The sequence below is a fragment of the Pezoporus wallicus genome, unplaced genomic scaffold (genome assembly GCF_028554395.1).
Source record: "Pezoporus wallicus isolate ANWC-B61680 ecotype Strahan unplaced genomic scaffold, APGP_CSIRO_Pwel_v1 contig_7178, whole genome shotgun sequence".
Classification (NCBI taxonomy): Eukaryota; Metazoa; Chordata; class Aves; order Psittaciformes; family Psittacidae; genus Pezoporus; species Pezoporus wallicus.
In genome coordinates, this window is record NW_026636884.1 from 675974 (window position 1) to 964331 (window position 288358).

Genomic DNA, 288358 nt, shown 5'->3' on the forward strand with positions numbered 1-288358 from the left:
AGAAGGAGTGTTGTCAGAAAATGCTGTAGTTTGCTCGTTCGAGGGGGTAAGAAGTACGAGCGCTGGAGCAGCTGCACCTCCGAAATTCGTGTTTCTGCTGGAATGGTCCCAGCACATCTGAAAGGAAAAAAACAAACTAAACCAAAACCCAGACACATAAGAAGAACTAAAATTAGAAGGCCCAAAGTGCTTTGGCATAGCAGAGTCAGATATTCTTCAAGCTGACGAGGTGGGGACCCGAGCTGCAGCTTGCTTCACCGCGCCAGCTGCGGTGTCCAGCTGTGTCCAGGTTGCTGCTCCCAAGGGAGCTTTGGCCGGGCCCTGCCCAGAGCTTCGCCTGCCCCCAGCAGAGGGGACAGGCGCCAGGGACCCCAGCTTTTGCGCCGGGAAGGCATTGTGACCGGGAGAGGGGTCTGTCTGAACTAGATCGAGTGATCGCTTTATTTAGCAAATGAACTGCTTTGCCATCACCGTATGTTCTTCATTGCAAACAAGCAGTCGGTTACTTTCCTAAAGTGATGGATAGGTATTTAGACACCTTTTCGTTGTAACAGCAATGTAAAGCCACTGAATCATTTGTTGCCTGCCCTACATGGTGGAAAGGAACTGAGCCAGGGAAGCCTAATGTGCTTCTGGGTGCTAATTCCAACTCTTAATCAAGATCTGATTACCAAAAAGGAAGACAGAGCATAAAAATGCTATAAAGATTTACATTTTGTCTATCTTGCCCATAATTCACGCCGCGAATGTGTCCGTTATGGAATCCACTCCAGTAGGAAAATTGTGATGTTGCTGCAAGATTCCCTGAAGCAGAGCTCCTGCCAATGATGATGAATAATCTCGGTCCATATGCTAGCTCTATACAGCTCTATAGTACCAGTGTGCTCTCATTCTCTTTCTGCTTCCTCAAAAAAAGTGGAATATCTGAAGAACAGTAAAGGCTAATTAAAAATAGTTAATAGGTTAATCACACCCGGTCTTATATTTATCTAATGCAGAGCACTGATTCTTTAGTGATGTAGCTTTGAGGCATTACCACGAGCCAAGAAAATGAATCAGACATTTAATGGAGATGTGGAAACGGAAATTTCTTGTAAGACTACAAAATCGCAAGCCAATAATGCACTAAAATATAAGAAATTTATTATTAAAATTCCACGCATGGAATCCCGTCCTCTGTGTCCTCTCACTAGGCGACAAATCGAGGCCAAGCCGGCGAGAGAATTTCTCAGGAGCCAGGCCTTTGGGTGCACCTCACCTGCTTTTTAGCATTCTTGTCCCAGAGCGTCTGCCTGCAGATCTCGGCTGACAACCAAAGGCAAGAGGCATCACTTCGTAGGGCACCCCACTGCTGAGCCCCTGGTTTGCTCCTCAGAGTGCCAAGGGCTATGAAACGCTGCCAGAACTAGCTGGAGATGTCAACTTCGGATATTGCTGTGTAGTACTTATCTGGGCTGACAACAGCATGGTTTCTGTAACAGGTTCACTTCCCGGGCAGCAGTTGATGCTGGGAGCTATGCCTTCCCCGGGGGCTGCCAGCCACTTGTGAGGACAAACTCATGTCACTTTGCTGCTCTAACTCTGTGGTCCCCACATCCTGGCCGGATTTCTGTTTCTGTTTACACCGAAGTGTATCTGGAATAACCGGTAATGGAGGCTGAGACTGTATGGAAACAGGACCTGTTTATTGCCTTTTTAAAACAGCTGCAAGGAAAACGAGGGTGTTGCAGGCTGCTTACAGTTAACTCCCTTGCCATTTCAGCATTTCTCTTGCTTGTCTTAAATGAGATGATCAAGTATTTTCTGTATCTTCAAGTAAGGCAAAATGTTTTTCGCCTTTCTGGAGTATCGAAAACATTTGATGCTGGAGCTGAGTAATTGCTTTTAGTTTTGATTTGTGATCGTTGGTCCAGCCTGACCCCTGCTGGGGAAAAGCCAGAGGAGAGGATTACAAGCGCAGAGGGAGTGTCCGTCTGTCCGGGATCCAGAGGCTCATCAGGGAGCATTCCTGGCTCAGTCCTGCTCCCAACTCTTCCCCGGCCCTGCTCTTGCTACACGCTCCCCTCTCACAGTACAAGCTTTACCTGAAGTTTGCCCAGCTTCCATTTCCAAAGGCTCCCACCACTCTGCTACACTGCAGTGTGAAAGCAGCATATATCTATTTAATGTGGCTGCAGGGTCTGCTGTAGGTGCATCCAGCACTCTGCTGGCATCCTGACTCCGAAGCCCTGCTAGCTATAGCCGTGCAGCAGTTCTGTTTACCAGCACTCCATTTATCCTAACTAATTAGTGCACAACAGATTTCTTAACATTGCCATGAATGTCTATTCTTGTGTGGTGTTACTGAGAGCTGTAGCGAGTACAGATGTGCCCATGATGCAATGTGGAATTCATAAAAGGTTGCATGCTGGGGAAGGACTGCCATCCTTGCAGTAGGAATGGCTCTTCTTTCCAGTGGCCATGGGAGCAGCAGTGCCAGAGACTGCTGCTGCCTCTGCCCACCTCTGTCTGCAGCATAATTGGCTCTGGGATGGCCTGCTCCATTTCCCAGGTGGGCTTGAGGAAGGAACCCTGTGAGGGCTGTGCATGTGTGGCTGATCAGACATTGTCAAGGAAACTATTTTAACCTGCTATTAACAGTCATGCTGAGATGTACATGTAACAGGCTGGATGTGTAACAGCAGGGAAAAGGGGCACTGGTGTTCCATCTCCCTCATTTAGCTTTTCTGAAGGGCTGTGAAGGTGTCACCCTTCCAAAGTTACCTTCCTTTTCCTTTCCACTGTGGATTGCTGCACATGTGTATGTGCACATGAAGTGTGGACAAAGATACCAATTTAGACCTAGCAGTCTCCTAGTGGAGCCTCCTAAGCAAGGCAGTAAGTGTCCCCATGGCTGTAGTTGGTGGGTGCAGGTCCAGGCAGTACCTGGCTTTCATGTGAGCACTTTTTTAATGTGGATAACCAGGCTAAAAGTAATGGCTGGCTTTACTTTGGTTTTACATTAACAGCAAAAATGTATGGAAATTTAACTGCCATAGCTGGAGCTTTTATATAGTTTCTTTCACTCTGTGAGACAAATATATATATGGCAGGCCGTCGCTGGTGATCGATCTTTAAGCAGCCCCCTGTGGAAATCAGCAGAGAGAGCTTTGCTTAGAAATTGTTGGCACAGGGTGGTCCAGCGTCAGGGAACTGGAAATCGTTAAATTGATGATCTAAATGGGGATGGGAGGGAGAAAACGGCGGCAGTAGCTAACACGTCCATATTTTTATGATTTTTAGAAAATCGTATTTCAGCATTTTCCATCACATCAAAAGATGACATGGCTGCATTGATTAGCGAAGTGGTAGAGAAGATTACTGACAGCGGTACACTTTGTAACACGACTTGGTTTAAGAAAAGATCTTGCTGGTTCCGTTTCAGTTGCCGTGTGACCGCAGGCCGAGGGGCAGCGGCGGTGTCCAGGCGCAGGGCTGGAACGCGGCGCGCATCCCTCGGTAAGCTCCAGGTGCTTCGGCAGCAGCCGGCAGGTTCCCATTCAGCTGCCGGTCGCTGGTGCTCGCTCCGGCAGCTCCACCTAGCGAGGAGCTATCTCCCCAGCTGCCGGTCCCGGCTCTCCGCCGGCTGTCCAGGGCTGGAAACCAGAAGGGAAAGGCAGGTACCCCCCTTTCTTCCCCATCCTCCCCAGCTCTGGTCCCACGAGCGACGAGGAACGCCTCAAACACCTACCCTGCTCTCCTGTTTGAGCCATCAGAATAGCAAGGCTGGAAAAGAGAAGCCCTTCTCAGGGAAGGGCATAAGGAATGAAGTGGAAGCTTAATGCTTTCAACCTCTTACAACCTGCTGAAAAAACACACCTTACGTTGTCTACAGGGGGTTTATCTCAATAACGAACTTCATCTGAGCTGCCACCCCTAAGCTCTTTGCTTGTTAATCACTGTAACTCAGGTCACACTGAGCTTCCCTTGTTCCAAGCCCTTTGCTTTGCCTCTTCTCTGATCCTGGGCAGGCTCAGCAAGGTCCTGCTGTCTTGGCCATGCTGGTCCTGGCCTGTCATAAACCAGTGACAGCAGGACAAGCAAACAGTTAATCTCAGTGTGTGGCCAAATACTGAGAGGAGCCATTACGCATTGCCTGGGCCAGTTGCCCTGCCCCAGCAGAACAGCAGAGCAGACCTCAGGCTCTCCTTCCCACAGCTGTAAAACCTTACCACGTCATGTCCTGTGCAGAGGCTGGCTGCTTGCTTTCTAACTTTATTAGAATATAATAAGGAAAGATATAAATCACTATTTGAATAATTGTGAATGACATGGTGCTTCTGTCTGCCCTGTGTCAGCAGAGACTGCTGTCCCATAACAGCAGGGGCAAGAGTATCTCTGTCTGTCTGCGGTCAGGGCCGTAAGCCTGCACCATTGCTTTAAGTGTCCACCATTGCCTTCCTTGGGATTTGCTGGAGCAGAGCAGCCTGGCAGCAGGTTGAACAGCAAGAGGGAGTTACTTCCCTCCCTCCCATCTATGTGCAGTACCATCCAGCCCTGCAAACTCTATGTCACTTTACTGGCCCCAACAACAGCGTGGGGGTTTGTTAAAGGTGCTATGAGTGCTATGCCATGAACAGCTGAGCAGCACCTTCAGAGACCTTAGGGGATGTGGTGGCTTCTGCCAGGCTCAAACTCATTCCCTAGGTGAGAGGACAAAGTGCCTTGCACAAAAGAGGCAGGGCTTCTGGGCTGGCCTTGTGGCCATAGGGAAGCAGAGCATGGGTGGACCTGCTCTCCAGAGGTGTAATGGAGAAGGCAGAGAGATTGCTGTGGAGTCTGGGAGCTGACAAGGAAAGCAGGAAGTCTGGTGATCAGATTTTTCTGTAATAAGCTGAACCCATAGGAGAGGAGAGTTGTTTGCTGTTTCGTTTTTTTTTTCCTTGTGCTTTCCTCTTTCCAGAGAAGGATAAGATTCCAGATGCAGAGCACTAAAAAGCTTGCAGCCAGAAGGCGCAATTTCCTACTGTGAGGGTTTGAATTCAACTTCGCACCTGATTTTGCAGTGGCATTGCCAGGGATTCATGCAGTAAAGCATGCTGCCATTTCTTTCCCCACAGATGAAACTATCTGTTTTCTGTAAGTTTCTCAGTCATCTCTACCAGTTCCTGCTCATGCTTTCCTTCTCTTCTGTCATAATCACTGATGCCAACAGGAGTCATATTCTGCAGCTTGCATGAACTTCTTTCTAGCGGCACTGGGGACAGGGTAGCAGGGGAATGCTTGGCTGCAGTAAGAATCCCAGGTGTTTTGTCTCTTCTACCTCCAGGCATATTCCTGATGGTTTGTTACACTGAAATAATTTATCCCAGTACTATCTTTGGTTAGCTGTTATGGTGGCAGAAAGGATGCTATTCACAAAGCACCTTCTGAGTGTGTTGATATGGTAGCTGGCTGGCAGTGAGTCTTCTTGCATTGGGAAACAGGGAATTCCTTTAGTTTGTAACTGCATTAAAAAAGATGGATCAAAGGGTGAGACTGAAGATATGGTTCTGGGCTTTTTTCTTTTGTTTTGGCTTTGCAGTACAGGGTTCAGGTAAACAGGCAGCTGTCTGGCACAACAGTAGGAAGAGTAGAAAGCCACTTGCTGTGGTTGCTCTCCATTCCCATTTCAGCTCTGGCTCTTCTGGCAGTACCTGACTGAGGAACAGCCAGCCTGGTCACAGCCCAGAGGGAGCTAAAATGCTAAAAGCAGAACTGGTGCCTCTTTCGAGTAATAAATACACAGTCCTCCTGTTGCTACAGGTCCTCCTTCCTTCACTGTGATCTCAGCATGAGGCAGGCAGCCAGGCTTGGGGGATAGGTATTAGGCTGATTGATCACAGATTCCTTGGCCCATTTAGCACAGAGAGTATGATTCCAGATAAAGCTGTCAGGTAAGCAAAAGAAGTTGAAGAACTTGCCAACAGCTGCCTGTGTGTGTGCTGGCAACTTAGGGAGGAGAAAAGTGAGATCAGGAACAGGAGTGCCATGAGATGCATCCAGAAGTCACTAGTCAAGATTTGCAATGGGGCTTTCAACCACAACCATGAAAACTTATGAAAGGGAAAGGCCTAGAGTCTCTGTCTTTTGTAGCTCATGTTTTCTTGGCTCTTTTTAAGAGAAAGGAAGATGCTTATCTCAACTTGTATCCTCCTAGTAGAGAGCTCAGGGTCTGATGTAACCCATATCCAGTCCACAGAGTTTGGAGAAGGAAGGCAAAGATATCAAAGGTATGACCAGTTAGTAATTTCTAGAGTACTTTTATGGCTATACCACTAGAAGATAACTCTCAGAGAATTCACTTAAGTGAATACATAGGAATATGTAAAGCACAAGATGTACTTCAATCTGAAGACTATCACAATAAAATGGCAGCAAACCAGGACTTTACAGGGCAATCTTTCCAGATCATGACTATAATACTTGGCTTAATTGCATCCTGCCGACTGCTCTCCACTTATAAAATACACTCTGAGCATGCCATAATGCTCCGCCTGTCCCTTGAGATAAGACAGTAAGATGGTATTGCTGGCAAAACAGAGTGATATTTCATAAACTGCTAAAAATCAATGGCGATATGCCTGCTCATACCTTAGGTGAACTTTTCTTATGAACTGGAAAGTAATAGGGTGAGTAATACTAGAGTTCGATTAGATGAAATGACATGAAACTTATTGAAAGCAGTGCTAAAAGGAGAGGAGCAAATCCAGTGACAGAAGTGCAGCCACAACTCAAGTAAACACTTGTAAACTTCACATGGAAGCACTACTCTGAGCTGAGGATGGTAGAAAATGTTGATGGTAGAAAATGTTGCTGTAACTGCAGAACAACATTTGCCTCAGCATAAGATGGCAAAATACCCACTCATGGGATTTGGGCTTGGCCTTGTATTTGGCATGTGGGGGGAGCATAAGTTTGTTGCAACAGGTTGAAATGGTGACTGCTCACAGTGCAGTAGAGAAGCCCCCTTTCTGAGAACCCACTGATCAGAGAGCTTTGTGGTCTCCTCAGTTACATAGAAAGAACCAGAATGACCAGAGACTGAAGAAGGAAAATAAAGTATGGGCACAAGCACAGTCCCTTGGAGATCATGCAGAAGGGATTAGCTTTGCAGAGAAAGGCAGCTAGCTCTTAGATGCAGGCACTTCCAGTGTTAAGGCTGCTAATATATATGTATACTAACATAAATGATTTCCACCTCTACTGAAACTGCTGGGAAGTTCACTTGGCACAATGAGTTTACTTGGCCAAGTTTCCCCTGTCAACAAGGTTTTGCCAAACAGAGTAGTGGGGGCTGTACAGGAGGCAATAGGTCTCCTCTTCCTTCCTCCTGCCCTGCCTCCTGCAGGCTGTGCATAGGGTTCCTGACCTTGTTCTAAGAGTGAGCAGGTGTCCCAGCATCCTCTGAGTCTCTGCCAGGCTCGTACCACTCTGAAGGTGCTGGTGAGCTGCTGCACAGCAGCCTCAGATGTGGGGTCACCAAAAGGAGCTATTGTGTATCTAGTGAGTCCTTGCTTTAAAAGCATCTTATAAAAGCATGAAGCATCTTCTAAAACCTTATGGAGAGTGGATTGCTTTTCAGTCCTATGCAAAACACCCAGAGAGTAGACTAATTTCTGCAAATACTTTAGTCTGAATTGAGTAGGGAAGAGCTGATTCTCTTGGTGCTACATTTAGTGAGACTTATCAAGAACAGAACTAGCTCCTCTTTTCTCTCTGGCAGTCACTTGTGTTTTGACAGAGTGGTGCCATCAGTCACTTTAAGTGATCCAGTGATCACCCTTTCAGCCTTAATCTGCTGGAGTTGCAAGGCTGTAGTTTCTACCCATGTCATCAGCCAGTCTGTTTCCTCATCAGGCTTGTCCCCACCTTTTTCCATGCCCACACACTCCTTGCAAAGGTACTTCTGCCTTTTGAAGTATGTGAAGAGCTGCAAGTTGCAAGCTGATACATTTTGGTGTTCCAAGCAGAGGTCTGTATTAAAATAGAGGATCTGCATGGATAATATAACATACAGTGTATGTGAAATCACAAAGTAAGGGTGTGTTGCAGATTCATGGCATGTTCAGACAGCCAGAACAAGTAAGTTCAAAAATTAATTTCACATCTTCTATGAAAACAACAGCAGCTTGCCAAACATCGACCACATATGAATCCTTTCTGGGGAAAAACCAAGAGCATCCCAGGGATTATGGCAGGAAGGAAGAATCAAGAATAACTCAGTAGCTGTGCAACTCAGTCTCTTGGACCAAACAGAAAGGGACAGCTGCCTGGGGCAAAGGTTTCTGCAGCCAGAAGTTTCACAGTGGCCACTAGACTATGTTCTTCAGACTTCAGTGCTTAATTTGGGAGTAATGAGGTCAGTTTGATCTGTTTGTTTTGTTTTGTTGTTTTGTTTTGTTTTTTTTTTTCTGGCACACAAGTGGCCTACTTTATAAAGTTCAAATGTGCAAGTAATAAGCAAATAATTCTTGACCACAAATATCATGAACTATGTTGTTTTTATGACAGAATAGAAGATGTAAACAGATTATATGACACGTTAACTAAACACAAAAGCACAATTCAGTGCTTTCAGTGAATTTACATTACTAAAACATAGATACATATGCTCTATTCAGGATGCCTTGGCAAAACATTGCTAGCTTTTGACCCATGTTAAACCCAGCAAAACAGTATTAGATCTCATGCTGTATTAATTTAGAGCGGGAAAAGCAGCCTTTTTATTGACTCGTACAACCCTATATTCCAGTGAGTCTTTTTTTTTTTTTTTTTTTTTTTAAGCATCTGTGTCTAGTGCTTAGAGCTGGAGGAGGATTCGTCTCAGAGTGCACAGGTTGTGTAACAACAAGCTTCTGACCTGAAATTTCAGCTCTGGGCATATCCCAAACACCTGGACTCCAGCACCCTGCTCCCACGCACCATTTCAAGGCAGCTCCAGGCAGTGTTTTGCAGTTCTCGGTTTTGTCAGGGGAGCATAGGTTATTAATATCCCGCCTTGTGCTTTGGAGAGCACTCAGCATGATGTGAGGCTATTGTATCGCTGTCCTCTGCTTCTTTCTGACTCTCCCTGGTTCATTTATATAATGAATTAGGGATGCAAAAAGATTATAAATTGTTTAAATGCAGCACATTACAACATCATTCATAATATGATATTATCTGAGTGAATAATATGCTGTTGTTTACATCGTTTGACATTGCTGTCTATGCTGACCAGTAAGGATGAATATTTTTCACTTATTTCACTTCTGCACACTAGTATGAATCCACTAAAAAAAAACTCAGAGAAAAAAAACAACCAAAAGCTGCAAACAACTCCTGTTTCCCAGACTGCCAGCAGCAGGGCTCCTCAATGTTACATCTGCAGATGCACTGTTCTTTCTAGCACACATTTTGAGCTGGGTACTTTCTGCTCCTCAGCTCCCAAGCAGACTGGGGATCAGTTCCTTCTATTTGCTTCTGCTGCAGCAGCAACAAAACAGCCCCACTCTGCTTCTCTCCTGCACAACAACAGAAGAAACAACAGAGCCAACAGCAGCCCCTAGCTGGCTGCCTTTCTATCAGGAGGCTGTGTGCAGCTTGGGTAAGTTCTTTAACGCGGTTTATGTAACTGCTTTAATGTCACAGGGCTTTCGCTTTGTGTCTGCCTGTGGAGAACTCCCCCTTCTGTACGTAGGTCGAGGCACACAGCAGAGAGTCAGCTCCCAGCTAGGCAGGGAAGGCATATCTGTCTGCTGTGGATAACTGGAGAGAGCACAGTGGGAGCGTGGTGGTGACTGCTGATGTGTCTTAAATTTGGGCACCTGGGAGAAATGCAGGGATGTGCTTGTTAGGGGCTTTTCTGCGCTACAGAAAAGGTTGGGCCAGGTTGCTGAGGTTTGGGTTGTTTGCTGGCAGCTTTGAGCCACTAAATTCATGTGGGAATACAAGGAGGAGGCAAAGGCAGAACACAGTAACAGAAACCTCCAAGGCCTTACACACCAAGATACTGAACTTTCATACAAGACAGGTGATCCTATTTGCATATCAGAAAAGTCAGCATCTGACATGCTAATACCTTTGTGCGCAGAGAATGTGGAGGTTTCTGCCACACATTCCAGGCAGTGTGCTTATGTGCCTCAAAGGAACCTGAGTAACAGGGTGTCGACTTGGAAAATTCCCATCAGACCAGTCTAACCAGCTGCAGCTCAAGAGACACACTGGGCTCCCATGACTGGATGGGGGACTGCGATCCAGAAGTGGGACAACCATGTTCCCATGTTCTGCTTGCTCTCTAACCCCCCTGCCCTGCAGCTCTTCTGGGAGGCCCTTGCCTCTTTCCTTTGGGCTGGAGAGGCTTGAAATGTTGTTTCTCTTGCCTTCCTCACATTTCTGAGTACTCCAAGGGTGAAAAGATGTGTGACAGCAGCAGGAGCACCTGGCTTGGAGAGAGAAGGAGCAAAGCTGGGCCTGGGTTCCCACCTGATCCCGCCAGAGCCTGGTCCTTGTTTTTAATTCTGCCTCTCCTGATGGCCCTGCCCAGAAGATTGCTCACTCCCTCACCCCACTGTCACCAGTTGTTAATTGAATGCTTTCTTAATCTTGAAATGCAGTGACTCATCTTCTTGCACTAGCGTCTGCTCATTAATATGTTTTGAGTACTTCACCTCTGCCATTATTGTTACTTTCTTCCATCACACCATTTGCTAAACAAATATATCTTCCTCCAAACTTTTCTAGGTGAATTCTTTTCCCCTTCACTGTCTAGGTTAAGGATGGAGCAAAGATGTAGGAGAAATGGAGGCTCTTACTCCTCTCTTGTATGGGATGTAAAGTTCTGCTTAATGATCTTTATGCAGGTGTTGAAGCATTGTTTCTGCCTTGTCAAGCACAGAAGGGCCTTTCTGTGGCAAAAGTATAGCATTTAGTAATTCTCAGCCCTATATTTATTAGGCCAGGTTTATCAGGAAGGTCTATAACAAAGCATGTACTTCAGCTAGACCCAGCTGCTCCGTGGTGCATGTAGAGCGATTTGTGCCCACCCCACCCTGAACTACTGACCTGCGCGTGGGACCTGTGGGCTCCCCGCACCGCAGCCACCATGGGTAGCACAGCTGTGGAGACTAGACAAACCACTTCCTATTTTCCCTGTGCAGAGAAAACAAGTATTTGTGCTTTCATCTAGGCAGCTAGTCCCATTGCAGGGCCAACCGAATAAACACACATCTTGCACTTGCAGCAAGCGAAACCATGCTTTCTTCCAAAAACTTCGCTCAAGAAATACACAAAAGGAAAAATCTCCAAAGTAGAAACCGACTGGAGAAGGAGAGAGCGAAAAGGATACCTTGTTACCCATTGGGGTCCACTCTGTTTCCAGTTCTCCTGTATGGTTTAGGTGTCTTCCCTGCTGGAGAACTGCTTCTCACCCTCACATATTCTAGGAAGGAGAACTCAGTTCTGACTCCATTTCCCCCCATAATATTTCACTTATGGAGAAATAAATTTAAAATTATACTTGGTAAGAGCAGGGTGTTGGAGGATCCAGGCCATATCACTGATTTGCAGTGGGCTGCCGCTGTCACCTTTGTCCATAAAGGACCTGATGGCAGAAGCTCTGTGGCCAGTCTCATCTGGTGTTTTGTCTCTATTTTGCCTTCTGCTGGAGCGGCACTTCTCTTAGCATAACAGGTGCTTTGGGACATTGCAGGCAGAATAGCTCCTGACACTGTCAGCAGTGCAAGGGTAAAACATCTCAGAGGCTGCTCTTCCTGAACACTGGAGGGTCCATGTTTTCTGGCAGTGAGGTCAGTTTATCAATGCCATAATCCATGTCTGCTCACAGCAGCTCGCTCTAACTTCCTGAACTGAGCGTTGTCATTAAAAACATGCCGAGCATGCCTTTGGAGGAACATAATAATAATGTTGTTTATAGAATAAAACTAAATCATGAAATAAAACCAATCAGGTTTGGTGAAATCAGTCACCATGGGGATAATGTAAATTACAGCAGACACAGCTAGATGGTGCCTTGCCAGAGGTGCTGGCGCTGTGTTTTCAGACAAAATAAGCCAGCATGTGAACACTGAGGTGACATCTAGACTAAGTGTCCCTAAGAGAATGCTCTGGGGCAGCCAGCTGTTGCCATGGCCAGACTGTCAGTAGCCATATGAACATTGACAGGCTCTGGCACAGCAGCTGGAGGAATTCAGTGGGCTTTGGCAAGCGACAGTAGTGTCTGTTCTCCTGGTAACCCAACAGCTGAAAGGCGCTCTGACACAGTCATCTGAACTGGACCAGAGGACTGGGATGACACCAAACTGTAGTAAGTCTCAGCAGACAGGGGTGATTTCCAGACAGCTCATGAGGTCAAGGTGTTCAGCAAGGTGTTTCCCTTCACAGAGATGCGTCCTGCTTTGCTGCACACAGGCCCACTCCTGATGTCTCCTGCACAGATACAATTTGGGTGAAGATGGCCCATGCACCCTCTAGACTCTCTCCTGGTGTAAACTGCCTAGCGAACAGTGGCTATTTCAAGAGGAGGATGGAGCTGACAGTGTAGTTAACTGTTACAGAGCATGTTTAACTGCCCTTCTAGAGCATTTTTCTGGACTGGGAGCTCTTAGGCAGATGTGTTACATTTCTGTACAGGCCGGTGGCACCATGCTCTGTAGGGCATCTGACATGGTGGTGCAGAAACAGGGCAAGCACCAAACTTGCCTTTTTAAATGGACATAGAGGAGGTGGGCACAAGAATCCCAGTGAAAAGCAACTCACTCCACAGCCAGCAGCGCCCATGCGGGCTGCAGCACCGGCGTCCACGGGTGTCTACACAGAGCTGGTTCCGGGGCTATGTGGAGATATCTGCCTCGTCTCCCTGCAGGCCCGCAGCGTGCCGGGGCCACTGACACACAAGAGGAAACAGCCTCGTGGCGCACGCCCGTGTTGCGGGGGTTTGTGGGGCGGCACAGGAGGAAGTCTGAGCGTGCGCGGCGGGTGTGAGTCCCCACCGCACCAGCCACCCGGGAGAGCCACAGGCCGAGCCTGGCCGTGCTGGGCCCTGCCTCCAGCCCCGGTACCACCGTGGGGCGCGGCCCCACCCCGCTCCGCCCTTTGCGCCGGCCGGTGGCGGGGCCAATGTCGGAGGGCGGAGCGACCGGCGCACCTGGGCGGCATCGCCCCGCCCTCTCCGCCTCAGCCTCTGCCGCGGGCGCTTCTTCGCTCCCGAGCCGTGGCGGTGGCGTCCTCAGCGCGAGCGCCCCCGACCCCGGCCGGGGTGGGGATAGCGCCGGGCTCCTCAGAGGAGAAGGCAGCGGCGGCGGCGGCGGCCGGTTTCCTCGGCGCTCTCCCCCTCCCGATCGGCGCGGCCCCGCCTGCAGCCGCTCGCCTCCGGGTGGGCGCTGAGTTTCAGCGGAGCGATGTCGGCGCGGCGGCGGCAGCGTAGGGCGGCCGCCGAGGAGGCGGAGAAGGAAGAAGAGGCTGTGGAGGAGGGCAGTGATAAGGTGAGGGCGCACGGCCGGGGCCGTTGGGGTAGGTGTGCGGGTGGGGGCCGGGAAGCGGAGCTGCCGTCCCCTTCCCGCCCCTCAACGCACGGCTGGGCCCACCGGGAGCAGGGGCGGGAGACGGCAGCGCCAAGCGGCCTCAGCACCCGGTGCGCAGCGGTGAGGGGCCCACGCGTGTACTGCCCCACTGCCACCTTCCCCGAGACTGGAATGGGAGCGTCCGGTGCCGCCGGGCTATGCCCTGCCAGGGTGCGTGTTGTAGTTCACCCCTGGCCGGGGTCGCTGGGTGTCGGCGTTGAACCTCAGCCCGGAACGAAGTGCCAGGCAGCTGCCCTATCACCACCAACCCCGAGGCTGGATGGGGAGGAGAGTCGAAAAACAAGGTTAGAAATCATGGGTTGAGATAACACCAGTTTGAAGGAAAATATAGTAATAATAATTGTAATGGAAAGGGAAACAGCAAAAGGGTGAGAGAAATAAAACCCAAGGAAGACGAGTGATGCACAGTACTGTTGCTCACCACCTGCTGACCAACACCCAAACCAAGCAGCCCCTCCTGGCCAGCTCCCCCCAGTTTATGCACAGCATGACGTGCTGCCCTATGGAATACCCCTTTGGCTAGTTCAGGTCGGATGTTCTGTCTCTGCTCCCTGTCAGCTTTTTATGCCATTCAGTGGCAGAGCATGACAGACTGAAAAATCCTTGACTTAGTATGAAAACTACTCAGCAAGAACTAAAACTTCAGTGTGTTATCAGTATTATTCTCATACTAAATCTAAAGCACAGCACTGCACCAGCTACTAAGAAGAAAATTAACTCTGTCCCAGCCAAAACCAGGACACTGGGACAGGCAAAGAGTGTGCTTCAGTGTGGTTGGGCCAGTGTGGCCACATGAATACAAGCAGGGAATAGTGATCTGCTGTGGTTAAAGGGTGTGTCAGCACTGCCCCAGCAACTGATTCTGTTTTATGGCCTTTTAATTGATAGCATTCATCTCTGGCTCAGAAAGGACTTTCAGTATGGCATTTCTGCAAAGGCAGGAAGTTTTCAAAATGCTAAGTCTATGCATCAGGTTCATTACAGTGGCAAAACAGCCACAGTGCTGTTCTTTTGTTTGTGTGGAGTTCAGGCTTATCCCTACAAAAGCTAAGAACATCACAGTTGCTAATCGTCTGAATAAAATGAAAGAGATGCTCGCATTTGGCAACTGGAATTAAAAAGGAAAAAAAGCCAACAAGCTTTCTGATTGCTAAATTGAGTTTGCAATACATGGTGGAGGGCTCCTGAATCTGTGATCGTTTAAACCTGCATGGATGCTGAAGTTGCAGAGTGTGTAGTCTGCCTTGGGCTTTGTGACAAGGAACTGGAAAGTGAAACTCAATAGTCAGGTTCTATTCTGCACTTTGGTTGCGTGAACTCAAGGCTAATGAACTTGAAAATTTGTAGTACTACTCTGCATTGAGGGCTGCCATCACAAAAGGTAACATTTAGGCTGTAACTGTGCAGAGAGTGTTTCTCTGTAGATGAGAATTAACTTTTAAACTTGTTTTCTTGTTGCAGTGTGCTCAAAATTCTGGTTTTCTGTGGAGTTGTTCAGATTTGCTTTATTGTATAGCCTAAGTTAATTTCTGAGGTGCACAGTGAGCTGCCTTCAAAGAATCCTTCCCATCTAAAGCCTCTGCTCTCCAGATCTCAGAAGGGTGGGCCTAAAACTTGCTAATACTATTTGTTTATCTGCATAATTTCCAAAGAGAAAAACTCTGTGCCCACTGTGCTTTTACTTTAGCTGCTTGACAGCCTAGTGTTTCACTCAGTTTCAGATGACGTTGAATGGAACGGACGCTGCTGCTGTGCTAGGATGTTGATTACTGATGTATGTCAATATGTATACATTTGTGATGATCGCTTGAACTGATAGATATGGAAACCCTTTTCCACATCACAGAAGACTTTTCAATGGATTATTTGGGGAACTTTACTTGTTCCCATTACAGTCCAACCTATCTGTGATGTGCACAGCACTGGTAAGCCTTGTTACTGCTCACAAGCAACAATAAGGATTGTTTTCCCATATTAAGCTGTCCTTAGTGCCTTAGGTAACTGTAAAAATAAACAGCATTTTGTACTGAATTTTCAATAGGTGGGTCACAATAGTTTGGGTCTCTGTTTTGAATATGAGTACGCAGGTAATGTCTGCTGTAGGTGATCTGATGAGAAGCATCTGGTCATCTGGATTCACAGATGCCACATTATAGGCCTTCCTAGATGGTTATCTTTCTGCTCTACTTCTTGCCTGACCTTCACAACAAGCGGATAGTTTATTGTCCACTGGTGTAGTAATTGCATATTTAGAGCCCAAACTTGTTATTTCGTTCATGACTTCTCAGGATAGCCACGGTGCAGTGGGTTTCCAGTGCTTCCTAGTACACAGCTCAGGAACATCTCCCTCTCACTCTGCTTGTAATGAAGGAGAAAACATGTTTGTCTCCTTTCATATGGTAATTGCTCTGTGCTGCTTCTGCTGTTATTGACCCTATTAATACAGTCTTCCAGATACGTAAAGGCGATGTGCTTTAGAGCACCTTGTTTGGCAAAGTGGAGGAGTGCTCTGTGTTTGCTGAAGAAATTCATGAATACTAAATGTTTGCAGGGGTTTATCTTCTGTACTTTTAGTCCTGTTTTCAGTATGTAATCTGATACTTTTCATGTTATGCTTACTATGTCCATAGATGCTCATTTCCTACTGACTTTAAGTAAGGCTGGGTTTTGGGTTTTTTTCTCATCTGCAGGTGTTTTTTTTTTTTTACCACTAACTGGAACCAATTCGTAGCCATTTCTATGTGCATATAATTTCAAATAAAAGTTAACTTCATTGGGTTTATATGAAGGAATATTGCATGCTCTTAGTGAAGCTTCTCCCTGAAGTTTCCAGGCTCTGCAAGTCTGGATGCTGAACAAGTCTGGCTCAACAAGCTAGTGAGCAACTGACTTTTTGTGAAGTTCCCATGAACATGCCTTTGCCCTGTATGGTCTCGCAGTTCCATGAGTCTGTTGTTTCTGTGGCATATAGGAGTGATTTTTTTTTTTTTTTTTTTGGTTGCCCCTTTCTTACTTGCCGCTGCTTGCCCTGGACCCTTCCAGTATCTGAAAGGGGGCTATAGGGATGCTGGGAAGGGACTCTTCATTAGGGACTGTAGTGATAGGACAAGGGGTAACAGGTTTAAACTTAAACAGGGGAAGTTTAGATTGGATATAAGACAGAAGTTCTTTCCTGTTAGGGTGGTGAGGCACTGGAATGGGTTGCCCAGGGAGGTTGTGAATGCTCCATCCCTGGCCGTGTTCAAGGCCAGGTTGGACGAGGCCTTGGGTGCTATGGTTTAGTGTGAGGTGTCCCTGCCCACGGCAGGGGGGTTGGAACTAGATGATCTTAAGGTCCTTTCCAACCCTAACAATTCTATGACACTCTTTTCCTAAGAATGTCTTGTCAGTGCCTCCATACGCACTCTGCGGCCCTTGGGAGCAAGACGAATGATTTGGCATTCAAATACTTAATATGTATAAGTCAGTTAAAGTTTTACAGATTGATCTCTCTGTGTTCACGCTTCTTTTAAAGTTCCAGTTGTTTGCATTCTTTACTCAATACAAATGGCACTGTTTTCAGATACCATCATGTTTTTTTTTAAGTATCCTGGAAGTAATCACACGGTTATTAGCCTTTGTGCTGTGCAGAGTTGTCAGAGTAGGATGGAAAGGGGGCAGTGGAATCATGTTGCATTGCTGGTCATGGGAACAAGGGACTGTGTGCCTAAGGTCATTGTTAATTATTTGTAACTTAAAAAAGCCTGGAATTCCTGACCACTGTTTTTCCTTTGGTATTGAAAAAGCTGCTTCTGTTCCATGAGACAGCCCTTCCAGGGAATCAATTGCTAGATAAGTCACTCAGACCTGTGAAACTGGATTTGGGACTTGAGTCTTTGATGCCTGAAACCTCCCAGACCTGCTTGGAGATAAATGGCAGTATGGGTTATGGTGGAACAATGGAGTCTATCATGGATCACTTAATTACTTCATTTGACTTCCTTCTTTTGGAATACCCAGAAAATGGACATACTTAATTTTCACAGAGAAGTCTGACCTCTAATCTGTCTGCTGCAAGCACGGTAATAATGAGAGCTGAGTATTTCCAAGCCTCTGTTTTCGTGGAAGTGGTGGTGAATGTGGTGGAAGTGGTAGGTTTCAGTCTTGGATTCGGTGTGTGCAGTTCTCTTATTTGTGTTTCTGCATATGTCAGGCTTTAACAGATCGGAAAAAAAGTTTTCATTATTCAGTATCTTCTGACACTTTGATATCTTGACTTTAGAGGAAGGTATCAAGGTACATCTAATTAGATATGCTGTGATGTGGTCTAAACTATTGACTTCATTGTAAAGCTTATGAGAGATACTGTGGAAAGGTCAAAGCTGGAGGAGAAAACTTACTTTAAGTAACACTTGCACAGGTCAAATGACAATAATTCTTTTGCTTGCTAACTTTTTTTCCTATTATTTTTCTTATAAGCTATTGGAAAATGTCTTTGTTTTCTCATTTGCTTTTCATGTAGATGGTGTATTTTCCAGGAAAAACATATTTGCTGTCTACTTGGGAATTCCTTATTGTGTCCTGGAAAAAATGCAGTACATGCAAAACATTGCAAGTGCTTTTGTAACTATAATAATTCTGTGTGTGGTTCAATTGGCATGTGTTAATTGTAGTGGAGAGCATGTGGTACAAAACAGCAATTCAGATGCATATATCCTTTTAGGTGATGCATGATGAATGATTGACCTGTATATTTTTTTTCTACATGACACAGGGCTATATTCTGGTAGGTGTTATGAAGTAGCCAGCAAGCAGAAATCCACATAGAAGCTTAATTTGTGGCAAGATGTCACATCTTGAACTCCTGTTAGGGAGGCTCAAGCTTCTGACTGTTTGAGTTTCGCCTTTGTATGGCCGAGTATTTATGGTCTTACACAGAATATTTAGCTTAGGGATGAAAGTCTAAAGAATACCAAAATTAAAACAGAACCGTATAACTAAATAAACCTTTGTCTTGGGATACTTTGGAAGTGATGAAAACTGCTGAGCATAGTAGTGTTTCAGATAGATGTTTTTACCCTGTGCTGAGCTAATTGTAGTGTGTGAATTACTGTCATGTTTGCTTTTTAGGCCTGCATCACCTCACCCTTGTTGGACTTGTATTATATGAAGTGATCAAATAGGTTCTCTGTTCATGTGCCTTCAAATGAAGGGAAGAAAGCAATGACCTTATTGCAAAATCTATCCATTGTAGACACTTGGGATATGAATCAAGGAGACAAGAGTAGCACACCTTCTGCATGTAAAAGGCTCTGTCACCTGCAGTTTGTGAACGCTAGAACAAAATGAAAACACCTTGGACCAAATATTCAATTTGGAGTTGGGGTTGAAAGATGTCTTATTTGCTTATGACAGTACAGCTTCTGCTGTTTTCAATTAACCTTTGAAAACCTTATGAATACCTGCTCATGGTATGAGACCCATGGCATTTCAGTTAATACACCTCACAGGCCCTTGTTGTTACTGTGTGTTCAGCTTGGCCAAATCCCAGACCTGAAGAGAAGGAGAAGGAAGGGCCACTTGGTTTTATACTGAACTCCAAAGCTGCCTCTACCCCAGCGTAAGCTGAAGTAGCAAGACTCTTGACTTTTCTATTTTCCAAGGGCTTTGATAAAGATTAACTTAGTGTTTCCTCTCAAAATGATTTTCATTATTTGTGGGTATAAACTGGAATGTTTATAATCAATCATATAAAATAAGTAAGGCAATAATCAGCAAGAAAAACTTGTCCCCCAGTGATGGGATTCGCTAAGCACTTCATGATGCAGTAGACAAATAACTAGCTGTTAGTGAACAACTTCCTCTGTGGCTTCTGCCTTTGCAAATTAGATGCCGTATTCAGGAAATGGTTGTTGCCATTATAGCAATTAAATGGAAAATGAAGTGTTCAAGGTCATTTTTGAGTTATGTTACAAAGGGAAATTGAAGATAGTTGGGGGGGCTGTCTCCCACAGGTTGTTGTAATGATGCAAAGCTTAAAAAATTTGCAAATGCAAGTTCTATGCAATTTGCAGTTTGCACCAGCCAAGCTCCCAGTATCAGCAGTATGAAGCATGAGCTACTGAAAAACATACTGGATAAATAGCAACCCTTTTTCAAGGTGTTGAAATAGTCTGAAAAATGCCATATGCCCCTGTGAATTCAGATGTCGGAAAGTGCAAATCTGCAATACTACTTCTAATGAAATGCATAAGTAACAGTTGTGTCTTAAATATCAGAGGAATATGCATTCAGATATTAATTTTTAATTTCTGTTTTTTTCTTGTGTTTTTTTTTTTGGGGGGGGGTATGTGTTTGGTTGGTTGGTTGTTTTTCTTGTTTAAACACTTTTTGAGCATCGAAACATGTTCTGCAATACCAAAATGCCTAAAATGGAACAAAAAGGTTCGGGGGTGTTCTTAGTTACAAGTGCTTAAACGAGAGGACATCTCTGCCATGTGCAAGCGGGGATTAATATTAAAGAAGCTAAAGCATGATCTTAGGGCCAGGATTAATGCCCATCATCTGCACAATGAGTAGTGTCTTCTATAACTGTACAGGGTTTGCTGTACTCCAGTGTAGGTCACAGTCACTGGAATATGGCTTTGGAAGAGATCTGTGATGCCCACCCCCATTGCATCAATAGTTGACTTCCTAAGCTGTGGTACAACACTATGAGAAACATCTCTGAATAGCAACATTGCAAGCACAGTGATTTTTAATTTATTTTTGTGCTTCCTGAAGTCTGGACCACAGTTAGCATATCTGCATTTTTTGACTTGTGTCCTGGTTTTGGCTTGGACAGAGTTATTTTTCTTCACAGTAGCTGGCACAGTGCTGTGTTTTGGATTTAGTGTGAGAATAATATCGATAATAATATCGATAACACTGAAATTTTAGTTCTCGCTGAGTAGTGTTTATATTAAGTCAAGAACTTTTCAGTCTCTCATGCTCTGCCATTGAGGAGGGGCACAAGATGCTGGGAGGGAGGAGAGACCGGTCACCTGACCTGAACTAGCCAGAGAGGTATTCCATACCACAGCACGTTATGCCCAGTATATAAACTGGGAGGAGTTACCTGGGACTGATTGCTGCTTGGGTTGGGCTGGGTATTGGTCAGCAGGTAATGAGCAAATTTATTATGCACTGCTCTTGTTTATTGGTTCTTTTTTCCTTTCTCCTTAGTTTTATATTTCCCTCCTTGTTATTTCCCTCATCACTATTATTATTAGTAGTATTATATTGTACTTCATTTTAGTTATTAAACTGTTCCTATCTCAGCCCAAGGGTTTTACTTGCTTTTGATTTTCCTCCCCATCCCACCTGGGGAGAGGAAAAGGGGCATGGCATGGGTGAGCAAGTGGCTAAGTGATACTGAGTTGCCAGCTGGGTTTAAACCATGACAACTTGTATTAATTGTAGACAATATCTGTCTAATAATTATTCAGCTGTGGGGTTCCAAGGAATGGCGAAAGTATTGACCATGTTTTTCAAAGAAGCAAGTGATGTAAAACCCATGCAAGAATATAATTTTGGGCATGTGTGTGATATATAAAGTGAATGAGAAAAACACAGGTCTAACATTAAAAAAGATAATTGCTCTTCTTTTGCTCCCTGTTTCACTTATGCATGTGTATAGTGCCAGCTCACGATCTCGGGTTCTAACAAGAGAAAAACGCCTTTAAAATAAAAGGGATGTTGTTTTCCCTCGGACTAGGGCCCCTGGAAAGAGCGCCGGTGTGTGTGGAGTCTGGGGTGCAGCCCTGCGCAGCGGGGAGGGCTTTCCTGCAGCACCCTGGTCAGCTCCTGGTCGTCCAGGGCAGCGCGGGACCCCCGTCTTCCCCATGGCCGCGACAGAGCTGCACCTGTCGTATAGGCTTATGGTATAGGTTTAGGCCTTGACTTTGGACATTGAGGTTTGCACAGCCTTATCGTCTCCACCTGTGTTCTTTACAAAGGTCAGTCACTGAGAACACTGGAGTGTAACTCCCTGGCAAAGAATAACAGATGAAGAGGAAAAGGTGATAGCCTATAAAGAGAGTAACATGGAGTGGTTGGGATTGTAGGCCACCTTAATTCTGTCATGCCTTATGGATGGGGCAAGAAGGAGGACATACCTCTGCTGTCTTCCAAAATGCCAAAGATACTCAGAAAAAAAGAAAAAAATAATATTGTTGAGGAAAAGTAGGAAAGAAAAGCAGTCATATTTGTGGAAATAGATTAAGGACAAAAACCCCTGAGATCTGTGATAAGAAAGTTGAAAAGAGTGGGAAACTGAGAAATAGCAGTATGGGGGTGGTGAAAAAAGTTCTCAAGCACAGTCAGAGTTCCCAGAGCTGTTGAGAACTGGTGAACCTGAGGTAGCAGGGCAGGCTTGAAGCTGTTTGGGATTGTAAGGAGGTGAGATAGGTCAGGGAGGTCAGGAGGAAGTTCAGGTCTCGAGAGAGCCAGACACTGAGCTAGAGGCAGCTCTCTTCCTTATTGCTGCACCAGGGCAGAGTGCAGCCTTCTGACTCTCTGGAGTTGGGGTGTTTGTAACATTAGACCAAGTGAAGTAAATTTTGTGAAATCATCAGCACCTTTAGTGTTGGCTTTAAGTGAGGGGGAAAATAGTCTTGACAGTCTACTCTGATGGTGGCAGTTTGTTATTGTCACCAAAAAATGTGCTGCCTATTTTCCATTTGAGTTAGATACACAGTCTGTATAGATTATGTCTTCCTGAGTGGTCATTAGTGAATACGGGAGAAATAGCTGCAGTGTTGGTGTCGTACAAGAAATTATTCTGAGTAAGACTCTGTAGGACGCTTAGTCACTTCACAGTTTGGTTTTGGGTTATTCTTTTTGAGCTGGAGGGTTCAAGTCCTCATGTATGTTTGTATGTATGAGATTGTGCCAGCAATCCCTTTTCATTTTACAAAGGGACTATTTTTCAAGCATTCCATGTAATTTTTTTTTGTTTCTTAATGTGACATTAAACCACCAAGAAACCCTTCTCCTTATTCCATAGAAGGTTAGTTTGAGATGTAAGTGACAGAATGTTTTGGAGAGATGGAGATTTCTGTTAAACTCATGTGTTCTGTGTCAGCTGTAACATTTCTGGAAAAATATATCCTCATGCTTTCTCTATGTGGGCTGTAAAAGTGCCAAGAATGTGAAGGTTCTTGAGCACAGTAGGTAATGTCACAACATCTGAGTCCTGGTCTTCTTATAAATATTTATTGGGATATATTTGTCTCCTAAAACATCTGCAGTTTCACTAGTATACCACTGCTCTCTTTTTAAAAGGTAATGTAAATATTACCGGTTCCTAAAGCAATGTTTTTGACTCTGAGTAATGTTTCCTGACATAATAATTAATGACCTTGGGTGTTTGCCTTTTTTATTTCCTTCATAGGAAGAGGATTTGGAAAAAAGGCTTTGTGAGTTGGATCTTAGAAGTGATTTAGATGTTCCCGATATTCTTCCACCAACAGACAGCACTCCAGAAATCTTCAAAAGGGCTTTGTCAGGCTTGTCTGCCAGGTATAGTGAAACTAACAGCTCTCAAATTTAATAGTCCTGGCTAAAATTCTTACAGATTATGTTGCAGTTTTAATTTTTACAGGTTGTTCTGCAGTTTTAAATTTCATATGATGTGCATGTAAATTCAAGGTTACATTTTTACTGAATATATCATTGATTCATTTATGCTTTGACAGTTCCTTCAGTGTAGTATTTTTTGCCTATACCAGAAAACTGTTCACTGCGTACATTTCTAAGTACGCTGCTGCAATGTTTAGCTACAGTTTACATAAAGATTTGCTGGTACTCAGTCTAAGCATTGCAATAAAATGGGCTAAAGAATAATATTTGTTTTTGATATCCAGAGTAACTAATTCTGGGGGTTATAATAAACTGATTTCCTATATTCAAGGTTAAGGGTGGTGGCATTTGTGTATGAATGAAAAGGAAAGAAGTGTAAATTCTCTGGGTGAGCTTTGCTAGCTTTTTCTGGCAGCATTTACACTTCTGAATAATTTTTATAGGCAAGTATGACATAGCTTTTATTGTCATACCTTTTGAAACAATATTTTTTTTTTTCTTACCATCTCTTTCCAAACCTAGGTTTCTGCCTTCAAGCCCTGTTCAAAGGAGCTTAAGGGCTAGCAAATGCAGGGGAAGGTGTATGTGCATAGATAGATAATTGTGGGGATCTGCTTATTCACAGAGGAATAATAAAGTTCCTAGTATAATTTTTTTATGCAGTCCCTTTTACAACATTTGATCAGTCAAACCATTTGGAGGTGGCAGTTCACATCACATTTTTTCAGTAATGCAATGTAAGTTGTAAGGAGCCAAGCAATATCGAATGTATATTTTAGATGCGCTTTAGGTATTGCAAGAGTTGGAAGAAGGACCTCTAATCCAGACTGTGATTAAAAACTTCCAAGACCTTACATAAAACCTGATCTCCAGGAAGTATCTCCAATAGCAGTGTGAAACTACTTTTTTTTACTTGCTCCTTTTCTAATCCATTGTCTGCTTGCGTTGTGATGTCTGGGACCTGTAAACAAATTTATTGTTCCCAGGTTTCAAAAAGCATATTTCTAAATTGCACCAGCTGTAGGCAGAATATGGCATTCTCTACCACCATCATGGTGCAAGGAGTGTCTAATTCCTGTCACTTTCAGACTTCACCTGCCATGTTAAATGCTGCGGAAGTCTTAGGTCTCCAAATCAGGCTTGTTCCAAAAGGCACTTGCATGGTCGTACCCCAAAGCAAGCAACAAACAAAACCTTTCTTGTTTCACATGCTTGAAATTCTTTATTGGAGTGTTTGCACAAAGGTGCACAAAAGTTTGAGTGCAAAATTAAATTCTTGATGCTTCATGAATGCTAGATTCAAAATTACATGCTAATTTAGTTGTGAAATAATGGCCTTTAGAGGAATCTATACCTTTCCAGCAGAGAGTTAGGATACATCTTGTCAGGTGGCTTCCTACATTGTGGAGCCTGTCAACATCTTCAAGATACTATATGATATTTTAAAGTTATTCATAAGGGAAGTTAAATTCCCTTAAAGGACCCTTGCTTATTATAGATATGCCACTAGGAGCTAGCTGCTACTTTATAGCCCACGTCATAGAGGAATGTAAAGCATCTGTTGAAATAAAGCCTGTTGTGCCTTTCTTCTGATACTTAAGACAAATCCAGTTAGTGGGTTTAGCCACCATTAACCTGCCAATGAATAACATCTTTGAAAATCAAATTAATATAGTTGAAGTTTACATTAAAACTGGAGTATGATGCAGGACTAAGAGTGTCCCATGAATCACCTGATGCAGCAATGAAACACAAGACTAATACAAAGCAAAAATATTAGAAAGTATTTCTTTAAGTGGTAGTAGGGTTTCATGTTTAGAAGTAACTTGTGATTAGATGGTTCAGTGTAACTTTAGAGGCAAAATTCTTGAAGGGAAAAACAGGCAAAAGAGGAGAATACTGAAAAAGGAGTAGGAACAATAAAATACATACTATTGCTGATGAGAAACATTTTCATGGCAGAGTGGAGCATATGATGAGGGTTTTAATTAATATTTTTATTTAACTGGGTTCTTGATTTTTCCTGGTAGAGGCCTTTGGAGGCAGGGGGTAGAGCTGTGGTGGTTTGGAAAATAACATTTTGGTTACTCTAGAAATTGCACCAAAAAAAAACAACAAAACAACCAAAAGCCCAACATCATCATCAAAGACTTCCCAGTTGTTTGGGTTTTGTTTGTCCTTTTTTTAAAGGAGCATTTACTTTTGCAAAGAAGGCATTCTGCACCTCAAATACGCTGTTCAGTTTTGGGCCTCTCTCTACAAAAAAGACAATAAGGTGCTGGAGTCTGTCCAAAGAGCAATGAAACTGGTGAACAGTGTCTAGAAAGCTGCCTGGTGGAAAAGGACCTTGGGGTGTTGGTTGACAGAGAGCTGAATATGGGCCAGCAGTATGCCCAGGTGGCCAAGAAGGCCAAGAGCATCCTGTCCTGTATCAGAACTAGTGTGGCCAGCAGGACTAGGGTAGTCATCATCTCCCTGTTCTCAGCACTGGTGAGGCCACAGTTTTGAGACCCTCACTACAAGAAAGGCCTTGAGGTGCTGAAGTCTGTCCAAAGAAGAGCAATAAAGCTGGTGAAGGGTCTAGGGTACAAGTCCCGTGAGGAATGGCTGAGGGAACTGGGTTGTTTAGCCTGGAGAAAAGGAGGTTCAGGGGAGACCTTATTACTCTCTATAGCTACCTAAAAAGTGGTTGTAGTGAGGTGGGTGTTGGTCTTTTCTCCCAAGTAATAAGCAATAGGACAAGAGGAAATGGCCTCAAGCTGCACCAGGGGAGTTTTAGATTGGATATTAGCAAAAATTTCTTCTCAGAAAGGATTGTCAAGCACTGGAACAGGCTGCCCGGGGAAGTGGCCCAGTAACCATCCCTGGAGGTATGTAAAGGACGTGTAGCTGTGGCATTTAGGGACATGGTTTAGTGGTGGACCTGTCAGTACTGGAGTAATGGTTGGGCTTGATGTTGATCTTAAAGATCTTTTCCAACCTAAATGATTCTGTGATTTTATGGCAACAGGGATTTCTATTCTGCTTTCCTTAGGTAGCCACTTGCAGCTGCAAAAATTTATGAGAGCAAAGATGTACAGCTACTTTGATCCATTGCCCCTTATTGTCATATGTTTTTCTGTGCTGGTTCCAGCACTCACAAGAGCACAGGACTGCTTTCAAAAGATAACCCTCTACCTGGCAAAATAGCTACTTTGCTGCTACGGAAAGTTGGTGATTGCCTGTTTGGTTTCTGTTGGAATTTTGTTGGGTTTTTTTTTTTTTTTTTTGGTTATTACTCTCAGAATTGTGTCCTTTTTACCTGCAGCCTTTCTTTCACATGTAAGGTTTTACATGACTGGGCCCTTATCAATCTTGCTGATTATGTGTTGCTTCTTGAGGGTCATGATGTGTTTTTATAGCGGCTTCAGTATGGGGTTGATCCATTTAATTGCAAGTGACATTTTGGGGGGAAGCATGGAGGAAGAAGAAAGGTGGCTAACTTGAATTTCTTTTACTGTGTATTCTGGCTAGTTGGATAGTTGGTTGATTCTGTGTTTCCTGTTTTATTAAACACTGTTTAATAATACACTGTATATTAGAAACAGAAACGCTGTTTCTAATACAATTTAATCTTCAGTGAGTAAAGGAAATGGCATTTATTTTTATTTATAACTGCTTGCTTTTTATTACCCTTTTTTTTTTCTTCATAGATGGAAAAATTGGTGGATTCGTGGAATTCTCAGTCTAGCTATGATTTCTGGGTTTTTTCTGGTCATATACCTGGGATCGTTTATGCTGATGCTTCTGGTAAGTTTGTTTAAATACACTCTGCCATGCAAGTGTTACTTGATTTCTTATACATTGTGCGTAACAGAACTGGAAGCAAACCACACAGGTAATTCAAAGCATTTGTCTCTTACTTGTGTAAATGTAAATACTTCTTAAAAACACTGGACATATTCACAACTGGGTGTTGTTGATAAAGCATTTCTTATATACTGTAATTCATTTGTTTTTTTAAGTAGGAATTAAAGTAACTTTAAGAAGTTGAGTGATTGTTGCCTTAAAGTTTAACAAACTGCTGTAATCCAGTTCCTTGTGCAGTTCACATCACCTACTGTTACATTCTTTGAGGTTTGTTTTCAGAAAGTAATCCCCCCACACACACCAAAAACAAGCAAAAAATCGAAACCAAAACAAAATAAAAATCAAAACAAAAATCAAAACAAAATTCAAAAAATCAAAACCACAAGAATTTCATTTCTGAAGCTGAGGAAAGGGGGCAGCTCTGGTCTGCTGTCTGTGACCAGCACTGAATGCCTTTGCATGGGCATGTTATGTTAATTCCCTGCTTCTTTATGGGGCTGCCTTGTGGCTTTTGGTTTATCTGTAGAATGGAGGTAGGTCCTTTTCCAAGGCACACAGATAAAGTGAATTTTTAGGTGATGAAGTTAAATAATAATACCTATGCATATCTGGTCAGCATTTACTAATTCTTTCCATCATTGCTGATGTTTTTATTGCATAATGGCTTTACTATCTTTGCCAGTCATGGCAAGTAAGATGCAGGAATGTGGCTTCTAAAACACTGAAATTGGTACTTCTGGGTAACTACTTTGATTTTTGAGTCTAAATTTGTTAGCTGTCAAAATGTGGTTTTGCTTTTTTCATGGCCTCCTGTGAAACACCTTTTGGATTGTATTCATAGACACATTTCCATCAAGGTTGGAAAAGACCTTTAAGATCATCAAGTCCAACTCTAAACCCAGCACTGCCAAGTCTGCCACTAAACCATGTCCCTAAGTGCCACATCTGCATGTCTTTTACGTATCTCCAGGGATGGTGACTCAGCCACTTCCCTGGGCAGCCTGTTCCAATGTTTGCAACCCTTTTTGAGAAGCAGTTGTTCCTAATATCTAATCTAAACCTCCCCTGGCATAGCTTAACACCATTTCCTCTTGTCCTATTGCTTGTTTCTTGGGAAAAGAGACATAAATCCACCTTGCTGCAACCACCTTTCAGCTAGCTGTAGAGAGAGATACAGTCTCAGGTGAATGATGTAACAAGCTAGTAATTCATTGTTTTATTGGTGGTGGATTTTCTTTATTGTATGTGAAGAAACAACAAAAAAAGCCTCTTTAAAATGTAGGTGGTTGTAGAGAGGTATTTTTTTCCTTCCTTTCATAGTCTGTTACACTTCAGAATGATGATAAATAACAAAGGGAACTAATCAATTTGCAGTGTAATTCATTGTATTAGTGGTATACCCTTGAGACTGCAATCATGAGCAAAGTTACCAAGCGATGAATCAGAAAGTAATTAAAGTTACTAAAGAACTGGAATAGAGTTCTTCCTCTGTTGTAATGTAAAATGAAAGCTGTCTTCTTAATATAATGAACTGTTCATAGAGTTGACATTTGATACTATGTCTCGAAGAATGGAGGGGAAAAAACAGTTTTGTTAATTATTTCATTTCACTAGAATCAAATAGTTTGCATTTAAACAGAAGTTTATCCAAATATTGAGACAGAAAATACCCAGAAATTTGTAGGAAGGGTAATCCAGTGAAGTTTGGAGAACAAGCCCTGAGATTGCTCTGAGAAGTTGAGGCATGTTTTATGTTTGCCAGCTGTTAAGGTAACAGGCACAAGCTTCCATGTCATTGAACCCTAATGTCTTTTTCCACTGTAAGATGCAGTCATTTAATGTTGTTCTTGCATATAGCATTGAGGTTTTCTAAGGTAGGGTAAGCAAAAAAAAAAAAAAAGAGCACAAGACGGGGGGAGCTTCAAAATTAACTCACTGAGGTGGCGTAAGACTCTCTTAAACTGTGCTCACGTGTTGAGCAAGATGAAATTTATTCATAAATGGAGGTGGTAAGAGAATACTGCAAAGCCTAGCATGCTGACTTGTGCAGTCAGCATGGGTAGGTACTTACTCCTGCCTCTGCATGGGATTAGTGATGACCTATGTTTGGCAATGCTCAATATCTGGAAAGGCCGATCTGCTTGGAGTCTGTGGATGAGGCAAAACCGGCAGAGAGTCTTTTGGTCACCATAGACTGACAGGACCTACTATGAGACTTGTATGGGCAAGCACTGAAGTACTGACATCAGCAGAACAAAATTGAGGCTATGGAGGGTGTGATATTAAAACCTGGATTAGATGAGCTTTGTTTCCAATCAGCAAGGCTAATTGCCCTTAATGAGATGCTTGCAGCCGGAAGACCTGGGTGTCCAAGTTGTGTACAACAACACAACAGCTAGTTTTTTTCTGCTGGGTCTAGAAAATATTTCTTAAATTTAAAGAGAAAACCTAGCCAAAAGAAATAGAAGAGCCTTATTTACAGCAAGTACCTTTGACCTGCTGCTGCCAAACTGTTTTAATGAAGAAAAGTCAGAAGTTTTCCTTTGTTTCATGAAGAGTATTCTTGCAGCTAGCCCAATGTGGGTTTTCTTCTCAGCATGTCTAGGGGTTATGAGGGCTTTTTTGGGGGGGTAAAATGGAGCTATAGTTTTCCTTGGACTTGTGTTAAAGCTGTCTGTTTTCTGTGTGGAATCTGAGTTCAGAATAGAATCTCCCCTTAATGAGGGTTGCAGTACTACTTGCTTTAAGAAACAACTGCAACATACCTACATGTTTTTTTATTTCTCTTATTTTAGGTCTTAAGCATCCAAGTGAAGTGTTACCATGAAATCATTACTATAGGTTACAGAGTCTACCACTCGTATGATTTACCATGGTTTAGATCTCTCAGCTGGTGAGTAGCAAGCAAGAACATCAATAAGCAAGGATGTAACACTTAAATCTTCATGTCCTGTCATGGTGGAATAATAGTTTTGTAGGTCATGAGCTGTCATAAAACTTGACATCTGGCTCTAATACAGGATTCTGTAGTTGTCTTCCACCTGTGAACTTGAACAAGTCAGTAGGCCTTTTACTACTTTTTCTTTTTTCCTTGTTATAAATATGTATTTATGTACATGTATATATATACATGTATATATATATATGCATGCATATATGCTTTAAGTCAGAACTAAGCATGTGTAAGCTATCTAAAAATATGCATAGTTAAATAATCACCTGATATGTACTATGTGAACTGCTTTAGTTTTGGTTTTGTTCCTTTATTTTTTTGCCTGTTAACACTGCATAAGAAGTAAATAGAACAGGTACCTTAAAGGCTCCTCTTTGCACATGCAGAGAATAAAAATAATAACATACACATTTTAAATCCTTTCCAATTTTGCACTTACGGGAAAGTGTTGGAAACATGTAGTCTCTGAGGCAGTTAAGGATATAATTCTTCAGACATGACCTATGTTGTGTTGTTTTGGTTTTGTGTTGGGTTTGTTTTTTAAGGAAGTTGAAATATCTAGGTCATTGCCTATCTCTTGTCACATTGCTTCCTCACTTCTAGAAGCAACTTTACTGTATAACGTGGTGGATTCCTGTTTTTGACTCTCCTGTAAATACTAATCTGTTCCCCTCTGGTCATTGCTGGATTATCCTGGGGACTGATCTATTGTCTGCTTTATTCTGTAGCTTCTGGAATTACACCTAGAGCAGACTCATACATGAATGATTCTGTGGTCTTGCCAAGATTTATAGAAAAGGAGATGTGCACTCTACCACTTATTCTACTTTGGTAGTTGACCACCATTATTTTAGTATGTGGAGCTCAAAATCAACTCCTCTGTATTGTCACACTAGTTAATGTCAAAGATCCTTTCAGTCCAATATCTTGCCACTGAGACTAAATATTAAGACATTTTAGTGTGAAGAAAGAGTCCTTTTAGTAGTCTGAACATCAACTATTTGGCTTATTTAGAGATGTGAAGCCTTGCAAAGTGAGTGTTAGCATCTGCTGGGGAGAAGAGAATGAGTACTGATCACTCTCAGACATTCAGAGATCCAGTCTTGAATAATAAGGTTTTATCTTCTGTGATTGACAGAAGTATGTTGCCTAGAGAAGTGCATCTCTTAGTGGTTTTGTATTTGCTATTTATTGTTTTTTACTGAGTGCCGCCTTGGTGTTTGAGGATTCCAACTTGAACCTAGAAAGCTGAGTTACTTGAACTTACATGAAAAAGGTGACAGAATTAATTGTGTACTGACTGTCTTGAATGAAAGGGGAAGAGCCTTCAGAAAGAGATGGCTGAAGGTGACTTTTCACCTCAGTTGAACTTTGGGTGTGGACATACTCTCACAAAACTGTTTTGCAGAAGTTGTAGAAGTAGCTGCATTTACTGGTTAGCTGATGGATTTAACCCTGTAAGAGCACTACTCGGTCAAGAAAGCTAAAAGACAAAGGGTATGGTAGAGTGGAGCAGGAGATGCTTCAGTAACTCTTTCAGATGAGAATCTTCAGGCCAGATGGTGAAAATACTGTTATGTTCAAGTCTTCAAGCCCTGTGTCAGATTCACTGTCCTATAACCTCAGAGGATTTGTTGTGGAAGTAACTTTTTTCCTGTTTGTAAGTCAGAAATCAGAAGCTACCCTTATTAGGATACAGGAAAAGGATGTACAGAATTGCTTGTGTCAGTACTGGTGATAGCCAATCAATATTCTGTACTTACAGAATATCTGAAAAGGACTTGCATAGGTGTAGAGTATTCAACACTAGTTAAGGATTAGGTGAATTTTCCAACTGTATCCAGCAAAATGTGTTTGTTTTTCTAGTATGGTTGCTTTAGAAGAAATGAATTATGAAAATTGCCTTGTCACAGGAGACATGAGGAGTATAAAACTGGGTTTATACCTGAATTTTATTTTCTTCACTACTCTTGTCTACCCTTCTGAGTTTTCTTTTGTCTTGTGCTTTATGTTGTGGTTTTTTTGTTTGTTATGTTTTTAAGAATTACACTTAAATACATATTATCTTGTTAAAATAACTGCTAGCTCTTACATATTGTAGGTATTTTTTGCTGTGTGTGAACTACTTCTTTTATGGAGAGACTGTAGCCGATTACTTTGCTACATTTGTTCAGAGAAGAGAGCAGCTTCAATTCCTAATTCGCTACCACAGGTTTATATCTTTTGCACTTTATTTAACAGGTAAGTGTAGGAAATTGCAAAAAGGAAAGAACTTTGTGCTGCATTTGTTTCTGTGCTTATTTCACAAAAAAAAGAATTTGCTCCCCAGCTTTATGCACTTTCAGTTTCTTTTCCCACTTGATGTTTGAGGGAATCAGGTGTTTGCAGTTCTATTTTTCATGTGAAAAGATGAATATTAAATTTTTCATTCACTGAGAAGAAAGCAGCCTAAACAAGTAGATGATCTTGAGGAAGTTGAGCTAATAGCGCTCAAGAGAAGTTGGTGTGAAGTAATTTTGATTGCTGAAGAGTTGCAGCTCAGTACCTGAATGTGTGAATGCTATTTTGGCAGTCTGTGGAGATGACTTGTGTATGTAATTGCTGTGCTGGGTTAATTCTTTATTGTGCAAGTGTTTTGCTAGGTCTACAGCAATAAGATTTACTAATACATTTTAAAATGATTATTCAAAATGCCTGAGGCTTTATTTTCTCTGCAGGATATTCACATGCTTGTCTCATGAATAGATTTTCCTCCCTATCCAAGGAAAGACTTTTTAAAAGCCTTTTCTGTAGGAAGAAGAGACAAGCTGGAATTCCTGTGGGGTATTGTTTTGTGAACGTGTAAATACAGCCCATGGTGTTTTCAGCAATGCAGTTAATGTTATGTTAGCCTAAAATTAAATCAGTTGAAGACTCAGATTAGCCTAAGGGTCAGGAGATTGCTATGCTACAATTACATTAACAAATGTGATCTTCATGATGAACTGTTAGTCTGTCTACTCTTCTTTTTTCTTTTTTTTTAAAAACAGATAAAAACTTTACTAGGTGCTTCTATTGCAAACCTGAAACCAGCTTTGCAAGACTTGCCCTTTTCCAGCTGGCTTTGGCTTGAGGGCACTAACTTAACTAATGCTTCCTGACTGCTGAAGGGCAACGAAGGGGGTGATGAGACAGCCCAGTCATGAGCAAAAGCAGGAGGCAGAGCATAGCAGAGCCCATTGGCAGCTGTCCCATTGGGATTGTGGGGTCACTGCAGGGCTGTCTTCAGGTTCTTTTGAGTGTGTCTGACCCTGCACAGGAAGTTGCCCTAGGGGAGGACAGGTGCTCTGTTAGCCGCCCAGAATGTTTCTTTCAGTCCGTTGAGTTCTTCAGTGCCTGCACTTCACACTTTTGTTGCATGCAGCTTTATGCCTGTCTGGGGGAAAGGAGCAAGCTGGTCTTTTCAGTCATTTCTGTTAATTATTCAAAACCAGCTTGTTGACCTGGTTTTTGAGTGTTTTTTAAAGGTAATGGTCTCCCCTAAAACTGATGCCTATGATGAGAACTTGTAAGTAAGGAAATAGATGCTCTTTACTGATGTTAACTAAATTTTGTGCTCTAATAGGAATATTTCTATATGTATATTTAACTGAATACAAGCAAATGCTTCTAGCCACAGAGGGATTAAAAGTTGTTTCAAAGGAAGAGACTTACTGATATATCACAGTTCAGTATAATTAAATATAAGATGGTACAAACTACAATTGCTTTGTTTTACAGGCTTCTGCATGTTTGTTTTGAGTTTAGTGAAGAAACATTATCGTCTGCAATTTTACATGGTGTGTATTACCCACTTTGCTGTGGTCACTCATTTTATGAATGTCACTAGAAACAGTCATGTCCCTATGTTCCTAAAACAGCTTGGAAGAGGTGGTGTGGAAAATCTGCTTAAACTAACAGTAACATGAAATTCCAAGGTGAAGTTGGATGGGGCTTTGAGCAACCTGGTCTAGTGGAAGGTGTCCCTGTCCATGGCAGGGGATTGGAACTAGATGGGCTTTAAGGTCCCTTTCCACTCGATCCATTCTGTGATTCTATAAAATCAAGTGGATTTGGGCTGTAGGAATCTGTACATCTTGCACCTTATTATATCACAGAATGTGGCCTTTCAGTCAATAAAAGCTGTCATTGGTGAAGCCTTGTGCATATATACAAAGTGATACATTTCCCTCAGTGATAGTCTAATAGGAAAGGGATTCCTGGCTGTGCATCTCCCTCCCAGGTCTGAAGCCAAGCCATTCAGCATAGTGCGGGAAGTGGTTCTTGTGACTCAAGTGTTACTTTGTAGACGCCCTGCTGAAGAGCTCTGAAGGGAACTTGAGCTTAACCTGTATGTGGAAGATTTATTGTGTGACACTTAACAGCAGTTCTAGTTGTCTGCGTTGCTGTGCTTCTAGATCAATAATCTATTAAAAGAAGCCAGTGTTCTCATCTTTTGTGTTTGTCCACCTAATGAACAGCATAGTAGCTTGTCAAGAGCATGAACCTTTTTGTTATGTGCATCTTATAGGTCAAAAACTAATTTTGTAACATCACAGGTAAAACAAACAGCAAAACAAGAAAAAATAACCACCAAACAAAAATCTCACCCCAAATCTATAAAAAAAACCCAATTACTGAACAACTCCACTTCTACATAGGAATGATTAGAAGCAATAATAAAGCAGTAATGCAGTACAGCTTCTGCCTTTAAAGAACTGGAGCAGTCAGGGCATTGTGCAACCTTAAAGACTTCCTAAAGCCCCCTCTGTTTCTACAGTGCTTTAGGTAGCACTTAGAATAGAGGATCCCTGATCATAGACTAGGACTTAGCTGAGCCCTGTATGAGTATGTAAAAAAAAAAAAAAAAAAGTCTTTTACTCAAAAAAATTTACCCTGTTTGTGGAGAACTTGCATGACAGGGAGCTTTTCTAGGGGGGGTGGTCTTTGTCTTCTTATCTGACCCCCCCGTCCTCCCCAAGTCCTCATCTTCAGGTAGGCATAGGGCAAATATATAAATTTTCCATGGCTTTTTTTGTCTTTTCGCCTTAGAAAAAGAGTCAGAAAGAAAGGGGTGTCAGCCATATGACTTAGTGCCTGCCCAAAAACCATGAAGGTCTGACTACCTGAGAATTGCAGTAAAACAGAGTGAAGCTGTGTATCCACTGTGTGGCAACACTGTGTTTGGACAGATAAAGAGAGTTGCCATTTGGTTTTAGGTGGTGTTTCAGTATCACTGTACAAATACTAAAAATTTTGCTGCAGAGATGCTTTAGTTATCCAGCAGGGAATATTTTCAGAAACCTTTAGTGAGGTCTTGCGCCCTTCCTTTTCAACCTTCTTGCTGGCTGCCATAGGAAAGCATATGATAAGAGAATGAAAGTAGGACGTTGAGTGTTAAATCACCCAGACATTTAGAGTGCTTAAATCTGGTGTTTCATGGAAAAACTACCAGTTCTTGCTTTACAAGTTTTGGAAAATAAAATCTATTGTAGAATCTTTACTGGTAAGCTGTTTGGAAACCACTTTGTTGTACCCTGGTGCTATAGAAAAAACACCAAGTGCATACAGTAATACTGGGGGAAATGACTGTTTAAATGACCATGCACATAAAAATTGACACTTTGGTTTTGCTAATCCTGAGAATGTTCATGTTTCATAAGAGGACTGGTATTCTGTTATGAGAGAGATCCACATCTGTGTACCATGACTCTTTCATGAGTAGCTCATTGCCATTTTATTGTTAAACTTCTAACACATCTGTTGTATGTATATACAGAATATCACACTGCTTACATTTCTTTGCTGCTTTTATGCTGAAGGTGTACGTCTTATTAAATTAGATGTTAAACTGCATGTTAAAAAAATTCTAGGTGGAGGTAAGTGACAGGGAAACCTGTTAAAGTTTCAGTACTTGCTTCAGAAAGCTAGCTAACTTGTGATATACTGTATGCACAACATCTCTTGCATTATCACTAGAACTGGTCTTTCCTGTGAGCTCTTAAGTAGCTTCTCTAGCTGACACACCAGTATTATCAAGGTGTACAGGATCGATGTTTTCACTAACTGTTGTGTTGTTGCATTGTTAACAGTTCGCATGGACTCATGTCACTTTGCTGATCACTGTAACTCAATCTCATCTTGTCATCCAAAATCTCTTTGAAGGCATGATCTGGTAAGGGGACAGTAATAAACTGATTTGTAACTATTGCATTGAAAGGTTGGTTGTTTTACATAGATCCGGTTAGGGAATAATCGCAGGAACAGTTAAAGCAGCACAAATGAAAGAAGTAATAATCTCTAGTTGGAAGGGGAGTTGGAGAAATTGAAACAGAAACCCCTTAAACTAGGTTGGCAGCCACAAGTATGATAGTTTTGAACTACTTCATTTACTTGCAAGGAATAAGATTGCTTGCATGCTTGGTAAAATAGTTTCCATGGCATTTTGCTGAATGGATGAATATCTGCAATTCTTTCTCAATTACTCAGAAGCTTCAAGTTGCTTGGAGCTACTGAAGTTGGACCATTTAATTTGAAATTCCCAATCTGGCCACCTTCCCCGTTCAGATCAATTCAGATTACTTAAATATTTTAAGAGTTTAAATCTTGGATATTGTTGGGTCATCTTTCTGCCCCATTTCCAGCAATATATTAAATTCTGATGATGCAGTTAAACTTAAAGCCACTTCTCAAAGAGAATGTGTGTTTTCCAACCCCACACTTCTTTAGGGACAGTGTAAACTGCAAGTTGAGAAAGAAGGAAGAGGCACATATGGAAGATGATTTGCATTCTTCCAAGGACATAATACTGCATGTTCTCCTCTTTCTTTTCCTGATATATGTACAACTGGGGGGATTAGCACAGAAAAGATGTGCTCATAGTTAGAAAGAAAACCTAAAGTGCTTTCACAAAGTTTGTATAAGCAGATTCTTTTCATAGTGATCATGTTCATGTGCCAAAACCTGACCCTTGCTGCCTTACTAACATATTGTTTCATATTTCCACTGGTGCTAAGCAATTTGTCATAAGGTCACAAAATCTGATTTTTGGCATATTAACACATCCTTGTTTTGAAAAGGGGGAAAAAAGAGGTTAACAGGCTTGAGTAACAAATTCAGATGCTGCCTTCATGCAAAGAACACTAAGAAAACTAACACGGGCTGCTCCAAACTGACAAAAGAAGGAGAAAGAAACTTCTTTTCTAATTTAGATGCCCTTAAACTTTACAAGGAATTTGCTTGCCTTGATGTTACTAAAAGCATCGACATGCTTATATCTGTTGATTTCTTCTTAACTGTTGTACCAGTCTTCAAGCCTCATAGAAAAAAGTCAGCCTGTTCACATATTAAGCTCATGCACCAAAATCATAGTTTAACTAACATAGACCTGTAGTGGTCTTGATTGGTTGAAGACTAAGACCAGTATAGCTAAATATGCTGCTTATGGGGGAACTAGGTGAGCACATTATGAAACGTAATTCCTTCTAAATACTACAGAAAAAAAAATCCAGAAAGAAATGCTGCTGTTTTAGTTTATGCCCTGTGTTTAGGTTTGGGCAAGTTTTCTTTTTCTTTATGAAACTTTTAATGTCTTTCTCCAGGTTTCTGGTTCCAATTTCAAGTGTTATCTGCAATGATATTGCTGCCTACATTTTTGGATTCTTCTTTGGCAAAACTCCATTAATTAAGGTATGTACTAAAGCACTTCCTCACTAACAAGCTTTTGCAATTTACAGTATTTTTGATACTTGTTCAAAAACATGTTTGTGGAGAAAATACTTTCCAGTGTACTGCATGGTACACATCTTTGCCAAAAAACCAAACTGACTTTCCTGTTTCTGAAAACTTGTAAGTGGAAACTGGGATTAATGTGAATGTAATATTAGCTTTACAGTATAATACAGTTTGAGCCTATTACATCATAATTTATAGTTAGTTCTCTTTGGATTTCATATGCAGGTTTAACTGCACATTTGTTGTAGACACTGTAATTTGAAACAAACTGCTATATCTTACAAGCCTATTTCTTCTTTGGTCTTGTTGACATAGCACTGAGAAGTAGTAATCTTCCTATTCTGACAGTATATGCAAGACCCTACAGAAAGCCATGAATATTTTCATGGTGTTGCCATGTGTTAACTTTGGGGTATTTAGTTGGTTCTGATTTTCAACTGCTCCTAAATTGAAAACATGATAGAATTTGATGAAGAAAATAGCTTGCTACACTGGTGTCTCTATGCCTACAGTTATTGGCTGTATTAGTTTGCCAGTCTGTACATAGGAAGCTAGTGTCTCCTGAGAAGTGTCCCCAGCATTAACTATCATCCAGGCTTCTGTCACTATCTGAATGTGCCCTTGCTAGCAGGGGTCTCAACAGAGCCATAGCACTTGTGCATGTTTCCAAGTATTTTGGTTGGAGGAGCCCACCAGTTTAATCAGGGTCCTCTGTGGCCAGAGGCAGGCAGCAACCTCCACACAGCAGCAGCAGATGGGAAGGGAGATCTCAGTTCCATCAAGCTGCCTAGTGACACCAAACTGTGGCACTTTCTCTCCTTGTCTGGGACAAGCCCTAGCTCTATTCCTCTATTTATCATGTTCTGTGCTGCAGTAGCTGACATTCTCTATTTCACCTTTCTAAAACCAAGTAGGAGCTTTAATGTTCACAATCAAGATCCAGAAATAGAGTAGAAAAGGGTTCAGTAGTGCAACTGATGAGGCTAACTCTATCTCTTTTGTGCCTAGCTGTCTCCCAAGAAGACCTGGGAAGGGTTCATTGGAGGCTTCTTTTCCACAGTTGTATTTGGATTTGTTGTAAGTAACCAGAGGACTTTTATTATATAGGTTCAGTCTTCAACTTCTTGTTTTTCCTGAAGCAAAATTACTGACAAATCTGGTCATCTCAAACTGCTGAAAGCCCAAGAGTTTGGGGGAATGGGGGGTTTGGATAGAGAATTCTGCCAATTCTTAACTAGCTAGGCAAGGGTTACACCTCCTGAATGGGTTATATTGACCCTTTTTGCCATTACTATTACTGTATCTGGAATAGTTTTTAGTTGTAGCCCTATTTTGAAATTGAAGTTTATTGATAGCATTATTTATGATTTGCAAAGTAGTACTTTTGTATTATGTACTTTATAATCACATTTCTCCTAAGAAGTAGTTTACACTGATGTAGAGCTACACGTAAACTACCATAGAAGGTTGTAACAGCATACAGGAACTGTTCGGATGAGGAATTTATCACCAAGGTCAGCAGAACTTGTGACTGCCAAATTTGGTCGAAGCAATAGTGTGAGTTTTAATGGAGAAATGAACTGCAAAGAAATTATAAGTGGCTAACATTTGGGGATTTTATAATGCAGAAATGCCCAGTAGGTATGAATCTGAGAAATACGAGAAGGAAAACAAGTTGGGAAAACATCACTAAGCATCTGGAACATCCATATTTGTCTGCCTTGTTGAGGCATTCTGCAACTTAGGCTAACAAGACCATTCTGCGTCTTGTTATTAGAAAGATTTTAATTTTCCTCAGCTTGTGATGACAAAGCCATCCATTACTGTATGATTTTTAACTGTAACAACAAATGCCTATTTCAAGAATCCTTGTTTTGCTTTTCAGTTTTCCTATTTTCTGGCTCAACATCAGTACTTTGTCTGCCCCGTGGAATATAACAGTGAAACCAACAGATTTGTGACAGAGTGTGAACCTTCAGAGCTCTTTCAGATTAAGAAGTACCCTTTGCCACCATTGTTTCAGGCTGTGTTGGGATGGGTAAGGAAAAAAAAACAAGGCTTTGGTTAAAATTGAAAGTATACTTGGCAGCTTGAACAGTTCTCTAAACCCTTCTGCAAAAGCATAAGGATGCTGGTAAGACTTGAAAGGTAAGAGCTGGATTAGTAGCATAAGCCTCTCTGTTGCTCAGGCAGGGCAGGTGGTCACCCAAGCAGAATTGAAATGCATTGCTGGAGTCACCTGAGCAAACTGTCCTGTGTTCTTGTGGCCTGTATCCCATTTGTGCTGGAAATGGATGTCACTTAAGCATTTTGCAGACAAACCTATTTTTGAAGAGCAACCTTTAAATTTTTGTGGTGTTGTTACTTCTGTGCTGAATGAAGAATGAGTACCAGTAATTGTTCCATGTGATATAGTCACCAACCCTTTTCCTTACACCCAGCTTGCAAATTGTTTTAAGTGAGCTGTTGTATCTTTGCCTGTCGGGAAACAAGTCATCAGTTATCTTACCCTACAAAGCAGTGCTTCTGAACATACAGGCTCCAGAAGCACTCAAACAGGAACAGAATACCAAATAGAAACAGAGCAGTCTGTCATTATCTTTCCTTTACGGCAAAGAGGAGGTAACTGGAATAAATGCTGAACAAGTGGGTTTGTAGCACTCCCCTTGCCTGTGAATTGCCTCAGGATGAAGTGAGTGCCCAGCACTAGGGAAGGCAGTGGACTTTACTTGTGGTTACATAGGTGTAACCCTGAAGGTGAAAGTTGATGTGGTTACAAGACGAAAGCACAAACTGGAAACTGTAGCAACCAAGCTTAAGACTAAAAACAATTAATAACTACAGTTGGTACCCGGAAAAGCAAGGCTACATCTAGAAGGAGCTCTGGTATTTTCATACCAAATGAATGTGCTGTTGCTTCAGGGACTGTGGGGTTGATTGCAAATTTAATAAGGATTTTTCTGCACAAAACCATTATGTGGACTGAGCAGTAAACGTCAAGGAGATGGGAATGTCCAGCTCTGTGACAATGTAATAGAGAGTTATCAACCTTAAAAAAGAGATACTAGTTCCACGTGCACTTCTAGAGTCCTTTTGTCAGGCTCTAGCAAGCCTTTTGAGGAGAGAATTTGTATTAGTGCTCTTTAAAGAGTCAAATCAAATCTACTTTTTTGGGGGCAGCATCCTGTTCTTTGGTTTTCCCTCTGTTACTCAGTTCCTGATGTTCTCTCTCAGGAATATGACCAGATGTTATGTTTGGAAGACATTTTGCTTGGTGTCAAAAGATGTCAAGCCTTGTGTTCTCCCAGCAAAATTGACTTAATTCCAACTCATAAACTTTTCTATTTGACCAACTTAATTTAGCCGAAAGGAAAGGTGTCTTAAGATAACTGCACAAAGTAGTCAAGAAGCTAATTGGTGTTCACCAGCTGTGATTCAAATTGGAAACACGAGGAACAGGGTTTTTCAGGCACAGATGGTGTTTATCAAGACCCGGCCAGCAGAGATGTGTTGTGCTCTCAGGGATGTAGCCAGCATAGTGTTGACTGAGAGGCTAGAGCTGCTACCATTGACTTGAAAATGCTTAAACAAAAAGACCCTTTTTTCTGATCTGTGTCAGGAGGGCAGACAGGTACCTGTTTCCAGTGAAGTCTCTCATATCTGTAAGAACTTGAACAGATCCAAACAAATTTCAAATCTGTGAACAGGGTGAGGGGAACAATATCTGTTTAAATGCAAACCATAAAGTATTAATGGGGGTGTATCATCTCCCAGTATTTCTGTATGTACACAAAGGTATGTATGTACAGTGGACAGTGCAAAATTCATATCTATCTTGAAAGAACTGCATGAGGGTGGAGAGCACCGGACCCCTTACTAGAGCAATACTAGGAATGGTTTACAGGAAACAGAGTTGGAAAAGAGCCAGGAAAGACTAGAGTAGCATCATTTGTTAAGGAATTATATTCCTTATGATCAACTAAGGGATTGGGTGAAAACCGCATTGTTCATTAAAGTTGACTGCTGTAGCAACCCTGAATACTTATCCTGTTCACATGACCAGACCTTTTAGCAACTTTCTACAGTGTGTCTACTTTTCCTTTCTTTACAGTATTACTTTGTGTCAGCAAAACAGGAGCTTTGTAGAAATTTGTTCTGTAAGAGCCCCATTTAAAAATATTTAAGCTTAAAATGCTTATGGCCAAACATACTGAAATACAGTGCTATTTACTTTACTTGCAGGAAACGGTGAATATGTACCCATTTCAGTTGCACAGCATCGCACTGTCGACATTTGCCTCCTTAATTGGACCGTTTGGAGGATTCTTTGCCAGTGGATTTAAAAGAGCTTTCAAAATCAAGGTGTGTAATGAATCCTGTAAGCCAGTCTTATTTTGTTTGTTTGTTTTTTTTCTAATTTGAATTAGATAAATTAGTGGGTTGGGTTTGGGTTCTTTTAATCATTTGTTGTAGTACCTAGTGTTTCTACTAAGGTGTAATGATGTTTGAGCTGGTTTTTAGCATCAGCAGTAGTACTTTGTTTTATTAGATATATGTATGTGTCATGTTGATTATACACAGTTTTAGGAATGTGACTTTAGTGTTGGAAATCTGACAATAATTTGGTTTTATATTTTGGTTGATAATTACTCTTCCAAGTTATGTTGCAGAAGGGGTTTAGACAAGCAAGATGTGAGACATTACACTTGACGTGAAAGGCAATCTGTAGATGCCCAAGAGGCACCAACAAAAGTCTTACCTTTCAGATTGGGGCAGGCTGTGTTTTACCAACAGTATTTGTGTTGTACGCAGATGCTGATGAGTCAGATTCACCAAAGCGTGAGATGTTTGGCTGCCTTTGCCAATACCGTGCTGCCTTGTAACAAGAGTGTGTATTGGCAAATGATATGATGTGCTAACCTCTGTTTATTGCAAGGTTTGCGCTGTCGCTTGTGGCAGTGTTGTCCCTGGCTGATATTAAGTGGCAGCAGGAGTATGGGAAGAGGGCAGCCCCAGATTTTCTCCTGACCTTCTTTATGTCTTGGTAGGACTGCTGTAATTCTCATCCTGTTGCTTATTGTTGTTCTTGTTGTTTTTCCCTATGTCAACCAGTTTTGGCATGTGCTTTGCACAGACACGTATCAACCTCTCTGTTTGTGCTGAACTCCCATACATGTGCTTGTACTTATCCCTCTTTCTTATACTGGTCCAAGAAGCTTGTCCGGCACTGTCTGGCTAGCTACAGCCTTGTGTGCTGTCATACCTGTGTATGTCCAGGTAGCAAAAGACTGTGTGAAGAAGGGCTTCTGAGGGGAAAAAATGCTTCTGGAAAGCAACACTTAAAGTAGAATATAAAAAAGTAGATATTCATTTTTTTTATATATATATATATATATATATATTTCTGGGCCCCAATATGGTGACCAGGGGACTGCTGGGAAGACAGGAATGTTGTGGAATTGTTACTGATGGCAGCATGTAGGCTAGATTGGACACTTCAAGCTTGCCCAGCATTGGAGGGCTGGAATGGCAGTGGCACAGGACTGATTTAACTTGCTGGCAGTTGCCCTATATGTCTACGGTCAGACTTTTCACCCAGAAAGTTCACAAGTGTGAATGATAAAAAGGATATATAAGAGAAGTTTGATAAAGCTGTTCTACGGACAAGATGGGGTAACACAAAGGTACTGTATTGAGATTTGTTTGCATGAGAAATAATTTGAAGTAGTGGCAATTTTTTCTCTACAGGGGTTTTGGATTGTGTTAAATGTATTTACATAGTTTTTAACTATGGTTACCAAGAACCCAGTGAGACAAATAGCATGTGAATGGGCAGTACAACTTGCAAAGAGTCCTCAGGTTAATGCTTCTCTTGTAGCAAGTACATGTTAACATCGTTAGTGTGTTTCATTTTAATCGCTGACCATCACTTTTATCTTAATTTTTCCCCTCTCTGTCCTTCACACCCAAAAGGATTTCGCAGACACAATCCCTGGTCATGGTGGGATAATGGATCGCTTTGATTGCCAGTACTTGATGGCCACTTTTGTTCATGTCTATATCACCAGTTTCATAAGGTAAGGGCTTTTTACAATATTAACTTCTTAATCTTGCATAGAAGCTGTACCATAACTGTTTCTTACAAGTTATGTTCTGCACTGTTAGCATAGCGGAGATTGCAGGTTTCTAGATACAATTTATGCAATGTCTTAAAATATAGAACTATTAAGAAAATGCATGTAGCTGCCTAGGATTTATGTCAAGTTCAAGCTGTGCCTTGATGTTCCTGTGACTACTGTTAAAGGTAACCTGTGTACCCTAAATACCAGACAGTTTTGTGCAGCAGCCTCTTAGAAGATAAACTAAAAAAGATCTCTTGATGAAAAATGTTGATTACAGTGATTAAGGATGAATCAGTGAATCTTATTTGTCATAAGCCTTCTTAATCTCCATTTGGCAGCAAATACAAGAAATGCCTTTTAGTTTCTGTTAGGAGGATGCTCTACCAGTAATGCTCATGCATCCTGATGAGAAGAATGGGAGAAATCCCTAATTTGGTGTCCCCCAAAATAGGAAGGCATTGCTTGTGCAGCAAGAGGAAAATGGAAAGCTGTTGAGAAGTTTCTTTAGAGTGGCTGCTTAAAAAAAATACTTTTTTTTTTTTTTTTAATTGACAGGGGTCCAAATCCCAGCAAATTACTGAAGCAGCTGTTGATACTTCAGCCTGAGCAACAACTAAGCGTGTATAAAACCCTGAAATCTCACCTCATTGAAAAAGGGATCCTGCAGCCATCTCTGAGAGTGTAGTTTGTCAAAACAGGGGACTAGAAGAAACCTCCATTTACAAGAAGCCTGTGGAAAAGCATTGCAAATACAAACATAGATAACAGCTAAAGGGAGAGTAGTTTGTGGTCTGGAAGAGGTGAATGTTTCCTGAAATAAATGTGAATGCTATGACTTCCTATTAGGACACAGAGGATCTCTTAGTCCTAATAAAATGCTTGCAAAGTAACAGTTCACATGATGCATATTTTAGTTCCTGAAGAGGATGGCAGCAGCCTTCCTTCAGCACCCAGCCCAACAGACTTTGTATTAAAAAAAAAGAAAATTCACTGTTAGTTTTTAGTGAGTTATTTAATATTGTATATCTTAGCAATACTTTCCTTGGTTTCCTGTGGCTACTGAAACATAAACAGATGAGGCCGGTGGTCACTTTAATGTAGCTCAGTGCTAAATGACAATTGGCCAGAAAATACTTGTTAGCCTGGTCAAAGAGGTAGTTACAGCCTGCTGTGTCAGACTCCCTGTATTTACTAAATCGCTGGGAAAGTTAAACTTAGCCCTGTTTTTAATTAAACACCTTCTTACAAAACTATTTCATGCTTAAGAACCTTTGCTGAATTATAGGTGGGCTGTTTGGGGTGTGGAGCTGCTGGGTTTTATGTTAATGTTATGGATTATAAACAAGCATCCGCATCCAAGAGTGGAGATTACCTGAGAAAATGGGATTCTCCAACCCAGGAAACAGATTGGAGAGCATCTGGAGCTTAAACCCTTGGTTTCCATGGCCTGGTCAGTGTCTGAAGACAGTAGTCCAAGCCTTATTCCTTGTGCCTCTTAACTACCATGTAGAATGGGGGTATTTCCTTCTTTTTAAAAGCACTTGGAGGTCCTGAGTAAGTGAAGTTTAAGTGCTGTTTTATTAACACGTTACTCAGTGAAGGCCGAAGCTTTCATGAATGTGCACAGTGCAAGACAGGATACATGGTTCTTATGCTGTGTGTTGTTATTTATTAAGAAGATCCTCAAGCAAGCTTGGGTAACCAAATAGATGTTTGAATGGAGAATTTCATAGAAAGCAGCTATTCTGTAGACATATGAGAAAAGCTGATGGTCTGTAATTCTCAATGCTAGCTGTTTTCTAAATTGTTTCATTGTGCGACATGTCTTGATGCAAATAAAAATATACACTTTTTTTAAATGACAGAAATTACTCCTGTACAAAGAGAAAGCACAAATGCCAATTTTGTTTTGGTATACTGTAACTTGATAAAACTTAATTTTTCCAATTAATTGTAAATAAGTTTTTCTCCTGCAGTTAACGTACCGATGCCACATATGTCTCTGTGTGTACATATATGTTAAAAATATTAAAAGATGTATGTATAGGTAGAAAAGATGAAATTTTTAAACGGTTGGTGCTACTTGAGGATAAAACCATGGAGAAAATCACTAGGGTGTGTGAAGAGATGCATCTGTAAAACACAGGCTGCTTTTTTTGAACACCATGTGTCTGGGACCACTGTGCACTCTGTTCTGTGTTTAGGCCATGGTAGGCACCTCCTTGTCCATCAGTGGCTGTATGGCTTGGCTTATTAATTGGAGGGGACTGAATTTCAGTCCTTCCAGCAGAAGGGCAGCATAGCCCGAGATTAAAAGGTAGCACAGCCTTTCTGGGAGTGGGATATATGGAAAGGTGCTTTAAAAAGAAGGGAAAAGAAAATGAGAGGGCAACTGTAGTAGCATATCTGGAAAGCTAACTTTTAGATGAAACTTTGGTTATTAATGGGACTTTAGTAGGTGCTTATGAAAAACCACAGCCATACTGGAGTTGGTATATCAAGTTGGTATATCTTTATCCTGGGTCTTTGAAAAGAAATAAAAATTTAAAAAATTATATAGAGAATATATATATAAAGGTAATTGTTACTTTGGAAACTTGACTTTTTAGTGTCATTTTATAGCATGTATAATAAGGAAGTTAAATTATATTTTAGCATTTAATATAACAGAGCATTTGAAATTAATTGCTATGTATTTGCACAAGAGAAAGTTCAACACTGCGATTCTGCTGTTCAATGTTCAAATGAAGAAGGAATCACTTGTGAACTCACTCATTAATTCTCTGGGTAGAACAATAGCTTCCTGCCAGCTGAGGCTTGGTGTAAATAAACCTCAGCAGAACTTGTCACTATATAGTGACAATTATGCTTGCTTACTAAGAAGTGCATTTACCACACTTGTTACTTCTGTTAGTTCAAGCACTGCAATATGAGCAACAGAAAAGTTTAACTTTTTACACCGGTGTATCTTTCCATTTGCAGTTGTGTTCCAAGTTGCTATAATTACCCACTGAGCAGAAAAACAAATAAATATGTATATTATGTAAATACTGTAAATGGTATGAGCATATAATGTCTGGTTTGGTTTGACTGTTTCAATCTTTCATTGAAGCAGGTGTTGTAATAAAAATAAAGCTGGGACAGAAATCCCCCTGTCCAGTATTTCCTACAGCATGTACAGTGGGTGGAGATTTCTTAACAAGAATTCATATTCCTTTATGTTACTGGTTAAGGTTATGTTCTTAAGCAAAAAGCCTGCTGTTAATTCCCTACTTTTTGTCCCTCAAGACTTCAGGTGACCCCTGACTGTTCATTCCCTTTTAAGTCTTGGATTCAAGGCCATTCACCTCCTGCAACCTCAAACAAGCTGGGTAACAAGTGCACCTCTTTTCTGTATTACAGCAAAGACTGTAACATCTGTTAAACACTCACCATCAGCAAATCACGTCTGTGGTGTACACCTCCTCAGGCTTTAGAAAACTACAGAAGGCACAGAGGGAGCTTTCCTGTAGCCTGCTTTCTGATGCTTTTCTGAGGAAAGGAAATGCAACGTCACTGGTGAGTTTTCTCCTGCTCGACAGGTAAAGTTTTGGACTGTTTCTTGCACAGAAGCAGGAGATTTTTACCTTCATCAGACAAAACCTTTTCAAGGTGTGTTTGCTGAGGCAATTGGAAGGAGCTGCTTTCAGGGATACTGGCACAGCAGCCGAAGTAATCCTTGTTTGTGCAGTTGCAACAGAGGGAATTTGTGACTTTTTAAAGTTGACTTTAGTTATTGTACATAACTCTTAAACCACACTGCACAGAGCCCCTTTGTCCAGCTTGTACCAGAACCTGCACGTAGCAAAAGGTACAATTGCTCTTTCTCTTGTAAATAGTTTCTCAATTAGAAAACGGACATTCAATTCCATGGTTTAGCAATTTCAGATTGCATAAACTTCAACTTGAGTCCTGCATCTGACAGCATTCCAGAAACAGGTAGTAATGTGTCACCCATAAACACAGAATCACAAAATCATTTAGGCTGGAAAAGACCCTTGAGATCATGGAGTCCAACCGTTAGCCTAGCACCGAGTCTACCACTGATGTACTGCTGAATACTACAGACACTATGATTTATTCATTGCATACATATTACACCCTGACTCCTCAATACTGATGCTTGTTCTTGAAATTTTATTTTGATCTCCAAAGAAACAGGTGAGGAAACCCTGGTATTATTAGGATTTAATTAGCACCGACATAGCCTTTGCGAGTATGAAAAGGCAACATATTCTCGTAGGGAAATGAAGATACAAAGCCTTAGCCCCATTTAGGTGCTACCTTTTCACTTGCACTTGACTATGTCAAGGTACAATAGCAGCAGTTTTCTTCCTTAAGTGGTTGCTGCTCCCATACAAAGCTACCAGGCCAGCTGCCCTTGGCTCAGTGGGACTCAAGTTTTAAGTTAGTCCCACATGCAGCAAGAGGATAGGTTTTCACTTCTGCTGTTAGGAGCCTGCCCTTTGAGTGCAGGAAATGAGGTACTTGTGCTATCTGGCAAGAATAGTGCACACCTTTAAATAAAACATAGTGAGAGCTCTAATTGCCCAATAGTGCCTTATATTAACTAACTGTGGCTAATCATTGGGGTTTGTATGTACTTAAAGGGTGTGTGTGTAGCTCTTCGTACTTTGACCTTGTTTCTGGTGTGACAAGCTATTGTACCTGTCAAATGTATGCTATCCTGAGACAGTGGGAAGCAAGCTCTGCCAGACTTTGTGCTGTCCAGCTGCACTAAAACAAGTTTCTGACTAAAACTTCAGGTGGAAGTGCTGTGAAAGTACAGGCCAGGTCCCTTCTTCCTGCAGCAATTCTGGGCAGTTGGCTCTTCTGTTTGGAAGAAGAAAATCAATGTGAAAAATGACATGTCTGCATTTAATCTAATTGTGCCTGCTTGGTTGTGCACAACCTTTCCTTTGTGCAGTGTCCTTCAGGCTAACTTTTGACAGCAGCACAACTGGCGCTAGTGATGCTTTGAAGTGTCACACCTACCACGTTGCAATCCACCTGAATTATACCTGAGCCCAGCAGACAGTGTCCTGCCTGCTGCCTGGTTTTCTCAAGACACCTGCCTCAGAACATTTAAGGCCTGGCAGGGGAGTCCTGATCCCTCTCACTGCCTGTTTTGTAGAAGCCTTGTGTCAACGTGGGGCTGGTTGTGAGCTGCCCGTCTGTGCTGGGTCACTGGAGAAGTTAGGGCTTTCCCCTGGTACACGGCTTCCTAAGCCCCCACCGGGGTACGTGACCAGGCTCTAACCTTGGCTGGACTAAGGCTTCTAGTCAAGGAGCAGAAACTGCTTCTTTTTCTGGAACTGCTGCATGTGGGAGCTCGTAGCATACACCAGGCAAATTAACTTGGGTTTCATGTACTGTTTATCTTGAGCTCAGCCAGAGAGAGACTTTGAAAACCTCCCTGGAAGAATTTTAAGAGGCAGTTACATTGCTTGGCTTCCTAAGCAATGAGGTAGTCCTTCTGCATTCAAATTGAAGGCAGGCTAACTCCACCACAAGGGTGCAATGCTAAGGCAGGCTCTGCTGTAAGCGGCAGAAAGCTTTAATTCTCTGTTCTGAGGGGTTAGATGATGATCTTTACATCAGTACACCAAAGGAAATAATTTAAACATAATTAACTTGAGCTAACACTGAAACTCTTGGGAACAGATGGTAACTGATGGTGTTCAGTGCTAAGGGGGCGGGGGGTTAACTTTATCAGGGATGTGATATTACTCTTTGAATTAAGACAAGTCTTAATTAAACTTGACCTAAGTGAAAATACAGTGGGGTTAATAATATTACCTTTGCTTCTACTGTAGTTCTGGTATACTTTTAGAGGGGAGAAGGATGAAACTATTGCTTTACTGAGGATTAATAGTGCAACTTATTTTCAGAAATGCTATGCAACTTCTCCATTGCTTATGCCTGGTTTTCACATTCTTGCTTCAGTAACTGGTATTTGGGAAAGCACATTATAAATCAATCTTATCAACATTAGGCTTTGTTTTCTATCTAACAATTAGTAAATGGGGAATTTTATACTGGTATGCCTTTTCAGATAGGCTATAAAGACAGCTGTCTGGTTTTTCCATGTTTTTTTAATGATTTTTATTTAAAACACACAAAACACTGCAGCAAAAATCCCTACAGCAAGACTTTCAAGAGACAAGCTGAGGAGAAGCTTGGAAATGGAAGCACATTCATATGGCTCCTGAGAGACTGACAGCTGAATGCAGTATTTTAGAAACCAGTACTTTTGCCTGGGAGCAAGAAATTCGAATATATTTTGGTAGCACAAATGAAGCCCATCTCATTTTTTACGAAGAGACCAATCTAGATGGTCCTCACAATGTCTCCAGAGAATGGCCCTCCATTCCACAAAACTCAGGTTAGCTTTCTTGACTGCTGCCTGATTTTTCAAGTCCAAGAAGAGAGGAGGGAGTTTGGTTGTGTACCTGCCTCCAGAAGAAGCCGCTTGCAGCTTCAGAGTCAATACAGATTCCCTCCTCCTACATGTGATCAGCTCCCCCCTTGCAAACAGTCTGCAGCCCTGCTGCAGGATCCCCCTGTTCTGTTGCGAAACACAGATCGTGCCAGGCACCTCCTCTGCAAGGCGTTGTAAATAAAAATGCCTCAAAGTGGAGCCAGTAGTCTGACACTGCTTTATCTGGGTTTTTTGTTGGGATGTTAGGTGCTGGAGGGGTCACTCTCAAGTTCCAGCCACCCCGAAGGCAAACCTGCAGCCCGCTGCACAGAGACCTTGCAGAGTGCACCCAGCTGGTGGTCCCACAGAGCCATGAGCACCTTATCCAACACCCACCCATTTAAGAGATGGAAGTGTGATGCCTAAATTAGCTGTACTCACAGACCAAAAATCTGAAGGAAAGATGATACTTTCCCAGAATTAGCTACTTAAAACACCAAGTAAATTTATAACATGATTCATCTAGGTGCAACAACTTGGAAATCAAGTAATCTATCCAGGCACCACATCTTTTTCATGATCTCATGCAAATGTCTCCTACGATTTTGGGCAGACCATCTTTCTGAATTGGCCAGTTCTGCTGCTCACCTGCTCATTGAGGCGAAAACAAGGTATCCTTTTGTGTACTGTGGGAAGGAGGTAAGGGAAGAAGTACATGAACTTTTTTTTGTATATACGGAATGAAATCAAAGCAGTTGTGCAAATCAGCCCACTTAGAGATCTGTTCCCCTCACACATACCAGTGTCCTCTGTCTAGCCCTGGGAAGGAACACACAGCATTTCCCAAAGGAAGCTGGCTAGCCCAGTGGGACCTATTCAAGCACGCAAATGATACTCCAGGCCATCTCCATTTTTTTCTCAACTTATAAAACACTTCCCTCCCAAAAAAACTCTGTCCCTTCCCTGCCCTTAGCTCTTTCAAGCAGTTCTCTCCCCTTGCAGCCTACTTCCAAAAAAATCCCCTCTGTAGCCCGTTAGACACCATTCTTCTTTCTCCAAATCACTACTCCTGTGCAGAAAAAAAAAACCCAAGCTGGAGTGCTGGTGCAGCACTCCCACCCCTATGGCACCTACAGGAGGACAACTGGGGAAGGTGTCTCCAGCTATGGTGTGTGTGATTGCCTGCTGCTGCCAGAGAGCAGGGCAGACTCAGCTCTGAAAATCCTGGTAGGGTACCAGGAAAGTCTGAATTTGCCAAATGGACTGGTAAAAAGCAGAAAAGCAGGATATGACTGTAAATCAGAAACCAAGCAGCTAAAGCAAGGTGAGTCTGGCCTTGCTTTAGCTTTCTGGCTGGTGGTGAGAAGGTGCTGAGATGCTGCCAAGGCTGGACATGGTGTTTGAATGTGCTAGGGCTACAAAATGACCATGTTGGCATTGCCCTGGAAACAGCAAGAAAGCCATGCTCTGAAAGCTGCTTTACAAATGGCTGCCAATGGCAATAGGACATCTGGAAACCACATGAAAGCTGCAGATGGTGGAAATGTGTTACGTGGGAAGTATGTGAATTGCTCAGTAAGCCTCTAGGAACTGTGATGGAAACTCCTACATGGTAGAGATCTTCTTTGGGTGTCTCAGGAAAGATTCTATCATCACAGTGCAAGCTAGAGCTTACACTCATGCAAAAATACCAGTGTTATTCTGGATAGGGAGATTGAGTCACCTTTCAATTTTAGGTAAATCTCATGGGCAGTTTGTGTGACAGAGAAACAGGAATAGAATGGCATATGTAAGTCATGTAATACAATCCCCTACAGCAGGTATAGCTGTACCATCAAGTCCTGCTGACAAAGCAATCTTAACCTTGAATTTAGAAGCTATTTTACCACTGAAGAACTGTCACAGAAATGTGGATATTTTCTGAGAGTACTAAGAGGTATATGAGCCAACATAATTTGAGTTTTTTATCTTGTCTTATCTTCTCCCAGTCTTTAGACAGTCATGGAGGAAAAGACAAATCCTGTAACTTAAAATTATATTGATTTATTTTCCCATTTAATATTTTCTGCTTAAGGTTGCATCATTTATAAAGGTTAAAGTCCTTCAAATTAATCCAATACAGCCAGTCTACCACAAATTCAGTTCCTGATATGAATTGTACTGTGAACTCAGGATGTTCTATGCTTTAGTCCTAAATTTGCTTCATTTTTCGTCTGCACTAGTTGTTCTAGTAGAATCTGGACTGAAGACTACTTCCATAAGAGTCTTAACCTCAAAGCTGAAATAGGTATGTTTGAGAACTAGCTGTGATTCCCAGGTGAGGGGAATGAGAAGATAAACATCTGTAACTGATGAGTCTGTATCACAGAGGCTGAAGTTCAGCATGTTTTCACCTGCAGTCCTTATTTTTGACCAAAGTTGAGTGATTTTGGTAATCACAGAAAAGGCTAGATCCATCATTATGACGGATAACTGAGGTTTCAGTGGCCAAAAAATTGGCACCTCTCAAAGATGTCGGAGAATGGAATTACTGCAGCAACTGTTCCTGCAAGCGTTGCCACTTATCTCCTTGGTTTTGACAAGAAGAGCTAAGCAAGGCTGCCCCCTTCCCCTAAAAAGATGGTTTGTGTCTTTGCTTCAAGCAGGGAAGAAAAATCTCCTTGTGTGATCTCTCATTATGTGATGAAGGAACAGCTGAAGTGTTCTCTGCACAGATCCACCTCTGAAAAGTTTAGAAGCAATTGAATATGATGTTCATGATTTTCCTTACAGATCTCACTCCTTTTCCTTGATTTAATTCCTGTAGCATCTGCTGGAAAACAGAATGGTTTAGGCACATGTATTCCTATTAACTAGCTAAGAGAGGTTTTCAAGCTCTGTTGGCCACTTCTCAGTTCCCAGAACACAGGATTTGCAGGAACTGCTCTGTCTTTGCTCCGTTGTTATAAGTCAGCATTTTCTGCTGACAACTTGACAATAGCATATCCTCATGCCTTTCTGATTGGTGCCTGAAAGCAGAAATCAGTTGCAGGGTTTGCTGTTTGTCTCTTCAGAAGGGACAAGAAGAAATGATGAGGAGAGAAAGCTGATCGGTTGAGAGGAAAGATTTTACGCTCCCTATGAGGGAACACCACCAGGAGGAGTTTGTGGGCAGGAACTGTTTTCCAGAAGCCTTCATTGGATGTTTTGGATATTTTGGCTCATGCAGTAACAGCACGTGTGTCATAACAGTCAGGACTGTCTTCTGTCAGAGGCCCATCAAATTCCAGAGAGTCCTGCGCTTAGTTTCTTACTGCTGATGCTGTATGGTGTTTTCAGGAAGAAAGGATCATGTGATGGAGAAGAGGGAGGCAGGGGAATAGAGGAGTGGATCAAAATAAATATGCAAGTTAGTTTGTGTGCTTTTTGATCAGTTGATTTAAGGGGGGAGTAGGGTGGAGAAAGCTTAAAATCACGCAGGGAAACTGTTGCCTTTGATACTGTCCTGGGTTCAGCAGTAGCAGTCATTTTCCTCCTTCTTAGTATCTGGTAAAGTGCTGTGTTTTTGACTTCCAGCTTGGAAACAGCACTGATAACACTGATGTTTTTAGTTGCTGCTCAGTAATGTTTAGTCTGACCAAGGACTTTCTGAGTCTCATGCTCTGCCAGGGAGGAGGGGAAGCCAGGAGGAAGCAGAGGCAGGACACCTGACCCAAACTGGCCAAAGAGGTATTCCATACCACAGCACGTCATGCCCAGGATGTAAAAAATGAGGGCAGTTACCAGGAAGGGCTAGATCACTGCTCGGTCAGGCTGGGTATTATTCTTCTGGTGGGTGGTGACCGGTTGTATTCTCTTCCCTTGTTATTTCCCTTATCATTATTAATTAGTGGTAGCAGCAGTTGTTTGTGTTATACCTTAGTTACTGGACTGTTCTTATGTCAATCCATGGGAGTTACATTCTTTCAATTCTCCTCCCCATCCCTCTGGGACTGGGAGGAGGAAAGCTGGGGGGGAATGAGCGAAGACTGCGTGGCTGATTTACTGCTGAGCTTAAACCACGACACATACCCATGTCTTATTTTCAGACATGTTATCCATTAGCAATAAAATAAATCCACATGCCAACTACAAACATTTTTGGGGTGAATGCACATCTGGCAAGGTGGTGTTCAAACCCTGTCCTGCCTGACTGACCTGCGTGGCTGGCTTGAACTTCAGAAGTGGATTATATCTAAACCATGACCACTTCTGCATCAGGAGATATAGATCTGTGGATGTGGCTCTGTTTCCTTTTAAGAAGTCTACATTTTGCATCTGATAGTGGCAATTGGATGTTGAGAGAAAAACCTGTAGTTTTGCCATGGTACATGCTTACACGGCTTCCTCCAGAGCTTTTGGTGAAGCATTCATTTTGCCTATCAGAAAAACTTTTTGTCAAAAGTTGGTTGGCCAAAATGATGAAACAATACAAAGCCAGGAGTTGCTTCCTTCCTCGTGTGACTCAATGTAAAGTGTCATTTTTACATGTTTAAAATACATACGCTAATATACAGATGGACAATGTTGCTGACAGATTTGATTTATGTTGATTTATGCAGATTGCTACTGAAAAGCTAAGACCCATTAAATCTATTTCTTAACCTCGCAATAGAGGGTTTGCAATACACAAGTACACTGAGCAATGATTGCAGGCTGACAACTAAAGTATTCTGGGAAACTAATCGGGGTTGTAAGGAAATCTCATGGTATCGTGGTAACACGGGCCTAGAGACAAACACATCTAGCCTCTTGGAAAGCACCAGGTAAATTCTAATCATAGATAGCATGAGCTGTGTTTCATTGTCCTCAAGACCACAAAAATGCACCAAGGCTATAGCTTACCCCTACTACAATTTCACCTCTCTGGATGTCATGCTTATTTTAACCTGGTGGTTTTCCACTTTTCTCAATAGGCAGACTCCTAGGGAACAATCCAGTGAAGATGTGGACCCTGTATCCTTGGTTTAAGCTTACTGACAAGGCATGGGCTCTTTCCAGCAGTGTTTCTCATGGCTTACTTAGAAGTAGCCCTTAGCCACCTAGCAATCTACTACAGAAAATTATCATATATTTTTAGAATAGTCAAAAGTTGGGCTAATAAGAAATCTCTTTGGAGATGGAGGACCACAGAAAATGCTTCTTACGTTTGAAATAAATGCTGTTCCTAGACTGTAACTTGAAGCGAGACTGACAATGTAAGTTGCTGTTAACAAGGCTGCCACAGGCACTGACAGTATTATTTGTTGTTTCTTAAAACTAGTTTTATATGTCATGGCTAATAATATTAGAAGGGCTTCAAGTTGCCTGATTTGTTCATGGGCAAGGGACTGTCAAAGAAATTACTTTCCTTCAGTAAGCTACATACATGTCTAAAAGCTTCAGGCTCCCTCCATGTACCAACAAGCAATTCTAATGATGTTGAAGAGGAAGGACTCCAAGTGCTTCCAGTATAACATTGTTCATAAGAGGATCTAGCTCCATTTTGAATTAAAATGTAGGTTTTTTAGGAACAGATGTGTATAAGATAGGAATTAAGTGGAATTAGCTTACTATGGAAATAAGTTTTTGATCAGCCTTTCTTAAGTGACATCAGTCTTCATATAGCTTACCTAGTAATGCTTCTTTGTTTTTCTACAGAACTTTGGTAATTTAGCCAAAGGGTTAATGTGGCTTGTTGTTTTCAAAGGACATGGTAAATAATAATAAACAGTAAGTAATAATACATATTTTTAATTAACATGTTCCTTGTTAATTACTTGTCCACTCTCTGAAAGCTGGAATAAAAGCAGTCCCCTAGTGATTTATGAAATGAGGGTGTGCTAAATTTATTTGGTGTCATGATTTTCTGTACTTACTGAAGTCTGTGTCATGACAGACTCAGGTTGTCTGCAGGTATGTATAACAGAAGCCTGCAGTGGCAAAAGTTTTGTTCGGCTGCATCAGACGCTCACTGGAAGAGAGAAAGTTAGCACTGAATTTGCATCTTGAGAAACCAGACATTTGAGTTAAAGTGGGAAAATGCACGTTAAGGCAGTGACAAGAAAGCCCTTTGAGTTATAGCTTTACAAATGTCTTTGCTCATAAACATGTTCTTTCTCTTTGTTCTGTGGAGTTGTACAAGAAGCCATTTGGAAGACTCTTTGGTTCTTAGATTATTAAATGATCTTGAAGCTGTTCTTGGATTAGGATATCTTCCTGCAAAATTGATGGTGGTGTGGGAGTTCGTTTATGTGGAAAAGTGGATTGCAAACCTGAGGATTTGTGACCACTTCGTTCTGAAAATTATGTGTTTAAAAATAAATAAGATATATAACCCATTTCAGTCAGTTTTCTTCCAGTGGGAAGCTGACCTGAAGGCCTTGGATTTTTCCTGTGCCTTGGTCAAGAGACAAACAAATTTAAGTTCACAGAAAGAGCTATCTTTATTACTGCTGCATCTAAAATAGAGCAATATATGGGGTTTTATTTGATAAGTCATTTCAATGTCTCCAAGCTACCATTATGGCTTTCTGTGAAAGCCTGTAAAAATAAAAATATCTTAGACAAAAATAACACTCTCATTCTAACACTGTGGAGTGTCTCAGTGCGTATTTGGCACATCCTCTGAGGCTGTACCAACAACAATCTGAAATAGGCTGCTGTAAAAGGCGAATCATAAAAATAAGCAGTATTTAGTGTCTTGTCCTGTATCCTTTAAGGCTTCTGACATGTACTGACTAAGTATAATTCACAGTGCTCATAGGATAAAATAGTGGGCATTAGAGGAGGTTGTGCAGTGATTGTCAAGGTCAAAGTCAGTTCTGAAAAAAAAAACCCACTGAGTCTTTGTTCTGTTGAACTGTTTCACAATACCTGCTAGCAAAGAGCAGCTGCTTGGTTCTTTTTTCAGATGTACTGATTTCAAGTTTCTTTTGACACGCCGTAGTAAAACATGTACCTATAGGATTTGTAATAGAAGAGCATTTTACAGGCTCTTGGTGTGAATATGCGTAACTTCATCAGAATAAACAAGGTGTATGCTATCCTCAGAACTAAGGGACATTGTTTAAAACCATCTTTCCTAAAATCATCTGCCTTAAAGACTGCATGAATACATGAAGATATTTCTTTTGGGGGCAAACTACCATAAAATGCACTTTTTCAGCTTGTTTGAGATTCAATGTATGCCTTCACAAGCTAGTCTTTCATATGCCATGCAGAATGGTAACACTTTTGAACAACAAAAAGACAACCAGCAGTTTTTGGAGGCCTGTAGGAGTGAACCAGCAGCACTGACCCCACTGCAGGTGAAGCACACCACCAAGAGAGCTCTCTGTTTTTTTTCAGTTTCTCCAGAGGCACCAGATGGCAGCATATTTCCCTCACTCGAGTGTGATCTCATCCTCCCGGATTCACTCCTGGGATCATCAGGCTTTGAGGCCATAAGCCGCAATGACCTCAGCTGACCTGCACCCCCTCTGTCATCACCTGCTCTTTTTCCTCACTTTCACTGGATGCGCGGAAGGTGGTCTGAACACAATCAAGGCTCTTGAAACTGTGATTTCCATTTTGCCTGTGCAGGTCTGAGAGTCCATAAGAATCATCAGCATACAGGCATGTGAAAATTTAGACCCAGGGAGTATGTCTCCAACATCTAAATTTTCCATATCCTCTAAATATCAAGTAACATGCAGTTTATTTGATTTTTCTTTTTAACTACCTCCTCTTTCCCATGTACACCCATGCACAATGTGATTCTTGTTTACAAGCAAGTTTTGCTTATGTTCTTTTCTATAAATGTTGTATTCTTTGAATCTTGTAATAATATTTCATTGTACACCAGTTATGTGTGACTAGCTGTGTGACTAGGCTTGTAATCTCTGTAGCACCAATTCTGTTCTGCACAAATAGGCTGAGGCTGGGCAGGGATTTTGAGAACTTTGCAAGCTTTGGTTTCTTTTACAGTTACAGGTGTGACCTAAAGCTTTGTGGGCTGGGAATTCTGTTGTTACACTGCCCTCTGTCCTGCTTCTTCCCCTCATCCTCCTGTTCTTGCTGATAACTCCAATGCTGTTTTATCAGTGGTTTTGTTGTAGAAGTAAAAAACGGAAATCCACAATGTTCAGCTGTAGCAAAATCATCCACCTTTGAACTCTGAACCTGCAGCACTGGGATGCAAATGTTTAATTACTTGAACTATGTGACTAACATCTACGGACAGCAGAAGAAAGGCTATTTATCCTAAATAGGGCTGGGCCCCAGAGGGTGAAGGAGTAGCCCTGGCTGCTGCTGTCTTCCACTGTTACTCCATTGGGTTGCTGGTGTTTTTGCTGTGGACTCCGTTAATGCTTAACAAATGCTATGAGCTCAGCACTAAACTATTTGTGGATTGTTTTATTTATTAACTTCTGACAAGCAGCCCACTATTTCTCTGAAGAACATATGTGACAAGGGAATTACTTTTTTTTTTTTTAATTTTTCAAATTTAGGCAAATTCACCATGAGTGTCACAAGATACGCGCACTAGTTACTTCAACAGCTCCACCCTTCCTCTTACTCAATACAAACAGTTATCTGTAAACAAGCAGGAAAGAGAGAGGGAAGAGAACTTCTCAAAGGAATTAATAGAAATCTTGTATGATGAAAAGGTTAGGCTGCATAAATTTGGAAAAATGTTATTTTCTTCTTTTAAAAATATCCTAAAAAAAAGGGGGGGGGGGGGGGGGGGGGGGGGGGAAGGATGGGGATAAAATTCCCTCTATTTTTCTTTCACTTTCTTGTAGTAATTTGTTTCCAGTTCTGTTTTTTTTTCTGTACTTTGGTATTAGCTAATAAATCTCCACAGTTTTTAAGGATGGATTCAATCAGTTCAATCCCTTGTGCACAGTTGCTTTGCAAAGTGGAAGAAAAATTAACTGTAAATACTTTACTAACACTGTAATTACTAACCAGCACCTTGTTTGAGAAAGATAATGAGGTATCTGTGATGAGCTTTGCAAGAGGAGAGGTGTTGAGAAGGTAAAAAGAATGTCTGGTGTCACTCTGTATGGATCATTACAGCTTGGAACTGTGACAACTAACCAAAACATGGGGGACTATAAACAGGAATGCAGTGAGCATTAACTGTGCAAGAAGAAAAAAGCAGTATAATTTGGCACTCAGTAAAACTTGTATCTGATGTACAGCTGTCTGTGCAAATTCCATTGCCATCCTGGAAGATTTCTGTGCTTTCCCACTACGTTTACCTCTACCTATAATGAATTAGGAACAGTATAATCTCTGTAAGCTTTGATTCTTACTCAGTAGAATTGGCTAAGATAGATGTTGTTAATCCTTTACATATGAAAGGTTCAAGTATCCTCCTACATATAAATTACAGAGAGAAGATTTGTTTGTTTTGTGAAGTCTAACTGCTATCTACCATTCACAGATGGCATCTTGCACAGTAAGTAAGAGAAATAAGTGTAGGAACAAGCTGATGAAATCAGTGCTTCCCCTTGCTGCAGTCCAGAATGAAAATAGAGCAAACACGGCCAAATTCTGCCTAGTAGCAAGCATCACGGTTTTGCTTCTAGACTGGCATGGCTTACTGACTAAGGACAATGCACCTGTGAAAATTCAGGCATGCAAAGAAATGTACATGTTAGCTTTGAATGGACTGAGATACAGACCCTGGTTGTTTTGTAGCAGAAACACTCTCCACTGACTTCAAGCTCAGCCTTCACTCCAGGGACAAAATATTTCAGTCTGGTATGTGACAGAATGTAACTCAACATACTTTTCCTTTTGTGTATACATTATTCCATGTTGTATGCAAAACGTAGTGAGCACCCTCAAAAGGTATCCCCTGAAAGTAAGTCTACAGTTTCATGTTTTGACCCTTGTCATTTTCCCTTCCTATTCCTGTAACATTTCTCGTATGGCCTCAGCCATAGACAACCATTGGTTGGGTGTTTTTTTTTGCATAGCTGACAGTGACAATTCTGTTAGCATATGATGTGGGAAGGAAGCTGCAAAGAGCAGTTGGGTAGAGAGAAAGTGTTTGGGAAAGAGCTTGTTTAAATGCTCTACATCCAGAAAGTGGAGAAAAGTAGGCATTTAGTTAGGAGGCACAAAACAAGATACACATGGCATAAATTTTAAGTTTTTTTTTTCCAGGGACACAAGAATACCAACTGTTGAAGAGCTTCTGCCACTTATCATATTACAGTGATAGGGATATGATGACATACTGTATATAATTTCTCTTACGGTGTCTATTCTTCACAGAAAAAAATACAGGTATTGCAAAGGGCTAGTCAGTCCCATTCCAGCCCCACTAGCCCAGGCTATTCTGAGTTGGACTAAATCTTGTTCCTGTTAACACAGTGAATTTAGGGATGCGTGAAGACACCTTTAGCAAATAAAGACAATGCTGTATTGTGTAGGCAAAGAGGTTACAAACTTGTCCTTGCTTATTTTGTTTTTTCTTGGGAGAAATGGAGTTCGCTTAAAGTTACACTTTATCTTAAGTGAGTGCTCCTTAGCAGCTGAATTAGCCTCACTCCAGACATCCATGAGTCTTATGCAGAGGTCTCCTCCACCTAAATGGGAATACAATGATTTCCACTGTCAGCTGAAGAGCAGTACATCAGCCAGCAAAAACATGAAATGTATTTACATGTTTGATGCTAGCAGCCAGAGAAGGAAGACGGGGTAAATGGGGTTTACTCTGTTTGCCCTTAAGTACAACAGGGTACATGGCTTCATTTAGAAAGACCCCCTAGTAGAGGGAAGGGGTAGAATTTGCCAGTGAAATACAGGGTCTTGGATGATTTGTTTATTGCAGCTTTTACCCCTGCAGCCAGATTCTCCAAACTACTATTTAGTTTTTCAGTGAAGACTTCAGAAGGGATTTTGTAAATGAAAACCCACCCCAAACAAAACTGGCATGGGGTGAAAGACTGCTAGGTGCTGATTTCTTGATGGGTATGAATTTATAAGTGACTAGAAAAAGGCAGAAGGGTATCTGGTCACACACATGTGGACACACCTTTGCACCATTCCCCGGGAGTATCCAAGCAGATGAGACTTTGCCTCAGGGTTGCAGTGTGTGCAACAGCCTTTGGCTGTTGGGAATTTAACTGAACTTCTGGCTTAATTAGGAAAAGAGTAACTATTTCAGTGTTTAAATATTTGGATTGTATGGATGAGATTGGCCAGCACAGATGTACAACGCTTTCTGTGGTCAAAACTACAGTTATCTAAGTGGACTTCCCCAAGATGTACACTTGACAAAAAACTAAGGGAGATCACCTCAACCCCAAACCGAAGGTGGCTTTCTTGCTCCTGCGCTGACCAGCGGTTCCTTCCTCATTCCACAAGCAGGCTCCTGGCTGGGATAGCTCTCCTCCCGCCACGCTGGATAGCCTGTCATCCGCCTGGGCCTGTGGTGAGGGATTGGCGGCGGGGATAGAGGAGAAGGGGACGCCGGCTTGCAGTGCTAGGGAAGTGGGATTACTGTCAGAGGACGGGGAGAAACCAAACTCAGAGCTCTAAAAAGTAAGATAATTATAAAAAGCTCTAGAACTAAGAAGGGGGCCTGTGCGTCTGTCAAGCCGACCCGATCTGGCTGAGCAGAAGAGCCCCTCTGCGAGCAGCCTTCTTGCTGAGGGATCGGGGCGGTGACCCGGTGCCTGAGGGGCTGGTCCCGGGGCCCGCCATTACGGACCGGCTCTCCTGAGGCGGCCTCCTTGGGCCGCGGGAGCAGCGACGACAGCAGCCAGCCGGGAGGAGGAGGAGGAGGAGGAGGAGGAGGAGCGGAGGGAGGAGGCAGCAGGCAGCGCTGGCAGCCGGGCGGGGAGGGGGCATTCGGCGCCGCGGAGGAGGAGGAGGACTAAGATGGCCACCAGCCGCCGCGGGGAGCGGCCCCGCTCCCTCCGCCTCGCGTCGCGCGGCCCCCTCGGCTTGGCCCGGCGTTGATGGGGCCAGAACGACCCCAGCGCCTGGACGCTGCAGCGGTGGCGGTGCCTCCCGCCGGAGCCCGCCCGGGCCGCAGCGGGGGAGCCGCCCTCCCGGCCCGGCCCACACCGCCCGGCCGCGGCCACCCCGTCGCGTAATCCCCCCCCTACTCCCGACTCGTGCCCGCGGAAAGGAGCGGAGAGAGGCTAGGAGACGAAAGGAGAGACCACCCGCTGCCCCCTCCCCGGCCCGGGGGGCCGGGCCGGGCCCGGCACGGCACAGCGGCACCGACGGAGACCCCCGCCGCCTCCCGGTGAGTGCCTGGTGGCCCTGCCGCCTAGCCCCGGCGCTTTGTTGTATCGCCGCTGGGCCCGGCTGCGCCGCGGGGAGACCCGCCACCTTCTCGCGGGCCCGGCGCGGCAGGCTGCAGCCCCCGTCCCCGACGGGGTACTGGCCCCGCTTGGGACGGCTCTCCCCGGCCCGGCCGCAAGCCGCGGCTATCGCCCCATTCCCCGGGGATGCCATACGGCCGGGCGGCCGCCTCCCTCCGTCGCCGCCGGGTTGGAGGAGGGGGCGACGTCGCAGGTGCCTCGGGTGATGGATCATTGTCACTGCACGGGCAAACACCCCTCCATCCCCCAGGGGTTTTTAATGTTTTATTTCAGCGGCCGCTCCTTGGCCGCTGTGGGGCGGGAGGCTCAGCCCCGTTGGGCTGAGGGGGGCGGGCAGGGGTTGTGGCGGGGCCTCAGCCACCGCGGAGACGGGTGAGGGAAACCTGGAGGGGACGACGGAGCCCCGCGGGCGCTGCTGCGGCGCTGGGCCGGTCCGGTCCGGCGGCCTTTGTTGTGGCTGGGGAGGACGGTTTTCCCGCGGGAGCCCCGATGGAGATGCGGAAGGGAGGCCCCTGGCCCCAGCCCTCGGGTGTGCGGGAGGGCCGGCGGGGAGCCGGGCCGCGGAATGAGGGGAGACCGCCCGCCGCCCTGGGCCAGCGCGGGGAGGAACACTGGCTCGCAGGCGGGTCGTGGGGTCGCTTTTTTCTCCTGTAATTCGATTTTCATTTTTTTTATGTGGTTATTTTTGTGGCAGTCCTCGAGCTACCGATCCAGTGGTGCGTCAGGGACATTCAAGTTAAAGTACCCATCAGATCCCCAATGCATCCTGGGGGACAGGGAGGTTGTGGCTTCTGAGAACTCTGGAGCATTGTGTGTGGGGATTTCCGCAGATGCTGAGGTACCCGCTGCTTGTCTTCAGCGTCCTGGGAGGTGATCCACATAGATGAAGAGGTTTGAATGGAGGCCAGTCAGTGGTGCTGGGTGCTGAGTCCCTGTGAGCTGTTCACCTTGAAAGAATAGGTCCCTAAATTCTAGCTATGCTTGTGTATGCCTCCATAGAGAGAGACTTATGAAAGAAATTGTGCAGAGGATTAAATGTATTTTGACCTGTAGTTTCATGGATAGTCTAACTGAAATTTCTTGGCTGGCTCCCAATATTTCAGTGTAGACCTGTGGGTCCTGGCCTAATTTTAATGGTTGAATTTTGGTTACTTGGCAGTGTAGGTTTATGACAAGGTCTGTGTGTGTCCATGTATTGGATCATGTACTTTTACTATGGACAACAAATGGTAGGCTTACTGTTAAGAAGAGTAAATTTCATATGCTGTACCAAGCACATATGACCAGCTAAGTCACAAGTGGAGCCGGAGCTGTGTTGTTACCTGGTGCCTGTGCACAATTGTGGTTGTACAGCTGTATGATGTGCCTGAGCTCACAGATTCCCATGGATCCAGGCTGGGCCTGGAGGGAGCCAGCTTGATTGCATCCTTGGCACATTTTGGTGACAAGCTAGTGGCATCTTGAAATAGGCTATATGAACAAACTGTACAGTTTGTGTGAATTGTCATTTCTGCAGTATTTTGCTCATGCTACGCAATGTTGGTAGACTTGCAGCATTTACAAATATGAAAGTTACAGTTATGTGAATTGTTCAGTTGCAGTAAGCCAACCAAATCCTTCTCTATGCTTTTAGATTATAGGCAGGCATGTTTATGAAACAGAATGCTTTGGGCACTGGAAATGTGCATTGATGTTAATATGGCATTGTGCCTTTGCTGTATGATCCTGGTCAAGAAGTGCTGATAATCTAGCTTTGGCTGTTTATTTGGACTATGTGTAGGCATCTTCACACTATGTAGTGTGGATCTGTTCAGCTTAGTTGGAGCCAATGCTGAAATACTCAACACCATTGACAGCAACATATTTTAGGTAGAATGCCTCAGATATCGGTGGTGGTAGACACCATCAGTGAATGGTATTTTTCAGTTTGGTATGTCTTTGCTAGGAATTGAATGTGTTTGTTTGCTTTCCAATCCACTGTGCAGTTTTTAGGCTGCTAGACTTGGAATACAAATGTAGTATGTTTTGGGTTACATGGTTGCAGCTTTTAGCCAGCTAATTATCTATTTGACTCAAATTTAAGCAAGTTAAGCGTAATACTGTTGTGATTTTTAGTATTTTAAGCAGCCATTTAAAAATGTGTTACAACATTTCTATCTCAAGGTTTAAGTAAGGGTTATTATGTCCAGTCGATTGTTTATTTGCAGTTTGATGCATTGAGATCAGCTACTTGACGGTATCATGTGGTACAATGTGAAAGGAACTCATTTCTTTCCTTACAAGCAGTAACAGAAAGAGGCTAAGTAACAAAATTATTGTAATTTCAACCTGGAAGTAACAGGTTTAGTTAGAAGGCTATGTTATCTTGTTCCATCTTGCTACATGAATTGTCTGAGAAGCTGAGCTAACAGTAATCTGAGTGGGTATGAAAACCTTGGTACTTTGTTTACTGGAGCTGTACTCCCAGAAGTGTACACAACAAGCAGGTCTTCAGGAGGTACTGATGTGTGTTGCTGTTACAGTAAGACTGGCAGATGTAAAATGCATTGTGAATTCTTCTATTTCATAGTTCTCTGCAAGTGTTCAGTTGGAATTTTTAGCATACGGAAGACTCCTGGAATGCTTCATGTGCAGAGTATGGCGTGAGTGTGGGCACATGTTCCGCTTGCTTAGGAGTGTCATGAGATTGTTTGGAAACTTTGGTGTTAGAGCATGAAGTTTCACTTCCCAAATACTGATGTTAGCTGTTTTGTAGCATTGGGTTGTGGGAATTTACTTCTGTTTCTGAAGATGTGCTAAGATGAGGAATGTAAAGAAAAGCCAGTAGTTCCCCCCTGTTAAATTGCTGAAGGACAAATCTGCTGATGTTGATTGGCAGTTTAGTTCATGTTTGTGAGTGATTTTAAGTTGCTGTTGCAAAATAGTGGAAATACTGTTTCAGCAGTGGCCTTTGACTTGCATGACTTCCTGCTGTAAGGAAGTTTTGTATTGTTTGTCCAAAATAAACAGATTTTGGGGAGGGTGGATACGGTATGCTATGAGGAACCATACATCTTAGTCACAATTTACCCGGTAGTGCTTGCTTTTCTGATCATTAGAACTGTGGAAATCTGTTCTTATGGTATCTTACTGGAATTAAACTTGCATTTTGAAATGGGGAATAGAATCTTTTGTTGGTCTGTAGTACAATTTTTGGTTATGTGTGTAGGGAGGGAAATAAATGGTTTCTTCATGGCTTTAATACTGAAGCTTTTAACTTCACTGGTTTCCTCCTTGATTCTTTTTTGTTGGTAGTGTTGCTAAGTGCAATAGTACAACATTTAAAATGCCCAAGTTGCGACAGATACTCATGCTATTAGTTTCTTTGTGTTATTTGCAATAGTGATTGTTTTAAAAAAATCTTTACTTGTTGTTGCTTATGTGTCCTGAGGGGCCTACAACTTGGGTTGTAAGTGTGAGCCTTCCACACCCTTCAGTGTTGAAGGGACTGAGGCACACTGATGTAAGATTGTCACGTGTCTTACAAACAGCTCACTTCTTTAACACTGTAATTTGGTTTCCAGTTTTCATCTTTTAATAAACAGTTTCACTCTTGTATAACTTCTGTTATCTTCTATTGAAGACTTTATATCCTGCGTCTGGGCTGTTCACACCTTGTCCAGGCTGGGCAAGAGAGGACAGAACATAATTAGAAGGCCCCTGTGCATATTTGTTTTAACCAGCTGCCCCACAGACAGTATAGAAAGCATTGGTGGTGTTTCCTATAATCCTGTTTGCACTCTCATTGCCAAAACTTCTGAGGTTATGTATGAAATTCTGCTGGCGGCTTGTGACATTTTAAGTGAAGTCATTAGTGAGGATGTGGGAGCAGCATCTTGACTTGGGTGATAGCACTGCAAACTTTGCAAGACTGAATATGCATTACTGGTGATCCAGCCTGGAGAGCATCTGTTTGGCAAGCAGCTCATGTTTTGTGATGCAGTAGTGCAAGCTTCTGCTTGTTGCTCACTTCCCCTCTGTTCTTATTGCAGGTAAGTGCATACAGCACCTTGTGTTTGGGTCACCTGTTGGATGGTGGGAATGACTAAGCAAAGTTAGATAATCTGTAGCACAGTTGTTGCATATCTTGCTTTGTCTTTTTGCTAATACTGTGTCAGAGCTTAACAGAAGGAGGAATAGGAAATACTGTATAAAATTATTGGGTTAGTACTGTGTAGCATTTTGTGACTTCAAGTGGCTTGTTTACACCCTGTATGTTGATTTACTATTGGCCTGTAATTACAAGGATTTTGTTATGAATGGTGAAGGGGAAACAATCTTTAGCTAATTCTTTCCTCAGGTCTTTTGTAAGTGAAGATGATGCTCATCTTTTGGGGTGTTTTTTTCCTGTGGACAGCTCTGGGGCAAAATTTTCTTATTTCTGTTCTGTATGGAAATGTGCACTGGACATACTTTTTGCCAACTGTGCTGATGTTTTTGTGATTTTGAATGACAGCAGGGAATCTTTTTTACTTTTTAATTTTTCTCTCCCCACCTGTGGAACAAAGCTGTGAGCATGGAAGTAAAACTGTCTGTATTGAGATTTTGGGGGAAAAAGTTGTTTGACATTTCTTTGGAATTGGATTATTCCAGTGAAAGCTACATGTTGTGTTTTGGGATCTTTCCCTTTTGAGGGAAAATGATTTTGATTGCTTTGATGACTTTGTTTCATCAATGCCCTGTAATGGTTTTCTGCATGTCTTAAGCATGTGACTTCTCCTTCTTCTGTCATATTGCAGAATGGGAACAAATTTGCAGAACTTATTGTAGCACATGTAAAAAAGTATCTTCTAAGATTTCAAAAGTAATAAAACAGTGTTATGCTAGGAAATAGTGAACTCTGTGGAAGAAATGAACAATAAGGGATGTTGAATGGGACACAGTCACATAGCTTCCTATTTTTGGGTAAAAAGTAATGTAGGAAAAAGATAAGATGGATGCATCTGAATTATAGCAGTCAGATACGCATTAAAAGACTGCTTAGTTCTTGTATCTTCACAAATATTGTTATTTCCATGTCATGCAATTTATTACCATGCTACAAGGAAAAAGCTTTGAGCAGGTTGGCTAACTTAGTGTACAGACAATAGTACATCTGAAAACACATGAAAGAAGTGGAATTTCCAGATGGCTGATTTAGTCTCTTTCTTGCTCTAGAGAAATTATAATATTGCACTGAAAATACATAAGAGTTAAACTTCCACTTTTTCAGGTTGGGTGGATATTCCTTAGTTACATGGCTAACTTAAGCTTCTTGTACTGAGCCTAAGACATGTATCTGAGAGAAGTCAGACCTTTTGGAGATGGCTTTTGCCTGATTTCTTCCAGCAACTTTTTCTGTGAACTTCCTAGTTGGTAAAAGAAGTTATTCCCTCTCTTGAATAATTTTCTTTTCTAATGGTCATGTGAGTTTTGGTTTTGGATATGCATATAAGGCTTTCTAGTGAAAGGTTTCAGAGTAGGGGAGCAGTTACCAAAACTGATGCTCAACTTAAAGCAGCTGTGTCAAGTAAGCAAATAGAGGAAAGCAAAACCTTCAGAGCTTGCAGTTTGGTAATGATGAGATAGGCAAGTGGCTAGAAAGGGAAGATGTTCCAGCATATACCTTAGATGTTTTTTAGGGTCCTTCGTTTCTGTGACTTAAATGAAAATGTGCATCAAGAGCTCGTAAAAATGATTATCTGGCTTTCTATTTCACTACTAGTTTTGTCAAAGTTATTGCTGTGCGTTGGGTGTTAGAAAGTAGCTCTACCTGGACTATTTTGCTATTTTTTTTGTCAGTGTTGCGTTGACAGGTGGAATTGTGTTTTATGTTCTTACATTACCAGATGATTTATTATTTTCAAATGAAGACATAGTAAAAATCTCTGTATAATTCAAAGCAGGGTGGTTTGATTTGTGTAAACTAGTAGCTGATGGGATGTTGCTTCAAAAAGTAGAGTATATTTGAATGTCATGGTGATAAGTAGTGTTGCTTGGGGCACCTAGCTCTTGCTGTGAACCAGATCTTAACTCACAGCTGGACTGTAATAGAAAAAAGTGCTTTGTACACCAGGGGATTCCTGAAGTTTGTGTTTGGTTACTTGGCAGTGTAAGTCTGTCCCTTTTTTTTGTGTAATTTGAGATTATGAAGGGAAATTGCAGGGCTAAGAAAATGGTTGGGGTGTTGTAGAGTTGTTTGTGTTGGAAGTGACCTTAAAGATCATCTAGTTCCAACCCCTTGCCACAGGCAGGGACACCTTCCACTAGACCAGGTTGCTCAGAACCCCATCCAGCCTGGCCTTAAATACTGCCAGGGATGGGACAGCCATGTCTGGACAGCCAGACTTCTCTTTGCAACCTGTTCCAGTGTCTTACCACCCTCATAGTAAAGAATTTCTTCCTAATATCTAACATGAAACTACCCTCTTTCAGTTTAAAGCTATTCCCCCTTGTCCTACCACTACATACCCTTACAAAAATTTCTTCTTCAGCTTTCTAGTGGCCCCCCTTTAGCTACTGGAAGGCTGCTATAAAATCTCCACGATACTTTTCCAGTCTGAACAAGCCCAGCTATCTCAGCCTGTCTTCATAGGAGAGGTGCTCCAGCCTCTGATCATCTTTGTAGCCCTTCTCTGGACTCGCTCAAGCAGGTCCACATCCTTCTTATGTTGGGGCCCCTAGAGCTGGACGCAGTGCTGAAGGTAGGGGTCTCACAAGAATGGAGTAGAAGGGCAATATCACCTTCCTTGATGTGCTGGTCATGCTGCTTTTGACACAGCCCAGTATAGAGTTGGTTTCTGGGCTGAAAGTGCACACTCAGATGAGCCAGGTCATGTTGAGCTTCTCATTGAGCAGCACCCCCAAGTCCTTCTCAGGGCTGCTCTCAATCCATTCTCTGTCCAGCCCATGTTTGTACTTGGGGTTGCCCCAGTCCAGGTGCAGAATCTTGCATTTGGCCTTATTGAACTTCGTAACATTCCCATGAGTGAATGTCCAGAAGGTATGCTGTAAAATAAACCAAAAAAATGCACACAGAGAGAATGCCTTTGCTTTTTCATTAAAAATATGACAAAATATCAACTTAGCTTGGTCACAAAACTTCTTTTAAAAGAGTTTTTGAGGGCTTGGATGGTGTAGAGTCCCAAAAGGGAGAAAGACTGTTCAGAATGCCTCAGGGAGGGTAAAGATCCTTAAGAAGGTTAATCACATAGAAGCGCACCTGGCATCATCAGCCTCTGCTTTTGTCTGAGGTTTATTAGACTGGCATGGAGTACTGGCCTTTGAGCTGTTCATAGTAGGTGGACTGCTTTGGTTGGATAATATGGTGGCTTCAGTGGCAGTGCTAGTTTAAGTGGATACTGCACCCAAACTGTGGTGAGCAAGGGAAGGCTTTCAGTTTTCCTGTGTGTGTTTGTTTTAACACCTGAAGCTTTTGAATCCTCACTGAATGGGAGAGGGTGTGCTTTAGTGCTCTGACTAGAATAGAAGAGAGTGTTTTCACTGCAGGCTGGTGATAACTGGACTGCTATTCACTGTTTTACTGCTCGGATTCACCACCTCCATAGCATTCAGAGTGCCACTGATGATCTTGGGACTTGTCTCTGCAGTTGTATTCTTGTCAAGACTTACTTCTAATGGGGTTTTATGGAGGTCCTTGAGTCTTCATGTGAGAGCCAGGGACAAGATCAAGGCCTTGCTTTGTATTTGCGTGAATGCACAGAGTACAGAATGTATTGCATAGTAGAATGACAGACAAAGCAGATAAGGAGTGTGTTTCTTAATGCAAAAATTGAGCCTCTTTTTGTTCTCAAGGTTGCTAACCTAAGAGTTAAAATGTCACAGTGCAGGCCCTCAGTAGTGAGATTGAATCAAGTTATGTCTTTTAAAGAGCATGAAATGTCTTTAAGAGCATGAAATAAATGGATTTCTTTTTTGATACTTTTGAGTCTTGGGCATGCAGTTGTCAATTTTTTCCCACAACTGTGAGGGCTACAACAATTTTGGAATCTTCACGTGGCAAGATGCTCAGAATTGGGATGTCATGAATGTGATGAGACTAAGAAGGATGTGGTCAGAGCTGGCAGTATGCTTGTCATCGCTGGTTTTCTGCCTGATAAAGTGACTGAAGTGGACTGAAATTAATTTTATTTGGAAGTTTCTTTACACTTGCAGAAGAAAGGATGCATCTCTGACCAGGCAGAAGTAAACGTTCGTTATAAGCAGCCATGTGGAATAGGCACAGAAACAGTTTTGCTGTTGCATCACAAAACAAATGCAAATACTTGAATCAGTAGCAGTTGAGCAGTGAGCCACAATAGAAATGTAAAAACAAAGTCTCTGTGGATATGATCTGAGAGGATGCTAATTTGCTTGTTAATTAGGTTTGCAGAAGTTTCTTTTTCACAGTTCTAAGTGGTGAGAATAAGCTGATGAAGAATATTTAATTTAGGTTTTGAGTGTCTCATGAAGTAACCACGGTGTATCTCTTCAAGCTTTTTGTTATTAGAGAGTGTAAAGGCACAGTACCAGCACTTCTTATTTGACTGTGGTAACTGCTGGAGACAGAAATATTCTGCTTTCAGTTTCTTACCAGGAACACAACCATGTTCCTAGCAGTGTTGGATCAGGAGCAGGGGGTAAAAGGCTTACTTGCTGTCTCTTTGAAATCCCATACAATTTCACTGGTGTACTTAGGGAGACAGAAATCTGGATATGCTGTATTTGTAGCTGGATATTTTTTTTCCTAGTTACTTGTACAGTTTCTTTGTGTGAATTGGAAGACCATACTGATCAGTTAAACCACCTAAAACTATAACCTATTCTTATTTCAGTAAAGAACATATGTGCTTATGTATATGCTTCAAATACACATGATAATCTGAATGTTTGGTTTTGGTGGGGTTTTTTGTTTTTTTTTTTGTGTGTTTTTTTTTTCCCAATAAATTGAAACAGAGGAGACATATGTACTGCAAATCATGTACTTAGAAAAATAATTTTTTGTCTAGTTATAAATGTCTTTAAAATTGGGATCTTTATACAAGGAGATCAATATAGTTGACATTTTTCTGGAGTAGCTCAGATTGAATAGAGACTATACCAAGGTGAAGATTTAGCTTCCTCTGGCACAGGCAGACTAAATTTGAAAGATGGCAGCTCTCCTCTTTTCTGCTCATCCTCTTTTCTATCATCCTTTGAGAGTGAATTTGAACTTGCAGCCTGAGTAAGGGTGGACATTTCAAATGAAAACATAAGCTTATATAAATTATTAAAAAAAAGAATACCACGATTAGCAGGTGTTCATACTGTGTGGAGTTCAGTTCAGGTCTGTCTTGTTGCATTAAGCTGAGGGTTGTGGTGATGAAGTGTATCTGCCTTCTGCAGTACTACTCAGTGCTGCCTTTGAGTAGGAAAGTGGAGCATCTCAAACACTGCACGGCCATGGGCAATTGAAATACATTCTTGATTTTGGTTAATTTCCCTGTAGCTCCACATTAGGTTACCAGGGAAGTCTACCAGTCTGTGAAGCTCTGTGATGGCGTGTCAAATGTTCTGCATCCAAAAACCAATAGTCTCTTGCTCTCTGTTGTTTATAAGAGATGAAGGTTACTTCTTGGAGCTTTCTTGAAATATGGTGTCTTTATAACTATTTCTGTGAATGGCTGTACTAAGAAGTTACACAGGGTTCAGCTGTGGTTTTGAGACTGTTCTGGTATCTGTTTGGAGAGGCAGGAATGGATGTATGCCAGGTTTCTTTTACTTTCACAGCCTGTCTCTGCAAATTTATCCTTGAAAGTGTGCTTAAAGAGGCATGGTGAACTTTGTGTCACTTCCAAAAATGCATTTAAAAGTGATTTTATGTCTTAGGCCATGTCCAAAATGCCCAACAAAACTAGATGTTTTTAGCAGCCCTGTATTGTAATGTATTCCAAAATTCATTTCTTTGTTGATCTGAGAAAGGCTCTCCAGTATCTATGGGTGTCAGGACCATGTTGAAGGGTTTATTCTAGTATTAATGGTGGGGCAAAGCTTGGGTTCAACAGACTAACCACGGTTGTCTTTATTATGTGTTGGGAGGAAGGACTTACCTTAAAATTTGATTTCATCTAGGACAGTTTGAATACATCAGAGAAATGTTGGTTGGAAGAGACATCTGGCAGGACATTTGCTAGGATGTTTTAGCTGGAAGGATGGGGTTTACAGACCTGACTTTTTTTACAGGAAGAGATAAGAGATGGTGAGTATAGGGTGAGCTTTTGATGTACTTTAAGCACCAAGTTAAGACGCAAATCTTTCAAGTGCACTATGGCAGTTAGGCAGAGGGTGATTTTTTTTTTTTTTTTGTTAATGATTTTTTCTGTTTTTTGATGTGATAGTGAAAATAGCAGGATCATTCATTATTTCATAAGATATCAAAGTACTGTGTATTTTACTGTAACTTTTTCACCATTGAGCTTACAACTGGTCTATTTGTTAGATGTCTGCCGTGTTCGCTGTTGGTGTGGTGGGCAGCAGTGACTGGTGTCAGCGGCTGGAAGGTCCTGATGGTTGCTAATGTAAACCTTGTTGGAAAGTTAACACAGCATGTGGAAGGGTCTTACCTCTGCCGAGAAGAAAGCAAGCTATTTTTGTGAATTTAAAGAAATTGGTTATAAACAATAAGGGTCCTTTGACCCTTTTACTTTGCTCAAGGAAATAAGCCTGCAGTTAATCAGAGAGAGGGGAGCAGGAGCTCAGTCAGGAACACTCTGACTTGACTGAAAGTTTAGTATTAACTTGGAACATAGAAGAGTGGTGGGAAGTCATACTTTCTTGTTAAAACATTAAATAAGGTTTGGTAAGAAGTCTTTGAATAACCCAGGTTTTTAGAAGAACTGCATTGCTTGGGATTCATAGATTGTCTTGATGTAAAAGAAAAAAAAAATCATAGTAAGTGCGCAGTGTTGTGTTTTCTTGTTAATGTGTGAAGACTCTTCTCGAGTAGTTTTCAGTATAACTGTTTCAGGAAGATATATTTGCCTGCATGAATGGAGAATGGAGGCCTGGTGAAGACTTTATGATTTGTCTGTTATTTTCTCATTAATGAGTATTGCTGCTGTTCTTTAGACTGGGCAAGAGGTATTTGTCTGCAAATATCTTGAAGAATTTTGTATAATTGTATTACCAAGACTACTTGACCTTTTTCTTTTCCCATCATGTTGATGACTACTTATATGGCCATGGCCAGTTTACCAGCTAACAAGTAAAATCTAGCAATAAAAAATAAAACTGGTAAAATAGATCCTCTTCTCTCTTACCGCAGTTTCTTCGGTAGCAACAATTCAGTAGCAAAAGAACAAAAGAAGAGTCTGACAAGCAAGTCATGAAAATTTTGTTTCAACCAGTTCACTATGAGTGTTGGGATAAAAAATAAGCTTTCTGTTGCCCTCCAGATCGCTCATCAGGTACTGTTAGAATAATGTTTATGCTGAACTACGTGGAGAGAGGAGAATCACACTGGATTGCTTTAGTGCTCAGAAATATGCTCTTCTAGGCTTTGCTTGTTAGGGCAATAACAGAGGGTGGTGTGTGGACCATGAGCCTTACTGTCATTCATAGCTTGGTGTGCAGCCATGAGTCTGAGGCTGGCCAGCCCCACGAGTCTCACAGGCTGCAGGAAGGACAGTTCTTGTGGCTGCTAGGTGAAATCATTGTCTGTAGGGGAAACTGTGGCATAAATGATTGGTCTCCTCAACACATGGGGTTTTATACTTGTGTTTATAAAACGCTGTTCATTGGAAGTATGACAGTGTTCATCATGTCCAATGGAGGAATCACGCTTTTCCTTAATTATAGCAAACTCTGCAAAAGTGGTAGTGAGTTTCATTACATGAATTTCTTCTAATTTACCTTGCAGCTTTCTGCTTCCCATTTTCAGTGTCTTCCCCTTTTATTTATGAGCTGACAATAAATGGCAGGACACATCCATTTGTGCTTATGCATATTGTGTTACTGTCGTTCCTTATTTCTGTCTTACAGAAAGGAAGTGGTGTTCTCACCCTCTCTTTTTTCATTGCTAAAGTATTTTGATGTTAGTAAGTAAGCTTTTCACTCTTCCTTATACCGTTTCGAATGAGTGTGCCTGAGATGGAATTCCTAAGACTTAATAGAGTATTTTGAACAGGGCTGGGAAAAAGATGGCAAAATTTTATCATGAGATGAAGGCTTGTACTAAAAATACAGTACTGTCTCAGAGTTATTTTCTAGTGTTTGTTTTGCAAGTTCTTGTTGATTTCCCTTGAAGACTAGCTAGTATAATCCCCCCCCCCCTCTAAAAAGGCCTGCAAAAGGAGGACAAGAGGGACTGAGAAAATGGACCATTTCAAAGCAAGATCTGAAAAACCTGTCTACTGAAGCAGTATAATTATAGTGCCTGACATCTTTTTGCTGTCTGTGCTGTCCTTTCTTAGTTAAAACCAACTATCTTTTGAAGATTCTGGTACTTCAGTGGTGATCTTTGGATGATTGTAATGTTTTTTACAGTAAGAAATTACTATATTTCCATATAAGCAGTGACATGTCACTGCATTGTTGCAACATCTTTTAGTTGAGTGGAATTATCTCTTTTAGAAAGATATCCTATATAATGAGTGGCTCTGAGTTAGGGGAAAATCTGACATGCGATTTTAGTAATCTGTTCTTCTGGCCAATTATTACTCTCCTAAGAGGTTTTTATTTCCAGACTGGAAGTGAGTTTGCTTACCTTACCATGCATGTTGTAGTATCATCATTCACTAGGTCAAAGAGCCCTGTGCTGTATAAACACAATCTGCACACAGAGAAGATGACCCAGTCTCTTTTAACTTCCTCTTGACCTTCAGTAATAAATTTAGCTTTCAGTGATAAATTAAATATATTCAAGTCATTGGTAGTCAGTATTTGTATTCTAGTTGTCCTCTTGAGTTTAAGATCCTTTAAAAAGAGTGACCTTTAGATATCTCAAGGCATTCTAATGCATGGAATAAAATTTCTTGTTTGCTTTGAAACTCTTCCCACCTTTCCTTCCCCTCTGCATCTCCCCCAGCTTGGGGGCACCTGCTGCTGCATACAATGGTCATGTAAATCACGTTGCCGTGGCTTGTTGGTTTTCCTTTTGGGATTTGTGCTTTACATGCTCCAATCCCTTTTTCCCACTCAAGTTCATTGCACGTAACCATGCATTTGACTGTACTAAAATGAATGACATTAGGAGGTTTGTTATCTACAAAGAGATTCAGATAATGGTGTCAGTCAGCAGTTACCACGTGTGCCCCCTGTGTGTTCATTCAGTTGTGTGTATTACTGGCTTTTGTTAAGATATTGGTTGTATTAGCTGGTGTAACTTTAATGGGATTAAAATGAAGTTGCTGAGCTGAAGGTATCAGTTTAATGATGCTGAGCAGCACTTGCCAGCTGTGGTAGTTAATGCATATGAATGAGTGAATGAGACCACATTTATCTCAAAATGATCACTTTAATAATGGGGGTAAGATAGAAAATATAAATGTCTTTGAGAAAGATGTCTGAAAAAATCTCAATATTATTGTAGTCACATAGTTTAGTCTCAAAATGGTAGAAATGTAATTTACCCAATAGTTGAGGGCTTGGAGGAGGGATTTGGGGGTTTTTGATTATTTTTTGTTTGTTTGTTTTTGTTGTTGTTTTGGCATGTGGTGTTTTAACGTGGTGTGTTTTGTTGCTGGTGATGTCTTTTTGTCCCTCCCCCAACAGTTTAAGCATTTCAGATGGTTTCAGAATATGAGGTCCTCCCAGTTTTTGGCTTCCACTAAGCTGGCTGTATTGTCAGCAGTGCAGGGAGATGGAAACAAAGCAGTACCATTTGTGCCGCAGTAGCTCTTGGAAGTAGTTCTTGGAAGACCGTTTCTCTTCTGATCTTTCTAGAAATACTATCCTGGTGGACCTGCAAACCTAAGAAAACTGTATTGCAGTCATCACGCAATACTCTTTCTCGTCCTCTTTCAGTTTAGGAGATAGCAGTAGTCAGTCTCACTTGGATGTAGACAGAGCTTTTGTCGCTGTTCTTTAACTGGAGAAAAAAGTTTGGTGATTTGAGAAGAGAAAATTTGTTTTCCACCTCTAACACTGTTTGCTCTCCAGTCACCCCGAGTTTTTATTGCTACACTTTGTTTCCTTCCTTCCTGCATCTCACTGAATAGTGATGCCCTGCCCCCTTGTTACAGGTCCCTTTAAGGGACCATTGCTGGATGGTAGAGTAATTACTCACTGGTTGATAGAGGAAGAGGTGCTGTCTGAATGTACACTCTACATTATCAACCTCATTATAAGTTTTCAGCTGTCTCTAAGCGCTATGCTGGCAAGTCTGGACAGGCAGACGGCAGGAATGCATCAATGTGCCAGAAGTGAGAGAACCCAAGTTAGTGACCCATCTCTGTTTCTCAGTTAGTGTTTCTCTTGCACTTCTTGTTCCTGTAAGTCTGGTGTGTGTGCTACTGTTGCTCCTAGGAGAGCTTTAAATGAAACAAATAAACAAATGTATTATTCCACTTTCCTTTTCTGTTTTTTTTTAATATTCTGCTCTTGCACAAAACTCTGCTCATGAAAGTAAGCAAGGAGAGTATGTGTGTGTGTGTGTGTGTGTGTGTGTATCCACACACAATGTCCACAGTATTCATTTATCCTTTCTTTTCGTTTGGGGCTTTTTTGGGGTCTTTTCCGTGTGTGTCATAATCTCAATTATATATTGTTCTTGATCTGCCCTTGAAAGAAAATTCTTCTTTCAGAACTGTTTTTGTGGCCTTTCTACAGGTCCATTGCTCATACAGTCTGCTGGGCTTTAGTTTTGAAAGAAATGCTTTGGATTTATGCCAACATATTGCTTGGAAAAAGATTGCTGCAGAGAATTCCTCTAGTGTTCTCTTGGAAATGCTTCAGAGCAGGAGAGAAACCAAAGGTAGAAGCAGCATGGGGTTGGTAGACTCAGGCCCTTCTCAAAGGAAGAATACACTGAAGATCAAATAATTTTTTTTCTCGTAGTTGCTTCTGATAATTTGAGTTCATTTAAATCGAGGATATCATTGGCATTCCAAATATTATTGCTTTTTTCTCTAATTTATTTTTGATTTAAATCTCCTGCTGTTGTCTTTCAGTGTATACATGCACAGGTAATTTGGGATCAGCATGTTTGTGATTCAGAGAATCCTGATTGACTCCTTTTTCTCCATAGGATTGGTGATCAGTGAGTTAAAGAAGTTCAGTTTTATACAAGATACATAAATGCTAATTTTGTCTCGTTGTGCTAATTTCTTAAATCATCTTGACTGGGATGACGTAAGGATGAAAGTTTTATGTTTGTTTCTTTTGCTGGGCAGGGGAGTAGTTGTTGAGACTTGGCAAGTTTAGGAAATGGTATGTGCATGTTTGTGTTCTTTTTAAGCCAAAACACAGTAAGCTTTGGGATTTCCTAGAGCATGCTGTTGATAGAGCAGGCAAGAACCTTTTAATAGTTTAAAACAAAAACCAAATGACAGTTACTTTCATTGCTTTATGCATGCTTTAATTTTTTTGATCTCTTTCCTAACTAGGCTTTAGGGTTATGAAGCAGGAATAATCAGATTTGAACACGTGAGTTTGAGCTTCTGGTGGTTTAAGTAAATATGTTTCAAGGACTTGTGCGTCCACAAAACTGCAGTCTGTCTTTCATTTGGCATCACTGTCAGGTCATCTGGATACCTCTCTTTTTTTTTTTTTTTTTTTTAATTCCTCTCCTGCATCCAGAACTACCCTGCTCAACTTTGTCATTTTTTTTTCCATGTCACTGATAATTATGTTGCTTATCATTACTCTTTTTTTTTTTCTCTTTCATTCTAGTTTGTTCCTTTCTCTTTTCCTCCTTTGAAGAAGATACTTCTAATTAATTGGGAAGATTTTTTCAGGACCCAGAATGAGTTTCAATTATATTTGCAAAGCCTAAAGACAAATTACCCGGATGTAAAAAGCCTAGCAGCTTAGGAAAGGTTTTGCAGTGAGTCTAAGTTAGTTTTCTGTCCATTCTTCATTGGAAAATAAGGGCATTACAGACTTGAATTATTTGATAGTGGATTGTGGGTGATTGAGTTAAAAGAAACTGCTCATCAGCTGACCCACAGAGAGGGCAGAGTTCACTTCTAAGTGTGTGGACTCGACTGTCGAAAATCAAGATAAATGTGTAGGATGCCCTTATAGCCTTGGGAGAAAATAATTGCCTTTTGCAGTTACTTGATTCCCGTTACCTTAGACGCTGTTTTAAGATCATCCTTCCAGAGAGCTGTTTAACTGGAAATCATCAACTATAGAGCAACCCTAGACATATAAATAGCAGGTAACTTAAAATGATTATATCTTAGATGTGTAAATTTACTAATAAAACATGTATATTTAAGTAAACAATTAAAAAGTGGGTATCAGAGTTAGTAGTATTGGAACTGTGAGCTTTCTGACTTGCTTAGTTTTTAGCCTTTAGGTATCTGTCTTGTAAGTAAATGTTTTAACAGTGCCAGATTTTCCATGTTAGAGTGGTTGGAGCACTTCATGCTTGTGGCTTTATGCCTTCTCCTCCTTCCTTAGCATCCAAACAAAAAAGAATAGGGGTGAGGTAGGTGGGTTTGTCAAATCATCTAGTTTTCTCCACAAGGAAGGTCATCACACTCTTGATCCACTGTTGTTGTTCTAGTTGCACTTGGATTAGCGTACAGTAGTATCTTAAGAGTGGGCTGGAGTTACTTTATTCTTTGAACTGGCCCCTGACTCCTCCCTGAGTCCTGAACATGAGAATTGTTCTCAGTGTTTGTCAGTGAGCCAGGAGGGGAGTGAGGGAACTGCTGATGTGGTTGGTGTGAGGTCCTTTGTTGCAGAGCAGGTCATTAATCAAAATCCTGAGTTGTTGCAGAAGCATTAGGAACAGTAAGTGGTTTATTTAATTCAGAGCTGGGACATTACAGATAAAGCTATGCTGTTTTGTAGCATATTCACGACACTGGGTTTTAAGGATTGGATTATTGCTATCTGCAGCAGTTCCTAATATGAAAAAAAAAATAAAAAGAGAAATGTGGATTTTGAAATGTGCAGCTCTCCTGTTATGGTGGCTGCTAGTGAAATGCTGCTGTGAACTGGCCATTGCTTCTGTGATTGTTACTGGTCAAGACAGTCCGCTGCAGGTCTAGTGACAGCAAGATGCTAGTGTGGCTGAACAGCATCTCCATCATTTTCCTGAGGCAAGTTGATGGCTGGTGGGTTAAGTGGAGAAGAGTGGGGCCTTTCTGTAATTGCTGGTCCCTTAGGATCACGAACATACAGAATCGAATGTGTGTTGTGGCCAACGTGTGCCTTTGTTCAGGCTTTCAGGTTAGCAGCTTCTCTGTTTCCTTTGACTAGACAAGGTTCCCATCTCATCTGTCCTCTTAGGAGCTGACAGGCTGAAGTGGTGGCTCATGGTGAATATACGTTAGGTATCTCCCTTTCTTAAACTGATCTGTGCTCCTGCTGCAATACAGATCCTGGTATTTGTATTTCTCTTCAAGGGAAGCTGCTGATTCCTGCCATTGTTGCTGGAAGTGGTCTGTGCTGAGCACAGGGGGCAATGCTTGGAGTTGTAGGGGTGAGCAGAAGAGTGAACATTCGTTCTGTCTTTGCACAGCCAGTGAGTTTTGCAGTATTCTGGGCACTAGCTAACAGGGCGCAAAATGGCCAAGACAGCCATCTTAGCATCATTGTTGTGTTTTTTTTAATTTTTTTATATTTTTTTATTTTTTTTATGAAGTGCCATGTGGCCTCTGAGCTCTATCTGGATTGCTTTCAGGATTTGGCAGCAATGACATACGCTTCCACATCCAAAGAAATTCAGGAATATTGCTGCCTCATGTCTTTGCTGACTCTGCAATGCAGTAGCATTGGGCTTTGAGCCCAAATCATGGTGGGAAGATAAAAACCACCTGACCCAGAGGTAAGAACCAAATGGACAAGACTTAGAGCAGAAAAGAGATAATCAGAGAAATGCAAATTTTTTGATGAGGAGATAAAACTTTTAGGTTTCATTTCAACTCCTTAACAAGAGGGCTATAATTAGGCTAGAATTATCTTTATGGATTCAGTGCTGGCAAGCTAAAATTCAACTGCCTCTTAATCAGCGTGCAGCATCTTCGCGGTCTTTTGGCTTGAGTAAAACCACACTTTCACCCCTTGTGCAATGCCACAGCGTACAGGTCTGCACAGTACATAACCACTCAGGAAAACCTCTTTCCTGCTTGTTCTTCAGTGATATGTTGTTCCTCATAGGTCAACTTGTCTTCATGTCTCTTCGAAATATTTCGCAAGTTCTGCTGTAGGTATCTGCAAAATATCCAATTATAGAATTAAAATTGTGTTAGCGTTTGGTGGCTTTTTGTAGTTTATGATTGCAGTTCAAATGTGACAACCACAGAACATTAAGTTCTACAGCAACAGAAGAGGTCACATTTCATGCAACTTAGCCTTAGAGACAGCTTTCTCCAATGCAAACATGTCTTCTGAGAGCAGGGCTAGAAATGCCAGGTGGTAAATACTTGTGGCTTGGCACTGGCATTAGGACATGTTGATTTTAGGGGAAATAAGATGTTTTTAGTAAGGGTTAACATAGAATTTAATAATTTATATTCCAATAAACTAAAAAGTAATGTTTGAAAATACAGAGGGCCTTCTCTGTAGCAGGATTTAACAGGTGGTATTTAGTTTATCAGCTGTGGTGTGCTAAAAGGACTTTCCTGTTGCTTATTTTTTTCCTAATGGGGAGACGGGCAGACATCGTATAACTTCTCAGGCAGCAGCGATTATACAACTAATCCTGCTGCATTGTGGAGCCAAAGTCCTTCCAAGTCCCTGAGCACCAGCTGCTTGTATTCTGGTTACTGCTTTTTTTCCTTTTCTTTCTCCCCCACTGCCCCTTCCCCATGTTGTTTGTGGACAAGTTATTTTCTTTCCTGTGTTACTGTTTCCTTCTTTCTGCAGTGTCAGGGAGACAGTGGCTTGTTTGGGTTTATTCCTCAATTCAGCATGCTGCAAAATCAAACTGCCCTTGCATATCACATGGAATATGAAATGTATGGCGAAATGAATTTTTTCATGACAAGAATTGGTTGATTCTTTATCGGTGTATATAAGAAAAGACATTTGCTTGAATCTAAGTGAAATGTTATTGCAAATGGCCTTTGTTGAAGCCAAGGTCAAAAGTTATGAGTTCACATTCTCATGACATTAAAGCATGTGAAAAGATGTTTGTTTGTTTTAGGTTTGTTTTCTTCCTTCCTTCAAAGGGCAAGCCTGAGAGAAATTTTGATTTCTCTCCCCCCACCTCCCTTCCAACCCCATCACAAAATAAAATATAGTACTTCTATGTATAAGATGAGGTAGTTGTAAATTTCATGCTTTTACAGCCAAGTGATCTCACTGCAGTGCAATAAAGGCAGTTGATACAGTGTAAAAATGCTGTACATCTTACCCTATTCATTTTCAGTTCACAGTTTTTTGTCATGCTCTTTCCATTTCACGTTACATGGCTTCCTGTGAGCTTAAGTGATAGTAGATAGGCTGTTTTTATCTGTGATAAACATTCTGAAGCCTGCCTGTACGGTACTGGGTGATGGGACAAGAGATGGTGGACTCTTAGACTGCAACGCTGTTCTCTGCTTACAGGGGAACTGAGCATAGCATATACAAGTCCAAGTAGAGGAGAAATAATAGTTGGTCCATGATAGCTCTGCTTGTGTTTCTGTGTCAAATGTGGTGTTTATCAGTCATAAATAGGTTGTAGTGCTTAGTGTCCTGTATCAGGAAATTAACTGGGGAGAAGTGTTTAAGGTCGGTCCTTAGTTTGTGAGTCTTATTCTAAACAAGTTATAGGGAAGACAAAGGATGCATTTTCTTGCTGCTGGTGACTGTACTGTGGATCAGGTATGTGGGAGATGGTAAGTTGTCTTAGGATTTGTAAAAGTACCATCATCTGGGCTATTTTGGTTGGAATTTCTTTTCCTTCACGGACATCATCTATGCCTCAGTTTGCTTTAGATAGACCAGGGGCACAGAAGACATTCTCTCAACCAAAAGACTGAATGTGTAATGCTAATACTTTAATCGTATCTACTCATGCCTCTCCCCTCCCCACCAAATTTCTCATGGTGAGAACATTGGGTTCTAGCTTAGAAAATATTGTGTTTCTCAAACCCTAGCCCAGCTATGCGTGTTTAATTCAGACAGCTATGTTTGTCACTGTGTTACTTGAATATTTCTGTTGGTGATGAAGAATCTGCTGGAGCTCATACCTCAGCCCCACAGATCTTGCACTATGAATGGTGTTGTACTTTATTAGAACTCCTGATACTGGAGAAGCCCAGAAAGTAATGATGAGGTTAGGAAGGATTGCAAAGTTTTTTCTGCAAAATACCCTCAAACCTAACAAAACTGCTAGACATCATGGCTAGCTCTTTGTCACCATGCTGGCAGTGATCCCCTGGTCTAAGTAGAGTTTCTAAAAGTAGCGCTTGTGTAAGGCCCATAACTTAACTGAGAAATTTGAAATTGCTCTTCAGACCTTTTCAGCTGACGTCTTCTGTAGTCCTAATCACAGAGCTCTTCTCAGTGACCTCGGAATTTCAGGTCTGAGGCTTGATTTCAGTGCCTTTTGGGAACCTACCTCTCACCATGAAATGGGTGTGTGGGGTTTTGGTTTTTTTTTTGTTGGTTATTTGGTTTTTGTATGTTTTTGGTTGGTTGGTTTGTTTTGTTTTAAAATAATGGAAGGAAATGATTTGGAAATCAGTCTGTAACTTACTAGCTAACTTGTAAGGGCCAGAGAAGACCTGCCTCAAAAGACTTAGTTTGGAAAACATCAGGTTATGACCCTGCATAAGGCATGTTGTGTCATATTTGTGTATGTGGTATTTCCAGATTCCAGAACAAACACTTGAGGGACAGTGAAATGGAATTCAGTGAACCTGGACTTGAGAAGTATGCCAGATGCTTTTGAAATACAAACCTGTTAGTTCAGGAATTTGCCCAAGAACATATATGAATTCCAAAATAATAGTGATTCTTTAAAAATACATAGTAGAGTGATTGGTAAGGAATTTATGTCTGTCCTGGCTGCTGCAGGAAAAAGGGTGATTATTTTAATCACTGTGTTCATGGAGTGTTTATTGTTTGCCTGCATATCTGCTTTGTACATGCGGTTCTTTCGATTGATTCATTTAGTGTTAAATGATAAAATCGTTAAGAAGGATTTAGCTGCTTTTAGCAGTTTCAGTGAATATATGCATTATTTAGCATGTGACTTTCTGGGTGTAATGTTCTGGGTGTATTCTGTTTAAAAAAGTCCTGTATGAATTAGTAACTTAAAAAGGTTTTGTTGGTTTTTTTTTTTTTTCTTACTCCTGGTTTCCAAAATACTTGGCAGTTGAGTTAGAAATCTTAGAAATTAAACAATATAGCAGGAGGATGTTTCTTTGCTGCTTCAGAGAAAAGATATGGTTTCTTTTCCAAATTACAGTTGCCTAAATCTCCCCTTTTCTTTTTGAGCCTTAGTGCACTGTTGAGTTAGGTTACTGGAGAGTTTATTTTCTGTTGAAGGCAGTGGAAAATGTTAATGTGCTTCTACCAAGTTGTAGGTAAGGGTTGGTACCAATTTACAACGGTGTTAGGAACACGCTGGAAATGAACAGCAGATCAAGTGCACTAGTGTTCTTGTATTTCTTGATCAATTTGTAATGTCTCCCCTATTAAGTGCTGTCTTGATTTTCTGTGTAACTAAGGACATGTCTGTGAAATGTTAATTCTCTTAGAAAGACTTAAAACTAGTCTGTTCATTGCACCTTACTCTTACAACAGTAAATCTCACTTGCATTAGCTGGTGAGGAGAGACTTGAAAAGAATTTTAATCAAGGGTGGTACTCGGTCACACAGTTTAAGCGCTGTTTACACTTCAGATCTTGATCAGGAAGAGAACTGAGGTAATGATGTTTTATTGTGAAGAAGACAAAATATTATTGTTGAATTTGGTCTCTTTAAAGAAACTAATTCTAACTTGAGATCTCCTAACAGACCTAGGTTGCAAATTAAAATCTATGGTGTTTGGAAGTTGGAAAGCACACATTCCAGTATCTTGGTTAAGCTTTAAAAAACCCAAACAAGTGAAGTCCCTACAAACTAGGGAGGTGGTAACATCAATAAGCTTGATGACTAGTCTTGTATGGTGTTTCCCAGTTCTGTGATACCTTTCTTGAGCTCTGTTTAAATAAATCTCAGGTTCCTAAACATGGTTATTCTGGTAACTTGTAGTATTCAGCAGTGCTCCTCATTTCGTCGTAATGAACCTAAAATATCTGATGGTGTTGTTGAAAGCCCAGTTCCTTCAAAATAACACCATATGAACTTTGGTTTATTGTGATTATTTTAATGATGTGGGCAGTAAGCCAAATGTCACATTTCTGTACAGAATTGGTAGGAATCTAAAGTCACCTGGTGTATGTAATGATATTTTTCAAACTAACTGTAAGGACACTATTTTTTCAACCCTGAAAATAAATCTGAACAGAAATAAACAGCAGTTTAAATAGTGTTAACTGACAACTGTTATACCTTACTGGTTTTTAGCTTTCAGTTTACTATATGATTACTCATTTCTTATGTAGCAGAATGGTAATGAAATTTTATGCTGGGGGGTTTTACTTTTTATTTTCATCATAGACATCACTTTTGTATGTTTTGCTTATGCATGAATACTTTTAGTAAGTCATGTTTTTTTTCTCATTTACTGTGATATTTCTAGCGCATAATTTTTGAGTATTTTTAACTTTGCAATAGGAAATATAATTGTGACAGAGTGACAGATTATTATATATAAATATATCTATGAATGCAACATATATAATATGTATTTTTATATATCTAAAATGTATATAATATATATATACAACTGCAACTTAGATTGCATTTACTTTGAGAGTATTAGGAGTTTTTCATTCAGTAAATACTCCAGATGGATAGTATAGGCAGAAGTTGCAAAAGAATGACATTGTTGGTGGCTCACAGCAAGAGAAAGAAGAGATTTTTCAAATTATATTCGGAGGAAGTTGAGTAAGAATGTGTTAAGGAGAAGGAAGGATCAAGCTGTATCATCAAGTAGCTGCTATATTCCTCTTCCTAAATGTTGTCCCTTTTCCCTCCATCAGCAAAAATCCCAAACCAAGCCAAGCAACTGTCTTCCCCCCCGCCCCCCCCCAAAAAACCCAAAAGTCCAGACAGAAACAAACTCAGTAACTACAAATCCGTGAGAAATATTTACTAATGAAGATACAATTCTGTGCCCATGGTAACAGGGAGAACTGGATAACTGTGGAAAACTAATTAGTACTTTTCTCAAGATATTTCTTCATGATTGACCATACAGATTCAAATAGTGAGGTTACTGGATGACTGAAGAGACATTAAAATTTCATGTTGGCAAGTGACATTTCCTTAAGTCATTCCATGTCTTTAATATATCTTTTCCTGTGTGTGTTAAAACTTTGACCATTTGAAATCCAGACCGTTTCAAATGGTCTGAATCTGAAACATGCTTACTACTGAGTCTTTTGCAAACCTTGCACTTCAAAGGGAAGCCTTTAATTCACCCATGTTTCTGGGTAAAGACTTCATGTCTGAAATCTTGGCAGGACAAGTTCTTTTTGTGAAGAATACATGCTTGGACAGAAGAACATTAAAAACTAAATCTGTTATTGTCATTCTTCCGCTTTCAACTTCTTAGGACTGCTGGAACAAGTTATAACATTAATTGGGAGATAAGAATGGATATTATTTAGTGTTCTGAATCTGATTCAAGGTAACAATGATCAGGAGCATGTATTATGATATACCTTTGTTGGCCTGTGATCTCTGTCTCAGATTTAACAGCAAAGAGGAAAGAAAAAGAAAAGGTGATGAATGAACTGAGGAAAGGAGAGACTGTCTGGGGACATACTGAGGAAAGTTGGTTTGAATTTTTCATGTGCATGGAACAGCACAAGATCCACTGTGGAAATATTTTAGATACGCACACAACGAAAATTTACTGATGCTGCCTGAACAAATTAAAGCCCATGAGCTGAGTGTTCTGTTGAGCTCTCCCAGTTCCACAGTCCTTTCAAGAAAGTTAGCCTAGCATGTTTCCATTGCTGAGTATTACTTTCTGGTAAAGAAGAAGTACATGGTCGTAATTTCAGCAGCTGATTTTGAGTGACTGCATTTAGACACTTATTTCTTTTTAGGACTTCATCTGCAGTAACTGAGTTTCCCTTTGGTCCAAGCAAAAGGAAAAATCAATTATCTTAGTGTATTAAGGGCCAATGATGAGCTGCAGGATGAAATCTGACATTCCTCCTCCCGCCTGCCCCCCCAAATATCTGTGTGAGCTCTTCTGTTGAACTTGAGTGTCACTAAATAAAAAGATGACTTTTTACTCTGGACATGCTTTATTTCACGTTGCAGGCTGAAACAATTACTGGAATATTCACTGTTGTTTCAGTCTGTTGGTATTTGTTGGGATATTAAAAATTTTATTCCTAACACTTTAATTAAGCTGATCAAGACAGGCAAAATTTGATTCAGAATGAGGTCTGCAGCAGCTGCCAAGAAGGCAGAACCCATAGCTGCGAGGATGTTGCAGGCAGTCAGCACAACAAGCTATCCCAGAAACATGGTAAATAATCTTGAACAATATTCAGAAGGCCTAATCTATCAGGATGGTGGTAGTAGTTTAGTGTAGCTGAATGTACTGGTATGAAGCATCATCTCATTTACCAACAGAAGCTAGTAAACTGTGCAGTAAATCAGGCATTCATGGAAATTGTTGTCTTTATGTTCCTTTTCTGATGTGCCATGTTACTTCAGTTAAGTTAGAAATTACTTGGACAGAGCTGTATGAGTATATGCTAGCCTTGCAAATTCACAGAGGATGAACAGTGCTACAGGTGGGAGTTTGAGCAACTAAGTAAAAAGACTTCTGCGAGATGAGAATCTGAATTCTGCAGCACTCTTCTGACAGGTGAAGGTTGCAAATTGTGGTGGAATGGCTAGCACCACAACAGCTACAAAGATGTTTTATAGCTGTGTATGTGCTTTGGAAACAGATTCCAGGAGCTGAAGATTCCTGGTGTAGTGTACAATAGAATTAAAAAGTAACTTTTATTGTTACGATTTCTGTATATCACCACCCTTGATTTGTTCAGTTCAGTGTTGAGCAGTATCTTTAGGATATTCATGAACATTTAATTATATACTGATCTGTGCTTTTGGTGGTCGGGCTGCTTATTGACTTAATTCTGTCTCAGCTGGCAAAATTCCCTAGCAAAAAAAAAAAGTGTCCTAGAGACCTTCTGAGAACAGTAACATTTAATTTAGCAGTAGGGAAACAGTTTATTGGCATACATGTGTTTCAAGGGTTTGAGTCCCATGCCATCGAACAGCAAAGAGTTCTTGTAGAATGGAAATAGCTTGCTGAATGCCAAGAAATGAAACCTCCTGCAAGTCTGTTTCTCTTGATTCCTGGGAATACCTGGACGCTTGCTGCACAGCATGCTGCCTAAAACCCAGGGCAGGGAGACTGGTGGGAAATGTGTGCAGCCTGGCTCGCCAGTTACTTGGAGGGCTACTTCCTCTTTGCCTGCTGCCCGAATTTTCCTTTCAGTCACACACACCGAGTGAGTGGCTTGGTGCTCTGCATGTTGTGAAGCCTTGTTCTAAGCTTTTGGCTGGAGGACACTGTTGAGAAGGTATGTGTAGACTAGACCTGCTGGCCAGAAAGCATAGCTTCCTCTTCATTATCTGTGGGGTAATCTCCTGATGTTGCAGATGGACAAAAACACAGATTCACAGATGCAACTTTTTGCAAGGCTGGCTCTTGCCCTTATGAAAATGTTAGCTGAAGTACAAAACCATGAAAAAAGCTGTGCTGTTGTCAAAGGCAGCTCACCAGGCCAGTACCCTGGAACTGACTCCAGGTAGGACCACTAAAATGTCGCCATGCCCTTGTTAAGGAATGATTCTTAGTGCAGGTCAAAATGTTGCCCGCACACTGGGGTTCTGCAGAAAAGCTTGTCACAGGACTCAATGTACTGCAGAACTTGGCATCTGGAATGGCTCTTGAGGAACCTGCTTGGATCTTCTAGGGCTGGAGGTGAGTCAAATACGAAAGATTCTGCTAGTCAGGAGGTCTGTATGCTTGGGAAGGCCTGTCCTTTGCCCAATATATCCTATAGTATGTCTGCTTTCTGTTCTTTTCCTCCTGTTTTTCATTCACTGCAGACTTAATAACTGTTACTCTGGCCCCTAAGCAGACACCCAGGGAGAAAATTGTGTCCACTGGTGGAAAGGTTACCTTCCCTGTTGTAAAGCAGTGGAATAGGCAGGAAGCTGAAGGTTGTTGAACAGAATTAAAAGCATCCATACAGTTCAGAGATTTGGGAAAGCAGAGCAGTAAGTCAACTGACTTTGCACTTTAAATGTTAAGAGTGGGATGCTGATATTAAGACTCACTATATATGTGACAGTGGGGAAAAGAATCTCTCCAGATCTCTCTGGTTGGAAGACACCTCAGCAGGCCTATAGTCCAAACTCCTACTCACAGCCAGACCAGTTGTGAGATGGGACCAAGTTGCACTGGGCTTGATCCTGTCATGTCTTGAAAACCTCCATGGCTGGAGACAGCACAGCCTCTTTGGGCCCTATTCCAAGTGCCGCTCTGTCCTCAATAGGGGTAAAAAAGCTTCTCTCTATATGCAGTCTGAACTTCTCTTTTATCAATGTATGGCTGTTGTTTCTCATCCTCCTGTCATGCAGTGCTATGAAAAGGCTGGCTTCATCTTTGGTTTGCCAATAGCCTGTGGCGCCTTTTAATATAGGTCAGCCTTCAGCCCTTGTTAGGAAACTGTAACTTTGTGCTTAATTAAAGTAGATACAAATGAATAGGAGCTTGGAATTAATGGCAGGGATAGCATAGTGATATATTGATCACATTATGCAATATAACATAAGTGAGTGTAGCTATATTGAGCAAGCTAGCATGTAGATACTAATTAAGAGGGAAAAATCTTTACTTTTCAGTGTATTATTTGGAACAATTTACACACTTAATAAAAGAAACAAATAACTGTCTCCCCCCTGCCGAGGCAGTTGGACATAGTACTTAAAATTGTGTTGCAAGCCTCCAAATAACATCAAGGTAGCAGATCTGTTCTTAGGAGTGCCAGAGCATCTGTTCTCCAGGGATGCAGCTGACCTTTGGATTTCAGAATTTTAGATACCAGTGATTTAGATAATCAGGGTTTGTCTCTGTATCCAGAGAGTTTTATTAATTCCTGTGGTGAGCTAAAGGACTAGCAAGGCATTAGCTTCCCGAAATAATCAGAGAATTCTAGTTTTTGTTTCCAACTTAATGAAGTAAAATGTTGCATGTGTTCATGATGGTTTATTTTCTTCTTCCATAAATGGAATAATAGCTTGTATTAATAAGACAGACTCACTATTTGAATGTGGTTTAGACTGATCTGAGTAAGGGCCCTGTCTTTTGGTATTTGATCAACTTACAAAGTATGTATGTGGTCACTCATCTTTGGTTTAGAAGAGATGACCACTGTAGAAAGCTTGACTATCCTTATCATTTTGGAGGTGCACAGGGATAAAATAAGAGGCACTGGACACAAGCAGCAACAAGATAAATTACAGCTAGGATGAAAATTCACACCATGAAGGTAGTCAAACACTGGAGCTGGTATCTCAAAGAAGTAATGTGATTTATACCTTTGCACATGCTCAGAATTCACCTAGCTCTGAGCAACCTGATGAAGCTGACCCTGTGCTGAGCAAAGGTTAGGCCATGCAACCTTCATAGATACCTTCCAGCCTATATCATTCTGTACTTAACATGTATACAACATCCAGTATTTCTGTGACAAGAATCATAGTGCTATACCATTAAGACCCAATTGCTTAATTTGAAAACCTCTATGTAAAAAAATAATGCTTCTTATCAAGCAATTTAATTCATGATTTTTTTTGTCATAGGTGATCTGCAAGTCAGCACATCTATGTAGGAAGCATCTTGAGTTTAATGCTTACAGATTGTGATTTATTTCTACAAGAAGCGCTCTTTTTTGCTGTTAAGAGCAGAAGACTGTTTATGTGTGATTGTGGATTAATGCACCTGAATATTCTGAAGACAACTTGAAATAAATTTTACTAATCTATTTAAATGTGCATGGTTATGATGGTTCATTTGGAGGGGGAATTAGCATTTATTTCCATTTGGAGCATCAACTTATAACAGTAGATATTATCAAAGCATGCAAATTTAATTAGGAAGTAATTAAAGAGCGAAGTAACATCAAGCATGTGTGACAATTTTCTTGTTCCTTTTTCAGTCTGATTTTGGCCTTTATTTCACATAAATGCACAGTTTATGGAGCACTTCTTTTTTCCAGTGATATAGAGATCAGGGGTTGTGTTGAGTCTTCCTGACTCTTACAAATGACTGCAGTAACACTGAAGTAAGACTTGGGCTTTCCAACAAAGCTTGCCTGAAGTAAATGAAACTGGATTTATTTCCTTGACTTTCATTGTCTTGCTTTAGAAGACAAGGAAACAACATTTAGAAGACAACAACAACGACTCAAGGTGTTGTTGGTGTTAAACTTTCTTCGCTTTTAAGTTCTATCCAATGTTGAATTGTTGAAGTTTTTTTTTGGTGTTCTGCCTCTCTGAGTACAGGATGCTTCTGAACAATATGTGAATGCAGCTGCAGCTTGAACAGTTTCTCTAGAGTGGTCTCCTTTTTATTGTTCTTTTATTTGCCTAGCTGGCACTTATCAAAGCACTGGAATGATATATATGCAGTGTTGAGAAGAATCTGTCTGAAATGCAGCGCATTAAAGACTAGAATGTTTAAGAGGGGACTATTGTCTGAAGGGCATAGGAGTGCTGGTGCCTGAGAAATCATCTGCCCAGGGTTCTGTAGTTTGGTTGCTTTCAGATCTCCGATGACTTAAGTGGAAAAGAGCAATGTTTAAAAGAGTTGTATCTAGTAAGGTAGCTGTAAAGATCTGTCATTATGACCCCTTTTGTGGAGGTTCTCCCCTTTGGTGTTGAGTGTGAAATCTCAAAATGTATCTACATCTTGAGAGTGGTGTAGGAAGTTGACATGTCTCACACAGGGGGATAGCTTCCACTTTCCTTCTCCATTCTCTCTTCCTCCCTCCCTCCTCCCCCTCTCTCCCCCCCCCTCCCCCCCCCCCTTGTTTGGAGTATAAGCTAAAGAATTCACAGTGATTTAGAGGTTTCATCTGGTTAAAATAATTATCTGATTTTACATGCATTTCTGGAGCCTGGAAACAGGACATCATCAGTGCAGAACTTACGATTTCTTAAATAGTCATAAAGCAGAGACATTTGTAATTAAGATCACTACATATAATATATTCCCCCTCCACCTCCAGAGAGTTGTGTTTAAGTTGAGGTGGTGTTTCCTCTCTGCTCCCCACTGGTATCATCCTTCTAATGTTGCTTTTCAAGCTGTGTTACACTTTCTTTTGGGGATGGCAAGAACAGAGTTATGGATGGTCATGTTCTGTTTTAGGTTGAAGATGGATGGAGTAATGGTGAAAATTTTTTAAGCAGTCTGTGATGACAGGTGTTGTTAGACTTGTGTGTGTTATTTTTGGTGTTTTCTACTGTGAACCTCTAGGATTGATCTATGAGGAGGTGAAGTGTGTGTCTTATTATTTCCTTTGTCGTCTTTCTTGAGCATGAGGAGGTTAATGGAGTCTTCACTTGGAAGTATGATGTGAATGAAGTTGGATTTAAAAACAAAACACAAAGGAATCCAATATTACTTGGGATTAGAAAAAAGCACCAGGTTGCTGGAGTTGTGAACTTTACTGAAGAAAACAGATGTAGTAGCTTTTCTTGTCCCTGCATTCAGGTTTATAATGCTAGAACTTGGTTTAGCAGAAGTAGTGAACAAGAAATGGTAAAGAAAGAGGGTTTTGAAGGAAGTCAAACCTGTTTGGTTTGGGACTTTTGTTTGGTTTGGTTTTTTTTTTCCCCACAAATGAGGCTGACCTTTCTGTGGGCTTTTCAGGTTGTCTTCTTTATCAGGGAGAATCTCTTTCCACCTGATCCTGATATTAAAATATCTGCACATACTTAGACAAGGTGTTATCCCCATTTGCATTCCTTCTTTCAAATTCTGTGTACAGCATAAATACATTGCTACCCAACCTATTTTTCATCATTGAAGACAGCTTGAATTAAGATACCAGCTCCTGCTGGTATGTGGTACTGACCTCTTGCCACATCTGTCCTTCATAGTGCACCAGTGATCTATAGAACGTGTGCTAAGCACACATCTTTACTAGAAGAGGTAGAAATTGGGCTTGGTCACATAATCATAGAATCATAGAAACGTTAGGGTTGGAAAGGACCTTAAGATCATCTAGTTCCAACCCCCCTGCCATGGGCAGGGACACCTCACACTAAACCATCTCACCCAAAGCTCTGTCTGACCTGGGCTTGAGCACTGCCAGGGATGGAGCATTCACAACCTTCCTGAGCAACCCATTCCAGTGCCTCACCACCCTCACAGTAAATAACTTCTTCCTTATATGCAGTCTAAACTTCCCCTGTTTAAGTTTTAACCCGTTACCCCTTGTCCTATCACTACAGTCCCTAATGAAGTGGCCCTCCCCAGCATCCCTATAGCCCCCCTTCAGATACTGGAAAGCTGCTATGAGGTCTCCACGCAGCCTTCTCTTCTCCAGGCTGAACAGCCCCAACTTTCTCAGCCTATCTTCATACGGGAGGTGCTCCAGTCCCCTGATCATCCTCGTGGCCTCCTCTGGACTTGTTCCAACAGTTCCATGTCCTTTTTGTGTTGAAGACACCAGAACTGCACACAATACTCCAGGTGAGGTCTCACAAGAGCAGAGTAGAGGGGCAGGATCACCTCCTTTGACCTGCTGGTCATGCTCCTTTTGATGCAGCCCAGGATACGGTTGGCTTTCTGGGCTGCCAGAGCACACTGCTGGCTCGTTCATTTTCTCATTGACTAATACCCCCAAGTCCTTCTCCGCAGGGCTGCTCTGAATCTCCTCTCTGCCCAACCTGTAGCTGTGTCTGGGATTGCTCTGACCCAGCTGCAGTGTTTGTGATGTTTATGATTTTTATGCCAGTGTTTATGATCCCTTTGATTTCTTTCAGTGAGAAGCAGGATTTTATTTCTTTCAGGCTGAAGGACTAGCACTCAGTTACTCTAATTCCTAGCAACAAGTGTTTTGAGCTTCAACATGAATGCCTTGTTCAGCTCCCATTGATGTGCATTTTGTTTGTATGTAGTGTCTTTCTTAATTTCTCTCTGATATAGCGTATGAATTTTTTGTAATTTTGCAAAACACAGACACAGCTAGGAAAATGGCTGGTTAGGTCTGAACAGGTTTCTGTTGAATATCTATTTTGTGAAGCACAGAAGAAACCTGATGCAATTTTAGGGCTTTCATTTTTTTATTGATGGCATAAGTATGGTATGTGTAAACTTGATAAGCTTAGTTTATACACAGAGGAATACTTGCATAATATTTTAAACAAGGGGAGCGCAGTTAAGTTGACAGTCTACGTAACATTAGTATTTTTTTTTCTGAAATGAGATGTATAAAAACATGGATTTTATGGTGTTACTTTATCGAATTGCTTCTTTACAGGAACCAAGTGATTTACGATTGCTGAGATTTGTTATTCAACACTTTTTGTAGAATGTCTGGTGAGGGTAGCAGTCAAATTCCATTTGATTTGTTAAGCTCTAGAAACAGTGCCTAAAATACTCAGTCAAAATAGAGACCTAACTAAAACTTCTGGAATGCCTGTTGGGATGCAGAAGTGCTAATGCTTTATGTCACAGCAAGCAAATTATTTAAATGACAAGGACGAAGAAGTAATGACAGCTAAGATAAATTATTCAAATCATACGTATTACTAGGTAATTAATTTAATAATACATATTATTAGAAATTGATTTAAACTTACCAGTTCTGAAGAAGAATGTTTGGATAAGCAGTAGTCCAAGTTTATCTTTACAAAAATATGGTTGTAATAATAAAAAAAAGCTTTTATTATAAAATATATTCTGACCCAGTATATTTAGCAGTTAAAAGCTTTTATTCATCTGATGGGAAAATAGTTTTTACTCTTATGGAATTATTACAGGCAACTCTTCAAGAAATGCCTGTAGACTGGGACTTGTCTGGGAAAGAAAATGTCTTCTGAACTTGATAGTAACTACTGTGAACTGTCACTGATGGTTTTATTGGTCATGCTCAAGCTGGCCACCCTGATATTATGTTTTGAAAAAATAGTTGCAAATGATATGTTCTAACTCTTTGAAACAAAGTAAGCCCTTCAGTGCCGCTGGGAGCTTTAGGTAAGCCATGAGTGGAGGTGGTTTTGGTGACTGAAACTTGTTTTTTGCATGACTCTTGATTTCTGGAAAATAGTAGATGTGGCTGCAGCCAGAGTTCACCAATGGGTCATGAAACAAAGTGACTCAGAGCTGGGAGCCAGAAGTGTGACTTCTCAGTTGTGCTGGCGTCTGCTGAATCACATACTACCTCTGTACATCAGTGCAGATGGATGAGAAATTGGGAAGGTATTTGTTCTGCACAGCAAGTGGAAACATGGCAACTCTTTGTTACTTGTCATTTACTTGTTCATGAGGTCATTTGATCCTTGATGTGCTTTTGAAATAGTCATGAAAAGGCACATAATATGAAATCGGTAGTTTGTTTTTTTTGCTGTGCCTCTTTTCCGTTATTGGTTTCAGCAGCCTCTGGATAGTGTGGGATCTGCAAATGGGAAAGGCATTGGCAAAAGAGCAAGGTGCTGCATGTCTTCTTGCCGCATATCTGGAAAGGTGCAGTCTGAGGGTGAGCTGACATTCCCTTCTGCATCCTTTCAGGGGACAGAGATGAGTAGGGATGTAAGGCAGCGCAGCCATGGAGAGTCGTTTATGTGCCTGTGTACCACCAGGAGGTACACTGTCCCTGCGGAGGGTCAGGAACCTAGTTTATGTGGAGAGAGGGTGAATGCCCTAAGAAATCTTCTAGAAAAGGTAAATTTGAGTCTTGATTGTTTGCAAAACTTAAATCTTTTCCTCAAGCATGAAGAGGAAGGGTTTTGTTTTCAGCATTTATTTTTCCCCATGAACAATTGCATGACAATAAGGTGAAAGTGAGGGGAGATGAGATGGCTAGAAGCAGAGCATAAAGGCTTTTCACAGGCATGTCATGTTGAATAAGGCGAGGATACTGTAGGGTGATTCTCTGGGCTTGATGATTCTCCATGGCAGCATGGGTCTGCAATATGTTGCACAGGCCTAGTGTGAACCTGGACTTTGCAGTGGCAAGGAAGTATCTAAGATACTGCATACATCATGGGCATGGATGCAGCGACACACATGAGGTGGCATTCTAGAGTATCTGCTGGTCTGAGTTTGTCTAGTGTATTTTAGTTATGGTAACCACTGCAGATGGGTTGCTGCAGCTGATCTCCTGAGAAAGTAATTGTAAGTGCATGCCTGTGGGTAGGAGAGGTAGGTGAGTTGTAGCAGCAAAGGTGCTGTTGAGAATGCTAGTGGAATGAGAGCATGAAGTGCCTGAATGGATGGATTCCTCTGGAAATTAAACTCACTAGCTCATCACCCTGCGTAGTGGGAGGCGTTGGTATATTTTCCTAGTTCGTTGCTCAGATGCTTTTATCAATTTCCTAGATTAAAGTAGAAGTATTTCTTCTAAAAGCAGGCTTCATTTAACAGGCAAGGGCCCTTAGTCCTAACAACAAAATGAACACAGTTTAAAAACTCCCGGGAGTCCCAAATTGACTTGCCTTCCCTGTCCTCGGAGTAGCAGAGGTTTTTATGGTAATGATGGATGGAGTTAGAAGCAAACTTCAGCTTTAGCTATTAACACTGAACTCCTGCACTTGCCAGCAAGTTACTTTGTAGTGCATACAACCTTATGCCAAAATGGTATATTGTTACTAAGCGCTGCAACATCTCTCTGAGCAAGTTTGTGGCATTAAGCCCATCTCTCTCACAAAGCCCTTTTCGGGAACCTGAAATTGTGCTCCTTTTATTGACCTCTGTTGATTTCCCCCCCCCCCCCCCCAATCTTCTCAGCTCCTTTGATGTACAAAATAATAAACCAACAAGCAATGTGAATGGTATTGTAAATTTTTCCCAGTTGCTTTAGGCATGCCTGTACTGTGTAGTGCACTGCAATGTAGGAACACCTGAACTACTTGCGCTGAATGGGACTGACTGGGAATCAGAAGTAAAATAATATTGTGCTATCTCATGGCTAATTAACCAAGGTGCAGCATTTCACCAAGGTACCTAGTTGTTTGCCAGGTTCAACAGTGCTGGTCCTATTACCTGCCATCTCTCTTGGGCTAGCTGGAGAATCTTGTTGTGATGGATTCACGGAGTTGTGCTGAAGTGAGCTTAGACTCGGTGCCCCTTGTTGGCTTGTGTGTGTCCACTTGCAAATTCTAAGATCAGCATTTTATAACTCTGAAGAAAAAAGAAAAAAAACCCTAGGGGAGAGGCCAAGGGAAAGCTGGGCATGTTCAGTAGCTTCACAGTTGCTAAGCTGCATTAGGGTCAATGGAGCTTGGTTCTTATTCCCCTGCTGTAATGATGAGAAATCACCTAGTTTCTTGGAGGGATGCTCTTGGTGATCACAAGCTGTCAGTGCATTAATTACTGGGTTTGCACTTCATAGTAACTCTTTTAGCGGTTCCTGTGCTCTCAGTAAGTATGATTTAATTGGAAAGATAACTTCTATTTCTAATATCAATTTCCAGTTTGCTACAGCTCCTTTTCCAGGAGCTATTTAAAAGATTTCTTAGGTTTGTGAAAGTCCAGTTTTCATATGAATGACTCTCTTGTCTCTCTTGTATTTCAAAATGGCAAAGCTCTGATTTTATTGTCACATTTGTATTCTAATATTTTTCCCTTTTCCTTTACTTAGTGAAAGAACAATTTTGGTGTTGAAGAGAAACCTCGGAAAGGAATGGGCCCTGTTCTCTTGAAGCTGTTTGCCCTGATCCCAGGAATGCTGTAGAGGTTGGTGAAGTGGATGTTTAAGAGCTTTTGTAGAAATTGCCTTTTGAAATGTAATTGGCACACTTTTCAATAAATTCTGTGTAAAGCAGTTCATTTGCTTGTCATAGAAAGAGAGTTAATTCAGGCACTACTAGAACACATTCAGTTTCAAATTGCTCTACCCAAACAAAATCTAGGGTCTTGTTTACCTGTGTAGATGCTGTAGAAATACATAGCTGGGTGGTCACAGAAAGCTGTGTGTTGTGATTCGTGCACACAGTCAAGCTGCATTAAGCTTGGAGGTTTTAATTGATAACTTAAAAAAAAAAAAAAAGGTGAGACTGATCATAATACATGAGATCATAATGCATGATTATTTTTCAAGTTTTTCAAGTCTCTCATTTTTACTTTGAGAGTAGAATACCCCTGCTCTTCAGTAGAATGACAGGTGGGTTAGAAGTCCGTTTGCACAAAGGTGATGTTATCTCTACTTTTGCCTCGAGTAACTTGTATTTTGGTTTTATCTCCTAGTTTCTTTGGATTATGTACAGTCTGGGTACACTGCTTGCGGTGTTTTTCCGCCATAGCTGTATAGTCCTGCTACAAATATTATGGCCTGCAAGAGGAAGCCTCTTGCAAGTAGAATAGTCAATCTAGTTTACTTTCACATTTTTAGTAAAAAATCCTGAAGAGGATTAAGTGGATTTATCACGCAATAGAGTTCTTAACTAATGAAGTAAAAAACCTTTTATAATTATCAAATTCAGTAGTGCTTTGTTTCACTGATGAAAAATGAATGTAGCAAGTAAAATTTGATGTGAAGGGTTTGGGGGAGAGGAGGAGGTAGGAATGTTGAAGTGCTCTTAAGCAAAGAAGAGAATTTCCGTAGGAGCAGTTGAGTTAATCTAAAATCTGTCTGCTTACTGTAAAGAATATTTAGTCAGTGGTAGATTACTTTAAAAGCATAGATACATGTGGTGTGGCTATGAAAGAGTAATGTCCAAGCTTTTCTATGAAACCTTCTAACATATAGACTTTTTTGGAGCAAAAAGGGGGAAAAAGAAACACAGTGGAAAAAGTGCTGCAGGACATTACAGACACAGAAAGTGAAGAGGTGATCCAGTGGAAAAAGACCCATTAGTACGAGGCAATGCTAGTGGGCATTGCTCTCTGAAGTGTGTATAGCATAACAGCTTTTCATGTAAGTGATGCCATTTCTTATGGAGAGCTTTAGTTATTAATATGTTCTCACCATCTTTTTATCTTATCTGATATAAAACTGAGAGTTGTAAAATCTTCAAGGGGAGGTATCATTTTTAATTGAACAAAAGCACACAGAAAGACAAAGTCTTCCCAAAGCATATCCTTCCATATGAAATCTGCATTCCAGCACCAGTGCTTTCATTGTAGCGCTGTGCTGCTTCTTTAGTCTCCAACATTTTATTCATTAATGGGGAAAAAAAAAGAAAAAAATTGTCCACAAGAGGCTCTGGCAGAAATACTCTTTCTCTCCCCCTTCCTCCTCAAATAGACAATACCTTGTTCCCTTCAGCCTATTGTGTTTAGTGTGTTTTGGTTTTTTTTTAATATATTCTACTTTATGGAGAATAAAAAAAAAGATGAAAGGATAATCTCCTCTCTTGTTAGTCTCCCTCTTGACTTAGTGTACAAGTGGTTAGTTTCAAGCAGACTGTTGAATGCAGACTGTTTTGTGAATCTGTGAAGACTGCCTTATTAGTATCATGACCTGCTGTTCAGATATTTCCATAGGAAATACTTCCTTGGCACTCTGTGCATCCTGTTCTTCCAGTTCTGAGGACATGCAAGAACTGGCAGAGCTTATTAGCTTGGGTTTAGTGCTGCTGTGGTTATATACCTTTCAGACGTGAGCTTGCTATGTTTGATTTGGTTGGGCTGTCCATGGGGCCACGATAAGTTTTTCTCCATCTGTGGCATGACTTACCTCCAGCTACATGGATAACAGTGAAAGTAGTGATCCAGTTCATAAACACACAGAAGAAAATGAGGTAAGGGAAGACACCCAACAAAGATGAATTTTCCAGGGAAAAAATTATGTCAAGCTGATTAGTTTGTTTCCTTGACAGATGAATTGGATTATTGCATAAGGGAGGGAAGGAATAGAAGTGATACAACTTGAAGCGTATAAAGTTTTAAAGTATATTCTTTTGAATGTAATACATATAGTGAGATATATATATTTAATGGGATCTTACTTAAATCACTTGCTGCAGGAGTGAAATTTATTAAAAATGGTTTGGTGAAGCAGTTAACAGGGATTCAGGATCGCTTGGAAAGGCATTTGACGTAAGCTTCTTTTACTAGCTTGCTGTACCTGGATTTGTCAATAACAGCATTGGTGGTTTAGATGGTGGAGTGGAGTCTACCTACAAAATGTGTAGGTGATGTCAGTTTGGGAGTAGACAGTATGTGCACCACAAGGGGTTTATATTAAGGTGTTTGACTTTGTAATTGGGATAAGCTAAGTGGCTGTGTTTGTGTTCATTCGAGCTGACTCACCCAATGTTTATTCATTATACCACAGTAGTTGAGTGTATATATCCTATGTTGAGATTATTGAGTTAGATGGCCTCTTCCAACACTCTCTTTTGTTTGTGGTACTTTTCTATGCTTTAGTAAAATCACAACACTGAAACCTAGTACTTGAATGGAAGTGGTTGTTACCTTAAAAAATGATGTATCTGGATTTGAGATCTTGGGGCACCACTGAAATAAACATTTGCAAGGGAAGCAACACTCTTGGAAAGTCCCAGGTTATACGTCTTGTGCTGGAGGGGAGCAGAAGGTTAGGCTCTGTGGAATAGGCAGCTGCTCTTGCAGGCATCTAGCAAGTGCCACCTCTCCACCTTTCCACTGGTGGCATAACAGATTCAGTTAGGCACCTAGCACCAGAAGTGCTTCCCTCTGTTTTATCTCTGTAATGCAGCTAAAGTGGCTTATCTGGACTCTGAAAGCAGGCTGCTCTTGCGGCCTCTCTTCTCTTTTTGCATTTCTGTGTGCATATATGCTATTGTCTGAGTGGCTGTTCAAGGTTCAGGAAGGAGGGATGGGTGAGGGGAAGCAGTGCTTGAGGTGTTTGTGATGTGGATTATTGTTTGGCTTGTTGAAGACATACATGAGGAAAAAAATAACTTTTGTATCTTTTTTTGCTAGGTTGCTGGAGGAGTTACCAGTGCTTTCCCATAGCACCTCAAGCCTTTTTCCATGCAGGATTTGCCCTAATGTTTGTTTATGTAGCTTGACACAGAAAGAAAATATATAACTATGGAGGAGGGGCCATATTTTTTAAGAGCTTTTGTAAAATAAGATATGAAATGTGGAAATAATCATCATCTGGGATAATGCTAGAGAAGTCTGACATACTGCTTTGTTTTAAGCTCCCTGTGATAGAAAGGGATGTTTGCGTGCTGTGCTTTTGCATACACAATGCACTTCCCATAGTTGTCAGGTTATCATGAAAGATTAATGTGATGGTTCCTTTAGAAGTAAGCAGTAATATTTTACACTAAGTCAATAAATATTGCTGATGATAGGATAGCTCTTGGAACTCCTTTTGATGTGTTCCTGTCTACTGGTGATGCCATAGTCTCTTATGGATATGAAACATAGCAAGGGAAAATAATATCTCTGTTGAGGTTAATTCTGTGGAGATGCTGCTCTCTGGGTCTGAAATCCTTACTGCTGTTTTCCTGATTTCTTCGAGTATGGCTGTCACTCTTTGGTATCCTAGCAAATGTTTTTGTAGCAAACGTACAAATTACGTTGCTAAAAGGTACATCTCAGCAGCAGAGACCTGGTGCACCTGTGGTGTAATTTGAATAGCAAGAATGTTGTGAATGTTTTCTGCACCATCTTATGTCTCAGATAGAGGGTACTGGAAGAACTACTACTGATAAGTGATAGTCTGTGAAAGGCAACCTGTAGGCAGTCTCTTGGAAAGACTGTAGGTCTCATCAATTCAAACAAACTGGAGGCACAGTAAAACCTCGTTTTGGAGCTTTCTCTTGGTGATTATAGCTTTGAAAAACTGCCTGGGAGAAATTTCAAAGCCATGTTCCTGTGGATACAGGAATAACAGTTCAAAGTGCTGGAAGATGAAGCTGATGTGCAGCAATTTCTGTAAGTGCAGAAATGGAGGAGTTGCCATCTGGCTGTATTGCAGCAAGGGTTTGTTAGAAACACTGCTTGTGCTTTAGTATTGCTAAAAAGTGACCTTAAAAAAAAGACAAAAGTCACCCCTGTAATACCCGCATGAGAGAAGTACTAGCAAGAGGCTACTATGCTTTGCTTCATGGTTCAGGATGATGAAACTTTTTCCTAAGGTAGAGATTGATATCTTACTACGTCTTCTACTTATTCTTCTAATATGGAGGCCTTGCATAAATATTCCCTCTAATAAGGAATGTACAGCTACTATGAAAGGCCCTGTACCTGACACCAAAGTGCATCTTTGCCAATAAATTAACTTTGTTGCTCTGTGCAATTTAAGAGTTGAACTGGTCACTCTTTTGAACGGTGGAGTCTCTTGAGCTCAGTAGCAAGAGTGGAGTTGGCACTGTGACTGTGCGGTCGCTTTTCAGTATGATACACTCGTACGCTAAAGCCTGTTGTTATCCAAATGGGTTGTGGGAATGTGTGTGTCTGTTCGTGTGCATTTTGTGTAACACATAACAGCACTTGCTTGAATTAAATCCCTTTACTTCATGTACCTTAATATTGCTACCCCTCTGAGCTCTGTGTAAATTAGTCAGCTTTTAGATCATCCTTTCTTTGGTCAAATAATAGCTATTATCAAACAAGTTGATGTGTACTTGAGGTAACACCTGCAAATTCTGACAGAGAAGTAAATCAAATTAAAGAAAGGAATATATGGTAAAAATGTAAAGGAATATATGGATGTATGACAGAAGAAGCCTTTTTCTGTAGTACTACTGTCGTAATTAAATCCTAGCATTGAGCTTTATTTACCTAAGTTTTGCATGTATTTTTGGAAACACGTTGCTGGGTTTCACTTTGTTTATTGCACCCTCTTTGTCTTAAAAATTAAAAAGCGTAGTTATACTCATTCTGTGCACTGCTTAGTGTCAGAGCTTAAAAGGGACACAAAACTAGGGAAAGTTGTAAGAGTTGAAAGTCATGCCTTCTCAGTTGTGGGGAATCAGTTCTGTCCCCAGGTCCTTGGCGTCCAGAAATGGCCAAGCACTGTGCAGGATCTCCAAGTGAGTCTCTGCACTTTCACAGGTGCACTGCAGAAGCCAAGTCTTGTAATAAATAACTAGTAAGTAATTTCTGTAGCTGTAAATGACATTGCAGCACAGTTGATATACTGCTACTGACTTGGTTGGTTTTTTTTTTTTTTCTTCTTGGTGTTGGGTTTTCCTCCAGCAAGGAAGGATATTTCTTTAGTGTGTGCATTGTCTGTACGTGTAGATGAATCCAAGGGCAGAATGGGAATAAACTCTGATTTGGTAGTTGTACTTTTATGATGTGGGTATTTGGGCTCTTTTCTGGGATATATTTAGTTAAAAAGCAGTGACCACTGTAGCCATTTGAGCATCTTTCTGTGGCACAGGGAGAAGTTTTTTCAGAGAGCTGCAGCTTCAATCCCAATTTATTTTATGTACCTTTGGTTATTATTGTAGAAATAGGCTAGTGTAGTGGTGAGACATAACATACAGCTAACCACAGTTACTGATAATGGATGTCCTTGGGAAATCCTACCACTTCTGAATAGTAGTAGTTGTTGTTGTTGGTAAAATGAAACAAAAAACCTGGCAGTATTGGTCTGAATCAGCTGTTCTAGACTCTATGGTGCTGTGCATGAAAATATCATTGTAAGCTAGAAGAGCAAACTTTGTTAAAGAAAAAAAAAGGAGGAAAAAAAGCAGAAATCCAAAGTTAAGAAAACCCACATTGCATCTGATCTAAATTCTGGTAAGAAGTGTCTCTTGTATTCCTTTTATTTTTCCAGAATAATTAGTTCTATTGTAACCAAAATTTAAACAGATTTACTTTTCTATGAGATGAGAAAAGCAGAAAAATGTCATCTTACACATACATTTGTAAGCTGTGATACACCATTCTCTTTCACAGTGACTGCAGTGCCTGTGTGCAGACCTTTGAATCTTTTGAGTTGAGCATACTTTTTTTTGTCTTGTTCTGCTGCTCCCGTGAATTTGATCTGTTTTTGTAAAGAAGCTGTATTGGTTACTGTGGCCTGGGCATTGTAAGGCAGGAGGAGGAATCCCTTCCCTTCAGCTATGCAGTTCCTCCCCTTCCCGCATCCCCGAGCTCTCTGGGAGGGACCAGCTGTGCTCCACAATCAAACCATCCCGGGTGCTGGTACCGCTGGCACGGAGGATGGCAGTGCGAAGCTCTGGAGGTCCGCCTGACTGCTGGAAGGATGTTTACTAATGATGGGCTGGCAGTGGCTTGTAGGCAGAGGAACTTGCCGTCTCCTATTAGTGACATTTTACAAGGAGAGGATTTGAAAGCCAAGATGCTTGTACTGAACTTAAAGAATTCAAGGTAGGATGAGACCTAAATGAATACAAGCTATTTGTATTTCTTTCTAGACTAGCATTTCTATTTCTTTCTATTGCTCTTTCTAGACTAACATTTAATTACATGACTAGCTTCTGTGAAGGTGTACTTTTTGTCATCGGACTCTTCAGTAGTTGTACTTGCTGTTGTAAAGAGAAACTGAACTAAACTACAAGCTGAGATTTAGTCAAAATATAGTGGTATGTTGAATAATGTAAGTAATATTACTGTGCATAATTTTCTGTGTTTAGGATGTTGGCTGTACAGAAATAAGTGAATAACAGGTAATTACATTTGTCGTTCCACCTAAGGAGGAAAATAATTTATTTTAGTTTGTCATGTGCATAGTTTTCAAAATAGAGCTAATCCAAGTGTGTTCTCAAGTGTGGAAGTTCTGCTGTGAAGCCAGCTTGTAGTCAACTTACATTAGACAGTGTTTTTGGAAATGTAACAAAGTTGGAGAAGAACCCATCATATTAAAATAGTAACTTTCCTGTCTCTGAGTGCTCTAGGCTTCATTTTTTAATTTTGAATAAGAGATCACTTTTTCCAGTTTTCTAGCTGCCCTATTTAATCTTGCAGTTTACTATATAGATTTCTGTCAAGAAAGCATTCACTGTGAAAAATAACTTTCATTTTGGCATTATTGCCAAGCAGACACTATTCACTCATCTGGGAGCAGCAGTCTCTTGCATGTTAGTGGGGACCTGGAGCTGTTTCCTGTAAGGAAGGATTCACAATCGGCTATTTTGTCTTTACTCTTCATTCCATGAAAGGCTCCTCAGAAGAGTCTCCATGTACAATTAGGGAAGGCTGTTTCCAAAAGCAGGGCTGGGAGCCTAAGGTGAAATCTAGTTCTGCCTGAAGTCCTCAGGGTACAATGTGGGTGTTTGAAGAATGAAAAGGGTTGAGTTGTTTTTACCTGCAATTTGTGACTATCGTCCCCAAAGGGTCTTCTGCCACCCAACAGAGAAGGGGCAGATGAAGAGGAGCAGAAGAGAGGGAAAGCTAGGAGGAAAGACAGTGCCTTTCCCCCATCATTACAATATTTGCTTAATTACATAAAACATAGGAATCTTTACTGATTTTCCCAGTGGCAGTGTGTCTAGCGAAGTGAACCCTGACGAAGGGTCTAGAGCAGAAGTCTTGTGAGGAGCAGCGGAGGGAACTGGGATTTCTTTTAGCCTGGAGAAAATGAGGCTCAGCAGAAACCTTACTGCTCTCTACAACTACTTGAAAGGAGGTTGTAGCAAGATGTATGTTGGTCTTTTCTGTGAAGTAACAAATGATAGGAGAAGAGGAAATGGCATCAAGTTGCACCCGGAGGTTTAAACTGGATATTAGGAAAAATTTCTTCTCTGAAAGAGTTACAAATATTGGAACAGGCTCCCCAGAGAGCTGGTGGAGTCACCATCCCTGGAGGTATTTAAAAGATGTGTAGATGTGGCACCTGGGGACATGGTTTAGTGGTGGACTTGGCAGTGCTAAGTTTATGATTGGACTCTGATCTGAAATACATTTTCCAACCTAAGCAGTTCTATAATTCTGTGCTGTATGGTGTGCAGGACTTGGTTCCAGGGGAGCTTGGAGCTCAGTGCATGTCTTTAGACCATACTAGTTTCAATGTAGGGGAACCCTTCTAAGAAAAGTCAGTTCAAGAGCAGTCAGTTAAATGCTATTGTCCACGGTGCCCGGTTTCCCCATGGTGTTTATTGAGAGGCCTTTGCCTGGGCATGTGTAGGGGATGGTCAAGTTCAGCAGCTTCCTGTTGGGTGCATACCCGCAGTGGCATAATGCAGTAGTTGGAAGAAATCTGTTATTATCTAAAACGCAATGGTGATGTGTATGCAAACGTTTCTATTGCTTTTCCATACATCTATAGTCTGAATTGCTAATTATACGGTCTTGGGCTGTTTCGTTTTGTTCTGCACTTAGGAACAACTAGGAACATGTAACTTAAGACGGTATGAGCATTCACCCTCATTTACTTCCTATTGCTTCAGAAATAAACAGGCATTTGTGCCCAGGTTTTAATGCTTCTTTTAATGCTGATGCACTGCTGTTTCTGTTGCACTCTTTCAGACTCGATGGTAGCAGAGAGGGGGATTTTATTACATCAGCCAAGCGTTTGCTGGTAGGATCGTTTTGTTGTTTTTTCTTATCCAGGTTGTTAGAAACAAGGGCAGCTCTATGGAGACAGATTTCAGAGGTAACGGTCTTCTACTCAGTGCTCTTTCATATGTAAATCTTTTAAAGGCAGAAGAGTGGTTACTCTTTTGGGTATATAAATAGCTGGTTTACATGAATGGAGGAAGTTCATGCTTTAGATTGCTGTTCAGAAGAAGAACCGCTGCCACCACCACAAACGGGGACCTACCTTGTGTAATACCACGTTCCATTTAAAAAAGATCTGGTGGCTTTTTTAGGTGAATATCAGAGAGGTGTTTAGACTCTCTTGTCATTACTACTGTGCTTGATGTGTGGCCTTAGTCCTTAGGTCTGGCAGCCTGTTCCAGGTTCACAGGTTTATTTCCCCATCTTCACTCCTGCAAGGCTCATGACTTGCAAAGGCAAGCAGACCAAAGCACTCTTCCCCGTGCCTAATAACGGCTGGTTGTTTCATTCTTGATTCTGGTACAATAACTTTAATAGGAAGGGGTTTTTACTTTGCTTGTGTACTGCTATTGCAAGAGCCACGCTCTAAAACAGTGGTTTTTTTTCTGTGTTGTATCTACATGTCAGCCAAGCACATCCTTATCTCTCCAGATTATGTTGCTTTTCTGTTTGTTTGCTATTTTGTCCCTGCCTTCTCCCCCCTCCTTCCCCCCTGCCTTTTTTCTTCGGGGCCTCTTAGCAGCATTTCCTTTTATTTTCCTCTTTTGAGTGGCATGGTTTAGTCATTGCCATGCAGTTCAGGTTGGGAAAGTAAAATTTCAGTTCTGCTCTATTCCCACCGGGCTGTAACTGGCATTCTGTTTGTCCAATTAATGCAAATCGGTTTATTCAAGTCTTTTGAAAACAAAAACAAACCAGAAGAGTGGCATTCAAAGATGCTGAAGATATTTTGCCATGGAACATAGCAAGGGCTTGTTAATTAGAATTTGCTCTCCAAAATTATTGAGGAGGCAAATAACCTGTTCTGGTTTGTTCTTTTTTTTTTTTTTTTTTTTAACCAGTTGTTGCTTATCTTTATATTGTTCAGGAAACTTTTCCTGACACTGCCTAGATTAGTTTATAATTCCGAATAAGCAATCAGTTTCTCCATTTCAGATGCTTTTGACGAGGTGCAAATGTTTCTGAGATGTTTTGGTTCTTCCCGTGTGTGTTCAAAATCAGAATGCTGTTTCAGTACTTGCTTTCCTCCAATATGCGGAGTATATAATGGCACTACTGAAGCTGCTTGCAGGATAATTTGAGTTGGCTTTTCTGTTGTTTTGCCAGCTAGCATTCACACCTGCAAGAGTGTCTAGTTACAAAACTCCAGATTAACGTTAATCTGATAAATCTAAATTTCCGAAAGCCATCTGCTTTGTTTATAATGTGTGCAAACTAAGAACATTGAAAACCAGAACTTTTATTCTCTCAGTCTGACACTTGTTAATTTACTAGGCACAGTTTTTTTATAAACGACTCTATCAAAAGTGCATGTCAGCAGAGATAAATTTCTCCTATTTTTGTCGTTATCTTTTTGTGTCTGTTCTCCAGCTAACTTGGATTTTCCTTCTGCCTGTCAGGGTTTTTGCATGGCACGCATTTTTGTCTCCTCAGTTGCCACATTTCTCTGGTAAACAGCGTCCTTGCACTCCTTGAAAGAGAGAGGAGGAGTTGTATACCCAGAACTAGTTCCGGCTTTGTTGCAGCCAGGGCTAGATTGCCAACCTGAGACCACACTGAAACAGGTCAAAGGAGTGGAAAAAATGTCACAGTGGTATGATTGCACAAGCATGAACAAATAGTTCCTTGGAGCCTGGATGTCTATGAACGAACCACCTGAACGTGCTAATGCAGGTCTCTGCTTTCTAACATAATACCTGTAGAGAGCCACTACTTTGATCTTTACTGTAACCGATGATTAGAGTTAATGAAACATGGTAAGATTTTTTTTTTTTTTTTTTCTGGAGAGACCATTCCTCATCTCCTAAACCAGAAAGGCTCTTTTACACTTGAGTGGTTTCGTTTGGTCCTCAGCCCTGCAACGTCAGTGTGTTTTGCCTTGCACAAATAATTGAAAACTTTCGTCTGGCATAAATATTATATTTTTCTGTTTTATTCTAACCTAAGGGGATGCCAGCGAGCAAACAGTTTGAGGTATGGAATTTCAGACTTCCTTCATGGCTAGCAAGTTCGAACTGGTTTTTGGAGATGTGATCTGTGTTTATATGCAAAGTGATTAAAGACGTATTGAAATTCACAGATGAAGGTGTGTAGAACCCAGCAGTTAAACGTGGATTTCGGGTAGCCTTAGGGGTTTCCTGTTTTGTGAAGAAATGAATGACCTATATGGTTATAGGTCTGTATTGCTATAGGTACCACAAAGATGAGGTTTTCTGCACCTGTTTTGCAGTATTTGTTACATGCTGTTTGTCCTCTGAAATGTGAAAATTACTCGTGAAATTTCCCTGACCTTTTTCAAAAGCCACTTTTAAACAAGTGGTGGATGTGTCCATTCAAGTGCTTACATAAGCAGAATTACCTTTCGGTTCTTGTATGCGGTAGGTAGTTCAAGATGAAATGAGAATTCGTTTTTCCTTTTAGTTGAAAAAGATGTAGAATAAAAAATGTAAAGGCAGAAATCTTAAATGAATGTGGGTGGTCAGTCTAAGTAGCCTATGTATGAGCTTTCTGGCAGTTTGCTTTGTGGACATTTGTAATTCTTAAGCTTAATTATCAGTTTGTTACTGAGTTGAAGAATGGAAGTCCTTAAGTCTTGTTCAAGGCTCCCCTAAAGAAAAGCAGTATTGATAATTGTATCTGTGCTAGTGACAGATCCTAATGTGTGCTAAATAAAGATGAGGGGAAGGATTTTTATCAGCATCCAGCCAAAAATCACATTCTAGATGCTATGTGGACAGTTTTGTTCCTGGTAGGAAAAGGCAGCACATGTGCTTGCTTCCTCATGTGATGTCTTGTTTTCCCTCTTTGTAGAACTGATTTGTAGCTCCTTCCTGTTTGATAAAGTTAGGAATTTTAAGCACAATCCCTAAATATCTATGAAAAATTATTTAATCACGTATTTTGCCTCCACACGTGCATTGGTAGTCCTTCATGCTAGGTAACTGTTCTGTGCTATTGCACTAAAAAATGAAGTTGAAGTAGACTCTTCAGTCACAAGGGCATAATGGATGGTGGGTCTGTACTTGAGGTCTTAGTTGTCTGTGTTTTTTGTGTACGGAAATAGAAGCAAAGAAAATTGATGCAACTTGAACTGTGGTTTGCAGAAGTACTATATGTTTTCAGCTGTGGTAGGATTTATTAGTTTGTTTTACAGGCTTTGTTGCAGAAGTGGTGGAAGAAATGCTTGTGGCTTGGAAATACTGTATTAAAGTAGTGGAAGTAATTTTGGAAAATAAGATTTTTGGTTATTAGAAAATTCAATGGTAGGATTATCTTATAGACATGAAGTTATAAACTCGTATGTCAGTAAAAAAATAAGCTATATGCAGAAGTAAAAAGCAGTACTTAATTTTCTTATTTGAACAAAATGAAGTGCAAAACCTTGATATAACTGAAGTTCATTTAAGCCAGTACTAAATAGGAAATACTTTCATCATTATTTTTCAGTGAGACAGCTTTCCTCCATCCCTGCAGCGTAGGTCAAAAGTATCACTATTATTTAATTGTTGTCCTTCTTTCTCACTGAATATAAAACATTAACCTTCAAGAGGGTACAAACCACAGGAAATCTACTCTATCGGCACTTGCTTTTATGTGTCATTATCATGAATAATTTGTGGGAAATGGACCTAGAAAGAAGACTGATAGTCTGTGTTTTATATCTGTATCTTTCTTACTAACCAGTTACTCAAGTTCTTCATATTTGTTGAAGTATTAAGATTTTTTTTTGCATCAGTGTCAAGGCATTAAGGTCAGACTGAGCGTGAGGATAGCATTTCTAATGTTGCAAGTAACAAAGGAACTGCATCTTTAAATACTCATCTGATTTGAGTTCAGAGAATAGGAAAAAAGTCCTGAATGAGGATAACAAGATTTTTTTATTTATTCATTTATTTTACTTTTTTTATGAAGAATTAAAGCAAAAAATAACTGCATTGAACTCTGGTTTGGACACTACCTGTGAGCTGAGACACATCTGTAAGCATGTATTTAACCCTGTAGAAACAAACCAGTATTTCATTAGGTTGGTCTGTGCACTTACATTCTTCTAAACAAGGGAAGGGTAAGATTTCAGGTGATAACATGAGGCTCCTTGAGATAAGTTTTAAAATATTTCAGTGCAAAGGAAAAAACAAATGAGCACACAGAAAAGCCATGAGTCTAAACTAATAGTGCAGCCCCACACATCTTTGCCTGCGCACCTCCCTTAAGAATACTACGCAATACAAAAATTAGAATAAGAGCTGATGGTGTTTTCCTGTTGGGAGGATTTCTCAATGAATAGTTCCTGTTTTAACTAGACGACCAGCTCTTTAGTAAGAGGAAAATTTAGTACAGGAATAGGCACTTTTAATACTGAGTTGGCATGCTGATTTTGTTCCAGGTCCTGTTTTACAGGGATCAGGTGATATTCCCCAAATGAGTATGTGCTAGTTCAGTCCATCAGGGAGAGCTGATAGCTTCCTTTTCAACAACTGTGTATGATTTCTTTGTGTGTAAGTAGCTGGTTTTTGTTTGGTGGTGGGGAACTGGAGGAAGTAGTTGTGTTCCTCATTTCCCCCCCTGCTGATGTTTTTGCCTACAAAAAGAATTTATTATTCTAGTTCTGTTCTAAGGACAAATGAATGCTTATCTAGCCTGTAACAGCTCTTCATTGTTTCTTTTGAAGGACAGAAAATGTCCTTTTTAATAGTGCATATTGATGATAATCTTTTGAATGATGCTATTAATTACATGGGTAGGGAATCTTATAATCAGGAAATAACAAATGTAGTGTGGAGAGAAATAACAGGTGTGGATTTTACTGATCATAATGGACTTCTGTGATTTTACTGTAGCAACAAGGATTATCTTAAATTTCTTTTTCCTGAGATAGCTGGGGTGGAGGTGTGCACTGGTATCCCTTTATAATCTGCAAAGAAATAATACTCATTCCTGTTTCACAGCTAAGGTGCTGACGTAATACTAGTATAGTGCCTGGAGAAACACTTGTGACTAATTACAAAGCAGATAATTACCTAGCTGCTTACTTAAATAACACACTTTTGGAACTAGATGCACAGCTTGGACCTATAATAGCTATTGTGAAAATGAGTGTGCCTCATGCAGCTTCTGTCTACTTGTTTTTCCTTCACAAATGTTTTGATAGCTTTGGTAGTGTTACCCGTACATTATCATATCCTAACTTGTGTTAATGGTTATGTGTGTGTGTGTTTTTCTTTCAGTGTCTGTCTTTGACCTTTGTAAGTTGTTGGTATTTTATGTAATGTAATTTATGATCATTTGTCCAGCTGCTGCCACCAACAGAAGGAAGCTCTTTAAAATATTTTAAAGGGTAGAAGTTACCTCTTGCACTAACTCCAATGAAACTTCTCAAGGATCTCATGGGTTCACCTTGTAGGATTCCCATATAAATAGAACAGGAAAGTGAAGAATTTGATGAATGGGTTTGTATGAGAGCTTCTCAAATGGGTCAGCCTTGCTTATGCTCACGGGAAAATGTACAGCCATCTGACATCCAGTGGAAGAAAATGAAGGGGCTTAAGTAAGGATGCTCATGCTGTTCTTATACTGCCTGCTTTATTTCTCTTCACGTGGAGACTTTTCTGCTTCTACCACTAGGAGAAAACAGCAATGTGTTTTGTAAGAGCACTATTTTTATTGTTGCTGTATTTGTGCATGTTTGAAATCTACTCATTAAGTGTCTTTGTTTTGGTCCAGTCAGAGCAGGATGATATGCAACTGCCATTAATTCACCTTTTTAGCTCAGGTGGCAGAAGATGGGTGCAGTGGGTCAAACTGCTTCAGCCCTCTTGATAAACCATGTACCTATGTACCTGTAACTGTGCAGCAGCATTATAGAGCTTCCACTTGCTTATTGCAAAATAACTTCTAACTCAGCTTAAAAAAGCCAAAGATTCAACAGTTAGACTGTCCAACTCAAAGGTTTCTTCAGAGCAATGTGCCTGCTTGGACCTGCTGGGGGAAGTAACTCATATAGTGGCTATGTAATAAAGAGCACGTGGCTGCACAGGGCTGTACATGCTGGAAGAGGGGACATGAGGCAGGGAAGGCCTTCTCTCCTGAGAACCAGCTTCTGTCCTTGCTTCTTCCACAATACTACTCATGAGGATTTTGGAGTTGCTGTCGAAGTGCTTCCTTTGTGTACCTGGTGTCTACATTGAAGATAACAAGCTGACAGGGAGAAGGATCTCAGTTGTTCTCTAATGAATACAACGCAAGCAAACAGAAAGACTCAAGCATTACAAATGACATGTATTATTAACTACTCTCCAAAGTTTCTTAAACAAGATCCAGATCATTGGACACCACCAGTTTTAAAGTAAGATGTGTGTGTATATACAGTGTATATTGAGGCTGTTAACACACCTGTGATCTGGGTCAGATTTATGAAAATAAGTTGATTTAATAGCTGAGAGGCATTCTGATCTGTCAGTGATGAGCAGGACAGAAGCACCTATGAGGAAATGCATTGCTGTGTGATCAGAGCAGGCTTTCAGTCTGAGTTGCGATACCCAAGGAGCAGTATTATGCTTGGAGGGATAAAGTAATAAAATACTGACTAGCTGCTTGTGAAACAGCTGCTGAGAGAGGAAGGAAGCCCTGTGGGTGACTACAGGAGGTGAGTGTGCAATTTAAGACTGTACATTACCATGCATGCTCAGAGCCAGGCCAATTCCAGCTCTAAAAGCAATTGCAAGACAGGTGTTTCCTACTTATGCTTGCTTTCCTTAAGGTTTCTGTAGGCTTTTGTAGTGCTGGGTACCTGGTCATCATGTGCTATAAGGAAGCAGTTGTGAACAGGTGACTTGACTGTTGCTGAAAATACTGGAATCCTTTAATTTTTGGCATTCAGGAGTTTGTCAGACCTTAAGTGTTGAATTCAAGTTGTGTGGCAGTTACAGCTGACTGTGAAGACTGCTAATGCTTTCACTTAGTAGAACAGGAAGGTCTTTCTTCTAGTTATTTTTTGTTTGCAATAAAAAGTTTAGGTGTATTGCTTCTCTTGTGCCTAGGCCTAGGTTTAAACAAGAGAAAACCTCAGTCAAAATATTTATATAAAACATAGTAGCAACATACCACTGCCCGTTCACTTGGCAAACGTGTAATGATGTGGTGTAGTATTTCTGAAGTCATTCATCCAAAGATTTTAGGTTTTGTTTGTTTGGGGTTTGTTTATGTTTTTTTACATGAGCTTTAGCACCTCAGTGTTTTCTTAGGATAAGTAAGTTCTGGTAGTGAGATTCATGGTGAGGAAGTTTCTGCCTGCGGTAAACATGAATAATTTTCTTCACATGTCTAAGATTTGGGCCTGTTGCTGAAGATACTGGAGCTATCCCACAGCTATCTTCCTTGTATTTCCGTAGGTAATCTGTGCTATGGTAATGAAAAAAATATTGTGTTTGGACTGGCAAAAAAAAAAATCAGACATTTTTTCAGATTTCATTTATAATACATTCTGGATAATGTTGCATGGAGCCCATGCTAGTCCTTCTGATTGGACAGAAACACAGTAGGACTCAACTCTAGAATAATTCCACAAGTAATATCTACTCTGCTTGAAATGAATATGTTGTGTACATTGGTGTTGATCCGCAGTGGAACTTGAGGGTAGACTTTACCTGATTTTGAAGTCTGAGAATGCAAAACACTGCCAGAAAAAGCTGATCTAGAGGGCATCATCAAAGAGAAACAGCATATACTGAAAGGATCTCAAGGTGTAAATGTCAGTGTTACTACACCTGTCTTCACTTTGTACAGTGTAACATGGCTCTGTATCTTTGAAAGACATCAAAGAAGTAAATATTTTATAGTAAAAGATACTTCCAAAGCAGTGTCTTCTAGGGAAGATTTTCTGAAGTTTTGCAGGGATGTATTTGGGACAGAAATGTGAAATTCCATGGCATTGTGGTGTTTGATGTGGTGGATGTTTTTTTGGGGTTGGCTTTTTTTTTTTTTTTTTTAAGGGGGAGTTGGCAAGTCTTGGGTTTCAGATTACATTAAGTGCACTCATGGAATATATCAATTTTATAGTGTCTTTTGGTTACTTCTGGGGAAAAAACATACTTTGGATGTTATTTGTACTATGTGACACCCATTCTTCCCTCCTCTCTTCCCCATCTCTTATGTTGAGGTTGAATACATGATTGTGCTGGGGAATAGGCAGGAGGGACCATGTCTGTTTTGAGAAATTAGGACTACTGTTCTTGTTCTTTGCCTTTCTCATCCCTCTGGGTTAAAACTGCCCCAGTGGAGGTAAATAGGTTGCATCTTGGAGAAACTGTCCCAGCAGGTTCCTGTTACAACAGGAGAACGGTGTATAATACTTACTCTGACTTTTCTGATTCTGAGAAGATTGTCAGATCTAGAACTGCAACTGTGTAACTGAACCAGTGCAAATTCCTGTTCTGGTATACACTTAGGCTGAATAAAGTAATTGGATTTAAAAGAAAAATGGAATGTGCTAGCAAAAGTCTACAGCAGTGGATTCAACAATAACGTATTGGATTTAAAGTCCTCAGCATTTTGTGAATCATAAATTAAAAATGTTATTTTTAAAGGATTTTATGAAAAAGAAAATGCAGACTTTTCCCCCTGTTGCTTAGACAGTGAAGTTCTGGCTCGTTGAGCTCAGATGTGGTATCCTGCTAGTTTACGTGTTATTACAGTGAGAAAAGAGTTCTCAAACTGAAGAATTTGGGAAAAGGTGTGAGTTTCTGGAGGAACCACCTCCAGAAACTGTGGTGTTCCATTTTTAACTGTGTGAGTCATGCTGATTTCAAGTCTGTTACCTGTGTTATTTCTTAGGGATAATACAATAAAGGACAACATCCAGTTCTGTCTCATTTTTCTTCAAATATGAAAAGCCAGTGCAATTTTCCAGCATGAGCTGATGGTTTCTGGCTTGTACCTTAGCTTAGCTTTTTTTTGATAACTTCTCGTTTCATAAATTGATTTTTTGTGTTGTACCAAAATGTTTGTTAGCATTCTAATTTTACTTGCATGTTAATAAAATGCTGTTTTATGAACACATTCCAGAAAGGTATTACATTTTGGGGTTAGAGAGAATCTATCTTCTGTTAGTGATTCTTACTAGTGGCTAATTATCTTCAGTTTTAAAAGCATAGTCCTTGTTTGTAGCTGGTGTTATTTTTGTGGCTTTATCACCCAACTATCTTTCCTCACAACTTAATCTCTGGGTTTGAGTTCTTCATTAATGGGTATTTTCCCTCCATTACTCTAATCATGGCACCTTTTGAATCATCACTTTTTGTAGTAATTGACCCTTCATGGCAACCTCTCTTTTTGATAATTTAAATAATGAAGTTCTTGTCCTTTCATACTCTAAGGCATTTTCTACCCTTGAATAATTTCTATAGCTGTTACTGACCTTTGTTTTAATAATGGCCTTCAAGCAATGTGAGGTAGACATTACAATTCCATGGAGTATTTCATTGTTGGTCTCCTTAATTTTGTATATGGAGCTGAACCTGTTTCACCTTTACTCGTTCGCTTAATTGAATGTAGTTGTGTGAATAGTCCCTTTTGCACAGTGTCCAATTGGCTGTGTCTGAGGGATTTATCTGCTCTCACCCTCTCAACTCTTGTGCAGGGTCCTGCTTGATAAGACTTCAGTTTCGCATTCAGAAGGTTTTGTCCATGTTGTTTTGAAGACTATTACAGGGTGTACTGTAAATGCTTCTGTACCAATGAGTGCAGAGTAGGTAACAACCCGGAGGAGCTGGAAAGCTGTCAGCTGACCACTATCCCTGAAACTTGGCTGGATGAATCAAGTGATTAGAGGACTGCAATTGATGGCTAGAAACTGTTCAGGAGGGACAGGCGAGGAAGGAAACGTGGGAGTGTTGCCTTCTACATTAAAAATGGATGTATTGCATAGTGATTCTTTTGAAACAGCAGTGCACAGTTTGAGAGTTTAAGGGTGAAAATTAGAGACCAAACCAAAAAGGGAATCTTGTAGCTGGCGTTTACTGCAGACTGCATATCAAGGATAGGACACTGATGAGGTATTCTTGCTTCAACTACAGGAAGCATCACACTTGTAAGCCCTGATTCTGCTAGGGGACTTCAGCTGCCCTGACATCTGCTGGAAAAGATCATCTTTAAAGGTCCCTTCCAACCCCAATCATTCTGTGATTCTAAAATAAGTTTCATGTGCTTCAGGAGGTAGAAGACCATGGTGTTCTTCTGCTGACCCAACAGCTAAAGTGTGAGATGAACGATAGCTCCATTGTATAGGCCTGTGTATTTGCCATAGGAAAATCAGGAAAAAAAATGAAACATACAGAGGTATGATAAAGCCAGTGTGTCTGAGAGAGTTTGAAGGTCTTGTTTGGTTAGATTTTAAAGTACATAACTGGTACTGATTTTATTCTAGTATTACTTTGAGAATACTTTGCAGTGTGTGGATAACACTGCTGTAAGTGCTGTGTAATGTGCACCAAAGAATCATAAAAATAATCTAATAAAAAATACCAAAACGTTTTGTAGTGTTAAAAGCCTGGTCAGCTGTGCTTTGAGCTAAAGGGTATCGGATGTTTTTCTCTTTCAAGTTGTTAGCTTTAAATCCTCCAGGAACATACTAATCAATGCCTGGCATAAAAAAAAATAGCTAATGCTCTTAACTGCAGCATGGTACTTACTGTGAGAGAGGATGCTATGTATTTGAAGGCTTTGTTCAAATAATGCCTCAATCTGTTGTACTCAGTAAGGTCATTTTTCTTTCTGAACAGGATACAAGGGAGCTTCCAGAAGCCAGTCAAGATGAATATGGTGAAGAGGATCATGGGCCGGCCACGGCAGGAGGAGTGTAGCCCTCAGGACAACGCATTGGGCTTGATGCATCTGCGTCGCCTCTTCACAGAGCTCTGCCATCCTCCACGGCACATGACCCAGAAAGAACAAGAAGAAAAACTTTACATGATGCTGCCGGTGTTTAACAGGGTAAGCTGCAGAATCTGCAGGAGGCATTTTCTTTATTTGAATTGACTGCTCAGGTTTGTATTTCCAAGACTTTGATTCTAGCACAACAGGAGCTTTTCTTCTGTTGGCATCCTTTCAGTTTTCACTTTCTCCTCACATAGTGTTTTTTTCAGTGAATAAACCTGCCCTTAGAGATTTCCTTCTATTATCACTTTTTCTGAAGTGCAGTCTGCAATAAGCTGTAGGCAGTCACAGAGCTTTACTGCAGAGTTGCTGTTATTGCAGTCATCTGATTTCCAATCTAAACTTCCATGTAGCAAGTTCATATCTATTTATTTGTGCGATAGCAGTGTCCTTGAGTGTAACTCTTGACTCTTCTTTACAATTATTGTGCTGATGTAAATTTGTAGAGATTAACAATCATAATATCTCCTGTCAGATTTAGTTTTGCTAGGCTACACGAGCTGTGCAATTTGAATCTCCTCTTGTGATAAATTCTTTGCATTCTCATCCCCAGCAGCCCTTTTCCTATGTGTTGAGCCTGAATGCCTCTTCTTGGTCAAGGGGGATTTTGAGCAAGCGATCTGTAGGGAAGATGTAACAGTGTAACAGCCACTCGCACAGTGCCATTCACTTTTCACTACTCCCTTGTACTCAGGCACTGAGATTTTGTTTGAAGGCAGACTGTGATGACTGTCATTGGAATTAATAGGAGCTAAATCCTACTGATATGTCACTCAGTTACTCTGTCACTTCATTGTGAATAATAAATTGGATAGTAGTTTTAGGGTCTTGAAAGAGTAGTAGATACAGATCTAGATTGTGTTTTGGTTTTTTTTTTCTTCCTGCCATGACCTGAACCTTTGCTTTTTTTTGGGTGGTGAATTTGTGCTTTCATATGCTACCGTGGAGAACTGGAATCATCCAAAAACTAAAATACAACACCTTGACAGGAAAATTGGCTCAGTCTTCTCTTAGATGGATGTTTTGTTTAAGTTAATGATTATGATGGTGTTAAACATTGAACTGCTTACATGCTTGTGCTGGTTTTGGCTGGGATAGAGTTAATTTTCTTCATAGCTCATATGGGGCTATATTTTGGATTTGTGCTGGAAGCAGTGTTGATAAACACGGGGATGTTTTCACTATTGCTGAGCAGTGTTACACAGCATTAAGGCCTTTTCTCTTATCACCCTACCAGTGAGTAGACTGCGGGTGCACAAGGAGTTGGGAGGAGACACAGCCAGGACAGCTGACCCCAGCTGACTCAAGGGATATTCCAGACCATATGGCATCATGCTCAGCAGTAAAACCTAGGGGAAAAAGGAAAGGGAGGATGTTCAGAGTGATAGTGTTTGTCTTCCCAAGTAACTGTTACACATGATGAAGCCCTGCTTTCCTGGAGATGGCTGAACACCTGCCTGCCAATGGAAGTGGTGAAAGAATTCCTTGTTTTGCTTTGCTTGCCTGCACAGCTTTTGCTTTACCTATGTCAACCCACGAGTTTTCTTACTTTTACTCTTCCAGTTCTCTCCCTCATAGGATGGAGGTGGGTTATGGAGTGAGTGAGTGGCTGTGTGGTGATTAGTTGCTGACTGGGGTTAAACCATGATAATGCTGTGTAGGAAAATTAATCTTGGTCAAGGCATAATATTAATAGGATTTTTAGTCTACTAGGTAGCATGCTTTAGTGGAGAGATCCCCTAAATGTCATTCTGTTGCCCTAGGTATTATTCCTAGTTCTACTGGTAACCTGTTGTGTGAGTATGGGAGAAGTAAACACAGTTTATCTGTTTCCTTTTTAATTTATCTGCTTGGATTGTATGCCCTTTAGTTATGGACTTTCTTAGTTTGTTTTTACAAATTAGCACAATAGAGTCTTAATCTTGGCTTGATCCCCTGAAGGTGATTTTGATGTAGTTATGCTTAGAAATCTCCCTCTGGTGATTACAGGTGGCTTTTTTTTTCCTGAATAAAGGAACATAACCGCTATAGCTGCTTCAGCACTTAGTTGTGATCTGCCGGTGGAGGACAAACTTTTTCAGGCCCTTGTGGTAGTTACTTGCAGTAGCATTGCATCTATGGAAATCACGGTGATATAGCTGGGTTTAAAACTAGTGTAGCAATGTATGTCCTATTTCTGTACAGCAGTCTTTCCTTAGACTTTGATTAGATTTCAGAGGTTAAAAAGAACAGTTACGTTTCTTTGCTGTTTCTCCCTTTTCTCTTTCTCCTCTTTATTTCTTACTGCACTTTTATTTTTCCCTCTCCTTTATACTGCTTGCTGGCTTTATCCTAATTCTTGGTCCCTCCACTTGACCCAAGTTGTAGTTGCCTCATGTCTTTGCACCGTTTGTTCTCTCACTGTCTTTCATTAAGCTCATGTGTTGAAGCATTCTGAAAAGCAAATCAGTAGTCACAGGTCATCTTCTTACTATGTCAAATGAGCTCTTGCATAAGGTACCTGAGGCTCTAGCCTTAGGTACCATTTTGAGCTTTTGAAAAGATTAATAGTTTCTGCAATTTTCATCTGTATGAATACATTGTGGCTACAATTTTCTCCTAGATCCCAGTTTTCACCATGTTTATCATAGATTTTGCCTTCCCAAAGTTTCCCATGTCTCTTTTCTGTGCTTTACGGAATTCATGTAATTTTGTGGATGGACTCCCTTCTCTAAATTGTGGAGACTCTTTTGTTCCCTTCTTTAGTGAGGTGAACTTGAGGCTGAAGACACATTATTCTGTGTTTGCCAAAGGTTTTGCTTTTGGATCCTACTTGTGGTTTTCTCTCTTCCTTTTCTCTTTAGTTTCCTTGTTTAGTTTTAATATAACTATCCTCAACTCTGGCTGTTTTTAACCTGTAACCTTCTTGGAGTTGTCCTTCTTGGCACAGATGTTGTCACTTCAGTTTCCAGCCTTTGTAAAATCTGAATTGTAGCTTGGCGCATCGAGGGAAGCATGTATTGTTTGTGCTCTTTCACGTTCTCACAGTTCTTGATAACCATTATCAGTTTTCAACAAACTGCTATGTAACACAAACAGAACTGATTTGTCTTGGTCAGTCAAGATCTGTCCCTATTACAAGGGGATTTGTTTCACTGCATTTCATATGAATGCGTTCTCTTCTTCCTGTGTTCAAGAGGCTAAGCAGTTGTGATGTCGTCTATTTATTTCTACTTCCACAGTTTCCCTTTTCAGGATCCTGATTAATTCTACCTTCTCCACCTTCTTCTTTTGAAGCTTACATGTAGAGGCTGCTGTGGCTTTCTTGGTTTATCTAGTTTTATGTCTTGTGGTATGTACTGTCTGTGGTACAGCTTATTTTTGAGCAATACTGCTATCTGTGAGTCAGACAAACTCTGAAATTGATTGGAGTGAAAAAATAGAACAGGAGAAATATTTCACTTTCTGAAGAGTCTTATATGAGATTTTCAGTGGGAGATAAGATATATCTTGGTTCACTGTAAAATCTGAGATGACTTTCCTCTGAGACCTACTTTTGAAGATGGGAAACACTAAAGCATTGCTGGAAGTTAATTTTAAAAAAAATAAATCTACTTTCTCAAGCATAGTCCTTTAGCTGCAAATGTTTTTAGTATCAATTAATAACTTGATTCAAAGTCAGACTCTGAATCGCTCAGTTACTTTGCATAGTTACCTGTATTCTGTTGAACAGGTTTAAGTGAGATTGAGTACCTGTGTTACTGACTTAAGCAAAGTCCATGATGATAGAAGCATTATCTATTACAAGATTGGGATGTCTGTGTTGGGAAGAGAAAACGCCAAATAGATTGTGGAGCTCAGATCAAGGCTGTTGCACCAAACCTTTATATGCACTTCAGAATATCTCTTGTACAGAGTAGAGAGCTGTTGGAGGTGGGGCATGTGTGTATTTGTAGGGAAGCAGGGTGTGTCTGTGTAATCTGATTTTGTGAGAAGTGTGATTTTTACTGAATGAAGAGATCTAGATGGAGGAAGGTATGTCTGTTTCCTATAGGTATCTCCGTGTCCAGCTACAGGCAGCTAATTAAATAACCAGTGTATCCAGGAGCTCTTTTGAGGTCTTCCTGCTTAATCATGTATGAGTCTTGGTGTCACACCCCATCCTGTCCCCACCTGCCCCCTTCAGAGGTATGTGAAGTCCTGTGTAATATGCAGTTCCATTTTCCTGATATTTTGAGGATTATTAATGAGTATATCCAGAGGAGGTAAAGCATTCTTAATTTTGGTTCATAGATGCAGCATGTCTCAAACATGCTGTGTTTTAAACCATCCTGCTAGTTCTGTAACAAATGGGCTTAACAGACCATTTCTGTTTCCTCATTGTTCAGGGAGGCTTATGAAATGATGAATCACATAGTAATGAAAAGCTAAATCGGTATATAATTAACAAAAGATTTGTCCTCTGGAAGAGTACTCAAAAGGCTCCTTTCAGAATTCAGTGCATTCACTACTCTACTGGAGTGGCAGTAACACTTTTGCAGTATATAAAGAAAGTGGAAGGAATGATAAAAAGGCTGGTTTCAAGTAAGAGGTGCTTTGTTTACATTTTCCTGAAAGAGCCATGCTCTTTTCCTTATTGAAAAGGTGATTTACTGGTAAAATGTTTCATACCCTATTCCTGATTTTTACTACCCCCTTTAATCAAAAGCGTATATAAATATCCAATGTAGGTGCTTGTTCTACGTAGTGAAAACTTGCTTATGGGACAATGAGTTAAAATTCAGTTCACCTCAGTCAATCTTTTACTGTAAATTTGAACTCTCTGCATTTTGTTGGAGCCTGCTGACAACTCTAGGCAAGCTCAGGACAGGTAGTAGGGCTATCAGTTTTTCCTCCTCCCTTGTTCTGAGTGAAAGAGCTTTAAGCAGTTAATGATGACAAGATGCTCTGCCAATGTGTTCTAGTGTAGATAACCTTGCTTAGGTTAGACCAGTGAATAAGCAAGCCTTGGGGTGCTTTTCCCTTCTTAAAGCTTTGTGGAAGTTAGAGGCTCTCTAATGAACTGGCAGCCAACACAGACAATTGCAAAATGAAATCTTGTGAAAGGTTTAGGGAAGTTTGGATTGTCTGTACTGGGAATGTTGTGTACTTTAATCCAAATGTGGAATGTTTTTCTCAGTCTGTTGAGAACAGTTGCCTACATGTAATGTCTGGGCATCTGTTTGCTTTCTTTAATGGTAGTTGAAATTTCCTGTATTAGAAATGCTTATGGTTTTGGTGAAAAGTATTTTAATTTTGTGCAAACTGAGTGTTCAATTTCACTGTTGTATTTCTGGCTCTGTTTCATCATGACTTTGCAATGCGAGTAGGCAGGAAAAATATTTTTGGCTGTTGTGTAAAGTGCCAGAGCAACTGATACTAAGGGGAGTAAGAAGTCAGACTTAGACAAAGGTTATTTTGTCTTGCGCCTTTTAAATTTTCTTCATTAACTTTGGGATTTCAAGGTAAGTTGTTTCTGTAATTGTCTTGCATCCTTCTTGGCTGTGACATTGTGGATTTCACTGGATGGCCCTAGACTTAAGAGTGACCTCAATCAAGTAGGTTGGCACCTCAGCCGTAATAGTATAACTGAGTTATCCAGGGAAAGGAGATGAGGATGAAGCAGCTCTTGAGTCCAAATCAGTTGTACTGCTGTAGGTTGCATCCTCTTTCTGAGCAGCAAATATAACTTGTGGAACTAAAGTTTCATTAGAAAATTTTTTACGCTTCCTGGCTTATTTCATGACTCCTGCAGGTCATGAAAGTAGCCATGAGGCAGAAAATTGTAAAGTAGCAGGGAGGTATTGAGACTGTTCAGGTGTTTAGCAAGCTAGTCTGCTCAGCTTCTGGTATCACAAGTGGTGATACCAGAATTCAGATTGCAGGCTTTGATGGTCAATATTGTGCGTTTACTATGACCATTTTAGCGCAAGGTTTATGTCAGAACTGTGGATAGAGACTCCTTTTTGTGAGCAGTCTTGAATGAAAAGCAAGTTAGCTGGAAAACTAGCTAATCCATTTTGGGCTAATGTTGTGTTCTATAGCTTAGTGCAGTACCACAGAATTAAAGCCTTTCTCCCAGTTAAATGTTATTCAAATAAGTGATTTACTAATCAAATTAATGCTAAATTACTATAATCAAATGATGATTTATTAAAAAAAAAAAAAATCTCTAGTTACTGCTGCTGTTATGTTCAGGAGGATCTCAAGAGAGGAGACTAAGAGAGTGCCAGCAGCATGGCATTGTCAGTTTATCATGGCAAGATGGTAACAGGACAACTGTACTTCCTAGTTCCTTCTAGAAGATTTTACACATACTTTTACATGCATTTACATGCATGTACATGCAGTTCACCCCTGTGGGATGTTTAGGTCCAGCCAGATAGTAAAGAAGTTGCTGTTAAAACAAAACTGCTTTTGGAGAATTTGCTCTGGTGTTTTGTTTTTACCCCATTACGAGCAATCTCAGTGGTCTTGGCCTTTGTGGAAAACTTGTGATTCCCTTTCTCCCTTTTATTCATCAGATCTTATCTCCCTGAATATGTTAATTCCAACTATGATTATGTCTTAGAGCATGCACTGTGAAAGCCAGTACAGTGATGAACACTTCAGTGGGAAAATACTCCTTCAAGGAGTATTACTTCCTCCAAGGAAGGTGGTAGTTCATAGTGATCCTTGTAAACTGAATGACTGTGATACATCCATTTTTCTCATTTTAGGTGTTTGGAAATGCTCCTCCAAGTACAATGACAGAAAAATTTTCTGACCTCCTGCAGTTTACTACTCAAGTATCACGATTGATGGTGACTGAAATTCGACGGAGAGCATCTAATAAGTCCACAGGTATTGTGTGATTACATGTTTGGGCGCATGTTTGGGCACAAGTTTGGGCTTTGTGAGGTGTACGTTTCAGAGCAGTCAGAAGAATATTATGAGATGCCGTTCACAGCAACTGTGCAGGCTCAGAAATTTAAGTTTTTGCAGTGAAAATGTATTGTCTACTGTTCTTTGGGATGAGAGAGACAGGAGGCGGAAGAGGCTAGAGATTTTTTTCCTAGGTTACAGAGAAAGCTGGGTTCCACAAACTTGATAACACATGAAAAAGAGAGGCGTGAGCTAAGTTGCATCACTATTGGTAGAAGGAGACCAAGGACATGCACGTGGACAGCTGCTGTATCTTGCCTGAGGTGCCTGTTGGTGGTGTGTTTTGTCCCCCGGATATGTTAACATTTCAAAACCATGCATTTTGAATTAACTGCTGGCCTGAAAGCTAATAAGATGTAAAATACACTGAGTATCACATTAGGACCAACACCGCCAGCCTTATTAAAATGTTAGAGGACCCCTCTTCTATTTATTTAAAGTGTCAGAGTAACATTTGGTTCTGTTGAACCCTGAATGTGTGTTGGGACCATGGATGTGTATACCTGCTGATGTATTAGGATTTGCATAACTGAGGACAGTGTGTCAAGAAGACATGTTTAATTAGCTTTCCTCTTCAGTTTCCTGTTTTTAAGAGGAGTGCTTCCAAGAAGTATCAAGTTTTCATCCGTTAGATAATTTTAAGATCTGTGCTGGTTTCTCAGTTTGAAATTGCTGAAAATAAGGAAATAGCGGGCTGGAAAAGGCTGTGCAAATTAGTATACATGAAGTCAGGAGTCACAAACTGTGCCAATTACAATTTCTTTCCGTTTAAGTAGAGTGACTAACAGCGAAACATTCCAGATGGTGAAACAGATATCGTAGACAAAACCTGTTGTCTGTGGGTAAACAGGCACAAAAAGGCTTTTATTTGGGTATTTAGGGGAAATAAATGCCCAAGAGCCATGCTAGGGAATGGTGGTGTTAGTTTGACCTTTTTTTCTGGAGAACATCTGTTGTGCCTGCTAGTCATTTGGATTCTGCTATGAGTGGCTATTTTTGTGTATTTATTACTTAAGCCATACCTCTGCTTGTTGCTCCAAGATAAGCCAGTTGTCATCCTTGACAGCTCACAAATCAGAGATAATTTTGTTATTGGTTTTGGGGGTTTTCTTGTATTCTACCATGCTTGGGAATTTAACCACAATGACTTAAAAGAGAGTTTGGTACTCTTCTAAGCTTTAATGTTCTGTTGGTTTTTTTTAAATGGAAGGCAGACATTTTTTCTGTGTTATGAAGATTACTGTTATTTTGGTCATTAAATCCTTTCCAGATCTTGGATAAGATGACCTTAAAGGTCTGTGTTCTGCAATTGCATTGTGACTTGATGGGGCCGTGGTGTTGCAGTTTACTTTCCAGGAATGAGCAGTTAACAAACTATTAAAACTCATAGTTTGCAGACTTCTGCCTTAAACTATTTAGAGGTAGATAGCAATTTCCTGCAAAACTGAAAAAAAGAATAGAAATTATTAGCTTCTTAGAACACACTGAATGTTAAAGACATAATGTTATGAGTATGGATTGTGAAGGTTTTGCATTTTTTTAAACTTCTGTTCTTTTTGTGTACCAAACAAAAAGATACATCATATCTTAATAGCTATTGACAGGTAATTATATCTCCCAGCATGTTTTTAAAAGTGAAAAATTTCATTAACAACTGTATGCAGGAAATGGCTCTGGTAATATCCAAGTGCAAATTTGTGATGTTGTGAAGTGGTTGGTTTAAGTCAACAAAATTGCTGGGCTTCTTTTAGAGAGAACCTTTCCACAGAAACAAAATCAAAAGTCAACTTTAGATACTTAAAGGAAGAAATTTTACAAGAATTTGCTTCCTACCTATAAAGAGATAAATGTGTTGGCAGTATTTTCAGGTGGAAATGTGGTAGGATTAAATCTTGCTTGTTGGTGTGTTGTTTTTTTTTTGGTGGGGTGGTTTGCTTTTCTTTCCCTCCTCCCCATCTCATAGTGGAGCACAGGGCAATTGTTTTCATCAGGCTTTTGAATATTTATGCTAACAGCTATGTGAGTAGTATCTGCATTGTGGAGGCATATCTCAGTTATTCTTGGCAGACTGTAGTAGTTTTCTCAGAGTTGTGTTTTGTGATTCAGTAGTAACTGCGCCAGCACCCTCTCTGAAGTAGTCTCTGAACACTGCCATTGTAGTTACATGATCAACTAGTTTTAACTGTGTTATTTCTCTAGTATGCATGTAACCTTGGAGTAGGAAAACCAAAGTGGTTCAAACAGAGTTAAATTTTCTTGTCTAAGTCTTTGCTGCACAACAGCAATAACCCTATCTATGAGGATTAGTGCATGCTTTCCCTTGCCCTGAGGTGTCTAGTCCATTTTAGAGGATTGTGAGGCCATGGCTGAGATAGCACTATATGCTTGAGATCTTTAGCTGCCAAATTTCCTACAATAAATCTAATTTTGTGTCTGAGTCAATCCAGAAGTTGTGGCAGTATATGCTAAAATATACCTTCAAATGTCTGTTTCCAGCGTTGTCTCAGTTCTGAAACGAGCCTTTCTTTTGGGAGAAAGTACATCTGGCTCAGGGCTGAAAGAATACAATTTCTCAAAAACGGGATGAGGACAGCTGGAATCTTGGTAGAATAAACGTGGCTACTAATGGCTGCTTTGCCTGCTGATGCTGGAGGAGAAACAACACTAATTTCATGTATTTTTTTGAAAGACATATCATGCATGCAATTGGATCTTCTGTGATTTTGCAAATATTTCAACAGCATGTCCTAGGGTGTTTGGCACATCATCATAATTTAGACCCAATCCAAAAACAAGCATACAACAGTGAAGGTTGATTCAGCCAATCCCTCCTGTACGGACAGCAGGACTTGTGTGACAGTTCAAGCCAGGCTGATGGACGATGGAGTGTGGTCCCCAAAGTCCTCTGTGTGCAAGTAGGTGAGAGAGCTGCTCTCTCCATAACACATGTGCCATCAGCTGAATAGCCTGGGACCTTTTGGTTTATCATTTCAGTGAGTACCTGTACCTGGTACATGAAAAATTCCAACTACTGAATAGTTTAACATTGCAAACTTAAAGATAAATGCAAGCTGTCCCCCCAGATCAGACCATGAACGTGCGTAAATGAGTGGTTGGTGGCTTCCCAACTGCAGTGACTAACAAATAGAAAGCAAGAAACAAGGCTAAGTACAAAGTACACCTTTCTCTTTCACTCTTAACAGCTTATCATGTTGCAGCAATGTGTAAACCTGTGATTTGGTACCTTGTAGTGCTTATTCCACATTTACTAATACTGTTTTCTAACTCAGTCATATGTTGCCTTCATCTTGGGCGCACCAAATGTGTGGCTCCCATTGTCTAATGCATTAGGATATATAAACATTCGATATCACAGGGAGGTTCAGAATGATTCCCTTAGTGATGGGCAACCTGGAAGGTCCTTCCCCAGTCAAAATGTGAATAAGTGGTTATGGAGACAGTCTGTGGAAACTGTACAGAAGGGTAGAAAGTTGAAGAGCTAGAAAGCAGAATGATTCATCACAGGATTTTAACTTCCTGTCAAGGTCAGTTTCAAAAGTTTGGGCGGTTGTGTGTTTTGTGTCTTGCTTAACTGATTTTGGTCAACACTTGTGCTATATTTGCAACATTCTCTGTATGCATTTATCTCTGTATTTACTATTTCATGCTAAATTTATTTTTACCATACCTCTAGACTTATTCAGCTAATCCCTTCTACTTCCAGAAACAACATTTTCAGTTACTGTTTATAACCTCTGAATGTTGTGGGGTTGGTCGGTTGTTCCTCTCCTCCTCTTTCCCCTCCAGTTTCACTGATTTACTCAAACTGTTTTACCAGCAAAAATGCTTTTAAGTTCTTCAGGCATTTGTCTAACAGATCTGCTGAAAGACTATCATTCTATCATCTTCAGACCACTTGAGGAGACCAGATTGATAAGCTTTGTCATAATATGTAACCAGAAAACCACATCAGTGGTTTGTATTTGGCCTCTAACAATACCTTTGTTCTTTTTAAAATTCCTTTGATCTGCGAACTCTGCCTTTATTGTTCATTTTTATTGCAGTTTACCTCTGTCACATCAGCAGAACTGATTTTATGTTTGCTTTAAATACAGAAGACTTAGTCTAATTTGTTGAAGTGTATCTCGCAGTTTGGGTAAGTTACAGATGGTAGTTAAAGGGAGCTTCTTATCTTCTACTGGTAAGTAGCCTCTTGGGCTCCTTCCACAGTGAAGTCTGAAATTTTCCTGATACTGTTACTTTGTAGTGTCTTCTTCTCTGAAGAGCTTAAGATCTTTCTTGGAAAATAAGTGGATTTAGGGGCTTCTTCCAGACCTATTTGGTATGTCAGTTAGCTTTTCTTCTGTTAAGAAGAGAGTATGTTGGAAACTGTATCACATGGTGTGCCTATACGCCTTGTGGTTTTTTTTCATTCTATATTCTTTCTCCTGCCCTGTGTGTGACTTTGCTTTACGAGGTGATTCTGGTTTTAATTTACTGAAATGGCTCTGAAAGGGAAGCAGTAGCCTATCAGCTACTTATCAGGAGTCAGTTGTGATCAATAGCTGCTATATCTTATTGCTTTTGGTTAACCTTCAATTTCTTTTTGATGCTTTTTACCAGATCTCTCAAGGCAAGTGCAGTACAATATAGTTCCTTTCCAAGAGATCCTAGAAAGCCTATTATTTTATCGGCTTGGTTAGTGAGGCTAAATGCTGGCACAGTTGAGGTGTTTATCTTTGGCTGAGCAGCTCTGTTTCTGCACAGTGCAAAGGCACCAGCCACTTGATATCTGTGGCTTGTGACTACAGCACAGCACTGTTCCTGATGATTGAAGAAAGACTTTTTGCCATCCCATTTTTATTTGGGTTGATACTTCTCTCTTACTATCTAGGCAGTAGGAATTATTTGTATTCTTTAACTAGTTATCTGACTGTGTTTCCAGGTATTCCATGTAAGGAGTAGTGGAGGCTTTTTGAAGGCTTGATTAGAGAACGGGTCCCTGACATCAGATTGTTCCACACTTTCCCCCTGACACACTCACCCATACCTCCCACTCTCCCCCATCCCCTTTCGCATATTCACAGGTATTTTTTCCCTAATATTCCAACCTCGTATAAGAATAAGCTGTACAAAAGTCTCATGACATTATTATATGCTGTTTATGATACTAGAACATCTAACTGAAAGCATCATGTACTGGATTTGTCCTTAGTGCTGTTGCTATAAGCAATGATGTTGCTTTTAATGCGGTGATGCTTTTTGTAGCGATCTGAGTGGGTCTAATCCCGTTGCTTTCCATCTGCTGCTTTTCTAGGTCCAGGGTGGAAAGCATTCATGTCATATCTTATGAATGAAATGAATTCTGGTGCTTTATTCTCCTAAGCCTCTATCCTGTGTATACTGAATCCATGATGAAAAAAATCTGTGTATTAACCATGTGACCACATAATTGTGGTTACACTTACTGCGTATGTGCTTGCACAGTTGTAAAGATACATGTGCTTACCTATTATTTTATAGGTTTTTCTTTGCTCTTTTGCCGTTTTCTGTTAGCTAGCATATCTGAATCCTAGATTTAGTGGTTTGTCCTGGAGAAGTTGAATGACTAATGATATCTGGGTGGGGCACATAAAGTATATTACAAAAGACAACTTGAGCACTTCAAGACCAGGGAAAAGGTGCAAGAAGTAAATGAAGACTAGTGCTGGTGATAGAAATTAATCTTAAATGATAGTGTGATCAAACTTGCTCAGAGCAGCTGACAAGAGAACTTTTTCCTGCACTTAAAATGTTGTGTTTAGGTAGTGCTTAATTAAGACTGACGGTTTTGAAACTGCTATTTATAGTGTTCAACTGCTATGCCATTGAGGATGCCAGCAGCATAACAACCTTGTAAGAAGCATAGATTTGCTTAACCCCTGAGTCTAGCTTTCAAACATGACATAAAAGAGACCAGGTGGCTTTTGGAGGCTGTGCACACCCTGTTTGGTACCAGCCCTACCTGCTTACAGTCAGAGGCTAATTGCCCAGCTCTGGCTGTGGTCAGATAGAAAGAGAATGGGCCTACTAAATAGCACCTAATGCTATTTAAGGCACTGTCATTGTAGAAGCAGCAGGTGCTTTAGACACACTTGACAGAGTTTAGGAAAGTGGCTTTTGCCAGGAATTCTGTCATTTTGCTTATGTCTCTAGTGTAGGAACTATGGCTGTGGCAATGGCTGTTGTGCTTCTGGAGTTGGTCTACTCATACGCCCAACCATCTGGCTAATGTTTTGTGCTGATGGTTTTGGAAAACAAAGTGCTCACCATGTACTTCAGGTCAGTGTGCTGGGAAGTTGCTGTATGTCTGCATTTGTGTGAGTTTTAAAAAATTGCTTTACCTTTCACCTTAGTGTTTCAGGCTTTGTTTTATCTCAGTCAGTCTCATGCATGTATTTGATAGGTGCCTCTTCTTACTTTAGCACCAGAACTTGAAAAGCCAATGGTTTGTACAAGAACCTGTTATGGGGTACATGTCAACAGTATGCTGGCCTGCATCAAAAGGAGCAGGTTGAGGGAGATGATTTTGCCCCTCTGCTTTGCTCTCATGAGACCCCACTTGCAGTACTGTGTGCAGTTCTGCGGTCCCCAACAGAAGAGGGACGTGGACCTGCTCGAGCAAGTCCAGAAGAGGCCTCGAAGATGATCAGAGGCTGCAGCACCTCTCCTGTGAAAACAGGCTGAGAGAGTTGGAGTTGTTCAGCCTGTAGAAGAGAAGGCTCAGGGGAGACCTTACAACAGCCTTCCAGTCAATCTAGTCTAGTGGAAGGGGGGCTGGAACTGGATGGTCTTCAAGGTCCCTTCCAACCCAAACCATTCTGTCGTTCTACAATTTTATGATGATCATCTACTTTGTAGGTTTATTAGTCCAGCTCTGCTTACAGTCTGGTGCTCCAGAAAATTATCTTTTCAGTGTAGCCAATGCTAAAAGTTTGCAAGTACTTTGCCATATGAAATGTGTTTCAACTGTCTTATTTCTCTAGTACGCTAACTGTAGAGTAAATTCCTTTACACGTATGTTCTGGGGTATCTTGACAGCAGATGAAGCAAGCAAAAAGATTAAAATTGGACTTTTTTATTCAGTTCTTGGTTTATTCTTCTGTTAGTAATTCTTTTGTAATTAATTTTTTAAGCAATGTTATGCATGTTTTTCCTGTCCTAGTTGACACTAAAAGCACTGAAGATGATTGATATGCAGTTACTAATGAAAAATAATTTTGGGTTTCTCTTAAGGGTAATGGACAATCGTCTTGATTGGCATTATAGACTTTTAACATAAGTGTGTATTCAGACAGCAGTGAAATAGGATTTCATTTTCTGTCAATTTATTTATTAAGGCTGATAAATATTCAGCCTAGTAAACAAGTTATCTTTGACTCTGGCTGTCAGGGAATGGTATCTGATTCCTGAAGTGGTCTTCAGATCATTAGAAGCAGCCGTAAGTTGTTAGTGTTTTCATTTTCAAAAAAAAATTAGGATGGAAATGTAATTTCTGATATTGGTCTTAGTTTTACTTTTTGTTACTGTTTTTTATTCCTTTTGTCTTTCTGCACCTTCCCTTCCCTACAGTCTTTTCCTATTATCCTCCATATTGTTGTTTCAGTACAGTGCTTTTTTTCAGGAATAGAATACCAGCCTTTCCCACTGAGACCACTAACTGGTGGTGACTTCATGGCTGATAAAGAGTATGTTGTATTTCATAAAGCCAAAATACTCAAACAGAAGTTGCTGCATGTTACAGAAATCTGTCTGCTCATTTGAAGGATAATACATGACCTAAAGACGTACTTTTTACAGCCCTGCTAATTTCGGAGCCAAATGTATGTGTAAGACTGGAATGTGTGTCTGGAGAGTGTAGGCCTAAGCCTGGTCCTTTTTTCAAGTCGTACTTCAGAGGTGAATTCACGCTCAGTGCTCAGGGACATGTTCCTTTCTGCAGACCATCTGACTGAATTTTTATTGCATGTTTTTAACTACCCCCTTACAGAGGCTGCAAGTCGTGCCATAGTCCAGTTTCTGGAGGTCAATCAAAGTGAAGAAGCAAGTAGGGGTTGGATGCTGCTCACTACAATCAATTTACTAGCTTCATCAGGACAGGTAAGTCTCAAACAGCAAGGCTAAAAAGTTGTGGGATGGGAGACACCAAAGCAATAAAATAATGAACTGCATGAACAGGCGCTAAAAGATATAACTCTATTCTGGTTTCTATGTTAAGATCCTTTTTCTGTTCTACTGCCACAGATCTCCTGCTTTAGCTGCTTGTGGTTTCGGTTCTTTTGAATTACAGACTTAACTTTTATTGTTCACTGAAGGCTTCTTTTGCATGCTGCTGCTTAGTGCCCCATGAGATGCAGGTCAAATACAGCACCTAAATCACTTGGACTTTGAACTCGGGCTCCCCTTTCAAGGAGGGCAAGAGCAGTGATGAGTGATTAATGCACAGCATGAATCTTTACTGCCTCTGCTTTTGGTGCTGCTCTCTATCAGCACATCTTTGGCAGTGTACTGGACAGCTGCATGGTTTGTTCTTTCTGCTCTAATCTGTCTTTACAATTCAGCCCAATCATCTTATCTGTGTTTAGTGTGTCACCAGCCTCCACCCCAATTTGTCTTCTCTTCCCACTGATGCTTTCATATTTTCTACTGCCTTGTTCCTTATGCCTGCTTATACCTTCTTGCCAAGTGAGAGCATAAATTGAATAGTTGTCCTCCCACTCTCATTTCTACTGCTACGAAGAATGGATAGCTAATGAGGGCTTGGCTGAAGGTCTTATAATTAACTTGTAAGCTTCTGTTGGCAGAGGCTGTCAGTTTTTGTTTCTGTCTTGTGCAGTGACTGCTCTGAACCGGGTGCCTTTGTCATGTAAATAAATTATGATCCTATTTTTAAGGTTGCTCTTCAGGTAGGCATTCAAGAATAGATGGTGAATCTGTACTGCCATGTGGACACCTCACCAAAGGTGTGAGAATGAAAAACCAGCATTTGAATCAACTGCTTTATGGGAGTGTGACTTTTTGAATATAGTAATATGTTGAACTGTTTTTTATCTCTGTTTTTGTTTTCCCCAGAAAACTGTGGACTGCATGACTACAATGTCAGTGCCTTCCACGCTTGTGAAATGTCTATATCTGTTTTTTGACCTTCCACATGTGCCTGAGGTAGTTGGAGGAGCACAGAATGAGCTACCTCTCGCAGAGCGCCGAGCGCTACTTCAGAAAGTCTTTGTACAGGTAAGAAAGGTAAAACTGGTCAAGGAATTTGCTTGAGGAATGGAAATTCTTCACATGAGAAAACTTTTCACTTGAACCAGTTTTTGCTCTTTGATTCTTCACAAAATGATGACTTAGAGTAAGATGTATTTTCCTGCAAGCACAGTTTGAGGTTGAATTTTCACTCCCCTTGTGGTTTCTGTCCTTGGCAAATATTTCCTCCACAAAAATGCATGCAGCTTTTCCACTCAGCTGCTTAAAAGGAGCAACATATTGACTATTACTCTGTTTTAATCTAACTGGTCCTTGCCTTTGTATCTTGGGCCGTTACTGATTGAAATAGACATAGTAAAATAATTAGTATTGGTAATAACCTATGGATTAATTTAACATACACTAATTTCCCTTTAATTATGAAAATAAACCATGAATATGGAAGCAAAGAATTTAAATGTGGGAACCATCTGACCTTGCACTATTGCAACTGTCCCGAGATATTCCAGGGACTCGATCTGACACGCTCCTTTCTGAAATTTCAGCTGGAGATCTTGCAAGGAAATTCCCATATGTTCTTCTGAGGTTTTGGAAGAAGCTGAAAGTTATTAGAAAGGGGTCAGTGGTCATACTGCCAGATTCCACATGCAAATTGGATGCATTTCTATGTGAGGCATCCCTGCCCATGGCAGGAGGGTTGGAACTATATGATCTTAAGGTCTTTTCCAGCCCAAACCATTCTGTGATTCTATGATTGTGGCCATATTTGCAAAACTAAGGAGGTCTATCAGTAGTCACATCCTTCAGGGATTTGAAGGCAGTGCCAAGATTTGTAAGAATACTATTTGAGAGGCATTTTGGTGCCTGCAACTGTAGAAATAAAGATGAGCCTTATTCCCACAATTACTGGCCAGTGCCTGCCTAGTAACAGTGTATGAGAACATATGCGTTTGCCTCTTCTTTTTGTCTTAGTACTATAGGCTGTCTTCCAAAGCAGAAAGCACAATGTACCATGAGCTATCTTTCAGAAACTGCTGTGTTATGTTTCAGTCAGAAGAGTTGATAAATGATCAATGTTATCACGTAGGGTCCCCTATGCTACCACTTAGGTCTTTTCTGTCCCTCTTTAAGGCCTGTAGCGTGGTGATCTGTGATGAGCTGGCTGGAATAGGTGAGGTTTCAGATAGCTTCTAAGCCTCCTCCTCTGGACACAGGCAGCCTTGCAAAGTCTTCCTCCAGTTTTCTGAGAGAGAGACTCATCTTTTCATGCACAAGACACAAAATGGACATCAGATGTCCTCAAAACGTATAAAAAGGGAGTGCAGCTGGTTGTGTTTTGTTTTGTTTATGGTAAACTGGAAATTCAGATCCAGGTGCCACTTATCCAGGTAGGTCTACAATGTTGCTGAACCCTTTTCTGCCAGACTCTTCTATCTGATCTTATTTGGCCATTTTTATTTGACCAAGACATTATGAATGCAGCTCTCCAAACAACCCATCAGTAGCCTTCTTCCTGCATTAGGAAGGGATACTACAGTTTGCTTTGCAGAGCCTGTGTCCCACTGTAGACCTGTAAATTAAGTAGCCGTCAGATTCTCCAAGAATGGAATAATCTGGTATCCATGCAGATATGCTGTGTCAGCCTAGAAGATTTAAATTCTGCTGCTAATCTTTTGCTAATCATCTTAAACTGAACTGGGACTTGGAATAACCGTGAGTTGAATAACCTTGTCTTCAAATCAAATTATAGAAACAGCACAAAAAGGGAAAACAGCGTATTGCTTCTTTTAATGTGTATGCTGAATGGAGGAATGTTTTGCCTTTTGCTAAGACTAGCAATGATCAGGGTACTAATGCTAGATGCTTAATGACTCCTTATTTCAGATCCTAGTAAAATTGTGCAGTTTTGTGTCCCCGGCGGAAGAGCTTGCTCAAAAGGATGATCTCCAGCTTCTGTTCAGTGCAATAACCTCATGGTGCCCTCCCTATAATCTGCCTTGGAGGAAGAGTGCAGGAGAAGTACTAATGACCATATCGCGTCATGGCCTTAGTGTCAATGTAGTGAAATATATTCATGGTATGTATCTGTCTTCAGTATCATCTATTGGTTGTTTTTGGGGATGTTTTTTTTTTTTCTCTGCTGCTCTTTCATAGTTTTCTTAGTTACGAGATAGGCATGAAAATAATAGATCAAGGAAAACTTCCAGGCATTTTGTAAGTATTTACACACATGTAGAATCTCAGAGCACTTCTATAGTTCCTCTCATGTTTTGGTGTAGAGTTTATGATGATGAAAGGAAAGGCTTTGATAAATTCAGTAACTGCCTGTATTGAAAAATATTCACTGGGAAGATGCATAAGTTTGGGGTTTTTGCTGTGAGCGCATAAGTTTGGGGGTTTTGCTGTGAGCATTAATTCTTAACAGGGGTTAGTTGTTTTCAGTCTTGCATTTGAATTAGCAAGAGCAGCCTCTTGTAGAGGTGCAAGGCAAGCTCGCAGTGCCGTGTTTACAGCTACTTGTCTGGTACCACTGTAGACAAGTATGCCTTTATAAAAGCATAGAGATGTCTGAGGAAGTTGCAGGAAGAGGAACTAGGTCCGTGTGGTCTGCTGACACAGGTTGACCTATTAGACGCCCATGAAAGCTGCTGCTCTGTAGTAAATACAGGTGCATTATGCAAACTGGGAAGACCTAATTTGGGTGTACTGGGAGAAGATTCTTTCTCCCAGACACCTTGCTTTTGCAGGAAGAGGCTGGGTAAGACTGTTAAAACTAGTGCTGATTTGCAGTGTGCTCCCTGTTATTCAGGACATCAGGGGTAGCATACCCTGATAGCAGCAATCCCTGTGTAATAACAGGCACTAGAAGATGCTTGAGGGAGCATGGTGTATGGGCGCAGAAACACTTGAGAACTTCCAAGTGCTGACTGATTGAACAGCCAACGGGCTTCCTCCCCTGTGGTTCAGCCCAGCTTCCCCAACCAAGCACACTGTCTCTAGGGCCTGGCCCAGGGAGGCTCTACTTTTCTTGGCAGAGACCCATGCCTATGCCCAAAGGGCATAGCAGTGGGCCTTAGTACCATCAATACTGGTGCTTCTAGGAAGCATACAAATAGCCTGTCCCAGGGCCTGTGTCATAGCCAAGTGTGGAGATTTTGGGACACAGCTGGGAAAAGCATGGCTGCTAGATGGGTTTCCAGCCCCTGTGTTTTCCCTGTTGACTGACTGACTAGATCACTGACCATTCAGCCAGCCTGTGTATCTTCTGCTGGGCCCTTGTTTTCCTCACCTTGCCATGCAACTTGTAGATTACAGGTTTTGTGCATCCTGAAGGCCAAATTAAAATAACCTCAAGGGCTTAATCCAGCCTGTGAGACACCAAATGATCGAAGCAATCAGAATCATTCAGTTTTATCTCCTTTTTTTGAGAGAAATAGCATCCTGACTGTTTCAGGCATGGAAACTCACATACAGGGATATTTCTGTAGCTGGTTACAGATTTTGGTAGCTGATATGAGTAGTACTTTATTCATCATGTATCTTTGCAAGGCCTTGGTTATGCTCTGCTTAGCAAGGGCAGCTGCCAAACTGGCTCATGACAAAAAATTTGTGAGAGCAAAGCAAGATGAAAACCAGTGTTGAAAAGTATGTTGGCAGCCTAGGACCAGCTTTGATTACAAAATACTCATATTGCATTTATTTAAAACTGCATAAGTGTTTAGGTATGCAGGATTTGAGGTAGGAAATTAGGTAGAATATGTTTCTATTATATTTAGGGCTTTTAGAGTATAGGAGCACATAGAAAGCATTCGTAGTTTTTAAATGGAAATGAATGTTGAAGTGAACTAACATCCTTATCATACATTTTAGTAGTGTACACCTACTGGAAAAAAAAAAGAAACCCAGTTTCCTCACACCATGGAAAGCAAGTAGTTACAAAGCTTCACAAAACCATTTTGACAGTTTATGAAATACATCACCCTGCTGCTCCCACATATTTCACAGAAAAATTCAATCTGTGTTTTTTCTTGTGCTAGCAGCATGTTTCAATTCCAGTGAGAAAGATGTGAATGTACAGTATCACTTGTAAGCATAGAATAGTAATCAGTTAAATATTTCAGATAGGACTTACATGGTGATAGGTATTTTCCCTGCATCTGTAACAGCCTTCTAGTGGGTTTTTGATCAGTGTAGGTGTATGTGTATATGTCAAAATATGATGAAGCACAACAAAGAAAATAACTAAGTTTTGACTGTGTCCTTTGGCATATTGCAGCTACTACCATTATCACTTCTCTATGGGCTTGATCCACAGAGCAGTGAGGCTGGCATATGAAAACATATTCTAGGTTCTTTAAAAAGCGAAATAAAATCTTAAACAGAAAACCATTCAACATTCCCTCTTGCTTGTTGATTAAAAAAAAGAAGAACCTAACTTAGATAACATCTGTCAAAAGGCTTATCTCATATTCAAGAAAAAAGCTGCAACATTTTATGATATTCAAAGGAGCATCCTTTCACTGTCTCATGCTTTGATTTGATCTCTGAGAAGTTTTGTTATTGGTTTAACTAGAAAGACTTGCACTTGCCTTGAGCATGTTGCAAAGTTAAAGTAGCAGATAATTGAAGGGAGCACCTTTAAAACAGGAGTGCAACCTAAAATCTCACCAGAGATTTGTCAAAGCTTTTTGCAACGGGACCAGTAAACTGATGGAGTGTGAGAAGTGTGCAGAATGAGGCAAGCTGTCTCTCTTTGATCAAGATTTATCAAACAAGCAAATGTGCCTGCCAAAGAAAGGCTAACCAGAGTAACAATAAGAAGACAGGGTGTAACGGCTTACGTGTAGGGTTTTACCTGACATCAGCAACAGGTTATGTCAGTGATTTGTGTAACTTTTTGTTTTAAAAGAAAAAAAAGATGTTTTGGACATATTTATAGTTGCCATATTTGTCTTTTTTTTTCTGCTGAGTTATCTGATCAAATTTTTTAGGTTTTAGGATTTATCTACACAGGCTCCTCCTTAGAAGAGTCAAGAATTATAAAAGGGGGACAAGAGCTGGCAAAAAGAGGTTAGGGTTCTTATCCAAAGCCACTTGGGAATCTTAGTCGTCTTCAAGTGCTCTGTGATATTAAATGTTATGTGATAAGAGAGAGTTAAGTTCCTGGTTGCTGTGACTCATTACTAAGTTACACTTCTTGCTGTGATTAATGTCACAAAATTCTAAATTTCTTAATTGTGATTCTTTCAGAAAAGGAATGTTTGTCCACGTGTGTTCAGAACATGCAGCAGTCTGATGACCTTTCTCCCCTAGAAATAGTTGAGATGTTTGCGGGGCTTTCTTGTTTTCTCAAAGACTCCAGTGATGTATCCCAGACGTTGTTGGATGATTTTAGGATATGGCAAGGATACAACTTCCTCTGTGACCTCCTCCTCAGGTATGCAAAAGTGCTTGAAGGAATGCAACATATCACTGATCTTCTTCTGAAAAGATTTCTTAATAAAGAATTGCTGAATAGGTTTGAAGAAATAAATGATTATAGGTTATTATGAAATTAAGATAATTAGAACCAAACTTGAAATTGTTATTCTCACCATTTATGAAAGTACATTGTTTAGTTTATTCACTGGTACTGTTATTACTAAATGTTTCTGTATGTGCTAAGAAAGCAGATGCTTAAAAACAACTGGTGCTAAATATTTAGAAAGAATTCAGAAAATAAATTTTGCTTGCAACTACTGATTTTTGGGTTTGGTTGGATTTTATTTTTGTTTTGTTTTTGTCTAGAGACACAGTTTATTGATGGTCTTGGCAGTAATTGGTTAACGATTGGACTTGATGACCTTAAAGGTTTTTTCCAACCTAAACAATTTTATGACTTTTTTGTTTTAACATCCTAATATAATGGAAAATCATGTACATAGATGTGGTGCAGGCTACTTAGTATTGAAGAGACATTTTTGTACGTAAGCTCTAATAGCAGAGTGCTGGAGAGAACTCTCATGTTACTAGGGAATCAGTGTATGTATGCATTTTTTAATTTGTGTTTTTATTAAAAGTATGCTAATATCCTAATGCATCAAAAAATATGGTAATGAAAATGCCTACCCAAACAAAAATTGAATGTATGATCCACCTGTGATTTTACTTCTTTCTATGGAAGAAACTTCATTCTTTCCTTCCTCAGTATGCTGCTTTATTTGTATCAAATCCATGGTCTATGTTGCTTTGTTTGGATATGAAGTTTCCTGAAACAGCCTGTTTAGCTGTTGAAATAGTTGTTTTACAAATCCAAACTGGGAAATCGTGTCTATGGTTGTACACCTTATGAAGTATACTTGGGTCAAAGATGCTTAGAAAACATGCTATTAATGGCCATTAATGAGAAGCATTAGTGTTGCTGTCTCCCTCTTTCAAGCCATTCGTTTTGGGGGGTTAGAATGCTAGGTTTTGGCACCCAAATATTTGAACTAAATTTTCTACCACATATTATAATTAGGGGTTTAGGGTTTCCCATTTGTTTTAAATAGATACCAGACATAGACATCGCATTTGAATTTTTGATGACGTAAAAAGAAAATGAGAATTGTTCTAGGATTTTGAGTCCATTTGTAGGATTTGAATTGATGGTGTGTTGCTGGTGGGAAACAGTGGTTGGAATGGGATGTTAGCATTTCTGTCCTCATGCATTCCAAGGTAAGGGTCTGTAGTTCTAATAAAATGCTTCATTGTGTACTTCTGAGTGTTAGGCTTCTACCAAGGTAGCATTTCATTAGCATAAAATATTAATTTCTCAAAGTGGCAGATATAGTCTAGCAAGTTAATTACAGATTTGTTTAATGACAGACTATCTAGGCATTTTCCTATCCAATAGCTTCATGTTTGTAAGAGATTTGAAAAGTAATTTTCATGTCTCTGCTGCTTTTTAGCAGACTATTGAGTTCAAGGAAGGATTTACACGGTGAATTTCTACAGCAAATAAATGTGTGCTGTCATAACATTTGACTGACTTAATGGTATGAAATACGAACAGAGAACATGGGAAATACTGCAGGAACAGGACAATGACAGTGTGTTCTCTAAATTAATGGAGCAAAATAGAAGAGATATCTTATTAAAGTGATTTGAGTTGAAATAAACTAGCGTTGCTAACTTTATTGTATCTTCTTTAGATTAGAACAGGCAAAAGAAGCTGAATCTAAGGATGCTTTGAAGGACTTAGTTAATTTGATAACTTCCTTAACAACGTATGGTGTCAATGAATTAAAGCCAGCTGGTGTTACCACTGGAGTACCTTTCCTACTACCTGGATTTGCAGTCCCACAGCCTGCAGGCAAAGGTTAGTAATACTGAGAAGCTCTGTATTACACAAACCATTTGCAATTGAGTCTAGGTTCTTTTGTAAGATTGCAGATCAGATACTTAGTTCTGTTGGTCTCAAAGGTTGTGTTTTTTGGTTGGTACCCAAAGAAGAAAGTGCAGGGCTTTTGTCTCTGAGGACTAAAGGCTGAGTCAAACGTCTCTCACTGCAAAGCTGACAGTTTCTGTGTGGCCATTGCAAGAGCTTCTCGTAATGGAGACATTCAGTGGTTTGAGTTATGGTGGTTTAAGCTGCTTTTACTAAACCGATGTGAAAGGCTGATGTGCTGGTTTGATTTTAATCCCCCCCCCCCCCCGCTTTCTGTTAGCTTTTGTCAGCTTAGGCATGTGTAACTTAGAAGCTGAAATCTGTTGTTTTGTCATCACACATCACAGTGTGGCGAAGTATGTGGTGTGCTTGCAACCACAGTCAATTATGATACGGAGATAAGGTTTCAGAAGTCTGAGGGGAGAAAGGGTTTTGTAAGAAAACCCTTATTTTTCATGTCCTGTGTATAAACTTGAATTTCAAGTAAGTCTTGTATGTAGCTAAGGAGTTTGGAATTTAATAGTGATCATGGAGCTAATTTTATTACTTGGACTTCTAAAGGGATTTAGTAATACCAGGTCTACAAGAAAAATTCTTGTAATAGGTTTATGTTTATAGATTTATAGGCTAATGGATTTGCTTTCACTGTTTCTCTTGTATATCTAGGTTCCTTTGACAATGGCTTCCTTTCTCTTGTACTGAGAGAATTCTTTGTTCATGGGAATTGTTTTCCCTTTGCACTAGATAGAGAAAAAAGGTCATAGTCCCACTCGAAGCTTAATTTCTCTGTGTTTTGCTAAGCTAATCAGCTTTTCCAATTCAAAAGAATGAGAGAGCCATGGACTATTGCAATCTCCAAAGGAATTCTTCTATTTAATTTTCTTGTATTTGTCACAGCATTTCTCAGTTCCTTTACCTGCTTTTTGTTACGTTGGCAAGTTGTCTTATGAAGACCTTATTAGCTCATTTTCTTAATTGCTTCTATTTAAATCCTTTTAGTTCTTTGAATTCCAAAGAGCTGGTTAAGATTTGGGTTCTTCAGGGGTCCTCACAATAATTGAAGATAATTTGTTAATCTGCTTGATTAACAACTGTTAATATCAAATTAGAATATGAATAGTTGTTTCCATCACTACCCATGTTCCTGTCACATTTAATAAACTCTAAATCCCTTTTGTAACATTCTTGACTATAAAAAAAGCATGTAAAAAAAGTCCTTTTAGGAACAACTGTGTGACTTAAATTGGACAACTTAGTTTATAAACAGTGGTGAGAGTAGCATTCCACAGAGCATATATAATGAATGAGGATTCTTTCTTTATGCAAGGGTTTTTAAATCAGGTTAACAGTTTGCTCACAGCTTGTTTGAAAATAAGATTTTATTTTTAGAGAATCCTAAATGCTTTGTTTGGAATGCTTCAAGTTCTTATCTTGATTGTTATTTTTTAAAAAATATTTTTTTACCAGTAGTTGTTTTTTACATCATGGCATTTGTCCACTTTGACTTGTAGTGTTCCTACAGAAGTTAAAAAAGTTGGCTTTAGGGCAGATATTATTCTACCAAAGAAGTACCCCAAAGCCTTTCTAGCAAAAGCATTTCTTTGGTAAAATAATATCTGCCTATGGAAAAATTTGTGGGCCACAGAGAACACTCATGAATGATGCATTCTTTGGCTAAATGAATGAGGTTTCAATTTGAAAGTACTTATAAGAAGAAATTTGACTGAGCTTTTAAAGATGTGAGGTCTTTGTGTGCTAATGTTCTAGCTACCTTATACTTTACAACTCTTTCCATTTGTTTTAATTCCCTAATTGTTAACCATACTGGACCCTGCGAAAGCTTTCTTATTCCCACGCCTGATTCCCAAAGCTAGACCTGTGTCACCTTTTGATACTGATATGGGTGTTCATGCCATTTATTCCAGGCCTGAGACAAAGCAGCCTCTCTATGGAAGGAAGGTGACTGCTGGCTGTGCACTGCCATGTGGAGTTTCTCTCTATATAGCTTTTGCCTCTCACAGGCAATTGCCAAAGATTGGAAGCAAAAAGATAATTTAGAGGCCATGCTGTATAACTTTGAACCTGGCTGATGAGGATTTGTCATTGTTTACTGCTCTGTTGAGTGAGGGGATATGGATGGCTGTTATTCTAAACTTAACCTGCCAAACACTTGTAAGGGACAGAGTTGTGTTCTGCATTATGGAATACAGAACATGTTACTGTTGCTGTAATGAGTTTTCTTATGGCCTGGGTGGTTGACAGGAAGGCTTTGTTTTGTCTCTAGAGCTGTATCATTTTGTGCATTTTAACAATAGGTCAGCTTGCTTACCTATTTTAAAGAGATGATCTTTCACTTACCTGCCTATGTAAACACTTTCAAGGAGGAAAATGCCATCTTAATGTACAGTAGATTGCAGGATTTGCACTGTAAGTGATTGTGCAAAGGCTTTTTTGAAAGAGTCAGTTCTAATAAAACCTTCTATTATATTTGACATAATGTTATTTTGTTCACATTTATTAAAATGCATGTATCATTATTAAGTTTACTCATTGCTTATGATGACTAAGAACTTTCTGTTTCCTTTTTCTTCCCATCCCACTTTGTTTCCTGATTTAGGTCATAGTGTGAGGAATATTCAAGCCTTTTCAGTCCTCCAGAATGCATTTTTGAGAGCAAAAACCAGCTATCTAGCACAAATCATCCTTGATGCCATCACAAATATTTATATGGCTGACAACGCCAACTACTTCATTTTGGAATCGCAGCACACCTTGTCTCAGTTTGCAGAGAAGATTCCTAAACTTCCAGAAGTGCAGACCAAATACTTTGAAATGCTGGAATTTGTTGTCTTCAGTTTGAATTACATACCCTGTAAAGAACTAATCAGTGTGAGCATCCTTTTAAAATCCAGCGCTTCTTTTCAGTGTAGCATCATTGCCACGAAGACACTCCTTAAGTTCACCCGTCATGACTACATCTTTAAGGATGTCTTCAGGGAAGTGGGACTTCTGGAGGTGATGGTAAATCTTCTTCATAAATATGCAGCTCTTCTGAAAGATCCCACTCAGGCAGTGACTGATCAAGGTAGTGTGTACTCTTCTATTTTACTAATAAGTATCTTTTATTAGCTGGAAATGGTGGAGGCTAGCACTTAAGAGGGCTGAGTTCTGCTGGGGGCTGCTGTGCCATCTTAAAAGCTCTTTGGAATTGCTTCTCAAAGTCCTGTGAGAATCATAGAATAGTTAGAGTTGGAAAGGACCTAAAGATCATTTAGTTCCAGCCCCCCTGCCATGGGCAGGGACACCTCACACTAAGCCATCTCACCCAAGACTCTGTCCAACCCAGCCTTGAACACTGCCATGGATGGAGCATTCACAACTTCCTTGGGCAACCCATTCCAGTGCATCACCACCCTCACAGTAAAGAGAAGCTCAAGGCAAGCTTCAGTGAAAGATTCTGTATGAATATAAAATCGTAGGAGTTCATATTTTCCTTTTTAAATGTTGTGGTTTTGTTTTTTTTTTTACTGTATATGTTAATATGTGTTACTTAACATGAAAAGAGCAAGTGAAGGAGCAATACATACATGATATTGGTACTCTTTCTTATAAAAAGTACTTATACCCTTCATTGTGTTTAGCCCTAGCTTTGAAAAAATACCGTAGAGTGTGTATCTGAGCTCTTAGTAGGAGTATGTATTCAAGTTTGCAGACTTTTTTTAGAAGTTGGGTCTACAATTTTCTAAGTGTTTGTAAACCAAGAAAAGTTTTGAAAAAGTCAGTTATCCTCAGAATTGAACATCTCAGAGGCTACACAGCTGCTAAGCCTGAAAAGCAGGTGCTGCCAAGTGCCCTGTATGCATACGTGCACACACAATTATTTTTTACATTCTTTATTCAGGCTGCAGTCCAGTTAGTGTGTGTCATGACACTTATTTTTTTAATTGTAGTTGTTGGATATTTCACCTGGTTTTATCATCTGAAGCTTCATTAGTGAGTGGTAGCAGTTGACTTTAGAGTTAGAAAGCTTTGTTGCCAGCAACCCCATTGGAAAAGACATCAATTCTCACTTAAAATTAATGGACCAAGTTGTCATCTGATTAGAGTGCTACCTGATGCATGCGCCCTTGTGTTGTGGCTTGCTTCTTATTAAAGTAATTAAAAAGAAAAAGTTACTCTGTGTTTAAGATGCAACTTTCAGTGTTGGTGCGTCTGTTGCATCATCAGCACGTTTACTGTAATTATGTGACTGCAGTTTTGTGCTTTTATGTGGAATTTCACTTCTCAAGTACTAAATGCTGAACAAGAAGAGATCCTGTTAAGTCTTCAAAGATGGTATGTTTTACTGGCTTCAAGAAAACAGTTGGGGATGTGAAACCACATACAGCTGCAGTGTCAGACACGGAGCTTCGAGTGCTCAGAAGCTTCTGTTTAAATTCTTGTCTTTGAATTGTTTGAAAAGTTAGTTTATATAATTAAGGTTTCACAGGAACACATGTGTAGACTAAATCTTAATTTGCTTTGGAATATGGTCAGGCTGCATGTTCTTTGTGGAAGCAAATTAAATAAAAGTTTCTGTGAAAAGTATCAAGAAGCATCTTAGAAAAGAGTGATTTTAACCATTGCTTTGGCTTCTGAAATTATTTTCAGTGGATCCAAGAAACAGTTCATTTGAGGACCAAAAGCAACTGGCTTTATTGGTTATGGAGACCTTGACAGTACTACTTCAAGGATCAAACACAAATGCAGGTGAGTAGAGAGACTGCTGTAAAATTATTTCTAAAGAGTAACTTTTGCCTGAAAGCAGAGTAGTCTTGACTTTCTGTCTTCAGTCAAGTAAGCAAACACACTGAAATACACTTTTTCTCTTGCCAGATTTTTCCAGAAAAGAGAATAGGCAGCATAAACTAGAGTGCATAAAATAAAGGAGGACAAGATAGTGTTCCTTTTTAACTTGAGTTTCTCTGCTATTCACTTGAATGCAACCACCACACCCCATCACCATCAAACAGTACTATAGTAATTTGTAGTAGGGCTTGTAATACAGGTAGTATATTGAAAAATTTAAGCATATAATTAGACATGTAGTTTGCTGTTGACAATGTCACATCTATTTAAATGTGATTAATAATGCTTGGTCTTTAATGAAAGATGGATTTCCATTTTTAAAGGCATATTCCCAGTGAGTATGTCTAAATAGGGCTCTGTTATGAGTGTCCTTTTCTAAATCAAGCAGGTTTATATTGTGCTTCATTAGCCAAGAATTAGTGACATTGAAATAGACAGTATGTGTATCTCATATTAGTAAAAGCTGTCTCTGAGAGCTTGAAATAACAGTTTGAGAAAGGATGATAACTATTTTTAAATCTTTTTTGTCGGCTCCATTAGACAGGGGCCTTGGAGGCCATGAAACATCCTTATTTGTGCAGGAGATTTTTTCCCTTTTTTTTCAGTTCTGACTGGTGTTTTCTCACTTCCAAGTTTTTGGGTTTGGTTTTTTGTTTTGTTTTTTTTTTGTTTTGTTTTCATTTAAGTAGAAGCTACCATCTGAGAAATGCGTTAAGAATGAAGTCCTGAAAATTGTCCAGCTTGGTTGACAGCTTTAAACATTAATTCCTGGCCTAATGACATAAAGCTTGTAATTTTTTTCTTTTCTGGTTTTGCCTAGGCAAATATTTCTATTTAAATTCAGGCCCAGTGTTGGAGTTGTCTGTGCCATTTCACTGTTGTGCTTGTTTTCAAATTCCGTTTTGTTTCAGCTTGTGGTTTCAAACCGCTTTCAAAGATGGCTTTTGAATTCTGCCTACTGAGCGTTTACAACATCTGTGAGCTTGGCTCCGTCCATGTACTTAATAATTAAGATCTTCATTCCATCAGGAAACATGTTATGGCACTCAAGATAAACCCCAGTTGCATGACGTTAGTCAAAACAGAAAGGCATTGCAGCGAAGCAGAGGTTACTCCAAGCTGATGTTTCAATTAGTTATACATTCAGTCTGTCATGACTGCATTTAGACTATTTTGTCAAGTTGCTTATAAGAAAGCTGTAGATGACACTGCCAGAAGCTTTGCTAAAGTGAGGTGTCTTTCCTTTCTCACTTCCCTTTTGTCCATGGAGCTACATCTCCTGTCAATGGAAAGGAAAAAATCCATGACCTTTGATTTACTAGATGAATCTCTTCAGTGATAAACCAAGAAGCCAGTGAATTAGGCTGAAATAAGGAGGTTTCAGAGGGGAGTTGTTATAGATTACGGATGAGTTGTTGTAATCAGTTACTCGTACATCATTAAGTTTTGCTTTTGGCATGAATGTATGTGTGGAGGCTTTCATAAAAGGAGAAATTGCGGAAAAAAGTACCAAACCCAAACAAAAAAAACCCTCAGGATTGTTTGATTTCTAAGGATGAATAAGATGTGGTGGTGTAAGTATATGATGATAGCATCTCTGAAGGTCTGGAAATACCCCCTATTTTAGAAGTGGCAGGTCTTTGTCCGTAGGACTGGACTATATGTACCTGTGTGGTATAAGGATCTGTGGTACCTGAGCCTTGCTCCTGTGAGGTTTGGACTGTGATCTGAACTCACCTGACTTGTGAGAAATCCTTGGCTGCTATTAAATTGTAAGAAGCTTGAAGCAGCCAGCAGTACCTCACTGCTACTTCTCACTGCCAAGTTAATCTCTGAGTATCCACCAGAGAAACACAGAGGGTAGTGTAAACTGTATCACAACTCTGGGATGATGCCACAGATGTTGTTTCTGGGGACTCCTGGGAAGTTCAGGAGCCTCATTTCATCAGTAGCTCTCCAAGTGGAGGAGTATGACAGAGCTGTACAGGCGTTAAGAAACCATTTCTCAAAGACGTTGTGTTTGCTCTCTGTGCAGCATGACTGAGATGTGAGCCCAGTGGCACTGTCTCCAGAGGCCAGCAGAGGTTTTAGGTCATCACAGATGCATAAATAGGCATTGTGCAGAATTGCAGTGATTCATACCACACTCAAAGCTTGGTTTCTGATCTTAAACTGGTATCTCTGATAAGGTTTTCTGAATATTGCTTAACTGATAAGCAAATTTCAAAGAAGAAATTTGGGTGTCCAGACCAAGACAGGTGCACTGGATAGTTGGGAATCTACACCGAGAGTGGAAGAAGCATAAAATGTTACCTCAGTCTCTCTCAAAATAGGAGACCTGACCCCTAAGGAGATGCACTTTGCCTGTAAAGGGATACAACCAATTTAACTGTATCAGGGTCTGAAGCCTCTCCTTTTGCCTTGCCTAAGTCCATATCTCATCCAAAGAGCGTCAGAAAAAGAAGGAGGCCGGAAATAGAAAATGGATAGTGAAACTAAGCTTTGTGTGTGTAGATTAGAATAATCATTGTCCTGACTAGCTTGTTAATCCCGAACTTGGTCATTTAAACTGCTCTTTCGTTTATGGTCACAAGGAAAATGACACCTTTGATGCAGTAATGCAGTATTGATCCATTTCCCTACTCAAATTTAATCTTCAGCAATTAACATAGGTGCTACTTTAACAATTAACAATTAGTTTAGGTGCTGATACTACTAAAAACATTATATGTGCCATATACTAATTTGGTTTTTATGATGTTTTCAGAATGAATTTTCATTTAATTTTCATTTAATATTGCACGTGTTCGTCTAAGTCACCAGCTAGCTTGAAAACTATTATTTTACTTAAACTTTATTTCTACAGAGATAGGTCTTGCCACTAGAAAACTGCAGAATCTTACGCATCTGGTGGATAGGCCAACTCACTTCTCAACCAATGCTCCTAGTTTTCACATCTTGTCCAGAAGCAGGCTAGTTATGTTTTTGGCAATGAACTAAATTTAATAAAATCATTATCCTTAACTAAAATAGCATATAGTCTTCAGTAAAGATGGAGGTTTTCATGTTTTTCTTTATTTTGTTCTGTGACTCTCTGAGCTCTAGCATGAAAAGAATAACTACTGTTGGAGTAACAGAAGTAAAGGAAATTCTTGGAACTGATGTATCAATACTTTGTGTCCTTGTACTCAGCACCTTTAGTGAAAAATATTGCCAGAAGAATATCTTTCAAGTTCTATTCTTGTTTGTGGTAGGAGAGGAAAAATAGTTCTAAGTCCTTAAGCATCCATAGGTCTAAACCCCTGCCATTCAACCTGTAAAAATTAAAATAAGCACCTTTCATGTTTTGTTGTCATTATTTGTTACTGATTGCATTTTTTTATACTTCTTACGTGCTTATCCTCACCCCTCTCTTTCTGAGTAGGTATTTTCAGGGAGTTTGGTGGTGCGAGATGCGTGCACAACATAGTTAAGTATCCTCAGTGCCGACAGCATGCCCTGATGATCATCCAGCAGTTGGTGTTATCACCTAGTGGAGAAGATGATATGGGCACTTTGCTGGGACTGATGCACTCGGCTCCACCTACAGAACTGCAGCTGAAAACGGACATTTTAAGGGTAAATGAAGTACTGCTGATGACTCTTTCTCCTAAGCCACTCTTTATAAAAGAAAACACTGAGAAGGGCATTGGATTGCATGGATGGTATTTAGCTACTTAATGTGGATTGTCTCTGGAGCTGAAATTAGATGCATGGTTTTTATTTTCTTCCATCTGTCCATGGCAGGTTTCGGAATCAGAGATGAAGGCTAGTAAGTGAGTATGTGTGTTTAGCATCATCACTTGTAATCAGCCTCAGTGGATAGGAAATGAGGTTCTAGAGTTATGATAATAATCCCTGGTGGAGAATTATTTAGTTAAAAAAAAAAAAAAAAAATACGTGAGGGGACGAGAAAACAACCATGTAACACGTAAGTTGATTTTCAGTGGAGGCTTGCATTTTCCTGTGGCAGGATTACTTTATTTTACTAATTTGCTACTTCTAAATGTTGAATTAGTTTATGTAAATGTAAATTGTAATGACCATAGCAGAAGATAAAGCCAAAGAACTTTCTTACTTCAGCAAAACAGTAGAAGTTCAGAAAGTAAGGTTGTGAGTGGAGAAGGAAGAAGACTATCATCTCTATTCTGTCATATAAGGTCTTTTGGCTGCTAATCTAGACCCATAAATTCTTCTCAGAATAGCTAATGTTATTTTTCTAAATTGACATACTTATTTTAGGGTAAAAAATCTGAGGCAAGTAGCATAAAGTAAATGAGTCTTTTGGAGAGAGCTCTGAGATATCTAAGTTCATCTCTGTTCAAAGGAGCTGTAATATTTCTCTGGCAGATGAGTAACTTAATATTATTCCAAAAGACAGAAAGAAAAGTATTACAATGATTCATTTGACATGTTTTGTCTCTCGAGGTCTTCAAGGTTTTTTTTGAGCATGTCTCATTCATGGTACTTTAGAGGAGAGAAAGAATATTGTAGCTCCCCAGCAGATTCAATATCCAAAGTCAGGTTTCTGTCCTTCATCTTTCGTGTTTTATTTATTTTCCGTTGGTGCTGTTTTCAGAAGTTTTGGTTATGGGACTGACAACCCAGAATGGTGCAGTAATGTGTCTCTTACTGTTTATCCAGGTTTGACAGGAAACGAGATACTGCCTTCAAAGGAATGGTAGTTACTGTTTTGCTGCCCATCTTCTGAATACTTAAATAAACCCAAACATGATTCTGAAGAAGTAAACTCCTGGGGATGGAAGATGCCCCCTAGCCTATTTTTCTTTATCAGTAGAGTTTTTCTGCTGCTTGTGTGCTTCATGTAGAGAGACTTTTTATTCTATATTCCATATTCTCATGTGGGTCAAACTTCCCATGACAGCTGTTTTTTTGTTTGTTTTTGATTGGGTGGATAGGCTTCCCACTCCCTGACTTCACAGATAAATTAGTGTTACTCTCTAGTACCTAGATTCATGCAGTTTCTGCTGTTTGTACTGTGGCTTTATATTTGTTCAGCCAGTAAGGTTTTATCCATTTTTGTATCTCTCAGTCTTATTTTTAAAGAGCAACTCCTACAATCAAGTTTCACTCAATTCAGAGATTTATGGGTTTTATTATAGAGGGAGGGTAAAAACTAAGGGGGGTGTTTTTTTGCTAGCTCTTTGCTGACGTTTTGAGTCAGCATATTATGTTTGAGTGTTTTTGTGGCTTTGTGGCTGCTAGGTGCTTATACATTGTAGATATCTGGGAGACCTGGTTAAGATACTCCAAGACTCAGATTTGTCATTGCTACAGGCAGTTGTTTGCCCACCCTATTTGAAATTGTTTGTGAAGTGTGATAGCAGAGTAGATTCCTTTCTCTCCCTTGTCACTAAGGGAATTACCTGGGGATTTTTGGTTCCATTCTAGGCTTGGTCAAGTCTTTTCTGTTGGCAGGTTTATTTATCCCTTTAATTTCTTATTTCTAAATTGGGGGCAGTGCTTTTTATTTTGTGAGAACTTGAGGATGGGGACTCTTGCAGTAGACAGTTGATCCTCGAAGACATCAGGCATTACCAAGTTCTGACCAATGACATGAGGATTTTCCTAGCATATCAAACAGAAACATTTTACCTTTTTACAAGCTGTTTGTAATGCTGCTGCTTTATTTTTTTTTCTTCTTCATTTTGATCGTTTGTTTTGTCTGTAGGCCCTGCTCTCGGTGCTGAGAGAAAGTCACCGCACAAGAACTGTTTTTAGAAAAGTTGGTGGATTTGTGTATGTCACATCTTTACTCGTTGCTATGGAAAGGTCTTTGTGCTCACCACCTAAGAATGGCTGGGAGAAAGTAAACCAGAATCAAGTGTTTGAACTGCTTCACACTGTGTTCTGCACATTGACTGCAGCAATGCGCTATGAGCCAGCCAACTCTCATTTCTTCAAAACAGAGATCCAGTATGAAAAACTGGCAGATGCTGTTCGATTACTTGGCTGCTTCTCAGACTTAAGAAAAATAAGTCCCTTGAATGTCTTCCCTTCAAATACACAACTGTTTCAAAGACTTTTGGAGGATGACCTAATATCCCTGGATTCTGTGTCACCTACACTAAGACACTGCAGCAAACTTTTTATTTACCTCTACAAGGTAGCAACAGACTCTTTTGACAGGTATGAACTTTGCTTCTCCCCCCTTTTTCTTTTTTCTGTCCTCCTGCCCTTCCTCTTGCCCCACCCTGATGATCCCCAAAGTATTTTTCTTCAGATATGTTCATTGCAAGCTTTTGTATTTCCATGTTAATCTATTTCTTTGTTCCTTCACTCCAGTAAGAGGAATATAAGGTGTCAACATCTGACCAAATATTGACTTAGCTTGCTTGCATTCTCCAGGGTATGCAGTGTTCTCTCTGATGTTGAATGTTTTCATCACGGCAGCAATTAAGACAGATGTCAGTTTATTATATATGATGTCTTGAAGCAACCTATTGGTTGATAGGCAGAATGTCTGGTTGCTTTATGATACGGAACTACTAGATTTTTATGCTTTTATTAAGTCAAATGAAAAATTGGTTGTTGAACCTCACACCTTAACTTCATGTTTCCTTTTATATGGGACTTTAAAGTAATAAATTAGATAATATCATGATAGATTTAAAATCATAGAATCATTTATGTTGAAAAAGACACTTAACATCATTGAATCCAACTATAAACCCAGCACTGCCAAGTCCACCACTAAACCATGTCCCTAAGTGCCACAGCTATACATTTTTTGCATGCCTCCAAGGATGGTGTCTCCACCACTTCCCTAGGCAGCCTATTCCAGTGCTTGACATTCATTTCTGTGAAGAAATTTTTCCTACTATCCAATCAAAACCTCCCCTGCCACAATTTGAGGCCATTTCCGCTTGTCCAATTTGTGTTATCTGTGAGAAGAGACCAACACCCACCTTGCTACAAGCTCCTTTCAGACAGTTGTGGAGAGTGCTAAGGTCTCTTCCTCAGTCTCCTTTCCTCTTTACTAAACGCACATAGACTGAACATTTTGATGGATTGGCACATTCTGTAAAGTTCTGGCTAGTCTGTAACTGGGAGACACAGTGTTAAACAACTAGAATTTAAGTTATACTTGAGATTTGAAATGAACAGTAATGTATGTCTTAAAGTTGATTCAAAATTACAAAACTTACTGAAGTATGCATTGAAAATAATAGGCTTGTCTTGCAGTAGTTCTTTCACAGAATTTGAAGTACAAAACAGTAAAACACAGACCTAAGCTTCATTTCTGGAGCCTTGGAGCTTCTGCACCCCAGCTATTTGATGCATGTGACACTCTTTTAATAAGATGGGCCACCCAGTTAGTATAACACAGGGTCTGATTTTTCCAAGCATTGTCTCTGTATGTTGAGATATTAATAGAGCTGCCAGTTGCTCAGGCTTCTTAAACTAAGTGACTAATAAAATGCAAACTTCATGGGTTTGTTAATGAACATTTTGCCAACAAAGCAGCAAATCTAAATGCTTTTCTCTTGTTTAGAAAAACAACCAACCAAAAAAACCTCCAAACCACACCCCCCCAAAAAATACAAACAAAACCCCTCCAAAACAAATAAAAGCCAAGCACAGAAATCAATTTACTTGGTAGAATTTTAAAGTATTATTAAAGCATTCAGATAGGGTAAGGAAAATGTGTATTAAGAATGCATTGTACATACTATATAACATTGACTAACTGGAGTATGAGGAATCAATGTGGTAAGTAAATCCCATGGTGGTGTTGTATAAGATACATTTTTAAGTTCCTTTTTTTTTCTCTCATCTTCAATAACTGCATCCTGCCTTTTTTCTCAGAGTTTTTGATCATCATTATTTGTTAAGTTGACTTTGATTTTATTTCTTACCCATGTTAGTTAAATGGTACCTAACTGTTAATTTACTGAGGCTTTACTTTCTCCTCTCAATTTTCACTGTTTAACATTAGAAGATGTTTTGTTTCGTGAGTGTGATCATATCAATAAACCTTTGCAGAGTAATGAACAAGCACTGCAGCATCATGCAATGAAACAAGTACATATTTTGCATGCCTGTATGTTTACCCGATGCGTGTCGTTCAGCAGTGTCCTTTGTCGCCTGTGTTGTTTCTGGAGAATGGATCCCAGTAATGAATTTTTTGGTGCTTTGGTAAAACTAATAAGCTTATGGCCTCTGGTTTCTTCTCTAACCTATCTGTCCTACCCCTGTCTGTTTTGTCTGTAGTCGTGCAGAACAGATCCCTCCTTGCCTGACAAATGAGACTTCTCTCCCCTCTCCCTGGGGTACGCCAGCTTTGTCCAGGAAAAGGTACCGACCCTTCAAAGAGAAGTTGATCTTGCTTCTGATTTCTCTCTCACTGTTGTGTTTCTTGGCTTGTGCTTTCTCTTTCTTTCCTCTCAAGCTGCTATTTTTCCCAAAGTGTGCTTTTTTGCTTGTGTATTTACTGGATAAAATAAATGTAAAGGTGTATTTCATAGTGAATCCTAGGTAGTGATGCTAATGGGTGAGATTAGAGGTGTCTCCAGACTCCTGAAGCACTTACACTTAAGTTCATGATTCAAAACCAAATAAGGTCTAGTAGAAGAAATGATCTAAGGGATGTATAAATGGCACTTTCAGGAGCAGTTCAAAGAAATTCAGACTGTGCTAGTAGATCAAGTAATACAGCAGGATTTCTTTTTGCTTGAGTAATTTTTCAAGAAAAGGTACTTTCAGTAGGAAGGTGGATGGCTTGTGAAGGTGCTCATTTATTAGTAATTGCAAAGAATTAAAAATTGAGAATGAATCTGTCAGTACTTGAATACCAAATGATGTAGAGGCATGCTAAATTAAAAGGCTTGGAAAGAAAGCACAAATGGCACAATTCAGAAATCCTAGTACCCACGTTCCTTACCAAGCTACTATCTTTTTTTTTTTTTTTTGCATCCTAATGTGTGATAGTTTATTTTTTTTCTTTAAAAACAAACAAAAATGTTTACTGATCCACCTACAATGTGACTTAAAGGCCTGTGCAAATGATGAAAAGGAGATTTTTTTTCCTGGAGCCTGTAGGGAAGGGGGTAGCCATTCGTTATCTGAAGATGCAGGTTAGGCAGGCATTCACTTTTGAAGGCCAAAACAACATTTGGAAGACTGGGTTATCTGAGGTGTAGGTGTCATGTGTGGAAAATACAGTCATTCTGTGACTGTTTTCTGTGGAGGCTTTTTACAGCTTCATTCACAATATTAATCTCTAGCATTATGGCTTGCTCTTTCCTTTACTACATTTTGCTGTTCTCCCAGGGGTAACTAGCATGGCTGCTCAGGTTCACCTAAAAGGACATGGGACTGTTGGAAGAAGTCCAGAGGAAGGCCACGAGGATGATCAGGGCACTGGAGCACCTCCCGTATGAAAATAGGCTGAGAAAGTTGGGGCTGTTCAGCCTGGAGAAGAGAAGGCTGTGTGGAGACCTCATAGCAGCCTTCCAGTATCTGAAGGGGGCCTATAGGGATGCTGGGGAGGGACTCTTCATTAGGGACTTTAGTGACAGGACAAGGGGTAACGGGTTAAAACTTAAACAGGGGAAGTTTAGACTGGATATAAGGAAGAAGTTCTTTACTGTGAGGGTGGTGAGGCACTGGAATGGGTTGCCCAGGGAGGTTGTGAATGCTCCATCCCTGGCAGTGTTCAAGGCCAGGTTGGACAGAGCCTTGGGTGAGATGGTTTAGTGTGAGGTGTCCCTGCTCGTGGCAGGGAGGGGTTGGAACTAGATGATCTTAAGGTCCTTTCCAACCCTTACTATTCTATGATTCTAATTACTCAAACATATGGGTATGCAAAGCAGAACCCATCCAGTGCCTGCCAAACAGGAGCTGATTTCAGGGTGTAATGAGCGAAAGAGTACCGCATGGGTAGTTGATGCAGCCTGGTAATTAAAATATAAATAAATGTGTGTATGAATAGATATGTTAGTCTTCCTTTTTAATACTGGATAGTTTAAAAGGTCAGTATCCCTGTGGGGTGCTTTGGGCAATTCAGGTAAGCACTAGTATATTAATGTGGGTACTTTCTGAGGTAAAGGAGTATGTTTGACTTGGATCTTCACAAGCAAAAAAGGCCTTTGCCTAATAACAATTGTGTAAGACTCAAAGCAAAAGTGGACAGAAATAATGATTATGCAGGTCTGGGCTACATTTCAGATCTCTTTTGTAAAAGACTATTTTCAATTAAAAAATAGACAGGGCTAGGGCTTTCAAAAAGTCTGTTTGATCAGCTGTCTACTTTCTCACAGTTGTTCAGCTTCATGTTTGTCATTCCTAGTGAATTCAGTGCCAGTACCTGGGATCTTTCTACTTTCAAAAATAAGCAGTTTGGAGTTTGTAGTCCAATGTTACTTGGTTTTCTTTTTTTCCTCTTTTTAGCTGTCAGATGTGGTCAGATTCTGTTGAAGCTGACTCTTCTGAGGGAAGTGTTTGCTGTTCTCTTACTGTTTTCTGTCTCCTTTACTTTGCTTCCTGGGATCTCTGTTGCTGCTGTGGCCTGGTTTTCTGCCTTTTAACTCGTAAGAGATGTGCCTCAGGGAGAGGTGTTGTTTGGCTAAAAGAGCAATTCTTGCAAAAAAATAGTACACTTCTGGTTTTGATGCACACAGTCTAGAATGGTTCTGGATACATAAATATGCTAATATTCTCTCTCAGACATGTCTACCACTTCTCAAAGCTTGTATTTCCCTGAGAAATGGTGCCTTCCAAATGTTACCCTTTCTGTAAAAAGAGCAGGTAGGGCTTCTCCAGCTTGTGCACTGGGATAGTGGTACACAGCTGTCCTTCCTGCTACTGGGAATACATTGTTCTTCCAGCCACACTGTGTAATTTGAATCAAGAACTACAGCTTTGCCAGTTGTTTGATAGCTGTAAATTTTGGCAGAAAAGCCTTAACAGGGCATTCTCACAATTTTGAAAAAAAATTTTTTTTTTCTTTTTTCTTTTCTTTTTTTGAGAGGCTGCCTGGCAGGGTGAAGTACAGAATAGAATGTAGCTTTGACTTTAAAATACTTTTAGCCTTTGTTTTTACAAATTTGGATGGTTATCACTTTTGGGGAATGATATGCAGGGGGTTTATCTACAATGAATTTTACTTATTTCTTCTGAAGTGAAAATGTTATAATTCTCATCAAGGGTTGTATTTAATTATGTAATTTAGGTTCTGTTAAATTATATTTGTCATCTTCAGTACACTGCCTTTTTCCATTGTCCACTTCTTCCTTTCTTCTCCCTTAAGCAGATCATACAAAGAATGTATAAGCATGGCTAAATTTATTACAGGTTTTGTAACCTGCAACATTCAATGAATTCTTTGGCAGGATTTTGTAGGGTCTATTTTCTTGTTCCTGTCTAGAGAAAGCTTTCTGAACTGCTTTTTGTTGTTGTTTTAATGCAAGTACACCTTATATGGAAAAACTAAACCTAGAAGGTATTTTAAAATTATGTGAAAAACTTTCAGTAATACATGCTCTAAGGACACAACTTTTACTTAGATTGCTAGCAGAAAAGCAAATTGCCTAGTCTTGACTATATCCCCTTCTCAGTCTGTTGTATAGCGTGTTGAAGTCAAGGCCATTTGAGACCAGGATCACATGCTTGTTCATGAATCATACTGAGCAATGACTTGGGTTTTTATTAGGTTTTCTCTATATACTACCCCGTTATTATCCTCACAGTTTACCTCATGAGGTGAATGTGATAGTGCAGCTCAGGATGTTAAAGGTAAAATTTGTGCTTGAAAGTGGGCAGAAGCTTGATCTTCAAGAATGCATCGGGGAGTGGAATTTTACTAGACTGAAGAGCATTCTTAAATTTATGTGGGTATTTAGTTTCTAAACTATATGCTGTAAAACTTGCATTGAGACACTCAAAGTGTCATTGGAAAGAGGTGGAAGTTTTCTTCAGATGAAAAGGAGGGCTGTTGGTTGCATGAGAATTGCCTGTGTTTCAGTCTATTTTACAACAGACAAAAGGGTTGAGATAACATCTCTATAATATTATTACTGGTGGTTCTGCTGTACTTAATTCCATTTAGTTTTAAAAGAGTATTTTAAAGCCTTCCTATATCTGCCAGATGTTTCAATTGGTGAGTCTCCTAGAGAAGTTTAGGAAATTGACGGTTAGAGAGATTGTAAAAACACTAGGAAAATTGATTTAGTAAGTTTTTTTTTTATGTGATTGGTTACAATAGCATTGCTATACTATTTTATGTTTCTATAAATATTATCGAAATAAGTAAAGCATCAGTAGTTTCATCTTTCTTCAAAAATGGCCTTTTAAAAAGTGCCATTGGATTGTTCAGATGCCAGTTGTTGATCTGCCATGAGCCTTTTCAATAGGAATGCTTTTGCTGGAACATTATTTATCCAGCCCGTTTTCCAGCCAGCACAAGAACATCATGCTATGCTTCCTAGTGTCCTCTCTTAGGCTAAGTAACCCGTTGCTTCAGCCTTCCCCCACAAGTGACATTGATCTTTGCAGTCTGTGTGTGTTTGAGATGTAACCTTCAAGGTGTTTAGGACAGAATTGCACTTGCAGCCTTCTTCATTTCCCATCTATGTCCTATTTTTCACAGGAGCAGATTTCCTAGTTGGAAGTGCCTAATGGGTGAGGCATAGTGAGTCTCTAAGTGTTATTTCTATTAGGGTTAGGACTTAGGTAGACATCTATCATTGAGAACAGGAGAGAGGAAATGCCTTTTTCAGGTGGTCTGATAAGGAAGGGAACCATTTTTAGCTGTATTTGCTTGTAAAACAGCAGGCAATATTTCTTCAAGAAATATTGTTATATAGTTTGTTTCTTCTTACAAATAAGCATATATGATAAATACTGTGAGAATATGGATGGGTTTGGTTGGGTTTTTGGGAAGATTTTGTCTGTGGTGAGCATGAGTCTTTTGAGCTAACTTTTGCTTCTAAAGTACCATCTTGAAAGCATATGTTCAGTAAGCTGCTCATGCTGTTTGTCTGTTTGTGTGTGCTGAAAGAAGAATGGCATCAAGCCGATACCTCAGAGTTTCAATGAGCAATGTGTCTACAGCTCTCAGCACAAGTGATTGCTTCTAAGCCAGTGTGCCAAAGCCTGTTTTCCCTGGATCTGACTGAAGCAGCTTACTGTAAAACTAAATTGCCATAGCAGTCATGGACTGAGAGCATATGGACTGCTGGCACAAATATACACCGAGACCAACTTTCTCTTCCTGTAGGCTAATTAGAGATTGCCAAGAATTCTGTGGTAGCCCTTTTTATAATCAGCTGTTAATGAAAAGGAAATGGGGAGAAACCCATTCAGCCCCTAGAAGAGGCACAGCGGTAGCTTGAATGCTGATGTTGCTGTGTGCTGCCACTGCAACTAGACTGAAAAGAGGGAGGCAATAAAGGCAACCTTCAATCTCTGTAGCACCTGGGGAAAAAGACATCTGAATTCAAACATAGTTGAGAAATTGAAACAATTCCAGATTGTGTTTGGGGAAACATGTCCAACAGGTTTGAGAAGAGGAAAGCACTTGGTCTGACTGAGGGAGGAGAAGGCAGTAATGTCTATAGACAGTTCAACTTCACAGCTGTTTGAAAAATTAAAAGCTCATAACAGATGGGTGTTGTAACCATGGGATGTTTTCTATCCTGCAGGCATGCATATCATTCTGTTTCAACACCTCCTGTTTGCCCTCAGAAAAACATAGCTGATGTGAAACTCCAAACAGGACCTACATCCATACACAGCTCTGATGCAGTTATTATCCACCCTGGTGCTATGCTTGCAATGTTGGATCTTCTGGCCTCTGTTGGATCAGCTACACACCCAGAGGTAGGGAAAAATTTTACTGTCTTTGAGAGTGACTGTGAAAAAGGATGGCTATGGGAAATAGGAAAACTGATGATGTCCTCTCGGTTTTTGCTGAGAAACTAGTATGTTTTACAGACCAAAAGAATTGAGGTTCTGAGCCACTGGAGCAGGTTGCCCAGAGAGGTTGTGGCTGCCCCGTCCCTGGCAGTGTCCAAGGCCAGGTTGGACGGGACTTGGAGCAACCTGGTCTAGTGGAAGGTTTACGGGGGGTTGGAACTAGATGATATTTAAGGTCTCTTCCAACCCAAACCCAAATTCTGTGATTCTCTGATATGAATAGCTAGTGGCATAGAGGTCTGATAGAAATTGTTTTACTTCATAGACTGTTTTGTTTGTCTCTTTCAACCTCCTGGCAACAATGTAAATCTAAAGAAAGGTCTTATATGGCCATCAAGTAAGTTTCCAAGCAGTATGGTTAATTCATGTTTTCCTGATGTATTAGGTGTTAATGAGGAGGAAACAGGATTGGACATTATAGCTTGGTGTATATGTGCTGTTTGAGATAGCTGGAATATGGTCTAAGTTACAAATTGCACTGCCTGCATTGTACAATTCCCAAGCCAAAACCTCTACTGATGATTTGTATAAAGGTTTTGTCTGACATTTTTTAAGTTGCTTAAGTATTTTTTGTTGGAGATGTCTTCCCTGAAGAACAGGGAACTCACTCATTTCTGCTGGTGAAAAGTGGAGATTAGTTTAATTTATCACTATCTGAATTTTTTTCTTTACAGTGATCATGATAATCATATAACTTACCCTTTTCTATAAAGAGATGGAAGAGTCTCTTCACACACCCACACGTGCACGCCCTCCCCCAACACACACATATACACATATAAGTATAGGATGCTTTATGTATTTATTGACAATGATAGTTTCCTTTTCATTATTATGCATATGAGCTTTCATTTATTTGCCTTCTCAGCTTGTGTCTTTTCAAGTTGTGTGCTCTTCTTTATTTCAGCATGCACTGGATCTCCAGCTGGCAGTGGCAAATATCCTCCAGTCTCTAGTTCACACAGAGAGAAATCAGCAAGTCATGTGTGAAGCTGGGCTCCATGCACGGCTTCTGCAGAGATGCAGCGCTGCTCTGGCTGACGAGGACCACTCACTGCATCCTCCACTCCAAAGGATGTTTGAAAGGCTGGCATCCCAGGCACTGCAGCCAATGGTGTTGAGGTCAGAGCAATAGCATTGAAGTCCAGTTGAGCTGAGCAGCTGCCTGCACTGTTGCTAGCTGGCTGTAAATGGCTCAGATTGGTAGAAATCTAAAGTTACCCTGTGTGGTAGTGATTGCACAGGATCCCATTTGATTTCTAATCAAATAGACTGTCTTACTTCTGTTAATCAGCATGTAACCCTGGAGACTTTGGGAATTGTAGGGTTGGGGAAGAGGGAGAAGTGTTGAGCAGGGAAATCTATTTGGTGTTTTTCACAGAGATTGTATTGAAGTTAAATGCTTGCTTTCTTTTTTTGCAAATCTTGAGAGGGTATCAAAAATGCCATTCCTGGCTAGGTCCTCAGGAAGAGGAAACATGAGAATGGACTCCTTGACTTTTCTGTGCAATGTTAAATACCTTAGACTGGAAAAGCTTCAGGCCAGCAGTTTTGTTTAGCACTTTAGTTTGTGTGAAGGAAATGCAGGAATGTGATAGAAGAGTTGTCTGGAAATATCTGGGGATAAGTAGCTTTAAAAAGTTGATCTTTCTGCATGTTCACGCAAGTAGGTTTGTACATCTATGCTAGTACTAGAAAATCAAGCTTGAAAAGTTTATGAGCATACTTTGAATCATTTCTTAAATACCCACCCAATTGTATGATGGTTGCATTGCTTGCTAGATTCTGGGTCACCTTTTTGTGGTATTTCAATATAAAAAGGGGCTTATTAAAAACAAGACACATTTTACTAGGGTCTTTAGTGACAGAACAAGGGGCAAGGGTTTAAAACTAAAAGTGTGTGATTTGAGATTGGACATAGGGAAGAAACTTTTTTACAATGAGAGTCATGAGACAACCACTGGAACAGGTTGCCCAGAGAAGCTTTGGATGCCCCATCATTAAAAGTTTTCGAGCTCATGTTGGACAGGGCTTTAAGCACCCCAGTATAGTGAAAGATGTCCCAGCCCACGGCAGAGGGGTTAGACAAGATGATCTGTAAAGGTTCCTTCTGACCCAAACTATCCTGTGATGCTGGGATAAGGAAGTTCATTGTATTATCTCCTATGGGTATCTGACTGGCTGACCTGCAACCAGGACAGCTGCTCAATTCACTTCGGTGATATGCAGAATCACTTGTGACACAGCTACAAAGAAGCATGCTTGCTGGTAGTCACATCACAAGCATAGATATTGATAGCCTATGTAGCTGTAGATATAGATACTACAGTTATCTATATTTAAATCTCATGGTTTAAGCGCAGCTGGTAACTCAGAACCACGCAGCCCCTTGCTCACTCCCCCCAGGAGTCCCAAGGGTATGGGGAGGAGAATTGGAAGAATTTAACTCCCATAAGAACAATCCAGTAACAAAGGTATAACACAAAACCATTACTGCTACCACCAATAATAATAATGATAGGGGAAATAACAAGGGAAGAGAATACAGCTGCTCATCACCCACTGACCGATACCCAGCCTGACCTGAGCAGCGATATATATATACTGGGCGTGACGTACTGTGGTATGGAATACCTCTTTGGCTAGTTTGAGCAACCCAGGTGGGTCAGGTATCCTGTCTCTGCTTCCTCCCAGCTTCCCCTCCTCTCGGGCAGAGCATGAGACTCAGAAAGTCCTTGGTCAGAGTAAACATTACTGAGCAACAACTAAAAACATCGGTGTTGTCAGCCCTGTTCCCAGGCTGAAAGTCAAAACCACAGCACTGCACCAGCTACTAAGAAGGAGAAAAATGATTGCTACTGCTGAACCCAGGACAGTAGAGATGTTAATAGCTCTGTAGTGAGCACTGAGCCAAATAAGACACAGGGATAAAAACAAAGCTGAGGTCACTTACATCAGCCTATGATCTGCCTTTACACATGAGTTCAGCTTGCTGAATTTGCATCAGTGAGTGTCCTGATGTTCTCCTACAGGATGCGGCAGCCTCTTGTTAAGTCTTTGGAATTAAGAAAAGAAAGTTGGGAGCTTTATCACATTTTCTGATGTCAGCTTTTGAGATCATGGGTTCAAAACTTCCGGATGGTTTAAATGTGTTTCTTGTAATTATGCATTAGTTAATTAGTTAAAAGCTAAGCTTATTACCGTTACTGTCTTCTTTAAAAATGGTGTTAAATTTGGTGTCATTTTAGGCAAATAAATAGAAAAAATTATTTGTAAATCTTTTTTTATTTTCTTTCTTAGGGAATTTTTACGCTTGGGAAATCCTTTGAATTGCGGAGCTTGGGACAAAAAGCTGTTGAAACAGTACCGGGTGCACAAACCCAGCTCACTGAGTTTTGAACCAGAAATGAGAAGTAGGTGCTGTAGTGCTAGAAATGTGCAAGAAGAATGCTTTAACTGACATCCCTCAGTTGCACACTTACATAAGATTTGTAGATGCACATCTGTAAAAACCTGACTTAGCCCCGGCTTTGCATGAATGTGAAATCATTAGAACAGTTTGACTGGTAAAAGTTCTAAAAGTAGAGGGGATGTAGTAATTGTATTTAATATATATCCAGAGAGGTAATTATAACTCTTTTTACTTTTAGGAACAGTAACTATTAAGTATGATAGTAGCTTGCTTTTAAGTCTTGAGTAGATTCTATGATTGCAGTATTTAACAGTAAAAGGAAAAATATTTTTCTCAGATACTTTCATTTAAACATCACATGGTTATATATAATGTGTCTCATGGGTTCGGTAAGGTGTCAGCTAAAATAACTGAAATTCATACAGTAAAGCATAATTACATTTGTTTCAGCTAAACTCAAGAACGTGGCTATTAACATTACTAATAATGAAACAGAAATAGAATTAAAAAGAAACAAAAGCACAATTTATGTAATTTGGCAGAATCTCAATGTAGTAATTATTTCTCTTATTAAAGAGGTAGAAACTGGGGTTGGAATACCCACTCTTAATTATTTAAAACTCAGAAGCCCCTTTTTAACCATTCATTAATTTTTCATGGTAAATATTCACAATGGGTTTACTTCATTGCTCACTTTTAATGTGTTTATTTCTTAGTAAACTGGAAATCTGTAATAGCATGTGGTCAGCATGTGTTGAATTATGATCACATGGTAACTTAAAAATTTTAAAGAAAAAGGATAGATTTACATTAGCTTTTTTAAAAAAAAATGGAGGAGGTGACACTACAACAACTGAGTTTCAGCTTTAGTCCTGGAAATAACACTGTGGGAAGGTATTCACAATGTATTTTGATAGGATATTCACTATATTCCTAGATTATAGATACACAGACATATGATTACGCAATGGAAATTTTCATTGTATTTTTGGGTGGTATCCTGACATGGGAGTGTCTGATAGAATTCATATTCTATCAGCAGTTACGCATCAGCTCTGACTTTCACACTGGAAAGTTACATCTGTTTCCCAGTCGTTCAATAAATCAGTTTGATAACAACTCCACTGAATATCTGTAACCATCAGATTGCTTCAGCTGATCCAAATCTCTCTTCCACATGTGCTCTTTACTATTGTTACCCATGAGTTTTAGAGCTTGGCTGATTTGTAGCATAGGAGAGTCTCAGTAAAGGGTAATACAAAGGAAATTGATAGTTTCCAAAGCATGGGATATTTATTTCTATTTATTTTCAATTGGTGTTTGACAATTCAGCTATTGCCCTAGAAACAGTACTTGAAAAGTATGAGTAAATAGCCTGAAAATGCCTCCCTTTTGCAATGCTGTGTTCTTTCTTGGCTTCTACTGTAGATAGCATGGTTACCTCAATGGAAGGTCTGGGTTCTGACAGTGTCTTCAGTTTGCATGAAGACAGCCACTATCGGATAAGCAAGAGCCTGCTCAAGCCAGCAGAAGGGAGCACAGTACCCCTGACGAGAGTGAAGTGTTTGGTCTCCATGACAACCCCACATGATATCAGGCTTCACGGATCGTCAGTTACGCCAGCATTCATTGAGTTTGACACTTCTCTTGAAGGGTTTGGGTAAGGTCCCACAGTGCTCTCTAATAAGATGGGCACAGTGCACTATTTTCTTACTTTCTTCTTTCAGAGAAATACTTGTAATTTTTAATGGACTGTTTGCAAACCAGAAACGAATTCTTTGTAGGAAGGAAAGGAATAATTCAAGCTACATAAATTTCCACTCTTATTCATTAACGCCTTGAAACAAATGCTTGCTTGCCATCTGTGAAAGTAGAAGTAGGTATGTATCTAAACGTTGATAGCACCCTCTCTGTTCTGGATTTCACCTGCCTTTTAAAACAAAGGAATACCAACATACCCTTGTAGAAACTGATTAGTTGCTAGGATTTATGTGCATGGATTTATTTGGATGGCCTATATGTTCTGAAGCCCACTTAAAATTGCTGAAGAACTTGAAATGTGGAAATGGGCAATTTGGAAATACAAGTAAAACAGAGAAGGCAGCTATGTTGAGTTCAAAGAACTGGAAAAAAATTATTAAAAACTGGAGGCGTAATCTAAATATACTGCTTAACTAATTTTTTCTTTTAGCACCCAGTATTGCCTTTACTTACTTTTTTTCTCTTAACACTTGTTGAGTGAGGTGCTTTCATTTTCAAAAGGGAAGAAGTAGAACATAATGAGAGCTGTAATCAAAAGGAAGATGACAGTGACCAGAACCATGGACTGCTGTTGCTTTCAAGACGGGTGGTCAAGTTAACTCTTTATAGCTTACATGAGAACAAAATAACTTCTAGTTCTGTCAGGCAGCTCAGCTACATTGTACTTACACAAGTCTGCTGAAGTGTAAATGTCAACAAAATGATGATTCTTCATCAAGTGGAAGAGCAATCATTTTGTCTCTGATAAGATAATTTATGCAAACTGGAAGCTGAATTCCTGTGGCGATTCACTTGAGCTCAGGTAGGCTTGTCACTGAAACCGTCTGGGCTCTTACAATCTTTTAGTACCTAAGGGACATATTCATATCTGTTTCCATTGTGTCCTCAGCATCACTGGCTCTTGTAAGGACCAAACAGCTAATTTGTAACATTACACAGTAACATTACTGTGAGAGCTTACACACTTAAAATAAGGACACTAGTATGCAGTTACCAGATCCTTTTAATATTTAGCTAAGCCAGTCTATTTGAGAGCCCAGAATGTCTCAAAGTCTGAAGCGAGTTATGGTCACTCACAGAGCCCCTTGTGCTATGGAGCCACATTAGCATAAGTCTTTGTGCCTTTACAACAAAGACATACCCTGCCAGAGCTCTTTGAACTGGAGGTAGTTTAGCTTCACAAAGAGAAATCTTGACAATTTGTTTCTAATTTTCATAAATACAATCAAGGAGAGAGATTGTGTGCTTATGATGCATTTTCCTAGGCTATAGTTAGTTTGAATTGAACTCCGATTATATTGACTTTAATAGACTCTGATGTGTTACTGGTCTTCTCTTTAACAGTTGCCTCTTCTTGCCAAGTTTGGCTCCTCATAATGCACCTACAAATAATGCTGTTACAACAGGACTTATTGATGGTGCAGTTGTCAGTGGAATCGGAACCGGTAAGTACTCAAGTATGACTGTTAGCAGTGTTTTGTGTCCAGTGTTTAGTTCTCTTGATAGTTTTTTGTTAGCCGTGAAGTGATATTACGATGTTGGATGTTACACACTCACAATTGAGAATTTCTTAAGTCTTTTTTGTGTGTGTTCCGATTGCTTTTTGCCCCCAAGTCAATGAAAAGCAATATAAAATCCAAATGTGTGATTGCTTTAAAATACAAGGCTTTCACCAGCAGGTTAAGTTGTAATCAAGAAAGGTGTATGAATAATGAAACTGGATGCATTAAGAAGTTGAGGTACTAGTGTGAAGAGCATAGGAATTGTGGTATGAATTGTAACTGTGTACTTGTGGCTTTGTTGTGCTGAATTCTTGCCTGAATTTATTACAGTTGTAGTTACATTGTCACAAAAGTCCCATCAAAATTGTTTGCTATCCCTTGTGCTTGTTCACTGTAGGTTGTTACCTTACAGGAACCTGGTGTGCTGCAGGGTTAATTCAACATCACTACTTAGTTAAAAATGCTGTTAAGTCTAAAAACTAAGTTGAAGGTTTACTGGAGTAAGATGGAATTGGTGTTATATACTGCTCGAAGTCTGTGAGCTCTTCATTCTGTGAGAGCACCCAAGGAGGTGAAATGGGGTCAGGTGTATGTGGTAGAGAGATCTTCAGTGAGTCACACTTACAGAAGAAGAATCTCATCAAGATATTAGCAGTTTCTGAGGGCCTGATCCATTTCCACTTTTTTGTCTAGGGGATTGAAACTAGGTTGTTCTGAACAAGCACAGCTTCAGAGTTGGTTTGGTTTTAGAATAGGAGGAAATAGTATGCAATTATTGCTTTACTTTGTTTTGAAAGAAACCCCTGCAGTGTAGCTTTATGTGGCTTTTCCTCCAAGCTTGATTCAGAAATGAAAGAAATAATATTGAAGTCTGTGAAGGAAAGGCTGAAGAAAGCACACCTGGTATCAACTGAGCTGCTAAGAAAAAAGGAACAGGTAGATATCTTAAGTACTAGCTACTGTAGCTGTATAATGGGCTTTCATTTTTGTTTTTAGGTGAAAGATTTTTCCCACCACCATCTGGTTTAAGCTACTCAACTTGGTTTTGTATTGAACATTTTAGTACACCTCCTAATAGCCATCCTGTGAGACTTCTTACTGTAGTGCGGCGTGCAAACTCCTCAGAGCAGCATTATGTATGCCTTGCCATTGTCCTCTCAGCAAAGGACCGGTCACTGATTGTTTCAACTAAAGAAGAATTACTTCAAAATTATGGTAAGACTTGGGTGGTGTTATCATCTGATCCTGACAGTATTATGGGAATGCGACAGGAAGTTTAATTGGAACCTAGTATCTAGGAGAATTGTGTGTGATGGAACTTCAGTTGCAGCTTCACCAGCTCCTAATGGGTTTTGAGTGGAAAAATACAAAATGTAAGTGTTCTTGTAGAAATCAAGGAACTTTCTAATTTCCAAAGAAGATTCCATATCTGCATATAAAGAAGTTTTTTTTCCAAAATCACAAGTTGATTTGAAGGAGGAATTACATCATTGGTTCTGAAAGGTGTTTGCCTTTTATTTATCTATTTTATTTATCTATCTGAAAGTGATCAGTTATTCCACTTTATGTTTTAACCCTGTGATCAGTTTTCACAAAGAGGTTGTAGTAGACTTTGTAGAAAGACTTTGTTCAGTTTCTTTCATCAAAGGTGGAATTACGGGAGGTACAGTGAAGGTCTTAAGTGACTCTGAGCCCAGTGAATTTGCTGGAGAGAGCTATTGGTGTGGTCGGGTTTCAGGCTTAGCTGTCTCCTGCCTTGTCCTCAATCAGAGCCTCCAAAACAAGTCAGTTTTGACAGGCCATTTATGCACTGTGGCTGTGGAAGAGCTGAGAGGATCAGCACAGTGTTCTAAGAAATTTCAGGCTTAGCTTTTCACCAGACTAACACAATGTGTTACAAGTGGTTATCAAAGATCTGTTTCTGCTTCTGTTCTTTCCTTTTGAGTGGCAGACCCTAATAAAGAATTCATACAACTGTTGTTATTTTTAAAATCCCAAATAGCAAAGCAAACTGTTGTAGAATATTCCTTATTTTCATGATAAGTGGACATTCTCTCATAAACTGCAGTAGCTCCTCTTAGTGTAAGTCAGGTTCAAAACCTAAAACTAGAGAGCTGAAGCTCCATAGTATAAGGAAGGAACTAAATCTCTCAAATTCCAAAGATATTGATGGGAGTTTCTTTCTCAGAAGACTGAATTCTTGTAAGAGAGAATGAAATAAGCTTATCTTCATATTAATTGCTTTAGTCTGCACTAGAGCTATAGATTGTGTGGTTTTAGTTTGTAAGCCCCTATTGTCTAACTCTTTAAAAGAGACTGGATTTGAAGAGGCTTTGTCAGAGAATATCTGAAGGTCTCTGACTACGAAGACTATTTTTTAATTGAATGGGATATTTTGCTTTATGGGAGCACCACCCTGCTGTGGATAAGTCATCTTTGGTGGTGTACCTGCCTTCAAGTGCAGAGCAAGTAAGTACCTGAAGAACTGAGATGGCAGGCCCAGCAGTGCAGGGACTGGAAATACTGAGAGTATAGTGTAAAAATAAATGGGGGTGTTTTAAGGATCCTTCTTGTGATTTTGCTTAAAGGTGTTTGGCTGAGAAAAAGAATGTGAATTTATTTTTGTATCTGAAGATTAGTTCCAAGAATGCTGCTTTTATCATTTTTCTCGTGCTATTTCTAAAGAAATTAGTGTTCTCCTTGTGCAGACAGCTGTTGAGGTAGGAGGATTAGTGGTTTCTTTTCCTTCAATATGAAAGAATGAAGAGAGATACAAAAACCTCCTGTTTTCTATTGAAGTATTCCTTGGTGGAGAATTTTATTTTCCAGCTTTGTCTAGGGGGAAAAGGTGGGGGGCTTTCAAGTAGAGCGTGATAGAGCATGGGTCATTCTGCTTTGTGATGGAGAAGCTAATGCACCTGCAAACTCATCATGCCCTCTGGTATGATATTAAAGGATGCCTTTTAGAGAAATCAAAGAATTGTGTGCTGAGAAGTGAAGTTCATTTCAACATTCAGGAGAAGAGAATTCAGCACCCATTAGTGAAGGCAGACCTGGGAAATGCTTGAAGAGTATAAATGGGTGATTGGGAGATAGGTGATTAGCAGCTTGTGGTTTGCAACCACTGCAGAGAGGCTGGGAGCGGGTTGGTCTGTCTGTAGGGCAGGCATCTGTTTCCCACTCCTTTCACTGCTGTCCCTGCAGGGCACAGCTGAGCCAGCAGCCAGGCAAGTGGTGCCTCTGGTAAACACGTGAGAGAGAGAAAAACACTGCATGGAGTGAGGAACAAGGGGGGAAAATGAGAGAAAGTACCCTGAGGATGTGAAGCTGAGAACAGGAGGGGAGGGGTTCTCCACGCACAGGGACCCCCCCCGCTGCCCCTCAGAGGACTACACTAGAGCAGGTAGCAGGGCCTGTGGAGGAGACCATGGTGAAGCAGGGAAAAGTGTTAGGAGAAAGTCTGGGAAGTATGGGTATCTTTCCTCCAGAGTGTGAGAAAAGTGAAATATAGCTCTGTAGGTTTGGAGAGACATCTGTTATTTCTTGCTGAATACTGCTGTAAAAACAATTTTAGAAAACCAACAAAAGATCTGTGACTTGCCTGATGGCATGAGGAAGTTAGTAAAAACTTGAGCAAACTAGTTATTTCAGCTAAAATTTTTCATTCTTTCAGTTCCTGTATTTGAAAGTCATTCTTGTTAAGCATATGATTTTGTTCATATCTTGTTAATTGTATTTTTGTTAACTACATGCTATCTAAAAAACTGGCTTTAATGTATTGCTGTAGATTGTTTTGCAGAAAGTCCAATGACGCATTTGTCTATTTTAAGTTTCTGATAACATTTCTACTGGTGCGCACTAATTGGTACTTTTCCTTTAGTTGATGACTTCAGTGAAGAATCATCATTTTATGAAATTCTTCCCTGTTGTGCCCGTTTCCGTTGTGGTGACCTCATTGTGGAAGGCCAGTGGCATCACCTAGTTCTGGTCATGAGTAAGGGCATGCTAAAGAACAGCACAGCTGCACTCTACCTTGATGGACAGCTTATTAACACTGTTAAGGTAAACTAATTTTTCAAATCCTCATTTTTACTCATTGGAGAGATTTCTGTCTGTGCATATATATGCACAAACTCCATACAAAACAAGAGCAAAACTAGCATACTCCTTTTTCCCTGAAAAACAACAACAAAGCAAACCCACAAAATGAGGAGCTTTGCAAAAAGGGGTCTTTGCTCACTACATAGCCCAGAGCCAGCTCTAGTCCTTTTAAAAGAAGATAACAAATACTTTCTCAGGCATGAGCAATAATAACACTAAAATGAAGTGGACATGTTGCATTGGATGTGAGGCAAGAGTGGCAAGGCTATGCTGCTAACCAGATTAATTACGAGTATCATAAAAAGCTGAAGATGACTTATCCTAGGACCATGTAGCAGATCTATCTTTGAATAACAGGGAGATTACAGAGTAAGCTTTGCGGATATATTCAGGTTGTAGCTTTCCCAACCTTCTTGCCACCCCAGAAATAGTATCCCCTTGCCAGTGGTAGCTGCTGAGATGTCCAGTGTTGTTGTTAGATGATTGTAGATGAACACATTTAGTTGTAAAGTATTTTGTGGTTAGGTGGAAGAAACTGGGAGACTAAGAGAGCAGTGAAGAGCACTGCAGACCTGTCCACTGAGCACAAAGTATTCTGGACCAAAGAGCATTTGGCATCTGGCAGGTGGTCCTTAAGAGTGTAAGCTAAACCTGGTTTGGGGTGCAAATTAGCTGGCATTACTATACTGCTATAGTATAAACATATAAATGTTACTATATTGCTATGGGTAAAACAATATTTTGTCTTTCAAATTTTACTTTTCAGTCTTTCTTTTGCAGAAAGAGGACTATAGTCACTTGTTCTTATGGGAGTAATACATGAGCCCTTATCTGGCCATACATACATGATTACATTCAATAGCTGTTAGCAGATTTTTTACAAGATAGAAAATGCCTGTGAGATTGTTATCATCCTTACATATAGGCCAGCATCTTACTCAAGTATTTGTCTTAACTGCCAACTGAAAATCTTATAAAACTGAGTTCATCACATTTGCACTTCAGCACAGAACAGTATAGTTACCAAAGGCATGTCTTCAGTCGTTGAAAAAGGAGAACACATGTTTTTGAGATCATCTTATTGCTTTATGCAAATAATAATGACTGTCATAGAGCACCATGGTTTTAGAATCAAGATACAGCCTAGTTCATTAGCGTTTTTAAGCACAGAACTGGCATGTTCTCATACTTTTTTTCCATACACACCTTCAGCTTTTGAAAGCCACTTAACCTCTGATCTTTGCGTTTACCTTCTGTTTCATCTTCTTCACCGACTTTTGCTGTATGGTACCATACATGACATAGCAATCATTTGGTACATCCCCTGGTTTGCAAAATGCTTTCCTGGATTTCTGACCTGCCTACTTTCTTTTCATAGTACCCATGCTTTCGCAATAACTTTGCCATATTTTTGTCCCTTACAGCTTCACTATATTCATAGCAGTCCTAGTGGGTCTGGTTCTGCCAACCCGCCTGTGGTCAGCACTGTTTATGCCTATATTGGTACACCACCCGCACAACGCCAGCTCTCTTCATTAGTGTGGCGGTTGGGCCCTACACATTTCCTGGAGGAAGTTTTGCCCGCCCCAGGTGTCAGCACCGTTTATGAGCTGGGACCAAATTACGTCGGAAGCTTTCAAGCAGTATATGTACCATGTAAGTACAGTTCAAATGGCAGCTAGTAATGTGGCCTAGGTGTAGTGGAATCTCTTGTGTGCATGTTGGCAGAAGAGGTAAGAATGGAAAGTATGCAGAGAGAAAAAGCTAGCTGCTTATAGAAAGATTAGTAGCTCTATTGACAAGGATGATAGAAATCCAAATTACTGTTTTAATGTACTTCTGGTAGTTCTTATACTGAGGTATGAAAGAAGTGCTTGTGTTCCTCACTTTGGTTTTAAACCAGTTAGAAATGCTTAAATCTATTTATCTGTAGAAAGTGAAATTGGAAAGGCATTTTAACGTACCGGTTTCTAGTGATAACATTTGCAAATCTGTGATGTAGTCTGTACTTTAAATGCAGCTGTCTTGAAATGTCATGGTTTAGAGGGGCCTAAGGAGGTCAGCTGTTAAAAAAATTAGCAAACCAGGAGGGATTGTGTGGCAGCAGGTAGTTTTTATGCATTGGTTGCAAACAGATATGGGCAATTCTGTTAATTTTTTTTTTTAGTTTTAGTGTTTGAAATTGGGGTATTGAACACAAAAAGATGGGAATAACTTTGTTAGAAATGTGTGTCCATAGTCCTGCTTTTAAATATTCAGACAACAGATTCTGCATTAGCTCTGGTAAGATCCATTGTCAGTAGTGAGATTTTCCTGTTCTGTAGAGCTCCCTGTCTTCCCGTGCTCTTTGCTTTACCTGGCTATCACAGGGCTTTTCAGTGAAGCAAATAAAAATGGGGAACATATCAAGCTGTCTTGTCCTTGTGTTGTCTTTCCCCATGAGGACCGTAACGCTCTCCAGCTCTTTTGGAGAGAAACTGTCACCATCTCAAGAAAGGAGGCAGTGAGTAATGAGAGAAGTACAGAGAGTGCAAAAAGTTTTACTTTTCATGGTGAAAGCTTTCCCTGGAGTAGTGACAGACACCCTCACACCCCCAAATGTCACTGATGTTCAGGCTGTGAGAGAATGAAGTATCATGAAAAAGAAGGTAGGTTTCCTTGTCCACCTTGAATGAAAAATATTAGGGGATTGAATTTTGTCATGTACAGGTCTGTCACATACTTGTTTTTTTGACAGCTAGACAAACCTGGCAAGCAACTGTGGATTTAGGTATCTGCTAGTCAGTTATATTTTCTCCTGAAAGGCATTTTGACTGGTGGTTTGCAAGTTTTAAGTACCGAAAAAGCAAATTCTGTGAATGTGATTTTTTTTTTTTTATTCACTTCTGAGAATTGAAGGTCTTCCTGCCTTTATGCTAGGGCCATGTTCACCAGGAAAGGCCAGAGTAACTTCAAAGAATTCTTTATTTTTTGAACATACAGATGTTTTCCAGTGTGGCAGTGTATTTCTCCTGCAAAGATTCGCTCAGTTTTTTGTATTTTGGGAGAAGTCTGCTCCAGAACAAAGGGCTTCTATTTGGGGCTCAGCTTTTGTTCACATTATGTGCACCATGCCAAACCCTAAGGAGTCTGATAGGGAAAAGACCCCTCAGAGAGCAGTTATTTGTTCAGAAGGAATTCCTTTCTTTGCTGAAATAGAGGAATGTTCTCAGGGCATCTGTGTGAGTGAGGTTCCAATGAGGATTTCATTTGTGGGGAAACTAAGAATTCTGAAACTTGGCAGAGACTTGACTCTGGTTCAATAAGTGATGTAGACATCCAGCTTCTCACTTGTTTAGTGTTAGGTGAGAAGCCTTCATGCTTTTTTAATTCTGTTAATGTGTTTCACTGGAGTTGTAGACACCTTTTGACCTGCAGTGAAGATGCAGAAGTGAATCTCGGTGTTGAGATTTCAGGTGCTGAGATTTTTCACACTGACTGAGTGTTGTAGACAGCTGTCAGTCATAATGTTTGCAGTGCCTCACAAGAAGCATCCGTGTTTGGAGCAGTGGATATAAAGTATTAAAGATACATTTATATATTCTCTTCAATGCTGTCATGGTTTAACCCTAGCCAGCCAACTAAGTTTTCCTAGCAAACCACTATAAAAAGCCTGTTGTCATAAAGATGCAGATGTACCGAATAGTTCTCTGGTTTTGGATTATTTTGGTTTTCTTTAGGTGGAAAGGAAAGTGAACAACCCCTTAGGCTGTACACAAATAGAGTAGAGGAGTAATGTTGCCTTCCAAGAATTCAAATGAGGAAGCACCACATCTTCTATTGCTTGGCCAAGCCACAAGCTGCCAGTTGCTTTTACAGGTTGATATTGTAGACATTCTTGAAAGGAAATGTTTGCTGTGCATTACCCATTTATCTTAAATAGCCGATTTATTCCATGACTCATATGCTATCAAAGTATTCTTCAGTACAGTGAGAAAGTATGCAAAGACAGTATCACATCTCAGCTATTTGTAAAACCTTTCTGTATATTCTCTATATTGTACCGATTCTGCGATATAATTTGTTCTTGAAACTGAAAAGAAAAACAGTGCTATTACTGAAATGAACTTTTTTTGCTTTGAATTTAAGGCAAAGATTCAAAGTCTGAAGGAATCAGCCCCTCTCCAGTATCTTTGGTACCAGAAGAGAAGGTCTCCTTTGGTCTCTATGCACTGTCAGTTTCTTCATTTACAGTGGCAAAAATAAGGAAAGTTTACAACAAGTTGGATAGTAAAGCTATTGCCAAACAGGTATGTTGGGAAATGAGTTGGTTAATACCTAGTACTTGTTTTGTCATTTCTTTTAGCTTCTTTCAAGGCAATTTTCACAAGGCTACCAGGAATAATAATCTACTTGTGAAAAAGGTTGCCCATAATCACATTTATGGGTTTTTAATTTCTTTTTTTTTAAGAGATTGTACTCCTAGATTTTATTTGCATTCCTGAAGTTACTAATAACTACATATATTAGCACCTTTTAGAGGCATTTGGCTTTTAATGTAGATGACAGTTGTAGTCCTTTTGAAAAACAGTTAAAATTGTATTGTTGAACATATATTCAGGAGAATGTATTTCTCTTGTTGCAGATGAACAAAGCTGGTAGTTTAGTACTCTGACCATGATTCAGATTTGGAAACCAGAATATTGGTTTACATTTTTTTCTTCAGAGTATCTTAAAAGTCAATGAAATATTTATTCAAAAGACCATCTATGAAGATAGGCTGAGAGATTTGGGGTTGTTCAGCCTGAAGGATAGATTCAGGAAGACCTTATTGCAGCTTTTCAATACATAGGGAGGGCTTATAAGAACAAGAGAGAAAGACATTTTACCAGGGCATGTAGTCACAGGACAAAGGACAATGGTTTTAAACTGAAATAAGGTGGATTTAGATTGGGCATAATGATGAAACATTTTACAATAAGGTTGGTGAGACATGGGTACAGATTGTCCAGAGAAGCTGTGAATGCCCCATTCCTGGAAGTGTTTAAGCTCATGTTGGATGGCACTTTGAGCAACCTAATTCAGTGGAAGATTTCCCTACCCAAAGGAGGGGGACTGGAATAGATAATTTTTAAAGGTCCCTTTCAACCTAAACTTTTCTGTTATCTGGTGGGATTATTTTTAAAGTTGGATTAATCTTCCTTAAACTTTGGGGACTGGAGATTCCACTTTAGAGAATGTCTTAATGACTCTACCATAGTTCTATTTTGTTATATGTTACTCTTAATCACAGGAGGCAAACACACAAGACATGTTTATGCTTGCATAAAAAAAAACCTTCCCTTTAGCTCCTGTTTTTTTTGTTGGATTTTTTTTCAGCTGGCAATTTCTTCTCATGAAAATGCCACACCTGTGAAGCTGCTACATAACTCAGCAGGGCATTTGAATGGACCCGCACGCTCCATTGGTGCAGCTTTGATAGGATATTTAGGTGAGCTGAGCACTTGAGAATTATTATATTTCAAAATTATTAATTGCTTGTCAATAAGAACTCAGGTCTAGAAGATGTCACTTAATTGATGAATGTTAATGGTACATTAATTTTTTTTAACATTTTTAAATGTTGTGGGCATACTATCTTTTCTTTTGTCTTTGTTACGAACATGGGATGATTGTTTCAGTTTATATAAGTCTTCATTATGAAAATATACTTAATTACTTTACCCTAGGTCATGAATTATTTTCTAGTGCAGTATTTCCTCCACCTTCTCTTCTGAGGTATCAAAGTTCTTCTAGTGATGCTATTTTCATAATTCAAACAATGATAGAATGCAAATCAATGCATGTGTTCGCAGTGATTTCCTAGAAGAATTAGGATTTATTTTTATTTATTTTCTCTGTCTATGCTCAGGTGTAAGAACATTTGTCCCCAAGCCTGTGGCCACTACACTGCAGTATATTGGTGGAGCTGCTGCTATTTTGGGACTTGTAGCAATGGCATCAGATGTAGAAGGGTTATATGCAGCTGTGAAGGCCTTGGTCTGTGTGGTAAAGAGCAATCCACTAGCCAGCAAAGAAATGGAAAGAATCAGAGGTTATCAGGTATGTAAGAAGTCTTAAAACAGACCAGGCTGATTCAGTTTCACTGGCTGTCTTAGCAGTTCCTGTGGAAACTCCTTGTTGTGGTGTGTTAACCTGAGTTTCTGCTCTTAAGTTTACTGAGCTCTTGGCTAATTGTCATAGGTGAATTATTTAGGGTGGCTTTTAAAGGAGAGGGTGGAAAGTTTTGCTAAGCAATTGTACACATTAGGTGCTTTGCTGAAACTGAGCCTTCATTAATAGCAAGGAAGAGCACAACTATGGCATTTAGATAATTCTTTTCCCAGGATTATGAACCCAACCCTACAAGCCCTCCATGATCGGGGAGCTCCTGTCTCCTTGATTGGCCAGCAAGAGAGGAGGACAGACAAATGAAGAAAACTAAACAAGTAGACTCCTGAAAGCATCATTTTGAGGACCGCACAGACCTTATAGTTAGTGATGCTGTTTGCTTTCAAGCTCAAGACTTCTTAATTATCCATCAGGATGGGGAAAGTATAATCAGTTATGCAGAAGGATTGGTTGACTGACTTGAAAAGATCTTCACATGACCAATGCATTTTACATTTTTTGTGAAGACTGCTTTACTGGAAGGGGAAGTTTGTTCTGTGTTTTGGGCAGCATATTTACAAACCTTGTAATGCTAATGGCTAGTATAGTTATTATAAGCATAGTATTCTATGTAGCCTGTTACAGACATGGCTTACTTTGGTCAAACAGACCTAGACAGTGTCTTCTTTAAACCTTAAGCAGTCAGTGGATCATTACATATGACCTTACATTCCACTTGTATTGACCTCAGCAAATAGCATGGTTTGAGAGAGATTCCCAGAAATCCTTATTTCCTTAGTAATGTTTCAAGGAAGATGGTGAAGCTGAACAGGCCAGTATGTTAAGAGTTTCACAAGTATGCATCAGAAGACAAGAAATAGTAATAGTACATTTGGCAATTGATTCTTTCCTAGCCCTGATTTTAAGAAGTTAGAGTAGAAATGAGGATTGTAAGGATGACATCTATGGTGATGCCTAGAGCAACAAAGGGCAGCAATGAAAAGGAAAGTCAGGCTTGTTCAGTTTTATCTTGTCATGGTTACTTTTTCAGTGCCTAGATACTGTCTAAAATTTAGAACAGATGTTTTCTGAGCCGGAGGGTGTCCTAGATATGCTCCTTTCTAATCAACTGTAATGCCACTTTCAAGCTATTTCAAGAGGATCAACTATCAGACATAGTTTAAGGGCCTTCTTGAAAGAAACAGACATATCCATTCTTCATGCTTAGACAACATTGTTGTGTATTCATAGTCTGCTAATTCCTTTTTTGTTTATGTGTTCAAGTTGCTGGCAATGCTGTTAAAGAAGAAACGGTCCCTTCTGAACAGCCACATTCTCCATCTGACCTTTTCCTTGGTGGGAACTGTTGATAGTGGGCACGAGACATCCATCATTCCAAATTCTGCTGCCTTCCAGGATCTGCTCTGTGATTTTGAAGTATGTAAAGATGCACAGAAAAGTGATGATGATGCTGGGTAGTGATTAAGCCAGATGCTGATAGCATGCCCTTATATATTGAGCAACAACAAAGTAGGCTGTTATCCTGAAAACTTCCTATTTCTTATGTAGTACAGTAAAGTAGCTGAACAGCGAGATCACTAGTAACTTTTCCTGCTGAACTGGCTTGAATCAATGTAGAAACAATGAATGGGTACCACAGATGTTTCTGCTTTTTGTTGTTTTAGAAGTTACATTTTGCAGTTTTCTGTTCAGCAATTTTTTCAGTCTGTCTGTTCTACTGCAGTACATATATCGAGGCATGAAAGACATACTGAAAATAATAGCTGGAGGTGAACCTTCAACATAGCACAGAGGAATCACTTTATTATATGCCTCCTGCAGTTAATAGTAAGGCACTTACATGTCGTGCAAGCCGAATTTTGAAATATTTCATTGTTGTGTTAAATTAAGGAAAGGAGAGAAGTTCAGAAGGAAATGCTAATGTACTAGAGGCTAATAAATGATGTGTAGAACTTGTCATTTAGTGTTTGCTCCTTTGGCTCCTATACCTGACACAGGCTGAGTCAAGGTTTTCTGTTTCACATAGTATTTTTATTTATTTATTTATAGCCTACTACCACTACTAATCCAGCAATAAGATACTGACTTAATAGTACAAATCTGTTTTGCACAAATGGTTTTATGGAATTAGCCATTTCCTTTTTCTAGATGTCTGAGTGTTTCAAAGCCCTCCTGGAAACTTTATTCAAGACTCTTGTCTATGAAAATAGTCCTGCTGCTATAGCCTTTATTTTAATAGAATTAACTGCCCTTGCTAACTTTCTTTTATCAAGAGCTTAAAGGTCTTTAATAAACCCAACTCCACCTTGCCAAGATCAGCGATATGCTATAATTATGGCACAGAGATAAAAGAAATTAAAAGGGCAGACCTGGACCACTCTTTTAACCTAAGTGGGGTTTTAATACAAAGAAAATTTGTCACACACCGAAGTTTCCTTTTTTTTAACTTGAGGCATAATGTTTAAATGAGAAATAAGTTTGGGCCATGTCTAAACACAAATTCTTCAGTATCATGTAACTAGGTTTTAATAAAACTTTTAAATTACAGTAATGCTTCCTTTGTGCTCGCAAAATTAAACATAGACTTAATAAAAGTTATTATAATATCTACAAGAGCTAATGTTTGTGGTAGAGTTCTTAAGGTAGATGAATTATTTAGCAGAGAAGTGTGACTCGCTCAGCAGCCTAGCTCATTTGACAGTGGGATATGAATCCTGCCTTTTTCTTTCTTTCTTTTTCTTTCTCCCAGAAAGGAACCAGCTGAGAAGCTTCATCAATGGTCTGTACTCACTCAGACAGCAACTACTGTACAAAAGATCTAATTTAATATTCTTCAGTTCATGTCTATCTTTTATTTTCCCTGAAGACCAAGAATAACTGGAGAATGGATATACTTAGGAGACTTAAAAATAAAATAAATGTGCACATTTATTTTATTTTTATGAGTCACTGAGAAGAAACTTCCCAAAAGCCTCAGGTTTTGGCTTGTTTGTTTTTTTTTTTTAATTATTTATATTTTTGTATTCAGAAGTCAGTGACTCAAACATTTCACTTAAATTGGATAAATTAGATGATCTTACTCTTATGCTAAACACGGAAATGAAAAGATTTATTCTGATCATTTTAGGTAAGGTTAGAAGAAAAGAAAATGCTAAGAAAGCATTTTGTGTAAGCCAGTTTTATATACTATAGCACAAGTATTAATTATGTTTTGTTCAATAGCAAGTCAGTTTTAAGATTTGCAGCTGTAACTGCCAACTTTCTGTTTTTATCTTTTATTACTTGTATTGATTGAACAATTGATAATTTTAGGTGTTTTTTTTTGTTTTTGCTTTAGAGGATCTAAATAATTTTAAATGGTATACAAGAAATGCTGGCTAAAAAGAAAATTTAAAAAAATCAAAATCAGGGAAGACCTTGAGTTTAATCTTGGCAGAAGTTAATTTTACGAAGAGAAAATCTTTGCATAAGCCAAATAAACTTAACACAGCATTTCACATCAGCCTAGTAAATCCCAGTAACTCCTTTGGAGTCATTGCATCATATGTTTGAAGAGACGTTCCAGAGAGCATGTAACTTTTCTGTCTAGAATTCTTAAAAAATTTTCAACATGATACATTTATAGAAAATATGTTGGTACCGATATGTGTCGCTTTATTCTTCACTGGTATATTTAGTATTTATTTGAAGTTGAAAATCAAACAATTGGAAACCTTGCAATGTTCTTTTGAGTACAATGGCCAGGTAAATAGTCATATGGACAGACAGTTTTAATCTCTTCAAGACTTTCATAACTTTTGGTATATTAATGTCAGTTTTTAATCATAAAGTGGTTTTGTGTAAAAAAATAATTTTTTATTCTGTATTTCAGGTGTGGCTTCATGCACCCTATGAGCTTCATCTGTCATTATTTGAGCACTTCATCGAACTTCTCACAGAGTCAAGGTATGAAGCAATGACAGCTTAGTAATGAGACTTACAGGTTTAAGTAATATGTAGGGGATGCTCCAATTTTAAATTGCCACTTCCTTACTTCTTCCAGTGAAGCAGCAAAGAATGCCAAGTTAATGAGGGACTTCCAGCTCATCCCAAGACTGCTCTTGACTCTTCGAGATATGTCTCTATCCCAGCCTACTATTGCTGCAATTAGTAATGTGCTGAGCTTTTTGCTACAAGGCTTTCCTAGCAGCTATGACTTGCTCAGGTAACCCACACCTGTGGTAAATCTGGCCTTCTTATGTTTATTATGTTGGTGATCTTGGTCAAAAATACTCCATGGTCATATTGCTGTAGAGTAAGTAACATGAAATGCTCATGTACTGAATTTTTCCTGTGAGAGCTACAGTGAACCAGCCACAGGCAATAATTTTGTTAATGTCTTGATTTATGTATTAAATTGTTTGTATCTAACCAGGTATGACTGACTGATTAAACTGGCTTAATGTTCTGCAGGTGAAAAGCCAAGGTGCTATATTGCAGCTCCCTTGTTCTTTTGAAGTATTGAGCACTTTTTTTAAATACCATTGACTATTACTTCTGGTTAAAATACAGCTTTGATTGCTTCCCTGCAGGAAAGGCTTAGTTTAAGATTTTTTCTTAATCATCACTGTGTAAAACAATATTTAAAGCTGTCAGATATGTATTATTCTGACTGATGAAAGCTACATAAGTAATTGTGATTCATACATACAGGATTATTTTACATGCTTTTAAATAAGTTCAGCTTCTTGATAATTTTTATCATCTCCCCCTTAATTATAATGGAAATGGATTAAATATGCAGGGTTTGGGAGTTCTTTGCATACAAATGGTCACCTTTTCAGCTTCTCAGTTTAAGTGCAATTAAAAGTATCGGAAGCATCAACATAAACATCTTGCCTGTCTTTGTTTTATAAAACTATTGATTTTATGATTAAATAGTTATAAAACAGATTGTAGAATGCCTGAGTGTTCCTTGTTACCATTTCTGGACATAAAATGAAAAATAATGTCTAATTAGGGAAAAGTTATACTACCTAGGGCCCATTTCAGCTTAGTTTCAGAAAGAAGAGGAATATATTGCATCTCCTTTCTTTGAGAAGCATAATCGTCTTGTCTTGGAAACCTATGACTTCATCACCTCAAGCTATAGGCATAAATGTTATACCAGAGTCAAGTAATCACTGTTTATATAATACATGTTAAGCTGTAATGGTTTAACTTGTGGTATTCCTTTTATTAGGACTTGGTGATATCTCCCTCTTTCCTTTTTTTGAATCCTAGCACTTTCAGAGTCCTTTATGTACAGACTTGTCTGCAAAGATTCCATTAATTATTACACATTAAATTGGTTTTTGGCTACTGACTTTAGATGGAGACTGTTTTCTTCAGTCTTTGAGTTGTGATAAAGCTGACTTTTTTGAGTATCTCCCTCTCACTAGTATTCTGGTTTTATGTTTAAGGTGAATTATTGATAGATGAGAGTGCAGCTGTCATATCAATGAATGATGTTTTTTCTGTGTACATCAAGGTTTGGACAGTTCATCTCTTCCACTTTACCTACATTCGCAGTCTGTGAGAAGTTTGTAGTCATGGAAATAAACAACGAGGAAAAGCTTGACAGTGGTAAGTGAGGGCACGGCTTAAAGCAGTAGAAGCAAAATTCTTTGTGATCCCTTCTGTGCTTAAATATGTAAAATTTGGAAATAGTGTCATTAGCAATATTGCAATTGTGTTATAATCTGGCTGCTAGTTAGTTGTGGTACTTTAGCTTTCAGTATTGCGTGCAAAGCAGTACAAAACCCATGTACTTTGGCTTCCTTCATTTAACACTACATGGTTTCTTTCTGTTTGTTCCACTCACTTCAGATCAGCAGTGAATCTCTGCTGCTTTGTGGGGAGAACAAGAAGACAAAAATGGGTTAGTAGGTGCCTGTGGCCTCCAGGTGTGGAGGAAGCGGAAGAATTGACTAAGACAGTCTAGTTATTTTTTTAGGCCAAAAAGGAAGTTTTACTTTCCTTCAAGAATGCTTATATTGAATAGTTTGGGGACCATTTCTACTTTTGTTTTCCTAAAAAAAAGAGGCTTCTGCAGCTGCATTTTTGATCAGTCTTTCTGAACAGAAATGTTTTAGTCCCATAGTGGATGTCACCCAAATAGCTAGAAGGGATTGCCTAAAGATCCTCTTTTTGTATCACTTTGGGAATATACTGGGGAAAGAAAACTGGTTTTGCTTTAAAGTTAGCTTTATTGGTTTGGTTTCCCAAATAACAAGATTTAGGCAGTCTGCATATTCATCATTATCCCCCTATGTGCCTCCTGTTCCTTCTGAATGTTCCAAGATGATTAATTTTGTGCTTTTTAGTGAAAAAGAAGGGTGTGGGTATTGGAGAGAGGTACAGATTGGTGATCTCACTACAGGCTAGCTATCTTTTTTTCCCAGGCTAACCACAGCCTGAGCTGCTTTTTGCTTGCCTTGGGGGAACTGAAGACCCCTGGGGAGAAATTCAGGCTGTGACAAGAATGGAGAGAAAAGCTTTTGGACCAAAAGACATGCAATTTTTAGGTTACTGGTCTTCACTAGTTCCTCTGTATTTCTGCCATAGAAGATGCTTTGTGTTTGTGTCTGTGACTTAGGCACAAAACCTTGGCCCAGAAAGTGTCCATTTATCTAGGGGAAGGTGTCCCTGCCCATGACAGTGGGGTTGGAACCAGATGATCTTTAAGATCCCATCCAACCCAAACCATTCTAAGATTCCCTTATCTGTCTTCATTTTTGCTTATCCCCTCAAGCTGTAATTTTCTGGGTTTTTTAAATAATGTAAAAACATGGTTTTTACATTGAGAGCATAAGGTGCAATAAGAGGGATTCACAAAATAACTGTAAAGTTACTCCTGAGCTTCATGTATTGTCTTGGCTTGCAGTAAGTGTTTTTTATCAACCGATGATGAATCTGGGGGTCTGTTTCTCCTTGTTTCTTAGACTTGGAGGGAGTATCACGTTTTTCCTTGGGATTCCCATCCCCCGGTCACTTAATCCAAAATGTTTATCTACCGTGTTGTCGGGAGGGAGAGATTGGGTTGGGGTGAGGCAGTGTTTGTTTCTGTCTCTACCTGCCAGCAGTGACTGTCTTAGTTAATTTGGACCACCTCAGTTTAGATTACTATCTGAGAAGCTGCAATTCCCTTTTACCCATTCTTCAAACTGACCAAACTCTGTGTGACGATAATAATTTTTATGTATGAAATTCATGAATAGCCTTTAAAATGTCTGAATTCCAAAAGCCTGATTTTCTTTTTTTTAAAATGTTTAGGAACAGAGGATGATTTTGGAGGACTTGTTTCAGCTAATCTTATTCTACTGCGGAACAGGCTTTTAGATATCCTACTGAAACTTCTATATACATCTAAAGACAAGACGACTGTTAATTTGCAGTAAGTACAAAAAAACTTGAAGTAGAGAAAGGATATATGTTTTTACTTCTAGGGGGAAGAATTATACAGCCCCCATTCAAGTTGGTTAGTTGAATTATATAAATTTATAGGAACTACTGAGTGATTTATGCAGATGTCTCTGAATTAGCCTTGGATATGCTAGCAGAAATGGAACACATGATTATTGAGTTGTATGTTGTCAGTTGTGGTAGCAAGAATAATAGTACTAAGCAAGTACAAACCAGATGCTGGTGTAACTAATGCATATCTTTCAGCTATTGCATCAACTCTTTTTTTTTTTTTTGTTTGACTTTTTAAAGAAAAATATAAGACCATGATTGACAGCATTAGTAGAAACTTATGCTTCAAGTTAGGAGCAACAGAAGTAAATATCAGCAGGAAAGGAAGGTATGTAGTAGATTTGAGGGGAGATTACTTGCTTCTGATTGTTAATGGAAGGGAACGTGGTATTATAGTTTAATGAGGCACTGGAGTCATAGTGAGTTGGAGAAGAGACTTTGCAACACTGTCAAGTTAAACCTTCATAAAATACAGCTGTCAAGCAACTGCCCAGTAGGCTGTCTTGAATCTGTTGGAGGCATTTTGTGAATGTATGGCAACTGTAGATTATGTAGCGATTGACTGAGCATTGGTTGACATACAACCTGAACCTGCTCAAGTTTTTCAGTAATACTGCTAAAAAGAAATTAAAGAAAGAGCATATTCTTTCAAATATTTTTAAGCAACTCTTCCCTTAATTGAAAAAAAAACAAAAAATCCCAACTAAAGAACCTTCATTTTTTAATACCAGTTTATTTAAAAAGGCTTGTGAAAACTCTCTATCTGTGTAAGGCTCAATGAAAAGTATTTGGAAATTATGATTTGTGGATAAATGCTTCCAGTTCAGCATTCCACATTTGCTATCAAAAGCAAGAGTTGGAGAAATCTCGTTCAGTTGAATAGTCCCAGGAGCTATATTTAGTCTTCCCTTTCTGCAAAACTGTATGTGTTCCATTTGACAAGATTTGGTGAGCAGCATTTCCTGTTGTGTCACAAACTTACCTAAGAATTCAGTTAATTCTTCAACAGATCTGAACTTTTTCTGATCTTGAATTTTGCCCTGTATTGGAGGTCAGACACCGATTTTTACTATCTAGTAGGAAACTAAATGCTGTAAAATGTGACTTCTTTTTTTCTGTTTTTTTTAATTAGGGCTTGTGAAGAGCTAATTAAGACACTTGGTTTTGACTGGATTATGATGTTTATGGAAGAACATCTGCATTCCACCACAGTCACAGCAGCCATGCGAATTCTTGTGGTCCTGTTGAGTAATCAGTCCATCCTTATCAAATTTAAGGAGGGTCTCAGTGGTGGAGGCTGGCTCGACCAGACGGATTCTGTCTTGACCAACAAGATTGGTACTGTGCTAGGTATGGCATCTAAACCTCTCATGACTGAAGGATTGCGCGGGAGTGTGTTGTATGTATGTTGTATGTATGTTGAGGTGTGGGTTATTGCATGAATACTGTGGCAGATGCATCCTTTCTGTTACTGCTGCATGTGCTGCAACCAGATGGCTCTGCACTTCATTCTTCTTACAATTCAGAGTTAGATTTCCTAGACAAAAGAGAGCAGTTTTACAAAACTGCCCTTCAGCTGATACTGCACAGATTTCACTGTAAACTCAGTATTACCTCGTCATCTGCATGAAGCCTGTGTAGCTAATCTTTTGGTTTTTTTTTTTTCTGTTACCATCATGGTAAGGTGAAGTATGTCCCCTGGTAGGCACATCTGAGCTAGATGCAAACATAGCAACAAGAACCTTATATACACAGCTGATAAAGATTCAGTAAAATTTCCTTGTTTGTTTACTTAGAGCATCATGTGGTGTTATACCTGAGCTGCTTTGTCTAGTGAGTTCTGTGCCAATTAAATTTACCAGGATTTTTCTTTGCTATCTTGGGAATTTCTGTGTTTATGTTGCCATCTCAGCCTTTATTTTCCTCTCCCTTTTACTGCATTCTTCTACACACATGCATGCTTGTGCTCTCTCTCTCTCATATTAAAGACTTTGCAGGTTCATAAAGCCTCATTCGTCCAGGTTATGAGACTTTTCCATTATTGCATATTATCTAGAGTTCAGTGTATAAGGCTTTAGTGCTACAGAACCCATTTTGAGCATCTCTGAGCTGTCTGAATATGCAGCTCCAAGTGTCTGAAATAACAGATGTCAATTCTGTGCATGTATTGCCAGGTATGGTGGTTTCCCATAGATCTCTTTTTTTAGTCAAAATAAGGTAGTGCTTTTCAGGTGAATGTCCACTCAGACACCAATACAAACCCATTGACATTAAATGAGACTCTTTCATGAATCATAGAATTGTTAGGGTTGGAAAGGACCTTAAGATCATCTAGTTCCCAACCCCCCCCCCATCATGGACAGGGACACCTCGCACTAAACCATGTCACCCAAGGCTCTGTCCAGCCTGGCCTTGAACACTGCCAGGGATTGAACATTCACAACTTCCTTGAAGAGTCTTCAGATCAGGACAGTGATATTAATAGTACTTTCAACTTAATTATTGTTCCTAAAATGACTGTACAAGGAACCACCTCTATGTGTTGCAGCAGTATATGATCTGATTTTGTTCTAAAGTGACCTTACTTCAGGAAGAGAGCTTTTTCTGAAATGAAAGTATGAAGTACATTTTTTTTCTGCTTTGTCTCTTTGAAATCTGAGTATCTTATGCTCTCTTCATCATGTGTCTTTAATTTGAAAATCATTGATATTACAGGGGCTTGACTGTTGTTTATTCAGTATCCACTTAAAATGTCCAATAACATAGATGTTTTCTTCAGTCACAAAATCTTTCTGAATAAGGTTTTGATTTACAGTCACATTTGGTATTTGAAGAGATTTCCTATTTTTCTTACTGTAGTATCAGTTTAATTGAATCCAGATAGATTGTGACCAAACAGATATTTTTAAACATGTGTCTCTTCAACTGATAGTGACAGATTATTTAATTTTTATACCACGTGCTTTCTAATAAATTATAACACATTGGCTCCAAGATTTCTCATGAAAACAAATACGAGCCATTTTTGCTCAAGATTACTGCTGGATTTCCTGGAACTTTGTAGCAAAGATTTAATTAGTCTGATTCCTCGTAGATGTTTTCTGTTTAAAAAGACAATTTCTGGTGGAAAGAATATCTGTGTAAGAGCCTCAGGAAAACAGTCTCCTCTGGCAGTGTCAGAAGAATGCCTTACTGTTTGTGCTAGTGAGGAGACTGAATTGTCTTCCTGCTTCCTTCCTCACTTGAAAATAAGCTCTTCTGCCATCCCAGTGTGTTTTTTTAATAGGAAGATTAAATGTTTAGGTAGAATTGGGATCAGAAGAGGTGAGTTTTGTACTTCAGGCAGCACTTAAGACAAAATAAGAGCATTTAATACTTCATACCAGCTGCTTACGAGGTGCTCTTGAGACATCTCTGGAAGCAAATTAGCTGCCCGTCAACTTAAATGGACAATGGGATTGATGCTTGCTAATATGAATCTGTAACTGAGATTAAGGTTAATCAACCAAATATCTTTGCTCTCACCCAGAAAAATATGTTTTTTTTTTTTTCAGAAGCTTATGTGTTTTAGAAGTCTAAAATTTTGGTCACAGTCAGCAAAAGGATCTCTGTGTGTATGCAGTGGCATTAAGCAGTCTGTAGGGAGCAGTGTCATCTATATGGTATTGGAAGGCAATCATTTCCTTTTATTATTGATCAAAAAGACATCTGCAGCAGAATCGTGTAATATCTTTGTGATAGTCTATATTCACACATTCATGTTTTATGGCATTAATTTCAAAGGAGACACCCTCTCAATTTCACTACTTGAGTAAGCATGAGTTTCATGGGCATTTCCCAATTAATGTTGTTGGCTTTTTGTACTTTTTCATCTCAGGCTTCAATGTCGGCAGGAGTGCTGGTGGCAGATCGACAGTCCGGGAGATTAACCGGGATGCTTGTCACTTCCCAGGCTTTCCCATTCTGCAGTCCCTTCTCCCGAAGCACACTAATGTACCTGCACTCTATTTTCTCCTTATGGCCCTTTTCCTGCAGCAGCCTGTCACTGAACTGCCTGAAAACCTGCAGGTCAGTGCACCTGTCATCAGCAGCCAGTGTAATCGGGGTCGCCAGGTAGGGATTACCTAGTGAAATGTAAATGTAAATCTGTTTGTCATGAAAGAAATAATGGATTAACCGGGCCCTCTCGTTCTTCTCTGCAACTGACTCTCAGTCATGATATGGTGTTTAGTGCTGTGTTGTTTGGGGTGGGAGGACAAGGTACTGTGGGAGTATGTGGAAGCCAGCCTGTTACAGCATAGCTATTGCTGATGTCTTTCTGGTGTGTTTTGGGTCAAATGAGAAGCAGATCCATGGTTTAAGATGGCATGGTGTGAGCATTGAAGGGAGTGTAATTTTTTGTAACAAAGTAGCTTTTATTTCAGAAAAAGGTTGATTTTGGACTTGTTTTAATTGTATGTAAATGAGTAGGTATTATATGGTCTGCAGCAAAGTCCTAGGAAGCCTTAGTATAGTGCTTTGTGGAGAAAAGCCACAGTCCAGGTAGACAAAGTGCCTGTTCAGAATGGATTCAGTGCTAACATTTATTTATCAGCAGGAACTGGAAAGTAAGAATTTCAGACCACAAAGGTATTCCACCTGCCTGTTTTCTCAACGGGAATACTTGACAGCACATTCAGTACTGTGCTACAGAAAGTTAAAGGCATGAAGCTAGCCTCCTGCTTACAGCGTTGAAGTACAGCACTGATAAATTGAAGTTAAAGTACTTAAAATATTTAGCAATGGTGCTCTTAAAGCTAGAGGTGGACACTTCATCCTTTTGTATTTTTTAATTATTTGGACTTGCTGGAAAATACAACTTGATTTGTTTCTTTTGTTCTTGGTTTGTTTTGTTGTTTTTTTTTTCTGTGGGATACCATGCAGGTTTTACTTCTAGATGTGAGTGAAATAGGCTGAGGTGGTTGTGCAGCACTAGTGCTGACAGGTCTCATTTCAAAACATGTAAATACTTGGAAGAGGTAAGAGTTGCAATTACATTAGCACATGGTTAGAAGGAATTTTCTTCAGTGACCTTCATATAAAGCTTTTGGGTGTAAAGTTTGGAGGATGTAAACCAATTCATTTCTGAGATACTGCTAAATGAGCATATTGTAGGTACAATGAAAACAGTATCAAACTGCACAGGAGTAAGAGATTATTTCATGTTTTCTTTCTTCTCTTTCACCTCTTACAGTTTGATTTAGACTCTATTTGGACATTCATATTTGGAGTTCCTGCCTCCTGTGGCACCGTTACTTCTTCAGTACACAGTGTTTGCACAGAAGCTGCCTTCTTATTACTGGGAATGCTAAGGAGCATGCTGAATTCTGTAAGCATAAATAAATTTGTTCATATTTGAATGTACAGAGTTGTTCAAGTTTGCCATATACTCAAAAGCCGAGTTAGAGTAACTGAGGTTTTGTTAGTGTAATGACAAACTCAGCTGTAAGGTAGGCTCATAGTACTTGGGTGAAAAACATCATTGTCTGTGGGTTATTCTATCTTACTTTATTTTTCAGTATCTGTTGAAATATTAGTGGACATAAAATTAACACTGCTTTTTTCACAATAAGGCTGGGCTTTGTGTTTCCCTGCAATTAAAATAAGAAAGCAGAAGAATAAAATGCCCTTGGCAGAGATCATTGAATTTCTTTCCTGATTAGCATTGTGGGGGAATGTTTGAGACTCTGTATCCCATGTGCTCAAAGCTGAGTTGCAGATTTTGTGCATGAACTTTGCACATGCAGAGAAGTCCCATGACTATTAATAGCCATACGCTGAAGGAAATTAATTTACTGCCAGAAAAATGTGTCATCTTTGAATCTAATGTCAAAAGTAGCAAAAGTTGGTTTCTCAGTTGGAAAATTCTGTATTTGCTTGGAACCAGTCTGTTATCTGGTGAAAATTATCTCCTGAAATTTTGAAAAGCATCACCTGTTGCCTGTTTCGTCGTCATGTGTTTGCAGTATGCTCTAAGAAGTATTGCTTCTATGTCACTTCCATGTTAACACTTCTAGAAGTGTCTTCTGGACATGTGTACTAACAGTAGACATGTTTGTGACCTGCTGCGGTACACATTGCTGTTGTCACTTGGTCTATCTCTTGATGGTGTCATGTTTTTGATCCTCACAAATGGTTCAGACAGTTGTGACATGCTTAGACACATGCTGTCTTTTGCCTTGAAGTCTTGTCCTGTGTCATCAGGTTTATGTTCATATGTGCCATCGTGGTTTGGATTGACACGAGTCAGGCCATGTTTGACAACATGTTTTGAATCTTTACATGTTAGGACACAGACTTTGTCTTATGGTCAGTGATGTGTTGTAAATGTGGTCAGGCTCTTGTTTGTGATGTGCTCAAACATGCTCAGGCATAGGTTACTGTCATGTGTTATTGCTGTGGGTTTATCACATGTTCAGCCATGTATCTGGTTGCATTTCTTCATGTGATTGCAACTTGTTCTAGCCTGTTTTATCATGAAATGTCCTGTTGTGATGTTTGTCATGTTCAGCTATGTTTCTCATGCACTTACGATATGGTGACATGCTGACCTGTCTTCAGTCACGTGTTTGTAATTGCTTGGACACATGTTGCCACATTTTATTGTCACCTTGTGTAGGTGCATGGTTTGGACATGTGATTTCTGTGGTTTTTAGAAGTTGTTGGCTTGTTCAATTGGCACACATTATGGAGGCAAGATTAGTCATGTGTTTGGTCACATGTTTGGTCAGGTGTTCATTGTATGGTGACATGCTCAGACAAGTGTTCTGTGACATTGGGTCAGATTCATCACATGTTGGTGATGTGCTCAGACACGTTTTCTGTCACTTGTTTGATCAGGTCACGTGTTCAGGCACTTCAGTCGTGTGTTCTGGACAATGTTTGGTCACTTGTTCTAAGAAGTACTCGCAACATACATTTGACATGTTCTGGATGTGTTTTTCACACTTGGTAGTGTTTTTGGCCACGTGTTCAGTTACTTACTTCTGATCCGCTTGAAGAAGTGTTTGTCCATGTGATTGATCACATTTGGCCCCATCTTTGATCACGTAATGATCACGTGTTTTATTGCATGTTTGACAAATGTTTTTGATAGCATATTTGACCCTACAGCTCCTCTTCCTGCAGCTCCTTTCTAAAATGAGCACTCTTCAATTAGTGCCATCTGTACTAATATGCTGTTTGTTTTTAAACCCAGCCTTGGCAGTCAGAGGAAGAAGGCTCTTGGCTTCGAGAATATCCAGTCACCTTGATGCAATTCTTCCGATATTTGTATCACAACGTGCCGGACCTCATTTCCTTGTGGATGAGTCCAGAGTTCCTGTGTGCACTGGCAGCAACAGTGTTTCCTTTCAACATCCGACCTTACTCTGAGATGGTAGGAAATCCAACTAGTTAGTTTCATTTTTTACCCTGAATGTTACTTTTGATGATTTATCAATTAACAGTCATACAAAGGTAAAGCTCTACTTACGCTGCAGAAACAGGTCATTGTAAAGGCTGGGCTGGATGATTTGTACTTGTGTTTTGGAACTGAGAGAAGCATATGTGCAACTGAAAGGCAGTTGCTGTGCAGCAACATTTGAAACTGCATGTTAAGATGAATGTACATACTTCATTTGTTTTCTAATGGAACATTATCTCAGATTTATAAAAGCAAGAGAGACTGAGTCAGCCTGTGTTTTTTCTCCAGCTCTGGAGAGTGTGATAAAATCTAAAACTTCTTTTTCCTCCCACTTCCCATTTCTTCTTTTGTGGCTTAACCACAAAAAGAGTGATCTTATATTACCTGGAACTACTGAATTTGAGCCAGGAGAGGGTGTGAATTCAACCTTGCTTGCATCACTGCCTGAAGTATTCTTTGAGCTTAGTGTCACTTACAAAAGATACTATTTCTAGGATATGAATGGAAACAAATAATTATTGTTAGCCAACATCTGAAAGTAGTTTTATTAAGAACATGAAAGGATAGTTAGGCTACAGGTTGGCAAATGCTAGAACTATGGAGGATATACATCAGAAATACTTACTGGTAGCCTGTTATCTTTTTGTTGTCATTAAAAGTGGGAGATCAGTTTTTATAGGTTCATGCTGACGAGTCTCAGTTTATTTTGCTTTTAAGTTAAACTTTCACTTGAAGCAGATTCTGGGAGCTCACTCAAAAAAAGAAAGAAAAAAGTGCCACTTATAAACTGGTTAAGCTGGTTTAGAATTCACCTGTGTAGAGTTCTTAGAGGAGCCTTGTGCCTCAGAGCAAATTTTACTTTAGATGCTGGGTCCCTTGAAAATTTGTGTAGCTGCCTGACAGCTGGAACTCTTTACTGTTTGAGGAGTTTCTTGACTCCAAATTGGCTTACTCCTCCAGAATTTCCCTCTGCCCAAATGTGTAGAACTAATCAATCCCTTGTGAAATAGATGAGCAACAGCCAGGTTTCTTCAACAAAACACTATGACCCAGATTCAGCAGAGAAGATTCTGAACTGATCTTGTAGCATTTCTGAGATTGCCACTAAAACCAGATAGAGTACATGTTTGGGCTTCTCTTAATTTCCTGGGAAATCTCTCCTTCCAAAGCAGACCAAATGTTAAAACATTACTTCGTATGTAGGCTATTGATGCAGTAATTTTGTTGGGGGAAATCCTATTGTCTCTTCTTGCATCCAGAGGAAGGCATTACATATAAGCAGTCAGACTTTTAGATTTGACAGCTTTCAAGCTTTAGAGACCTTCCCTTTTTTCTTTTCTTCTTTTTTTTTTTTTATTATTATTTGTCGCCTTTTTTTTTTCTTTTTTCCTTTTTTTTTTTTTTTGAGAGAGATTTTGGGAAACTGGCTGACCCAGAACTGCACTCTGAAGGTATCTTATTGGAAAAAAAACCAATAAGGCTTAGTTCCTTCTTTGCTTTCTGTCATGTCAGCTTGATAGCCTTTTTAGTTGGCTTATGTCTTTAACTGCTTTAATTAGAAACTTAAAAAGAAAGTCTTTGTTGCAATTAGAAAATATATTTTTGCAAAGTATCTAGAAATTGCCTGAGTGCTACTTGGTAAGTGAACGTGAAATGTGACCTCTAGTTCACACAACTCATGCCAGTCTTCATTGATTATTGTTTGCCATTGGAATCTGAAACTAGAATTAGGATGTTTCTTCTGTTGTGTATTAGGGAACTGATCCTGAACATGATTATCTTTTACAAAGGCTTCTTAAGAAGCTAATTGTGAAGCAAACAGCCTTGGAAAGACAAGTGAAGAACAGAGTAGCAAAAAGACTGCTGTTAATTTGCTGATCTGTAGAGTTTTAAAATGCTATGTTTCATAGGTCACTGATCTTGATGATGAAGTTGGGTCCCCAGCTGAAGAATTTAAAGCCTTTGCAGCTGATTCTGGCATGAACAGGAGCCAGTCAGAATATTGCAATGTTGGCACCAAGACATACCTAACCAACCATCCTGCCAAGAAGTTTGTGTTTGACTTCATGCGTGTGATGATAATTGATAACTTATGTCTCACACCAGCCAGCAAACAGACTCCACTGGTAGATCTTCTGCTAGAGGTATAGTTTCTTTGGGGTTTGTGTTTTGGTTTTTATTGTGGCACTTTATTCCCTGAAATACTCTACTTACCTTTTAAAGTTAGAGGAGTGATGACCTGGGATTCAGTGGTATCCTGTAAGTTGCCATGAAATAAGCGTTAAAAAGAAAAGGAACACTTTTGTCTCATAAGTAGTAGTTTGCTCACCTTTAACAGCTTGGAGAACCTAAGAAAGCAAATGCAGAGGGTTCATCTCAGCTTTCCTTTGAGAATGTTTTCTGGACTTCTCCCTGCTCCCTCCAGCATTTGTATCAATTGGTGACCATCTCAGATGCTTGAGCTGACAGTCTGCCTGATGACTACCTGGCTTTTTTCTTGCTGTGCTCTGTTCTCCCCTCCACACTGCAGTCCTACTACCACTTTTGTTTGTGGATGGCTTAATTTTCATTTGGCCAGTCAGTTGCTGAGCACATCATGTCAATGATTTATTTCTATTTAGAGCAGCCATAGTCTTATTTTGGCATCTTAGCCGTTATTTCCTTTTGTTTAGAAACACAAGTAGCAGATCACAACACTAGATATTCAACAGCGCAGCTTGAGATATTGTAGCTTTCTTCAAGTTTTATTTTTGTGGAGTGCAATTCATTTGTTAAAACATCTTTCAGACCATGACAGCTATATTGACTTTGTAGGAAATATAAAATCGCTGTGAATCCCTGCAGAAATATTAAGGTTTCTTTTTTATGCATATTAGAGAAGAAGAAGTGACAGGACATGTGGCACCATATGCTATAAAAACAAAACCAGTATAACTGTTATCTTCCTGTAAATTACTTTCTAGTGTTTGTGACACCTGCAGAAAGCATCCTTCTGTCAATGGTGAGACAGGGAATGAGGAGTTCAGTTTCTGTTTAACTGCCCACTCCTCCTTCAGACAAAGTATTTTGAAATGTTCTGTTCGCATCAGTTCATATTCTCCCTAGACTTATCGATTTGTTACATCATCTGTGTGTTGTTAAGTGTCCCTGACTCTTTTTGATAGCTGCAGGAATTTTGGACCATGCTTGTATATTTCCTGACAAATTTCCTGGGTCATTTGGGCATCTGCTGTCACAAAGCAAAAAATGAATTGTCAAAAGATGCAGTTACCTGAAGACATCAGGAAGCATATTTGAGGCTGTATTGTTGCAATTGTTTTATTGCTGTTTTAATCTGTTATCACTCATCACTGGCCTCTTAGCAAAACCAGAGAATTGGATATGTACACGCTACTAAACCATTACAGGGTAAAACCAAGTAGGATGACTTAATGTTATATTGCTTTTTAGGATTGTTTAAGTGGATCATTCAGTTACATACGATTATGTATGCATTGAAAAACACATGGTGATAAAGTGGTTTTCCCCTTTAAGTGCAAAGGTAATTAGAAAGTTTTAGCTCATCCATCCTTTAAATGACTATACAGAGACCATTGTAATAATATGCAGAACCCCACATAGAAGTGATTATCAACTTACATGTTTGATCTGTTCCATTTCCTCTTTTTTTTACTGAGGAGGTCACAGTTCAACCATATGTTTATTTAGAAGTTCATGCATCTTTCTGAAATGTGTTCTTTTCCAGTTCCTGTGGTGGCAGAAGATACATTTACTGGATTTAAATAGGATTAATGCCCACTCTGTAAGAACACATACAACTGATGTGTACTTGATGTGTATTCTTAAATTTTTGAATAAAGCCAAGACTTTTTACTCAAGGCAGAATGTTAAGAGAAAAAAAACATAGTTCACAAAACCTAAGAAAAGAGAAACTCACCTAGACTGTCCTCCCCTTCCCTCTTTTTGCTTACTTAGAGATGTTTGTTAGCTAAATATTATATTTCTTTTTATTAGGCTTCCCCTGAAAGATCAACACGAACACAGCAGAAGGAGTTTCAGACATATGTTTTGGATGGAGTGATGGACCATTTACTTGCAGCTGATGTTTTACTGGGTAATATAACAATGTTTAATTATTGATCTATTAATCTAGGCAATAGGCTTTGATAATTTAACTTTTTCTTTATTAGTGCCCTGTTTTGGTACAACTTGATGGCCTTTATTTTTTTTACCCTGCCCTTTCCTTTCCTTTGATGTGTAAATGATGTTGCTCCACTTGCGTATTCCCTTATTATGTTGATTGTGCCAAAGCCATGACAGAGGTTATTCAGAAAAACTATATGATGTGAATTTTTGGATATATGAGCCAGGCAATTTACAGTCATGTAAAAAAAAATTGAAACTGGATCTTGCGTCTTCCCTTGTCCTTCTTGCCTTGGTAGAGGATTTGGAGTTTTTCTCAATTTATCATGGTGGGACTTTAATATTTTAAAAATTAGCTTTGTTTCTCTTTCCCCTGCTGTAGTTTTACTAATCCCCATTCTGGGATTAGTGCTCCATTGATCCAGTTAATAAATAGATAGGAAGAGAATTAAAAGATTGTAACTTGGATGTCAGCAGGGTAGGCTGTCCCACCATCTAAACCCACAAGGATTTGGATGATTCTGTAGTGGCCTGTACAAATATCACTGCTCAGGTGCCCAGCTGGATTTCATGGTGGCCTGCTGGACTTCCCAGGAGTTCTCAGTCTGCTGTATTTCCATTCTAAATGTCATGGCACAGCATGCATCCCCCCCTCCCTTTTTTTTGGTCTTTGTCACTGTTGATTTAAAATGTTCACTTACCATCAAAGATCATTGTAGGGTTGTTTTAGCTTTGACTGAGTCTTTCTCTGTTTTACAGAAGTCTAGGAAGTACAAACTAGTGTGAATGTATTTATGCAGGTGTGGGTTTTTTTTGATAAATGAATAAAACTTTGGGGGTTTTTTGCTACCTAGGTGAAGATGCATCTCTGCCTATAACAAGTGGAGGAAGCTACCAAGTGCTGGTGAACAATGTCTTTTATTTTACACAGCGTGTGGTAGATAAGCTTTGGCAGGGCATGTTCAACAAAGAATCCAAACTCCTTGTGGACTTCATAATCCAGCTCATTGCACAGGTAACAGTGGTGTTCCATAAGCCTGCTTGCAAAAACATTTTCACAGGTTATGTTAAAATCCATGGAGTGATGTCACTAAGCAACCTGCTAATGGCAAATGTCAGGTCAGCAGAGAAGTATGTTTTTCTTCCCCAGGTTTTTTCTCTCTGCTGAGCTTGCCTAGGGCATCTTGTCAGTATGTAGTGCTTTATTATGGAACATTGAGTAAAAACTGCTTTCAGATTGCATTGAGGTTTTTTTAGACATCCCCGAAAATAAAAAATAAAATTTACCTCACATGAATTTGGGAAGCTTCCTAAAATCAACATTTTTGGAAAGCTTTCTCCTGGACTTTTGTTCAAGATTGTTAGAAGACTTTTAGTGAAATCAGCAGCATCTTTATAGATGTTAAAGTTACAAGCGTATTGGCATGTATTAATGCCATTTCAATCCTTGAAATTTACGGAATTGACTCTTTTAGTAAAATACTAATTTAAAAAATGAGCATGGGTCAATTCAGGGGAAGATTGTGTGCCAATAAATTGATTTTCTGCTACTATCTGATCATGGCTTTCTTTACTTCACATTAGTCGAAAAGAAGATCTCAGGGGCTATCGCTGGATGCTATATATCACTGCCTGAACAGGACCATCTTGTATCAGTTCTCAAGGGCACACAAAACTGTTCCTCAGCAAGTGGCTCTCCTTGATTCCCTAAGGGTCCTTACTGTGAACAGAAACTTAATTCTGGGACCTGGAAATCATGATCAAGAGTTCATCAGCTGCCTAGCTCACTGCTTGATTAATCTGCACGTGGGAAGGTAAGTATTTCAGACAGAAGTTCATTCCAGAGCCAGGGCTGTGAAGTATTAAGATGACCTGTTCTCTCTCAGCAATGACACTTACCTTGCAAATAAGTCAGCAAATTCTGGGTAATTATTAACAACTTTTCAGCCAGTGAAATGTAAGCAAGCTTAAGTGATTCATTTTGAAACACAATTAAGTTTGAGGAGCACAGATATGGAGAACATTTTTACCTCCTTTTACAGAGGTATTTAAAAATACTGACACAAGTACTTACCTATCCATTTGTTGTTATGCTTTGATAATCTGAAATGTTTTCAAGGTAGAAAGAAACACTGGTGCTAAGTAATTAATAGTCAAAGGGATCTGTCACTAGACTTACGGTCTATTGAATCATTTAATACTAATTCCATATTTAGTACTCTGATGTATGGCATTGAAAAAGTCCAGTCAGGCATTGAATCAAATGCCCATGACAAATGCTGTAGACACCAACTTTTCTGCATTGCTGCAAATGCCTGCCTAGCATTTTTTTTTTTATCTTCCAAAAAGATGTACAACTTGTGTTTCATCCAGAGACACCAGGGAAGCATCATCATCAGAAACTCTAATGCTATTTGTGGCTTCATCTGGTTCTTCAATATTGTCATCTTCTTCTAGCACCATCAGTGTCTGTGGCGTGTCGTATTTCCTAAACCTTCAGTTCAGCCTGTTACTGCAGATTATCAGAACTCAAGTCCTGCACAGAAGTGAAGATATGTTGCTGCAGGAGCACGTGTTAATCTTTGTGATACTGTCACAGGGAATCAAATACTTTAGCTTTGGTTTGGGTTTGGGTTTTTTTTTGAGGGGGGAGGGGATTTGTTTCTCTTTTTTTCTCTTGGTTGTTGTTAATTCATTGTGCGTTTGTAGTAATGTCGATGGGTTTGGATTGGAAGCAGAAGCAAGGATGACAACTTGGCACATTATGATCCCCTCTGATATAGAACCGGATGGAGTCTACAATCAAGATGTCAGTGAAGGTAATACGAGAATGACAAAGCCACAGATGTCTTCTATCGCCACTTCCGTATTGTCATTGCTAGTCTTTCACCCCATTTACTCTAAGGGCTGGGGTAAGATGATTGTGGCCTTGGGTTGATGGTCTATAAAATATATTTAAAATAGATTAAAAAACCATTTAGAAATACCAAGACAGACATATCCAGGATAAGTTACTGTTTTGTTGAAATAGCAAGAGCTCAGTATTTTCCAGACATGCACCAGAATTTGAGATATTGCTTTATATGCACTGAGTTGGATCCACTAGAAATGGGTTGTTTTAATTGTGCACTGTTATTTTATATCAGCCGGATCTTACATGAACATAGGTAAGAGATAACTGGTAAAATTATTATTCAGTGGCATCCTGAGGGTCTTTCACTCAAAAGAAATATATGAGCTAGCTGTGGAAGAAAGGATGGAGTGATTTTCAATTTTAACTTTTTTTCCTTACATGTTTGATTGATGGCTTATTTATTATTTATGCATGTGTGTACTTACGCACACAGTCATAGGTAAGAGTATTAAGTGTAATGTATGAATGGAATTGTATATGTGTTTATAGACCTATACTTCTATGAGATTTTGAATCTCATTTTGTTAATAACTAACAACTAATCAGAGCCACTGTTTCAAATTAACAGAGAAAAAGTTATCAAAATTAACTGTTAGATACTTTCTGATAGCACATAAATGGCAGAAAAAGTCTGATCAAAGGCATTTTACGAGTCACGCAAGAAGGGAAGAAACTAGAATATAATTGCAGAAATTATTTAGTTCATTACTGTAAAAATGCCAGGTCTATAAACACCATAGAGAGCTTGCTGTTTGTGATCTTGTACCTATACAGGGCGCCAGCTTCTTTTAAAAGCTATAAACAGGGTGTGGACAGAGCTGATCCACAGTAAAAAACAGGTTTTAGAAGAAGCTTTCAAAGTGACACTACCAGTCAATGATCGTGGCCAAGTGGATATAACTGTTGCAAGACCCTTTATTGAGGAAGCAAGTTTGAAGTGTTGGCAGAATCATTTGGGTAAGTGTAACTGAGGACTTATCTATACTGAATGGTCAATTTCCCTGAAGTGAGTGTTATGCAATGGATGCTTTAATATGTGTTTAGCTTTTGTGTAGCAGTAAGTACCCTAAACTGTCATTGTTTAACATCTCTCAGTCAGAAACTTTACTGTGCATAGGATATACTTACAACCCACTGCACACAGGGCCTTTGTTCAACACTGTTGGTGGTCTCAACAATGTCTTGTATTTGTGAGGCAGCACGTGCCAAATAGCGTATTATGGATTAGTGATTTAGCTCCCTCTGATGAACACTTGGATTGGAGTGATCTGTGTTACCATTCTCAGATCTCACTGGATGTGCCAAGCAAGGATGGGGACCCCTCTTGATCACGTCTGAGTGCAGCCTGCAAGCTCTCTGTCTAATGATAAGGCTGGAAATGTGGGGCAGAGCATTTCTTCTCTAGCAGAAGTGATACTTCTCCACACAGGAAGCAGCTTTGTGGGAAAAGGACTAGGGAATCCTGGTGGACAACAAGTTAAGAGCAAGTTAGCTCTGCCCATGTAATAAAGAAGGCCAGCTGTTGCTGGACTGAATTAGAGTTTAGACAGAAGGTAATAAAATTCTATATTAGTGAGAGTTTAGACAGAAGGTAATAAAATTCTATAGAAATGACTCCTTTGATGATTACACGGCTCTAAAGTAACTGGATGTACAGAAAGCATTTTTGCAAACTTGTAATACTTGGGGATTTTTGTGATCTCTCTATTCCTGGATATGCTTTAACCCTGACTGATGTTTGCTCAAATTTCCAGTATCTCCCTGATAGTCAATATGTCTGCAGAAATGTTTAGAGTAGAGTGAAAGATCTTTGGAGAAATTATTGCTATAAGAAAGTAGTAGTGATTTTAAAAGAAGAGAAAGTAAGCTCAGAAGTGAAGTGTATTAATAAACAAATAATGAGGAACTTGAGCATGTACTTTCTAAATCAAAGGTATCTGATACACAGTACAATATATTAGCTGAATATTGGGAGAATGTTAAACTGTTGAGAGAGCTGAACTAAACTGTGATTCCTTTTTTACTACAATTTTAAAGGAAGCACACCACTCTTGTGATAGAGTTGACTATCAGCTGGGATGGCTGTATGTGCACAAAAAGGTGCTGTAGGCCCACTTAGTGTCTCTGCTCAGTACAGCATATTTTGCCACCAGATTGGTTAGTGGGGTCATGTTGTAGCGTCTTTTTGGGTAGGGATATGATGCTCAGCTGCATTTTTTTTTCACCAGTGTCTACTGTTTATAACATAAATGATATAAATTCTGTTATCTTTATAACTGTCTTGAGAAAAAATATTGCTCCAGATGCTGTCTCCATACTTTGTAATGCCCACTTGCTCTTTAAGGGATGTAAAACAGCAAAATTAAAATTGGTGGGGGTACAGGGGAGGTGAGGTGATGATTTTTTTTTAATGCATAGTTAATTTTCACTTCTTCAGGTGAGGACAGCATTCGTAGGTCATGGACCCTGATTTCAGTAATCAATAAGCATGTTTGTCATGCTTCAAGTCAAAATGCAAGCAATTCCTAGATTTCACCTGGGGATCTTTCCTCATACAAGTCATGTATGTCTGACGTAAATGTGAGTGCTGCTGGGCACTCTAAAAGCAAAAAACCCACAAACAAACAAAACACATGCTCACAGTCCCCAAAACCACCCTAATCCCCAAACACCCACCTTTTTAAAGCAGCAGAAAAGGTTATTCTATTAAAAAAAATAACTATAATGGGGGGTAGGGTAAAAGAAACCCACCTAAAAAGTGCTTAAACACTTTCTTTTTGTTTTTTCAGCTCATGAGAAGAAATGCATCAGTAGGGGGGAGGCTCTGGTTCCAACCACACAGTCCAAACTTTCACGAGTTAGCAGTGGGTTTGGACTCTCTAAACTAACTGGTTCTAGGAGAAACCGCAAGGAAAGTGGACTGAATAAACACAACCTCTCTACCCAGGTACTTTCTATCAATTAATAACATGCAGTCTAAAATCCAGCAATGTATGTTCAGGGTATGTGATGAATATAAGGAATCCTGCAGAGTGTGAAGTGACATCTAGTGCTTGGTTTTCATTCCCCTTTTTGAATATCCAGACTGGACATCTTATGTGTGTCCTAATCTAGTAGGTACATCTATCTATCTGTAACATTAAGACCAGAGTTAAAACTGTATTAATTTTGCTAATCTGGGTCTTAAATCCAATTTGCACTACTATTCTGGAATAGAATCTGTAAGACTGATGCTTGTCCTTCTTTCCATCGTGCCCCCAAGATAGTTTAGGAAAATCCCTTTATGAGCGTGTTTGTATCATGACTGAAGAAGTGCTGCTTTGCACTGTTTTTATTGTACTGCAAAACAGTATGTGACAGTAGCATTGGACATTCACTTAATAAACCTGCTTGCTTAAAAAAAACACCAAAATGTAAGAAAAAATATTAGACCAGACTAGCACAGCAGTGGTGCTATCAGCAGGACAGTACCTAATGGGGCATTGCAGGAGTTAGTATAACGTATTTGAGGCACTGAAATCAAATGAAAGAGAGGATTTGAAAGTGCCTTGGCAGGGGAGTTGGACTACATGATCTCCAGAGGTCCCTTCCAGCCCTAATGATTCTGTGATCCTGTGAAAAGGAAGAAGCTCACACACTGAGCTGACAGGCACCATTGCTGGCTGTATCAGTAGAGGAAGCAATAAGTGAAGTATATGCGGTAGAGTGAGGAGTGGTGTCTGACATGAGGATTTTCAACAAACTAGGCAGCATGTACAAATTATTACTTTAAAGGAAATAGGCAAAAGTAGTAATATTTGTCAGTGGCAATCTTCAGCTGTTTGGGAATGTTCTGAACTATTAGTTATGTAGTTTGGAATATTTTCCAAATACTTGCCAGGAAACACCAAACAAAACAAAACCTTAAATATTGTTGCATGCAGTAGTTTGAAATTCATCGTCCTTCTTGAGCAAGTTCATAGGCTTTTCATTTAAACAAAATCTTTTATAAAGCATCTTTCTGTCTGTCCTCTCATCTTTGTATTAGGAAATTTCCCAGTGGATGTTTACTCACATCGCAGTGGTTCGGGACCTGGTTGATATGCAGTATAAGGAATATCAGGAGGTATGGTTCAGAGGATTCATTACCTGACACTGATACTTTCACCTGTTAGGTTAGACTGATGCCGTTTCTCATAAAATATTAGGTTGTCATTGGTAAAATTCTTGAATGTTTAGATGCAGTTGTTATTTTTAAGGTTTTTTAGATGCAATCCCATAAGTGAGGAAACTCATTCTGATCTGGTGGTAGATGAAAGCTCTTCTATCAATATTACATGTTAAATCTTAACTTTTTTCGAGAAGCTTAATTAGTCTTCCCTTAAGGGTTTAAAGAAAAAAAAAAAAAGATCGGATATATGCTAGAATATGCTGTCTTTCTAAAACATTGTACAAAAATATATGAAAAGATGTGGGGAAATATTGTGTACAAACACTACTGTTATAGTAACACGAAGAAAATTTTATGGTACTTTTCCCAAATCATGCAGTGATGGAAAGTGGCTGCTCTGTGCCTTCCAGAATGAAATCATTGCACCCTGTGGTTTCTTTCAAATATCCCCAAAGACCTTTGGTTCAAACTAGTTGCTGAGCTGTGTGCTATAAATCTTAAGAAATCCACTTCTGAGAGAGATAAGACATTGAAAGCAGTTAGTTAAAAAAAAATCACCAGGCATTGCTTCATTTAATTTCTCTCTCCCCAGGGTAAGTACAGTCAGGGAAGACCTCCAAAACAATTTTTGTTTCCATTCTTAAAATCCTTTTTCAAAATCAGTGGCTTAGTGTTACATTTCTTTCATATTTGTTTTTTTAGAAATGCATTCAATTCACGATATAAACAAAAAGCAGAGCTTTTACGTACTTTTTTTTTTCTTAATTTTTTGTTGAGAAGATTAAATTAGGAGCCCTGCTTTTATGTTAACTGGCACCAGAAGTGTCATTAAGGCTTACTAAAAAATGCTAGTAGAATTATTATTACATAGTTTTCTGTGGAAAATGTCTCTGCTTATATCAGAGACAGGCTTAAAAGCATGATTCCTGATGCATCCACAAATGTCTTTGTATTCAGCGTCAGCAGAATGCATTAAAATACGTGACAGAAGAGTGGTCTCAAATAGAATATGAGTTACTACGAGAGAGAGGTTTGTGGGGTCCCCCCATTGGCTCCCATCTTGACAAGTGGATGTTGGAGATGACTGAGGGTCCCTGCAGAATGAGGAAAAAGATGGTGCGAAATGACATGTTTTACGTTCAGTATCCCTACATGCCTGAGGCTGAGCAAGAAACAAACGTACTGGTAAGTAGACAAGATTTTGTGATGGGTAATTTTATACCCTTTTGTAAAATCTGTATGTTTTTTTTACAATTTTTTTTATTTTACTCTGGTGTTACCTGTTATGTCCTAAATGGTTGATGATGTCCAGTTGTTCCTAGTAGTATATTTAGGGAGGGAACTAAATCACTCGGCTCAAAACTGAGTGAACTCAAAGACTAGCAATTGCAACATAAGATGGGGTGTGCTTGCATCAACTAAGTGGTCACGCCAGTGCACAGCAGAAGCATCTTTACAAGCCTGTAGAGGTAGAGAAGTATCATAAGTATGGGAGGTTTCAGTCTGAGTTCTCAGCCTTATGCTAAACAGCATGGCAAACAGCGATCTGAAACCAGTTCATGGGCCTTGGTTCGGGTGTGTTTATGGAAGTTCCATCTGTCCAAAAACACAAATATGGGCTGTGTAGCAGAAAAGCACATGGCCTTTGAAAGCTTGGCAGTTAGCTCCTGTTAATCTTACAACACCATTTTTAAGAAGTGGAGCAGTCTTTATTGTCTTTTCAGGCATGTACACATGTATGCAGGATCTTTTTTCTCAAGCAGGAGTGTCAAAGTGCTTGAAAAAACTCAAAAGGTAGCATTCAGCCAGTTTTAAACCCTTAGGTATATTTATCTGCTTGCAATCTGATGCACAATAGCTGTAGTGACAGTGTAATTCACACAAAGTGGCGAACATGCCATCATACATTCTTCTCAAAAGTGTTCTTTCTCTGATGCTTATATAATTGATGCCCTGTTTTCAGTCTGACTTCTCAAGTAGACTTCCTGAGACATCTGATGATACCATTCCTCAAAAGGTAAAGAACACGTACACTGACTGAAAGAATGTGACATAAATACAACCTTTTTCTTCCTGCATGTTAGGCAATCTTAACAAGGCTTCTATGTTTGGCTTTCAACTTGCTCTTTCAGTAATTATTTCTAGGCCTAAAGGTTTTTTCAGTAATCAGTCTAGAAGATGTTACTGTGCTCTTCTCAACCTTCATCTAATAAAATTTTCTGTAGATCTTACCTTCCTTGCTGCACACTAACAAGCTGTGTTGGGCTGTGCTATCACTGTTCTCACTGTGTGAAGTGTTGTGGCTTTGGGATCTGAACTAATGGTTAATGGAACTTGTTTAGTAATGGGCAACAAAATCACTTGGAAGCACTTACCAGAAAATTTAAGTGCTTCTTTCTAAGAGAGGATCTGGTGACCAGTTTTGCTCCTTTTTGGCTGTAATGAGCTGTAACAGACTTGTTTCTGTTAGAGCCCAGATTAATCCTGTCTTAGCTGAGTCTTCTCCTCATTTTTACTGTTAATGAAATTTACACATTTGTTTAAAAAATATGAATCCTGCCTTGGAAATAAAGGACTTGTTTGGAAGTGGCTTCTCTACAAGCCTCTTAGTATTATGCTGCTTGTTAATTACATTTGCAGTCTTGCCCATCACTAAGTACAATGTGTAATGTGTGTTCACTCATTTTGAATTACATTTAGAAATAAACTAATATGTATAAATGAAATTAATTCTATTACACAGAATATTCAATATAAATTGTTACTGGTTTTATTTATTCATGTTAGCAGTTAGGTACTAGTTAGGATTTCTCTTTGTAGGCTATACATAAGTTGTTTCCTCAGAGGTTTTAAGCATTCTATAAGTGGTATTTTTATGGTGATAATGATTGAAGACTTAGTTGAACATAAGTGAGCAAATTAGATCACAGTGCCTTAATTTTTTTTATTTGAGGGCTCAGCCAATTTGCCCTGAAATAATAAATCTCTCTGTTGCTGATCTTAATCTCTTTGTCATCCTGATCATGGGTCATTTAGTTTTCCACTATGCTATCATACAGATGAGCAAAACAAAATCCCAAACAAAACAAAACCAAACAACCTACATTTTATATATTTCCGTGCAAAAATGGACAAGGGAAAATCTTGACTGGAGTGTCAGTGGTATTTTACAATTCTACATAATGTAAAGCATTGAACTGCACTTATAGTAATGATATTTTGTAATTAACCCAACCTAATTTTGAAACACATGGGAAATAATGCTACAAAACAAAAAAAATATCTGTGGTGAACATATTCACAAGTCTTTCTAGAGTTTGAGGGTGGAGTTAAACAGTAGTCAGAGAAGAAAATTTTCAACTGCAATATGAAATCAGTGTGTTTTCATCCATCCATGTGCATCAGTGTATTTCAATTTTGGAAAGGCTTTTGGCTCTTTAATACCTGTTTTATCTTTTCCTGTCATTGTTTTGACATATTTATTGTTCTCATGTAGTTCTTCTATTTCCAATGTTACCTCCAAAATCAAGTGAGGAACATAAGAATTAGCCTGTGGTAGGGGACGGGATGGACAACGGAGGAAAAAAACCCAAAACAACAAACCAACCCCACAACCAAAACACCCACAAAAAAAAAACCTCAACAAAACCAACCCCAAACAAAACAAACCGCAAAACCAAAACAACACACCACACCACCACTGCTATAATGAAGTGTTCATAATCCATTATCATCACCTAAAGGTACAGACAATGCTCAAAGAATTACTTTGGTTAAAGTAATTCTTTAAAAACCACTCTCGTGCTGGTCTGTCACCCACAAACCATCAGAAACTTTACTGAAGAAGAAACAACTGAATTAATAAAGAAGTCTGAGCCTTAAAGCCTGCCCCTGGTTGCTTCTACCAACTTCCCCATATCTGTATCTTTCCTTGTGGCAATTTTTTATTCAAACTATTGCCAGCAGAGAGGTCAGCTGGCTAATGAATAAGCTGCATATGTTGTAAGGAGTTATGAAAGATGACAAAATGTCCATCTGATCTTTCAGTCATAAGTGTCTCAGCTTTTTGTGACAGTACATAAACATACTGGCCACACTTCTTACATCCTGTGTTGTAGGTTTATCTGCAGGCATTTCTTGAACCCCATTAGTAGCTGGGTGGCTGAATAGCTCCCTTGCAATTTAGCTGAGAGATTAGATCTACTGAAGAGTCTCTGGTTTTGTCCGTGTTGGCATATGACTGCACACACACAAAACACTTGGTGGGCTTGCACTATGCTGCACTCAGTATTCCTGAAACACGTTCACTGGAGTGAGGAGTTGACTGACCAAGTGTTTTCTTCAATTATTTCAAAGAAACCTGCTCGTTACCGAAGAGCTATAAGTTACGACAGTAAGGAGTACTACATGCGCCTGGCTTCTGGGAACCCTGCAGTCTTTCAGGATGCTATAGAAGAGAACACAGTAGGTGAAACAACTCAGCAGGAGCCAGAACACGGGGAGGACACTATTGCAAGAGTCAAAGGTTAGATCATTTGTTTTGTCCTGAATGGTTTTCTTTACATTTATCTGCCTTTATATCTTCTCATACTTTTGTATAAGGATCCTGAGGACTCCTCTTTTAAGGTCTCAGCATTGAATCAGTAATTTCAAAGTTCAGTAAGTCTTGTAATTTTTTTTGTGTGTCGGGTTTTTATTTATCTTTCTCTCTTCTTTTCCAGGCCTAGTGAAGCCTCCCCTAAAACGATCTCGCTCTGCTCCTGATGGAGGAGATGATGAGAACCAGGAACAATCACAGGATCAAATTGTTGAAGGGAGTTCAATTGATGAAGAGGAAAAGACTGACAATACAACTTTGCTTCGACTTCTTGAAGAAGGAGAGAAGGTACTGTGTACTTCAAACACACTAAGCACTTACTGTGTTGTTATTTCTGCGTTACATGCAAGCACAAATAATTGTCCTGAATACCTTCACTGATCTACAGCTCAATTTTCTTAGTATTTCATCAGCTTCTTCCTTGAAGCCAGATGTGTGCTGTGGTTCCAAGAGATCCTGAGCTGAAAACCCTGTACTGGAAACATTCTTTTTCTTCTGTCTGCTAAGACAAAAAAGAATATATTCTGAAACAAAAGCTACAAATATCCTATGTTTGAATTATTATCCTGTCATCTTAATGAGTTCAGACAGAATATATATATTGAAAGTATAAGTACTGAACTTGTTCCCTTCATTAGAATGGAAAACCCTGATAGCTAGTGTTTTATCCCCAAGAGCAATGTTGAACAACCATTCTGTGTGTTTGGTATTTCAGACTTTGTCTGACTGAAGTATACCAGTAAATACGTTTGTGATCATAGTCAGATGGGCTACAGGTTCTCAAATATGCTCAGGAAGCATGGTGCAAGAAGATAAGTTGTAACATACAAATCTATATCACACAGAGAAGGCTTTATTTAACTCCCGAGTTGGTAATCACAGGCATTAGGTATGTATCTCATTAAGGGGGAAATAGCAAAATTTTTGCTGTATCTGCAAGTGATAAAGCAGTGTCTGGGGCTTGTTCAAATAAAGTCACAGTCTGAGCCTAAACTTGTTAACCTGCTTTTGCTAAGTGTCTGCTTTTCATTACAGATTCAGCATATGTACCACTGTGCTCGGGTTCAGGGCCTTGACACCAGCGAAGGGCTGCTTCTCTTTGGGAAAGAGCACTTCTATGTCATTGATGGGTTTACCATGACAGCCACCAGAGAAATACGGGATATTGAGACACTGCCTCCAAAGTGAGTAGCTTAATAGAAAGTTTCTTCAGTCTTTGGTAGCTGAACAAGAATTTATTTACTGAGATTTTGGAAGAGTCAACTCCAAAATAATGTCGGATTCAGAAGGACCTCAGGAGCAGTTTCCTCTGTGCTCACAAATTGCTTTATGTAGTATATCGTGAAAATCAGCTCTTTCTGTACCTGGACTCTTATATGAATTGAGAGAATAATTCTTCTAATTTATCTTCTTTTTAATCACTTCTCTCTTGACTGTTTATGCTCATTTGCAGGATGCATGAGCCAATCATACCCAGGGGAGCAAGGCAGGGTCCAAGTCAACTCAAAAGAACATGCAGCATTTTTGCATATGAAGATATCAAGGAAGTACATAAAAGGAGATACCTTTTGCAGGTAACTTGGACACCATATTTGGTTTGAGGAGCCAACCTGGATTTTTTTGACAACGTTGTCATTTTTAAAAATTAATATATAACTGATCAGTTTTTGGAAATTGAAGGTAATCACTGTATTGAAATTAAAGTGCTTAAGCTGGGCATCCTGGTTTGAACATTTGGCTTACCATGGGTCAATTTATTTGGGTGTATTTTAGTGAATTTTAGTGTTCTGAAAATAAAACATCTTGAGCTGCACTAAGCAAAGACTGCTTCAATATAATTTGGTGTCAGATGTAGTACAGTATGACTAAAGGTCTGTGCCTGACCTTCAGAGGTGACGAGCAAATGTGTTAGTGTTGACATGGGTTTGTCCTCTTTATTTTCAGCCAATTGCAGTTGAAGTTTTCTCAGGAGATGGACGGAACTACCTTCTAGCTTTCCAAAAAGGGGTTAGAAACAAAGTTTATCAAAGGTATTGTAAAATAAGTTAGAACAGTTAATTGGACTGTTTACAAATATATGTGTTGAGCCATACTTGAGCCTACAGTGACCTAAAAACCGGAAGCAGATGGCAAGAGCGATGGGTCTGAGGCAGTGAACCACCTGCTAGCAACTTAGTGCTGCACAAAAGAACCACTAGAAGGCACTAATGCCCACATGTGAAACTTGGGGGTGGTCAGTGACCGAGGGCGATTCCAATTTTGTTTAGGATGTTACATAGCTGCTCAATTCAAAATCTGTAACTGTATTAAGTGCATGCTGTTTCTAAGAAGATGACATACTGAGGGTGCAAACACTAATCTTAATCTCCTTTTAACTATTGATTCAGGTTTTTGGCTGTGGTGCCATCTCTAACTGACAGTTCAGAGTCGGTCTCTGGGCAGAGACCAAACACCAGCGTAGAGCAAGGGTAGGTGATTCTGTTCTTCACAAGCTGTATAGCTCGTCAGTTTCTAAGAAGTCATATTTTCAACTAAATCATGCTTCAAGGCCGGGTTGGACAGGGCTTTGAGCAACCTTATCAGTGGAAGGTGTTCCTGCCCATAGAAGGGAGGTTGGTATTAGATGAGCTTTAAGGTCCTTTCAAACCCAAACCAATCTGTGATTCTATGCTTGTGTTAAGGTCAGGATTCACTAGAGAGTACTGTGACCTCAATTTAAAATCAGGCATTACCAAAATAAATAACTACTGATGTTGTGTTCCAGTTATTTTGAATGTGCTAATATCACTGGCAGCATTGGTATGTTTTCTAACTAATTAATATATGCTATCAGGATTAATGTTATCGGTATACAGATACATTCCAAAAGGAATTGGAGTGCCCAAGCCATTATTAGATTTGTCCAAGTTGTTATTTTCCCCATCAGCACCCTGTTAGATACATTTGTACTTGCACTGAATTGCATAATTAATGTGTATAATTTTAACGGTATGTGTTTAGAAATGAAAAAAGGCATTGCTAGAGCAAAAAGGAACAAAGCCCATTTTTCTAATTGATGCAATTTACAAGTTTTAATCTTAAAACTTTAGATTGTCATGTGAAGATGTAACCCAGATCTTATTGCTAAGTAAGAAAATACATTTCCTTCCCATTAGGTCTGGCTTGCTTAGCACTTTAGTGGGAGAAAAATCTGTTACTCAAAGATGGGAAGTAAGTATGAAAATGTTGAGGGTTTTCTTTTATTTTATACACATTTTGTAGTGATACATAATTAATCAGTGCACATAAGTTGCATCCTCTTATTTGGACAAGTGGAATGTACTAGTACAGAAAGTGTATCTTAGCCTTTTAGTGTGTAGTATTCCATGATATCATTGTCACGTAAGAAATGGTTCTACCGTTAAAAATGCAAGGGGAGGGACTGAGGTAAAAGTAGAGTGAGCATTGTAATATTGAAATAAGGTGTGTACGTTTGGGGACAGCTGAGCACTTTGACAGTCTGGCAGCATAGACATTTGGTTGTTGTAAAGTGAACACTTTACAATGCTATTATCTGTCTTCCTTAAGAGAGGAGAAATCAGTAACTTCCAGTACCTGATGCACTTAAACACACTGGCTGGCAGATCCTATAATGATCTCATGCAGTACCCTGTCTTTCCCTGGATCCTTGCAGACTACGATTCAGAGGTAAATATTTTGTCAGTGTTGTCAGTAATCTTTTATATGTTGGAGGTTTTGCAAATATTACAGCTGGGTCATACTGCCTTGGTAAAAGAGACTTGTCTGTATCACCAGTTCTTTGATTTCACCTATTTTGTAATGTTCCTCCCACTTATCAGTGTGTAGGGTATTAGAGATTCTTAGCTGTCCTGTGCTATGTAGGCAGGTCTTTGCCTGCATTGAGTTTACAGATGTTATTGGACTGTTGCCAGGGTCTATAGGTTTTTCTGAGGCAGTTGCCTCTCTATGTTGCAGCAGTTCCTTTGTATTAACTTTCTACTGAACATCCAGAAGGACATTATGGCCACAGGAAAAGCATGCTTGTCCAAAATAGTGTGATATGGGCTACTGTGAAATCTGGCCCCATGGTGAAACAATTGCTTTTGATAAAGAGCAAGCATCCTATTAATGTTTTTGTGGGCAGCCATTGCTGCCAGCTAGACCATAACATAGAATATTGTTAAGGGTGCTTCTGAAGTATTCAATAGCAGAATTCAGGGGAATTGGGGAGCAGGGTGAGGGGAGCAGGGCAAAAATTATCCAGAGCCCAGATGTGAATTAAAAAATACTGACTGTCTTGGATCAGACTGAAGGACTGTTTTAAGCATATCCGACACTACACTTGCTGTGTGTGTAGAAAACAAAGATGACAGCCTTAAGAGGTATGTGATCTTAAATATAGTAATCAGCAGTTTTGAAAGGGTTGGTTTGTTTATTGTGTGTTTTTGTTGTTGTTTGCAGTGGGGATTTTTGTTCTTTGGGTTTTTTTAATTGGTATCTGTTTTATTTTTAAAGGAGCTGGATCTTACAAACCCCAAGACATTCAGAAACCTGGCCAAACCTATGGGAGCTCAAACAGAAGATAGGTTAGCTCAGTATAAGAAGCGATACAAAGATTGGGAAGATCCTAATGGTAAGTAGTGATCCATCCAGCAGGAAGAGAAGATGGACGTGTGCCTGTCACATGATAAGAGGGAGTCGTGGCTTTTTTGTGTTATGTATGGATCAAGAGGTCTGGATGTTGATAATCAGACCTCTACTGTGGTTTTTAGTGACTCTCCAACAAATACTAAATTAGAGAAAAGGGACATTAGTTTTCTTGCTCTGTTGTTTGTTTTAAATCCAAATAACACCATTTGTTTGTATGTAAAAATGAAGACAAAACAATTGCACATTCAGAGCAGTTTAACATTTTCCAAAGGCTAGAATGGGCATGCTCATGAAGCATGCAACCATCTGTCTCTGCTAATACAGTTTGAGTGCTGCTGCAAGAGAATAAGTTGTACAAAGGAATGGAAATACTCAAGCAGTACTTGAGCTTTTTCATTTCTTGTCTTGATGCATGTGGTTTTTGTAAGGAAACAGCGTTTTCTCGGGAAAAACAGTCTACTCAATGAGGTGCAATTAAATTATGTATTCTTGATTTTAGAGCTTCCTTATGTATTGACAATAAAGCTTGTGTATTTGGCAAGGCAGCTATTGCACAATACATTTCTTGTGTACTTTTATTGAAGATACAAGCCTGTTCAACTACTGCAATGCTGTTCTGTATCAAACAGCAGGTGGCAAAGAAGTTCATTTCTAGAAATGAACCAGTATGTTCTAAGTGTATTTATGCAGACTTTTTGGCAGGAAAATAGCAAAGTAAAAGCTGTTCAAATTCTGTAGCAAAGAATTCTGAGACCTATTTCTACTCAAGCCTTTAATTCCACAGTAATCAATAAGGCTAAAAGTGAAAAAGAAGCCCCTTGAATTAGGGCTACTGGACTGCAGCCAAAACTCGAGCAGTGGCCATGGCAAAACAGAAAGCTTTCAGATTCTTAAGAGTGAAAGCTAAAAATTCCAATTTTAAACATGTCAAAAGTCACAGAGCAATTAAAATGTAGCACTAATTTTTCCTTAATTGCTACTGATTCTGTTACCTAACTGCTTTGTTTGTTCTATGTGGTTTTTAATCTTCTGCAGGGGAAACCCCAGCTTATCACTATGGGACCCACTATTCATCAGCCATGATAGTGGCTTCCTATCTTGTCCGGATGGAGCCTTTTACTCAAATTTTCTTACGATTACAGGTAAGAGTTACATCACTTCACTTTGTGTTTCTTTTCATTTGAGACCTAAGAGAAAAGTAGGATCATCTGGCTTTGTTTACACAAATACGGTAGAAGAAATATTTTTAGCAGAGTTGTTATTGCCTGGCAGGTTTCTGATGTTTCTCTGTAAAAGGTAACAGAACTCACCTTTTTCCTTGTAGTTTGAACATTTTTATGAATGTATGCAGAGCAAAATATCAGCACACAGAAAACTAAGCAAGTTTTATAATGACTTTGCTCATCATGCTTTTTTCATCTGTTGTAGAAAGAATCATATGTTTGGTTCTGTACTGGCGTGTGAAAAGCTTGTTATTTTAAATCAATGTGTTTATCCAAAGAGCTATTTTAGTCACCTAGTGCTAAAATAAACAAATGTTTGCAGAGCCTGGAAGTGTTTGGCGGTTTGATGGGTAATGGGGTTTGTAACATTACATGCCAAATATTTTCCTAGACAGAAGCCATCAGGCAAGAATATTTGTGTTGCTCTAGAAGAGACTAAACTTTGAAATGGGACTAGACAACTCTCTTCTTAAAATTCTATTATCTGTATCTCACTCTTTTCTATTATGATATACCAGAAAGTAATACAGCTGTTTAAATCTGTTGTGTTAGAGGAAGAAACATGCTACCTTGTATAGTGTCTTTATTAGGCAGAGGATGTTTGGATTTGCCTTCTTGGAAAATCTGCTGTTCTGAGAGATGCTCTGATGTTGACATGCTTCTCGCTCTGTCCCACAGGGTGGTCACTTTGACCTGGCCGACCGAATGTTTCACAGCGTACGGGAGGCTTGGTATTCAGCATCGAAGCACAATATGGCAGATGTGAAGGAGCTCATCCCAGAGTTCTTCTACCTCCCCGAGTTCCTGCTCAATTCCAACAATTTTGACCTAGGTAGGCAGGAAGAGCTTGATAGCATTGCAATGGGTGCAAGAACAGTGCCAGACAGTCCAATGTGAGAGAAGCGTCTCACAGAAAAGATCTGTTTAACTGCGTGAGAAAATAATAGATAACTTGCACATTCTGACATGAAAGCATAAGCAGGACTACTTCTGGTATTTCCTGATACTACATGCTTATTCAGTATTATATTTCAAAAACTGAATGATTCAGAACTCATAATTTCACTGGAAGGAGTGTAGCAGGAATTCTTATTTCCTCTGTGATACCTCAGATTTACTTTTCCAGATTTATCAGACTGAAGGTATTTTCTTAAGCAATTAATTTTTATTTTAAGCAGTTAATGATATGTTAATGATAATTTTAATTGTAATATTCTAATTGCTGAATGAGATACTAAAGTACCCAGAAAGGATTTTAGTTCAGGGTGTTGTGTTTTTTATGATGGGCTTTTTACCAGTTCAAAACACAGAGATAATCATGTTTCACCCTACAAAACAAAGTGCTACCTTACAAAACAAAAAGTAACACCAAAAGAACACCCCACAAAGCCTCTCCCAAGTATGTTTCACACAGAAGAGTTATGGCCATTACCAGAAAAATCATAGAATCATAGAATGATTTGGGCTGGAAGGGACTTTAAAGCTCACCTAGTTTTAACCCTCCTGCCATGGGCAGGGACACCTTCCACTACACCAGGATGCTCAAAGCCACATCCAGCCTGGCCTTGAACACTGCCAGGGATGAGACAGCTGCATCTTCTTTGGGCAACCTGTGCCAGTGTCTCACTACACTCATAGTAAAGAATTCCTTCCTAAAAATCTAATTTAAATCTACCTGCTTTCAGTTTAAAGCCATGCCCCCTTCTCCTGTCACTACATGCCCTCTGGACAAGGTGATTTAGGGTCTTAGTGTGGGCCTTCATTCACCTTAGATTGAGTAGACTCCCATCGGTATGATATTGAATATAAATGCCGTTTTGTTCATCGAGGTCTACTGTACCCTAAATCACCTTGTCCATGAACTGCTTTTTGATGACGATGCCACCCTTGTTGCCCACACAGAAACAGCTCTGCAGCACTTAACATCTTGCTTTGCGGAGGCAGCTGAGCTTTTTGGGCTGGAAGTCAGCTTGAAGAAGACAGTAGTTCTCTACCAACCTGCACCACAAGAAGATTACCGTCATCCCCACATTACCATTGGCGAGTCAGAGCTTAAGTTAGTTCAGCAGTTCAGCTATCTAGGAAGCATTATTTCCTCAGATGCCACAATCGACAGAGAGATAGGTAACAGAATAGCAAAGGCATATAGAGCCTTCGGAAAACTCCATAAAAGAGTCTGGTGCAATAAACACCTGAAGAAAAGTACAAAGATCAGTGTCTATAGAGCCATTGTACTGTCTACTCTTTTATATGGGTCTGAATCATAGGTTATCTACCACCATCACCTGCGACTCCTCAAACGCTTCCATCAGCGCTGCCTCCATACAATTCTAAACATCCATTGGACTATGTGTGAAATGTTACTGTCCTTGAGCAGGCAGGGGTCACCAGTATCGAGGCCATATTGCTGAAATCACAGCTACCCTGGGCAGGGCACGTCTCTAGGATGAAGGATCACCGCCTCCCTAAGATTGTGTTTTACGGTGAACTTGCCACCGGCTGCCACAAGAGAAGTGCCCCAAAGAGGAGATATAAGGACTCCCTGAAACAATACCTCAGCCTTGGCCATATTGACTACCATCAGTGGTCCACCTTTGCCTCCAATCGGGAGACTTGGAGACACGCCATACATAACGCTGTTGTCTCCTTTGAGAACACATGCAGAATTAGTCTCGAGGACAAAAGACAACATAGAAAGAATCGTGCCTCGTCTATACCACCCAAGGAGACCTTTTGTTGTGCTTTTTGCAGCCGGATTTGCCTATCACACATTGGTCTTTTTAGTCATCAGCACGCTTGTAGTAACCGTGGATAAAGCCCTTCCCAAATCTTCATTCATGAAGTCAAGCCATACATCACTCACATGCCCTCTGAGTGCAAAATGGGCAGATCCTATGGTAGCAGTTCCCTGTCACAGGGTTGGCTGCTTAGGTATGAGCTCAACTGACATAACAAGTTTCTGTTTGTGCAATGATTACTGAAGGCTATTTTACTTGCTGTTGTTTTCATTAATTTTCATGGACTGCAGTGGACCTTTCTCATGATGGGGAGAGAAAAGCAGAAACTTACTCAAGCAGAAAAATGGAACTGAATTAATCATGTACTTGATGGGGAAACACAAAGGTTTTGAGTTCAGACTACACCTTTTGAAGTTGTGAAGACTGAAGAAGCATAATCTAATCAACACCACTAGCTAAAAGAATAGTGTTTGTTTTGAAGAGCATATGCTGAAACACTCATCATCAAAATCAGAGCAGAAACTAAGACCACTTTGAACAGTGCTTTAAGCAACCTGCTGTAATGGAAGGTGTCCCTGCCCATGGCAGAGTGGTTGAAATTAGAGGATCTTTAAGGTCCCTTCCAACCCAAATCATTGTGCAATTCTGTGATCATTTTCAAAAGTCCTAGCAAGGAATATTTGAATTCTTCCTTCTGTGAGCAATCTTACATGAACAACAGAGTCGAAATTTTTCGTTTTTTATTGCTGACATTTAAAAATGACTCAGTATTTTAAAGAAATGACTGAAATGGGTTGCTTTATGAAGGAAAGATGTTAGAATTTGATTTTCTTTAACATTTTTTTTTTCCCCATTGCTGTTGCAGTGCAGTTTCAGTACTTCTCTCCAAACTTTTCTTTTTACTTTTTTTTAACAGGTTGCAAACAAAATGGCACTAAACTTGGTGATGTAATACTTCCCCCATGGGCAAAAGGAGATCCTCGTGAATTTATCAGAGTTCATCGAGAGGTAATTTGCATTTTAATACTGACAATAGGAAACGTCAGTTGGGACTTTCCACTACATACTAATCTAAGCACTCACAGCTACCAGCTAGTCCCTGAATTCTATGTTGATGGCTAACTGTTGCAAAGGTCGGCAGAACTGGTGTTTTCTCCCCTTCTTCTTTAGTTAGGGAGTATGTTGAGGCAAGACTTGATTCAATGAAAAGCTTCATCAAAGTGTAATGAGAATGTGTCAAAATACATTCTGTATTTTCTTTGTGGCAGGTGTATTAGGCTCAATCAGTGATGGATATGGCTAGTTCTAATGCATGCCCTTTGAATTTCAGGCTCTGGAATGTGATTTTGTGAGTGCACATCTGCATGAGTGGATTGACTTGATCTTTGGCTATAAACAGCAAGGTCCTGCTGCAGTTGAAGCTGTAAATGTCTTTCACCATCTCTTCTATGAGGGACAAGTGGACATATATAACATCAATGATCCATTAAAAGAGACAGCTACCATAGGATTCATTAATAACTTTGGACAGATACCAAAGCAGGTACATGCTTTGTAGAATTCTTGTTGGCCAGATGACACTCAAATTGAAACATATTAATATAGAATGGGAAAGTGGTTTAGAACTGAAACTTCTGGGGAGTTTTTTTTCATAAATATTCTCCTGGTGATCTGAAATAATTTACATTTTCATCATAAATGCAATAAAAATCAACTCTGGGCTTTGCTTGTGAGATTAGGAATATCTTTTTCTTTCTCCCCTTTGTACCCTTAAAGCAAAGGTGAGATGAATTGTGGTTCAACTCTAAAAATCAACATAAAGAAAAAAGTACGTTCACTGCCAAGTCAGATGGTGGCAGTGAAAGTGCAATTTCAAAGTAATGCTTAGTGCTTAGATATTTTAAGTTATCCTGTAATAAAATAATTTCTATAACTTATGTTTTCCTTCTATATTTCTATAACTTACGCTTCCCTGACACCAGTCTCTGGTGTTCGCTTGTAGAACTGCTATAGTTAAGGAGTTATAGTATAGACATACATTTGGTACAGCTTGAAAGTTTGTATTATCTTTAAGAGATTACATTAAATTATTAAATGTAATACACAGTTTTACAGTGTAGGTTTGCAGGTTTTTTTGGGGGAGTTGAGGGTTTCCTCTCTCTTAGGCATTTGTTAAGGTTTTCTTTTTCTGTCCAATGAAACTTTAAAATGTCAAAGCCAAAAATTAGTTTGTCCTAGGTTAGAATTGAATACTGAGCTCTGCATCAACTTTGGGATTTTTGCTTGCTTTACTTCAACTGCTTTTGCAACTGGAGTTAGCTTTAAAACCAATTTGTTCATTATATCCTTGTTGGATTTTGTATTATTTGTTGAAGTCATATTGAAATGGTTACCATAAGTTATTAGCGAATACTGACAACAGTTAAGTAACGTTTGCTGACCTGCAGGATTTTTAGAAGGTAAATTGGATCTACTGTGATCTTTTTCAGCTTGTGCTCTTGCAAGCCTGTGATATTTTTTTTTATGCTAACTAATTCCTTGATGAATTTCAGCTCTTTAAAAAACCACACCCACCAAAGCGTGTTAGAAGCAGACTGAATGGAGATGTTGTGGGAACCTCTATGCCCCCTGGTTCCACAAGTGACAAGATTTTTTTCCATCATTTGGACAACCTGCGGCCATCTCTTGCCCCAGTGAAAGGTAAACTGTGAAACCACAGAAATTATTCCTGTTTCTTTGCCAGAGCATTCAGAGTTTTGGCAAGATTGTCCTTTTCCATGTTTGCTTAGTTCTAATATTCTTAATGCCTGTACTTTTATGAGAAAGACAAATATAAAATATCCTAAATGTGTAAGATTATGTTCTTAACTACCTTAAAGTGCACTTGGGAAGGACCAAATCTGTACTGCTTTAATATAACTTTTCTAAAACAGAGGGATAAAATTGGGCCAAAGCACCTCTTTAAAGTTTTAATGTAAGAAACAGTATTTGGGGTACATTGCTTCTGGGCCTGTGTTATCCTCAGTTTTTGTGATTTTCATAGTAGAAGGATTCTGTATTGCAGTGCCAAGAAATGATAAGTTATGTGGCAGGAAACCATGAGCTGTAGTCAGGAATGTAGCCTGTGGGAATGCTTGGCCAATATGTTGAAATTGGTACCAAAAACTGTGCCAAAAATGGTACAATCACAGACGTTTTGTCTGAAGAACACCTTGTGCATCATCACAGGTGGGATCAGAGCTATTTGTGATCCTCTGGGTGTTCTCGCCACTACTCATGGTGCTTAGCCCTGCTTTTGCTGGGAATGTAGCAAAAGTTGCCATTGTTGCAGTTGAAAAAAAGATTTCTATAACATAGCCAATACAGATATCCTGCTTCGCAGAACATCAGCTGTTTAATGGGATCAGATAGCAATAAAACATAACCCCATCTTTTTTTTTCAGAGCTCAAGGAGCCTGTGGGACAGATTGTGTGTACTGATAAAGGCATTCTGGCAGTAGAACAGAATAAAGTTCTCATCCCACCTACATGGAATAAAACTTTTGCTTGGGGCTATGCAGACCTCAGCTGTAGACTGGGTACCTACGAGTCAGACAAGGTTTGTAATCTGACATTTGTTTCAGTGCTGAATGTACTGAAAGCAGTTAGTACTTAGCACTCTATAATGAAAAAAAATCTAACAATGGAAATTTATTTCACGTGTGAATGGCACTCAGGTTTTATTTTTACCCTACCGAACACGAATCCTGCAAGTAATTCTTCTTTATTTTCTTTATTTTTAGGCAGTAATCGTTTATGAATGTTTGTCAGAATGGGGTCAGATACTGTGTGCCATTTGCCCCAACCCCAAACTAGTTGTCACTGGAGGAACGAGCACAGCCGTGTGTGTGTGGGAAATAGGCATCTCCAAAGAAAAAGCTAAAGCCCTCACACTGAAACAGGTAAAACACAATAAAGATGCTTTTTATGTAAATTACGTTACAAGACCAAAGGAATTATAAAAGTGGTATTGCTGACATAGTAAACTTTGAAACCATGGTCCAGTAGAGAAACTAAAGGTCCAGCAGACTTTTGGAGAACTGAGTAGTCAAGGTACTGAGCTGCACTGAAAACGGGCAAAATGTGTCTTTAAAATTGCATCATTTTTAAAGATAGTTGCTCGCCATGAACTTTCTAGAGAGAGAAAATTTGGTAGCAGTGTTAAAAAATTATACAAGTATGTTTTGTGAAATCTGCATTATTGCGGCGTTGTACATAAAAGGCATCTGAAAACTGGGTATGGGAGAGCAGTGAAGGGGACTTACAAGGTTCATTTTCCTTTTTAATTGTAATTACTTTTTCTTTAAAAATTTATATATTTAAATTACAGTTCTGCACAAAACATTGCTCTTTCTGGCCCTAATGCTATGGAGCAGGCTGTAATTTTGTCTCTAAATTGGAGAGTCATCAATTTGATGGAGGGACCACTCAGTGGATAAAGAACTGGCTGGATGGCCACACGCAAAGAGTTGTGGTCAATGGCTCAGTGTCCAGCTGGAGACCAGTAATGAGTGGTGTCCCTCAGGGATCGGTGTTGGGACCGGTCTTGTTCAACATCTTTGTTGGTGACATGGACAGTGGGATTGAGTGCAACATCAGCAAGTTTGCTGATGACACAAAGCTGTGTGGTTCAGTTGATATGCTGGAGGGAAGGAATGCCATCCAGAGGGACCTTGACACACTTGTGAGGTGGGCTGATGCCAACCTGATGTAGTTTAACCATGCCAACTGCAAGGTCCTACACCTGGGTCGGAGCAATCCCAGGCACAGCTACAGGTTGGGCAGAGAAGAGATTCAGAGCAGCCCTGCGGAGAAGGACTTGGGGGTGTTGGTCGATGGGAAAATGGACCTGAGCCGGCTTCAGTGTGCACTTGCAGCCCAGAAAGCCAACCGAATGCTGGGCTGCATCAAAAGGAGTGTGACCAGCAGATTGAAGGAGGTGATCCTGCCCCTCTACTCTGCTCTCGTGAGACCTCACCTGGAGTATTGTGTGCAGTTCTGGTGTCCTCAACATAAAGAGGATGTGGGACTGTTGGAAGAAGTCCAGAGGAGGGCCACAAGGATGATCAGGGGACTGGAGCACCTCCCGTATGAAGACAGGCTGAGGAAGTTTGGGCTGTTCAGCCTGGAGAAGAGAAGGCTGTGTGGAGACCTCATAGCAGCCTTCCAGTATCTGAAGGGGGCCTATAAGGGTGCTGGAGAGGGACTCTTCATTAGGGACTGTAGTGACAGGACAAGGGGTAACGGCTTAAAACTTAAACAGGGGAAGTTTAGATTGGATATAAGGAAGAAATTCTTTCCTGTGAGAGTGGTGAGGCACTGGAATGGGTTGCCCAGGGAGGTTTTGAATGCTCCATCCCTGGCAGCGTTCAAGGCCAGGTTGAACAAAGCCTTGGGTGAGATGGTTTAGTGTGAGGTGTCCCTGCCCATGGCAGGGGGGTTGGAACCTGATCATCTTGAAGTCCTTTCCAGCCCTAACTATTCTATGATTCTATGATTCTATTCTATACTTGTTCGGGATCACCTTAAATTGTTAATCTTTTGTTAATTCAAAACATCAACTTTTAATCTAACAAACAGGCACCTGAGCTTCAAAGTCTGTTGCAGCTGACTGCAAAGATGGAGGATGCAGAATGGGCTGGAAATTTATCCTGGTGATTTTTTTTCAGTAGAAGGCTATGAAACATTAGATTCTTGAAATTCAGTTTTGTGAAAGTACTTTTTAAATGGGAAAAAATATTACTTCTATCATTTTCAATTAGAAAAATAGTTGCCAACTGAATACTTGTAAGTCAGTTGCATCTTTTGGTAGAATATTCATGTTTACATTATCTCAATCTTTTCAGATAGGTGGGTTTAACATAGTAATCTTTGTGCTCTCTCCTGATTGCACCTTGTTCCTCTCTTTTTGCATTTTGCAGGCATTACTGGGTCATACTGACACTGTCACATGCTTAACAGCATCACTAGCTTATCACATAATTGTGAGTGGATCTCGGGATCGCACCTGCATCATCTGGGATTTGAATAAACTCTCTTTTCTAACACAGCTTCGAGGTCACAAGGCTCCAGTTTCAGCACTGTGTATAAATGAATTAACGGTAAGAACCAAATACCGTTCGCTGATGTGCAGTGGAAACAGTAGCAAGAGTCAGAAGCTGTTAAAACAAAGAAAAACAAACTAGGCTCTTCTGTTAGCTTGCAAAACTTGTATAACTCATCTATAAGTCAATTAGCTGGTTTAGGGAATAATTAGCATCTTTTGGCAAGAGACCCATGTGGGTTTATTCCATGCAGAGTAGTTTGAGCTTGGAAGGGCTTCTTAACAGAGCTAGCAGAAGTATAGCTAGTGTAGTGTTCAAAGTGCATTGTCAAACCTGCCACAGGAGCTAAGAAAATATTTTGATATGTGAACTTGGTTGACTGCTGTTCTGTTACGCTTGATTTAAAGCAAGCAGAAGATGAAGTTGCAATGACATTTGTAGCAGAAACAGACATGTCCTCAAAGCTTGTCCCCTGGTGGTCCTATAAGTTACAGGTTGCCATTTCTCCAATTCCCATGCATGTCAAAGAATTTGCCTGAGTTGAAACTTTGTGTAGCTGTCCATCAGGGCTGGATGGAACATTTTGTAACGGTAGCAGATGTAGTGGTTGAAATAAAACGCAGCTGTAATGCAAGGAAGACAATAGCAAGAGGCACAGTTTATTAGCTGCTAGTAGTCTGGCAGTTGGAGTGTTGCCAGTGCTTTAAACTGCAGTGCCTGTTTCCCCTGTATGCTAGTTTGGACCATCTCTTGCTCTCTTCCCAATAAGGAAGCAAATGAAATTTATGGTGGTACATGTTTGTCCCACCATCAGAAAGAGGAAAAAAAAAGAGCAGAGTCAACACGAGCAGAGTCTGAAAACTGAGAAAAAAAAGTACTGAAAATATGCTGTTAGGGTTTTATGCTGTGAAAAGTGGCAGAATTTGTCTTCTCATTGTATGCTGTAAACACAACAAATAGATGGCTACTAAGTCTGTTTTTCTGTGTACAATTTTAAGAAAATGTATATCTTAAAGATTTGTTGAGGTGGCCAAACTCAGTTTGACAAATGCCAGTGTTGATACCTGAACTAGTTTTATAAGTGAACCTGTCTTACATTTTTGCTGAAGAAAACCTGAGACTTGTATTGAAATATGGAAGTGTTATTTGTCTTTTCAGGGTGATATTGTATCATGTGCTGGCACCTACATCCATGTATGGAGCATTAATGGCAGCCCTACTGCAAGTGTAAACACTTTCACTGGCCGAAGCCAGCAGATAATGTGTTGCTTTGTGTCAGAGATGAATGAGTGGGACACCCAGAATGTCATAGTAACGGGACATTCAGACGGGGTTGTCCGGGTAAGTACCAGGAATCACTGCTTGTAAAATTGAGTTTAAACCTTAGTAGTGGCAGTAGTTAGAGAAATCATGTCTATGCAACGCAGTGTCCTCACTGGTACCAAAAACAGTCCTCTGCCTGAACAATTAGTCCTGGAGGAAGGAGGAAGTCTAGGCTGGGTAGATGATGTAGACTGCTTTTGGTGCTGGAACCAGTTGTGGCATTTCTGCAGAAGGTGGTGCACTGTATCCTCTCCACAAGTTAGATGGACATTGAAGATTCATGGAAAACACTTTCAGTGAGCTGTAATCCTATGCAGTCTTTCAGTTTTCTTTCTCCTTATCAATGCACCCGTGGCAAGCAGTATCCAGCAGCATACGTTTTCCTTCCTGCTCTGTTTTGGTTACCTTTTGGTCTCCACCTTTCATGCCTGGAGATTGTAGCTTCATTCACCATTTTTGTCCTACACACCTTGAGGCAATTCATCTTTCTGCCTAGAAAGAAAAAAGGAACTTACTGGCATTTCTGTTCACTGTGAGTTTAACCTGGTTTTCAGTACTTTGCTGTGTGCAGTTCTAGGTCTGCCTTAACCCAGAGTCTGTTTGTTGGATTGCTGAGTGGAATGGATTTTTTTGTTTTAACAGCTCAAGTTAAATAACAGCACAAGACTTGTTCACTTGTGATTCAGGCATAAATACAGATGTTCTCTTATAGTATCTAGCCCCAGAAAACAGGGCTTAGTATGAATATGTAACCTATCTCTTGTGCTGCCTGTGCAAATGCACGGTTCCAGTGAGACATCTTAACTCTAGAAGTAGCTCTGCAGAAAGTTAAGAGTCCAGTACGTGACAATTTACTTATTGCCTGTCCCTCCAGTTCTGGCGGATGGAGTTTTTGCAAGTACCAGAAACACCAGCTCCAGAGCCTGTAGAGATGCTGGAAATGCAAGAGGATTGTCAGGAAGCACAAATAGGTATGTCTCCCAACAAGTGTTCAGTATTTGTCTTTTATCTGATCTTTGCTATACGTAGGTAAAACCATGTGGTTATAAAGTGCAGAATGGACAGTAAGGATTTTGTCTCAAAAGACAATAGACATCCAGTGGGCATAATAAATAGAGCATCTGAGTTCCTTTTTCACCACCTTGCTTATGGTAGTTTCTTACTGCTATGAATAAGAACAAATCATACCCATCATAGCTGATTTTTTTTCTGTGAAGTCTGAACTTTCTCTGTGTGGTTGTTTCTGCTATTGATGAACCCAATGGATGCTACCATTGTCCAAAAGCTAGACTGTTTTTCTTTATTTTTCAGTGGAATTACGGCATAACAGCAGAGTTAAAAAAATACTGATGGAACTGTATGCTGTTTAGACAGGAATGCTGGTCATATCATTTCCCCTGCTTGGAAGATTTTGATCTTTTGATAGGTGTTTCTTTTAGCCATCTTGTCTCCTTTTTTGCCCTCTTCATATAGAAGATATGATCTGGATTTGGGTCTGGATTATATTATATTTATTAGTGATTATTATATAAATACAGTTTTGGTGTTTCGGGGTTTTTTTCCAGTGTCATTAGGAATGTAAATACCTTTGGCAGTTGCTTTTTTGCATTATTAACAGATCTGTTATTAACAAATCTGCATCATGTTTCTCAGTCAACCAGGCTTCCAGCATAGATGACTGTGTCTACTTGTGTAAATCCTTCTGAAAGGCAGCAGGATTTGGTTGTGCTAACTTGAGCATTTTTGAAATCTTTGCTTATTCTATCTGCTCTATCATAGCCTACCATGGATGGACTATCATAGGAAACAGCTTCAGTTAAGGCATGCTGTTTTCTGACAGACTAGTGCAAAAAAGATGAATAGTGTGATTACTGGCAGGAGCTGAATCTCTGCAAAAGCTTTGAGATGCCTGTGTTGCACTTTCCCTCTAGTCATGCTATGGTGGTACCTGTTGGATTGTAGGTAATGTTGGAGCAGAATACAGAAACAGCTCAGGCTCTAAGCAGCCTTGCTAACAATGTCTTCTCCCTGCTGGGTGAATCCAGGACAGGAAGCCCATGAAGAGGACAGCAGTGACTCCGAGGCAGATGATACATGCATAGGCCAGGACGCGAAACCACAGGAGAGCCAGAGTCAACCAAGCAGCACCAGCCACAGGCCTAGGTCATCATCAAACAGAGCAGCAGCAGCATGGTCAGCAGACAGCGGCTCTGATGACTCCAGGCGTTGGTCAGATCAGCTCAGCTTGGATGAAAAAGATGGCTTTATCTTCGTGAATTATTCTGAGGGACAAGCAAGAATGCATCCCCATGCTCAGGTTAATCACCCACACACCAGCTATGCTGAAGCACGGCACTACAGCAAGCTTAAACCAGGTAAAAGAACTTCCTTTGTCTGATAAATGTACTGTCAGAACTGACCCGTAAGGAAGTTTGTGTCTGTGCAGCTTTGAGAAGGGTGGGCTGATAAATTCCAAAATGGTCAGTGAAAAGATAGTGTGCAAAGGTTGCATGTTGTTTAAGCTTTCCCTGAGAAGCTGTGGTCAGTTTACCCTGGCCAGCAGCTAAGCCACTCGCTCACCAGCTGTCATGGTTTAAACAAAGTCAGCCATAAATCACGCAGTCGCTCTCTCACTCCCCCCCCTTTTTGCCCTCCCCCTGCTCCTGGAGGGATGGGAAGGAGAATCAAAAGAATGCAACTCCCACGGGTTGAGATAAGAACAGTTTAGTAACTAAGGTATAACACAAATCACTACTGCTACCACCAATAATAACAATGATAAAGGAAATAACAAGGGAAGAGTGTACAACACCTCAGCACCAGCCAACCGATAACTCGCCCCACCCCACCTAACCTGACCAAGCACCGACCGATACCTCCTCCAACCCCACAGTGCCCTAGCCCTTCCGGGTAATTCTCAGTTACCTCCTGGGCATGACGTGCTGTGGTACGGAATACCTCTTTGGCTAGCTTGGGTCAGGTGTCCTGTCTCTGCTTCCTCCTGGCTTCCCCTCCTCCCTGGCAGAGCATGAGGCTCAGAAAGTCCTTGGTCAGACCAAACATTTCAGCAGTAACTGAAACATCAGTGTTATCAGCGCCGTTCCCAGGCTGAAAGTCAAAACACAGTGCTGCACCAACTACCAAGAAGGAGAAAAAATGACTGCTACTGCTGAACCCAGGACACTAGCACAACCCCCTGGAGCAGGATGAGGGTCAGAATAGAAAGGCCAAAAGCAGGGGAACTCAAAGGTTGAGGTAAGGATAGTCTAATAAGCAAAAGACAAAGTGAGTGATGCAAAGGGAGTCACTCACCACCTCCCACAAGCAGAATGATCACCAGCCATTCTCTGAGCAAATGGCTGTCTCTCCCAAGGGCCCCTCTGATCGGTTTTATTGCTGGGCATGATGTTATATGGTGTGGAATATCCCTTTGGTCAGTTTGAGGCAGCTGCCCAGCTTGTGTCCTTCCCAATTTATTGCACACCTCCAAACCCGTCACAGGAGGTGAGAGGCAGAGCAGAGTAGGGGAAAAAGAGAAACCCTTGACACTGTACAAGTACTGCTGAACAACAGCCAGAACATTGGTATGTCACCAGAACTGTTTTAGTCACCTACCCAAACACAGCATCATATGAGCTTTTATGAAGAAAATCAGTGACACTTGGAAATCTGAGTCCTTACTTTAAAAAGAAAATAAAATAATTAAAATAAAAAGTGAAGCTCTATCCCAGTCCTGCCGGACTTTGGTACAGGGCACTTTGTCACCATTCTCTGCAGCACCCAACTGAACTTGGAGAAAGCAGGAGTTCTGTGCATTGTTTTGTATCCTCTTCTTACATGCACTGGGGAGCAGTTGAAAATACGTTTTCCCTGAGTGAAACTTGAGTCACAGAGAGTTTTATTTCCTTTTTACAAAATCACACGCACAGGTGTGCTGGGGGAGAAGGGAACAAAAAAGAACAATCAAATTTGCTTTTTCCTTTCCTACTTCCCGCTCATTTCTAGGATACAGATGGGAGCGTCAGTTGGTGTTTAGAAGCAAACTAACTATGCACACAGCATTTGATCGCAAAGACAACGCACATCCAGCAGAAATCACTGCACTGGGCATCTCTAAGTAAGTAGCTCACAAGCAATTGCTTGAAACACTTTTTCTCATTGCTGTCAGCGAGAAGCAGTGCAAACCAAACAGAACTTTGTGCTGCTTCTGCTTAGGGCAGTCTTGTTCAAGGACTGGATAAAGAAAAATACTAAAATAGACTTATCCAGCTGTATTTTGTTACACAGTGTGGTTATAGCTCCGTCTCTCACTCAGGCCAGGCTAATTTGCACATTAGTTACTATGCCAGTAGTTTAACATATTACATAGGTAAAATTGGTCATTGGTGTCTACGTGTTACTGTGCCAGATTCATTGCAGGAATGCTTTTGTTTTTTTCTCGTAGGGATCACAGCAGAATTCTGATTGGGGATGGTCGAGGTAGAGTGTTCAGCTGGTCTGTGAGTGATCAGCCTGGCCGGTCTGCAGCGGATCACTGGGTGAAGGACGAGGGGGGAGACAGCTGCTCGGGCTGCTCAGTCCGCTTTTCACTCACTGAGAGGCGTCACCACTGCAGAAACTGTGGACAACTCTTCTGCCAGAAGTAAGCCAGCTAACAGTTGTCTTTGGGCTCTTTTCTGTACAGAATGTCGGGCTGGGTTAAGCTGTTGCACACCACAGAATTCTGCCAAAAGACTGAGGTTTCCTTAACCAAAATTGAACTGATACTGAAAAAATCAAACTCCCATGGAGGAATTTTGAAAGGTAGACTGAGTGAGCAAGATAGGTATCAGGAGAGAATGTAATCTGGTAATCTGCTTGCAGCTTTGAAAAGCTCCCTATTGTTCTTCTGGGAAATACTAGACAAAAGAACTTAGCAAAGAAAAAGAAAAAAAAACAAACAGAAACCCCAAGCAAACCCCCAAAACCAACCAAATATAAAAACCCCACAAACCGAACAAGCCTCTTTTACAGCAACTAGTAAAAATGTGCTCAGGACTGTCAGGATGCTGATTTAGGAGCCAGTAGCATACAGCATCAGACAGGGAAAATGTTTGACAGGGAGGATGTATATGAGCTCCCCTTACACAGGAACTGAGGTGGGAGTCCACCAGGTCAGAGATGGCATCTCTTATCTGTGGCTGTACTTTGAGTCTGCACTGGTGACAACAACTGTTTTTAAGCTACCTCTCATGCAGTCATTGTGTGGATTCTGTGGTGATCATATAACTTAAATTCTTCTTCTGCCACACGGTGTTGCATTTCTTTGTCAAGATAAGTGTGGACAGTTTTCTGGTATGTGAAGTCATGGTGATAATTTCCACACCTCAATAAAAAATAACGAGGCTGGGAGAGGACCTGTGTTCACAGCCATGTTTGGTTTTCCTCTGCAGGTGCAGTAGGTTTCAATCTGAAATCAAGCGTCTGAAGATTTCATCCCCAGTCCGAGTCTGCCAGAACTGCTTCTACAACCTGCAGCATGAGAGGGGTTCAGAGGAGGGGCCCAGAAACTGATGGGGTCCTGGCAAGCAGGGACTCCATCCAGCCCCACAGTCACTCCAAGAACTAGTGAGAGTATTGTGCAGTGATCAGAAGGGATTAGAATACTGTCTGTTTACACTTAAGTTTATACTGAGTTTTAAGCACTATAAGTAAAAAGGGATCATTGAGTTGATCTGTGTTGCCAGAAGGTAAATGAAGCTAATGGCATAATTAAGTGAAGAGCAAGGCCCAGGAAGACATTACTAATAACCACAATAGAACTGTCAACCCCTAAACCCATGTTGACGTGGCTATTGAGAAAATCCTCACTAATCCTAAACACCCATTCTTGTCTTGTTTTTGTAGAGCTAGTCATCTTAATTGGGGGGAGGGGAAGGCTTTTTAGAAGATAGTTGTAAATCTGCCTTCTTCGCAAGCAGCTGTGTATATTGTAAATAGGTATAACGGCCTTTTTATCTAAATATGAACTTAACTGCCTGTTACATGGGACTTCAGATTAACCACTATACTTTGTGTGGCATCTTTATCTCATCAATTTAAATATGAATGTTAAAAAAAAAAAGATTCTAAGGCGTTATGCGTATTTCTGTTAAAAATCCAGTCTGTGCATGTTTGTTCTTTCAGTTGCCCACAGTATCTGAAGTGAGGCTGTTCATAGAATTACATGGATTTTTTTCAAAAGAAAACATTTTTGAGAATAGGACTTGGAGTATTTTATTCTAGCTGTAAGATAACCAGGAACTAAATTGTACACTTGTGTTGCATTTTATACCAAACTATTTACCACCTCAGTGTTGTTCATATTTAATAAGGCCTCTTTTATACATATGTCAGAGCTGCAGTTTTGTTAATTACTCAATGTTCGTTAGTAGCTGATTCATGCAGTGCAAGAACCAGCTTTTACCTTTAGTCAAGAGCAGTTGGCTTGCATATAGGTACAGAATGAATTCCTTGTTGCATAAACTTTTAACCGCTGTTGTTCTGTAGCTTGTTTGCAAAAAAACTTCTGGAACAATAGACATTGCTCTAAAACAGGGTGATATTAGTCATGTCAGAAATGCTCCTAAGAGCTATCTTTGTGTTTCAGCACATGGCATCAACTTGAGGACAGCAGTAGATTTCCATTATAGTTTTTAAGTTCAAATATGAATTTAATTGCAGTATTTTTTTACTACTCTGTCATTTATTTTGCACTACATATGGGATGAAGTAGAGACGCTGATATCCACTGGGATTGGAACACGTGCATCAGATGGGCCCATGGACTTAATTTCTGAATGAGGTCTTGCCAGTGGGTTTTTGGTTGGGGGTGGGAGGGAGGGGAGGGCAGGGGACAGGCTGATGTTTGGTTTGGTTTTGTTTTTTTAATGTATGTGTATATATTTTGTAAATGGGTGACAAACGGATCTAGGTATATTCATAATGATTCTTTTAAATAGCGGTAAGGATGTGACTCAAACCAACAGAAGATAGGTGGCCCTGCTTTTGCTCTGCTAGTACTTCAGTGAGCGTCTTCACTCAAAATGAGATAATCCTTCACTTGGGATGATTTGGGCAGACTCTGGTCCTGAGATGATTGGAAACATCACTGTTGTTGGAATTGCACCATCAAATATGCCAGACCCTCTGTGGTGGTGTGACCCCTTTCAGAAGGTCCTTGGCACTGCAGGAGCACATCTGTCTTCTCTTGATTTGAGCCTTTAGCAGTTAATCCTGACCACTTAACTATTTACCCTGGTATCACATGTTTATGCACTGAAGGTTAAATATGTATTTTGATACATGTTTGTTTATTATGTATGTGCTGGTCTGTAAAATGAGATATATTCCTGTTTTGGTATGTATACTAGGTCCCCAAATGAACAGAAAGGCTTTTCTAGAGCCCTTGCACACTGTTGAGTAAATGCAGGTTTGTTGAGATTAGCTGACCCAAATAGATCCAAAGAGTGATGATCAAGTAGCCATGCTGCGTGGCTACTCTGACAGACTTGTCCCTAGAAACAGGAAGGAGGTCCTCAGTAAGCGTGTGCGGAGCACTGGAATTCCTGTGTTCAGCTGTTCTCTCTAACGTTGCCTTCACCCTTCCCAAAATGATGCGAAACCAGCATAGTTCAGAAGACAGGCTAGTGGCCTTAACGTTTTCAGTTTGAAGAAAAGGCTGTTTTAACAACTCTGAAATGCCTTTGAGTCCACAGAGTTTTCTTCCCCTTGCCTCCAGATTTCAACCCAAAATTTAGGGAAGTCTTCTTTTTCTACAGACTAGAACTTGTACAGCCACATAATCAAATCCTGATAAAAACTAGGTTTATTACAGTAACACTGATAAAATTTAAACACTAAAGCAAACAGTTGGCATATAGCACTAATGGGGGTCATAAAGGTAGTGGGCCATTAGTGAAGAGGTAGTTGGCTGTGTTCAGCTACATAAGCACATTGTAGGGGTGTTGTTCAATGCTTTTGCTGTTTGGCAGCATACTAAAAACACCAAGGTCACTATCTTTTACAAGTTCAGTAGTGAGGAGGTGAGTCCCAGTTTACCCTTTGGAAATAAATCACCACAGCCCTCTTGACTTAATTCTTCCAAGGCGCTGTCCCAAATCCCATGTTCTTGCTTGTAGGAGGTGGAGGGGAAAAAACACACCTGCTCTTATTTCCTCTGGCAGCTGGTGCTGTGGGCAACTGTTTTGTTCACTTGGGAGTGGGTTTTTTTCCATTTCTTTCAAGCTTCTAATGCAAATACTTGCTTTGTTTTCCATGTAAAAATCTGTTGAACAAAAATATACTCATGTACACTAACATTAGTAGACTGTATTCTCTGCAAGTACCTCACGTCTTCTCCTGCCTTGTTCTTTGTAGTATACTTATTCATGTACTCTTAACATTCGTATGTAGTGTGCAACTGTAATGTCATGCTTATGAGAGGGGGTTGGCTGCCTCCAGCCCACATTCATCAATAGCAAAACACTTTAGATAAGTTATTTTGCACTTTCTTATGTATAAAATTGGTAGAAACTTATATTTGCTTTGTATCATTTTAAAGACTCCTTTTGTTTCAGTAAATGAACTGTGTATAAAATACTTATGCAGTTAAAACTGTTTTTAGAAAGTATTTTTAATTTCAGCAAGTTTGGTTACTTGTTGCATGACTATTAACACAGCTGACTTTTTGTGTCAGTGCAATGTATATTTTTTTTGTCCTGTTATTAACTTGTAAGCCCTAGTTAAATGGCCATTTATTTGTACAGCATCAGGAGTAAATTGAAGATAACTGGCTAAGACTGGAGTGTGGAATTTTGTACTATATTGCAGAATCCAATATTTGTTTTTTGGTGGTTACGTAAAAGGCCTGACGATTTACTATCTAGTGTGCAATCTGTGATATCTGAATGTTCATTGTATATTTGTCTCCAATGCAAAAAGGTAGAGTAACACAATTACAACAATACATGATTAAATGCAATAGTTCAGGTACTGAAGTATTTTTTTCATTTCAAATAAATACCTGCTATTTACCACCAAAAAGCTGTTTTGCATTTGTTGGAAGGACAACATTTGCAGCTGAATAAACATTTTTAACATAGGAGTGGTAACTAATGAGTTACATGTTTCTGTATTGTCATGAGGAGTAAATTTCTATACCTTGCTATACGGTTTTGCTTTCTGAACCCGAGTACAGTCATCCACAATGATGCAGTTTGAAATCATGTGTCTTTGTTTATTCTGTTTTGCTTTATATGTGTCATTGCAGAGTGTGAGGCCTGCAGAATTTGGCAGTGTGTAGAAGAATAGGCTGTACTGATATAGAGAAAGCACACAGAAAATTATATAAGTGGTGCTGGTAAGGACTGTGGAAGAGGAGGAAGTATCAAAATCCAGTTTAAATCATCTTCCCCTAGGAGAGAATGACTACTAGAGCAGAACTTGACCGTATCTCGTGAGAAACAGCCTAAGATCCCCAAATGCTGAAATATTTTTTGTTAAATCCATTTTTGTACCCTTTCTAAGCTGTTAATGCTAAAGAATGTGGGTTTTCATGTTGGCAGTTAATTACATGCCAACCATGGTGGCTAACAGTTCTCTAACTGAAAAGCAGGCTCTGATGAAGATGGGCCTACCACGTTCTTGGCTGATGAGCACCTGGGTTGCTACTGCATTCTTGGTATTTGACAAGTAAGTGATTTCATTGGTTGTAAAACAAAAGGAATTTCTACCAATGAACTTAACTGTAATGCTTACTGCATTTAACATGAACTTCTTCCATGAAGGAAGTGTTTTTAGTTCAGTGTGCTCTCAAGCAGTAGGGACAGAAGGAATTTTCGTGGCCTTCCTAAGTCATATCTTGGTTCTATAGCATTGGTAATATCCACTTCTCATAGGTTCAAGTGTGAGAAGTGAGCTTTCCGTATTTTAAATCTTTTTACGTGCTAAAAGAAATGTTTTCTCTTTAACAGGGAATTCCCTGTTGTGTTAGAGGGGAATTACTGTACTTCAGAGCATACCTGCAGACGCTTGACATTTGACACATGCTGCAGCCCAGCATACTGTTCTGCTGTCGTGGGCCAGGTCATGAATGAACTTCATCAAAGATTTTTGCGCCACTAAGCCATGCTGGCGCAGAGTGTAGGGTCTGGCATCACTACCCACTCTTTGCCGGGGAGAGATGTACTCCTAACAGTAGCTCCAGGCTGCTCTATGCAGATGGATTGTTCAGTATGCAGTACTTCAACCTCATTTTTTCATGGGCAAAAAAAAGGAGTTAGCCACTTTCTTTGATCTGTGCCATGTGAAGTTAGCTAACTTGTGCTTTAACTTGGTGCAGCATTCAGAATGATGCGAAGAGCTTGCAGTTAAATGTCGTGTCCTGCCTGGAGAGTGCACTGCAGCGCCTTGCCTCCGCAGCTTGTGAGTCTGATAGAGGGCATCATTCAGCTTTGGGAAGGTGAGCTAGCCCTATGGTATGGTTCTGTGGCCCTCATGCACCCTCAGCCACCCAAGTGTGCACGTGCTCTTCTCCACTTTGCCAGCCTTGGCATGTCCAGAAACTCTCTTCCACAGGTTTCTGAGAAGCCTGCCTTGATGAAACAAACAAAACCCAATTGGCTTTTGAGTTTTCCAAGCTGTTTGTGGAGCCAGAGGCGGAGTGACGGGCAGGCAGGGCTGTGCCACTGCATCTGGCTTCCCCCAGGCATGGTGGAGAGTGGAGGTGCCAGGAGCCAGCATGGAGAAGCAGTGGGGGCTGCAGTGCTGACAGACCTTCTGATTCGGAAAGTGCAGTCCCGTCCCTGCCTGGAGGGGAATGACCGAGAAGTGTAATGACTGTGTTAAGTAAAGGATAAAACCAGGCTGCTGAGAGCCAGCGGTAGCTCAAATCCAGCCAGTGCTTGAGGTGCTGGGCTTCAGCTGTCCCACCAGCACCTTCCCCAGAGGAGAGACTGCTCCTTCCCCACCTTTGGTGCCACTGCAGCCTGTGCTGCCTGTGCTGTGTTGCTGGGCAGAGTCGCAGAGAGGTTAAAGCACTGCTGAGCTGAGCAGGAGCAAAGATGACCTCTGGGCAAGATTATGTTACAAATACAAACACTGATGTATGGTCTGTGTGTGTGTGTGCAAGCTGCTTGCCCAATAACAGTGATGAAAACGCTGTATAATCAGCCACAACCCCCGGCCTGTGCAGGTAGGCTGTGAGGGTTGTTGGCACAAGCTGCCCTCAGCTCTGGGAAAGCTTCCAGTCTTCCTGAGAGGGGGCAGCTTCTGTGAGTGCCACACGTGAGGGCAAGGACTGCTTTCCTCAAAGCTTGGCTGCCCTCCCAAGGCCACCCTGATGAAGCTGGGCAGGGAACCACCATAGAGCTGCTGGGGCTGAGTTGCCCTCCTCCTCTCCTGCAGGACGCTCATTAAGGGACAAATGCTCTGATTGCAGAGTAATCTGGGAGCCATTTCCCAACTCCTGTGCAAGGGCAGGCCTGAGGAAAGGGCAAAGCTGTCCAGCAGGTTTCCCCAACACACTACTCAAGCCCTTAAAATTCACCTACCTGAGCAGCACTTACTATATGTGTACCACCAAGGGATATATGCATAGATCTAAGAGCCAATCAGCCCCAAACCAAGCTGAGAAGTGTATTGTCAACAAAGGATAACAACAATAGCCTCACTTTAGTCCTAAAAGGAAGGTCTGGGGTTCAGCTGTAGGTAACTGCTAGGACATTAAGGCTGCTCCTTCCAAGGGATAGAGAGTAAAAGTAGGTTTGAATTCAGGTGTAAAAGCACCAGTAATTAAAAATAACAGGGATACTTCTGTGGATGAGTTAAAACCCTTGGCTATTTTCTCCCTATCATTTCTTCTAGGATAACTGAAAAGTCTTGAATCCATGCAGAAGTCAAAATGTATTCTTTTATTGAGGAGGCACAATTTGTTTCTTTCCACTGTGTCACAGGATGGCACCATTCACCATGACAACTACCCAGGGTGCTTTCCTGCTTCATAAAAAAAAAAACAAAAAACTTTTTTAAGGCTGACTTTTTTAGAGGGATTTCTGATGTCTTGGTATTGTAATATATGAAAATATAAGAGACAAAAATAGCAAGTTTGAACATGTCGCCCTGAAGCAGCAAAGCTCATGGATGCTGACAGAGCACAGAGATAAAAGATGCTTTGCACTGGTTATCACTGACTGAATGTTCTTGTTGGCAAAGCCTTTGTTATCAGAAACTTTCTATGACAGTCACAGCACAGCTTGAGAAGCACAAACTCTTCTGGAAGTTCACAATGCAGTGGAAGAAGAAAAATCCATTGGTAGTGACACAAGTCAAGAAGCCAATTCTTTATTAAAAGATCCTTTAAGTGTTCTTTCCAGTACGGACTTACTTGCTCCACTGTGGCTTTGAGTTGATGAAGATGAACAAACATTAATAAGAAAGAGACAAATTGGACACCTCTATACAATTAAGTAGATGAATTATAGATATTGATTACACCAAACATAAACATCAAACCACAAGAATTATACACAGTCCTAAGGCTAACTATGTAACAAATGTATGCAATTGCACTTAAGTCTGTAGAAAGTTGACACATGCTGCTGCCCAAGCACTCCATATCCTGGGTCACGAAGACACCCACTGGGTATTCTCTGCACTGAGAACAGCAGCTTCGGAGCCAATACCCAGAGTGTTACTATGCCATACATTTAGCTTGTTGTGAAAGTGACCAAATGGGACCAGCAGTGCCCAACTGAATTTATTCAAGAAAAAAATGATATTAAACCAGTTTTACTGGTATCTGCTGTTTTGTGCTTTTCCCTTAGCTAGAAACCCCAATGCCTTTGACCACAGTACACCCACCTGGGACAGAAAAGGTGATCTGATGCCCTGACCCTGTGGAAGCATCCTTTCTGCACCCACAGCCCACCCTGCTGCAGTGCCTGTACCTAGAGAGATACCACTCTTCAGGCAAGAAAATACTCTTACCAGATCCAGTGGAGTTCAGAATCCATCCCTGAAAGGTAGGAAAAGGGGCAAACACTCGTTACGGTTTGCTCAGTAGGTCACCCTTAGTGTTCAGTCTGTAATAAAAAGTGCCATTCCTTTTGTGAAAACAACAGATGCAAGAGCAAGACAGGGACCTGGAGTGGAAACTGAGAGTCTGGTTTGTTTCATTCAAGTGCAAGAGACCTCTAATGATCCTTCAGTAAAAACCCTCTGTGATAGGCAGCTGCTGCTGTTAGGATGTTTTGCTCTTCGCCCTCAAAAAAGTTGAAAGGAGCTCTCTGCTAGGCAAGAGAACTATACTGGTCCCTGGGGTGTAAAGCTAGTTAGTTGCAGAGCTGCTATATAGGCAGCAGGAGGCTTATTGACTAGCTAGAAGAAAACCCTGTCAATATTGTTATTCACTTAAGCTTAGAGCAAAATGGCTCATATCTTAGTTTTATTTATGAGCTGATTTATTCATGAAATTTCTTGGTACCTCCACAAAGTGCCTGTAAAATACTGGTGTTCAAATTCAGTACAGTCAGATGGTTCCACAGGTAAACTGCACTGCACGCTGAATTCTGTCATATCCTTTTTCAGGCACTGCCATTTCCATACTGGGAGACATCCCTTCACTGCAATAGGCAATGCTAAAGTTAGACCTGCTTTGAGCAGAAGGCAAAGCTAGATGATACCCACACGTCCTTTCCAATCCAAGTTTTTCTGCGATTGTATAAAGACAGTAATAGCAATCACCAATACATCTTTATCTAATCATAGAATCATAGAATGGTTATGACTGGAAAGGACCTTAAGATCATCTAGTTCCAACATCTTCTATTTCGCAAAGTTATGGATGGATCCTTCCTCTGAGAGGATAACTACTCTCTTAGAAGAAATAAAAGCCTCCAACCACTTTGTTCTCTTTGCAATCAGGCAACCAGATAGGGACAAAACAAAAAGCACCCCAAACCTTCGATGAAAGAAACAGCTCATTTCACATTAAATGTGGATCAATGTGTAGAAGCTGCTCTAACTGCTAGCTCATTGCTCAGAGCACCTGCTCTTCATTTGCAGTGTTTTTCACTAATGACATTTAATAACATGTCTCCAGTTTGGCAAGTATCCAGCAGCGCTCCAAAAAAAAATCAGTGCTTGTCACAAACACCCCCAGCACCCCTGCTATTTTCTGTCTGGATAGATGGCTATCCAGGGAACAGAAATGAACAGCATTTGGAATAGGACAGTGTCCATGGAGCTTGTCCAAAATCCCTTCAGCACCACTCAAGCCTGTCTAACACTTGACACCAAAGCCACTCCCACAGGAACTCCATCTCCAGAGCTTGACTCCAACCCTCCTCTGTTCCTGGAGTAAGGTTGCTTTGTGCTGTGGTTAACCCTTTGCTACAAACTGTTGGACTCACTGTTTTAGCAGGCCACATCTTTGGCAGGAGAAAGGCTTTTCAGCTATGTTTTGCCATTTTTGCCACAAAAGGGTTGTGGCAGACTTTCCGCAGACCAAGAAAACCTGCTTTGGCTGGTAACTACTGAAAGTGCCCCTCTGCCTCAAGTAAGCAAGGCTGAGCCCAGCACTGTACCCAGCAAACATTCTGATCTCAGGTGAATCATAGAATGGTTTGGGTTGGAAGGGACCTTCAAAGGTCATCTAGTCCAACCCCTCTGCAATGAGCAGGGACATCTTCAACTAACCCCAGCCCTGGGGAAAAATCTGTGGAGAAAGGTGTTCAAGGCCAGGTTGGACAGAGCCTTGGGTGACATGATTTAGTGTGAAGTGTCCCTGCCCATGGCAGGGGGGCTGGAACTAGATGATCTTAATGTCCTTTCCAACCCCCATTATTCTGTGATTCTATGATTATTATAAACAGCAATGTTCTTGCTACAGAGGCCCAGTCAACAGCATCCAATTTACATATACCAGCTCACAAGCTCTTTGTACTTATAAACCAAACACACGCATTGTATACACCAAGTGATGTGACAAAACCAGCATACTCTCTAAACACTGCTACTTACTCCTGTGAGTACAACACTGCTCTGCTGGGTGCCCCTGGGCCTTCTGCCAGAGGCAAGGGAAAATACATGGAATGACCGCCTAGGCTGTATCCTGGGCTAAAATAAAAGGGCTGAAAGTAATGAAGACACTTATTTCACACTGGAAAACAAGAATCAGGCCAGGCCTCTCAAATATTTTTCCTTACTGCAAGGTTATTTCTATCAGGCCACTTCTCTTTCACTTTTTTGTTTTGTTGTTTTTTACAACTGTGCAGTTGGAAACATCCATAGATAGAATGAAAAATACTGGGACAAGCCTGAGAAGAGCTCATATTGCATTGCAACAGGGTGACTCAAAGGCCAGAGGAGCTGCATGCCTGATGTGGAGCAGAGGAAGGAGATCTGAATGAGGCACACTGAAGCAGATCTTCACTTGCTACCAACATATCACCTGCAGTCTGTGCCACAGCAGCAATACAAGCTGGCTCAGAATGCTGCCCCTGCCATGTCTCACTGGACACAGACTCCCTCCAGAGAGGGAAGTAGAAACACTTCCTTTAAGTTTAAAACTACTTTCTAGTTTTTGAATATCTGACACATATTAGAAACAATACCCAAAACTTAGAAAAATTACCTTATGTTGTTATAATACTCTCCTTTCTCTAGCTTACTTGCTCTGAGCATTTTACAGCCTCCTGTATACCATGAAGAGACACAGGAGATCACGACTAACAGAAAGAACCTTCAGTGGAGGGCAAGAAATCCTCATATATTTATGAAATAATCTCTTCTTGCACATCCAAAGAACCATGATTACTAAATACTTTGAAATCAATTGGTTTTCTTGATGGGGAAAAAAAAAGATAAAAAACAAAAGTTCAAGTTAATGAGAGACTCTGGCTATCAAAAACGTGCAGCCTATTCCCTCCTCTGTGCTCCTGTCAAGCGCTGGCACACCAAAGAGAAGACAGTGCAAGGGGCTGCTGTGTGGTCCACAGAGACCATACAGGCTTTGGACCCAATGAAGAAACGTTCCCATCTGTGCAACAGCATGTGACTCCAGCCTGCTCCGTCTCCTTGGAGCCAGAGGATCGTGGATGATGATGATGAGAGTAATAAAGCCCTGCAAAGCAGCACTCAGAAAGTTCAGCTACACCAAATGCCACTGGCATCAGAACCTAAACACCTCTCCCTTATTTTTCACCCACTTCTGAAGCACAGGGGAGTTTTTGAGTGGCTGCACAACAGAGGAAGACAACAAACCTGATTTTTGTCTATCTAAGAACATTGTGCGTTTGTTCCCCCAAGTATTAATGTACAAAGAAGCCAGCATGTGGCTCAGACTCAGGCATACACAGCTACATGATAACGTAGGGTCCTGGGTAGTACAAGTAGGTATGAAACAACTGTGCACCTTCAGCCTTAGGTGAAAGCCCAGAGCCTCATCTATGCAAACAAAGTGATGTGCAGAGCTACTGGGACTAGACCCAAAGAAATAGCTGCCTCAATGCCAACTGGAATAAATAACCGCAGCAAAATGTGATCAGCCATAAGCAACAATGGGTCATTACGCACCATCAAAACCGTAGCATCTTCTATAACACTGGAAGCAGAAGAGATGGACAAGACACTGAGTCAGCCTATGAACAGATGGGTGTTTTCTCCTGTAGCACACTGTGCCCAAATTAATGGCAGGAAAAGATAGCTGTGGCAGGTCTTCATGCCCACCTCCCGCTGGAAGCAAAACTGCGGCTGAAGGAAAAGTTGATCTCACCATTTTTGTACTTCCCCCACGCTCCAAATGGCACTATGACAACTGTGCTGTTGTCTTCAGTGCCAAACTGTATTGCCTGAAAGAAGAAACAAGCTGTCAGCATAACTACCTTGTTTGGAAAAGGAAAAAAGTGTCTGGGTCCACATGGGACAGCATGCCCTGAGGCTCAAGAGTTCCTTGCCCCTTCCCAGCCCTGACACTCCATTCTGGTGTGCCCCAGAGCTTTCCATAGGATATGCCACCATCCAGAACCCTGGTGAGAAACTGGCCATTTCTGTTTATGCTGATCACGTATTCAGCACAGGAATAAACTGCAGTTGTTGTCCCATGCAGTTCAGTGGATCATCAGCTAAGCAAGTTAATTGAAATGATGCCTACCTGGAGAGGATGTGGCAACACCCAGGGTAAGGCAGAGGCTGGGTGGTGGCACTAGGGAATGTCTCAAGCAGTGTAGTGCAATTTACTTGAATGTGTGGCTGTACGCTTCATTTTATTAAAACCAGCCAACCAAACAACAACAAGCATTTGATGCCAAAATGAGCCCTGGCATTACCTGCTCAGTAACAACGTGGGCAGCTTCAGTGGGATCATGGCACTGGCTAATGAAGTCACAGATCTCCTGACTGTTCACCATGAAGTTAATACCATCTGTAGTGAGGACCAGGAAGCTGTCATCGGCATGCTGCAACTGCAAAAGCACACAGTATGCACAACAATGGAACAAGTGCTGCAAGGCAAATGAACTGCCTTAATTTATAGTACACCCTGTTGCAAAGAAACTTTTCAGGAGATGCTGTGGGCTTTCCTGCTTTGTGTGCAAGCACTAACAGGAACCTCCAAACCCTTGGCTAGCCAAAGGCTGCCCCTTGAATCCTCAGGTGTATCCATCAGCCATACAGACTGTGTTGCTTGTACTGGAGGAGTCTGAAGGTGCTTCCAGTTCTAGGAAGCAGCGCTCTGAATACACTGAGGCCAAAAGACCAGATCCATACATGACCCAATAAAAAAAAATGGCTTCCTTAAGGAAGGATTTCAAGAAAGACATGATAGCACTGCAGACTTCTCCCTAAGCCCCCCAAGTCTAGCAGGTGGCATTTAATTAGGACCAACTAAATATAAGTTCCCCAGGACCTGGGAGTGGCATTGCAGAAAACTAACAGAAGAGCCTTCCTGCAAATGTGAAGGCAGATATGCTGAATACCTTCTGAGTGGTCAACTTGTTTTCTGGACAACTAAGGTGCATGCAACTGCCTTTTTCTCCTCCCTTCCTCCTAAGAGGATAAACCTCTACGATTTTTTTGATGAGAACCCATTCATATCCCACCTAGTTCTCAGTGATGGTTTTATATCGGCATTTACATCAAAACTATTCATTTGACCACAATACCCAAACAGACTAACACCTTTGTATTTCAGTAATAATGTGTTGTCTTTCTTCCCTCATGCTGTATTGCATTGTGAGAAATGGGATTTAGAAGTTGATCTGGTTGAGTTTAGTATCAGGGCCAGATTTTCTCTCCTGTTAGTGTTAATCTGAAATGACTTAATTAGAATTGGTCTCCAGTTACTTCACCACAAATAAAAACCAGTGCTTGGCCATCAGGCATCACCTGGGCATATCATGTGAATACCACCACCTGCATCAAATACCTGTGGTGTCCCTTAGTCTGAGTGTTGCTGCCCCTGTAAACCAGGACTTCTTTTACCTGAACCCTTTTTGTTTCTGGCTGGGCTATCACACCACTGTTTTTAAGATCCAAATCTCCTATGCTCCGTGTCATTGCAAGTCTACCATTCACATGAGGTTGTCCCACGCTGTTCCAGGTAATGAAGCCACCACACTTCCTAATCCTGTCCAGAGGCACAAAAGAAAAAGCAAGTATGAGTTATTGCTTCACACCGTTACCCCTGTCTCTATCTGCAATTTCTGTCACTAGCTACTGACGCAGAATGGGGTATGAAGGACCTAAGCTGGTAGACTGAGGGCTGGCTTTAGCTGTTTGAAGGGTCCACAGAAGGGATGTGTCTTGGCAAGCTGAATCCTGACCTGGCCACCATAGTGCATTTCTGCAGGTCTTGTCTCTACCTTGGCAGTTTTGGACAAGTCTGAGCCAGGTAGTCACAGCTCTGTCCCAAGTCCTAGCTATGCTGATCTGACTGCTGAGACAGTTCATACCCAAGTCTTAGCTATGCTGATCTTACTGCCAAGACAGTTCATACTCATGTAGGACTTTCCATATCCCCAGTCCTCTAAATGGAACCACGTGAATTAACTGGTGCTGTGCTGCTTTCTGCCCACTCAGAGGTGATCTCGGGGCATTATGTTCAACTCTCTGCTTCCTTCCAGGCCCAACCAAGCAGCAGAACATCAGCACATCCTGACTGAGGCCCTGCCCTGGGAAGCCATATCATTAGCTGACAGGTACCTTTCCTTCTCTTCTTTTCTTTCTGGAGTATGGTCAGTGGTGAGTTTCATGGCCTTCCCCTTTCGACACAGCAAAGCACGACTGTCTCCCACACTTGCCACAACTAGCTCAATACCATCCCGGAGCAGAGCCACTGTTGCAGTGGTCCCAGAGTTCATCAGAGTTGCTATAAATGTCATATCAAAGAGAGAGGTTTTAGCATAGCACTGCCTCAAAGTACAGGACCATTTATAACAGTTCCAATCGGTAAAATGAAGACAACTTGTGCTCTATGTTTACCAGTAAGTAACTGCTTTTACATTTAAACTAAATCTACATCCAAAAAAAAAAAAAAAGGAAACATGCATGTAGGACTGGGGAGAGAGAGAGGAATTGGAAAGGATGTTTCTGTGCAACAACATGGCTCCATGCAAAGAGGGCAAGTGGAATAAAAGCAGTTACAAGGTACAGTGGCTTTTTTTCAGCTTGTAGCCAAATGTTTTTCTAGCTAGCTAGAAAAACTAGCTCACCTCAAGTTACAGGGCTATCACCCCTGCCCCTGGGCACAGTGACTGTATGGATGATCCACCATAAAGCTGATGGCTCTTCCCTTCTGTTAGGTGGTGAAGTGAGCAATTGAGTAATAGTAATTGTAGCTCCACATAGTTCACCAGAAGAGAAATACTAGATCACTCCTTTACACTAGCCTGTGTCATCCTCCCATTGCTGTCAGAGTGGTTATAATCTCCCTCTGCTTCCCCCAGTCTTGCCAAGAGATTAAGGGTTTTCAGCCAGCAGATCTCTGGCTTTTTCAGAAAGGGACGCTGCTCTCCTCAGACCCTGTCAACTTATTGGAGATCCCAGTGCAAAGGTGAAGTTGGATTCTGCCTCTTGCCTTGTGCCTGCAAACAGCTGGCAGTGGCTGTCATCTGGGCAATCTGCCCTGGGCACCAGTGGGATCTGTTTACAGGGGCGTAAGTGTACATAGGGGGGCAAACCAGAGCCCTTGGTGTTGCCTTCTTTCTCTTACAGCTCAGCTGACTGAGTTCAGAGACCTGAGTAGCTTAACTGATGCAAGTAAATTTAAGGGCTTCTTAAGTTTCTACAACAGCAGAAACAAATAAGTGCTTGAAAAGGAGTACTATGAGTCTGCCTTATTTCAGAAAAGATCTGTAGTTTTATCTGCAGGGAAGGAAATGCCAGAAGAACCATCCAGCTTTCCTTTCTTGTTTGTTTTTTTGAAAGGAGCAGCCTTGTTTTACAGTTAGCATCTTCTGTTCCCCAAACTATGCAAAGGTAACCCAATGAAAGGTGCCTGGAAAGACCTGAGCTATTACAGTAAAATATCTGGCATTTGCTATTGCCCAAAGCACATTTGTATTCACAGCCAGTGCAAATCCCCTTGAAAGGCCCTCTGTAGGTCTCCTACATTCTGGGCTTTTCCAGTTTTTCCAGGTTTTAAAAGCAAGCCAATTCAAAAGGCATTTTGGGCTAATTTAGGAATGAGAATCCCCAGTTACATTCTTGTTTTCACATCACTAACAGTTAAAGATCTTTTTACCACCACTTCAATGCAGAGCTCAGCTACAATTATGTTCACTCCTACCTCTGGCACTGCAGCCATGACTCTGGGGAGGTGGATGGATCTGAGACAGGACTGCATGTTTGAGCCCAAGGAATGCCAGCCAGTCCCATCTCTGACCAGTTGCCAGCAAACAGTGTACATACAGCACAACACCCTGTGTACTATGGAAACAGAAATGAGAGTGCTCTGGGATTTTGGAGACCTCCTTCCCCAACCCTGCAAGGTCTCAGCACCCCTCTGTAAGTAAAACAGGGTTGGGAGTAAACTGAAGTGCAGAACCCTAAAAGATGCATTGAGCCTTGTTATGCAGAAAAAGCATGGTTTTGATGAATCAAAAAAAACTCACAAAACAGTCTAAACTAAGCTTGTGTTATTATTTAAAACAGGTATTATTACTGCAATGAGGTCTTGGTTTAGCTATAGACTTAACCAACATGTCAATCATGAACATCAACCACAATGACTATGGTCAAATCTTGGACTACATTATGGCTGCCATGCAGGCTATGATATTCGAACTATTTAGATGCCAGTAACTTCTGACTATTCAGGTAAGCACTGACATCCTGTTTCTAATTTGAAGCAAGGTCTAGTCCAGTGCAGGATCACTTTGAGGCACATTATGAAAGCAAGATGCTAACAAGTACCAGTGCAATTAGAAATTTTAGTAGAACCAGTAAAATACCTGTTTTAGCCAGCAGTTAAAAGAATTGAAATGAAGAACATAAGTAAAACTATCTTTTTATTTCACAGAAAATATGTTTTATTTAGACATTAAAATTAATGCAGAACTGCTACTACTCTCCCATTTCATTCCTTGGTTTTGGAGTTATGTTGAAAAACAGCAGTTTCTGAAAAAGTTAAGATCTGTAGTCTTTAGTTCATAAATGGCTAGAAACATTTGGATATTGAGGTGAAGCTGCATCTTTCAAGTGCAAACTCTCTAAGAAAAGAGCCGTGATTACAAAATCAAGGGATGCTACTAAAGAACAAGTCAAGGTAGTGCCCAGAATTGTGGTAATAGCTGTACTGACTTGAGGTTTACATACATCTATTAGTTAAATAGCACTCCTGGAAAAAGAAATGCTGCTCATGCTTTCTTCCTTGGAACACATTAATGATCCGGGTGGGAGTGCAAGAACTAGTAGCTTGGCTTACAAGCCTTACATGATTTCTAGCATAGCTCGAAAACACAGGAATGATGATGGGATAACATTTCTAACACTTTACTACAACTGCTGCTAGGTTATTTATTAATATAAAAATATGTTGCATATATATATTGGTTTTAACAATTAAAGAGTTTATTTTGTTTTCCTGACAATATCACTATACAACTAAGATCTTTCAATAGGTTCTTAACACTCACTGGACAACTTCTACTGCAAGTCATCTCAACTAATGTGACAAAGAGGATGTGGGAACCTTCCAGTAGTCCAGGCTAGGAACCGCTGGACTGCTTCACCTGGGACAAAATTAAGCAGATCTCTCTTTCCACTGAAGCCTAGCATATAGTGTCGAGGGCCTCCAGTTCTAGAGCTGCTGACCAGGTACAGTGTCTGCCACAAATAACACGCACACAGAGGCAAATAGAAAATTCACCCAGGGACTTTGTTCAAACAAAATAAACCTGCAACACTGGAGATGAAAGAATAAGAGCTGCAGAACTAGAGACGTAGTCACTCTTGAGTTTGCCTGCACTTTTCTGCAGGTCATTTAGAAGTACTTGAGGCTTGCACATGCATCTTTTGCAACAGATAAATCAGCCTTGGTATTTCTGGGGAATTAATACCATTCTCGCCTTTTTGCTAAAACTGTGTGACAAAACCAGTTTAAATCCAGTCAAATAAAAACTCTTTTTTTGTTGGCTTTTTTTTTTTTTTTTTCTGTGGAGGTAAGTAACCAACCCACAAATCAACCAAAGCACTTTGTCAGTGCTACAGGGCCAGCTGTCTCCTCCATGGCAAGAGTGGCCACTCTAAACATCTTCAGTACAGAACATGGCCCAATCCATTTCCTCAAGGTTATTTATGTATTTTTCTATATATATATTCACATATAACACAAAAATGGGGAATTCAAACTAATGCCACCTAAAATGGGCCCATCTTAAAGGCATTGAATAGAAGTACATTAATTGTTCTGTCTCATGGGAAAATATGCAAAATAAACACTCCTTTAATAGTGTAATTAGTATCTTCAAATTTGATTAGGTAATAATCAGGATAAAAAGGCTGCCTTTGTAATGGCTTTATGATACATTCAGGTAAAATTTCTGCAGCTCTCCCTTTTCCTCAGTGTTGCAGGTTAACATATTCAAAGAAATAAAAATCATGTGTGAATGGTAACTTAAAAAAACACAATACCAAACCCCACTACTTTTTAAATTTAGTTACTTTAAAACAACTTTTGCTGTTTGCTCAGCACAGTAAGATTACAGGAGTGCCTTTCAAACATAGACACTCCAGTTAATACCTGGCTATGTTTTAATAAGATGGCTATTCCAGAAGTGAGTGGCCAATGTTATCAGAGTTTGATGAACTGAATGTGGAGGTCGATGGAAAGACTCTCTGTTGTCTTCTCCAAGTAGTGGATTACAGTGAACATAAGCAGTAGCAGTACCTTGTAGGACAGCACTAGGCCAGGAGAGGGTTTGTCTTAACATTTCTCCAGATAGATGCTGAAATTTGCTGAAGCATAAAATTCACTTTCTTATTTCTGTCCTTGTCAGGCAAAGCTGTTCGGCCTTTATAATTCAGATTTTATAGCTGGTTCAAAATATCAGAAAATTCTGTCCATCTGGGTTAACAGCTCTCCCATGGATAATGACCTATTTGTTAGACAGCTTCCTTTGCTATGTCCTATGTCTAAATTTAGCAGTAATTTAAAAGTGGATATATTTGAATATGTGGAAAAAAATTAAAATACATTTTTTAAGAGATATCAAACACCATATTTCAAGGCTCAGGCATATCTCTAAGCTGTTAATGATTTGAAAGGATTTAGGTGGAGGACAGATTATCCCACACCTGCCTACAGTAAGTTTCTTATGCTTTTGTGTGAAACAACAGGTACAGATCACTGTCAGAGGGGATACTGGACCACTCCAAAAGCACTAGTGAACCTCACGCCAGATGTAGCTAGGTGCTCCAACAAGGCACATCTCTAGTACTGTTAAATTTGTGCCATTATATGAGCTTTTTATCCTTCAAATAGTAATATAGACAATGTGTCGAACTATATACATGCAATTTTGGCTACAAGGATTTGTCCCAGGACTTACTTTCCTTCAAACACCCAAGCACACACTTTCAAGGCTGGTCCTGTGTTAGTAGAGACCTGGACATTCTGAACATGCACTGAGGTTTTTTTTGCAGATATAGTGAAAGAAGTGAACCTGATGGGGTCATCTGCTGGAACAAGACTAACCTATTATTTTCCACTTCATCAGCTATGGCTGCGTTTCACAAGGAGGTCAGTCTTGGGGAGTATCCAGCATACCCGTTACCCAGTGTTACACAACCAGCCATATTTTCAAGATACTTCAGCAACAGCTTGACTGTCACATCTAGAATAGCCACAATTATTCAGAAATTTTGCTGGCAAACTGTATCAGTTTGGAAGTAGGCTTCTAACAAGGATACATACCGAGCATTGAAATTTTATGTAATTTTCAAAACAGCAGCAACAACAAAAATATCCACACCAAGCAGTCAACATAATACTTAATTATTTTAACAACAGATATGCTAAAAGTTTTATTTGTTCAGAAATCCACACTTGTCTTTGCATGCTGTTACTCCACTCTGCTTTACAGCTTGGTTTTCAGCTGGGCAACCAGGCTGGGCTCCTGCAAGAGCTTGCAGGTGCTCAGCCTACCTGAAAAACACTGAGTGCTTGCCAGAGTGTGGCCCTGGCAGATGTTTGGCAACGCTTTTGCCCTCTATTTTGCTTGATCTCAAGCTTTTTTAATGAATCAGGTTTGTCCAGTATCTTGGTAACTGTAGTGTAAATTTGCTGGCATTTGCATTATATTTCATTAAGCAGTACCAGTTAGTTAAATAATATGAAAAAAAAAACCCTATAAACAGTTGAAAAACACTCAACTTGCTGCACAATTTGTCTGTCAGGTAATGTTATCCATTTCTGTAAGTCTCACATATGAAATGCTACAATCAGAAACCATTTTCAGAATAACAGAATAATATACCAAGTACAGTTCCCAATCCTTCTCCTCAAGGAGCTGCTCTGGCACTGAACAGAGGTCACTTCAACGAGCCAAACCAAGAGCTACTCTACTAACAAAGGAGCAGGGAGAGGGACAAATATAACAGATCTTCTTGTTAGTGAAAGGTCCTGGTCCAGGGAAGTACGTAAGACTGTATTTACATGTCTTACTAAAACTGGGCTTTTAGGAAAATGTATTTGCAAGGAGGCTCTTGAATAAAAAGCACATCTGCTCTACTGATGAGCTCATGAGTTTAACTAACTCACCCCATAGATCAAAAGTGACTCTGGACTTCTTTACCACATTTTTTTAAAGGAGGATTCTGGTATAAAATAAAAAGGGCTATAACGGGGAAATGAGCTATATAGATTTAATTCCCCTTTCTTAAGGGCTGCAAGAATTTTTTCCCTGATACCTTATCTTGTACCAGGTAAGGGGAAAGACTCATATCCCTCACAGTGCTGCAACAGTCAGGCTACTGGTCCTGCCAAGAAATATTTGAATCTAAATACATTCATCTAGCAGGTAAAGTGCAGGAAGCCACTCCATTACTTGACTGTATATTCATTGCTTAAGAAAAGTAGCTTGAGAATACAGTACCACTTCAGTCCCTAGAGTGGTTGTTGGTTTCAAGTCCTTCTTGGAGAGAAAACTTACATAGTTTTTGTTCTTCTGAAAATTACCTCAGTCATTTTGCCAGCACCTGCACCAGCAATGGGACAGGATGTTTTGTTTTGTTTGTGGTTTGGGTTTTTTTGCGTGGTTTTGGTGGTTTGTTGGGGTTTGGTTTTGTTTTGGGTTTTGTTGGTTTGGGATTTTGTTTTGTTTGGTTTGGTTGGTTTTTTTTTGTTTGTTTTGGTTTGTTTGGTTTGGTTTTTTTTTTTTTTAATTGGGTTTGTTTTGAGGTAGGGAGTTTGGTGAGTTTTTTACTTTTTTTGTTTGGTTTTTAAGACTGGCTAGACTGACTCTTTAAACTGTAACCTATGTCTAAGGAAGCTCTTGTGACAGAACTCAGATGGGGACCTCTATCTCCCTTCTCAAGGGAGCTCTCTATAAGCTCCGGTTGCTGGAACTGGAACTTCAGATGCGCTTTGTCCCTAGACACATATACAAGAACCTGATTAACAGCCAGGACTATGGAGTCTAAAAGGTCTGGTGCCAGCTTTACCACAGCCTTGCCACAGACAACCTTGTTTCCTCTTCACTGCTTTTTTATCCTGTCACACTCAGCTACTCTTGTGATTCTGTTTGTGCAGAAGCAATATCAATTGTATTAATTTTGGCTTATGTTCCTCCTCAGGAAGGAGGTTAGAAAGGGGAACTTTTCTTTTGACACTGTTGCTTTTAACCCATAGGAGTAAAAATTAAAAAACAAAGCAAAACCCCCAGAAAACCAACATCAAAAATCCCCCCTCCAGATTCCTCACACAGTAGTTTTGCTCCTTGCAAATCTAAACCACTCGTTACTAACTTGATATACACTCTGCTTGACAGAATCACATTAGGATGAATTCATTTATGATTATGTTAACATCCAGATTAATAACTCCCCCAGTAAATTTGATATAGACTTTTATAGCTTTTTCATCTTAAGGAGGTAAAACATAATTGTTTCATTTTGCAGTAAGCTATGAGAGCAAGAGCTTATGTTAAATAAAACTGTTTTCAAGCATTTTTCTGGACATTTTACTATAAAACTACTGAGCAAATAAGAAAAACCTTTTGCTCCACACCATACGAGTAGAGTATTTTTTACCTACCATCAGGAGACAGATGAGCATGCCTTTCATATGCTTTGTTGATTTCTAGAAAAGCTTTCTTCAGAACATTTTCCAAGTTCTCCTCCTCGGCAAGAAATTCTCTGGAAACAAACAAGCGAAAATAAGATTAAGCTTCTTTCCAATACATCTTGATCAGTCTTTTCTGTAGCCTTATCTCCTCTGTGCATACACTGAGTACTGCTGGACTTCAGTGAAGGGTTAATAGACCTGCACTGGAAGCATAATTCTGTAATTTTGAAAATACATAAATTCTTCTTCCAACACCCAGGCATGTGACATACAGATACAGAAAGAGTGCATGCAAGAAGTAGGTCAGCAATCACAGTGCCCCCATCTGCAAACAGTCAGTTCACACTCTGTCTGTATTCCCAGTCCTTTCCTGGAAGGTGAGTACAATCGTATTTTCCCCTCTTGTCTTTGCGGGCTTGCTCAATGGGGCAGGCACCATACGAAATAAGTAATTCATAACATGTCTGTTGTAATGGGCTATTTCAGTCCCATGTTCCTGCCGTCCCATTGGGCTAGGTGGTTCTATAACCTAAGGAGAATCAGTAACAATGTATGATGCACTCACTGGTTGCCCTTCAGTCCTAAGGAAGGAATCTTTACTGTAATTCATTTGACATGTATTCACTTGATGCACACTTACTTCATATATTTTTCCATGTACTTATCACAGAAATCAGCTGCTGCTGCCCCACCATGTCCATCATATACTGCAAAGTACAGGACATCCTTTGTCAGCTCGGCATAATGAAACCGGTCTTCATTTTCCTTGCGTTTCCCAATATGGCTACTGCAGCCCACATTGGCCAGGCTTACTTTTGGAATTGGTTTCCCATACTTTATGCTTGGTGGGAGGAGAATAGGTTCATCAATGCGATTGTCCCAGATGCCAAAGGTATCCCATGTGGTAGGTCGCCCGCTCCCATCTGGATCGAAGCGGGAAGCACGATGCTCAGAGGTGGAGCTGTAGCAGGCAGTTGTTGGACGCTTCTCGTCTTGCAAGAGGCGGGATGTCAGCACAGCTCTCCTTCTTACTTGATACCCACCATTCCGTACCAAATTAATTAGTGTAGTTGTTGACATAACTTGTCTTTGCAGAGATTTGTAGGAATAAAAGATCTGCAGCTGCTGGAATACCTTCTAAAACAAAGAGAAAACTGATCAGGAAACAAGAAGCACGGAGAAGAATTTTCAGTTACATCATTCAGGAAACAATGTCACCCTTGGAGCCGTTAATCGCGCATAGCACAGCACTGCCTAGAAGAAACTAGAGCTATCTGCATGACTCACTGAGAAACAATCCTACACAGACCAGCCCACATCTAATGGGGAGTACTGCAGACAGATCGAGGTAAGACATTTCTGCTGGCCACCCGCAGAAAGATATCCTGCATTTTCAAATGTTGAAGGGGTTGTGCTGGAACAAATGAGAGTGATAATGACTTTGCTGCATGTCAGCTAAAATATGAGTATGTAAAAATACGAGGTAAGGTTGTGAAAATGAGCTTATCATGCATGCTCTTCAGACAATAGCTGAAACATCTGCACTGTGGCTTCCCAAGGTGAAAGGAAGGAGAAATATCTTTGCTTAAAGAGGTTTTTTTCATTTGCACATGATATTCAGTTCTGTACTCTTCAACAGAGCTCAAAGCTCATTGCTTTACATGCTCTTGGTTTACCTTTCATGCAATATTAGATGAAGAAAGGTTTCTTTACTTAGTACTTGCAGAGTAAGTGTCAAGTTGATAAAAGGCCAGATGTGCTGAGAATCCTTGTTATCGCACCAAACAAATACGGGCTAAGCTACCAGGTGAATGGAACTGACCACTTGGAATTTTAACATTTTCCATTTTAGTAAGGGGTGACATAAACATCAGATCCCCATTTCAGTATACTTACAGGTATTTAAAAACTCGTTTACTTCCTTGGGTTGCTTTTTCTTTTCTGTTACCTTTGACTGGTGATAACTGTATGTTAACTTCCTTCTGTGCAACACAGCGTGACCAGGTTGAAAGCCTGTCAATTAACAAAACCTGCACATGATTTCACTTCTGTCAGCTTGAAAGCAGAATATGAAACGTTAGGTATCTTTTCATTTCCCAGTATCCACAGCATGAATCTGAAGATTAATCCAAAATCCCAAGATAATTAATGTATTTGTTCCCTATCAAATTCAGCTCTCAAAAGGCCTTTGTTTTTTTCAGGAAAGCATAAGGATTGATGACAGTTTTGCTTTTCAAGTGCGTCTGCAAGTCATGAGTAGGAAGCTGATCTTTAGTTTCTGTGATGTAAATAGTTGTGCTTCCAGTCGGACATAAAACAGCCTGTGCTTTCCTAACTGATAGGTTTGCAAATGCAGGGCAAGCCTATCTTGGGAAAACAAGCCCAAGGTGTTGGGAGAGGGGGGCACTGGTGTTAAAGCCAAAGTCCAAGACAGACATTTGGAGGTGGATATCTGTCTTGAGGTGCTCCATCTGTGCCTGTTAATCTGTACAGCTTTAGTTTTCTTAATTTAAAGAAATAGTTCCTACAGTCAGACGCTGAAATGCAATGCTTAAAGCAAATGGAGCAAGTGATTAAACTGCAGCCCAATGTGCATGGTGCCCTTTTTACAGCCCGGCTGCTATTTGACAGATGGAAATTTCCCAGACTGCAAGAAGGGGGTGAGGGGAATAGAAGAAACCCGGAAGAAAGAGAAGGCATGCCTGCTGCCCCAGGGGATTAGATGTATTCTAAAAAGGAATTTTAAACTCTGAGCACGTATAACTGCTCTTGCCCTGCATGCTTTCCAAGCCCCACAGATGTGGGTAGTACTGATATCTCTGTATGTTAAGCTCGTCTTAAATCAGAGGGGTTTTTTAAATCAGTGTCAATATTATCTCACCCATTGCCTGACTAATAAACTGCACAGGCTGCAGCCGTTTAGAGGTCTCTCCTGCTATTTCCTAATTACGAGTTAGCACCCCACCAGCTGACTAGGGCTGGCCTGGCAGCGCTGTTCGCTCCCCCGAGGAAGGGCTGCTGTGACACCAGCAGCACAGCTCTCTAACGCCGCCCTACCGCACCGGGAGCGCTGCCTGTGCTGTCCCCGGACTGCAGTGAGGGGCTCCGCAGAGCCGGGAGGGCAGCGCCGAGGCTGCTCCTCGCCGCCCCCCTGCCAGCCTGTCTTCACGGCAGATGGTGTCCATCAGTTCACTCCCTCCGGCCTGGCTGCCGGCCGCCCCTAGCAAGGCTCGTGAGGCTGCACCTGCCGCTGCCGGGAGGGACCGGTGTCGGTAAGCCGGAGCGGAGCACGCCTCCTTTCCAAATCACGCCGAGGCCCGCGCCGCCCAGCTCGCCCCCCTCGCCGAAAGGGGCGAGCGGAGGGAGCCGTTTCCCAGCCCTGGGTCCCCGCCCCGCTCCCCTCAGTGGCCGAGGGCACCTTCCCGCGCGCTCCCCTCCCCTCCCTTACCGCAGCCCCTGAGCCGTGCAGAAGCTAAACCTTGGTGCGGCCGCCGGGCTGCCCCGGAGGTGCGGCGGCCCCTACCTCCTTCCGCGCCCCGACAGCCGGCGGCGAGCTGCGCCCCAGCGGTGCAGGAGCAGAGCAGACACCGCTGGCCGCCGCCCGCTGGCAGGGCCAATCTGGCGGCGCCTGGGGGCGTGCCGCCGCGGCCCTGCCCTCTTCGCCTCTCCCAATGGCAGCAACAGCTGCGGCCGAGCCTCCCCCAGCGCCCCCGCCCCGCCCGCCTCTCTGCCGGCCGTTGGCCCTGACGTGCTGCCGGGAGCCGCTCGGCGCGCGGGGCCCGCGGGAGGGTCGGTCCCTGAGGCGGCTCGTGCCGGGACCGTTACGAAGGCCCCGCCGCTGCCTCCTTCTCGTAGAGCGCTGACCCGGCGCCGTCCTCTCCCCGCCGAGCCGGTGCCGTCCGGGTGGAAAGCCCAGCCGCAAGGACAGCAGGCCGTGCTGCAGCTGCCGCGGGCGGGCTGCTCAGGAGCACCTTGTGGAGAAGTGCTTATGTCGTTAAGGAGAAACATGGCGACAGGTTTAAAATGCGTCTGAGCGTGCTGCTCCGAGGCGGCTGTTGCTATGAAAAATCCCCACCGCCTCCTCCTTACTTGCTCGTCTCCAAGTGTCAGTTTGAAGAGGTCATTTTGCATGGCACTACTGGCATAGCCTTCGACCTCTGATGCAATCTGGTAAACGATATGGCTCTGATTACAAAAGCCTCTGAAGCACACCTTCCCACTGACCTCGTGCTGTCCACTAGAGAGGAGTACTTGAGAGCAGAAAACAGGAGAAAAAAGCCGCTGCTGCGGTTTCCATAGGAGCTTAAGGAGGTCACTGCCAAATTTATCCTACATATTCATCAGGTAAAGGAAGACTTTTTGGGGTCTTTCTTTTTAATTTCAAGAGCATTCTGTCTTCTAACTTTCATTTGTGACTGACTTTGACCTCATAAAAATCCCATTAAAATGTGATACTGGACATGCAAATTTACAAACTGACAACTTCAATTTCCCAAATAGGGACTTCACAAAGACTTCATCAGTATTTCAGGAAACCAAGTTCTTTGGTCTCCTGACAGTGAGCACAGCTTCTTAAAAAGTGGCACCTATGGATCTTTGTCTAGTGCTGTTCTTAGGTGACATTCTTACAACGCTGCCTTTAATATTTATCATCTGCCTAATGACACAGTCATGTCACCTTACTGTGTTCTGAACCAAGCTTAGTGATAGCTCTGGCTGCAGTGAGCATAATATTGTGGAGTTTGGGATCCAGCTGAGTGCAATGAATGTTAGTACTAAGACAAAGGTTTTAGATTTCGGAAGAGCAAACTTCAGCTCACTCAGAGCCCAGCTGGGAGGGATTCCATGGGAATTTTCAGCGAGATCAATCAGCCTTTGGAATAATCTCCCCAGGGAAGTGGTGGACGCCGCAGTGTTGGATGCTTTTAAGATTCAGCTGGACAGGATGCTGGGACATCTTTTCTAGGTCATGCTTTGCCTTGGAAGGTTGGGCCACATGATCCTTGAGGTCCATTCCAACCTGGTATTCTATGAAATGATCTCTTTGAAAAATGAAATTATGTCAGCTGCCTCCCTGCTCTGTTAAGTAGGAGACAGTTAAGCAGTTCTGAACAATGTGCCTTGACTGCCAAATCCATTGGCTTCTGGACAGAAAAGCAGCAAGAAAACCCCTTATAGCTCTCACAGTAGAGGTCTACTTGTAGAAGAAGGGCTTAGGTAAGCATGGTAGCACCTACTAGGTTGTTCTGGTTTCCAGATGTATGGTGTCTTACCCAGAATTTAGAATGAAATTTAAACTTGTGAAACTTAATGGGGATAGTAAACACTGTCATCTATTGCTTCAGGTTGTTCCCTGGTTCCCCTGTGTCCTCAGTGAGGCAAAGGAAAAAGAATGTTCTGTGGAAACCAGCTCTCCTGGCATCTGAAGGAAGTGTCAGGGACCTATATGACATTAGGCACAAGAGCTGAGAGACAATTTCTGCCCTTGAAAATTTGCTATGAAGGCCATCACAGAGATTATAAATGTTTCATGCTGAGCCTTTATGTGCAGTGGAACTACTCTTACATTTACAGGGTTTTGAAAGCTAAGTGGGAGGCAGCTGAAGAGGCAGGAGCAGGAATTTGAGGTGGCAGGAGGAAAGAGGCAGCAGGTGTGATAAGAGCATTGTGAGAAGGCAGCAGATCAGGCCAGAGCAGAATCATGAGAATGCCTGGGGTAACAGGTGGGGGCAGAGAATGGGGGAATAGGCTACAGTGCAGCGCTTGGTACTTTGAGGGACCTCTGACAGCACTCAGAGGACAGAAGGCAAAAAAAAAAAACAATATTAGGAACAGGAACTATGTATTTTGAACAACATATTTTGTACTATGAAACATTTGGTTTTGACTGCAGTTAACTTGGAGTTTCCCCTTCCTTTGTTTTTTTTTCCTTTCTAAAGGATGAGTTTTCTATATTCCAGCTCTCCTAGCAAGGAATTTCTGCTCCTGCAAGATTACCTTTCTTGCTCTTAGTGCCTTTGGTTTTGCTTCTCCATCATGTTCCTGACCTTTCCCTCCCTTGCCACTTTCTGCTTTATTTTGTTCTTGTTTTCCTTCACAATTTGCACATATTATTTTTGGGATTATTTCTCTCCTGCTACTTTTCTTCAATTTTTTACTCAGCTTTCTTTCCTGTGTGCTTCCATGTCTCATGTGACTGGAAAACAATCGATGGGGGAGCAGGGGGAGTTGGTTGTCAGTGTGCTAGCATACCGTCCTTCCCAGAACTGTAACCGAACACAGCAGCTGTGGATAGAAAAGAAATGTCCATTGTATCCTCTATGTATTAGATCTCAGATCAAGCTAGAAATGCAAACTGGTTCTGAATACTGTTTTTCTCATTAGCAAGATGTGCTTTGCAATGCTTGACATTGACAAGTGGGAGAAATTACTTGTCCACCATGCTTTCTATCCTCATAAGTGAAGAATTGTTCTCTATGGTATGCCCCTAGCTAACTATCAATCTGTACTCCCTAGGTTTGCTAGCAGATAAGAAGACACCAGAAAGCATCCTGTGATTGTGGCAAAGGGAAGTAGCCACCTTCTTAACACTGACCTTCTAATAATTGGCAATGGCTATCAATCTGCGTGGCACTTTTCAAAGGCAGCCCTTCAAGATAAGTGAGCTGATGTGCCTGGCTGCTGTCAGACCCCAAGTGCACCAAGAAGCTCCACAGGCAGCACCCCTGCTACCTCAAATTCCTGCTCCTGCCTCTTCAGCTGCCTCCCACTTGGCTTTCAAAACCCTGTAAATGTAAGAGTAGTTCCACTGCACATAAAGGCTCAGCATGAAACATTTATAATCTCTGTGATGGTCTTCATAGCAAACTTTCAAGGGCAGAAATTGTCTCTCAGCTCTTGTGCCTAATGTCGTATAGGTCCGTGACACTTCCTTCAAATGCCAGGAGAGCTGGTTTCCACAGAACATTCTTTTTCCTTTGCCTCACTGAGGACACATGGGAACCAGGGAACAACCTGCAGCGATAGCTCTGCGGTCAGGCTCGGTGGTCCTTGGACTGAGGCTGACTCCTGTTGCTGTCACCAGCTGGTCTTGCTCTCACTGTTTGAGTGCTATGGGGTATTGTCAGTGAGATCTCTGCCTTCCACACTGTCACCCTTATACCCAGCTTGCCTGTGCTGGTGGAGCAGCCATGCTTCTCCTTGCTGACAAAGACTGCACACAGTCCTCAGAGTGTGGGTGAAAAGTGCCTTCCTTCTTTCAGAGAAAACTGCTTTTTGGCACTCTTGTTAGGTATTGCCCTTATTTAATAGTAGTGCTAACATTGAAACATGACTAGGAAAGTTAATGAGCATTCTGATTAGAAACAGGAAATACAAAATATTGGTTTTGGTACTGTTCAAATGGCATGCAATGCCCAATTTTCACACTTGTGCTCTGTACGGGTGATGTGACATCCCCATGTGCTTAGACCTTAGGACGTGATAGTCTTGTTTTCTTTGGTTATTTTACTCAACATGTTTCTGTCTTGTTGGGGACCCGTGACTTACACAGAGGCAGAAGGCATTCCAAAATGGGATGGTTATAGTGCAACTTGAGCAGATTCACAGAAGTACCCAGATCAAACTGCTGGCTCTAAACCAGTTCTCATTTGTAGACGGGAGTCAGCTGCACATCTGCTGCCACAGAACTCCTCTCAATTCAAATGATATGACTTGCTTCTGTCCTGGTAAGGGGGCAAATAAACTCCTGTATCTAAAGACTGTACACTTTCTGGGAAGGTCAGAGCAAAAGCGTGCCCAAAGGATTAGCTGTCATCATTGAAACAAAAGTCAGGTTTCTGTACTTAGTGATCCCAGGGGTGGTGGATTAATCTTGGTTAGCCGCCAGGCACCACCAAGCCACTCTATCACCCCTCCTCAGTGAGCAGTGCCAGCACTGCTTAGCAGTAGCCAGAATGTTGCTCTAGCTACCAATACAAAACACAGCACTCTGAGGCCTGCTGTGGGGAAAGTTCATCGCATCCCAGTCAGACCCAATACACCTGAAAGTAACATAATGGTTGTTTTGTTTATCCTGAAATTTTAAATGGCTTTTGAGTATTCAGATCGTTTATCTGAAAACAGAAGGGGGGGGGGGGGGGGGTGATGAGCTTTTTTGTGCTCCTAGTGAGCAATCTGTCCTCTTAAATGCGGGAAAGAGTGAGTTAGAATGGAATGTTCCTAGCCCTTCACGCTGTGTTTGGCATTCCCTATTTACAGCATTTTAGCTGTACAAATAAAATTTGACCTTGAACTACTATGAAGTATTCTAAGTTAGAAATTGTGATACTTCAAAACGTTAGGATGTCAGACATGGTAACTTTGTATTAGAAATATGTAGTTTAAAAATATGATCTCTGGAATGGCAGCTCAATAGCATGGCTGATTTTGCTTCATTTATGTGACTTCAGTTTTACAAAGATAATATCCAAGATCAGAATTCAGTCGTGTGTCTGCTGAGAGGAACCACAAGCATACTTCTATCTAATGATTAGAGGATATTCCTAATGACCTTTGAAGAGCTGTTGTAATTTGACAGCAGGAAATCATTCTGGCTTTTATATTGTAAATATGTAAAATATTTGGCAAATATTTTACAGCAGGCGTTCAAGTGGTTTCCTTAGCAACCACTCTTCATAAGAGGTCGACACACGCTATTAAGCTGGGTTCAGGTCATCTTTGCAATATTAAAGACACTTGTTTAAAACCCTGCCAAGTCATGTGCAGTTCCTCACTGTCCGACAGCCCCGCAGGGCAGAGGGAAGCTCACTGCCTGCCAGACTCTTTTCTAGCCAAGCAAGGACACACCTCTTGATGGTGAGCTAGCATAGGCGCCCTGATGGGTGGAGGAACTGGCCCCGGTCGCTATTGGCTGCTCTCTCATCCAGCAACTGTGAGGAACAGCGATTTTATTTTCTCGTTCATCTACCTCTCCATCTCTTGCCCTAAGAAAAGGCTAGTGACTTGTGATTCCCTTTTAAAAAGGTATCAAGTGCAGCTCTTAACTATGCAGAGGTCACTTTTTTTTTTTTTTTTTTAATCTCAAGTGAATGAGGTATCAGATAATTTATTCTTCAATCCCATATTCAGTGTTTATGATAAGCAGGGTTAATGGTGGAGAATCTGGGAGGTGTCATTAATATAAAGAAGCACCTTTTCTGCTCTCCTCCAAAGCTTTACAGTTAGTTATTCTGGTTTGGATTGCCTCCCCTATTTGCTATAGGTATCTGGGATTTAAGACAGCTTTAGAGGAACATCTGAAAATCTTAAAGGAAACAAATGCTGCTCAGGACAAATGTATTCAGTGGTGATCCTAATGGAGGACATTTGCCTGGTGTTTGTTATCAGCCCTGTGAGAGCCTGATTGGATGGATGCCCCAGCAGTGCTGGAGTCTCTGCTGACAGACCTCTCTCTGTTTCTGGTTGGAAGGTCAGAGCTTGTTCCTGCTGCCATATGGTAAGAAGGAGTAAGAGTCATTTTCTCCTGATGACGTCTCACTTGGTATGATGACATACCAAGGTCTTTGTTACCTTGGTATGTGGTTGCTTCAAAGCCTCTGTGAGGATTCTCTCTAGAACATCAGAGGCACAGAGGCAGACCTAGCATAGCAAGTGCAAGCTGCCTCCTATGCTCTCAGCACATACAGTGCTGAGTAAAGTGAGTTCTTTAGCTCTAGCCTGACACTCGGGAGGTCTGGGTTTCTGCATGTAGTGGGAAATGCCAAGTCTTACTGATAGACTCTTAAATGAACTAATTAGGGTGTTGATGTAAGAGACAGGCAGCTTTTCTGGCTTCTCTGCCTGATCTAAAATTGGAGCAGGTATTCAAGGGGGAAGAAGAGGGAGTGGGACTGCCAGTGCCCACATCTCTGGCAGTCACTGCATTGTTAGTCTGAAATAGCCCATGTTTGTTGACCTTCAAGGCTGGGCTGTGGTGGCTTTTTTTGGGTGACTTGGAAAACAGGGCGATAAAGTGAGGTAATCCCTGGCAAGCATCCTTTAGGAGTTAGGGTATTCTGAGAAAAGAATCATGGAATGGTTTCGGTTGGAAGGGAGCTTAATGATCATCTAGTTCCAAGCCCCTGCCATGGGCAGGGACACCTTCCACTAGACCAGGTTGCTCAAAGTCACTGATAGTTGTATTTATTTAGATTAGATAAGCTTGCTCTGTAGAACTATCTTCTTGCTTGGCCATGCTTTTCTTTCTGTAACTCTCAAGAGAAAGGCTTTTCTAGAACTTACACGGGAAAAGAAAGCGCTTTTTGAGAGTGGTTCCTCCTTTGTATTTGTGATTTTGAAGGCAGAAAGCAGAAATTTCTGAAGGTAGAAATCATGCAGAAGTCAGCTCATGTATGACCCAGTCTGTGCCATTATTGTCATTGACAGCAGTTTCTATTCCCTGTTGATGCTGTGCTTATCTTTTCTTAGTTGTTGTTAATATAACCACTGACTACTAAGACAGAAAGGGTTACTGCTTCATCCTAAGAGCAGATAGGATCAATAGCATAATAAGCATTCAGCATTATAAATCCATGCCTCTTCTTTAAGACAAAAAACAAGGCAATACTCAAGTTAAAAACACGTTTGTAAAAACCCAAAAAGCACAGAGCCCACATGCAAAGTGAAATCCTGTAGCATCATTTTGTAATGTAGAAGAGTTCATGAAATCTTGTGTTTACAAGTGAACCTCTCAGCTTGCAGAGTGACACAAAGCATACAGAAACTTCTGAGAATCTTTGTTGACTTAGTGGGACTGCATTGGGTCCACAGGAAGATGTTTGTGTTCAAAATCATGTCTGGCATTGAACAAAAGCTTCAGCAGTGTGTAATCTTTGGTTTTGGCAGGAGAATGTCACGTAGACACACAGTGTGTAAGTCACGTACCACCACACTCTATGTGCAATCTTCGCCTGTTTTGCCATCTACCTTCTGTACAGGCCCACTACAGTTAATCTAGAGTGCAGCACAGTTGCTGTGATCCTGCACTTGCAGACTGTCTGCTGCTGACCTCTTCTGCTGTTTTTGGTTACTTTAAAACTCAGATCAGTTTAGTGCATGAATTACTACCCTTGGAGGACAGTGTGGATGGCAGGGACAAACAGCTGGATGCACATAGAAAAAGGATGTGAGAACAACCAGAACTGATTCTACTGCTGAGAGAATATTTATGGGGAATTGAACTTTTTACTGTTTAAGGTAAGATGCAGAAACTGGTTATTTTGCCAGTTCAGTTGCAATTTTGAGTTCTTTTTCTAGGATATCAGAGGTGTGAAGCATTAACTTAAAGTTCTTTCAGTGAGATGACCCAATCCTGTGGCTGAGTCCTTGCTTTATTTCATAGCCATGGCATGAATCTTTGCTTTTCATCTGAGAAGTGGCAGCAAGAAGACCTCTCAGCACCAGAGAGAGTGTTGCAAGGGTGATCACAGGAACAGTTGTGATGAGTTCAGCAGAGGCTGGACTAGCTCCTAGGCTGGCTGCCAAATGGGGTACCAGTACATGAACAGGGTAATGCTGAGCAGCCAGCTTGTTGCTGCATTGCACATAACTCCATATATTGTCAATATTGTGTATAGCAAATATGAAGCTTTGCAGAATGTGAGGGCTCCTTCCTTACCATTGTATGTTTCCTTCAAGAACTGAGGAGAATTCTGGGATTGCCCTGTGTAATATGTACAGCTGCACTCTTTTGGGCTTCTGGGATCCTTCCCTGGTGCACAGTGACACAAAAGTGCCCCAGCCTTCTCCAACTGCAGCCAGCCAGACACCACTTTCCTGTTAGAAAGGCATAGTGTTGCATGATAAAACAAACAAACAAAAAAAAAGACAAAAAGGAGCTGCTCTCATCCTGATGTATGACACTGAGAAGGTATTAGCTTGGGATTTATCCAAGTGGCCTTCCATGCACCGCTGGACAGCGGTGTTCTAGGTCTTCAAGGTGGTACGGCAGTTGTGGTAGTAAGTAACAATGGTTTATGGGCAAATAAATTCCTGAAAATGTTTTGAAGCTGGAAGAATTTGCTGATGGCTACTCCAAGTCATCAACCGCATGCAGTTAGTTACTTTTCTAAGGAAACATTTCACTGTTTTCAGAAGATGAGTTTCATCTTCAAAATATCTCTTCAGCTTCAGGTTCAAATCCCCCACTAATGCAGGAGAGCACACATCTCAGCTGAAATGAACAGGACTCCATCCCCTTTCCATACTGCTTATCCCTTTTCACCTGATCTGTTCAGCACAGAGTCAAATTATACTGTCAGCATTTGAAGAAAAAGGCCTGTTTAGTTTTCAAGGCAACACAATACAGGGAGAGGAAAGAGGTATTTGTGTTTAGTTTCCTTCAATGAGTGAAATGTCATGCTGTGCTTACTCTGCTTGCATCTACTCACCTGAGCAGGATCAACTATCTAGGATGATATTTTTATCTGGATATTTTCAAGACCATGTTGGAGAGTAATTCAGAAGCCAGTTTTGAAAACAGTCGCACATCTGATAATATGACAACAAAAAAGAAGAATGGCTCCTTAATTCTTTGCTCTACTGTGACAAGAGCTTAGCTGGTTTCTGCATCTAGCTAATGGAATGCTAATTTCAAGGAGGTAAGCATATCCTGATTCAGTTTGTCACCTACCTGTATTCTAAACCTGGGCAAGCCTGGCTCAGTATCACGCAATACCAACTGGTATTCAGGTGAATACCAACACACTAGAGGTTATTTGGTTGGGAAAATGTGGGTAAAAAGCAGTGTTCCCTCATGGATTCTCACAGGTCTTAACTCCATGCGCTTTGGGTCTCTGCTGCTGGAGGCCCTTGTGAGCTGTTCAGCCCATCTGTCTTCACCTTCCAGGTCAGTCATTTTGTGCAGTTGCATCTGCATGTGATTATGTTCTTTCTCTCATTTGGGGTTTCAGGTTGCCCCCAGCCTGTATTTAAATTCTCATCTGTTTCTACACCACTGTGAAACAGCTGTTTTCTCTAGTACAGCTCAATCCATGTATTGAAATAAGCAGTGTTTTATGCTTGGTTCCACAAAATAAGAAAATGCATGAATGGGTTGGCCCACATTCAGGTAAGATCTTGGAAAGGAGGAGGACACGTGGAGGTGCAACCATTCTTTAGCGAAACACAGTAGTCAGGCACACCCAGGTAAGTATAGCGGGACTGAGTTCCCTCCTACACAGAGCAGAGTGTGTTGCCATGCCTCTGCCTTCACCACCATTGTTTGAGGATTTAGAAGGTCTGTTTTTAAACAGCTTTAAAAACAAAAAAAAATATGTATACATGCTGTTTTTGTCTTAAGAGCTGTGAATCCTAAATCACAGTGGGATCAGTGAATGAGATGCTAGAGTGTATCTTTTACAATATGCTGCTTTAGGTCTCAGCTGAAACTGCAGAGCTGAAGCGGACTCTGGGCAGCTGAGAAGGAGACCTGGATGTTCCTGAAGACATCTCTGCAGGGGCTGGTAACCAGTAATCCAGGCACACAGGAGACATGGACCCTGGGTCTTCATTTCAGGGGAGCCAAGACCAGAAGACCAGTTATTAGGGTCACCATTAATACCCTTATTTAATACCCTTAACTTACCTGAGGCAAGTTGAGTTGTTCTGCAAGATTTATACCTTCTGTTCTCCACAGGCACCTCTTGTCTCTTTTTGCTTGGCCTCTGCCCAGTCTGAGGCCTTTACTTATCACAGCAATCACAATGTACCTGTTTCTGTTCAGCATGCTACTGTGTGAGCCTTTGTAAAAGCAGAACTTTTAAGGTGTCTTTTAACTAACTCAGTTTAAACGGCACATATTAAACATTGCTTATCATTTATTGACCACACAGGAACACTCAACATTTGCACAAACTACATTCAAAATATTTGACAAAGTCATACAAAATATTATCCTTATTTCTTACTGGAATTTCTAAAACATCTGACTAGAAACAACATCAGGGAGATGATGGAAATCAACAGGACTCCTACAAGCCATGCACAATAAAATGTTGCTTCATGCAGACCATATGATACATTTTTCTTTTAGTGAATGCTTTGATGTTGGAATAAAGAAAAGGCAGAGTCCCCAGTAGAACTCAATATATGTCATCATCATCAAGCTTAATTGTTTGTCTCAAAGGGCAAGGTAATGCACTTAAGTAATTCTGTAGTGCAGCAAAGCTGGATTTCACAGACATCAGTCTATGACAGTAAGAAATCAGTAAGCTGGACAGTTGGCCCAGTTCCTTCTTGCACACTTTCCCAACATGTATAAATCAGGGAGGAGTAGGTATCTGTTACAGGTAGACAATCCAGCTGACAGGACAAACCTTCAGATGCAATAAGCAGCTGTAATACCTCAGATAGCTTTATATCTGTGCATACATCTACATAATAATAAGAAACAAATTCAAATGAATTTAATATCCAGTGAAAGCACAAGCACCTTCAACAAATTTTTACAACATTCCTTTCAAGGAGTCATCCATTTACCGGAATTCAATTGTGACTTATTCTCTGACAAGATAGTTGGGGTTGTTCAGCCTGGAGAAGAGAAGGCTCCAGGGACACATAGCAGCCTTCCAGTACCTAAAGCAGGCCTACAAGAAATATGAAGGACTTTTTACAAGGGCACATAGTGACAGGACAAGGGGGAATGGCTTTAAACTGAAAGTTGGTAAATTTAGATTAGATATGAGGAAGAAATTCTTTACTGTGAGGGTGGTGAGGCACTGGAACAGGTTGCCCAGAGAAGTTGTGGCTGCTCCATCCTTGGAAGTGTTCAAGGCCAGGTTAGACAGGGCGTTGGGCAACATGGTCCAGTGGAAGCTGTCCCTGGCTATGGCAGGGGGGTTAAACTAAATTATCTTTAAGGTCCCTTCCAACCCAAACTGTTATATGATTCTATGAAATCTAAAAGAGCATATTCCAGAAAGATGCAATGCTAGTAAACTGGAGAAAAGAAAACAAGAAAACTGTTGCGGTTTAAGCCCAGATGGTAACTCAGAACCACGCATCTGCTTGCTCATTCTTCAACTTCTTCCCTCCCCCCTATTCCTGGAGGGTTGGGGAAGAGAATTGTAAGAATATAAATCCCACGGGTTGAGAGAAGAACAGTCCAGTAAATAAGGCATAATACAAAAGTACAATAATAATAATGGCAAGGGAAATAACAAGTGGAGAGAATATGAAACTAAAAGGGGAAAGGAAAAACAATAAACACAAGTGATGCACAATACAACTGCTCACCAGCTGCCGACTGATACCCAGCCTGACCCAAGAGTGATCTGGGCCTTCTGGGTAACACCCCCCAGTTTATATGCTGGGCATGACATGCTGTGGTATGGAATACCCCTTTGGCTAATTTGGGTTAGGTGTCCTGCCTCTTCTTCCTCCCAGCTTCCCTTGCCCCTCCTCAATGGCAGAGCATGAGAGACTGAAAAGTCCTTGATCAGAGTAAGCATTACTTAGCAACAACTAAAAACATCAGTGTGTTATCAGAACTCTTCTCAAACTAAAGTCAAAAACGCAGCACTGCACCAGCTACTAAGAAGGAGAAAAATAACAGTTACAGCTGAACCCATAACAGAAACATAACCTCCAGCAACATTTTATGATGATGATTTGTAAGCTGGTGTTTTGATTTTTATCTCAATAAAGATAAAATTGCCCAACACCAAAAGAACCTGCCTGTCATGCTGTGCAGGTGTTCATTTAGAATGAGTAACTTGCTGTGAAGATTTTCAGGTAACTTACCCATTTGGTTTTATTTGCAAGCTTGATGGGTGAAAATGGTGCCTGTTTGTTATCATGTTGTGCCTCTTCTTGGGTGCTAAAGGAGAGTAGGTTTGGTTAGGACATTGTGGTTAGGGGACCTCCTTGCACCATTTACTCAAGAACTGGGGCCTTTCATAGAACCAGGCGAAGAATTACAAATGCAGGATGCATGGTGGCATTGAGTCAGCTTTTCATCATGTGCCTCTCTACTCATTCAGCAAGAGCTCTCTGGCTAGTCTGAAGGTTGGTCCACTCATTGGCACTTCACCAAAAATGACACTGCAAGATTTACCTGCACTCTGAGGGCAAAGCAGTGCTACAGCCACCCTTTGGACAGCAGCAGCTCACTGTTCACCTCTTTAAATATGCTGCCAGCAAAATCACAGTTTATGGGAAGTATTTTATGGGAAGAGTTTGAAGACAGAAGTGCCTTGACAAGGAAGAAAGCAAAAACCACCCAAAGGCCAGACGAAGAGGTATCTGACTATTTGCATATCTCAGGCAATAGCAAAAGCTGGGGGTGAGATGGCAGATGGGCTGCAAATTTATTGTATTGTCCTTTCCCTGAATCATCACATGGCAACAATCTGCCACCCCGCCAAGCTATCCTTGATTCTGCCCGTTTCTGCAGAGAGGAGTCATCATTGCTCCATTGGAAACACAGTATTCTTGTAAATGCATTACTCACTGACAAGATTACTTCTGTGTCTTGCTGCTAGTCATCAGGACCAGCTCTGAAAACAGCAGGTCTAAGACGTGTCCCTGCTCATCTGCCTGCCGTGTTCCTAGCGAGAATCCAAAGGGCACATTAAATATAACCTCAACCCTGCTACAGAAATAAGTCATGTAACATGACCTGCATGTCTGTTAAGTAAGTTGCATTGCAATTTCTATTGCACTGATTCATATTAAAAAGTATTCTCCTTTTATTTGAAAAGACTCTGAATGCAAACTCATGAAGAAAAAGAGCACAAGGCACAAGTACTCGTCAAGTCCTGCTGAAACTCTCTGCAGCCCATGGGAGATAGGTAAGATCTATGCTGTTGCATCCTATGCCTCACCACGGCTGTGGTTTCCTCTCCCCAGCAGCTCTCATAGAATTCAGCTATATAGTGCCACAGGAGACAACAGCTGGAAATCCCATTTTTAATTGCCCTGCTCCAGTTTGGTCTCTGAGGGAAACCTCCAGGGTGGTGATGGATGCCTGCTGCCCACAGGCAGGAGCAGTTCACGTATCTGCAGATATCCTGCAGATATCCTGCTGTCAGACAACTAACCTACCTAACAACTCTACCTCAGCAAAACTTATGCTTCAGGTGACCGTCTGTGCAAGAGCAATCACCAAACTTTGCTACTGCCTCAAGCAAGGTGGCTTCACCAGAGACTGTAAGAAGCAAAGGTGTTCCTGTCCACTGTGGCACCCAAATACAGTTGGCAAGCTGCTTCACACCACCCAGCCTGGGACACCCTCAAGCATGTGCTACATTGTCGTGGTTTAAACCCAGTCAGGTAACTTGTTCACTCACTCCCAGTGAGTGGTGCCGAGCTGACAACAATCGAGGGCTGTCCCCCCCCCCCCCCACTGGGGCTCTCCCCTTCCCCGCTCCCAGAGGAATGGGGAGGAGGATTGAAAGAGTGCAACTCCCACGGGTTGAGACAAGAACAGTCCAGCAACCAATGTACAACACAAAACACCACCGCTACTATCAACTACAACAATGATAAGGGAAAATAACAAGGGAAAAGAATACGATACCACCGGCCAAGAAACGAGTCCCACCCGGAAGCCCATGTCCTTCCGGGTAACTGGCAGGACCCATCAGTAAACAAGGCATACTGCTTTTCACTTTCTGACGGTTTATTATATGGTGTGGGGCCTCTTCAGCACGCATCACCTCCCCCTTTGGTGACATTCCAAAATCTTTGCCCTCTGGCCAGTCCATGATGACTTCTAGAATGCCTGGACGACTGAGATTTCCTATTCGAGTTCGTTGTGTAATTAGTGCAGCCCATTTACTCCATGTAGCATCAGTTGCATGATGTGTAGAGGAGACCCTGCCTTTGAACATCCAGCCCAGCACGGGCAGCCGGGGTGCCAGGAGGAGCTGTGCTTCAGTGCCAATCACTTCCAAAGCAGCTCGAACCCCTTCATAGGCTGCCAGTATCTCTTTCTCAGTTGGGGTATAGCTGGCCTCAGATCCTTTGTATCCCCGACTCCAAAAGCCGAGGGGTCGACCTCGAGTCTCCCCTGGAGCTTTCTGCCAGAGGCTCCAGGTAGGACCGTTCTCCCCAGCTGCAGTGTACAGCACATTTTTTACATCTGGCCCGGTCCGGACTGGTCCAAGGGCTACTACATGAACTATCTCGCGTTTAACTTGCTCAAAGGCTTGTTGTTGCTCAGGGCCCCATTTAAAATCATTCTTCTTCCGGGTCACATGATAGAGAGGGCTTACAATCGAACTGTAATTTGGGATGTGCATTCTCCAGAACCCCACTGCACCCAAGAAAGCTTGCGTTTCTTTCTTATTAGTTGATGGAGACATTGCTGTTCTCTTGTTGGTCACATCTGTGGGGATCTGTCTACGTCCATCTTGCCATTTTATTCCCAAAAATTGAATCTCCTGTGCAGGTCCCTTGACCTTACTCCGTTTTATGGCAAAACCGGCTTTCAGCAGGATTTGGATTATTTTCCTCCCTTTCTCAAAGACTTCTTCCGCTGTATCGCCCCACACAATAATGTCATCAATGTATTGCAGGTGTTCTGGAGCTTGCCCCTGTTCCAGTGAAGTCTGGATCAGTCCATGGCAAATGGTAGGGCTGTGTTTCCACCCCTGGGGCAGTCGGTTCCAAGTGAACTGGACACCCCTCCAAGTAAAAGCAAACTGTGGCCTGCACTCTGCTGCCAAAGGAATTGAGAAAAATACATTGGCAATATCAGTTGTGGCATACCACTTGGCTGCCTTTGACTCTAGTTCATACTGAAGTTCTAGCATGTCCGGTACGGCAGCACTCAATGGTGGTGTGACTTCATTCAGGCCACGATAGTCCACTGTTAGTCTCCATTCTCCATTAGACTTTCGCACTGGCCATATGGGGCTATTGAAGGGTGAGCGGGTCCTGCTGATCACCCCCTGACTCTCCAGTCTACGGATCAGCTGATGGATGGGAATCAGGGAGTCTCGGTTGGTGCAATATTGCCGCCGGTGCACTGTTGTGGTCGCAATTGGCACTTGTTGTTCTTCAACTTTCAGCAACCCCACAGCAGAGGGATCTTCTGAGAGACCAGGCAAGGTGGACAGCTGCTCAATTTCCTCAGTCTCCAAAGCAGCAATACCAAAAGCCCACCGGTACCCTTTTGGGTCTTTGAAGTACCCTCTCTTGAGGTAGTCTATGCCGAGGATGCATGGAGCCTCTGGACCAGTCACAATAGGGTGCTTTTGCCATTCCCTCCCAGTCAGGCTGATTTCAGCCTCCAGCACAGTCAACTCTTGGGATCCTCCTGTTACTCCAGAAATATAGATGGGTTCCACCCCTTGACAGCTTGATGGCATCAGGGTACACTGTGCACCGGTATCTACTAGAGCCTTATGCTTCTGTGGGACTGATGTGCCAGGCCATCTGATCCACACAGTCCAGTAAATCCGATTGTCCCCTACCTCCACCTGGCTGGAGGCAGGGCCCCTCTAATGGTCATCACAGCATTGGACACTTAAGTCGTGGTAAAAGGGATTATTCTTCATTATCACAGGAGCTGGAGTAAAATCAGCTCTTCCATTCCATCTGGGAAACTGCTCACCAGAGACTGAAGCCGTAGCTCTCATGGGACGATCAGTCTTGGCCCTTGCTCCCCTCTTCAGTTCACTCACCCGTTTCTCCAAAGCTGAAGTAGGTTTTCCATCCCACTTTGTCATGTCTTCTCCGTGATCCTCCAGGTAAAACCATAGGGTACCCCGTGGCGTATACCTTCTGTATCTCCTCTCTCGAACAATAGGACGTCTTTTGTTAATAGCTGAGACGTGTGTTGGTACACGTGAGGAGCTGGATAAATCAGATACATCGTCCCTCAATTGTTTGAGGTCCTGGGGCAGTTTTTCCACAGCTGAGATGATGGAAGGGGTGAGATTGTCTTTGAACTCTTGGAGTTTATGAACCATTTCATCCACTGTTAGTGGTACTATGTCATTCCAGGTCACTGTTGCCAATGAATGGACATAGGATGACGGTGCATTCCGTGTAAGTTTTCGCCACATGGGTCGTGTACATTCAACTTCATCTGGATCTATAGGTGTATCCCCGTTATTCGGCTTGATGTGATAGATCATCTCTACGATGGCCGATTCCCTCAGAGACTGGATGCCTTTGTCTATAGTAGTCCACTTGGCCGAACGACTCGTAACATCGTCCTTGTACGGAAACCTTTCTTTCACAGCTGCCAAGAGCCTCCTCCAAAGGCTGAGGGACTTTTTCTCTCTTGCAATTGCTTTGTCAATTCCCCCTTCTCTAGCAAGTGATCCCAGCTGCTTGGCTTCTGTACCTTCTAGTTTGTGACCATCGGCCCCATTGTCCCAGCATCGGAGTAACCAGGTGATGATGTGCTCCCCTGGTTGACGGGTAAAATCTTTTCGCATATTCCGCAGCTCGGTTGAGGTCCGAGGTCGAGAAGTTACCTCTTCTTCTTCTTCTTCGTCATGTGATGATGACTCCTGATCAGATTCTGGACCGGGTGGTGAATTCATTGTTTCTTCATCTCGCTTCACCTTTCTTGCCTCCTTTTTGCTTGTTCTCTTGCGTACAGGGGCAACTGATATTGGTACGAATTGGTCCTCTGGTTTGGCTGCAGTGATTATCACTGTGGTTTGAGTAGCGACTGTACTTGTTGCTGGGGGTGGTGCAGCTGCTGTGCTTGGAGCTGGGGTAACCGCGCTGTCTGTTGCAGTTGAAGTTTGAGCAGCTGCTGTACTTGCCGCTGGATTAGCTGTGCTGTTCATTGCAGCCAAAGTTTGAGTAGCGACTGTCGCTTTGCCCTCAAATCCGCCGACATTCTTTTCCTTTTGAAGGTGCTGGATAGTGTTGAACAAGGCCCTGTAAGCATAGGCCAAGCCCCAGCACATTGCCGTGATTTGTCCATCTCTGGTATGGCCAGAATGACCACACACCTCATTTAAGTGTTTTACTAATTCTTCTGGATTTTGCAGTTGTTCGGTAGTGAAATTCCAAAGTACTGGAGGGGCCCACTGACCTAGATACTTGCCCATACTATCCCACACACCCTGCCACTCATGGCTGTCCAGCCTCAGGGAAAATCTCTTGGTCCTCCTACATCATCATTTGACCCCAGACAAGACCCAAACCTGACTCTGCTTAACTCCTGAAATCAGTCATGGGCAAAACACAGTCTGTATGCATGCCAGCATGGTGATTCCCATCACCATCAGCAAACAAGTCTCAACAGCATTAAAATGCCATTCAAAAACTTCAAAACTCTCAAATGTAAATGGTCTGGGGGGAGGACTGGGAGGGTAAAAGGATGTCTCCTTCACAGGTTGAGCACCTGAGAAGGAGAAAAAAGATGTGTAATTGCTAAGCACCTCCATCATATACCTCCCAAAGTATAAAGGTGGTGACCACACTGGGAACATAAGCCAGATCAGTTTCATGATCAATGATTCTATTGTATTACAAGTCATTACCATAAAGTACAATGGGACAAAAACCTTAGCCCAAGCCCCACACTTGAAAAACACTAATACAGCCAATACCGGATGGACGTAAGATATGATATACTGAAACTGTGAGATCAAGAGGAACAACCTTGAGAGCCAATAAATCAGCATTGTGACGAGTGCCTATCAATCCAGTCAGATCTGTTCTTATCTCAACCCCTCGTGCCCCACGTTGGGCGCCAAAAAGAACTGTCGTGGTTTAAAACCAGTCAGGTAATTCGTTCACTCACTCCCAGTGAGTGGTGCTGGGCTGACAATCGAGGGCCGCCCCCCCCCCCCCGGAGGAATGGGGAGGAAGATCGAAAGGGTGCAACTCCCATGGGTTGAGACAAGAACAGTCCAGCAACCAATGTACAACACAAATCACCACCGCTACTATCAGCTACAACAATGATAAGAGAAAATAACAAGGGAAGAGAATACAATACCACCGGCCAAGAAACGAGTCCCACCCAGAAGCCCATGTCCTTCCGGGTAACTCCCAGTTACCCCCCACCCCGGCCATGACGTGCTGTGGTATGGAATACCTCCTTGGCTAGCCTGGGTCAGGCACCCCATCTCTGCTTCCTCACGGCTTCCCCTCCTCCCTGGCAGACCATGAGCCTCACAAAGTCCTTGGCCAGGTTAAACATCACCCAGCAACAACCGAAAACATCGGCTTCACCAACACTGTTCCCAGGCTGGAAGTCAAAACACAGCACTGCACCAGCTACCACGAAGGAGAAACATGACTGCTACTGCTGAACCCAGGACATACATGAACAGACAGACCAAGTCAGGTAGCAAAACACATGAGGTTGGCTCAAGGTTTGCTGAAAAATCCTGCGTGAGCCATGTCCAAAAGGGATCCCTCAGAGCATACAGACCCAAGGGAGTCAGAAACTCCCTGCTCACTCTTCTCTTGTGTGAGTTGATTTTTTGAGGCACTCAGATATGTTTTTACTTCCCTGGATTTCCTGTGTGAAGGGAAGATGACTGTCATTCCTGAGCGTATGAACATCTACATGACGCACCTTCACCACCAGTTTCTGCACGCGGGCAGCAGTATCTTTCCACAGTGCAGAAGCCCAGATGGGTTTACCTCTGTGTTGCCAGTTGCTCTGCTTCCATTGCTGCAACCACCCCCACCATCCTTGAGTCAGTACAGAGATAAAGTACTGGCCACTTTTCTCGCTCAGCAATGTCCAGGGCCAGCTGGATGGCTTTCACCTCAGCAAACTGACTTGATTCACCCTCTCCGTCAGCAGTTTCTGCAACTTGTCATCCAGGACTCCATACAGCTGCCTTCCATCTCCGATGCTTTCCCACAATACGGCAAGAGCCATCAGTAAACAAGGCATACTGCTTTTCACTTTCTGACAGTTTATTATATGGTGGGGCCTCTTCAGCACGCACCACCTCCTCCTCTGGTGACATTCCGAAATCTTTGCCCTCTGGCCAGTCCATGATGACTTCTAGAATGCCTGGACGACTGAGATTTCCTATTCGAGTTCGTTGTGTAATTAGTGCAGCCCATTTACTCCATGTAGCATCAGTTGCATGATGTGTAGAGGAGACCCTGCCTTTGAACATCCAGCCCAGCATGGGCAGCGGGGGTGCCAGGAGGAGCTGTTCTTCAGTGCCAATCACTTCCGAAGCAGCTCGAACCCCTTCATAGGCTGCCAGTATCTCTTTCTCAGTTGGGGTATAGCTGGCCTCAGATCCTTTGTATCCCCGACTCCAAAAGCCGAGGGGTCGACCTCGAGTCTCCCCTGGAGCTTTCTGCCAGAGGCTCCAGGTAGGACCGTTCTCCCCAGCTGCAGTGTACAGCACATTTTTCTCATCTTGCCCTGCCTGGACTGTCCCCCAGGCTACTGCATGAACTATCTCCTGTTCTTGTGATGGTCCTACTCCATCCTTCTTCACTAAACGAGCTGTCTTTCACCTCCATTTGTTCTTGTGTACAGGGGCAACTGATAACAGTGTGGGTTGGTTCTGGTTCCACTGCAGTGCCTGTCCCTGGGGTTGGACTAGCAGCAGTGTCTGTTGTTTTGTTATCAGGTCCAGAGACCTTCTCTTCCCCTTAAGGATACTGGATAGTGTTAAACATGTTGGTAAGCATGTCAGGCCCCAGCATGTTGCAGTGATTTGTGTCTCTCTGGAATTGGTAAGGTGACAGCATACTTTTCCGAAATATTTCACTATTTTTTCCAGGTTCTGCACTTGTTCAGGGGTGCAGTTCCAAACCCTTGGAGGTGCCCACTGGCCTAGGTACTTGCCCATACTATCTACACACCCTGCCACTCATGAACACCCAACCTTGGAGAAGATGTCTTGGTGGTCTTCTAAGATATAGTTGTTTAACCTTAAACAAGACCCGAACCATATGCAGCAACATGCTGGTTCTTAGCAAAAGGACCAGGCTGATTTCAATGATACTCAAAGGATATTAAAAATCTTAAAAATTCCCAAATTCTGCTGTAATCAGCCTGGAGGAGAAGGAAGATATTGGAAGGAGGGAAGGAAGGAAGGAAGAAAGCGGTAAGAAGATGTGTCCCCCTGGAGTTGGCTTTCTGAGAAGAAAAGGCAAAAGGTGTAATTATTAATAGTTCCCAATACATTATGTCTGAAGAATATAGGTGAAGGCAATGCTGAGTACACATAACACATTAGTTTCACGACCAGCAGTTCTATCATATCATAAGCCAATACTGTGAAGTACAACAAAACAATGATCTTAGCCCAGGCCCCAGGGAGAAAAACCATCACCGCAGTGAACACACACTGTAAGATATTATGCAACACAGCCCTGAGAACAAGCACAACTCCAAGAGTCCATAAACCAACATTGTGACCAGCAACTTTTAAACCAATGCAATGAATGCTTACAACGAATTTGTATTTACACCCTTTGGCTGGATCTATTATTATCTTAACTCTTTGTGCCTCACAGTGAGCATCAAATAGAACTGTGTCAAACCCCAGCTGATAATTAAGTGCCACACAGCCGCTTGCTCACTCCCTTACCCCCATGGTGGGATGGGGAGGAGAATGGGAAAAAAAGGTAAAATCTCATGGGTTGAGATAAGAATAACTTAGTAATAAAGTAAAATATAATAATAATATAAATATTAATAATAATATTAGGAAATAAAGAGAGGAATAAACCCCCCAAGAAAGATAAGTCATTCACAGTAAAATTGCTCACCACCTGCTGACCGATGCCAAGCCCAACCCCAAGCAGTTACTGGCTCCTCCTGGCCAACTCCCCCAGTTTCTATGCTGAACATGTTGTGCTGTGGTATGGAATACCCCTTTGGCTAGTTCAGGCCAGGTGTCCTGTCTCTGCTTCCTCCCAGCTTCTTGTGCCTCTCCCTCACTGGCAGAGCTTGACAGACTGAAAAGTCCTCAGGGGTAACTGTTACTTAGCAACAACTAAAACATTGGTGAGTTATCAGCATTGTTCTCAGACTAAAGCCAAACACAGCCCTGCACCAGTGTGGAGACAGTGTTCTCACAGGAGAATGGATAATTGGTACATAAACTCTGAATAATCCTGAAAGATACAGCAAGGCCATGAGAGGCCCGACGAAGCCTAAACAAGCAAGATAAGAAGAAGCTGGAATTCACCAAGTTAATGAGAACTGTGGACTGTTGGCAAGCTTTCGAGGTCAAGTTCTCACACCTGTGCTTAACAAATTATATGTTAGTCACTAAGGGTCTTCAAAACATGTATCCAATCATAATGTGCCAAATCACTGTAAGTGCATGCAAGAAACAGTATTTAAGGAGTTAAGGCTTTGTAATAAACCGCTTTTGTCTGATCATGTTGATCTCTGACTGAGTCCATATATTTTCTGCGGCACACCAGCTACTAGGAAGAAAATTAACTTACATTTTTACTTCCTTAGGTTTCCTGTGTGAAGGGAAGATGTTGGGCATTTACTGATATTGCTGGCTACTGCTACCCTGAACTGGGATTCATTTTGTGATCAGTTTTGGAAGCCTGAGGATGAGAGGAGTTGTGCATTGATCTGCTCCTGCTGCTTTACAGGCACAGCAGAAAGATCACTGACATTCAGCAGCGGTGCCTTTTGGTGGCGCCAGAGCCTTGGACCACAGCCTGGGTAAACGTCAGCCCAGTCAGGGTGTCATTTGCCTTTAGGTTCAGATTCTTACAGAAGATGATTACTTGTCTAGTGCTCGAAACCAAGATTCTTCTCTGGGATATTTTGATGTAAATGCTTGACTTCATAGGAGTCCATTATTGTTATCCTCCTGTAGCAAACCCTAAACATCATAGCAGTAATGAGCTTTTCATACTAAAATCTCTCTGGCAGATAGGTTGGGAAGGAAGGGGTATGTGACCTGTGTGTGCTGAGATGGTGCATTGTGTTACATGCTCCTGAGCTTCTCACTTGTTTTGTGTTTCACAGATTACAGACGCATGCCAGTATTTCTCTGCCTCTTCAGGAAGAAATTGGATGTCTTTTTCAATGAGAAATGTTAATCAGATAGAAATTACTGGGCTCACTACAGCAGGCAAACAGTTTAAACCACGACACCATGCCAACTGCTGGAGATGCACGTTTGACCCAGAAGTATAGATGCCTGTATTACACCCAGTACTAGCAAGTATACCAGTTTGAGGACAGGGGAGTGCAGTATGCTGCATCACCTGGGAAGAAGCTACTTGAAGGTCAGTTACTGCACAGCAGCCTTTCTGGTCCATGGGGGGCACATGGAGGGTCTGTATCCCAACACAGCTGACTCACAAAGACAACAGAGCTCCGGTAAGCTCAGAAAAATTGCTTGCGCTACCCCGTGTATGGAACAAAGGTGGAGAATGAGACTCCCCTGCAAGGAAAGTGACCGGAGAGAAACAACACCCTAGCGAGTGCTCCTGCAGTATTGTGATGTGCTTCTGTAACAAGCAGCAGTTTATAAAGCACTGATTAATCTAGTAGAAGCAGGAATTTTTCAACACCTTAGATGGGGAAAGGGACTAAGACTGTAATTGTAAATTGAGTTAAATAGTTACTATGGAAGAACTGCCTTTAGTGCTGTAACACTTGTCTGCCTTGCTTAGGTATTCTGAAGGGAAAATAAATAGCTGAGATGCCGCTTTTCTGCAGTGCCTCCCAAGTACACCAGAGCAAGCTGTCTCAGCAATTTATTAACATAGAACCAAAAGCAACACTACAAGAGACCAGGTTGCATTTATTTCCCTTAATGCTGTTCAGCAAAGCTACCTGTCGTGTACCTGAGCTACATGACCATTGTGAAACCTGTAAGTTAAGTTCTTTTGCCTCCTGCCTTAGCATCGTGAAAGTTTTTAGGGCCCGAAGGTGATGAACAGCATCAATCGACATTTAGTGTCTTGTGGCGTGGCGCTAGAATGGGCTCTATGTGTCAGTTTGAATCAGTAACGCCCTTTCCCAAGCAAGCATAGTGTCGGACAATCTAGCGACTGTTGCAGTTTAAATTGTGGGAATTAAACTTGCTAATTACCGTGTCCGGTTTCCAGTACCCGCCTTCCCACGGGGAGTTGGGGGGGGAACGGGTACGATCTGCCGCGCAACAAGGACAGTCCCACCTCCCAGCGCCGCCTGGCCCCTGGCAGGGGCGGAGCGGTCCCCGGACAGCGAGCGTTCCGCGGGTCAGGCCGGAGGCTCGGGCGGCCATGCTAGCAGCGGGGCGCGCCGGGAGATGTAGTTCTCCGGCACTCGGCTGCCGGGTGGCCGCCCTGGTCCGGGCCGCCTGCAGCACCGCACCACCGCGGTCTGGTACCACCGTGGCCCGCGGGGCACTTGTGCTGCCGGTCCCGTACAGGTTTCCTCCAGGCTGCCCGGCTGCACGCCGACCAACAACAGCGCGGTCACCCCACGAGAGCGGATGCGTAGCAGCGCGCACCTCCTCTGTTCCGCTGGCTGCCCACGGTACTGCAGCCATAGGGGGGAGGCTCTCAGCCGGGTGCTCCCTGCCGCCTCCTGGCGGCCGAAACGCGGCATTTGCAGCGTCAGACCCTCACAGGGTGCCGCCGCCTGGTGGCGGAACAGCGGCACTGCGGCAGTGAATTTCTCGGGCTGTGCCTCCTCGTCTTCTGATCCCTATCCCGAAGTTAACTCGTAGCATCACAGAATCGTCTAGGTTGAAAAGACCCTTAAGATCATGGATTCCGACTGTTAACCTAGCACTGCCAAGCCCTGGCTCAAGGTCCCCCCTAAGCCTTCTCTTCTCCAGGCTAAACAACCCCATTTCCTTCAGTTGTGTCTAAATTCCATTTGGAGTAACATTAGTCAACAGTTCAGGTGTAATTTAGGCAGAAAAACTCAGGCTGACTGCTTTGCCAGGCAGCGTCCATTCTTGGTGAGTGCTTTAGCCTATTTAATGTTCTGCGTTTGATTTTGTTTCCAATTTGCATTATTTAACTAGCTCAAAGTATTAATACTACTGCAGTGTTAAATCTAGATGTAGGCAGCTTGTGCCTCATTGACAGTATTTTCCCTAGAACCCTGGCTCACATGACAGAGAGCTTCCTTGTTGTTCTATTCCCTAGTTTTCTTCCTTTGTGGGTCCTCATTAATTAAAAATAGTTTGAATAGTTTGAATCCCACAGTAGCAAAACAGTATAGCATAACACACAAATAATGAAGAGAAAAAGTTCTGCTAGCACGAATCACCTCCCAGTGCTCATAGAACACGGTAGCACATGGCATTTCCAGCCCCGCTCGCATCTTAGCTTACTTGCTGCAGTACTAGCCTTTTGCTGCAGCTCTGCCCCTGCCCCAGCAGTGGAGAATGGACAGGGAAGAAAGGTGCCAAGGGGCCATATCTGCCCTCTCTCCGGAAAAATCACCTTTCATTTCCTCTGCTGCTTCTTTGGGGGTGGATTGGAGAGGTTCTTCACAGGCAGAGCAAAGGTACTGAAAGTACCGTGGTTGGAGGGTTCTAAAGAGCAGAGAGCTGTTTAGACAAAAATCACGGTCTCTTAATAATAGTGAAATTAAATCTGGTCTCTGTAGGAAATACAGACCAGATGTTGTATGCTGCCTTTTAATAGTTCTGCAAATTAAACAGGGTAAGGGAACAGATACTGCCTGCACTCTATACTTTTCCACCCTTTTAAATTACACTTCAGTGGATTATTCAGATTTATCTGGTTTAGGACATTTCTATGTAAAGTACGTGCATTGCAAAAAATCTACACTCTCTATTTTGGTTGGGATTTTTGGTTGGTTGGATGTTTTTTTTGCTAATTGTTTTTTGAGATTTTATTTGTGTCTTTCTCAGTTCCTTTATCCCCTCCCCCGCCCCCACCCCCCACCCCCCAGCCCTGTGTTTGTAGAACAGTCTGAAATTTATCCATGAAACTGTTAATTTTGACTCTCGTGAGTTTTTCTCAAACTGGGATACCATGTGGCTTTTTATGCAAGCTTGTTTTATCTCATTTTTATGGTTTCCTTAAAGCTCTGCTTCTTCTAGAAAAGGCTATTTAGTGCCCTAGTGAGGTGACTGGGCATTTTTCTTATCAGTTATTTCCTACCAAATTTGCCTATGGTGCAGGTTAAAGTCTCTATCCCTCTACTGCCAACTCAGCAGTAGTTAATCACGCAATTTAGTCTGATGATAATTTATTCCAGCTAATGATGCATGAGATGTAAAAAGCCTAAAGGAGGAGTTCGGGGAACTGGAAGTCAGGAGGGAAAAACTTCCCAAACCAAACATTCCCACCTCTTTTCCTTGCAAACTCAGCATACCTTATGCTGAAACTACTGAGACACCATGGAGCCCTGGTTTTTTTTTACGGTCTCTTGGTGGTGGAATCACACTTTAAATCATTCAGCAAAAGCATGACTTAGTTAACACTTCATTATGCCAGAAGAGTTCCACTATGCTGTAGTTGGCAGAAAAATCTGACTTTCCTCGTGCATTTTATCCATCACCCACTTCAAATTAAGAAAATGTGACTTTCAAAGTTTTTGTCCAAAAGGCATATGGCTGAATGTCTACTTACCCAATCATCAGTTGTAGTAGGTGGATATATTAAAAATAAGAAAGATCAGATACCACATTTAAATTAAGATATTTCTATGCTTTCTCTTTTTTCCCTTCAGGACTAAATATTTCACTGTAAAGCATTATTCGAAGAGTAACATGTTTCATCTCAAGGATCATGAATGTCTTGCAGTATAATTTTACAATGTGGCTAGTTAAATAACTTTAGCAAGTGGAGCACATGGTTATTTGCTCACATATGGGCTTTCAAATTCTGATCTTCAGACTAGCAGCTGTCTTCAGTATTATAGGAACAGTCGCATACGTGGTCCCAGGGCCAACTCATCCCTTTTACAACTTGCATAAAGGTGACGGGAGCCTCCAAATTATTTGAGGGCAGCAAGGGGTATAGAAAATCTGGCAGTCAGAATCTTAGTGGAAAATTCTTTTTCAAGAAGCAGAAAACAGACTTATCACTAGAATAATACTATAACCAGCCTCAAATGACATTCACACACTCTAGTAATGCTGAGATACAAGCCTCTAAAAACCCCAAAGTTACTAATGGTTATTTTCTACAGCTGAATCCCAAACCCTTTATTTGGTTGTTTGGTTTTTTCCTCCTTTTTTTTTATGCAAAAATCCAATTTGCAGTATTGATAAATTCAAACAGTGAGGTTATATGCTGCTGAATTATAACATCTGTTTTAATTTTGTACCCTTTTAAGAGACAAACTTAAGCTGTAAAAGAGAGATCCTTCTGAAATGGATAAATATCCTCCCCATTCTACTGGAAGTAAAGAAAAGTGGGGGGAAACACCCACCCATGGCATTGCCATCAAAACCAGTCCAGCGGCACTACCAGAACATGTAAACCTTTTTTGAACTAAATATGATGTTTAAACTAAAGATACCTCAGTGCATCTCAGTAGTCACGGGCTTATGCAGAAAGACTTCTCAAGCCTGGGCTCAAATTCGTAATAATGGAATATCCTGACAAAGAAATTGCAGAAATACTTTACAGGAAGTACCATCAAGAAGTTAACTTGTCCACTTTGCTGTTATAAATATTTTTAGACCTGTTTATATATCTTATTCAATAAAGAGTGCAGTGAATGTGGTAGAAAATCCCTGCTGCTCTCATATCAGGCTAACACACAGGCTTTTGCCTCTGATATGACTCATTTTTTTTATAACTACCTATGTTCAAAATGAGAAAATTTTTAACAATATCCTGAAGTACCTCTCATTTATAAACTATACACATAGAAAGAAGCAACTAAAAGGTAGTCTTTAGTTTATATTTTATTAGGAAAAAAAAACCAATTTTAGTCTAAATGAAATCTGTGTGTTAATTGATTATATCTTTAAAATCCTCATGACAATGCAGATTCTGCTTTGAAAACTGACATCTTCTCCAAGAAAGAAACCCACATAGTGGTACATGAATTTCACACAATTTGAAAAGAAAAATCCCAGAGGACTAAGTTTAAATAAGGTTCAATTTGTATGTCTCCATTAAAAATGCATGTAGCCTTTCTGCAGAGGTAGTAAAAACTCAGATGCACAGTGCCCTGAGCAAAGTGGTCTAGGTTGGCCTGTACAGCTTCAGATTCTGTGAAGAATATAGGGTCATTGAGTAACTGTAAGGGCCTCAGGAGGTCACCTGCTTCAGCTTCCTGCTCAAGGCAGGGCTAGTTTCAAAGTTCGGTCTGGTTGCTTAGGGTCTTATGCACTCCAGTTTTGGAAATTTTCAAGGTAGGGGACTCCACAGCCTCTCTGGGCAACGTAAAAGTGTGTAAGACCCAACTCTATCCTTGCATATGAAAAATACTTCTATTTCTACTTTGTAGCCCATCCCACTTCCAGCCCCATACACTTCCTTTTCATATTTGAACTTAGTTTGGAGTTTCCTGTTCAGCCAGTCTGGCCACCTGATACCTATGCCTGTTTTTCTGCAGTTTTGGATGGACTGTCTTTGTGCTGTCAGGAGGCTGGTCTTGAGGACTGACCAGCTGTCTGTGGCCCTCTGCCCCTCAGAGCACCTTCCAATGAGATCTTGTCTGCTAGGGGCCTCAACAAGCTCAAGTTCAGAGGTTTTAGCCTGCCACTGCTGCTTCTACACTCTGCTACTCCTACTACTAACTCCTTTCGCTTTTGAGATAAAAAATACTGTAAGGCAAGAGGCACTGAAGTAGATATCAAACTGTAAAACCACTCATTTTTTAAAACTACCAACATTGGATTAGAATTTTAGCTGTCGCATGATACTAACACCCAATTGCCTTCAGACTGTAAACATGGTATAAAGCCTACTCCTTATTTTTCAACATGCTGGGTTTTCTTCAAGGAGAGAAAAAGGTGATGGAACAGTTGCCACTCTATGCCTGTGACTATGATACCTGCGCTTATGAACTGGGAAAGAGGAAAAGGTGGCCAGCCAGATTCAGAAAGAAATTCCCCATTTGTCTGTCTCTGAGCTTGAGATAAAGCTGTGGGTATTTACTTTTTGTCTGATTATTTTTAGGCTGCCTTCGAATTTCTAGTACCCCGAGGTCTGTCAAGAGATGTGCTGGCCACTCCCTAGGTTGCAGTACTCCCCAGCTAGTTCTTTACCAGGCTCCTTCACAGCATTCTGTTGAGTACAGCAGATCTGTTTCCATCTTCCAAATGAAGCACGCAAAATTTGTTGTCTGCTTTTTATCATGTGATGCATCACAACAAAATTCCAGCGGCTTGCCTTTTTTTTAACCACCTCTCCCTTCGCGTATGATATAGACTTGCTTTTCCTCCTCTCTCCACTGGGGGTTTGTGTGTCACCTGTCTCTCCGGTTACCTCTAGAGAGGAAAGTTTCTAGAGGGAAGGTTTCACATATAATGTGAGGAGATCTGGTTCTCAAACCAAGTGGTCAGTACTCCTCTAAAAATAAATGTGCTTTCCATCACCATTGAAAAAAAATCTCCAGATACGTAGATTTTCTCATGTCAGGATCTGAGGACATGTATTTTATTTCAAATAAAAGAAGAGTCAGGCAATAAAAAAAATAATTATCCAAATTCTGAAATTGTCAGTGATGGAACTGGCATTTTATCAAATATAACCTTTTTGGAACGTATCAGAGTGACTAGTAAAGCATTTAAAACATGCCCGGTATTTCAGCTATTCACTTAAGCTTTGGCTGGATGTTATAGAAGCCTTCCTGTTGTAGTTCCCAGGTATAGTGCAGTTATTTGAACTTACTCCTTGGGCAGTTCTTCAAAGGGTCAGTTTCCAGTAGTTTCCCCATTACTAGTAGAATGTGAAGGCACTGAAGAAATCCTGATTAAGATAGCTGACCACATTGCCTCAGAATTGATGCAAATTAACTGACTCTGCCTTCTGCAGAGCTGTCTTCACTTGCAAGAGAACTAAGCTCTGGGCCCTCTGATACAAGCAAAATGTCAGGGAGGAAGGGTCAGAGACAGACTTCAGAAAGTTCTGCTGAGGAGAATTGGTTATTTCAACTCTCCACTTTAAACTTCAACTCAGTAATGTTCTTCCCGAAGTTGTGGGTTTTCCATAGGGATCTCCCAGTTTCTTGAAGGACTAACCAGGCTTGAGAGGGAATGGTTGAAGGTGGTATAGCAACATGTCAAATCCCTTTTTTCCACATTATAAATTCAACTACCTAGGAGGAAACCACCTCATGACTTGGAGTACTTTAGGACAAACATTAATAATAAATTCTAATTGGTCATTATTGCTTGAACAGAAAATATCAGATTTCATTTTCACCAGGAGGAAATGAAAATGTCATGTACTGTAATATGACAAGCATGGAATTTACAGTAGTGATATGTACTTGTAATTACCTTTATATGTGTAAATGCACACAAAGCAGAACACCAGGGAGGCCGTTTTACAACAGATTTAATCAAGAGAACATCTATGTCTCCTCATAAACTTACTTAACCAACTTTGAAAAAAGAATGGAGTTGATTAGACAGGTTAATGGGGTGATGTCTTTATAAATGACAGATGGCCACGCTAGAACAGAAAGTTGTTCACTCTCCATTTTTTATTTTATTTTCCTTATGAGACTATTTTGCTATTTTTTTACTTATGAAAGCATTGCTCATACATTTTTGATTAGCAATGGTTCACTGAAAAAAAAAAGCAATTTCCAACGAACCTGAACTTTTAACTGGATGGATGTTGTCATTATGCTTAAGTGGCAATAATCAAAACTAAAATACAAAATGAATTTTTTGGAATTCCAGGGCTTTATAAACATCCTGACCTCCCTGCATTGGCCTGCAAATGGAGAAAAGTGCTTACAGATTTGCAAGCTCATAAGAACATAACAAAGGAATGGAAACATGAAGAAGAAAGCTAGCTTTTTTGTGATAAAGGGAACCCATCAGTGCTGAATTTGACAGAGTAATTTAAAAAGTAGAATTAAAAAAAGGCAAGAGTCTTAATTAAGAATAAAAAAAAGTTATTGCTATAGTACAACATTGGCTACACTTGAAAAAAATATCTACCTCAGGCGTAATGATTTTACTTCAGAATTATTGAAAGGTAGATTGTGGAATAATCCAGATTGTTAGTCTTCCTTCAGATATATGAGATGTCTGGAAGGGGATCACACATGCACTGTTTAGCAAAGGAGGACTCACCAAGAACCTGTCCAAAGACCTCTGGTGGTGTGCCCTGGACATCTGGCCAGGCCTGAAGAGGAGGAACTGCAATAGCTGAAGTTGCTGCTGAAAGCCACCATCGCAGCAGCAGCTCTTGGCTATTTCCTGAATGGTGAGCTGCTTGGCAATTGTCTGTGTGCCATCACTGGCATGTGCCATGATTCGTGTAGCTCTATCTTAAGATTTCCAATGCCTGTTCAGCTGTTAGATACAATTGTGTGATTATTTCTGTCATATTCTTCCATCTCTCTTTTTCTCCTATATGAAAAATGACCATTTCTAAATGAACCAGAAATAAAGCAAGTAATACATGCATTGCTAATCTCCTACTCCTTTTTCCTCCTCCTTTGGCATTTTTCACTGATCTGAAACTGTACAGTTTCTTCATCTGATGCAGATTCTTGATTAAAACAATCCTACTGAACATGTCTCCAGCCTTCCAGACATGAATTTGAAAACCAAAGCCTCCCAGGAATGTTTTCTCTTGAAATTTTCCATTTGAGTTTAGGACTGATTCTGTACTGCTTTGTACAGTCTCTCTGCACACCTCTTTGCCACTGATCCCAGTTTCTATTAAAACAGTCTCTTAGTCCCCATTACTTTCACTTTCTGCTGTTCTAGTCTCTGTTTAATTCACCTCATTATTTTGATACAGTCCCTCTCCTTCCTCCCAAAACATGAGACTGCCTCCTTCCTTCTTGTCTTGCTCATACTCCTACACACTGCCCTATGACTTTTTCTCCCTCCAATAGAACCTCCTCCCTCTGAATCCTACACAAGTATCTCCTCAGGGGGAGCTATATTGGAAAGAAAAAAGGGGCTAATAAGAAAATGTGTGACAGATTAGAAGTTAATAAGTTGGAAGTTATAATAAAAAAGTTTCAGGTGAGCCCAAATTAATACAGCATCCAAAATATATAAAGCTATTTAAAAAGAAGGAAAACAAATACAGCATTAATTCGCAGAGACACACACACACCCCACACCCCCCCCCCCCCCCCGTTTTCTTTTATTTTTGTGTAGTCACCAGTTGCTGTGCAGTCTCTGGGAAACAATGACTTAGCCAAAATCCTCAGGCTTTTCTGTTCTCTTCTCACTGTTTTTGTTCAGCATTGTGATCCAGAGAAATACTAAAAGCCAGAGGGAGATTTTACAGCTTATGTGTTCACTACAAGAACACCTCTAATCTTTGTCATTGTAACTATACAAGAGGGCTGAAAGACTGAAGCAGCACCACATGTACCAACAGTGACCTGTTTTCTTAATAATAATAATGATATTAGTAGTATTTCAAGCTTTTGTTACTCATTCCTTCCTGTGATGCAGCACAGGACCATCACTGCATTTACTCCAGAGATCTTAATCCAGCCTCTGAGAGAACTGATTTGTTGGGGATTTCAAAACATCCTCTGAGATCATACAGAGTTCTATGCTGAAACCCTCACATAATCTCTCTCAAAATTCTAACATGGAGCTATTTCTAGGTCATTTGCTTCTTTTGGTCTCTTTGCATTCAACTCTTGCTCTTTAAATAGCAAACCCAGGTTTGGCTGGGGGGTTTGAACTGTACGGGGGAAGTGCCTGTAGTGTGACGTGAGTGGATACAGCTGCTTCCACAAGGTCACAGAATCCTTTGGGTTCAGCACAGCAAGGCAGTCAAATGCATGCTCAGGGCCACCACCCGCCAGCACACTCTGCAGTTGTACAGGTATCTGATCTGATGAATATGACATTTAAACTGAGGTTTCAGTGAAGAAACGTGATTTCTAGGGTCTTTTGAATACTAATGTAATACACCTTTGTTTTGCCCAAACACAGCGTGGGGTTTAATACCAAAGCTGAAAACAGAGTAAACACATCTCACAGTGCTGTCAGGAACTGAATTCTGAGGAGGACTTGCACAACAACAATTTCATCTTTTAGTACAAATAAGGGAGTGGAAAAAAAAGCAAACAAAATAAGGGTGTATGACTCAAAAGGAAAAGTAAGGAGTGATCATTAAAAATAGTGCACAATGAGTTGTTTCACAAGTATATTCAGAATTTGCTGTGGTAAAAGTTCATGAGAGATTTTCTGGCATGGCTTGGATGGTGTAAGGAACTACACTGACATTTTGAAGATCTTTCTAAGCTAAAGGAACAAAAGAAATGAGCTAAAGCAGCTTCTTCAGCTCAGTACAAGCATAATTTCCTTAGAGAATGGAAATCCATTTTCTGAAGCCACCTAGCTGAAACTCATTAAGCATTCATTTATTAATTCAGTGCTTTTAAAAACACTGATAGCAGCAACCCACCAATGTGAACATGTGATGCAGACAAATAAGGAGATACACTGATAACACACATAAAAGTGAGTAAAATTCACCATATGCATTTAAAAAACACACTATAAAAAGTAAAATTCTACATTATAAGAATGCACTGAATGCATTATTTATTGAAAAATAATAAAGCAAAAGCCTTCATAGCTAATCAAAAGAAAACTTCCGCTTTAAGAAAGGCTAATCTTTATTTGGGGATTATATTGCTCTCTTGAAGTATGATGTTCTCTGTAGAAACAGAGGACCTGTCATATTTAAGGTCAATAGTATTTATAAGCAGCTTTTTAATTTAGATTTTAATTTCTACTCAAGGATTTTTAAAGCAGCTCTTAATCATAGAATCACAGAATATTTAGGTTGAAAATGACCTTTAAGGAATCATCAAGTCCAACCATTAACCCAGCATTTCCAAGGCCACCACTAACCCATGTCCATGAGTGCCACATTACAAGTCTTTCAAATACTTCCAGGAATGATGACTCCACCACTTGCTGGGCAGCCTGTCCCAGTGCTTGACAACCTTTTTGGTGGAGAATTTTTTCCTAATGTCCAATCTAAACCGCCCCTGGCACAAGTTAAGGCCTTTTCTTTTCATCTAATGCTCAAGATCAAGGACTATTTTGTCATAAGTTATGAAATTATATATTAGTTCTTTTCCTATATTTTGGTTAAAGACAGAGTATTTCATTGCTAAAATGTTAATTCAACTTAATTCAAAACTTTTTCTGACATTGCTGGATGTCATGAGCTCTCCCTCCCACCCCAACAAAACTGAACACATTAGATGCTTGAGTTTCTTCTTTGTGGCCCATCACAGGACCCACTTCAGTATGACTAGGTGTCTCATGTACTGGGGATCCCAGAGTGGGATGCAGCATCCCAGGTGGGGCCTGATCAGGGCTTAATAGAAAACCCAGAACATTTGAATAGAGCTTCTAAAGCAGCATGTGGGGTAATACTTTAAAAGATTGTTTAAATAGAAAGTATAGTTTTCTTAAAACCGAGTTCAGAGACTTTCCTGGTACTTTCCATAAAATTCCCCATTGGGGGTTTAAGTTCATTTTTAATCCATGTTTTGTGATTTTCTTTTGGGTTGTAAGGTTTATAGAAAACTTCCTGTCATGTTTTATTCCCTAGCTCAGCATTTCCAGTTTGATTGTGGAAGGCAGAACCAGCATTAGAGTTATAACCACACTTGGGAAGTTCAGGGCAAAAGATTAAGACAGGGCTTACTCCAAAT

The 288358-nt window shown here is 40.7% G+C and overlaps 3 protein-coding genes across 14 annotated transcripts; 2 read left to right on the plus strand and 1 right to left on the minus strand.

Moving 5' to 3' along the window:
* Nucleotides 1-13341: 13341 nt before the first annotated feature.
* Nucleotides 13342-45134, plus strand: CDS1 (CDP-diacylglycerol synthase 1). 2 transcript variants are annotated; one of them, XR_008971305.1, is made up of 14 exons: nt 13342-13502; nt 23014-23141; nt 26894-26990; nt 29846-29943; nt 32105-32244; nt 33763-33821; nt 36114-36196; nt 37623-37710; nt 38764-38832; nt 39641-39793; nt 41998-42117; nt 42692-42799; nt 43729-43832; nt 44433-44450. XR_008971305.1 is itself a non-coding variant. In XM_057402024.1 (13 exons), exons 1-13 carry the CDS (start codon nt 13419-13421, stop codon nt 44560-44562), a joined length of 1353 nt encoding a protein of 450 aa, XP_057258007.1. In that variant the 5' UTR covers nt 13342-13418; the 3' UTR covers nt 44563-45134. The 2 variants fall into 2 exon arrangements, 1 of the variants encoding a protein (XP_057258007.1); XM_057402024.1 differs by lacking the exon at nt 42692-42799 and having other exon boundaries at nt 44433-45134.
* Nucleotides 45135-61777: 16643 nt separating this feature from the next.
* WDFY3 (WD repeat and FYVE domain containing 3) lies at nt 61778-232952 on the plus strand. 8 transcript variants are annotated; one of them, XM_057402030.1, is made up of 68 exons: nt 62166-62590; nt 83640-83699; nt 97793-97887; nt 117558-117768; nt 124449-124572; nt 132683-132792; nt 133765-133926; nt 135784-135976; nt 139150-139336; nt 141072-141238; nt 143925-144392; nt 145958-146056; nt 149580-149773; nt 151887-152344; nt 154430-154513; nt 159859-160036; nt 161040-161254; nt 163433-163545; nt 164973-165204; nt 166650-166750; nt 167804-168022; nt 170688-170869; nt 172333-172564; nt 175037-175197; nt 176267-176378; nt 176799-176989; nt 178322-178474; nt 180930-181003; nt 181101-181262; nt 182568-182662; nt 184352-184472; nt 185685-185902; nt 188430-188665; nt 189786-189920; nt 191790-191969; nt 193907-194140; nt 196011-196110; nt 196994-197154; nt 197724-197953; nt 198849-198958; nt 199828-200010; nt 201843-202000; nt 203081-203158; nt 204161-204388; nt 205167-205220; nt 207560-207728; nt 207925-208088; nt 208836-208984; nt 209254-209374; nt 209745-209830; nt 210188-210268; nt 210956-211010; nt 211368-211487; nt 212316-212433; nt 213486-213592; nt 214352-214505; nt 217328-217419; nt 217742-217954; nt 218964-219111; nt 219855-220009; nt 220194-220352; nt 222372-222551; nt 223653-223835; nt 224692-224788; nt 225863-226192; nt 227823-227934; nt 228262-228459; nt 229250-232952. In XM_057402030.1, the coding sequence occupies exons 4-68, from the start codon at nt 117589-117591 to the stop codon at nt 229368-229370; spliced, it is 10584 nt and encodes a 3527-aa protein (XP_057258013.1). In that variant the 5' UTR covers nt 62166-62590; nt 83640-83699; nt 97793-97887; nt 117558-117588; the 3' UTR covers nt 229371-232952. The 8 variants fall into 8 exon arrangements, with proteins under 8 accessions (XP_057258015.1, XP_057258013.1, XP_057258012.1 ...); XM_057402032.1 differs by lacking the exons at nt 62166-62590; nt 83640-83699 and adding an exon at nt 61778-61878; XM_057402029.1 differs by lacking the exon at nt 83640-83699.
* A 7518-nt stretch (nt 232953-240470) lies between these two features.
* PPM1K (protein phosphatase, Mg2+/Mn2+ dependent 1K) lies at nt 240471-254217 on the minus strand. Of its 4 annotated transcripts, none has more exons than XM_057402036.1 (7): nt 254141-254217; nt 251258-251751; nt 250588-250688; nt 243036-243201; nt 242316-242460; nt 241163-241297; nt 240471-240685 (listed from the first exon to the last, which is right to left on the minus strand). In XM_057402036.1, exons 2-7 carry the CDS (start codon nt 251695-251697, stop codon nt 240554-240556), a joined length of 1119 nt encoding a protein of 372 aa, XP_057258019.1. In that variant the 5' UTR covers nt 251698-251751; nt 254141-254217; the 3' UTR covers nt 240471-240553. The 4 variants fall into 4 exon arrangements, with proteins under 4 accessions (XP_057258019.1, XP_057258017.1, XP_057258020.1 ...); XM_057402034.1 differs by having other exon boundaries at nt 251258-251754; XM_057402037.1 differs by having other exon boundaries at nt 254066-254194.
* Between the last annotated feature and the right edge of the window lie 34141 nt (nt 254218-288358).

Coding starts and splice junctions, on each gene's coding strand:
- CDS1 (XM_057402024.1), top strand. CDS start 13,419: ATGTCGGCGCGGCGGCGGCAGCGTAGGGCGGCCGCCGAGGAGGCGGAG. Junction 32,245..33,762: donor TTTTGCACTTTATTTAACAG/GTAAGTGTAGGA, acceptor TTTGTTTTACAG/GCTTCTGCATGTTTGTTTTG. Junction 39,794..41,997: donor TTCAGGCTGTGTTGGGATGG/GTAAGGAAAAAA, acceptor CTTTACTTGCAG/GAAACGGTGAATATGTACCC.
- WDFY3 (XM_057402032.1), top strand. CDS start 117,589: ATGAATATGGTGAAGAGGATCATGGGCCGGCCACGGCAGGAGGAGTGT. Junction 175,198..176,266: donor GTAAAGCTATTGCCAAACAG/GTATGTTGGGAA, acceptor ATTTTTTTTCAG/CTGGCAATTTCTTCTCATGA. Junction 211,011..211,367: donor CTGTTACTCAAAGATGGGAA/GTAAGTATGAAA, acceptor GTCTTCCTTAAG/AGAGGAGAAATCAGTAACTT.
- PPM1K (XM_057402036.1), bottom strand. CDS start 251,697: ATGTCAACAACTACACTAATTAATTTGGTACGGAATGGTGGGTATCAA. Junction 243,202..250,587: donor TGCTCATCTGTCTCCTGATG/GTAGGTAAAAAA, acceptor TGACATTTATAG/CAACTCTGATGAACTCTGGG. Junction 241,298..242,315: donor CAGAAACAAAAAGGGTTCAG/GTAAAAGAAGTC, acceptor GTGCTTTTGCAG/TTGCAGCATGCCGATGACAG.